Source organism: Myzus persicae, unplaced genomic scaffold, assembly GCF_001856785.1.
Source record: "Myzus persicae strain clone G006 unplaced genomic scaffold, MPER_G0061.0, whole genome shotgun sequence".
Classification (NCBI taxonomy): Eukaryota; Metazoa; Arthropoda; class Insecta; order Hemiptera; family Aphididae; genus Myzus; species Myzus persicae.
This window is the reverse complement of record NW_019102098.1, coordinates 185,864-433,456: the sequence shown is the minus strand read 5'-3', so window position 1 is coordinate 433,456 and position 247,593 is coordinate 185,864. Positions and strand designations below refer to the sequence as shown.

General features: G+C 29.6%; 12 protein-coding genes and 1 long non-coding RNA gene across 20 annotated transcripts; 7 read left to right on the top strand and 6 right to left on the bottom strand.

The window, feature by feature from the left end:
* Positions 1-5,497: 5,497 nt before the first annotated feature.
* Positions 5,498-11,993, bottom strand: LOC111031218 (parafibromin). Of its 2 annotated transcripts, XM_022311073.1 has the most exons (12): positions 11,718-11,993; positions 11,451-11,556; positions 11,255-11,374; positions 11,034-11,182; positions 10,502-10,715; positions 9,906-10,083; positions 9,686-9,822; positions 9,551-9,571; positions 8,618-8,742; positions 8,022-8,251; positions 7,403-7,544; positions 5,498-5,664 (listed from the first exon to the last, which is right to left on the bottom strand). In XM_022311073.1, exons 1-12 carry the CDS (start codon positions 11,846-11,848, stop codon positions 5,628-5,630), a joined length of 1,590 nt encoding a protein of 529 aa, XP_022166765.1. In that variant the 5' UTR covers positions 11,849-11,993; the 3' UTR covers positions 5,498-5,627. The 2 variants fall into 2 exon arrangements, with proteins under 2 accessions (XP_022166765.1, XP_022166766.1); XM_022311074.1 differs by lacking the exon at positions 9,551-9,571 and having other exon boundaries at positions 11,718-11,991.
* Positions 11,994-13,646: 1,653 nt separating this feature from the next.
* LOC111031227 (mismatch repair endonuclease PMS2) lies at positions 13,647-19,412 on the top strand. Of its 2 annotated transcripts, XM_022311087.1 has the most exons (15): positions 13,647-13,799; positions 14,077-14,155; positions 14,248-14,407; positions 14,471-14,676; positions 15,310-15,449; positions 15,509-15,614; positions 15,676-15,846; positions 16,245-16,409; positions 16,517-16,637; positions 17,470-18,251; positions 18,317-18,465; positions 18,630-18,730; positions 18,807-18,904; positions 18,986-19,135; positions 19,238-19,412. In XM_022311087.1, the coding sequence occupies exons 2-15, from the start codon at positions 14,096-14,098 to the stop codon at positions 19,307-19,309; spliced, it is 2,481 nt and encodes an 826-aa protein (XP_022166779.1). In that variant the 5' UTR covers positions 13,647-13,799; positions 14,077-14,095; the 3' UTR covers positions 19,310-19,412. The 2 variants fall into 2 exon arrangements, with proteins under 2 accessions (XP_022166779.1, XP_022166778.1); XM_022311086.1 differs by having other exon boundaries at positions 13,647-14,155.
* A 226-nt stretch (positions 19,413-19,638) lies between these two features.
* Positions 19,639-26,131, bottom strand: LOC111031234 (tether containing UBX domain for GLUT4). 2 transcript variants are annotated; one of them, XM_022311103.1, is made up of 10 exons: positions 25,796-26,131; positions 25,522-25,651; positions 25,404-25,459; positions 25,148-25,317; positions 24,910-25,069; positions 24,243-24,576; positions 22,770-22,903; positions 21,013-21,236; positions 20,741-20,915; positions 19,639-19,835 (listed from the first exon to the last, which is right to left on the bottom strand). In XM_022311103.1, the coding sequence occupies exons 2-10, from the start codon at positions 25,600-25,602 to the stop codon at positions 19,667-19,669; spliced, it is 1,503 nt and encodes a 500-aa protein (XP_022166795.1). In that variant the 5' UTR covers positions 25,603-25,651; positions 25,796-26,131; the 3' UTR covers positions 19,639-19,666. The 2 variants fall into 2 exon arrangements, with proteins under 2 accessions (XP_022166795.1, XP_022166794.1); XM_022311102.1 differs by having other exon boundaries at positions 25,522-26,131.
* Positions 26,132-26,976: 845 nt separating this feature from the next.
* LOC111031236 (N-acetyltransferase 6-like) lies at positions 26,977-35,559 on the top strand. Of its 2 annotated transcripts, none has more exons than XM_022311105.1 (5): positions 26,977-27,118; positions 33,253-33,381; positions 34,447-34,592; positions 34,822-34,897; positions 34,972-35,559. In XM_022311105.1, the coding sequence occupies exons 1-5, from the start codon at positions 27,081-27,083 to the stop codon at positions 35,153-35,155; spliced, it is 573 nt and encodes a 190-aa protein (XP_022166797.1). In that variant the 5' UTR covers positions 26,977-27,080; the 3' UTR covers positions 35,156-35,559. The 2 variants fall into 2 exon arrangements, with proteins under 2 accessions (XP_022166797.1, XP_022166798.1); XM_022311106.1 differs by lacking the exon at positions 26,977-27,118 and adding an exon at positions 28,933-29,035.
* LOC111031235 (putative glutathione-specific gamma-glutamylcyclotransferase 2) lies at positions 28,760-31,251 on the bottom strand. The gene is made up of 3 exons (XM_022311104.1): positions 30,944-31,251; positions 30,514-30,552; positions 28,760-29,174 (listed from the first exon to the last, which is right to left on the bottom strand). Exons 1-3 carry the CDS (start codon positions 31,148-31,150, stop codon positions 28,806-28,808), a joined length of 615 nt encoding a protein of 204 aa, XP_022166796.1. The 5' UTR covers positions 31,151-31,251; the 3' UTR covers positions 28,760-28,805.
* Positions 35,560-39,348: 3,789 nt separating the features above from the next.
* On the top strand, positions 39,349-44,772 carry LOC111031237 (N-acetyltransferase 6-like). The gene is made up of 5 exons (XM_022311108.1): positions 39,349-39,698; positions 42,896-43,039; positions 44,005-44,141; positions 44,366-44,441; positions 44,518-44,772. The coding sequence occupies exons 2-5, from the start codon at positions 42,918-42,920 to the stop codon at positions 44,699-44,701; spliced, it is 519 nt and encodes a 172-aa protein (XP_022166800.1). The 5' UTR covers positions 39,349-39,698; positions 42,896-42,917; the 3' UTR covers positions 44,702-44,772.
* Positions 44,773-45,894: 1,122 nt separating this feature from the next.
* On the bottom strand, positions 45,895-167,384 carry LOC111031185 (protein trachealess). 2 transcript variants are annotated; one of them, XM_022311020.1, is made up of 14 exons: positions 167,131-167,384; positions 145,481-145,513; positions 133,446-133,490; positions 64,429-64,670; positions 58,161-58,240; positions 58,004-58,093; positions 55,633-55,804; positions 54,613-54,734; positions 52,172-52,365; positions 51,638-51,744; positions 49,290-49,437; positions 48,974-49,104; positions 48,753-48,901; positions 45,895-48,344 (listed from the first exon to the last, which is right to left on the bottom strand). In XM_022311020.1, exons 1-14 carry the CDS (start codon positions 167,382-167,384, stop codon positions 46,905-46,907), a joined length of 3,207 nt encoding a protein of 1,068 aa, XP_022166712.1. In that variant the 3' UTR covers positions 45,895-46,904. The 2 variants fall into 2 exon arrangements, with proteins under 2 accessions (XP_022166712.1, XP_022166713.1); XM_022311021.1 differs by lacking the exons at positions 133,446-133,490; positions 145,481-145,513; positions 167,131-167,384 and adding an exon at positions 78,437-79,268.
* A 20,102-nt stretch (positions 167,385-187,486) lies between these two features.
* On the top strand, positions 187,487-195,130 carry LOC111031198. Its single transcript, XM_022311044.1, has 4 exons — positions 187,487-187,932; positions 191,589-191,711; positions 192,018-192,262; positions 194,219-195,130. Exons 1-4 carry the CDS (start codon positions 187,840-187,842, stop codon positions 194,634-194,636), a joined length of 879 nt encoding a protein of 292 aa, XP_022166736.1. The 5' UTR covers positions 187,487-187,839; the 3' UTR covers positions 194,637-195,130.
* Positions 194,652-196,170, bottom strand: LOC111031199. Its single transcript, XR_002604174.1, has 2 exons — positions 195,957-196,170; positions 194,652-195,884 (listed from the first exon to the last, which is right to left on the bottom strand). It is a non-coding gene; the product is annotated as an uncharacterized LOC111031199 (long non-coding RNA).
* A 629-nt stretch (positions 196,171-196,799) lies between these two features.
* Positions 196,800-204,120, bottom strand: LOC111031189. Of its 2 annotated transcripts, XM_022311028.1 has the most exons (7): positions 203,954-204,118; positions 203,712-203,878; positions 203,467-203,634; positions 202,833-203,386; positions 201,988-202,377; positions 197,732-197,939; positions 196,800-197,261 (listed from the first exon to the last, which is right to left on the bottom strand). In XM_022311028.1, exons 1-7 carry the CDS (start codon positions 204,010-204,012, stop codon positions 196,987-196,989), a joined length of 1,821 nt encoding a protein of 606 aa, XP_022166720.1. In that variant the 5' UTR covers positions 204,013-204,118; the 3' UTR covers positions 196,800-196,986. The 2 variants fall into 2 exon arrangements, with proteins under 2 accessions (XP_022166720.1, XP_022166721.1); XM_022311029.1 differs by lacking the exon at positions 203,467-203,634 and having other exon boundaries at positions 203,954-204,120.
* A 7,711-nt stretch (positions 204,121-211,831) lies between these two features.
* On the top strand, positions 211,832-216,374 carry LOC111031190 (probable cytochrome P450 303a1). Its single transcript, XM_022311030.1, has 8 exons — positions 211,832-211,954; positions 213,400-213,488; positions 213,569-213,820; positions 214,418-214,954; positions 215,035-215,215; positions 215,340-215,457; positions 215,527-215,668; positions 215,738-216,374. The coding sequence occupies exons 2-8, from the start codon at positions 213,401-213,403 to the stop codon at positions 215,917-215,919; spliced, it is 1,500 nt and encodes a 499-aa protein (XP_022166722.1). The 5' UTR covers positions 211,832-211,954; position 213,400; the 3' UTR covers positions 215,920-216,374.
* Positions 216,375-223,030: 6,656 nt separating this feature from the next.
* LOC111031230 (angiomotin-like 2a) lies at positions 223,031-240,970 on the top strand. Of its 2 annotated transcripts, none has more exons than XM_022311095.1 (12): positions 223,031-223,371; positions 233,110-233,203; positions 235,186-235,502; positions 235,568-235,791; positions 235,857-235,962; positions 236,106-236,295; positions 236,383-236,706; positions 236,793-236,952; positions 237,008-237,142; positions 237,231-237,400; positions 238,926-239,074; positions 239,660-240,970. In XM_022311095.1, exons 2-12 carry the CDS (start codon positions 233,137-233,139, stop codon positions 240,593-240,595), a joined length of 2,778 nt encoding a protein of 925 aa, XP_022166787.1. In that variant the 5' UTR covers positions 223,031-223,371; positions 233,110-233,136; the 3' UTR covers positions 240,596-240,970. The 2 variants fall into 2 exon arrangements, with proteins under 2 accessions (XP_022166787.1, XP_022166786.1); XM_022311094.1 differs by having other exon boundaries at positions 223,032-223,371; positions 236,106-236,328.
* LOC111031231 (autophagy-related protein 101) lies at positions 226,396-230,248 on the top strand. Its single transcript, XM_022311096.1, has 2 exons — positions 226,396-226,552; positions 229,519-230,248. The coding sequence occupies exon 2, from the start codon at positions 229,591-229,593 to the stop codon at positions 230,245-230,247; it is 657 nt and encodes a 218-aa protein (XP_022166788.1). The 5' UTR covers positions 226,396-226,552; positions 229,519-229,590; the 3' UTR covers position 230,248.
* Positions 240,971-247,593: the final 6,623 nt, after the last annotated feature.

Genomic DNA, 247,593 nt, shown 5'->3' with positions numbered 1-247,593 from the left:
CATAATCACCATTTATACATAAATGTTACAAAATAAAATCATGAGTCTATTCTTCTGGTGACGACTATTTTTGTGATGACGCCTTAAGTGCATAGTACAAATTACACGTCATGATAGTCATACACAGGGTCATCAAATATAATGACAATATATAGTTGGACAATAAGACGAAAAATAAATTTTCCCAGATGAAAATAAAAAATTTTTTTAATTAAAATTTATAAATGTAGCTACCGTAGGTGGGAGTGTAGGAATTATGACAGGTGGGGCTTAAATAAAAGTTAGATCGCTTAGCCCTCACCCTAAGTTACGCATAATATGAAAATGTCGTGTCAGTAATAGTACGAAGCAGTTGTGTCATCCCTATTGAACAGCCTATGACATTTATGTAATTAGATCTACGAAACTTTGGTCATGCGGATATGTTTTGTATTACATCTTTATATCTTTATTCCTACGTCTAACGCGTCATGTTATAATATTATGACATACCTATATCCGTATTTTAATTTTGTAGCTATACATCATGGATAAATACGTACATCGCATAGTCGTCCTTAAATATATTATATTATATACCTTTTTAAAAGTTTTTGTGTTTATCATCACTTTTTGTCATAGTAAAAATACTTCGATTTTGTACTTCAGCGTCTTTTCTGATAGGAAAAATATGATTTTAGTTCACAAAAGTATCGAAAAAAATAAAAAAAAAACCGAGAATTTTAACACTAAATCAGTTTTCAACAATATAGATTTAGTTTTTTTTGGTGTAACTCAAAAACTAATAATTGTAGATACTTCAATCAATAATTTAAAAATAAGTATTTTTGAGCTATTTATAGACATGAGAAAATATCAAATTTGTTAGTGTTTTTTAAATTATAGTTGTAATACATAATTTTTCGTTCGATCAATAAACTTGAAAATTTAATACGAGGTCTCATACTCAACTTGGGGAGTCTAGGTGTTCGAACTACCTCCTCCCCAAATTTATAGAAGTAGATCAAGTTTTTTTATATTTTTAATGTAAAAATAATACTAAAAAATGTAGACCTCCCTGGACGAGTTTTTTTTTCTGTTACTGTCTTAAGTTTTTTTTACTTAGTAAACAGATGTGAATATTCTAGAAAGTTGTCTGTCGCATTCAAAATTGAACCATACAGATTGTCCACAAGTTAGCAGTACGCCAGTACCGAATACCAATATTTCAACAAAGTACAATCGAGTGCGCTAATAACTATTAAATATTTCAGAAATTAAAATTATCAATGAACGCATAATATAAAATTATTTTACTATAATCTCCTAATTATTTTGTGGCTAAATGTAATATGCAGTATGATTCACTATGCTTGTATAATGTTAATCATTTAACCATATGGCCATGTAGGTAATACAAATTAAAACCAACTAAAAGGAAAATGGTCTTCTTGATATTATAGTATAAATTATTAATAAGTCGGAAGAACTATTTTAGTCTTATTAGTAACTATGAATTTTTTTACTATATACAGCATTTTAACTTTGAAAATATTGCCTATATTATTTTTGTAGTGCAAAAAGACTATGGCATATTCTCTGAAATTTTCAATTAGAAATGAATTAATATTTAATGTGTACATACCACCATCACGAAATTGGTCAACAACGGTGCTACCAATTTGCCAGCATCCCCTAATCTACATAAGAGATTTCAACTCTAGCAGTACTGAATGGGGATACTCTACCGCAGAGATGGCATACCTTTTGAACGCTGCGTGCCCAAAATTAGTAATGACCTTTTAAATTTTTTTAGAGCGTGCCATGAAAAAAATATTAAAAATATAATATTTTGTTATACTATAATTTGATTGTATAATTAATGTATTAGGTTAGTTTAGGTTATTATAATTTATAGGTCATATAATATTAATATATTATATACCTATTATATAATATATAAAAGTAAAAATTTTCGCGTGCCCACAAAATCTTTTCGCGTGCCTTGGATTTGCCATCCCTGTTCTACCGAATACGAGGACGGCGAAGCACTTTCAAATTGGACAGCCTTAAATCATGTTAATATATGACACCAAACAAGAGGGCACGTTCATATCTGGTAGGTGGGGTTCAAAAACATATCGGGATATATGTTTTGTGTCTGTAGATATAGACGGCCCACCGTAGCCTACCAATGAGCGTTAATCGAGAAATTCTAGGCCGTTTTCCTAGAAGCCAACGCCTTCCTGTTATCATAGAATTTGGAATATCAATACCAATCATAGACAAGCCGGTCATGCCTAGAGGGAACCTCCGCAAAGCGAACGGGTCAAAGTATACTAAATACGTTGAAGAAAACATTAATCGAATCAAACCCATACCGGATAATTACGTCAGGTTTATTAAACTAATAAAAACAGCAGCCATGAAATCAATACCCAGAGAGCACAGATCTAACTATGCCCCCTGCTGGTCATAAAAATGTGAATCGCTTCTTCAAGAGTATGAAAGAGGTGGGAAAGATGTCACATCAAAGAGGCTCATCCGTTTACATGATGAGGAACGGAAAAAAAGATGGTTGGATAAATTGGAGGAGATCGATTTCACACATTCGAGTAGGGAAAGCTGGTTAGGTTCCTAACCTAGCTTAACCTAACCTGCTCAGAAAGCTAGAAGCAGCCAAGACGTCATGGAAGGAGCATAAAGTAACATCAATCGCAATTTTAAACATCATTTTTAAGTCTTCAAAAATAAAACCATCGAAGCTAGAAAAACTTTTTAAAAAATGATTTTAAAGAAGTTCTGAGTAGCTGCATAGAAAAATCTGAAAGCGATGGAAGACTTTGGGTGGGAAGAAGTAGAGGCTGCTTTGAAGCTCGTAAAAAATGGTAAAGCTGCTGGCGTAGATGGCATCCGTCCTGAGTTTCTAAAATTCCTAGTGCCTAAAGGTAATGCGTGAATAACAAATTTTTTTACAGAGGTCAAAAATAATAATGTATTACCTAAACTATGGTGAGAAACAAAAGTAACTGCTATTTTGAAGCCAGGTAAACCAGAAAACGATCCAAAAAATTACAGACTGATATCACAACTATCAATGGTGTATAAACTATTTGAAAGTGTACTCCTCACACAAGAATCCTAGAACAAATTGAAAAGAATTTACCGAAGGAACAGGCGGGTTTCAGAAGAGGAAGAACTGCGGAGAGCAGATGTTTTCAATGGCTACTCACATAGGGAACGGTTTTCAGAAAAAATTTTAATCAGGGGCAGTTTTCTTAGACCTAAACTATGCGTACGACATTGTCTAGAAACATGGCCTTAACTTGAAATTAGCAAAAATCTCTAAGTGTATAACATCTATACTGTCAATTGATAACATGCTGTCAGACCGGAAATTCAAGGTACACATAAATGGGAAAAGGAGTAAATACAAGTACCTTCAAAATGGACTCCTTCGAGGTCTGTCCTCTCCCCAGCCTTGTTTAACGTCTACACATCCGATTTTGTAAACATAACATCACGTAAATTTATGTAGGTAGACGATGTAAGATTAGTAGCTCAAGCTGAGTCCTTTGGAAAATTGGAGGTGATACTGAACGAAGATCTGTCTATTGTTCACAATTATTTTCATACTTAGCACCAACTCTTAACAATACCAAAAGACTTCTATCGCTTTACACTTAAATAACAAAGACGCAAACAGAAAACTCAACTCAATATCACAGGGAGTCAGAATACAAGGTGAAGACGCCCCGAGATATGTAGGAATCAACCTAGATAGAACATTAGCCTTCAAGCAACACCTAGTGTGAATTAAAAACAAGTTGAAAACCAGAAATAACATTATCAGCGAGTTAGCTGGAACTAGCTGGGTGTGCAGGGAAAATATGCTCCGCCCATCCGCCTTAGCACTAGTGTATAGCTCTGAGGCGTATTGTGCCTCAGTATGGGAGAGGAATGTCCATACGAGGAGAGTAGATGTTGAATTAAATAATACGATGAGAATTATATCAGGCTGCGTCCGGACAACAAAAGTGCAATGGGTCCCCCAAATATACTACCACTAGAATTCTGCAAATACACAGCAACCATAAAAATATTTCAACAAGTCCAAAACTCGACAAACTTTCCGATTTTTAATGACATAAGTAGAGCACCATAGAAAAGACTAAAATCTAGACACCCGATAGTGGCAATTGAGAACACAACAAATGACCAAGAAGATATGTGGAAAAAAAGCTGGAAAGATGAGACGTAGTAAATAGCTCCATTATCAACGACCCGACTCAGAAAGTTCCAGGATTTGAACTTCCCCGTGCAATATGGTCTGTTTTCAACCGTATCAGGACAGAATAGGAAAAATGTAAGTTTCTCTTACATAAATAAAAAATGACAGATACCTCACTCTGTGAGTGTGGGTAGTTTCAAACCATCAAACACATTGTCAAGTCATGTCCGCGGACAAAATATGAAGGAGGAATAGCAGAGTTCCATAAAGGCAGAAGTGAGGCACAAGATTGGCTACGTAACCAGAAATACACCTTTAGAAATTGGGCAAATTCCTATTTATATCATTATATGCATTATTACTTTCAGTCATACCCATAACTATATGTTACCGCAATCATCCATGTACTTTTCATTATTTTATTTTATTTTATTTTACTTATTATTTTATTTTATTTTACTTATTATTTTAGTTTGTTTAATTTAAATATTTCTTATAGTTTGGTACTCCATAATATATTTAATTTATATTGTTTGAGCTTATTTAGCTAGTGTAATCAGTATTTGTATTTACTTGGTTTAATATATTTAGTTAAATTATGTATACTTTTACCAAACACGACATATGAAAGAAAAAAAATTCCCTGAAAGATCAAAATTATATATGTAATTTATAATGTATTTTTCTACTTACAGAATTTTAACTTTTAAGGGCAATGAGAGGTATACTCCACTATATAAAGACTTTCTAAACCTTATTTTGAGATCAAATTTGTGGTCAGAATCTCCAAAAAACTGTTAAAATCCTTCCAATATACCTCAAATGGCAGAAACAAACAAATTAATTTCTTGAATATATCAATCTTTATTAAATTTATAAAATATATTGTACTATCACAATATCAATATGTCAAAATATATTTATTTTACTTCAATACTTTGACAATTGCTTAAAATTACAAATTAACAATTTTTATGATGAAAAAAATAAAACGTTGGCTAGCATTAAAAAAATTAATAAGTACTGCCTCAGTTATTATAATTATAATAATGAATGATTTCCAATATATACAATTTTGCAGTACAAAAAGTTCTTAAATATTTCCATATTTTTAAATATAAAATAATGCTAGACGAGAAGTGATAAATAAAATAAAAAAGTAGGTTTAATAATATTAAATTATGACAAGACCTTAATTGATGGTTTGTGTTAAACAATTGGGAAACATTACATTTTTTTAAAAATCAACTATAAAAAGAAACAATTTGAAATACACAATACAAAATATAAATTAAGATAAAGTATATTTCAAATAGCCTTAATACTGTATTACTACAATAATGAGCAATACCATAATTATTGAAAAAATGTTGTACAAGCTCAAGGATTTATCAATTGTCGTTATTTCTATTATTATCTAAAATCTTAAACTTGGTTTATACTTCAATATGTGTCTGAAAAAAAAATAAATACATATACTTTAATCTAGTTAACATGTTGATATTTAAAACAAATAATGCTAAATACTGTAAATAGAATTTTATAGTTAAGTAATTTATAGCTTTAAATTAATATTACTAGGCATTAAACTAAATGGCATTAAATATTTTTTTAAACATTTTACAGAACTAAAAAAACATGTAACTTTTGTACTTTTAATGTTACTTGTTTTAGGAAGATTTTTAATTTTACTAATTAAATTAAGCTATAGATATTTATTGATTACAAAGATTTTATATTAAATAATGTGAAACAGTAATGGAAAACATAGTTTTAAAAGAAGTGTCACTTAATATTTTATGATTGATTAACCTACTTTATAATTTATATAAATTGAACATTCTAACATAATTCTAACGTACATGTTGCGCTAAGATTATTTGGTTTGGTTGACTGAACAATTTTAAGATAGCTATTGTTCAAATTATTTTTGTAAAAATGGAAAAAATATGTCATTTTAATAGTTTATACTACAATATATCTAAAGTGCTGTATATACTAATAATTATATGATATGATTTTGGTTGATAGGTCATTATCATGTAAGATCATTTCAAACAAAATTTTAAAGAACTGTTTTGAAATATATTATACTTTTTATTTATTTCAAAACTATCAAGAACACTGAATACTTAATTTATTTGTTTAATATAATATGCTAACTTTTAATGTTTATCAATTTTAACTGTATATTGTATACTGTGCTCACAATTATTTTGTTTAATAGTCATTAAAAATGTTGATCAAATAAAGAACATTATTAATAAATAACTAAATAATTAATTTAAATAATTTTTAGTGCTAAATTTCCTACTAGAGCTTATGAATAAAAAAATTATACAATATGCAGTCATTTTATACAGTTTGAAACTGCAGATTGTATATGATAACAGTTTTATAAGCTTAAACGAGTTTATATTTTGTGGCTAAAAAAATTATTATTATTACAAAATATAGAAAATAAATATGAATATTTCAATATTTAGGAACCAAGCTTTGAGATTGACTTTCAATGTGGTTCTTTAGACATTTTATGTTTAATCTAGGGTAAAATAAAAAATTTTTTGAGATCTACAATAAGATTAAATTTAAAATAATGCGAGCCAGTTTTTAAAAATTGTATGAAATAATATTATAAAGGGGAACAGAGTGGCCGAGCGGACTAAGATGTCGGTTGCAATGCACACCTTCGCCGGTTTGGACCTCGGTCATGGACGGCACTTCTCTCTGGGTAGACATCTGTCTGGAGAGAGAAGCCAACATCCCCCGACCAAGCATGGCAGAAACCTACGGGTGCCCAATTGAAATTCTGCCAAACACAAACACACAAATGTTAAAAACCTACTGTTCCAAAACCTTACCACTACGATAATTACCCTACAAACAGCTAATAGCCGGGCATAAGGTTCAATAAAAAAAATATGTAATAAAATACAGGAACGTAATAATATGTCTGGTGAAAGGGTTAATGACCATTTTATAATCAGAACTCACAATTTTTTTTTTATTATGTACTATAATATTATGAAACATTATGAAATTATTTAAGGCATCAATTATGTGGTTATGACCTATTGATTAAATTAATTATATTAAATTACATTTCAATTTGTTATATTTACATTTGTACACTGGTTTACTTCACCAGTATTCATGCTGAACCGCATTTTTAAGCATATCATTTTAACATACCTGTCCAATTTTTCCCAGAATACCATAAGGGTTGCTCTGTCTAAATGGCGCCTGGTCCTTGATATTTGCAAGACATTAACAGCCCATTTGGCCACATTTGCATCCAACTTCATTTCATCGAATTTTAAATGAAATGCGCATACTGAAAATCATACAATATAATTTATTTTAGTAAATTATTTTGTTTTGGATATAATCTTAAATTATAGTATTCCTAAGGTCTTTTGATTTGTTATAATATGTTTTTTTAATAAAAGTTATCTTTCTAATTAATTTAAGGATTCAATATTGAATTATAGGACATATTGTGTAACATGACTTCAATTTGTCTTTAATTTATAATCATTTAGATTTCATAAAATCTATTAAAAATATATGAAATAAGTATCAATAAATAGTTATGTGTCATAAAAATTAATTTTTTTTTATAGGAACTAAATCCAAATTAAACTTAAATGTCTATTTAGGTTAGGTATGTACAATGCTTTTCAAACTAAATTCCATTTTTTTGATTATTTGTATTGATAAATGCAATAACCTAACCATTAATTATGAATAAAAAGTAAAGTTCAATAAAAGTTAAAACCATTGTACATAAAAAATATAAAATAATATTTACTTTTAGAAAAAATTTCTACAGGATTGCCATCCCATGGCCATCCTTTAAACTGCCATGCTGGTCCCATGACAAATACAGCTACCACTCTGTCCCATTCTCCTTGTGTCAGTCTTTGGGGGTTGTCAACCACACGGTAAGGCACTGTCATGCCCCCATCTTTGCGACGTTGTAAAAGTAATTCATTATCACGTTTTGATCCATTTTGTTTTTTTTCTTCAGTTGAAACAAATCTTTAGAAAAATAATTTATTGTTAAATCAGAAATATCATAATATTTATAATCCCTCAGTATTTTATAATTTTATTTTTGGAAACCGATTGAACTGATGTCAAAAAATTATGAAGATTTAAAAAAACCTCAAGAAAAAATATACCCTGAGGATATCGGAATCAATGGAATAAAAGGTTAAGTTTTGCTGAAAAAAATTGCTACTAAATAAATTTCAGAATACATTAAAAACACCTTTCAGAACAATTGGTCAGAGAATACTATGGATAATTTGTATGCACAAATAAAAACAAAAAGAGAGCATTTAGGTACCTTAAAATGGTATAAAATAAAATATATTTTCATGTGTAAAAAAATTAAATATTTACTTCAGTTCTTGTAAAATTTCTCGTGCGTTATGCATAGATATCAATGAAGACTGTCCAGCAGGGATAACAATAATTGGAGTCCTTGATATTCTTTGTTTGGCTTGTTGAGAAGCAGTCAATTTGGCCTATATTTTATAACCATTAAAATTATTTAATTGAATAGTTTAGACATGCAGATATTATTCAAAAGATAATTTATATTTAACAAGATATTTAATGATATTCTGATGTACATAGATAATACCCCAAAAAATTAATATTGAAAAATGCATACATTTTTTTTTAGACATTTTCTTACATTTACAATACTGGGAATAAGGTAATTGATGATTGTTTATTAAAAAAACATAAAATGAGTTATATTTATGTGATTAACACATAGTTGAGTAGTTATATGTTTTAAAGGCTTTAAGGCATAGTCTTAACCCCAATCTCATAATAAAATAAAATTATAAAACAAGAAAAAACTGTTGGAGAAGGTGGGTAACAATTATTATTTTAATTATTCAATTAGCAGCCATAAAGTAACAATTATAAACAATGCCTTGAAAAGCACTTTTATCTGTTTTCTCAAAATGATAACTAAACGATATAAAAAACACAAACAATTTTAGATAATGAATTATAACAAAGTGCATAAATAGTCGCCATAACTTTCAGTTGGAAATTTAATCAAATTGTTATGTTGAAGAATTTTGAATTTTCTCAATAGTTTCTAGTGTTGCTACTTCAACTAGCAAATCAAGCACTTTTAAAAATAATTTATCGATTACAATGATTTTTCATATATACCCCACTTTGTATTTTTTATGGTAGTACATTTATTCCGAAACACAATAAATATAATAAATATGATACTTTAAAACACAAAACCTATCAATTGTTCTAAATACTAATAATATATTATATTGATTGGATTTTTTTTTAACTCACCAAAATTTCGTTTTCCGTAAACTTATAAAAACAATTTTAAAATATTAATGTAACTTCATTATAAATAATTTAAAAATAAAGTTAAACTACCATTGGTACCCAATTGTTAATTATTATTACAAGTAATTGACTTACATGTGGACCAGACCGAGAAGATTGTTGTACAGGGGTAACAGTAGCTACAGGTTTTTTTGGAACTGTTCCTTCGGTCACAGATTTCAATGTCATACCATGGTATGTACCCATAGTATCAATCTTAAAGCCTTCGGTATCTAAACATCAAAATGTTTAAGTTAAATACAATTTTAAATAAGGAACTAAATAAATTATACAAATATTCAAGCAATTGACTAACCTTCTCTTGATTTAATAAATCTTTCTTGATCGTAACGATTATAAACAGTTGGCTGTGGTATAGTTGGTTTAGGAGGCGCTACACGTGGTGTAGCTGCCATACTATGTGATGGACGTGACCTCCCTTCTTCACGGTTTTTAATTGATTGAAGTATTGCAAAAATATTTTTTCCAAAAACCTTAAACAAAAATTAATAAATACATTTGTCTACAATCTTCTTTAAAATAATAAAATAAAACATTTATTTTTCTGGGGGACGGAGTGGCCGAGTAGACTAAGACATTGGTTGCAACGCTCACCGTCGCGGGTTCAAACTTTGGTAACAGACGGGACTTTTCTTCGGGTGTTACATCTGTCTGGAGAGAAAGGCCGCCATCCCCCAACCGGGCATGGCAGAAACCTATGAGAGCCCAATCAAAATTTTGCCTAACACAAACACACACGTGTTAAAACCTACCGTTCCTCCTCTCCTACAAACCAACAAACCTTCAAATATACAAAAACAGCTAATGGCCATAGTTACCGGGCTTAAGACTAATTAAAAATAAAAAAATTATATTTTACTTATTCTAAAATTAACAATATTTGTTGATTACTTTTCCATTGCTTTGCAAAATAGTAGTACGAGTTCTCCATTGTCTTTCACGTTTAATGATGTCCTTTGTTATATCTACATCAAAATCCAACATAACTCTAAGATCTGGACCAAGACCTATATCATCATGTCCTTTAATGGTAGTACGCTTTTTTGCCAAACGTTTGGCTTTGATTGCAGCAATTTTTTCAACAGACATAGCTTCCGAAAGAGATCTATTAAAAATATTTAAAATTTGCAATATTATAAACATTTTTTTTTTGCTTGTTCGAGGTTATTGCCTTCAATTTCACTAAAGCACTATACCACATGTATCAACATAATATATTAAGTAAAATTTTTTTATTTGGTCGATTCAAAACTTGAATAAAAACTGTACAGTATAATTTTACAAAATCAATTTTATATTTCCAAACATAAAATATTGGTTTTCATTATTGTATTAAACTGATGAAAGATGAATATATTCAGACTTGTAGATTCTATACTTAACATTTTTTTTAAATATTACATTTATGTTGTATAATATTTACTTGATATTGTCAACATTGACAGCAGACTCTTTAGGTGCATCTAAACGTGCAGCCAACTGTTGTTTAACCCTTTGAACTTGTAAAGTATCTTCCATACGAGGTTTTTTAGCAACTGATTCTTGTACATCTTCCACAGCACTTCGTTTAACCTGTTCAAAATATAAAATATACAAACCCAATTGTAACAAACAAGAAAATGTAAAAAAAGGTAAAAATTTAACCTGAGTTGGAATTTCAAGAGGAGCACTGCGATCGATACTAGCAGATGTAGATAGTTCCCCATTTAGGTAAGCTAGGAGTTCCCTTCGATCTGGTCTTCTTACAACTGGTATATTTTCAGCCTGAAATTATAATCAAGAAAAATTTTATAAAATTCAAATCAGATAGTGGTTACCCAAACGATATTAAATTACTTACAGCTGCTTGTCGCACATATACAGGATGCGTGAGTGTAACATTCTTTAATAAAAATAATAGACATTCCAATGTATAATACTCTTTTGGTGCACCATCTTTACCAGAACTAGAACATCATGTAAGTAATAAATAATTATATTCATAAGATAAATATATAAATACTAGGATGAAAATTGAGTGAACTGAATGTTATACAAAACTTGCATTAAGTCGTGAACTGTTCTTCATACAAGTAAAATTATACAAATTGTATACCTGTTTACTTACCCATACATCAAGAAGTTTGTATTAACAGTTTTTGACCAAGATAAGTCACCAAATAATATGTGATTGTCCTTAATTATGATTTCTTTTTTGTTAATATTGTATGTCCTTAAGAAAGTTAATGGGTCTGCCATTTTGAAGCAAATTAACCACAAAAATAAATAGAAACAATACTTAAAATGTTAAATAATAAAAAATGTACAAAAATATTTTGTGTACGTACTAGCGTACTACGTACATTGATTCTATTTTACTAAGCGATCTCATTTTATCAAAATGATTATCAGTACCTAAACAAAAAATACCAATTTGCTATCACTTATTCACTTATCATCATAAACGTGCAGTGTGGCAACAAGCTTGAATGTTTTCAATGAAATATAAATTTTAATTTAATCCACACAGACCTCTTTTTTTTTCATTAGAATAATAGAATATAATATACAATCTGTAAATTAATTTTTTACAATAAGAATATGAGTTAGATAAGTATGACATGAATCGCGTGATAAAAGAACCAACCCAGCGGCCAGCGGCTACACTTTACATATCATTCCACACAGACCTGAAATTAAAAACAATAGATGAAGAAGCCCAAACACTTTTATAAAAAATTCCACTACCGTCTATTCTCCCACTCAAATCCTTTAATTAAAAATCTTTCCTCCCTCACAATCCCTGGTAGCCCTTCTAGACGCTTAAAACGTAAATGGTGTAGACCTTTTACAAATCTTAATGAAGAAACAAAAAAAAAAGTTAGTTAATTCTTATTATTATAATGTTGCTAAGTCTGATAAACTAGTTTAGTAATATTCTACTTTCCGGAATACGATCTCATCTCTATCTCGACCATTATTATAGGCATTATAATATTATATCTTTTGGAATAATTTGATCAGCTATCAAGTCTGGAGTAAGGGGGGGGGGGCATGGCCACCAGGCCTCGGTAGTTGGAACTCATTTAGGGACCTCACTACCTCAGATTTGTCAGTTAATTTTTTCGTTATAGGCTATAAATTGCATAAATCGCCTAAAAAAAAATCGATGATAAATCTACTGACGACATTATTTTCAATTACATATGTCAAATATACATCTTATAATAATTCTTAATAATGATATATTGATTTGCATTTTTACAGTTTTTACTTTTTACTACTAAAATGTATAATATGTAGATTACCTACCCGCATATTGCTACACACATTTTCAGTAATAATTATTGCTTATCGACGGCCGTCGCCCATCAATTAAACATGCTAAAGCTATTATTGTCCATCTCCATCAGTACACAACAACCCAAATTTGTCGTCTTCTGTTATCGACTTATCGTTATTCATTTTGACTCTTGTTAAATCACAGTTATATAGAATAAATTTTATTCTATATATCTGTGTGTTAAATGAAATATGAATAATCTTTAATCTTTAATGAGTACATTTTTGGATCTTTCATTATTTCTTCATATTTTAAAAATGAAAAGACATTTTGAAAGTGGTTGCCTCAAAAAGAAAAAGAAAAGAAAAACAACAAATTTAAGTAAATAAGTACAGAGGATTAATAAATACAGGGGCCTTAATTCTTAATCCGGGCTTGTAATTGATAGCTGGATTGCTGGTGGCAAAGCCTTACGATTTAAATCTAAGTAATGAAGATCATCAGCTGTACCTAATACAATATCTATCTTAAGTATTATTGTACTGTGGTATTATTTTAGTTCATGGTACCTATGAAACCAATTTTTTAATTTTCGATTTAATTGCCGATGAACGGCCAACGGCGTGGGAATGGGCAATGGGATCATAGACCTTATACTCAGTACAAGGTCTATGAATGGGATTCGTTTCTAACCTTAGTAGGTTGGCATGAGCTTTTTTTTTGGTTTTTATCAGATTTGCTGTTATCAATTGTTATCAATATCGGTAAAAATCACCGGCGGCAGGACAATTTTTGAATAATATGCTATTATATATACTTAGTTATTTCATAGGATAATATACTTAAGTACTCAATTTATCGTTATTTAGTACTTACAATCGTGACTTTATCGTTTATTATGAAATAACACATAAACATTTGCTTATAGTTAGTATAATAATTCAATATTTAATACTATTAACAATATTATGAACAGATTATAACAACTTAAAACAGTGTAGTACGATTTGTTATAATTATTCTCTGAGATTGAGATTAATTCGCTGTACCTATATTTTTGTCATTGGTCTATTGTAGTTCTTATTGTTTCAATTAACTAATTGTTACTAAAAAACTGATCACCATTAAGTATTCTTTTAGTCTTACAATATTGCAAAACTTGATATTAAATACACTTTTACCTTTATGCTTAAATCGTAAATAGGCTGTATTTTATATTCTCCATGTCCGGCCAAATCAAACCAATAAATAAATTGGACGTTCATAAAATATGTTCTGGTCAGGTAATTATACATGGACAAACAATATATATGTATATTATTGTTGTTATTAAGATGTACCTAAATAATATAATATTTCTATACACTTTTTTTAGGTTGTATTAAACTTGGCTACAGCAGTAAAGGAGTTAATAGAAAATAGCTTAGATGCTGGAGCCACTTCAGTTGGAATTAAACTAAAAGAATTCGGTAAAGATTTGGTAGAAGTTACAGATAACGGATCTGGGGTTCATCCTGACAATTTTGAAGGACTGGGTATGAATATAATGATATTTTAAGATACTAATACTCAATCTAACTACAATTATTTTCATATAGCTTTAAAACACCATACATCCAAAATTAAAGACTTTGCTGACCTGACTTCAGTAGAAACATTTGGTTTCCGTGGAGAAGCATTGAGCTCATTATGTGCTTTAAGTGATGTAATAGTGACCACTAGACATTCATCACAAGAATGTGGCATTAAGTTAGTGTTTGATCATACAGGAAACATTAAGCTGAAAGTCCCTATTGCTAAGCAAGTATGTTTTTTTAATTAAATATAAATATTAAATCCAGTGTTGTATTAAGGAAAACATCATTTTTTTTTTGGTTTACCCACTGAAAGTATGATGATACATGGGTTTTAACGGTTGTGTACCCATTATTTTAGTAACAAAATTATCTGTAATTTTTAATTATCAGATATCAGGGGATTATAAAAAAATATTTTTATAATTAATGACCTTTTATAGAAGTATTAAATATGATGTCATTTTTCTGAATTCAAGTTTCTATAAATTGAAAGTACCATCAATAGGTGGGCCCTTTCCTTTCATGTTTTTCATTGGGATTTGATGGTTCTTGTTTGGAAACATACTACCTACAATAAATATCCACACAAGACTATTTCCAAAAGTATTAAGTACTTGTATTTGATAGTCATAATTATGGCTGCAAAAAAATAACTGTCGAACATGGTGTAAAAAATAATTTTTTTATTTATTATAAGGTTTTTAGTTTTTACAATTGTCACCTACCTGTTTGAAAAAGTCCATGAATATTGATATAGGTACCCATAAATATTTTTAGCAATACATGCCTGTATATAATAATGTGTAACATATTAAATGAATGTTATTTTTATTTACACAACTAAATTATCTGTTAATTAGGTTGGAACATCAGTTACATTGTCTAATTTATTTTCTTCATTACCCGTAAGACATAAAGAGTTTCATAGAAATTTAAAAAAAGAATTTGGAAAAATGATCCAAGTGGTGACTGGTTACTGTTTAGTTTCTACTCAAGTGAAGTAAATTAATATTTTAATGACTTTGGTTAGTTTTACAGGAATAACCTTTATTTTCATAGGTTATCGTGTGTTAATCAAACAAAATCTTTAAACAATGTTCTTCTATCAACACATGGTAGCAACACAGTATTAGAAAACATATCATGCATTTATGGTTCTAAACAGGTAAATTAATTAGGATCTGTTATGCTCGATCTTCTTTTATTGATTCAAATATTATTTTCAGGCTAACAGTTTGTTAGTTTTAAAAAAAGTCATTCCTGAAGATGAAGAAGATGATATATCAAATATTTTTGAACTAGATGGTTATATATCTAGTTGTGATCATAGTGGAGGAAGAAGTTCTAAGGACAGACAATTTTATTTCATAAATTCTAGACCCTGCGAGCCTTTAAAAGTACTCACATATTTTATTATTATAAATTTAAGTATTTTTGAAACATATTTTTATGGAAATTAAATATTACTTTTCATTTTGCTAATTAGTAGTGCCGCATTAAGACCAAGCAAAGCCTTTGGCGCAACGTTTTATTATGGCCTACTGTAAAAAAATAGCCGTCTCCTAAGGCCACTGTTAACTAGCTCTGGGCAAATGTGTACATTGCATATACATTAATCCGGTATTGCTGATTAATTCAACTAAATATTGTTATCCACATACTATCAGATTTTAACTAGAGAACTTATTTTTTCAATGGACTTTAAATTTAAAAAAAAAACACCAAATATAATTCAGCTTAAAATTAAAATAACGTACTTAATATACCTTTAATATACTATTTATTTCAATATTAGGTTATAAAAACAGTGAATGAAGTTTACCATCAATATAATCAAAATCAATATCCATTTGTCTACTTAAATATAACTATTGCAAAAGCTGAAGTAGACATTAATGTGACACCTGATAAAAGACAAATATTTTTGTCTAATGAAAATATCTTAGTTTCAATAATTAAAGTAAGTAATTCATATTTATAATTCAACTATTATAATTTATAATGTTTTACACTTAATTATGTAACCTGTTAATAAATACTGTGTTTAAATATAACTTCTATTACAAGGCCAGTTTAAATAGATTGTTTGAAAATATTCCATCTACTTATAAGATTAATACATTGTTGTATGAATCAATATCAGCTAAAAGGCCATATGAATCAACTACAGAAAGTAAAAATTGTAAAAGTAAGCAAGAAAACTATTTATATTTAATAGAAGAATTACATTTTATTTGTTTAATGGTATGTATAAAATAAGAAAAAAACAACACAATAGATTTTTATCCGTTTTGAATATTCATTTTTATAGAATTTTTGAAAAATAATAAATATTTTAAATATAGTTAAACAAACATATGTTTCTTAAAGTTAATTAAACGTGAAATCATATCATTAACACTATTGCTTTATTTGTAATTAAAAAATTGTAAAATACAAAAAATGTGTTGAGTTAATCAATAGACTTCAATAAATATTTATGTTAGAAAAAAACCACACAAGTATAAAATCTTCAAATGCTTATCAATACACTAGAGTCCATGGCTAAATATTATTAATTATTACTTAGTCATGCTATATACTTTAGAATATAAAAATGGCATCGAACAGGGGTTGCCATTGATTAGTTGATCTTAGAGAAGTATTGGCCGTTCATATCAAAGATTCTATCCCAATATCGGTTGATAATGTGTGTAATCTCAACATACTTTTACACATTACATACAAATAGTACATATTTTTTAGTTATGAAGGACGTACAATTTTCCAAAGGAGAAATAATAAAAAAGCATTATTAGGTATACAATTCATTATTATGCTGCATGTAATAATGCAAATGACACCAATACCACTTAAATAAATAGGAGTCGATCACAGGATACTTAACATTTTTAATGGAGCTCAAATGTTTTTATTGGTTGTCGATCCTTGCCCTAGAACATGATATTATAGTTCACATTTATTAATGTTGCCAATCTGCTTATTAATAGTGTTATATAAAATAATTTTAATTATTTCAGTTCTGAAGTTGGATAAAAATAATGAATATGAAAGTAAAGAAACACCTAATCATTCGGAACAAATTAAAGCTAAACTCATTAGATGGAAATCTGATAATTCTAAAGTAGCAACGGCTGTTTCAAGTACAATAGATAGATTTCTCACACAAAAAATTGAGCCTATTGATAATGTTCAAGAAAATCATACTGAGGAATTAATAGAAAATGAAATATCTACCAGTCTATTTTTAAGTACTGACACTTGTGACGCTATTGCAATCAATGATAAAGAGAAAAAAACAGATGAATTTCTACAAGAAAGCATTGAAAATTATAAAACTAAATCCACTTATATTAATAATTCAAAAAGCAAGAATATTGAATTAACTGAATATTCTGTTGATGATTCTAATAGTGAAAATATGGATGACAATAAATTTTCTTTAAAAATTGTTACTGAAAAATCTGATTCTATTGTAGACATTAAATGTGATTCAATACATAAGAATGAAGTTAAAAATGTATATGTTAAAGATATCAATACTAATACTAATTGTGATTCATCAAAAATAAACCCAAGTGCTAGTATAGAAATAGACACTTCTATAGCACCCAAAGGAAGAAAATTTGCAGTAGTTGAAACTAACCTTGAACAAATTCGACAAAGGTTGAGCAATTTAAAATTTCAAAAATCTGAAAAACAGAAAATAAAAACACGGTTCTATGCAACTATTGATCCAAATAAAAATCAACAAGCTGAGATTGAATTAAGTAGAGAGATTTCTAAAGATATGTTTTCTAGAGTAAGTAATAGTAAATTAATAACAAAAAGTTAATTAAGTACAGAATTTTCATTATTTTTTTACAGATGAGTATAATTGGCCAATTTAATTTGGGTTTTATCATTACCAAACTCGATGCTGATTTATTTATAGTTGATCAACATGCTACTGATGAAAAATATAACTTTGAAACATTACAAAATACAACTAAAATTACAAGCCAAAAATTAGTGGTGTTAGTAATGATTGTTAATAAAAACTAAAATTGTTACTAAATCAGAATTTTTTTAAACTGTACATAATATTTTACATGGAAATTTGAGTACATTTAAAATTGTGACTGACAATGAAAAAAACTCTTATTTTATTTTATAAATTTAATTTTTAATTTTTTTATAGACCTCAGCAGCTAGAGTTAACCGCTGTCAATGAAATTGTATTAATGGAAAATATTAATGTTTTTCAAATGAATGGATTTGATTTTCAGTTCCAACAAGATGGTAAGTTTTATTTATTCTTATTTTAAAACATGTTCATACTTATCACTTATCAAGTATATTATTTATTATATTTTAGCGGAACCAACAAAAAAAGTTAAATTAACTATGATTCCTATGAGTAAAAACTGGAGCTTTGGTAAAGAGGATGTAGATGAACTTTTGTTTATGTTACAAGTAAATAGTAATTTCAAATGAAATACAATTTAAAATAACAACTCTTCTTTTTTTGTAATAACTATTTTTAACATTATTTAGGATGCGCCTAATACTCTTTGTAGGCCTTCTAGAGTTCGCTCAATGTTTGCTTCTCGCGCTTGTCGTAAGTCTGTTATGATTGGTAAAGTATTAAACTTGGGTGATATGAGAAAACTTATTGACCACATGGGAGATATTGAACAACCTTGGGTAAGATAAACACAAACAATGTTTATATATATTGACCTCTTGTCAATATTTTCAATGGTGATTTATAATTTGAACTGGTTTGAGACTTTTTTGTTGTTTTAGAATTGCCCTCATGGAAGACCAACAATGAGACATTTAGTAAACCTTTCATTACTAAATGTTAATGCAAAATGAACCCAATATGTTCTTATGCAAATTATTTATTTACAAGTACATAAAAAATACAATGACAACAGGATCATAAAAATGTATAAAGCAAACAACATTGACAACAAATTAATTGTTTTTTTAATAATTTTTTTATTCTTAGATTTTTAAATAATATGGCTCTTATATTAATTTTATCAAAAAAATAATAAAATATATTATATAATATGCCATACAGAAATTAATAATTATTGTTTATTATTTAATAGATAGTTGGTTTTTAATGTATCGATCGAAAACAATATTTAAAAATGTAATTATACATCAATAATTATCATTAAATAATTTAAACACAATTTGTAGTTGATCATGTTACTTTTAACTTTATACTGGCTTAAACCATTTAGGTGTCTTCCCATTATTCGCTTTGCTTTTATTTTGTTGAGTAAAAACAGTCGTTTTAGTATTTTGATTTTCTAATTGTTTACTCGTCCCTGGTTGTTGTTCATCATGTATAGTTTCATTATTTGAAAAGTTTGAAATTCTTTCTTTTCTGTAATTATCAATTCATTTAAAATTAGTTTGTAAATACAAACATAAAGATAGAATAAATTATATTAAATTTTTAATAATATTTTAAAAACTACAATGCCATCATTTTTTAATTTTAACCACTATGTTATCTTATTTTGTATAATTTATAACTTTTCACAATTAATTTCATTGGTCTTCAAAACAAAAATCATAATAGACTGGTAAAAATGATAATTAATATTTTTAACCGAGAACTATATTCTTTGGATTTCATTAAAATAATTGTTTTTTAAAGTTAATATAAAATCCAAAAATGAACGTTTTTAAAGTGTTAATACAACCATTTTATCTTAAAATTTGGTAGAATCTATAGTACTAAATTTATATAGTAGAAATCGGAGTTCTATTAGAATTCCATGAACACATCATGTAAGCAATACATTTTATAATAGTTGTACACTCTAAGACCAGTTTCACAGCCACAAGTACAACGTACATGAATATGTGTATGGTTTAAGTGTACGGGTAGATTATGGACTATAACGATAATACTAATTATAACTTATAGTTGAAACACTTGAAACAGATACTCAGCAATGACCATTTGGCAATGGCAGCCAAATGATTTTATCAAGGGAGGGGGGATATGATTGATTTTTTTAACATGCACTATTTGATTATTAAACATATAAATTATGGTAATCAGATCTTAAATATTGAAAAACACATCATGGGGGATCTATCCCCTTCCACCCGTTTGATCTCCACTGCCATTTGGTAATAATGCGGTATAATATACAATATTAAATTATAGTTATAAATGCTAACAATATATTAAACAACTTTTAGTATCAGGGTATTATTTAATACCTTCTCCCGGAAAATTTAATTTATGCCATTGGTTACATAACATTAACAACCAACCTCACTAGATAAGCAGCTATTGAAGCTTGACACCCTGACACAATTTTATGTTTGAGCTCAGGTTTTAATTGATCGATTTCCGTACTACATGAAAAATGTATCATTGCCGATGGTACACATCCACATTCCAATAAAGTATCTTCAGGTTTCAAAATAGTTTTAGGAGGTGTTGTAACTGTTAAAATGAAATCATTAGAAATTAATTGCTTTTAAATTGAATGTGTAGTATCTATTACTAGATTAATACATTTAAAAATTCAATTGGCTCTTACATAAACAAAAATCTAAAGACTCATCAATGAGATATTTTCGAATGAAATTAATTATATCCAATACGGTTTCAGTTGATTTGAATATGGTTTGTAGTACTAATCTGTTTGGAAAATGTATTCTAATAATACACTTTTTGTATTTATGTAATAAATTTAGTTGATTTTGAGTCTTTTCTAATTCCCGCATTGCACTTGTACACAGTTGGCCATCTTCAAATTGAGCCCTAAAATAAAAATAAATATAGTCTTAAAATTCTATGCATAACTAGTTTATTTTTTAAATTTTGCATGTATTTAAAAAAAATTTTATTTTCATTAATTTTGGTATGTCAATTGGTAATAGCACGGTGTTACACAATTTTCACATTGTTTAATTATTGAATGCTATTGATTGTATTGAATAATGAATAGTTATAACTTATAACTATCATATATTTATAAATATGACCAATTATTTTCAAAACTATTAAGCTAACATAATATTATTCAGATACCTCACACTGTTAATTAAACAGAATAGTGTGAAATATTGAACAACTAAATATAAAAATTGTCCAAATAGTTACATATAGTACTTTATGAAACAGTACACTAAAATAATTGACAGAAACAAGATCTAGTTCATAAGTACTATTTTATAAATATATAAACGATACAGTGAAACTTCCATACAATGAAGTATCATGGGAATAAAAATAGTTTGTAATATAGAGAAATTTGGTAAATAATAATATAGTTATAAATTATTTTTTCATTTAATTAATTGCATATACATTCGTATTTTATGAAGTATCATAAAAAAGCACAAAATTCACAGGTATACCTACTTTTTTAAGACTTATTTCAAACGTATTTAATTTATTTTTAATCTCAATTTAAAAGAATAATCTGTGATTTTCTTATTAACAATTGATAAACATTTATGTTGCAGCATTTTTTTTGTATGTATAGGAAAATGACAGCATAATTTATTGTTAACGACGTCATTATTGGAACAGCAACACTGCAGTAAGATTAGCTGACTTGATTTCCAATGCCTTATTTTATTTTATCGAATATCATACAATTGTAGGTATTTTAGAACGATATACTTAATATATAATAGTAATTACATTAAAAAAACAAGCTTGTTTTCGAATAGTCTATTTGTTACATTTAAACATCAGACTTGTAATAAAGAGATAAATTTACAAATGATTAATAATGAAGACAGTTCTTACAAATATTTCTTTAAATAGAAGTTTCACTGTATATTATATTCAACACAAAAAAATGTATTTCATTCATATAGAAACTTTAAAAATTTTAATTAAATATCGCACAGATACAATATTTTATATAGTGAAAATTGCCTTTAGCCTGTTGAATATCCAAATCTAAAGATTTTAAAATAAATATGATTCTACTTAAGTATTTATTGTTTTTAGAAAGATGTTATATCCACATACATTGTCTCCGCCTTACCAACCCATGACATAGAAAATTTTTAACTCAGAAGAATTTGTTTTACTCGGATATTTTTTATATTAATGTGAATTTACAAATATATTATTACTATTATCAAATGTTAAGATAAGAATATTATCTAGGCACACAAATGATTTTTTTAATGATCTAATTTTGAAAAAAGTTATGAGCATTTTAAAAAGGATTCCTCAGGAAGATAAATTTTCATTGTTGTGCGTTAGTAAGACTAAAACAACACACGTGGGTATAACCTACTCTTAATGTTACTAATTATTATCTATACAATTTACCGTGAATTTTTCAAATCTCGTAGTACAAGAGTTATATCTTTTACAGTTGGTTTAAAGAAATCATCACCTTCGTCTTGATATAACACTGAAGTACCATCCATAATGTCAAATAACAAAGTGTCGCGTTCATCTAACTAAAATAAATGTTAAATATTAATTAATTTTAAATACTAACTTAATAATAATAACATTTTTTAGCACATATTTTAATAAAATAAATAATTTTTTTTATATAACTAATAACCAGGGCTCGTAAGTTCATACACTATAAAATGCATAAATAAATATCCATTCATGCACTAAACAGTGGCAAAATATGCATTTATGTACACTTAAAACTTGCATAGTATAAAAAAATCATAATCAGATTTTGAAATAATAAAATACATCCATTTTTTTATCCAAATTCAATTTCTTTTAATTTGTATGCATTTTAAAACACTCAAAAACTTAACTTTACAGATCAACACTTTGTTGTCATTATTATATTATTAGTATTAAATCTGTGGTAAATTAAATACCTGTGGTCGTACGAGAATAAAAAAAAATCTAAACAAATATTTCAATGTTGTAAATTGGAAAGTAAATAAGAAGCAAAAGAAAAAACTTCAAATATTTATCTGTTTAAACATATTTTTTTATGAAAAAGTATGCGCTAATAACTCTACAAATTTACTATACCCCAAATATGCCTTTACACCCAAAATACGCAAAAACGTACAATATTAAACTTTATATATTTATTACTATTGTTATGAAACAAATTTGTATTTTAGTTAACATGTTTGCCGGTGTTGCAAGAAAAACATGCAAATGCTTGAACTTATAAGCCCTGCTAATAATTATTACATAATATTATTGTATTTTACTATGAAAATGCTAATTCGTTTTTTATTTTTGCATTTTTTTGTGTTAGGTTTCAAATACAGTAAGTCACAATGACAGTGGCATACTTACTGAGGGGAGGGATAAAACCCCTCGGAAATTTTCAGAAATAATTTTTACTTTTGAGATATATTTATTTGTTCAGTAAAAATCATAAACATCCTTAAAAGTCAGTTCTAAGTATGCCACTGCTAAATTAATTAAATTTCAAAGGGTGGTAAACAAATTTGATTATGTATTTTTTGAATTGTATGACTTAAATTTAATTTATAAATATAAACTAAATATAAACTATAAATGACAAGAAAACAATTTGGGTTATTGCGACCAACTATATTAAAAAGGTCCCCACAAAATGCTTTTGTAAAATTCTTGTGTCTTGGAGGTGGTAGTAAATTTTTTGCTACCGCTACTGCTGCAGTGTTGGGATCTTAATAGTAATAGTTAATACACTATAATAAACCTCTATAGGGTATAGAGATATAAATTAATATATAAACAGTTGTATACATAAGTAGATTAACTGTTTGCAGTAATAATAGTAAAATTCAAAATAATATAAATAAAAGTGGTTAAATAATTACTAACATAAGATATAGAGTTCTTGAAGTTATTGAGATCTTCATCAGTAAGAGTAGGCTTTTTGTTATTGTCTATTGCTTTAGAATCATTATCAATGTTGTTTTGATATGTTGACATATTTATAGGCCCAGTTTTTTCAACTATATCATCAGTACTTGGTTCAATGTCCATGGACTCTTGTGGATTTGTTGCCACAACCTTTGCAGATTCAACACTTGCTAATTCATTTGTGTTTGTTTCTCTATGGCCTACAGATCTGGGAGGTTCTTCAAGTTTTGGTTTTCTTGCTGCAGGTACATATACATGAGCTTGGTCTTCAGATTCTTTTTTATTAAGTAATCTATTTAATCAAAATACATGTTTTAAGTAAATATTGAAAGTTAAAATTGATCTTAATAACCAACAAAACAATGTAGACAAATATAAATACATTTAAAAAAAATATTTGAAACAATTACATTTGAGATAATAATATATAGTTAATTATGGAGCCAATTACTTAACAGTTAACATATTCACTGTAGGTACTGCACATTTTTTCCTGTAATTAACTATTATAAATGTTACTAAGAAGGCCAGAATAATGCTCAATGAACTAGTGACAAATATTTGTTGACTTGTTGTAAATATTAGAATACAGTGAATATGTTAGATAATTGGTTTTTTTACTAACCTTAACAAGGCTTTGCCACTAACTAGTCCAATGTCTTTTAATGTTTTCTGCTGCAATTGCTCTTTACCAATTATTTCCATTCTAGTATAAATTATAGCTGGACTTTCATAATTAGAAAAATTGTCCTTCAACAATATCTGTATGATTTCCCAAAGATTTTCTTATCAAAAATAATAAAACTATATAGTAAAAAATATGTAAATTGTAATAAATAGATAACATTTTCAATATAACTTACGACTAGATGGAAATTCGCCAGATAATCTAGATCCATCTTCTATTTGTAACCATACACCAACAGAGCTATCTTGTCTAGACTTTGTAGCAGGTACTAATTCCAATAAGGCATTATTGGCAATATTTGTAAACCTGATCAGACTAGTTGTATCTAATATTTTGTTGTGATACCTATTAAATAAAGCGACAGACAAACAAACATAGAACAAAGTTTTACGATTAGGTAATTAAAAATGAAAAGAAAAGGAAATAGTTACTTTAAATCAAAATCGTTGCTGTTTGCCTTCATTTTTGTGCAGGCTAATTCTATTACCTATAACAATTAAATATATTTATAAAGAGTTGTATGAAGATCAAGTAATGTAAGGTACTTGCTTTAAGAACAGTCATATTAGGATTGACTTTCACATTTATTCTAGCAGCATTTTCACCCAATACTACTAAATTTGTGGCCATATTTATATTAACAGACAACAGTAGTGATACAATTAAATTTAACTGAATGCTATTGAGAAAAGAAACACTGTATATAGTATTTATATAGATAATTTACACATTAATATTTCATTTGTGAATTGAGAACAGATTATTGATTAATATAATGAATTATTAATATCATTTATTTACTGTTCAAAAATAAATTATACACCTTGGTACTAGGTAGAAGATACTATACACTTCAAGATTTTATCCAAGTTTAAAGTATTGTATTTTGTAACTTAAAAGTACACGGAGAAAAAAAATTAAGATAAAAAAGCATGAAAATATGAAAATAATGAACTATTAAGTACGAACTATCATGCATACAGTAGCAACCACTAAACTACTGTGATAACTGATAACTGATAAATGATAACTGGTAATGTCCTTCGTCATTCAAATTTCGAATAGGTTCCAAAACCCATAGAATATTGTATAACACTATAGTCTATAGCCTATGGGCTATGACGTGATTATATGAGCAAAATGTATAAAGAAAACAGAGATGTTAAAAAAAATTGAGATAGACTATTATTATTCTACTCTGTGTTATTAATGTTATTATAATAATCATGATTCAAGAATCTTCATGATACATTGAATGTTAAGCCATCAAGCCAACATTCAATACAAACCATAACTATCAATTAACATATTAATCTATCCTGATGAGTGATGACCGTTCATGTCTTAGAGAAATTTAATAAAACTATAGTTCACATTTATTTACATTTTGTGTATGGCATATCGTGGTTTAATTATTTAAGTTATAATTATTTTAATAATGGTCTTTTGTGCAGAAGTGGTGTTATTGTTCTGTGATGGTGCAAACGGTCGATGGGCATCGGTGACTTTTCAGCACGGATTAATACACTATACGTCCATACCTAATATATTAATCCGTGCTTTTCAGGACGGTGCTTTAATAATTAACTTAGATCAGAATTAGATTATATATTAATTAATATGGCTTATCAGATATTGAGATATCACTCTTCGCACGCATCGGCAGATAAAACTAAACAATATAAAAATTAACAGATATAACCACAGATATATAAAAAATTTTATATATCTGTGGATAAAACTATATACGTATTTTACATCCTGGTGAATAGTGAATATTGGATAATATTTAATATTTACTATTTATACTTAGTTACCTTAACCATATAATAAAAATGTAAATGTGGATACCAGCAAGCCGGGGTCCGGTCCTAAAATGTTAATAGACGAGAAGAAAACGACCTATTATTAATTATTATCAGTTATTGTTTACAGTTTACTATCTATTAATTTATATTACAATTAATTAATTAAAGAAATATTTATGTTTATACACATTTTTTCTAATTAATCAGTATATTTTTGAAATTTATATTAGTTGTATCTAAATTTAAGTTAAATATTTTAGTTTTTTTGTTGCTCATTTAAAAATTTTAATCATTTGACTTATGAGATTATATTCACGTTGGAGTTTCCTGCATACCTGGTAATAGATTTTTTGAAAACAATTTATTATTCATTATTAAAAAAAATTATTCCTTACATAAAATGTTGATGATCTATGTTTGATTTATATTTTGATTTGCTGGTGAGTGATGATGTTATATTTAATAATATATATTTCATATACATTACTCATCAGAGTATTTGGTTCAAAATATCCTTATAAATTAGCTATTAAACTTATTATATATTAAACTAACTTTGTGGTATTATTGATTATGCGCTGCATGTGTTATGGTTGCAATTGGTCAATTTCCATAACACATATTCATTCTTCAATTTCATAATAAGGTAGCACTACCATAAGCAAAACTATAATAGAAAATACATGGACAATTTTATTAGGACAGGCTAAATGAAAAATATGAAAAAAAAACTTCTAATTTAAAAATAATTTTTTATTCTTTTAAGTTAGTACCTATGTTATCTAGTTATGACTGGCCTGACCTGTACTATAAGTACTACCATTTGTTATAATTAATTTATTAAATATACATACCTATATGAAAATAATACACATCTAATAACAATTATTATTACTATTTTTTAAATTTTTTTTTGGATGCACCATTGTCAAGAACCAACATTTGTTTACTTTAAACAAATCGAATAAGTAAGTAATTCAATAAATTTGAAAATTATGATTCTTTGGTTCATATGCATGCAATCCACTATTTGAACTAAAAATCTATGAATATAATTTCTAATTAGATACCATCTACCTACCTATTGGAATTAATTAAAATTTACTTACACTATTGTCCGTTAAATTATTTAATCAAATCATTAATTTTATACCTATTAATATTCATTAATTGCCTATAATAATATTTATTGCTGCCGTAAATTATTGTCATTAAATTGTGGACCTATGTTTTATAAATGCATAATCAATATATTAATATAAATATATTTGAAATATTTACTACCTTATTAAATTCATATAAATTATTACCATTATCATGTATCATTCAATAACAGCAAAGTTGGTAAAATATTCTTATTACCTACTTTTCTAAATCTAAAATCTGCATGCCTATATTATTTTATTTTTCACCCTGATCTGGCATTAGGTTAGTACATAATTTAACAATATTTATGAGCAGATAATTAATGATGTCCGAGATTAAGTTTGGTTAAGGTAACATAACATTCGGTGAAGTGATCTATTGTACCAATACTATATTAGACGCGTCAAAATGGAAAATAAAGAATTTTTTCTCGTAGAGTAGAAATTAACATAGAAAGAGACAGAGTCTAATAAAACTGTTAAATCTGTGGCATCAAGAGTGCGATTAAAAATTTAGAAAATGAATGCCTAGAATTGAGCATAATATGCATAATTGAGTATAGTCAAATGAAGGATGTTAAATTTTTAATTTGAAAAGCAAGAAAGTTGTTTTGAACTTGATCAATGTGCAGTTAGTCACCATACCAAACACAAATAATGAAGGCAGAGACAGTTTTAAATATTTTATAAAAATATATGAAGAGTCATATACATTGGTCTTGATTTAGAACTAAAATTGTAATTTGTATTGGGCAAAATAAAAAATATAAACCAATTTAGTGTCATAACATTAATACATATTATTTATTTTTCTTACAATAAAAACAATACACATGAATTAAATAAAATGTCTTGTATTTGATTAAAATATTTGTTTTCCTTAATAACTATTTTCGATGCTTTTCAGAGCCATTTCAAGTTCAAATAAATGTTTATCATCTTCTTCAGGAGCTATCCGTCTCATTTCTGCTGCTAATTTATGTACATATTCTGGATTTGATCCACTGGTTCCACGGCACACTGCTATTCTAGAAGCTATTTGTTGAATAGATGCTTCACCAGCAAACCACTCATTGTTTTCATCTGCTATATACACTGTGACTTCAGATGGTATTTGATCTTCATTTGTTTTTGTATGAAATTGGATAACTTTCTTAGTATAACCTGCACGTTCACGTAGGTCCAACCCTGCACATACATTATCTATATCTCGATTGTCAATCCCATATGCTATCCCCCATACTCGACTCTAAAATCACATTATATCGCAAATATTAGGTTTTGGACGAAGTACCTAAATGAGATAGGGATCATGTTATATCAATGGTATTATATGCTTATAAAATATATGTGAACATTGTTTGTTATTTCCCTGCCACCGAGCCATATAAAATAATTACCCTGCTACTAGATGACCTTATGTCAGCAGATTTTAAGAGGACCCTATACCCACCCTACATACTCCTAACATAGCAAATTGTTTGTTCTAAAATATCCAATTAACTTAAATTATGTTTAATATTAGAGTGAATTGAACTATTATCAATTTTAAAAAAGATAATCATTTAAAAATTTTACAAATGCACCTGCTGGTGTAGTATCTTCTTAATCTTAAAATACATTATTCATGATCAATATTTCTCTGCATTTTAATATCTTACTTGTAGTTACGTATAGTATGTGATTTATTCAAGGAAAAAGTTCTTATAGTATTTGAAATTGATTTTTTTGTATTATATTCAAGTTAGTAATAACTAATAATCAAGCCTAGGCAAGTTAATGATAATTTTTAACTGAGTTAAGTTAAGTCTATATATAAAACATTTTTAAAAGTTTAAAGTTAATAGTCATCATAATTTATTTATTAGACTCAGTTAAGTTAAAAGTTATATTACAACTTACAATTAACTTATTAATTAAGTTTTTAATTACATTTTTTTAATATATAAATAGTCAGAAATAACCAGTAATATGGCTTAAAATAATAAAAAGTAAATGTTTATGCAATATGCATCATCAATAATAATTGTATTTATTATTTAGTGATTTATAAATTAAATTATTGAAAATTAAATTTTAAAATGTTAAAATTAACTTAACTTTAACTTTTTTACTCATTTATGCCAAGACTTGGTTATAATCACATTAAAAGATAGATATTATGTAATACTCAATATTTTGTCAGCATATCGCTATATTGTATAATGTTTACGTATTTTCAAGTGTGTTATTAATAAGTTAATAATGTTTATTTAATAATTATTGGCTTATTTTTAAATATTGTCCAAAAGTTATTTGGATGAGTAATTTTTCTCTTAGTATTTTAAACTGGCAATCAATTTTAACAGCAAATGTACTTGCTATTATTGTTAACTTTTATTTGAAATTAAAATTTTGATATTTTTCTAATAGTATATCCATTGATATTTTTCTAATAGTATATCCATTGATATTATATAATAATTTATATTTATGTCCACTGATAAGTTTGCTTTAGCGCGGTGGCGATTACAAAAGACTAATAAGCAACATATAGTTATATAAGCATATATACCTAAACTATAGACAGTAAAATATGCTCAACTTACTTCATTAGTTGATGGTAAAAGAGTCACTACTCGTCCAGGCTGAAATTTATTAAGAATGTTTAAAATAATTAGTATGAACATTAGTTTTACATAGTGATGATCCAAACTGTTTGATTTTAAATCGATCTATTGAAATAAAAATTTGAGTTTAGTTTGTTGAAAAACCATAAAAAAAACTATTCATAATATTATCATTATTATACAATTGTTTAAAGGTACCTAATTAATAATTTGTTTTTTGAATAGTAAAAATGTTTTCCTGTAAAAAATGTGAGTTTAATTTGGGTTTGTTAAAAATAAAAGTTTAGTTTCTGTTTGGATCAACCTTAAAAATCAGGGTTCATAATCTCACTAATTTTAAAAATTACCATATTAATAATTACAAATTTACCATATTAATTATTAAAAAACAACATTTTTATGATCTTACTAAGTCATTGGTCCCTCTATGATCTGGGCTAAACTGATAAAACCGCCTGGTGTATCCTTTTATGTATCCGGGGTATTTTTTTATGAATGGAAAATTAGTTTTCCATACCAATGAGCCGTAACCGAATATCCAAAACATATGGTTTTTTAACCCATTACTTAAATTGTTGTCGTTTAGGTGGCTGTTTTCTGATTTATCTGGTTTCATTCTTGAAATGCTATAAATTTTTTTTAATGGGAATAAAATTTCCTACGTAGACAAGAAAATGTAGTATGTCTACATCTATTGTTTATAATATGATAACATTTTGATAGGGTTTCTAAGGATTGGTTGACAAATAGAACAAAAATAATCAATATCTGTAATGCATTACACTTTTCAACAAATAGATGGCGTTGTTGAACTTTAAGTAACAGCTCACTTGAAAATTATTTTTATTAAAAGCTCCAACATTTAAAACATTCTTTATAAGAACTTGTATTCGTGTAATCTTAAAATAATATATTAGTCATTACTATTATACTATAATAAATGTAAGTATTTACTTTTTATAATATTTAATATTATAATATGCTATACAATTTAAAATAAATATGTCTATAAAATAAAATAAAGATAAATAAAATTAGTAATTAATTATAATAATTATGAAGTTATAAAAGAAAAAAAATCAGAAAATCAAAATCATGGAAATAATAAATATTTTTATAATTCATTAATTAAAAAATGAAATTATTTGATATCTTAATTTTTAAGTCTTTTGGAAATAAAGTTACTAGTTATATTATCTTGTTTGGAAAAAATTTTAACTATTAAATTTGTTCATTGAAGATTTTTTGTAAAAAAATTATATTTGATTGTGAAGAGTTCTTAAATATTGCTTCAGACACTTCAGTTATAAACTTATAAAGTTCAATAATTGTTTGCTTATGTGTATTTTACTTTTCTTGTACTGGTTCTTATTAGGTAGCTATTACTACCCAGACTTTTAGAAATGATATGTTCTCAAAATTTTGTCATTTACCAAATAATTAATCTAATGTGGTTCATTTTAAAAATTTATATTAATTCAATTTCCTTTTTATGAAATTATTATAGTTAAGGTTATACAATTTAGTCAAGGAAAATATAAAGTTATTCATTTATGTTTTTCAAAAATATTTTTAGTGGGTACCTATTAGAGCTTTCCAATATTAAAAAAATAATATAGTATCAATGTTTTACAATGTACCCAATGAATTTCAGATAACCTATCTAATTTTAAGAATTGATTAAGTATTAATAAGATATACGAGATTATATTTCAGTTGCATTATTAATACATTATATCATGATTATTATTTATCTTAGATAATTAGACGATAAAAAAAGTTTTACATAGTAATACTACTTTCCTCATACGTTTTTATAATTATGGTTTAAAAATATTTTTGATACATATGCACATTTTTTTTTTTTATAAGCAATTAAAACTTTGATCAAATTCTTCAAAACCACAAAAATCAGCAAATTATTTTGCAGTTAAAAATCTATAAGATTTTCAATTTGTATACCTAACAATTTAAAATTTAAAACAAAGCTTCTCATTAGTAGCTACTATTGTAACCAAATAATCTAAGAAATGTATATAAACATAGTTTTTCTTTATAGATATCAAGTTAAAATTTGTACAAAATTAGTAACGAAGAATATCAATTTCAGTTATTTTGTTGGAATACAAAAATATTATTTGCGGGTAGTTACTTGAAGAAGAATCTATAGTATTATCAAATGAAATATAAGATAAATTACTTTGATGAAATAATATCATAAAATATACTTGTAGTCAAGGGCGTATTTAGAAATGAATAATGGTTGGAAGGGAGTGTATATTTCTAAACTGTGATTATTTATTTGGTTTTTTAAGTGTATTAATTATATGATTACATATGTGGTGTATTTTTGTGCGCCCTCTCCAAAAATACACCACATATGTAATCATACAATTAATACACTTAAAAAACCAAATAAATAATCACAGTTTAGAAAAATACACTTTCTTCAACAATAGGTTTAATATAGTGACTAAACTCATCTGTAGTTACTAGTTAGAAGTTACTATAGTATTAGTAAAATAAGATGATAAACCATCTGCACAAAATGGTTTTTCTTGTACAATGATTTTATATCATTGAATTTGAATGTAACTCATCCATATCAGTGTCCTACCCGACTCCTGCAGTTCAACAAAACAATACCCACTTGCCCACCATTTTTAAGTTTGGATATCAATATGTAGTATTTTACTTTAAAACATTTTAAATTTGCAGGTACTTTTACATCTACATAATAATGACAATGGAACGATTAGAAGTATTACCATTACACCGAAACAAACACCTCATCAAACAATGTTGTGCTGTAATTAATTCCGAATGGCCACGCAGTGAAATGGCCAGGTATTTATTTAAGCCTATAATAACTTACCGAGTTTTCTAATGTCTATTATTAATTTGTAATTAAAATATAATGATACTTAAGGTTTAATACAACTTAAATTACCTATTTAGGTAGTTTTGAAAATTTTTTAAAAAAAATTAAGTTTTCAGTAATTAGTTATAATGTTATAGTTTATAATGTTCATTATTTTGTGAAAAGCAAACAAATTTAAAGTAAAATATTATGATTGCTTTAATTATCGATTACTATTTAATTTTCTACTCCCTTAAACTTAACTCATTAGTCTAAATTGTAGTGTGATTAGGTGACATTTTTAAAAATATTTTTTGAATTATTATATTTGAAAATAATTTGTTAATCATGCTCCACAGTCAATAATGTGATGATTGATTTTTATATTTTAATAAAGGTATCAAAGATTTGTTAATCTAAAAATGGAAACATCTAATATTGATAGTATTATAGTAGATTTGATGGTACTATAGTAGATTTGATTTTCTATGTCGAAATCCTCAATATAGCCACAGAATAGAATAATAGCATTAAAATAGATACAAAGTTTAAGTGACCTTCGGTTAATTGCAAACCATATTTGATTTTTCGATATAACATTATTGAAAAAGTTTGCTCACAAATATATGTGTTTCCACTTTCAAATCACTATCGACATTTTTTTGGCAAAATATTATATTTTCCTAAGTTTTTTTTTACAAAGACTTGAATAAAACTAAATTAAGTTACGGCCCTCACGAAAAGCGGTTTTAAGAATTTTTATCAACAAAGATTACGTGGTGTATAATATTTTTATACTAATTGTAAATTGTTATCGCTTGCCTCATAAAATTTCTACACAGACCGCGGATTGTCTACCCCTGATTTAATGTATCCAATGTAGCTTATTAAACCATGTTTAAGAAATTTTGAATCAAATAGTTCGCTATTGTTTCATTAAATGTTAGTGATTTGATATGCAACTTGGCATATTTCATGTACATTTATTGATGTTAATGAATTATATTTCATGTAAATTCATTGATGTTAATGAATTTGTGTCTGTTGTTTAGATTACACAGTTTGGAGGCATCTTGTGATACTTTGCCAACATCTTTGATATTGGTTAAAGAAGAAGAAGATAACTTCAAGACAGTTATAGGACATTCAAAAATTACGCCAATACCGTCTATACCTGATGGTGGTTTCATCGAAACAGGTAAATATTTTACTGTTAGGTTCTTAGCTATAGGTGCTTATAAATAATAAATTACATTCTGAAAAATTAAAAGAAAGAGAATTGTGTTTAAGGTACTTAAGCTACTTACTTTTTAGGTACTCTAACCTAAATATCCAATGTTTGATATGCTTGTGTTGACTTTTACCACCTTCAAATAAAAGTACCTACATAATTTTTCTAATAGATATGAAATTTTTTATTATTTTAGTGGTCATAGGAAATTGTCACCGAAGACAAGGACTAGGAAAATATCTTATGTACAAGACTGAAGAGTACATAAAAACGTAATAATCAGAAAAATACTGAATAAAATACTACATACTTGAAATTATATTTAAATTTAAAATAATTTTTATAGGTTGGGTTTAAATTTTGCATACTTGTCTACAATTGACAAACAAGAGTTTTACTCAAAACTTGGATACATTCAATGTCAGCCAATTTCAATTTATGGTGGCTGTTTGAGTAGCATCAATAAATCAAACATGGTTTCTGTGATTGTGCCATCTAGAAAAACATACATGAGAAAACTTTTGACATGAACTGTTTTTTTTAAATTATTTTTTTTATGTTATAAATTACTAACAAGGAATACATACCATTGTTATAATCGTGTATCTAGTGCAAATTTCAGTTAACACTTGCTAACAGCTTTAAGAATAATATTAACTCTAATATTAATTAATGTATGTATACATTATCAGTGTTGGGTAGTAACGTAACACAAATTACAAATTACTGTAACAAAACGGCTTTTACTTTTAGCCAGGTCGAAAAGCCAGCTCAAAAGCAACAAATTATTGAGGGTAAGGGGCATACCAAATTTCTTCTTGCCAGAAGCTCTACAATTGCTGTGTCCAGCTCTGGTAACACTGAAGTGATTTCATTATATTTTATTTAAATAGATGTAATTGTTATAAAATTACATTATAAAACTGATTCCGAATGATGTGTTATTTTCTACACTATTAAAAAAGTTATGAATGTAGAATGTCTAAAAAAAACCTGGGTGCTAGGATATTTGAGAAGAATTAAAAGCCTATTAAATTTATTTATGATTCCGAAAGAGCTAAAGCTTTAGATAATAATCAACAGTGTTATTAAAAATCCCAGGAATTAATACTTATTGTGTTCATGTTACAATGTACTTTTTTATCTTCATTGTTATATATGTACTGGTTGATGTAGAGTTTATATAATAGTATAATACTTTAACGTATAATAATTATACGTTTACTTAATACTTATTAGGTACTCCTGAATAGACATTAAACATTTTAGACTGATCTAGAAATGTTATTTGTAACACTTTATTTTTTGAATGAAAAAATAACGTAACTAACATGATAAAATTAATGTCGAGTTACGTGACTTTAATTTAAATATAACTATCTAATGCAACGAATTACGTGATTGTTTTACTTTTCAAAAGTAATTTAGCTAGCATTGTAAATATTAATCATAAGCGTGTAAAATATTACATTATATACAAATTAATTGAGTCAACGTGATATACTAATATAAGCACTAAGGATATTTTAAGAGTAATTAACCACCTAACATGATTTCAAATTATAAAATTCTTGTTTGAGGGAAAAACTAACATGAATTATAAAAAATAATATGGTATTTACTAAATCATAATAATAGTGTAATAATAACATTTCGCAAATTGAAAATTTTATATGACGTTTTATACGTATAACTTACAATTTACGAACTTATGAAATAATAATTATTAAAAGTCTATATTATTTTTATCTCTACGAGTTGTTTCGGCCGGCGTTGACTGAGTCAAATATCTGTACCATGTTTCAATATTATTATAATAGTAATATAATATTATGTTATCAATGCAAACCTATAAAAAAATAAAAATAAATTCTTTTTTTGAGCTGAAAGACTATAAACATTTAAGTTCTTCCAAGTCTCAACTCTCAAGGTGTTCACGCCGCCGTCACCGCCGCACTCACAAGTATACTAATAACCAACACACTAAGGGAAGAATATACTAAGTTTAAGTCCGAGTACATACATCTAGGACACATGCAAGAGGTACTGAAGGAAAGCAGCATCTCAGAAAAAATATGGTACCTGCCACATCATGCGGTTATCAAGTCATCAAGTTTAACTACGAAGGTGAGAGTAGTATTCAATGCATCTGCAAAGGGAAACTAATGGGTTAGCTCTCAATGACGTGCTCATGAGTGGACAAACGATACAAGAAGATGAGTTTTCAATCTTAGTTCGGTTTAGAAGGTACCAATATGCGTTGATGTCCGACGAAGAAAAAATGTTCTGACAAGTATCCGTTTGCAAGAGAAGACTGGGAAGAAGACCTTCAACGAATATTATGGAGATCAAATCCTACAGAGCCATTGCGCACTTATCATCTAACTACAGTGACGTATGGCACTGCGCCAGCCTCATTCCTAGCTACAAAATGTTTAGCTGTACTAGGAGAAGAGTCAAGGACACAGTTTCCAGAGGCATCCAAGGCTATACAAAACGACTTTTACATGGACGATCTCATACCGGGAGCAGACACTGAAGAAGGGTGTTGTCGACTACAAGGGGAAATAAGCAGTAACATGGAGTCTGCCAAACTGCCCCTAAGGAAATGGTGTTCAAACTCGAAGCCATTATTGCAACATTTAGGAAAAAGTGAAGAAGATCCATTAAGTACATTGAAGGTCAAAGATGGGGAGACCATCAATCTAGAGCTAGAATGGCAACCAGTTATGGATCACTTTCAGTTCACAACAAGTAAAATACAAACCCGTAATAAGTTCACCAAGAGTACGCTACTATCAGATCTAAACAGAATATTTGATCCTCTTGGGTTAATTTCACCTATGATGTTGAAGGGTAAAATCTTGCAGCAATTATGGGCGATGCAAATGGACTGGGATAAGACACTGTCTCCAGACATATAAGGACGCTGGATGTTGTTTTCTAACGACCTAGAGCAACCCCAAAGGATTTCAATTCCGAGAAGGGTTCAACCAGAGATAAGCAATGAATGTCAGCTGCATGGATTCAGTGATGCCTCTCAAGAAGCCTGCGGTGCGTGCCTATATGTAAGGTCAAGAGGCCAGAGCGGAAGATGGCAAACAAGGCTTTTATGCTCCAAAACGAGAGTAGCACCACTCAAGGGTTCTACTATTCCACGCCAGGAGCTCTGTGGAGCACTGGTATTAGCTAGCTGAGTTAGCCAAGAAAGTGGCCGACTCGTGGTCATTGATTATAGTGGATTTCTGGTTCTAGATGGACTCTACTATCGTAATGGGTTGGTTGAATAGCCAACAGGTCCGTTAAACATACGTTGCCAATCGCGTAAGTCAGATATTAGAGATAAGTGAAGTTGGCATCATGTTGCAACAGGTGACAACCCTGCTGATTTAGCCTCAAGAGGTCTGAACCAAGTGAATTATCTATCTCAGAATCTTGGTGGAATGGGCCGCATTGGTTAAGTAAACCTGAAGATAAATGGAATCCATCGTCCGTATGTCTGTAGGAAGAAGAGTTACCAGAGCAACGAAAAATTAAGCTTGCTCTGGTGGCGTCAAGCCAATATACTGACTTGGTGTATATAAAATCAGATTGAAACCAGCTGGCACGCACCATGGCTTGGCTAGCATTTTTTTGTGGATTTTATGAAGGCTAAAAAGAATATCCAGGTGCCAAGTTACCTAACAGTTGCACATCTGAAGAAAGCAGAGACTATTATTTTTAAAAGAGTGCAGAACGAATGCTTTCCAAATGAAGTGATTGCGTTTGCGGACAGCAAATAAGTAGAACGTACAAGCAAGCTAAAGAGTTTATATCCCCTCATGCAAGACGGTATAATTCTAGTAGAAGGACCGCTATAAAACTCGGATACAAGCAACTCAAAAGACAATTGGCAGCAATCGTCAAAGAAGGATGGCAAAGGAAGGAATCGAATGGCGATTCAACCCACCATCGGGACCACATTTCGGTGGACTATGGGAAGCGGCGGTAAAGAGCGCAAAGTACCATTAGAAACGAATAATAGGTGAAACGAAGCTAACATTAGCGGAATTAAACTCACTAGTGTATCAAGTCGAAGCATGTTTTAACTCAAGCCCAATCACTGCATTAGGTACTGCCCCAGGTGAACCCTAAACTCTCACACCGGCTCACTTCCTGGTTGGAGGACCACTAAGCCTACCTCCAGAGCCCGATAGACTCACAGAAGCTCCAGGTGGATTAAGACGTTGGAAACGTGTGCAATACCTCTTCCAATTGTTCTGGCGAAAATGGTTTACCGAATACCTGCCACAATGCCAGGTGCGTGGCAAGTGGGTCAACTAAAGGCGACCATTGAAGTTAAATAATATAGTTATTATTAAGGAGGATAATCTTCTGCCGAAAAAATGGAGCTTAGGTCGAATAACGCAGGTTCATCCAGGCAGAGATGATGTAATAAGTGTCGTTACGGTCCGAACAGCAGCTGGTACAGAGATCATGAGACCCGCTGCGAAACTCTGTGCTGAATCAGACACGATTCTCGTTGGAAATTAGATTTTCAACGGGGGGGAGATGTTCGCGCCACCGTCACCGCCACACTCCCAAGTATACTAATTATACAAATCCAGCCACCGATCGACACACACACAACTTATCTGTTTTACTTATCTGTCTTAAATATGTTGTGTGAATTATATAACGATAGATTACGCCGCCAACGATTCGGTCCGTAAAAGGTTACCGCGGCCGCCGTTATCTACTTCACTTGTTCGTTGTACATAGTCAACGCCCTATAATAGATTATTCGCGGGCGCTTATCACCGTTAATTTATATTTTATATTGTTTTTTGGCTCAAATAGCCACAAGTATTACATTTTTTGTGGGCGCCAATTGTCACATTTATATTATTGTCAGGCGCAAAGCGTCACACGTATTATTGTTGTAATGCCCAAATCGTCACATTTTCATATACATCATTATTAATTACGACGCAAATACGCAATCTGGGTTATATTATTAATATTCAATTGTTGTGTGTCGACCTTATTATATAGGATAGGTGTGGCAGCTGACCATCCGTACACCGACAATTTGTGAGTTTTTCTATATTATTATTTATTTATTATTATTATTATTATCATCATCATCATCATCATTATCATCATCATCATCATCATTATATAAATATATATTATTGTTGAGTCAGTAAAACATACATTATAATTATTATTGTTGGGCCTGAAGGGCCATCCCTTATATTGTTGTGTATAATCTGTATAATAATACAAGTATATTACCAGCATCTGCGTGTTACCATTTTCTTCGAATGCCTATTGGCTATTGTCATCTAGTTATTAAGTTATACACACAACCCAAATACCTATACACACATACATACACCACCCACACACTAGCACTCACAGGTTTTGCTCGGCGACCCTGTCCACCTCCTGTCGAGTGCTATGTACATATATACACACCAAAACACACAGGTCGGTCGGTGAGTAGGGGTGTAAGTTAAATTAATTCGGTGACCGGGCAGCACGGCTTATCATAATTCGTACCCGGCCCGCAAACACAAGGAATCTATTGATTTAACTTTTATTGGAAACGGCTCAGTAGTTTTTATAGATTCGAATAAATTAACGCAGATTAAAAATATGTACCAAATATCAAAACTATAACATCCGATTAATTATAATATAATATAATGTGATATATATCATATATCTTTGGCAACTATATATACGTATTTATACTTATATACAAAAATCCCATGGAAAGAGGCCTTTAAGTTTTTCCCTAATTTCCCAATTTTTCGGCCAAATGTTCTCATTTTCTTTCCGTAAAAACCCTATATTTTACTTTGTATTATTACAAACATTTATAAAAACAAGTCCAGTCGTTCTTGATTGATGTTCGATGGATGCTCCACAGATTATATTGGAACTTAGTACTTACAATTATAACACCGATTTTTTTATGTAACAGAACGATTATTTAAACATACCTTTCAGCATTACCGAAATATTAGATGCTATATGTCAAACTGCAATGCAGTCCTAGACCACCGACGTACAGATGATATCCCATCATATAAACTCTTTTATTAAAAACCTCATCAACAATAGCTTAAATCAACTTCTCCAAATATACAATTTAATTTGGGAAAAGAGCCTGACTTATCCAGACTGTCGGTGAAATGCAGTTCTGGAATCCGTTCCCTAGACCAGAATAAAACTGTTTTAATTAATTTAATTACAGACCAATATCTCTTATAAGTTAAAAGTACAGAAAGCAAACTTTGGGAAAAAAAATGGTAAACAAACGTCTAATATGGTACCTCGAAACATATGAATTCATACAGTTCATACTAGTAGCATATTAGACGTTGAACGAGTGAGAAATGGAGCATAAATGGAATCATTTTCTTTTTTTTTTTTACTTTCTTAAATCTCTCAATTCAAGAAAAAGTCCATAACAATCTCTCCAAAATTTATCTCACAGAAAATGGTCTTCCCCAAGCATCGGTCCTCAGCGTATCATTGTACCTAATAGCCATGAAGCAGCCTTTCTAGCGAGTAAAAATATAATTATCATGTCATTACAACATTACTGGGCCTCTGACATATTGTATACCTATCAGCTATCGACTACCAACTACAAATTTTACCTTACTCCATCTATAGTTTAATGAAACAATGGTATACCAATACCTCCGGACCTCAGCCGGCATCAAGATATTGCTATCAGTAGGATACGAATATGACACTTTTGCTACATATTCCTTTCCAATAACGCTGAGATCATCCACCGATGTGCAATACATGTCAGGATGTCAAACACGCATCACAATAAAACACATCTTTATGTGTTATATTAAAATTAATTTTACCGTCATAAAATGTTATGGTGTATGGAAAATGTTAACACAAACATTCAGTGAAAATGTCATGTATCTATGGTCATTTTTTTTAGAGTTACACCAAAAACAGTGAGTTTTTTGCCAACGGCCAGTTCGACCAGTACGCCGGCCCCGGCATATTTACTGCGCTAAAAGAAACGCCTCGACCAGCCAGCAAAATCCGTTAGTCTGATTTTTCCTTTAGTTTCAAGTAAGGCACGCACGTATTGGTCTTAACGCCTGAACCCATGAATTCGACTTACGGTACCGTGCCTAATGAAGTTATTCGCACTTCAAAAACTAAGATTTTTACACCAACCCGTTTTCGAAAAAATCGATTTTCTTTTTTAGTGTAACTCTAAAAAATAACTATACATATTTACATGATAATTTTCACAGAATGTTTAAATTAGCAATTTTTATGCACTGTGAAATTTTAGAAATTTTACCACTTATTTTGAGCTATTTAATTAATTCATTTTATTTAGCTATTTTTTTTTTTACCTACTTATAGACATAAGAAATTTTCGCATTTTATTAATTTATTTTTAATTATATTGTCCATAAAAAAATGTTTATATATTATATGGTTAAAAAACGTATTAATTTAAAGCAAGGTTTCTCTTAAGTAGTTCTAATAGCAGTTCAGAAGCATTAAAGATCCAAAAGAACTTAATTTTTTGTAAGTATTAAAAGTTCAAATTTTGACAACATTTATATAAGTTTTGAACATTTTAAAATTATTTTGTAGTTAAAAAATTAAAAACTGTTCAATTTGTTTAGCTAACAACTAAAAATGTATAGCAGCAAGAATTCTCATAAATAATTCATACTTCAACTCACAGATCTAAAAAGTATATAAACAGTAATTTTTTATATACATTATAAGTTCAAATTTGGAAAAATTACATGACCAAGAATAATGGTTTTATTTTTTTTGTTTGCAATTTAAAAATATTATTCGTGGGTATATGACACTTTTAGAGCATATTGCATATTATTATACTTTATACTCATCACAAATATATAGGTACAATGACATTTTCAAATGTAACTTTTTAGCCAAAAATGAACTTAACCTACTATAGTACTAATAGTGCCTAATAGTATAAAATAAATTACTTTAATCGCAATAATGTTATCAAACACACGTATAGTAATATTATTGGCTGACGGACCATCTTCGCTCAGGATTGTTTTTCGTATACAATGATTTTTTATCATTTAATTCAAATATTACAACACATCCACTTCATTGTTCCGATGACTCTCTAGACACCCAATGTACAGCAAGGGCGTTATCATCTTACCTATTTTTTTAGTTGTGATATCAAAGTGTTTTGTTTTACTTTAAGATAATAAATTTCCTAATGAACTTATTTACAGATACTTTTAAGTCCACATTAGAATGACAATGGAACGATTTGAAGTATTACCATTACATCAAAACAAACACCTCATCAAACAATGTTTTGCTTTAATACATTCTGAATGGCCTGCACGCAATGAAAAAGCTCCCATTATGGAAAGGTATTTTTCAAACATAAACAATTTACCCAGTTTCTTAAATATCTATTATTGGTTTGAAATTAGAACGAAATGATACTTTAGGTTTGATAGAAAATTGAATTACTTATATCTACAGGTTAAGTTAGAAAAAATTAAAAAAATTAAGTTTTCAGTATTTCATAAAATGCGTATTACGTATTTAAGTATGTTTAGAAATAAAATATTGTATAACTTAAAATTTCTTAAAAATGTTTTTATCATAGAATTTGAATATGAATTGCTATAGTAAGACACTCGAAAACTTAATACAAGGTTCCTCATTAGTTGTTATCAGTGTAATTTAAAAAAAAGTTGAGTAGTAATAGTTTAGTATGGGCGTTTGAAGTTCGAATTTTGACAAAATTTGTCAAAATCACGAAAATAATTTGCAAATTGTGATATGTTAGATATTGATAAATTTTCTTTTTAGATTTAGCGTTTAAAAAATTAATTCAAGATTCCTCGTAAATTTATCTACTTTTAATGAGAAAAAAACAGTTTACAGAAGACACAAATTAATTTTTGATTAGCGTTTGATGAATTATTCCGATGTTGTATATTGACCCGTAAGTTAACAATTTGTTTCGGAACGATGTTTTTATTTTATTGTAATTCAAAAATGAATAACCGTAGATAATTGAAACTTTTATACGTAAAGCATATAATATTATAATTTTCTATACACCATAATATTTCCCTAATGTTTACTGTTTTTAAATTATTTATTGTCAGAAGAAATGTTCGAATTTTTTTGTTAAAAATATATACAAACATAAATTTATAATTTGGAAGAAATTATATATTTGAATGAAGAATAACGATCTTAGATATTTTGTTGTAATTTAAAAAGATATTTTTTATAGTTACCTTATTAATATAAAGGTTTCATATATATTACATCAAGTGGATTGAATGATGTTTATGCATTTTTATATGTCGTTACACAGTTTGGAGGAATCATGTGATACTATGCCAATATCTTTGATATTGGTTAAGAAAGAAGAAGATAACTCCGAGACACTTATAGGACATGCACAAATTTCACTTATACCGGATATTCCAAATGGTAGTTTCATAAAAACAGGTAAATAGTATTCTGATACATTTTTAAGTATGGTTGATGCTTGTAAGTAACAATTGCATTCTAATATTAATGTATAAAAAATCTTAATTCCTCATAAAGAAAATGTTGAGTAGAGTGTCTAAATGTCTAATGTTTGAAACACGGTAGCTACTGTAAACTTTTAACACCTTAAAATAAAAGTACATACTTTGTTTAATTGATAATGAGAATTGTTATTGTTTTAGTGGTCATACTGAATCATTACAGAGGAAAAGGACTAGGAAAATATCTTTTATTGAAGACCGAAGAATACATAAAAACGTAATAATAACTATTATTGATATCTAGATACAAATATACTTGAAATTATATTTAAATGTTAAAATAATTTTTATAGGTTGGGTTTACATTTCGCATACTTGTGTACTATTTCCATAGAAGAGTTTTACTCAAAACTTGGATATATTCAATGTCAGCCAGTTTTCTTTTGTGGTGGCAGTTTGAGTGGTACCAAAGAATCAAAAATAGTTCCTGTGGGAGGGACATCATTTAAAACATTTATGAAAAAACAATTGACTTGAAACCGTTTTTTAAAATGTATTTTTGTTTATATTTTAAATTACAAACAAGGAATAAATATCACTGATATAATCGTGTGTCTATTGCACATTTCAGTTAACACTTACTAACAGCTTTAACTCCATAGTAGTAATAAACTCCATAGTAGTAATAATAATAATACCTAGTAATAATAATAATAATAATAATAATAATAATAATAATAATAATAATAATAATAGGTAATAATATAGTAATATTATATAATATTAATATATATATATATTATACATATGTGTGTAAAAAATTACATTATATACAAATTAATTGAGCCAACGTAAAATAATAATAATAATAATATAATTAAAAACCTAACATGTTTTCAAACAATACAATTTTTGTTTAAGGGGAAAAAACAAATTTGAATTATAAAAAAATAATAATATGTATAGTATTTACTGAGTCATAACTCATATAACGATAGTGTAATAAAAACACCTCGTAAATTACTAATAATACAGATGAGTGCATGACTGAAACATACCGTGTCTTCAGCACTTAATTTTAAAATAAATTTGATATGATGTTTTATACGTATAACTTACAGACCTATTAAATAATAATTATAATAAAAGTCTACATTATTTTTATCTCTAATGTATAAAATAATATGTACAAACATGTACCGCCATCCTGACTGGATATAATTGTATGAGAAGTATTTTTCAATACATAAAGTTGTGCAATGTCATTGAGTTTAAATCTGGAAATATTTCACTAAAGTTGACTATACTTAATAAGTTTTCTTAATTACATTTCAAACCAAAAATAAACGCCTGATGTCGAAATCGTCAAATTTTTTAAATGCAAAAATGTTAAAACTAAATACATACACACCTGCACTGGTAGGTACATCATCAATTTATTAAAAAATTGGTAGGCACGCATTTCAAAAATTCGACACTAAAATACAATCTTTGGTTAAAATATGTATGTATAAAAAAAATTATATATTCTTAACAAAATATATATAGTTTGTTCATAAAATTAATTATGTGCATAATATGTATAGTAGGTATTACGTATTTTATACAACCTTTTGGTAGGTTTTTACAAAGTCGGTATAATACACATGTTTAATAACTTCTAAATAAGAATAATAATGACAATATTACAGTCTCAAACGAATACAGCTGCAGCAAATATAATTATAATTAAAAGCTAAGTATACCAATTGCACATAATAGCGGTGCTATTTTTTTGCGAAACCCGTATTTTCTTGGACATTCAATGAGTTATACAAAATAAAACACATACATACTCAAGACTTACACTACCTTTTGACTATTTTTTGATAATGGTAAGTTTTCTCAAGTTATTTATACTTCATAGTTTGTTATTTACAATCATTTAACGATTTTGTGGGTGAGTTAGGGAAGTACCTAAATGTCACGTGTGGCGGTGGTGGTGGTGGTGATGGTGGTAGAGGGAGAGGGAAGAAATATTATCCAAGTATCTGATAATGTATTCCTGAAACCCAATACATTTTAGTAGTCCTGACTTATCAACATTTTATAAACGTACCTATTTTATTATGAAATACATTACATCGTTGTATTTTTCTAACCACCAACCTTTAGCCTCAGCCTTAGCCTTTATAGGCTATATTTAGTACAGTACTAATAGTACTTATCGCGTATTTTTTTAGTTTAATACATTCTTTCCGACCACCACCTGCACCACATGCATTATAGAATTTAAAAGTGTAATCTATGTTCATAGTGTGTCCAAACCATTCCAGTCTTTTATTCCTTTCTTTTTCGGTTGTATTATATAGCCGACGTGAACGTTATCTAAGTTTAAAAAGGAATACGATTAAAAATATCAAGAGAAAAAATTGCAAAATGTAAGATAGGCACCTGCAATAAATAACAATGAAGATACATAGTACTATATGTATTTAGTAACTAGTGAATACCAATAACCAGCATTTGGTTACCAGATATTATCATAACCTATACAAATTGCTGTGTGCAACAAATAACAATAGTATACCTATTGTTTAGATTCGTTGAAAAATACTATGTCCGAGGAAATACGAGTGAGTGCTTGTCGCGTTTAAAAATTAACTCCTCTCCATATGCATTTATGGGGATGGTTTTCGGGGATGAAACGTACACATTATGAAATTTCATCATTATTATAAATCTATGCCAACTGTCCCTACTAAGTGGGTGTGGAGTACCAGTTGTGGTGGTTTTTTAGCGAGTCGGCAGCATACACGGACGACGGTGGCGGAGGTGGCAGCGGCGGGCCAGTGGCCATAGTCGACTTGGACGGATGGTAAAGATGAAAGCCGGCAGCCGAATGATAAAATGCTGCGGCCGCAGCTGCCGCGGCCGCGGACGTCTGATCGTAATGGTCGAGTGGCACGCCGGGCGGTGGCGGCGGTGCTGGGTTGTACGGCTGCGGTTTCAGCGGCAACGCGGGTGCGGCAGACGATGTCACCTCCGCGTGATGGCCGTATTGCTGGTGAAGGTGCTGTTGTCGTATCTGCAGCAATGCGTCCGCGGACGTCGGCGGTGGCCCGTACAAATCATACTGGTGTTGCTGCTGGTGCTGTTGTTGCTGTTGCTGCTGGTGCTGGTGTTGATGTTTGTCGCGTGGTGACACGGATGACGGCGGCGTCATGGCCGTGTGGTAATCGGCATAACTGTATGGTGGTGGTACGGCCAGTCCGCCGCTGTTACCGAACTCGTTTTTCTGCGACCCGAACTGTTGCTGTTCTGAATAACCACCCTCGCTGCCCGGCGGCGTTGGCAACGTGCTCATTTCGCCCGCGTAATACGAGACAGCACTGGCGCCGGGTGAACGGGGAGCGTGCACGTTGGCGCGGATCACCGACTCGCGGTTGGCGTATATTTGCCGGAGCAGTGCTGAGGCTGGCAGTGTGGTGCCTGGTGCACCCCCCGTCGACTGTTGGCCGTGGGGCAATGCACCCTGGTGGTGATGGTGGTGCTGCTGCTGCTGCTGTTGGTGATGATGGAGGTGATGGTGATGAGGTGGCCCGCCAGGGTGATGGTGGTGCTGGTGCTGCTGCAGGTGTAAGCCACCGTTCTGTTGTTGCTGTTGTTGCTGCTGCTGCTGCTGTTGCTGCTGGTGTTGTTGCTGCTGATGGAGGTGGTGGTGATGTCCCAGGTGGTGAGCCCCGATCCATTGGATCGTACTCTTCTGTTGCTGCTGCTTAAGTAGCGCGTCCGTACTAAAGTCGGTCGGTTGGTGTGCTGCCGTCACTGATGACGCGGGCGTCTTGTCCGTGGCCGGCGGCAAGTGTTTGGACATGGCGTGCTCGAGCTCTTTCACGGCGTTGGGGTCGCTAGCGGCCGGTCTCTTATCACTGCCGCTGCCGTTCGTTTTTGGTGGACTGGGCGGCAACGTGGATTGACACGACGACGAGGCGGGGCTCAGGCTGGCGAAATGCGGCTTCCGGCTCACCATAGCATCCTCTTCCGAACTACTGCAGCAGCTATCTGCCGCCGCCACCGCCGCAGCCGCCTCGTCCCGGTCAGAGATTTTCCTTTTGTGTGCTTTCCGTTTGTCGTTGCCTGACTTTTTCGGTTGTATTCCTATGCTGTTGTTGTTGTTGTTGTTGTTGTTGTTGTTCAACTGAAACGAACACGAATCGTAAATATAAACGTCAAAATAATCTATAGAGGACCAAATATTATAATTGAATAGGTATGTTGTATGTATAATGCATTTTATATGCAGTTATCAGGTTCAGACATAATTATATAATTCATACCTGATGTTTTAATTTCAAGAACTACAATGATGACGCAAGTAAAATCACATAGGTGCAACATAGTAATATTATTACTATACAACTATAGTATTCTGTATAACTACCAGTTATCAGTATTATAGAAGTGGGCAGATAGTCAAACTTTATGTCTACTTGATATTTACATTTGTATTAACTATTATTACGTTATTATAAAATATGTTAATCCCACTATCATTTGCAATAACCAATAACCATTTCAAATTAAAATGTTATTTAATTTAACTCACTTGAAGTCGTTCGGACGGTGCGTTGTTCAATTGCGTTATGTCCACATGATTCCTGCCTCTCGTCGGATCACCCTGTCCGTCGGCCGAGTGGCCGTCGTCCAGGTCGGCCGGTGTTAAGTGATCTCTTCTAGGATTTCCTCCTCGCCCATCTAAAAATAAACGATATCCAGTTATAATTTGTGCCAACGCCATAAGTCATAACATATGACGGCCACACTTACCACCGCCACCACCATCGGGTGAACCGTTCTCAGGGTCGTTGCCTCCTGTTTCTTCTCTTTTCACCGCCCTCTGTCTAATATGCTCTTCCATTTGGCAACAATCCATTATCAAATTGTCGAATTCTCTGGCACTAAAATCATCATATATATACATTATACATAATATTATACACCACGATCAATATTCCGCAGAGGTTCGGATAATGTTACGCACATTTTTTTTTTTTTTACTATAGTTGGTGAATGTTCTGAATACAAAACGAGGGGACACACCTAATTGGCGCAGGGTTAAAATTTAAAATAAAATACAACTTACCTGACTACGTAGTTGACGCAAATGATGTTCTGTTCTTCTGCGTTTTTCGAGTTACAGACGACCGTACCGCACGTCTGCATCCAAGTGTAACCACCATTTTTATTCATCACCCTATAGTAATGCGTCATCATTTGTCCTTTGTTAATCACTGAAATAAAAAATGAAAATGTTAATTTGACAAGTGGTAAATATAGAACATTCTCATATAGGTAGTACAACATATTTTTAGGAACCGACTGCATTTATATTATTGTAATTTTATAAAATAACTATTAAAAAACAACTAATTTCAGTAAAATATTACTTAAAATTAAAATTAAAATTATAATATTATATTATATTTAATATAATATTTAAAGTTTTACGTTATTTTGGAATAATAAATTAGATTATCTATTGATATTCTTGATGCTTCGTTCACCGTTAATATATTTATTATAATTTTAATAATAACTTATTCCAATACTTATATTTTTTGTTGTCTTTATAAAAAAATATTATATTACCTAACGGCTGACAGAACTATATAATTATCCATGTATACCTATGTAATTATTGTAATTTCATTACATAAGAAGAAATGTACAGTAAAAATGATTCAGTCCAATATACAGGTAGGTATATATACTATATAGTATGATGTTGAATGTTGATGTAGGTACGTAATTATTTATATATTATATATTGGAACTTTACATTTATATCCAGCTATTGTTATAAAGCAATATAAAAGTAGGTAAGATACTAGGAACTAGCAGTTTAACATTTACAAATAGGAATGGTTTTATATAAAATAATGTCTACATACACACGACGAATAATTCATATATTATAAGTTATAACAATATATCCAATTTTTATTATTGTCCGAAAGCCACTTGCACGCGACTCGAGTGGAATATCTATGCATTAATTTTGGGAAGACGGATCTATGGCGGCGCTATAATACTATTTAAGCATTCAACTCATTCGACCTGACTATGACGAAATAGACATTGTTTTTCCGTCCACTGCATGATTACGACCTAACTATACCTGCAGTAGGTACCTATGGTAGAATGGTATATTGTATATTACTGTAGTAGGTAGAGAGTACTGATGATGAAGACTGGTGGTCGGTAGACATAATATTATTATTATCCGTTTCCTGCAATAAGTATGAAACCTTCTAACTATATCCAGTGGCGGATTTTCAAAATTTTTCTTGGGAAGGAATAGGTCCAGAAAGATAATTCGTATTTCAAAGGTATTATTTATATTAAAAAAAAATTGTTTACTATAATTGTATTTATGTATTTTTATTATATTAACTTAAATTTAAAAGCACCTATAGTTACTTATGTATTTTACAAAATCAAAAAATTAAAACCTATTGCTCAACGTAATATTATTTTGGCGTTTAGGGTTTACCCACGTAAATCCATCACTGCCTGTATCACGATTTCCAGGCACTCGCTGTACTAAGACGAGCAAAATGTGCCTATACACATTAATGTCCTACACGAACGGCATATAATATATATTTTATGCATACATATAATATACATCTAACCATGCACGTATAATAAAACATACACAACAATTGTTGGTTCCTCCTTCGCAGATTTGTCATTGTATATGGCAAAATATTACATTACAGTATATACCCATACCACCGTACTTTCCTTTACCTGTAGGTACTGATGACGACGACTACAATGGTGATGATGATGATGATGGTAATACACACGCACAGCTACAGAGGCACTTGCGCCTGTTGAAATATGCCGGGCAGGTATCGCACCGGAAGCTCCGCCCTCCCCCTGTTACCGGACCACATGCCATTACCCCGGTGGCCACACGTTAGATGTTATCGTCGTCCACCAACAAGAGTCATCGTCTCGTGTACGATGTATTCGGCGAAGACAAAATAGGTAGGTACATATTATAATATTATACTCGGTGCGTATTACTGTTCTGAATACTGATGACGCTCTTCCGGTCGTTATTCAATTACGATCGCGTATAAATATAAATGGCCACCATTTATATGCCCGTTAACGCGAGATATTATAATGTATATCATAGGTAGGAGGTATATCTAGTTGAAGTATACCTACCTACCTACCTACCTAGTCACCACATATTATACGATACCTGCACTAACCATCGCCCGACCCGTATTATATTATTTTACATTTTTATCTGTATCTGCAGCGTATACTATTACAATGCGCACCGTCGCGTACTACTCGAAACTATATGGTAACGACCGTATTGTGTTATAAATTCATAATATAATAAATAATAATATTATGAAGTTGATGTCCATAACATTATAGTCCTTGCATGTTGCAGTATATACTTACAGTCTAGGTGACATTTTCGGAGTTTCCCCACGTCCTCGCCGTGACACAGGGTATACATGTTCATACCAGTCAGTTCGTCGGCCGTATAATCTAGTATTTCCGCCACCCTGTGATAATAATAATAAATCATCGTTATACATTTGCGTATCTATATAGTATATTATACACGAGAACTAAAAGTGTATAAAACTTCAACAAAAACGGTCTCACGGTTTTTGTGTATTTTAAAATTATTTACTTCTTATAATACTTATAACCGTTGAATATATAGATATATCAATAACTAAATATTCCAAAACATACATCATTAAATAGGGTTGTTGGTACAATAGACGTATTTCTCGTCTAATTTTGTAGTTAAAAATTAGTAGTTTTTCAAACGTTTTATGCTCTTATAAACCAAAAAATATTGTTTTTATTTTATATTCGAGTTCAACACTATATTTTTGTATTTTTTTGCAAAGCGAAATTACAATATTTCCAACGAATATCTAGATTCTAGAGGTATCTGAGCATCTCAATCGATATAATTACCTTGGTTCGCAATGAGCTATTCGAAAGTCGAAGTATAGTCTTGTGACGAACATGTCGGTTTCCAGTCGGATTTCGTGCACGCTTGGTGGGGGAAGAGCGATGGCCAGGGACACTGCGCCCAAAAGCGGTGGCGCACATTTCCGATTGTGCGAAAACGTGTACTGTGGCCTCAGTCTGCAAATCAACAGCACCACCTGAAACATAAGAGTAAGATTGTGAGTTGACGATAAAAAAAAAAATCACAATTTCTTAGTGAATTAAAATTTAATGGTTTGTGTGGCTGGTGTGTGTATAATGTATATTATTATTTATTATATACTATAAGGTAAAGGTTGTTGACGAGTTTTTATCGCCTTAATAATATCGTATGATATACATCATATTATATATAATATACGACTGTTAGTGGCGTGTGAAAAAAAACAGTGGTTAACGCGACATCAACAGTTCTGACACGTAAATTACATAAAAAAAAGAGGAAAAACAACCTCTTGGAACCAGAGGCGTTCTTCTCTTGTATACTCATCACGATCACTGGATATGATTTGTACATCCTGACAACGGTCTTAAGTCGGCCGCCTACCAGGTCATTCAATTTTCGTTTTACTATACTCTAAACGTTTACACGTTATGTGGTACATTTTTATTATTATTATTATTATTATTATTTTTTTTTTTTTTGACGCTTCCGACTAGGTATAGTAATTGTTTTTTTTTCGTGTCTATGTGAAACGAATTTTATATATTATCGTTGAATACTTAAGTATCATCTACTTTTTGTCTTTCATTCTATTGGGCTACAATGAAATCGGAACAAAATGATCAAACTCATGACACGCACAATTATTGTTATTAAATTGTTTTCTATTGTTCTTTTAGTGCAAACTTGTCAAAGGAGTTGTTTTTAAAACAAAACGTTCACGGATATATGGTGACTTAATTAATTAGGCTCATTCAGAATTGAAGTTAACAAAATTATGAGAATTGTTCGTCCATAAAACCCAAATCATTCAAATACACCCATAGATGAGTGTATACTGTATATACTATACATATATATATATGTATATGTTTATAAAAAGCCATTGGGATTTTTCTCTCGTCCACCGTCTACGAACCTAAGTGTATAATTATCCATGGTTATTTAACCGATATCTTGTTTTTATTAGTCCATCTGAAGTAAATCAAAAATCAAGATGAAAAAAATACCACCTATAAGGGTTAATAATGTGGTGATGTAATAACTGAATAAGTAATACCAGGTACCTATAATGGTTATTTTCTTTAATTCGTGGAATATAATTATTTTTTTTAGTCGTCTGAAATTACATTGTTCTGTAAGTATACAACCATTGTGGAACACCAATTGTGCATTATTACAATTATTTTTGTTACAATATCAGTGTTAATGTTGTTTTATCATCGTTTGAATTGCTTTCTCTTTGCCATTGTCACCACATAATATGTAAACACACATATACGCATATTACACTATATTATACGTATGTAGGAACATAATATACATTTAACCAATGGTCAATTTTGTGGTGACAGGTTGCCAAAGTATGGAATTTGTAAATGCATCATTGACGATGTGTTTGTACGTTTTTATTTTGTATATTATACCTATATGTCTATGTGTTACGTATACGCAAGACTGATGGTAATTTTCTATACATGAATAATCATTATGTAAACAAATTACAGTAAGTAAAAAAAATATTCTAAGGTATTCAAATACATATTATTTTATTTTTGAGGCTTTATTTTCGCTTATTGTTAAATTTGGACCGAAACCATGCTTTGGGTGCTCGGGGAGATATCCAATTAAAATAGAACAAGTATCTCGAACAAAAGTACTAATTTTTAGTGGTTTCAATGATTCATCATTTATATTTGGGGTGGAATTTCCCTTCAACCCTTGTATTTTCCTCGTCTTTATTTCACATCCCCTTGTTTTATTAGGTCAACACAATCATTCGTATTTTATACAACTTCAATATGATTGTGATAGTATTGATGTTGTGCACAGAAATAAAACTTCATCTTGAAACATATTATTTAAATAGGTACTATGTTTTAATATTTTGTTGGAATATAAGAAGATAATGAAAGTAGTTTTATACAAAAATATACAATTGTATATCAATGACATTTCTTAGTATGGTGAAATTGGTAATTGCCGACGACTTATCAGTTATCAAAATCGAAATATTTTCAAACTATACATAGATTGTATGACGCACTCATTTTTGGCTGTCTTAAGCTTAATAATCACACAACCATCAACCCTTTACTTCAATTTTGGTCTGAAAATTACACTTCTCCCCTCCAAATAAGAGAATTCATATATTATTGGGAAAGTGGAAATGTATAATTCTACACCCTATACGGTGGTAATAATATCCGTATTAGAAAAGTATATATATATGTATGCTCACCCTATATCCGGAGGATTTGAAATGGCAACCACGTTTAGTCAGCGTAGACTTCATTCTAATGCAAAACGCTCTGTCTAAGCCTTTATATGCATTTGTGCTGGATAGAGACATCACTGACGAAACTGAAAATGTTATAAAATAATGATTATTGTAATGCTTTATATTTGTATTTGATTTTTTATTGAATAAGACTATTTGTTTTGTTCTTATGAATTAAATTCATGACTAGATGTTTTTAATGTAAAAATGATTGTAATTACCTATAGTTAATGCAAAATTTAATTATTTAATTATAACAAGTTATGTAATAATAATTTTTGTTTCACCTATTTGTTAAAAAATAAAAATAAAATGTTTCGGCGATCGTATTCACACTATGTTCGCACAATATTATTTGTTACACGGCAATCGGATACAAGTATACAACTTTATATAATTATGTGTTCGAAGTCACGACCGTTTGCGGCCGGACTAATGATCCGTACTTCCTTATATACTACAGAAAATCTATACGATATTATAATGTTCCAAACTATAAGCACATAATCGGTGGTCAGTGTGTGAAAAACGATTATATTTTTATATTTTCGTCGTTTATATGTGTGTATATATATATATATATTATATATTATATATTATACAAATTGTATGTAAAAGTTCAAGAATAATTTTGGAAGAATTAAAACAATTTCAATATATCTTTTATCAAATTAAGTATTTGAGGAAAATAATATTGTGTGAACTCGTATTAGGTTTAAAATCATAGCCCCTCGCGTCAATTCGTAAAAATACTCCGTCACGCACTATCGGATCGAGCGTTGTAACTGAAAAAGGACCAAACTAATTTTTCCCTCGGACTAGATGTTTTTTTTATTTTATTTTTTGGTTATAAATTGGATTGCATTTCAGTGTTCTATACGGCGTGACGGGGCAATAAAAAACACTCAGGGTGAGCGTGTGGCTAATCACGTGAAACGTCGTAGAGTGTGGCCACCGTTGTCTGAAGGGATGGAAACTCACCGTCCGGATTCGCCGTGCCCACATTGGAACTTCCTTCTTCGGAGCCAGCACTGCTGGGCGACGGCGATGCCATCCCCTGGCCTTGAGTCAGTCCTAGGCCTAATTGTTCAGCTAGCTCAGAATGGTCGGCTTGGTGAATGTAGTCGAACACACTACTACCAGTCATCTCTACCTGCAAAAAATAACACGGATAAGTAAAGGAACTAACACAACGGTTTGACATTTGGAAGCCTCTTGAGATATTGGTTGTACGTTACGAGGGGAATTAAACTATTCGGACTTAGTGAAAAATCTTCCCGAATCGTCCATCATTGTTACCGTCCGTAACGTTAATTTAGACTATATATAGGGCCGTGCGCATGGTCTACAAACACTCCCCCCTCATCTCCCATTCACCAGGAAAGGTAAGGGAGGATTGACGCGTTTTAAAGGTTGCGCGGGTGGGTTCCGGCTCGACTCGAATTCGACTCACGTACACTTGAGCCGTGCGAGCGTGTTCCTCATTCGTAATTCCGAACCGTACTCTCTCTCGCCCGCCTGACACAATCAATAGCTATGCTGCAAAGGCCGACACGGGGGAGACCCAGGGTTTTTGCGCTTTTGACGTGGCCTGTACACAGGACTATGGTGTGCAGGGTAGGTTTCTAGAACTGACGATTGTTTCTACATCACATTTCATCCAACAAACTAAACAACGCTCTGGTATTATGGATGTATACTAATAAACTTTTTACTATTTAAAAAAGCAACACTTTTATGGAAATCGCAACTTTTCAATAAAATATAGTTATATTTCATCATGATGAGAACGCACATAAAATAAGGACAACAATTTTCATTAGTTGACATAAGTAAATATAATAACCAAAAATGTAGAATTTTTTATGTGAATAAGACTATAAAAATATAGATAGGTACTAATATAATCGAGTTTATATAAGATATATTCTTTTGGGAACTAACTTATTATACATCAACTCAATATTATATGTGAATTTTTTTTTTATATATAATTATTAATTTTAACGTTTTGTTTATAGAGAAATATAAAAAATTAGTACCTAGTTAAAAAAGTAAAGAAAAAGTAGTAGTAGCAGTATTTTGACTTGATATTAAAATATAATATTAATGCATTGTATTTGTATACATAGAAATATTGGATAATAACTTTTCAAAGGCATATTTTCTTCGGGAATTACAAATCAAAAAAGTGGGAAAGTAGGTAACCTCTCTTCTATTCAGCAGATACATCATCATTGAGTAGGTCACTGTAATGGATATGTTAACTTTGAATTCAATGATAAATCATTTCATACGAAAAACGATTCTGAACGGAGACGGTAGATCAGTCTTTTATGTATATTTGTTAAAATATTAATATTGTTCTTACATATGTACATAATTTTAAATACAATACATTCATCGCGTTGCTCAGAATCTAAAATTATAAGCTAAGAAATTATTTTAGACAAATTCATAACGTCTTATGAAAAAAAAATAGGGGTAAAATTATTTTGACTTCAATGTATTAAGACAGTAGGTATGTGGTTAAATATTTCTATGAAAAAATAAAGTACCTATATGTCCAGCAGAGAATTATAGCCGTGGTCAATTAAAAAAATTATTATTATATACAACCAAGAGAATACGAGAAATGAAATGAATTTGAAAACAATAGATAACGTTTACTAAAAAAGTATTTCAAACAACAATGTACGAATCAAGAGTAATTTAATGTTAAATGAACTAAACAAGGGAATTTATTTTAATATAATTACTCATTATATGAATAATATATAATATAACGTTAATTTAATGTTTCTAAAAGAAGCGTGAAAGTGAATTATACCATTAATTAATTATCTACAGGGTAACTTCGAATACTATATAAAAAAGTAAAAAAATCATTAATATATGTTATCGAGTTTTCATATATTTAACTGCTAAATTCGAGTCATTACCAAAGTCGAAGTAAAGTCAGTGCAGTGTTTGATATAAATTATATTTTGGTATTGTTTCACATATACGTATCAAGTTACCTTGCAACGTGGCTGCAGTGTATATTTAAATAATTATGAAATCACATACATCGTTATATTGTTAAAACTGGATTAATATATTATATTCAGTGGTTAACAAGCAGGGAGCAAAGTGTTTCCCAATTGTTTCGAGTAGAACAGTGTTGAACGCAATTAATATTGTAAAACTCAAACAATTATATATGTGCCATTTTCAAAGGGGAGTTTGGACGGGAAGTGAAGACTTCAACGTTGTATAGCTTGGCGTATAGGTTGTTTCATAGCGTACACATTTATATACATATTGAGCAACACATATAATTTAATATTGTACGGTGTTTCAAAATACTCACTTGAGAAAGACCTAGGTAGATGGACACGGTTTCTGATATGTATAGAAATCGTCCGTCGGCAGCTAAAGCAAACGCAAAACCGTCCAACGACTGTAAAAATAATAAGACATATTGATATTATCGACGTGGTTTTAAGTCATATGTTTTAGTATTTTACTTGAAGTATGTGTGTGCCTTGGTGCTGTTCAAACAATTCCAAGGCTATGGTACTAGGAGATCTATTTCGAGCTGAGGTTCCTGAAACATTTAAAAACATTCTATATTTTCAAGTTAATTTTCATCGCACATATACCATATTATATAGTGTATATTATTATTTATTATATCGTATCTAGTTTGTGTATTTTTTTCATTAAATGCACAAAATCATATCGTTTCCCTCAAATAAGAACTGTTTCCATAGCCCCTACACAAATACATCCAGTTTAATCAAAAAAGTCTATCCTAATCCTCAACTGAGTAAACATTTTCGTCCCCTAAGCACCCTCGCGACTTTCATTTGGCAACTTGGTCGTTTACTTTGCACAAACAGTCTCGCGTAATACTATGTGTTGGTATTAATAACATATCTCCCTTATTTATTAATCGGCACAATAATCGAGTCAATCGCAATAAGTCCATACACAATTATTATGGACATTTATTTATAAAAATGTAACTATCTTAAACGTGTAATATGAATTTATCTTCGTTTGTTTAGCTACAAATAGAACATTGTTGTTTTCAAAAACGCTTATGACATCGTGTAGGTGCCTATCATATTCCAAGTACTAATATCGCCTATACCGCTACTACCAGGGACCATAAAGTATTGGAGCAGGAGAATCGTCCCTTGGGACAACTACCACATGTGTTCCTGGCGGTGTCAACAATTATTTATTGTTCTTTTTACCAAGGGGAAAATTCCCAACTTATGGAATATATGCTATATGAGTGTCAGATACAATTTAAAATTAGTTTTTGTAAATTGTACTTTAAGATATTATTTTAGGCCTACCAAATATATAACTCTTTATTGCCAGATTTGTTTTCGATCCATTATTTTTTATAATAATTCGAATCCTAGTAAAAGTACCACGGGGTGGATTCCCTATTACAAAGTTTTATTTTGTTAAAATATTAGTAAACGTTACAAAACGAGTAATTTTTAAGCTACCTAAACAATTCGAGATTTTCATTTTGTTATACTTCTATAAATAAGCGAGCTATAGGTGTAGATTAAATGAATCAAATATAATATATTAATTACATAAAATCTTTATCCGCACTAAAATAATATGTTTATAACTATATCTAAAAATACTCTTTAATATAAACCATTTTTAAATACCAATTTTCTCAATTAGTATAATTTTACCAATCATATATTTCAGAGGCTTAGTGAATATAAAACATTGACCGCTGCCAAACTGATAAAAACTTGTAATTCAAAACTCTTCTTCACTATTGTTGTTAAATCAGTTTACGAATTTTTTTTACTTGGTTGTAAACACAAATAAATATATACACATAGGGTGGGGAAGTGCACCTTTGTTATCCAAATTAACTTAAGTCGGTGGAGCGCGTGTGTGTTTAACAAATCCCGTCCCCCTATTTTGCGGGTGGCTGATTGAAACCACAAAAATAAAAAGAGAAAGGGGGGAATGTTTAAAGCCCTCCCCTTGCATTTAACTCAGTTAGCTCGAGGTTTATTCATGGGTCCCAGCAATCAGTCGGGTAGTGTTTTAAACTCTTCTCACCCTAAGTTCCTCTTTGTGATGATAACAAGCCCCCAGGCACTCTTAATTCGCTTTAAAGTGATGTCGGCCGGATTTGTTTGACGAAAATATTATTACAATTATTATACCCGCGAATTATAATCAAATTTGGTGGTTATTGAGATATTGTCAACATGGAATTATTATTAGTTTAAAACCACATGGTGGTGACGATTTCACCATGATCCAAAAAGTACAGTGTCACTATAACCACCAAATAAATATTTTTACATAAATGTATATTACTTTATAGTTTATCGATTCAGTAGTATAATACATAACTGCAATTTAAATCAAATAGATACAGTATAATTGAATGAATAACACGATAATAATCTTTAATTAAACCTTAAACATACTTTTTTTAGTGGGTACCTCTTGAAATTATAAATTTTACAGGTGGGTGATTTTTTTGAAAGACTTACTGCATAAAATATAATATGCCTAATGTAGGTTTAATATTAGACGCACCACTTAAGAATTAAATTTATCTCTTTTGATTTTTAAAATAAAAAATTTCAATAGTTACAATGAAATTATCGTGTTTTATTCCAGACAAGATGTAACGGAGCAAGGCGTATTTCAGTGGATGTAAGCAACATAGGTACGCTATACAATAGTGATGATGATGTTGATGTCGATAGCATGTATACTGTATAGCATTTTTGCTGGCAAGAGGTGTAATCAAAATAATTGCCGTAACGGTGGTACGATATAAATATTGATCGGATGATTGACCGTGGAGAGAGATGAGTTTGGCGGCCTAGGTATTGGACAATGGGCATGTGCTCTCGAGTCTCGTGCTGATAGCCGTGGAAAGAATTGTCATTTTTTTTTCCAAGACACGAGTCACAAATTACTAACTGTCTCTTGTTCTTTTAGCTTCTTCGTCCTTGCCCCTCTGTTTTTTGTTTTTTACACGCCAGTCTCCTATTGTGTCACCGAACAAGAAAGCTCCGAATTACTTTATATATACAATATTATCTTTATATTACAATTACTTTATATATAATATAATATAGATGCTGTGTTTTGTCACTTCCATTGGAAAGCATTTCCGAGAATATTTCATGATACTCTCCGATATAACCTGAGTAGATATATAATATGAAAATAGTACCTAACCAATAAAAAAAAATCAAGTTGTCAGTAGAAAATGAACGGTGTTTAAAATGAGCTGACTAACTGACACGGACAATTCGATAAAGTATAGACGTATATTATGTAAACATGTTATGACTTAATTGTTTATTTATGTGTATAACACAATTACATGAAATTATTTCAGAAAGATCTATACAGACTTATAGGTAGGTACAGTATTGTCCGAACACGATATAAACTAAGGCATTCTATGTTTGTATTTCTCTAAAAATGTTTATACTATTTTTAAGATTTTTATTATTTATGTAGTTTAAATGCGTGTATAATTAAAAACAAAGTCTGCTGTTTTCTGAGACAGAAAATGTAATTTTTCTTTTTACACATGCAGAATAAAAGTGTCAAAATTAATTCTATGCCATACCTAAAAGTTAGTGGTCTAACATTTGATACAACTTAATAAAAATGCAATAATAGCTGGTATTAGATATTATTCTTGGGAAGGACCATAAAAAATAATTGCGTAACCTTAACTGCTAATAATGTGTTTTTTATATGATATACTTCGATGAAATATATTTAAAATAAAAAATGAAATTAATACATATAAAATTAAATATAAATACCCACGAATCTAAAATTCAAAACATGCACTTGACTAAATTAGACAATGCGACCATATAAGACAAATGAAACGTGACATTAGAAATTGTCTAGTTAACATTTTTGTGTGTGGCTCGGCAATGACGTAAATAATTGATAGTGTATTATAGTTTTATATATATTTTTGGGATACTCTTTCAGCGAGGTCTAATCGAACACGAGACGGTGACTTAAACGGGCCAATTCCACGAGATGGTATATGTTCGGGCACTGCCGGGCCTCTTCGGAAGTCATTATATTGTATTATAATAATAATACCCAGCAATGATGTCAACCAAAATAATAATATATTATTGTCTGTGAAAAAAATATGAATATGTTGTATTTGGGTAGAAAAGTCGGTGTGCCTGTGTGTCGCCGCGGGCCAATCGTCATAGTATTATAAATACACGGACGCTATCCACGGGACGTCGCCGTCGGCACGCGGACGGGTGGATGGGTGAGCATCGCGAAGAGCAATACAACAATAATTAAACGGTGAATAAATTATTATCATTAGTATTATTACGATTATTAATAATAATAATATATTGTTGAGATACTCTCGATGATTTTCGAGTATTGACCACGCCCATCGCCCTCTTCCGTCACAAAACCTATTACGCGTTCGCGCCTCTTACGTATGCAAATTGGCTCGTGACAAAGTGTTCGTTTATAATGTACGCAAATTTCATCGTACGCGTGTGTATGGGTTTTGTGTGGGTGTGTGTGTGTGTGTGTGTGTGTGTATAAGTTGCGCACGCCGTCACGGGGTTGTCGGCTGTGGGTGCCTCCTTGTTAATCTAATAACACTACCGCCGCGCCGCCGCCGTTAACTAAATCGGCCGCCGTCACCCTCTTTTATACACGTAATATTGGCGGCGCGACGTTTAGCTAGTTAGATCCGTATTGTGTGCGCGCGCACCCACGACTTAGGTTATCATTATTATTATTATTATTATTATTATTATTATTATTATTATTATTATTATTGTTACTGTTACTGTTATTATTACTATTATTATCGTTGGAAGTCAGAAAACTGTATAATATGTATACGCAAAGTCAATCGTTCGTGCAGCGCCCGCGGCCGATCAAACGAACCGGAAAATATTACAATATAATATTATATGTGTTATCACTATTCACTACATTATGATTATTGATTATTATTGCTCTTATACATCTGTTCATCCTACAATAACGCACTACACACGATGTACAAATACATATTGAGTTGGACGGATTTGTACAAATTACTTATATATTTTACTAAAAAGTAGAAAACCAATATATTTGTATTCTTCTGGTAATAAATATAAACTTGGATCATAAACGAATAGTAAATAATCATTTAACTAAAAACATAGGTATTTTTAAGGTTCAAAAATTGTTGTAGGGTAGGTACCTACTACATATAATATATTTTGGGCGCAAAACCACATCATATACCTAACATGCGCAATCTACACTGACGAAAAGACTGCTGTCGCCCGCCGGCTATGTAGTCCCGACGGACACTCGATAACTGGTAATTCGATAAACGTTGGGTAGAATAAACGAATTTACTTGACCGTTCGACGAGTGCATTTAAACGCGAAATTGAATTACACCAGGCGGCAGGCTGGTAATGTTTTGATTGACACTTGTGCGGTGGTCATAGTGTGGTCATCGCCCCATACAAAAATTAAAGAGGTATATACCTAAAACTAAGTTTGTCATGGTAGACTGCATGATCATTAAACGTACAACGTGTCAAAAAAGTGTGCCCAACTACTCAAAAATTGAAGAGTGTGATTTAAACATTTGAAGAATTGGAAGCATCTTAAAAGACTTGAATAAATAATGTTAGTCACCTATACGAAAAGCCTAAAAGCATAATTTACTGGACCTGCATCATAGATGATTAATTATGAACAAAAAAGTACATTTAAAAATAAATATATAATATTTGTTATTCATGAATAATGAATATTGAATAAACACTTATATTTTAAAATAAAATTATTAAAGCACAGTTATACACATATTTTGTATTCATGCGTATTTTATTAAAATTGGTAATAATAATGGAAACTTAAAATTGTATTTCTTGTTTATCATTCCAAATGTTCAATTCAAAACATAAAATATGCATATTGTATCTACTTAATATATAGGTACTTAATGTATGTTAACCCTTCATGGTATGAATTTATTTACTTAAATACAGAATAGTTTTCATTCGGTAATGATCAATCTATAATATATTAAATAACGTGTTGAGAAATTAATGTTAATTTTTCTCAATATCTATAGGCTCTCACATAAATATTAAGGTATCACTTCATAACTAATTTGCTTAAATTATACGTAAAAATAAGGACGGTTGTAAATTGCATCGCATAATTTGAAACCGTGTAAAGAACACATTATCATACTTTTATCAAATAACAAAAAATGCTAAAAATTATATGTTTAGTCCCTTTTTTTAAATTTCAAACAGATCTGCCCTTTAATTGAATGCCGGTCAAGTGTAAAAGTTATTTTTGTCTTCCTTATTCCAACCCCCAAAAAAACTGTACTCGCGCACCCGGAAGAAGAAACGCGATTTTACAATACGGTCGTCGCCGCAGTTAAACTGAATTCGTCAAATTAGTGATTGTCAAAAGCAACGTCCACGACAAGTGCAGGCATCAACCCCACGAAAAATAAACTACATTAAAAAGAAATGTTACTCTTTGTAGTCTGTAATATTTGTTATTATGTTTTTATTTTATTAAAAATCTTCTATTGTACACCAAACTATCATAGATATGACTTTCACATTTGTTTGAGACCAATATATAAATAATATAATTAGCAATAGAATATTCAACTAATTGTACCAATTATTAATGACATATGTAATTACTATTTGGTTAAATAAAATGTGCGTTTATTTACCTTTTAGGTTTTTGGATGCAGATTGCGGGCCATCCCTAGTCCACGGTGGATCTCCGTGACCTGAGAAGTCTCTCAGTTTCAGGTACGATATTGTCAGCCGTATGATGGACGCTTTATCCAACTGCGACGTAATTGCTGCAGGCAACGGAAGCATTTTGGCCAGCTCATAAAACTCGTAGTTCTCTTTGCCCCGTCTCGACCTAGCTGCGTCTCGACTTTTTTCTTTTCTCAATTCAAGTATTCTAAAAAAAAAAAAACATAATAATAATAATAATAATAATAAATAAAAAACAAATTAAAATTAAAAACCATAGATATCCGATAAACCTTATAAGAAGTATATATTCACACATAATATCGATTAATGGGAATAATAAATTTAATGGAACTTGTTGCTGAAACATATTATAAACCTGACGATTAAAATGCACGAGCTGTCGAGAGTTCGTTTTTAATTATTAAACCATACACACGTAGTCGTCTTCGTCGATAATATTGATCAAGTAACCGGACGAGTCCATGTAAGGAATAGACGGACGAACCCCCGAGCGTTATATTCGAGTCACATGCGTCGATGTACATCATATCGCACACACTGCGCGCCGTCTAACTATTATTACTTTTCTCCGGATTTGTCAACAATTCAAATTTACCGGTTTTTTGATCGTACCTATATGTTATCTCGTTATATACGTATACATATTATTATTTCGTTGTCGTTGTTGCATATAGAACGACGAGATGGCGAGAAGTCGTTGCCAAATGCAATGTGTATCACTGTACAGTGTATAATAATTAATAACCTTAGACATAAAGTCTGATGAGTGCGAGAGAGCGTGATTTTATGCTTAAAAATCTGACCTTCGTAAAATTTTGAATTGCCAACTCGTATAGATAATAATTCTAGTGTCGCTATACCAACGATATAGATGATATTATAGTAATTGTATAGCCTATTACATTTAATATTTATTTTACCATTTGTTGACAGTAATATAAATAAATTAATTAATATTTCATTAATTTGTTTTTTTGAATTATACCTGAAATCTAATCCTGATGCAATAATTGAATAAAATAATCACTATTATTTTATACAATAGGTACTAATCTTACACTTTAATATATTTGAATCAGTCAATTTCTATTCAAATATCAATATTTAAATAAACCAAAATACGTTGTTTGAAGTCGAACGGAGTTTTTTACCTTTCAGTACACTCATAGGTATAAATCATAAATGTATATTGATGAATTTTTATTTTTATTTTTTACCATTTTTAAACGTGGTTGGCTGATACTGGTGTGTTTTACACGGTTGACGCAATAGATCTAAATACGATAGGGGACAATCAATACTCAATATTTATGAGCAATGTGTGTTGCCCGAAGACCATTTTATTGCGTAGACGACAATAGGTAGGTATGCATTTTTTTCATTATTGTGATCATTCATATCATATTCTGACACAACCATTTTCGGTATTATGAATCGTTAAATTATATAAGCTATCTTTTTTTTTTACACCGATCGTATCATTTTTCTCACTAACAACCTGGTCAGAAGAGCAATAAATTTCCCGCTTAGTACATATTGTGTCAAGAGCGATCGAGAAAAAAAACTGTCAGCGATACATTAAAAAATAATAATAAATAATGAACTAACGATACGATATAAACATTTTTTTTATGTCACGAAAACGTGTGTGATGGGAAAATAACTTCAGGTAAATATGATCATTACGTCAGTTACCAATTAAATAGATAACATACTATAAGACCCCAGAAGTTATTAGAAGAAAACGGATTTAAATTAATAAGACTGTTTGTTTTTAAGGGGAAAATAATGTCCACCGATATCTGCCGATTTCCCTCGGGAGTGACTTGACCCAACACTACTCTCTCCACACAATCAATTGCATCCGAGTCATATATTACATATATACTGTACATTTAATCAAAAATATACTCTAGGATATCATCCTCTTATGTTATACTTAAGTTATAAACTTGTGGGTATAAATTCTAACAATAAATATGAGTTATTATTGTTATCAAATTTAAGCACAGAATGATATTATTTAGATATTATAATCGATCCACGCCAGAAAGTTGTAATGATTCAAATATATTACATTTGATACGCATTAATAACAACTGGGTACTTGACAAGAACTGAGAACTACTAACTATTTTATGCAATAGACCAACGAAAATTCTAAACATAAAACAATAATTTCAAGCGGACACATATTTTGGGTTAAAATGATGATATAATATTATTGGAACATATTATAATACATCGTTGCATGGATACTTTTACAACAAGAAATTATAACCGTGAAATTCATCTTAAAATGAATCATAACAATTCTAAATAAAAGATCATATCAATCGATTTTTTTCCTTGGAGTCATATATTATATAGATTATAGGTATATTTATGGTATTTAAAGTTGTTATTATGTAATATACATAATATATTGTGCTTTAAGATAAAATAAACATTATAATATTATAATTTGTTTTTTTAAATCTTGGCATCTTAGGCCATTTTCTGGAACAATTTTAACAGGTTTACATTATATTATCTTAAAATACATTAACATTAGTATAATAACTAATAATTACAAATGATTAATTAAATTAGACTCAATTATAAATGCCATTGTGTTATTTATGTTCTTTGGATGGAGAGCTTCAGAGAAGATGTCTGGTACTTCTGCTTCCCTTTTATCCGTTTCATAGAAGAGATATTATGCTTTTATGAATGTATATAAACTAGATCATTGACATTTGTATAAAAAAAATAATTATAGTTTTCAATAGATAATTTAAAATGTATATTGAGATCGACAGATTTATACATCATAATAAATGCCTATACATAATGATTATGAAGTACTACATAATACAGATTGACTATAAAATATTCTAGTCATTTATGATCGATACTATCTATATCATCTAGGACCTACGTATATATTGTCTAAAATTCAAATTCCTATACATTTTATGCCTTCGATGTTTGACGGATTTTTACTCGTGGGTGTATTTATAATATATATGTTTTTTAAATTCAGACCTTTAGCGATGTTCAATAGCGGCTCAAGAGTTACGATAAACTTAACAGTTGACAATTATTTGAGGTTCGGAACTTAGGGTGTGTATTTTGAGATTTGACGGTTACAGTGATAATGAAATACATGATACAGGTTTATCGTTTTATATAGCACTGTTGTTGATTATTGCAGTGTCCGAGAAATTACGCGATAATTTTTCTGTCGTATTGGCAGCCCTTGTGCGCGTTTCAAAGGCAAACGAAGTTAACGTTCATACAATATATATATATACACACACACACACGATCTGGTGCACATTGATTGGCGGTGGAGGAAATAAAAACGTTAGCGTTTCGGTATACGCGAGGGGACAAGGTGTAGTGAGAAAATAGAAAGAGAGGAAAAAAAGAAGGAATTATCAATGACAACGGTTTCCCCTTGGCGCGCGCCAGCCACTTGTGTTCTTCTTCTCTTCTTTTACGAAGCAAATTGACCAAATTGCCCGACCAGAGGCGGCGGCGAAGTTCCCGCGGGACCGTACGAGCTGTGTCGGCGGCCACTCGGCACTTTGGACCCCGCGCCAACACACACACCGTGTTTATTAGGTTACCGGTTCTCTTTCGAAAAACATTTTCGCTTTTGCAGACGGACTTATATATATTTCTGTGAGTGTGGTGTTTGTGAGTGGGTGCACAGTGCACACTGCAAATGCGTGCGTGTAAAAACATTTGAAGTATCGAATGACCGGCAGTCACATTCCATTTAAATATTCACAAATTCACAAATTCACCAACTCGCCAAAACAATATTACTGATGATAAATTGATGATCATAAATGATACATGATATATTTACAAGTGTTGATGGCTATAATTCTACATATTATTATTATATGGTCTAAGTCTAAGACACAATAGGTAGGTAGGTACCTACTCAAAGAGAATATCTACAAACAAACTCAAATCAAATTAAGGTATACTTATTTGAATAATAGTTATTAGAATTGTAAAATAAATGTTTATTAATATTATTAACTAGTGGACATCTTGCTATAAATTTAGGGCATTAAGATTCAGTGTTGAGTGGTTTTGAATTTATTAGAAATGGTTTTAATTATCCCTAAATATAAAACTATTCAATTTCTAAACAATTAATACCTATCTGCTTTAATGCATATTGCATAATATATGAAACTTTTATATTATCAATAGATATACATAACCAAGTTAATACTTATGTATAATACCTATTAGGTATATAAATAATCAATTATGTATATGAAATATTATTTTGCCATAATAAGGGACAGGCACATTTTCAATTAGACTCAATATAATTTTGTCTTCAATTAAAAAATGGTGCTCTAGTTTTCTATAATTATTCAATCATAAAAGTACCATTTTTTTCTTACAATCCATACTTGAATTATTGCATAGTTCTTTGACCAATAGTCAGATATACCTAACCTAACCTTAAGATTTTATTTCTAGTTTACTTTATTATAATCGTTTATATAATAGTAAAAAATAAAAGAATAATAGGTAAGTATGCAAAAAGTATTTTAAATTATTATATTATAGTGAATGTTAGTAGTTTGAAAATGTTTTTTATTTTATTTTGTTATTGTTCTTTTTTTCGAATACAAAGTAAAATACAAATGGCTGTTGATCTCATTTTATATTAATAACATTCCGTTACGGATCACATGAAACGTTGATTTTTTATATTCGTAGACATTAATTTTTTTCTTCGTTCATTTCTATTGTTTGTTCGACATTTTTAAGAGAGTGCGAGAAAGACCGCGTTAATCCAGAACAGCTACCGGGTCTTGTCGCCTTTGACCTGGACAGAAAGCCGCCGCCCGAGTGTTTGATTAAATAATCCATCATCAATCTCTTCTCAACAATAAAAGAAGAGAGAGAACGATCAGTATAGAAAGGGCAAGAGAAATATTAGAATTATCCTCTATTCATTCACTATTATACGTATTTTTTATTATTATTATATATATAATAAATTCTATGAATTTACAGCAGCGTATTGTTGTTATAAAGTTGTAGGATCGATTCTAAGTCGAAAAATTTTGTACGTGATTTTTGTTATTTTCACTAGAAATGCATTTTTCTCCCTTTCAAGTTTTTATGACGAGAAAGCAGTAAAAGCCAGCAAGGAGGTCTATTACCTGCAATTCATCGGAGACCTATGAAAACTGGACATCCTCGAAAATCGAACTTCCCGTGGGACTGTGTTTGCAACTTTTATAAACCCTCTCCAGTACAGAAAATGCCACTGGTCAATTTTATGTTATCACTAGCTCTTCGTCTGTACACTGCAGCATACAGCTTAAATTATAATTCTACATTTTTTATATAAGATATTAATTTAGTTTAAGTGCTATAATATCTTAATGGTATAAAATAGTACATTCAAATTTACTTTAATGCTATTCCAAATCATGTTCATAAATATAACATCGTAGGTACATATATTTATGTTAGGTTTATACCTATTTACATAAACTAATTTTTTTAATCAATATATAATTAGTAAAAATACGGAATAATAAAAACTAGACAAGTTCTCAAACTATTCATGCAGTTTCCGGCAGCCGGGGGCTACTTATTCTATAGAAATAGGCATAGAACATTTTAAATCAATAATAAATAATAGTATTTTAACAAAACAATCAATGGAGGAAGATTACAACACAAAAAACTCTCTTTTCTATGCACTGTGACTGCGTTCTTTTAAATAAACAAATCTTATAAAAACTAATATTAATTAATATATATCTACATAACAGGTAGGGTACGCTTTACAATTCAGTGTCACTTATATTATTCTACTTTAAGTCTGTAAGCTATGAATATTTTTAAATTTTGTTCAATGTTCATGTGTCTAAACTATTGAGTCACATACATTTTTATGAGTTCAAATTGTCCAAATTTTGTTTTTTGTTGCATTAGAAACAAAGTCATTTCTTCTGTGTACCCTGTTTTCGTGGACAAGCAGCGAGTATATATTCTAATGAGTAGGTTTTAATTTATTTTTAAGGCATTGACTTCATGGCTATTGACCAGTTTTTATCGTGAAGAAGGGGTAGGTTGGTTGTTTCGGAACACGTGTATTTGGTGCGGAGATTTGTCACTGAAAATCCGATTGCTAGCGAACACGTTGATGACTGAGGCCAACCACCATGTTACATCACTACACTAGGCCCAAGTGGGTTTTTTATTTTAGAGAAAATTATAATAATTATAATATTGCAGGTGGTTTACTGCAGTTTAATCTACTATAATAATATAAATTTATTAAAACGTGTAGGAAATAGCTAGCGAGAGGCTTGCCTTTGTATACATATATTTAAAAAGACCAAAATACTGAAAATGTACAGAAGTATATCTAAAATTTGCAAACATAATGTTGTTCAATGCTTATCGTTACAAATTCGGTCGGTAGTCAACACAATACAGTGGTCCGAAGACTAAAATGGGTACCTCTCTATTTATTTATGTATAGTACCTAATATTGTGGTAATATAGACCCAGTGCCGCAAAAACCGGGTATGCAGAGTGTGCGGCGCACACGGGCCTCAAGGCTTACATACATTTGGGGGGCCCCGGGCCCAATTTGGAGCAAACACTGAAATTGTCTTAAAACTCAAAACTTAATTATTCATAATACTTTTTTTTTTAAGTTGAAACATTATTGTAGTTGTAGGTATATACTAATATTAGATTAAGTAATAAGTATGTTAAAATGGATGGTAGGTTTAGAAAAAGGTGGGTACTATCAAGTATTCAAGTGTCAACGTTTCTAATTTTTTAAGTACAATCAATTTTTCCATAAGATCTATTTTTATCGCGTATGGGTCTTTGTTTGTCGCATTGTCGGAAGAACAACAGGCTGATAGCGGAAAACGCCGACGGTTGATTAGTGACGACGTACACAACATTTTACAGGTATTTAGTACTGGGAGGCCTCTGAAATCCGTTTAGTCTGCCTTTTTATTTTTATTAATTTTAGCTTATTCTATAACATCACTTATTCTTATTGTTCCCTTTGAAACAGATTGAATAAAACGTATGAACCAAAAAAAATTTTTTATATATGTAGGTATACACAAAACCTAAAAACGTTGGCACTTCTAGATTGTAATACATACAGTAAAATTAATTTAGGAAGGTGCCCAAAAAAATATTGCACACGGGCCCCTTATTATGAAGTTGCGGCACTGTATAGACCATAATTATACTATACGTAAGTCGTAACAATATAGGTACGCATCGTATAATATAATAATATATTATGATCGCGTTATATTCGGCGGAGGATGGACGACTTAACAATAATAATATAATAATATAATAGGTGGTAATCAAAACGACACGAAAAGAAAACGGCGAGCAACCAATTACCCGATGTGCATATATATATATATTATATATATATACACAAATAATGAGGTGTATATATTATATACCGTTAAAGTCGGACGTGTTTGTGTTGTATTATTATTGCCTCCGTCGCCGTTGTTGTCGTCGTCGTCGTCGTCGTCGTCGTCATGTCATCGTGCGTTTCGTATATTATGTGCAAGGATTGGCACGCGGCACAGCTGACGACTCCGACTCCGACGACGACGACGACGACGACGGACGGTCGGTCGGAGCTGGTATCACGTGCGTGCGTGTACCACCGCCGCGGCTGCCCGCGGTCACGTCCGGTGCGTATATAGGTACGCGTGGTATTGCTCGGGCGGCGATATTATAGGTACGTGCGGACGCACCATCACGTGTATTCGTGGACGATATACCGAGGCGGCGTGACGCGCGTCCTACACACCCCCGACCGGTGGCCGACCCACCCGCCACCCGCCGCCGGAGGGTCGGCCGCGATCTGCAGACCGCGCGGCTGCAGGTGCCGACTCCACCGTGACCACGGAATCACGTATCCGTCCGATAACTGACCTCCTGTATAACGTAACACATTATACGCGCGATAATGGCCGGCTGTGGTGCCGCGAGTAGCCGGTACGAAGGTTTCGCCGCGGTTAAGACGAAAGTAATCGATTCGACTATTTTTATACCTTCTTATATTATTGTTATTATTTACTATACTCGCAAATCGTGATGTTTACTTAACCGTAACGGAGGTGTTGTTATTGTTGTTTGTAGTTTTTGTGTGTACCGATGACGTACACATTTAGTCAAAACAGTAATATATATCCAGTGGCGTAAATTGGCCTGTGCAAATATATCACACGCTGATCAGCTCATATCAAAGATATCTATACCCGGGGATTGGTGGTACAAAATTATCGTCCTGCACCGCCAGAAAACCAAGTTCACCTGTCCTACTGGCAACTCGTGAAGTTAATAAGTGGTCTATATAGCCGTGTTTATGACATGAATATTATATTATATGATATCATTTATCGGGACCTACGACTAGTTATTATCGGATAACGATAATTTTAAGAACAGCCAAGTTAGCAATAGGTACTATACAACTTTTTAATAAGGCAACTAACCAACTCAACTAATATGCAACTAATAACAACTATAACTAATATGGTATACAAATTATTGATGAGTTTTATTACCTATATATCATATCCAATTTAAGCCTACCACAATCTTTCAAACACATATAATAAACTATAAATAACTATAAATAGACTATTATAGTTTCAAATAAGATATCTACCAATTTTTTTTTTAAATTTTTTTCTGACAATATAAACATAAAAATTATTAATGCATTTAAAAAAAAATTATAAAAATAGTACTTCAAATAAAACATTAAAATTATTTAAACATACTTCTGTACAAATGAAGTCAAATTTACTCAAGTGCAGTATGTATATACCAGCTGCGGCGTATGTGGCCGAGTAGACATATCATTCTTGTCCGCGAAACATCGTCTATATTGCTTGAAACCTATGTAAGACGGATTCAACGTCATGCCGATTTCGACAGGTTTCGATTTTATGCCAATACGTACTACACCCATCATAATTCTGAAGCTATAACATAATCCGAAGTAGAACTATACTTAACACCGATTTATTTTGCAAACAAATACTAATTTGTCGAGTTTTTATCATATGTTTACGCATAAAATATGTTTAGAACTATACTTCTGGCACGTGTTAATATACTCGTAAATAAAAAAATTTTCCTACAAATTACAATTGTTGAGCAAAAGAAAGGGGAATAACACTCGTAAAAACTAACTTTATGGTGGGTACATTTTTAATCAGCCGTTCCATAGTCGTTTGTATTGTATCTCCAGAGGGAGGAAAAATCGCTGGGTTTAAAAGGGTAGTTTTCCTTGTTTCTGTCAACTCGATTTCAAGTTTAAAACTTATGTCGTTTCACGTCTCGATGATTATAAACATAAATATTATAAAGTTATAAAATTTAAATATTGTTGAAATAAATGATTTAATTGTTGCATTGGATTAATTTCTCGACATATATATAATACCAGTTGTATAATGTAATAAAAGGTGTGGTGAATTGGAAGTCGTCACTCGTGAATAACTCGTCACAAAAATGGATACAGATATTTATATTTGATTTCTAATTGCAAAATGTTGCAATGGAAACAAGAAATACAATTTTGGCATCACATTATATAAAAAAAAACCTACCGTCCAATGAAATTTTGAATTAACGTTTGAACAGGAGCTATGAGTATTTCATATACTTTTTGTGGCATATATATACATTATACATACATACTATATTAATATATCTAACTACTACATAGTTACTAAAAACAAATTTAAAACATACAATAGACTAAAAATATTAGACCTATTACGAAAATTAATCTAACTAAAAAAAATATTTATAATTTATTAAACTTAACGTTTTAACGTGGTATGTAAATAAAGGACTAGATCCATTAATCGTTTTTATTATGTACATATTAAATTTCCATGTAAATAATGACTATCCAGCAATAGAAAAGTTATTATAACCAAAGTTGTAGTAGCATAATCTACGGATAATATATTGGTGCAACTCTATAAAACGTGATATTAGGTTACTAATTTTAATAATATTACTTAGAAATAAAATGTTAATGGTACTCGAATTAACTATAATTGTATATACAGCTGTAATGGATAACGGAAAAAATATTTCATTCGCTGCACACAGATAATATTGACACGGTCTCAGGTAATGGGTTGGTCGTTAAAGAAAAAAAATACGACTTGCAGTATACGGCGGCGTAAGAAAAAGGGGAATTTACGAGTGTTTTTCAGCCACACAACCATAAAACTCGGAAATAAAGGCATTTGGTCAGCAGCAATGCAACAGTATTGAAGTCCCATAGGAATATAATGTGTATATGGGCTAGGCAGACGGAAATGAGCTGCTAAAATACGGGTGCAACCGATACGATCACAGGCCGTCGCCCGTCCGACAATTGTTCTGCGCTGGATCGTAAGGTTGCGTATGTGTACCTACCTATTATCAACAGGCGATAATAAATAGCAATCCAGGAAATTAAAAAGAAAACACCAAAGGCGCCTTATTATTATATAATATACACCTATATCTTTATTTTGGTATGGAAAACTACAATACGTTTCAGTCGATTCAGATAATAAAAAAAAGACAGAATCAGTAATACACTAATACCTATACATATACCTACGTCGTTTGTCATTATACCTCTGTAATGTCGATGGAATAGCTTATAAATCTTGAAAAGGATTTAATAGCTTTAATATTATGATGAATTCGACACATGATTATAATTTATGATAGTGTATGAAAGTCGGTGCATATATAGGTATATTATATTATGCAATATGTCTTATGGGGATAAATAACCATATTATTATTTAGCTTAATGTAAGGTCATGACATTCTTAATTATATGGTCTCAACTCTCAAATATTCCTACTTTTAATTATTAACGATTTTCAAAAACCATAGTAGATAAAATAATAAAGTTTCTTATATTGCAGATGAATAAACAATTGGAATTTATAGTTTTTGTTTATAATATAATTTACATCCTAATAATATACTTACATATGGTATCGTACTATAAGACATTATATTAAATGGTAGATTTAGCGTGATCGATCGAAATAAGAAACTGCACCGAGCGGACAACTTTTACTAAGTCAAATTAGTACAAAATTAGTATTTAATAGTTAAACATAGAAAATTATATTTATTTATTTTGTTTGCAATTTTTTAAATGTTCATTGTTTTTATTTAGTAACCATTTCTTCATCTAATAATATTTCCTATTACATCTCATCGGTATTTGCGATGAAATAATTTGTCTCTGTTTTAAGTCGTACAATTTGTAAATTTGTGGACAAAATAAAAAATTATTTGAGAATATTTGATTATTCAAGCGGATTATTAACCAAATATCGTTTCGTATTTGCATGGTTTTTATAGAAATTTCTATAATAATTATTGAGGAACTTAAACAAAATTATCAGTCATTTCATAATATTATGTCTGTTTGAAATAATTATACTTCATAAAAAATAATGACTTTAAGACTCACTCATGAAGTCATGATTCATAAATGGTAGTCCAATTTGACTAGAAACGAAATAAAAAATTGCCTGGAGGTGGAAATTGAATTAATCGGACTATCGTCTACCACACAAAAAAACTACATTATAGGTATCTATTAAGTCTTTTGATTAATACAATAATACGGCTATGCAACAATAATATATTCCTTTTAAATAGTTCACACTCAAATGACATGATATTTTTGATTTTCAGAACAAAAGAATAAATGAAAAGATAACCAAATCGTGGAACGGTTATCTGGTGACACAAGAATATCATACACATATTTTATTAACATTTTGTGATGTGGCGTCCCTGGGATGCACCCGTTCTGCACCACCAGCGATTAGTATAAACACTTGTTATAAAATGAACGGTGCACGCACACTCCTGGGTGGGGGGAGGGGGCTAAGAATAGTTATAGTTATTATAAACGATTGGATTTATGAAAGGAATCTAAAAAAAAATAATAATAATAGTAAGGTGTAGTTTTGATGAATCTACAGCTCTGTGGCTATAAACAACAAACAAACGAGCAAAGTCATTCTGAGATATAACAGAACTCGGGAGTCGGTGATCAGTAGCAGTAGTTATTATCAAGACCGTGAAACGTATAGGTATAATAGGTACACACTATGTACAGTCGTCGGATGGGCGCTAATGAAAAGTACATGGCCGTTCGGAGGCCACCCGCATCCAATTAACGTTAACAATGACAACCGTAGTTGTTGTGTTCAGGAATTCCAAACCGTTTTCGGCACGCGTCTTATCTTCGATTTTCCAGTAAAATTTATTTCAGAACGCCGTTTGTGGGTAAGAAAAAAATTTTTTATTTCCCTTCATTTTTTAAAAAAAATGTATTCGTTTTATATTATCCAACCATTTTTATGATAGACGCTGCATCTTATACTAAAAGACATACGTATAGGTACACGAGTGAAGGTAAATTAAAGAATCATTTTTTTTCATATGTCTAAAGACTCAACATGCTTGCTAAATATATATAAGTATACTATACTATATTATATCTATATAATTTATAATGTAATATATATATTAATATATTATATATTTATTGTTCACATTAATACATGTATATTATTTTCTTTTTTTTTGAGATTGTACAAATAGCCTGACAATATGATACATAAAACTCACAATATGTGTAACATATGTAGAGATGAGGTAAGCCTGAAGAAGTTGACAAAGGTAAAAAAAAATGCTTTAATTAAGCATACAGCTAATCTTGCGTTACTCACGTACCTATATAGAGTACATATTATATTTTAACTAAAACCAAAGTGCTAACGGTAAAACCAAATAATCTTAAATCACAGACAATTAAAAATATTTTCTGATTACTAATAAGTAATAATAAATTATAGATTTTTTAACATGTTAATAATTATTTAATAAAGATAATTGTTTGTCAAATGGAAAGCTTTATAAAAGTATATATTTTACGAATTCTGTTTATACAAACATATATAAAAATTAAACTATGTTTAACAATTTTTTATTGGAAAGTTTATATGGTATCGAATGATTCCACCTTTAGACAACTACAGATTTCACTAATTCACTTTAGAGTTACGTCTTAAAATTAAAAAAAAAAAAGGAATTGTAAAGAAGGACCTGTTGGTTTTACAATGTTTTAATTATTTGATTCAATTGAAAAATCTCAAAAAGCTATACGCAGTATATAGGTACCTACTTCAGTATATTGTAAGTCATACTCATAGATAATTTTTTTTTTAAACTTTCATTATATTAAAACCTATAACAAATTTTGGAAGATTAAAAGTTGGAATAATATTTTGAATATAATCAGAGTACTCGAGTATAGGTGGTTCTCAAGTTTCCAATTGTACTATTTCAGCACAGTATGAAATTTCAATAGGTACTCCAAAAATATAAAATATTTTAAACTAGTTATTACATTGCACTGACTATCAATAGCTATATAATGTGCATCATATGACATAGCACATGTTAGTCACATATTAATATACCGACCATCAATATACGTGCATTTTACATACTGTTAATCTTTCTAATAAAATATGTTCGTAGAAATAAAAAATAAAAATAAAATATAATGAGACTATATTAATAGATAGTATTAGGTACCTAATTCATAATATACCTGTTCATTTTGGATTACTAAGTTATATTTTACATTAAGTATGAGAGAATAATGTGAACCATAACAATAGATATATGCCTAGCTATAAAATAAAGACTATAACGTGGTGGCGTGGTATATACCTCATCCGCTGTAGTCTTATAAAGTTATAACTAATAAATTATTGGAACTCGTAAAAACCAAAAAAAAAATTAAATAATAATACGGTTTCATATTATAGGTATGAAAAAAAAACTGACCCCGGTTCAACGAGCGGCTGATTCTGCTTGGCGAACGGCATGCACAAGTCAGCCGGTACAAACCACGACGGGCTGAACGCGGCGGCGGCCGACCCTGGGCCACCGCCACCGGGCCCGCCGGCCGCGTGGTGATGGTGTCCCACGTTGGCCGCGGCCGGATGTCGTTGGAATGACGCGGACGCGTAGTCCATGGCCATCGCCTGGTACGGCAGCATGATGTGCGCGTGTGAAAAATCCAGCGTACGTGAGCCCGCGTCAATTGTTAGCTGCGGCAGCGCATCGCGTACGTAATTTATAAAAATATATTGTACGACGACGACGAACACTTGCGATCGCGGCGACGACGGATAAACGCACACAGCGGCACTGCCAAACGATCTATACTACATATAGGACGATATATCCGTGCACGCGTGACGTATAATATAATGTTGAATGTGTGTTGCACCCTGTACACGCGTGAGGCACAAAATCGTGAACGAAATCAAAGTCGGACGGATGTAAAACGTCTCGTTTTTCACCACAGATCTACATGGCACGTTAATGTGATACGATAATATAACATTATGAGATGGTAGCGAGGTACGATGAGGTGAGCAGGCGTAAACGTAAGACGCGTATTAAAATATTATTATGTGCGTGTGCGCGCGTGTTGCATAATATCGTTGAGAGGTGTCACTTGTACAGCAGTCGCACGTCGATCGGCGGTACCTATATTAGCGCGCGCGCGGCGTTTCGAGAAAATCCAAGACGACACGTCCGGGACGGGCAGGTTGCGGTCCGCACTGAGACGACGTCGGACGTTCGTGCCGGCGCGCGGAGGGTTCGACGCGGCGCGACACAACCGAGACGCTGCAGACGGCGGCGGAGCGCGCGCGCTCTTCGCCGGACACGCCCAGGCACGTACACCATTGGTCCTCCACACGCTCCACCCACGTACGCGCGCGCGGACGTCACGTCACCGCCGCCGCCGCTTACCTGTTACTATTTTTGTTACACCGTACGACGCGCATATTATATTCTGCTATACCGTTTTGCCGAACTATATTCATTAACGACGGAAACGGCCGTCACGTGCGTCTCCCCCTCGCCCCTAACGAATACCTATATGGCTATATATAATATGTACATCAATATATGGTGAGTGGGTGTGTTTGTGTGTGTGTGTGTGTGTGTGTGTGTGTGTGTGCGCGTGTGGGTAGGTAGGTGTGGGTGCGTGGCGCTCTTCCCCAAAGCTGCAGAATCTTGTGGGTTTTAGAACCTCAGCACGATCCATTTTCTCGCCCCGTTTCCGATGCTGATTTTCCTTATTATTATTATTATTTTTATTGTAGACTGCGTGCGTGTGATGTGTAGTATACCTACCTAATATCTATACTGCGTGTAACACTGCTGTACACTGCTCTGTAGTCATAAAGGTTTGCTCATTTTATCAATTAATAAATAGGTATTTTGAATTATTATCGTTTCGGCACGGCTAGTCGACTTCCAACAGTACCTATACCAGTATATACACTTAATAATAAGCATTCATGTGGCTGAAAAGTAAAAGGTAGAGTTATGACTGTATAGATATAGGTACTGTGTCGGTAGACTGGCCTTCTGAATAGTGGCAATATAAATCATAAACTTAAATAATATGAACAATATCAGTAAATATAGGTTTCATGCAGAAATTAGAAAGATTATAATATTCGATTCTTTAAATAAAATCAACACCGAAGCTTCTTCTGCAGAAATATATATAGTCAACTGATAAACATTTTAAAAAAATACTTAAAGTCGTACTATGATAGTTAGTACATTCTATACGACTTTAAATAATAAATATGAAGGTCCTATAAATATATAGTCTATAATGTAGGTACCAATATTAAATATAATACGAATTGGGTAAACGGCAATGTAATTAGGTACTGCTATCTATGTGGTACATAATAACAATAATGTGGTATCAATTGACAATTACATATTCACATCATATGTACAAAGTTATGTACCCATATAGAATTCATTATTATTAACTATATATCAAGTAATAATCTTTATTTACAATTTAGTACTTAAATATTTATAAATATGTATATAGGTAAATATACCATTGTACCTTATATCTACCTATATAAATACACCGTTAAGAATACTTGTGAAACTACATTTTCAAATATATAAATAAGTGATGGAGTTTATATTAAAAAAATTTTTAGTATGATCTCTGTCTTTAAAAAGTAGGAATAATTTATAGATAGTAGTTATAATATTTAAAATTAAGAGTTTTTTCAAACACGCGAGTACCTACATAGTACATTCTTATATGTTTTCACCGTAATTTGTCACACTTCAGCGAATCATCTATTCATTTTTAAATGGAATAAACATTAATTTTTATTTTATTTATTTCATAAACCACCAAGAAACGTGTAAAGGTCATCTACTAACCAGTAAAAAAAAATCTATTACGCTACGTTAATTTTGTGGTACAACACAACCCATTTAAAACGACAAACCAACTGTCACAATAATTGTATTATTGTCTATGACTTTAATATGTATTACGAATTAACCAATTACCATTTCCAAACACATACCTAATATTTTCATATAATTTATAAATGAATGGCAAATCATATATACAATACAATTTATTACATGTATATTGTATATGTATATGTGAGTATGATACATATTAGAATATTATAACAATAACTATAAACATAATTATCTATATAGAACTATAATAGGCACCAAAATAGCTGTGTACAAAATAACTAAAACTAAGTCATGGGGGTGAAAATAACTGTCGGTTACCGAATGGCATAGTCACTTATACCTTCAAATCACGTCCAATCATTTTCAGTGGGCTAAACGTGTCACGAGAGAGCATTTTCGAAATTTGACTTCCATTTCGTGTACAGTGCACACGCGATACAACATAGAATAAAACGAACTAATTTAATTTTGGTGCACATCATTGTATAATATCGCATTATATCGGCGATGAATAAATGATTCGATCGAAAAATCTTTCTAACCGGGTCAGATCGAGTAAAAAAACACAAAATATGTAACCACGTGCTATGGGTGCAAGAGATACCATTTTATACGTACCTATACACCGTGGCGGAAATACCATTCTCATAAAATAGCGAGTGCCCTGTATACATTTATATATAGTATATACCTATAAAGTGGGGGGCGCGTATATAAAGGGGGTCTCTACCCAAATCAATATTCAGGACGTTACTCGCTTGCGGACCTCCGCCACCGCCACCGACGTCGGTGTTTGGCAAATGGCCGGCTCGACATTCCGTCACAGTCCTATCTGTTCCTGCAGTACACTAAAATATAATGGAATATTTATATTATTTATGGGGCCCGATCGACGTGATCTACCGATGAACAATCGTTCGTCACGTGGAATTTGTAATGAGCAGTTTGACATTAAAAAAAAATATGATTTTATATTATATGGGTAAATTATTATGGTCATATTATGTATAGATATTTATAAGGCGCAAGCGTATTATGTGCCGAAATTGTCTTTGCTTACACTTTAGTGGCCAGCAGGAATTATATAAAATTAGCAGCATAACATAGTATGCTATGTTATCAAATCATAATATTAACTACGATATAGTGATAAATAATAATTAAACTAATTTTAAATATTAATATATTATGATTGATTAGAACGTATTAATATAAACATGTAAATTTAATGTTATAAAATAACGTAACAAGGTTAGCTCTATCATTATAATGATAGCCAATTATAACCATTGATTATAAATTTATAAATATTAGTAAATACATAGTAGCTATCTATTTATAATCAATAATAATATACTATAGTAACAGAGCATAACTGTTTTTGTAGTTTTGAGCATATTATGCGTGGTTCAAACTTTGAAAGGCGGTACCTATTTTATTTGTCAAAGGAATAAACTTTTTAAGACAATGTTATATCTATTAAATATTGTTGACGTAGACTGGAAATATAATATAATGAATTCTTGTTAACCGGTCAACATTTGACAAAGAACCTATAAGAAGATTATTGAAAACTTGCTGAATTAATGTAAATGTCTGAACAAATAATAACAGTAAAATATTAATGGATGATAAAGTTTCACAGCAAAAATATCCGTAATTTATTTGCTACGCAGTACGTGAAATCCTATAAATGCAGCGGGGGCATACATAATGTAACTTAAAAAGGCGGCGACGTAAAGGGACGATATTTACGACGACGACGAGAAAAAAGAATAAGCCTATATATACTCCTTAAGGCTGACAAATGATGCCATTATGACCAACCACATTTGCCTAAGCCTGGGTCCGTGATATTTTCTGTCTGAAGTATTTCTGCAAAATGTCCACGTCAAAATACTACCATAACCTGCATTTGTCTATAAGATTAGAGGCGATAGTGGTACCTACATTTCTTTACGGAAAGCCTATCTCTAATAGAATCAACTTTATCTAAATCTGTCAGAACAGATTGTATTTATGAAATATGGAGAAGTCAAATAAAACGTAATCCGAGCATAATTATGTCCATCAAACATTATGCATTATTCAATTATTGTACAATCTAATAAATCTATTCTCTGCAATACCAATAAACATATAAGTTAGAGATATGATAAATCATTATAGTTATTACTGGTAGCTTCAAATGAATAACATAATGTAGGTAGACAAATTTTGGTTTTTCGGATTGTTAAAAAAAAAAAATTAGTATATTTAATTTTGACTTTTTAAAAGTACCAACTAGATCCTACTTCCTATCAAAAACCATCTTCATGATTGAAGTTGAATGCATTTTTCTACTATGTATCATACATATATATAGAAACATAAAAAATAAAAAAAACGTACACTACATTGTAAAACGAATGCAAGAGCTCTGTGCTCAGAATCTAAAAGAAATATTATCTTAAAGTATAATAACTGTATAATGTTATAATATTAAACTCAATGATAAATACGAGTAATACATTGAATGGTATTAATATTCATTATTATTATGTTTTATAATATTTTGTTTTAAATTACTTGTTAAGAAGGTACCTATATAATGTTTTTCTTTTAAAATGTTTGCATTGGTTATGTGGTGGTAGATCCATCACATTATTCTTATTAATTATGCTATCGAATATTTAATCATCTCCTAATATTTGCCAGTATCTCCGCCTAAGATAACGATTGATCGTTGTGTCAGAAATCACAAGATATAAAATTAATGTCAACTAACATCTTATATGTATGTGTTAAACTGTTAAGTAGTCTACAAAATAATAACAATAAGTCTGCAGTAAGTACTGAGTAGTAACAGCATTATAACATGTACTACAACAAGAGTGGACAACCCGCGGCCCACCTTGTATGGCCCTCGAGATTTCCTTAAATTTTCCCTAGAAAATTCGCTATGTAAAAATGTTTTGTTTATATTGACCAGACGAGAGAACAATATTCCAGAATGTCCGCCCAACGCGGTGCCTGTATTATTTTATTGACAACGTCGACGCTACAATAATATCATAATATTTTTAATCTAATTTTCTGTGTGGCCCAAAGAATTATAATGCATTTTCAAAATGGCTGGCAAGATTGTTTAGGTTGTACTATAATATAGTAAACCTACTTTAAAGATTTGCATATTAGAGACCTAGGAATTGGCCCGATTAGGACACTCATATTTTATGATTCCATACGTACCTATAGTGCCGAATGCAGATATTATTGTTCCATTTGACTATTTGAGTTGAATCTGGTTTAGTGTAGTGGGTATGGAATTATATACTCTCTCATTATTTATGTATAATGTGTATATATATATCTAGATGAACGATATATGCGTATAATATATACATATATATCGACACATGTATCATATGCATTGGAGGAGAAAAATTACTGTAACTCAGAGGCGTGAATAGGGGATGGATAAAAAAAGAAGAAAAAACATTATTTTGGCATTTCATTCAGACATTGTTTCCGCATAAAAGGACTCCGGAGGGTTGATATGTGTCTGTTGGGTCAAAAGGGGTCAAAATCTTGATTTTCTTTGCATGGACCCTGAGACGTGACCACTGATTATATGGAGACCAAAACTCTTCCCGGGGGTGAATTTACGTTTCTAGAAAAACTTCAGCATATTATTTATTTCTAAATCAATCTAAATATAATTTGAAAGCACTAACAAATATAACGAAAAAAATTCTAAATTTGAATCATAATGTTTATTTTAAAATATTAATAATGTAAAAGTATAATAAAATTATACAATATACATTTATACAAAAATAAAATAATATACATAGATACGTTTAAAAAATACACTTTTATAATTACAACAAATAACAATAATAATTAGACTTACTATGTACAATAATAACGTAATATTGAAAATGTAAGTTTGTACATACTGTGAAAGTTTACAAAATATGCTTATTGATCCCAGTATTTAACTGTTGTAACAACTAAAGTATTTTCTATCCCCATTCCTAGAATATCGTTTTATACTAAGGTTTGAAATGTTGGGATCGGGTGTTTAGGTGAAAAGAAAACTCAACTGCTGACCAGTAAATACGGTGCAATCAAGCGGCCGCAGACGCTTCATTAGCCCTCTCTCCCTTTCTGATCCAGTTACATCACCCCTGCAGTTCTAGCCTCATATTATTCCAAAACGAAGGGTAGCAATACCTAATATACACACACTATCCCATATCAGTTGGTCTTATCTTCCTAACCTACCCCCTCCTAAATTGGATTTATGAAGAACAATCCCATCGAGCCTTAACAGGTGGAGGAACAAAGTTGTTGTAACTATCTTAGTGTGCTTGAAATTAATTATTGTACGACATATAATTACATAAAATTATACAATAATTAGATATAAGAATAAGAAACAGTTGGAAATTACATATTATAAAATCGATTATAAAACGTTTAAAAAAAATCAATACTTGTACTAAAAAATGTACAACATATTTAATCTAAATAAGAAACAATTAATTCCCAAAGTAGTTAAAAATAGTTATAATTTAAAAATAATTTTGGGATGGATTTAAATAGCTTTGCTACAAATAGTAAAAAAATAAAATATTATATCATAACCAAAATAATATAATTCGGTATTATTTTGAAATATTGATACTTAACAATTGTCAGTACTCATAGTTATCGACTTATTGAAAATATTAAAACATACGATTGTATGATTTACGTTTTTATGCAGATCATACTCTTTGCTATCTACATTTAACACAATGCCTATAATAGGCTATAATAAAGTTATGACAGTTACAAAATCCAAAAAAGAGAAAGTGAATATACATTTTTTATGTTCATAAATCATGTTAAGTTATTACTATTACATATACTTATAGCATTGGACACATATATAAAAATTCGAAGTGGCATTTAATGTAGTAAATAGAAAAAAACATTGATTATAAGGTATTTGGGAAATACTTTTTTTTACTTTATTATTGTGTAATTTTTCTTGTGACAACCAAATAGATACTATATAATCGATATTTAGTTCATAAAAAATCAAAATGAATAATGTGTCACTTCTATCACAATATATATTATGCACATTATAAATTATAATACTACATAATATGAAAGTATAGATATTCTATGCACTAAGTTTATACATATTACATATTATTATATACACATAAGTTGAATCAATATATTTATTACAACTGCAATGATAGAAATATGTTGTTTCGAAATAAATATTGGCCATTGTAAAATAAAGAGGTCACAGAAATTGATTAAAATAAATGTGAAAGCGAAAAATATTTTAAAATTAATTCTTAATAAAATATTATTCATATGTACTCTTTAAGATTTAAAATTATTGCATATGTAGTCATATATATTATCATCTATAGAGGTAATTTTTAATTTTTTTAATTTATCATTTCAATTGGGTAAAATACCTTCATAATATTTCTTAAAATATAAATTTCACAATCGAATTAGGTTAGGTTATCTAAATGATATCATATCTAATAGGTATCTAGTGTAAATTTTTGTCTTGCATTATTGTAAAACGAATAAGTTCAATATTTGTTGATGATAATCTAGAACATGGATGCCCGCGTGGAAAAGTCGACATATTGCGCTCACAACTCACGGAGTAATGTGTTTACCACTATCGACATTCATAAAACAGTACGCACGAAATACTTAATTGACTGCATAATGTTGTGGCGATTAAAAAAAAACCGATTACATATCTACTTAAAATAGAAATGTACATACATGCTAATAACAAAAAAATTATAAAAACGTGTATCTACTACAGCTTAATAGCTAGTATATGCGCGTATTGCAATTTGTTTAGTTGACTAAAAAGCAGCTATATAGGAACTATAGGAAGGTGCGGTGCCGGACTGAAAATAATTGAAAAAAAGTACCCATATAATGAATATAATAATATTATATAGGAGGAGCGACCATTCTCGAGTAGTTTTGCATAGTACCAAATATAATATAATATTATTATACCTATATTACTACCTGTATTATAATATAATACCATATAAATTATACTATAAGTTGTAAATACAATTTAGAGTACATTATTGTATAGGTATTATTTTAATCAATTATATTATATTATTTATTATACACGTACATAACCGCAGCTGTAGATGTAAGCGATTAATAGAAACTATAACTTGACTGAGTAGGTACTGATAAAATAAAAGTATACATACGCCAAACCACGTGTTATTGAAGTTACGTCTTTACCATATTGCTATATTGGACATTGGCGTTGCGTAAATTATTGTGGTTATACTGTGTCGATATAGGATATAGCTGGTAAGAAATAAGTCACTCAGTGGTTAGACTTTTTTATTAACGTACTTAATCATAGTTCCAATATAAATATTTTTTTATAGACGTACGTATAACAGGGCCATTATTAAGCATACTCACTTCTTCTTAATGATCAAATTATATTTTATATACTCGTATCATATACCTATCTACCAGAAATCGGTGGACGGTGCATAACGTGAATATTTTAACCAAGGGTTACTCGGATTTTACAAACTCATCTGTAGACAACCGCAGGTAAATATTCTAATACGTAAATAAAATAATTTGAAATAACACTAATAATGGATGTGTACGAATTTGAAAGAATAACCTGTGAATAATATAGGAATATAGGTGACATGATGTGCGCTTACCTTGACGCGCCGCCCTCTGCTCGGAAAACAAGTGACGCGTATCGTCGGACCGGAAATGATGAGGCTTGCAAATATACGCACAAGACGCGTTTCACTGGAATTTCGTCGTGCTACACACCACTAAATAATACGTACTCTAGAACGTAAACGTGAAAATAAACTGGATCAATAATCGAAAAGCAAGAAGAAAAAGGCAGACAAGTGGCAACGACCGCGTTTTTAATTTTTACTAGAAGACCGCTTAACCAACGATGGAAAATATGTTGGGATTAGTGACTGTCCGTAGGTATCGATAATTAGCAGATATACCGTATATTATGGTTTAAGCAACCTGGACTGTGGTTACCGAATTTATACTGCGGTCGAGGTAACCGCTGTATATAAGGTTCATGTTACTCGCGAGCTGGTAGGTAATCTTGATATTTTCCGTTGAATAGTCCATTTAATTCCAGAAAACGGTAATCGCCGGCCTGATGTTTAATTTTGCGCGGAACGAGTCTTGTCAACGATTATTAATTTATTTCCGAGCCTTATCACACTGGGTCTAGGAAACGTGTCAACTGTTTCCAGGTGAATGTGATGAAGATTTGAGGGTGGTAAGACACACATAGTAAGTCACCTACCTATGTTATTATCATTCACAAGTTTTTTATGGTTCTTAGGGATATGCGATTGTTCGTACAATTTGGTGTAAGTTTGCAACAAATATCATTTCACTCTTGTTAGAAAATCGATCACGTGTAAAGAAGGACTGCAGAAAAGCAATGTTTTCGGCTGTAATCCATTTTTCTTTGTAGAAGTTATTTTTCATACATCATCATTTGGTATTAGTTTGTACAGATAATGTGTAAAAATTGACATTTTCAAGATAGGCGGAGGGCAAAAAAAATTAGCGACGGGACGAGAAAACTCTGAATACGTCTCTGTGGTGTATATAGTCGCACGAAACTAAACAAATTAGAACAACTACTGTAATATTTCATTACGTGTAGTATAAATCCCGTGCGACCAATTAGTGTCGTAGTACTTCCTGGCAGGGCACAAAATGGTTCCATATTGCATATCGATAAGATCGTATCTGTCCAGGGCGTATTTTAACTTATGATGCAAGTTCAAGGATCGTCCGGGATCCCGGGGCTGGGATTTAATCGCCATTTAATTACGCGTATATCGGTCCCCGTGGGCCGCCACTAATTCATTTAGATACGCGCGCGTTTCTACAATCTCAACACGAACCGACAAAAAGGGTTTGTACTTGCCGGGACGAGGAGGAAAAGATAATAAAATGAAATAAAAAACAACAGTAATAATATTATTATAATACACGAATTCTAAAAAATAAAAATAAAATTATTATATAATTCAACCCAAACGGACATAACGCGCGTGCAGTGCAGTCCTCCCTCGTAAAAAACCAAACGCGTGTAGGTATATACTTACCTACGTACAGTGTACAATATATATATATATATGTAGTATGTACATCTACACAACATTCGGAGTCGTTCCGAATACATCTCGACCCGAGCCCGTGTCCGATTTTTCACGGCCATTGTGATTCGTTTCCAGAATATGGTGCTTGTGCCACTATTTTTTCGTTTATTGTACCCACAGAGTGTATAATATTATATTTATACATTATATACTTGCTTGTACATATAGACTATATACACGCAACGCGCGCGCGACGGCCCAAAATTATATATAACATAATAGGTATACAAATATAATATCACGGGCGCACGCTTTTCCATATCTATAATAAACCCGTGGACTGTTGTGTTGTGCTACCTTTACCTATGCGCATATAATATATATTATATATATATATATACGATCATATACTGTAGACCGGTCTTAATATAACATGACAATGGGTTGTACACGCGCATAATGGACATCTAAAAATTCGATACGTATACTATACGTATATATATATATATATACGAATCATATACCTAACTCGTTATTATTATATGTGCGGACAGGAGGAGAGGACGGACTAGGAGAAGAAGAAGAGAAAAAAAGGTATTTGACCACAGGCCCGTGACACATTATGTGCATCACAGCTAGTGTGGTGTGTGTGTGTGTGTGTGTGTGTGTGTGTGTGTGTGTGTGTGTGTGTGTGTGTGTGTCGGTCGCTGTTGCGGAGACGGTAGTCGCTGCTGCTGATGCCAGTCGCGTCCATATACATCCGCGGAGAATGGAAACCAATAACACCGTCCGTTGTCGATGGGCGCTGAAAAAACCAATTTTATCCGTACGTCACGTACGTATATACACATTATACGTACTATGTGCCCGCGCGCGCGCTCACGGTGACAGCGGCATTCGTTACGGCTTTGTTTACATTGAACCGCCGGCCGGACGCCCACGGGCTGATGGGCCACCAAACCGAATTTGATAGACACCCGTCCGCTGCCGCCCGGGGACACCCCGAGTGTGTATTATTGCAGTGTACGGCGACTTTGCTTCTTGCTGCCGAACACCGTCCGTTGTTATTGTGTTTACCGCGCGGGTTCGATAAAAACGAAATGAAAAATAATAATCATAATAAACGTTTTTATTCCACTATAGCTATTTATTAAACTTCTTCTTCTTGTTGTTGTTATTATTATTATTATTATTATTATTAAGGGGTTACAGTCGGATTCCTTATCAAACACTGCGGTTTTCGAAGCTCAAACCAATACCTGTGATATCTATACTTTGTATAGTTGCTCTACCGCTGACCGTTGCCATGCATCCATACGCCGCCGACGTCTCGATAAATACTCGTAGATTATTGGAGTTTTGACACGCGTGGACATCGGTCGGTTAGCGATAAAACAAGTTTTTGCTAGTCTAGTAATACGTACATCTCTCGAGCTGAAGAACATATTGTAAGAGGCCCTTAAATACTACGTTTGAGTAGGTGGTAAGTACATATAACACCCGAGGGATATGATTTGTTATAAGTAGAATATTTAAAAAATGATGATTCAAATGCAAAATTCCAAAATGCATCAACACGCTAATGGAAGATAAAACATCCAAATTCTCTCTGAAATGCATATTTGAATGAATAAATAATTTAGAAAATCATATTTTGTATGGAATCTGTACTAATATTATAGGTATACTAGGTATAGGTTTATCTACTTAGATAGGTTTTCAGTTTTAACACATTGTTACGTACTATAATTTTAAACAACACTATAAAATCCCATGATATCATGTTTTGAATTAACAGAAGTATAATATATATAAAGATTTATGTGTGTGTTTTGATATTCCCACACAAAAATCCTATAACCGAACACTTTGGGGTTGAATTTTATACAGACGCATACGATATATACACAGTGGCAGTGTGTTATAAAAATACAGTTATATTAATGTAAAATATTCACGTTCGAATCGGTGGGGGATTCGGATTTCTGTGGTGCATTAAATTTTTACAACCGTGATAAATCCAGCCCATGTATATATATATATACATTATATACACACACAAGCACCCATATACACACATATTTATATAGACCTCGATGTGTTGGTGGCTCATAAAACGTCTTTGGATATTGTGCTTTCCAACCCCCTAGACTTTTTACCGTTCCTTAACATTAGCCCTGAAACCACGACAAACTCCTGAACAGTGGATAAAACGTTTCACCTCATAAAGTCGGTCCCCCTTTTTTCTTATACGTACAACATTAACAAAATAACAAGACCCAACGCACCTCTTCCTCGATGCAAATTGGTTTTAAATTCAAACCTGATACTAATAAAACGACGATGTATAATAATGTGTGATTATATAATATCTAAGTCCCAGTTAAAAATAGGCAATTACTATAATTTATCATATATGCAACACTTTTAAGTTTGTCGATCGTAGTTTAAATATATAAATACAGCAAAGTATTATTTTTAACCATATATTACTGTTAATATTATTATTTGTTGATTTATTTGGTAAACTATGAATTTAATATATTAAAAATTAACAAATATTACAATATTTAATAATTTAACAGACATTTAAATGTAAGCATATTACGAGGAAATTTTCAAAAAATATACTTAGTTTCTAACTTAATACAAGTTATCTCAATGACCTTAGCGTGAACAATGCAACGTTTGGTCGATCTGTTTTTCTTTTGTCCGCTTGCTACGTGATGACTGAAAATGATAAAGACTAAATATCTATCGTTTTTGTAAGAATGCCGTTATCTGCATATCACTTTTTAGGTATCTGTAATCTGTTCCGCCACGATATATAAATTACAAAATCAAACTTCTTGTGTTCATTTTTAGGTAATGCCTATCTAGAAAAATATATTATTATAGAATGTTACTTTTTAAGTTTGACATTTTGTAAGAAAATACAAACATAATAATATAGTATAAAATAGAATATTATTATATGAAACATTCCAAAACCTTGTTTAATTAAAATTTCTTACTAATAAGTAATATTTTATTTAAATAGGTACTACAATATTGTGGATATATTTTATTACAAAGGAGGTAAAACTTAAATCCTCACTTTCACCAAGTATTTTAGTTTATAGAAAAATGGTTGTAGATATTCAGGATCTATTATAAAATAATTTGTGATGTTTACAAAAGTAAACTAAATTCATTAAAATATCCGTGTAAACTGTACATATATTCAAGTCCAATTAAAATATGAGAATAATATTAATTCAATATCAAAAGTTAGTGAATAGAGAAATAATTTTGTATATTTCAATCAAAGATATTTTATTTGGGGTGTACCGCTTAAGTAGGAATAAAATAAAGTAATAGTCCTTTTTAAATGTAACGTTAGGTTCTACGCAAGTCTAAAATAAATTATTTATTTAAAATGTAAATCTTTATGGTTCATAATAGGAATTAATATAATTAATAACATATTATGTTTTAAATTAATGTATCATAAATAATAACCTCTGCAGCTTGTGCTTGTTCAAGAAGCAGACACTAGAAAAAAACGTTCAAGGTTCAACGTTTAATTCACAGTGAAATTATTATTGTTATTCATTTAAAAGTTTCGTTTTTAACTGAAAATTTAGTTAAATCGATTTTGATTAGGTACTAGCTTAAGCACTTGTTTTAGATTTCCATATATCTAGCCATAGGTTGTTTTTAAAATATTATCTTGCATAGGAATAGTTTTGTCACTCAAATAGAAAATTGTTATTTCTATACATGACTAATATTAATTTAAGACTCACGGTTTCTTTACATTTTTAAAATAATATGAACAACATAATATGAGATTAAATTATAATAATAAATAAATAAACTTCAGGAAACTAATTGTAGATTATGATAATACATTGCTTATTTAATACATTGCTCTCAACCACTTTGAATGACCTCTAAAAGTCCATCGAACTAAATTGATCACTAACATTATATACATAAATGGCATTATTTTTTATACAATTAGGTAGGTACAATACGAATTTTCTAGAAAAACATAATTAAATTCAGTTTAAACTTTTGTTTAGTATTTCTCTGTGTTGAATAGTTTCATTTGAAAGTCATTTTTGTACACTCTTTGAAGTATTTATATTGTATCAATAGTTAATACTAGAGTTTTAATATAGTAATTTCAATTGTAGAATAATGACGGTCGGTGTATAGGCAACTCAACAGACTAAAACGTTACATTGGTACACAGAAGAACAGCTGATGAGGCGTTATCGTACAAATTGGCGACGAAGAAAATGAGGGAGGGGGGCTCACCTAATAACATGCAATTTCAATGAGGAACTTATGAAAAATATGTATCAAAATTAAGTCGGGCCACCCTATTCAGATTTCCATCTTAAACGAATCTCGTTATTGTTATTACCGTTATTATTAAAGGGGGAGAGCTCAGAACTGGCAACAATTCTCGGCAAACATTTCCTCAGGCTTGTTATATAAATATATATAATATAAATACATATTTTTTGTTTTTAAAATGAAGAGGGTATTTGTTTAGAAACATGGGAGGGGTAGAAGTGCTTGCAAAAAGTTATGGTTGGTAAATCGCTAAAAACTGCGGCACTTGACGACTTAACAACGGGCCATTTGCTCCTCTCTTTAGAACGATCTTTACAATCTGTGTACCGATTAACTCGACCCTCATCTTCTCAGGCACTTTTTATTTTTTTTTAAATCACCTCTAACGTAATATTCCATTAACACCCGTGAATCTAACACTAATGTTGACACTTCGACGACCCATAAAACATTTTAAATATAAATAAATGTTTATTTGAATAATATATAAGTTAAATTCATTAAAATTTAATAGGTGCTTACTGCCTATATTGCAATATAGTTTTATTTTATATGAATAAATAAGATAACATATTATGCAATCAACAACACTTAAAATAATTAATATTAACCAATAATAATAATTTTAAACTATATAATGTAATTCATATTTAGCTGTTTGATGAAACCGTTTATTTAAGATTTTCTGATATCAATATATTTCAGTAATTAATAATTATTACTATACTTAATGTTTTAATGTATTTATGATTGAATTGTTTATTTTTTAGATCATGAATGATTCGGCTTTGACTACTTAGCATTACATGTTTACATAATATTATGTAAATATTTTCTTGAGATAAATACGTTTATATTATTTAATATTTACTGAAGTGAAATTGAATCAATATGTTACTTTTTTTTAAATACTTAATTCATTGAAGTACGAAATTTATAATATGTATGTAATCTTATTCATTTATATTGAAACACAATTAATTTGTACTTCTCTTCTACTTTTTTATAGAAATATGAACAATGTCATTGAACATGAAAACAAATATGAGGGTATTAATATATTGCTTCTATAACTAATTTTAGAAAGGATATCGGATATATGGAATAAGATCTAATTGTAACATAGACGAATAGCCTCCAAAAGGAATATAACTAAATACGAATGATAGATGACAACTTATATTTTTAGTATTAGAACTACTAAATTGTAAAACGTACGTTTTTTACTGTTCGTTTTTATGAGCCACTGTATTTTTAAATCGCTCAGTAAATGCTTCAAATGGAGAGAGGGTTGTTTTTGTGCTTCAACATTAATATATATATATATACATTTTTTTTTTTAAAGGGAGAAAGAGTGCGATAGGAATATTAATTTTGGACGGAGTCGGCGTTAAAATATTCCCCCACGAATTTTTAATAATTTTTTTCTACCCTTAAAAAATATATTCCAAATATATATATATGTACATGTTATATCCCTGAAAAAATCTCGAGCTTTTTATCAAAAGAGTTAAAGAAACGAGTGGAGGAAATGAAAGCATATCAAGGGCGGGTTGGGGAAGATGTAATAAATAAAACAGCCGTCCTAAGGTGATAATAAAAATAAATTAACAGCGGGGAGGAAAAAATATAAGAAAAATATGAAATTCTAATTTTTTATACGCTTAGGTCTCTTACAAATGCCAGATGATTTAAGACCGGTGAGTACGGTGATATTATTTCTGTAGTATTTTGCTTACATTATAATTCATAAAGACTGGAAAAAAAAATTAAAACACTTAGGAGAAACAGTTTATTAGACCCGAGGGACGACGACAACGATGACGACCTGCGCGTTTATCTGATCTTCGGATGACAAGACGGAGTAGTACTCTCCCCCTCACTGAATTATTATAGTAGTACACAATGATTTAACTTCTAGAACACAGAGATCAGGCAACATTTGTGTATGTATCATATTGCATGTACATGAACGGCGAGTGTACAATAATTAATAATATAATATCTTCTTCTAGTGCGGCTTAATACTTTTTTTTATTTGCGTATAGGCACTTAGAACACAGTTTATCGGTTTTGACGTGTATACTATAATATTGTGTACTCATATTATTATATTGTTATTACCATTGTAAGACAATAGTTGGTTGCGTTTTTTTTTACTCATACATCGCCCGACAATAGTTCATAATACATTTCCAAACTAGTGTCGGGCGACTGCAGGATTGGGCGAAGAAGAAAAAAAGTCATAGGGCGAAAAAACGTCTTGTTTCTCCTCCCTTCGCCACCTCATCGTTGGTGCGTAAATCGCACCCTAATAATGGATTGTCTTGGGCATTATTGCAGGACCCTTTTCGTGTTGATCTGGTTACATTTATCATACAGAGACCAATATACGACGAGGCGAGCCGATCATTTTTCACGCCCAGCTATAGTCAGTAGTGTGGCACATTCGATACGAAGGAAAACTCCGCGGGAAAAAATATTGTACTAATATATATGTATATATATTATATTGTTTCCAGCAACAAGCGGCCAAATTCAAGGGCGCTGTGTTGTATATAACCAAGTGGAATCCACGACGAGATTGGAAAATGATATATACCTAATATATATTATATAAATATATATTCCGTTATGGGAAAAATTGGTCGCAGATTTATAGCCATCTACGGATTATAGCACGCCGACCCCGGGATTCATTTTCCATCTATATTTATAAGTGTAGCCAAATTGGTTTAGGATACCACAATGATGATATGTTCTCGGACCTCCCTATTTTTATTATATAGTTTTTTTTACATAAAACAAAAACCATTCATTTAATATAATATATTATGAAATTAATAACTACACATTTATTATTTTTTGGAAAATTTTCAATAAATTCGAGTTTACAAAAATGTCAATTTGTCTATGATATAATATGTGTTAAATATGTATAGGTTTTTAGTTATTGGCCGTATACACAATTATAGTTATTTCAAATATAAAACTATTTTTCGGAATCTACCAGCTGCAAGTGAGCCAACATTATGTAACGTTTAATTAGAATGAAAATGTTAGCTGTTCCAGACGTTCCAGTATTTCACATAACAATGCCCTTTTAGAAAATAATCATATAATTTGACACACATGACCTGTGAAAGGGTCAAGAAGAGTGTATTTAAAACATATAAGGATTTTGCATGCATCATATAATAATATGAAACGTAATAAATATTATGTTGTTCAAATGAAACTGTTTGATACACAGCTTCATCGTAATTGCTGTGTTTTGTTTGTAAACTTACAAGTCAACTGAAAGATTTAAATTGTAGTTGGACGGGGTGGGTATACTTTTATGGACCTCTCGAAAAAAACTTTCACAAGAGTTCCCAGAAAAACGGACTGCTAATCCAATAAGGGTCAGAAAAACATACCCTCTCCTCATCCATGACAAGACGCACGGTGAATGACAATTTATTTGGTCCTAATTACGTTTCTTTCACCCCTATTCCTTATCGTATAATATCTGAAACGTCAGTGAACTTCGTCAACACGGTCATATAATATGACCATAGTACTGTGTGTGGTGAATTTGAAAGCACGTTCAAGTCTTGGAAAACAATGCGAAAGAGTTTTATCGTCCGAAAAATATGAAATAGTGGTCGTGGTAAATAATCGATTTTAGACTTTTTTCAGAAATATAACGAATACTGTGTATGGTAAAGTAAAGCCAGCGAATACAAAAAAAAAGGGGGAAATTCATATTTTCGCGTTTTTGTATTCTCAGCCGCAACTTAGTATTCAAAGCACAGACAGCGTTCGGAAAACTGGAGTAGACGACGAATGAACACAGTCGCAGATGCACGTCACCCCCGACAATTTTTCTACTATAATATTGTGCAATCCATTTTATCCTTATTTATTTATGTTTACTTTTAAAGAGTAACTTAAAAATACAAAAAGAACTAAATAGTACAGTATCAGCACATGAAGTACTTACATAAATCATAAAATGTATGTTATTCAAATTATAGAATCTAATATAGCTATAAATCTTCCTAATTTGAAATAATAATTTTTATGCATTAGAAAAATGTATAACTGTTTAGATTGTACATTAAAAATGAATAACTATTTACAATTTGAATTATCAGCAAATTATTCAGTTATAAATTGATTATTAAATTTATTATACAATGATAGGTATGAAGTATACACTAATACAATGATAATTAACAAGACAGGTTTGTTTCATATTATTATATTTCATAAAAATAAAAATTGCTTATTAATGTTAATATCATAATTTATTCTTAAATATTTCTCAAAATTATTTATTATCCCGACAATTTAAATAAGCCAGTCATCCCTAATAATCCATGAATAACTTCTGGCCAATGTCCTTTTTTGCATAATTTATTTACCATATTTTAATTTTTGCGTTTTATCAAATTATAGGGATCTAAACTAGAACATTTTTTTAGCAATATTTAATTTAATAGTATAGTACTGGCTATAATCCTAATATTATGTCGATTGTGCTCGTGATGTATTGTTTGGTAGACCTTCTCAAGCTTAGCCACTCGCAACGCCACCTCCACTATTTGCCTCATACTGGCTAACAACTCGTAAAGATAAAATTAAGTTTAGTCAATTTGTATGTAAACACTATTACATCAGTTTAAATACGATTTTGTTTGGCTTAACTATTATTAAAAGTTATAGGTGTCTATTGGCTATTACATGTACATATACTATAAACACTGTATACTATTATTTCGATGTTTAGTATTATGGTCAATCACGTCATAGGTATAGACTAAATTCTTGAATAAAATAACCAAACAAATGAATAAATAACTATAGGTAATGAAAATTATTTGAATATCCATGTATACTTTCAAATAATCAAACGTGTGAATACAAGTCGTATTATTTTCACAAATACGTGATTTCGTGTCTTAACTATCGATTCGCAAAATTAGGCTTGTTTAAATGATATATCGAATAACGATGAGATATGAAAATGATTCCAACTCTGTGTGCTCTGTTGGTTATCTTGTTAATCAGATATTTAAATAAGGCATATCCTTTTACTTTGTATTATAATAATTATACATACATATGCGTTTTGTTTCCATACCGGTGGTTCCGCAGAGTGTCCCCATTAAGTTTAATGACTGTTTAAAGTGGGACGGATGATGGAGGTTTCTTAAATGGAAAACCGTGAAACTGGGGTGGAGGTTAAATCTAATCTAGACAAGCGCCAGGAAATTATACAAGATATTATAAAGGGAGCAAGTAACGGTTTCGAACGTCTTAGGGAAACACGCTGCAGTTATTATTATATAATATTATGTATATACGTTTGTTTAAGTACAAACACACACATACCATTTATATATGACAAAACTTGTATAATGAAACTGTAAAATTATGCGGATTCGACGTTATCCATTCAGTGGTGGATTGGATTTCGTTTTACTCGCATATCTGAGTCACGTTCGAAATGATGTATTTTTATTAGTTTAATACGATAAGTGTTGTAGGTATGTAAGAGTTGTATCAGATATAAGTTGTTTATTATTGATTTATAATCGAATTATAAGTATAAAAACTCAATGTAAATGTAGTTGGTTAAGTTTGTACCATATCAACATATTAAAACTACTATACTGTTGTGCATTCATATACAATATACATGTGAACAAAATGTTCACTTATCTTAATGTGTGTTTATATGATGAGGCAAGTTAGAAATTAAAATATATTTAAGATTAATACCAACTTTGTGAATGTAAATCAAAATGTAACATAAAAAAAAAACTAAAGATAACTAGGCAATATAATTTAAAATCAATTATAAAGTATTATTTAAGAAACATGTCATTTATTTGTGATCTACATCTGCAGATACCATGATTCCAAAATCATTATCAAAATTATATTTTAATATAGACTATTAATTAGTGATCACATAATTTTATACACAAACAAAACTCTTTATTCTGGATTGTAATAGTATATCTGTGCTATTTACAATAATGCTCTAACTATATGCACCGTCAAAAAATGTCCTTAAACAGCTAAGTTAACACGATGCATTCTCGTCGTGAAATATTTACCAGAATTATTACAATGTATATTATGACTGTGTAGTTTTAGGGTCGGCATGACTGGAGGGTAGGTAAAGAGATCCCTGACCGGAGGGTCCCTGTTGCTGTCGTGTTCCAATATGTTAACATTCATAAATCATCGTTTAAAGGGCTACTCCCTCCTGCCTTTTTACCTTGCCCGCAAAAATCGCGTCATCTATATGGAAATCAAACGTCATTCAAAGATATAAATGAAAAATTATGCGACGGAAACATCTATCCTCGTTCGCCCCATTCCATTCTCTCGGTAAGTATCGACTTCATAAAAAATAAGAATACTCCATGACGTTATCTTTCGCACAAATAACTTTTCTTCTGTCAGACATTGGTCTGATTATAATAATATTTTTTATTGGTATAAAAGTAAATTATTATCTTCAAAATAACTATAAAACATAATGTTATTATTATTATTGTTGTTGTTGTTTAGCGTTATGGTTGAGGTTAGGCGAAAAATATTATTGGTAAAACAATGTTGAAACGATATTCAACTTGATGTAATACTAAATAATCATAATAAAATATATTATACTAATAAATATAATTTTCATTTAATAAACCCATAGTTAAGTACATTTTTATTATTATAACTAACTATAATAGTTCTAATAAATGTCTATGTATAATTAAATATTGTATGTTTCAAACGGACTTCTATTGTTTCAAGCATAAAATAGAAAACATTCAATCTATTTTTCAAATTTTTTTTGATTTCTCAATGTAATCACGTTGATCATAAGTGTAAGGTAGAAACTAGAAAGGTTGTAAATATTGTCAGACCCCTAGGGTAGATATAGGTACCTACGCGTGTATTTTTGGAAGGAATTTATGAGCTAAATTCAATTTCTTTAGACATAAAAAAGGGGAATGCCACCCTTGGTCAGTAAGATAAAAAAAATACTCGTTGAAAATGGATCTATGAATTATTGGCGACTTTTATTTTTTTTTATTAGCGATAACACTGGCGTCCGTGAGCTTGCACCATATCCGATGGATAAAAAGACAAAAGCTCTAGAAGTGGGACGAAAAAATCGTTTGAACGACTAAAGAAATGTGCAGTCTTAAGCCGAACCGTTGTCATTTTATGACCTTCTTGATAATTCCATTAAATAAAACTAGTGTGAACGAAGAGACAAAAAAATTAATTTTCGAAAAATAAATGTGAATGTATTGTGTTTATTATCCCTAAGTACCTACTTCTCAAAACCTTTTTGAGTTTACATGGGTATTTTTTGTGCTATTACGATCACAGTATAATATCAAAATTTAAAATAATGTTGAACTGATGAATTAAATAATTGTATTGATTTAATTATTATTCACAATTTATAATTTAATAATAAATTTAATAAATTTGGTATATTTTCTATTTATTTGAAACCATCACATTATTAAGTGTAGCTTAAGTATTTAAGTTATATAACTAAATTTTGGTTATTAATAATTTTCAGAAACTTTTTTTTTAATCTATACCTACTTCAAATAATAATTTTAAAAAGACTTATCATTATTATTTTACACTATGAATTAATCGAAATAGTTTTTATACACACTAATTGTATTAAAAAATAATAACATATTCATAATAAAATACATTTAAATTTTCAAACAAATAAAAATATAATTTAATAATTGAACTACAAATAATTACTATATATGGGTACAATATAGGTCTATATAATTTAAGTTAACCGACTAAATGATAAATTGACTATTTAAATTCAATATATAACTTGAAATATTGAAACAACTTACAAATATAGTTAATAATATTTATAATTTAAGAACTATAACTAATTTCTAATATATTAGATGATACATTGATGTAGAACTCTAACTAATTATATAAAATTATAAAGCTTCTTATATTTTATAAATAGTGTTATGGCTAGTTGTATAATTTTAAATAATGGAAGTTTAATTACTATAATATTATCACAAATTAATTATTTAAAAAAAATAAGATTTTAGTTCGTAATGATGATAAAAGTTATTCTGCTAAAAATTACACTTAGGTGTATATTCTAAAAACTTCAAATATTTAAATAAGAAACGAAATAAAAATTAACAGTTACTCATATGCCTATTGTTTTGGTTTTTTGTAATAGTTGAATAATATGTTTACATTTGAATTGCATAAACAATATTTTAAGAACAATATTCGGTAATATTTAAATACTAAACTGTATTTTAAGCTCCTCATAAAAAAAAACTAATGCATGTTTATGACCAACACGTGAGCACGTGGCTTAAATACCGTGGTTAGTGGTCACCCAACCGAGAATATTAGCAACGTTTTCACGACTTTACGATGACGTAAGGCATCAGACCTTTCATGAACCACCGACCTTCAGCGGTTCATTTATTGAATAATATTTAGGTTCTGCACAGTACGCCCAGTTATAATTATTTGTAATATCGATAAACACAGACAAAAACTCGACAATAATAGCAGAAACTGCTTGTTATTATAAAAACTTAACCATAAGATATGTTTAAAATGATGTTTAAACTTATTAAAACCAACATTATACACTTTAAATGTTGTTGATATAATGTAAAAATCATGGTGGAAATAATTTTTTTTAGAAATTTTTAAAGAATAAAAGGCAAAAATAATGGAACGACTGTGCAAAAGCTCAGTTGTTTGTAAAGCGCACTAGTAGGGTTGGAGAATTTCTAGTGGCGGAGAGGTGGAGCTTCGAGTAGCACAATAACGACGCCGGCGGCCTACGTGCCTTGCATATACAAACCAATAGTGCCGAGCGCTTATTCTCTGTCCGTTTCTCACTCACTCTTTCTTTCTCCTCTCTCTCTCTCTCTCTCTCTCTCTCACTCACTCACTCTTTTTCTCTCTCGCTCATTCTACCTCTCTTTCTTTCTATAAGTATATATATATATATAAACTTAACACGACGTCTATCTATACTTAGAAGTAGACGGTATATTGTGACGGGAAACAAAAGACAATTTTTATCTCAAAACATAATAAATACAAAATACTAATTATAGCACTAATAGTCAGACGAATTTAAAATTAATCAGAACATCCATTTTATAGTTTATAATATACAATAGACTATGGTGCATAAAATCAAGTTATTTACGATATTTTAATTTTAATTTTTTTAGTTCATCACTTATATAACTATAAAGCTATAACAGTCAGTATTCTACGATAGAAAAATATCAATAAATCTATTATTTTCTAATAGTAAAATGTATTATAAATGATAGTATTGACCGCAAATCGTGAAACGGCTGATTAATTGATTTACCTATTTATACTTGTGTAATATATATATAATAGATATACACATAACACACAATATTCATCATTGATATACACATTCATTATCAACAAACTCTAAAATATTGAGATGAAAGTAGAATTTTTATTTGAACATAATTACATAGTGGCCGTATTTGTATTTTGTACACACGGATAGGAGAATATTCGTCCAAAGGTCCAATCGTAATTTAGATATAAAAACAACCAATTAAAACCATTAAATCTGTTCATTTAAGAAGTCATCATTATTTTGAATTTTAGATTCGAAACGCTATTGGTCTTTTGGCGATGGTTGTTTTTTCTGCTGTACCTGTAAAAACTTTCGCAGTTGGAAAAACTGTTAAAAAGTTTCAAGTAGTATATCAATCGTGTAAAATTTCAGTTCATGGTAAATGTTACAATATATGTGCTTTCCCTTTTAAGAGTAGCCGGGGCATAAACTAGGGGAAATCCCTTGTCCGTATAAATTCCGTGTGCCATAATATATACCTTAATATATAGATTATAGTTGCATAAACTGCCTAGATACAGTTTCAAAAGTAGTTTTATTGGAAAATTAATAGCATCACTGGCAGCTAACAATACTTAATGTTATAATATATTGTATAAAATAAATTACGTGTTTTATAATTACTGCATTGTTATTACAAACTACAACATGCATACAAATAGTTTATTAGGTTTTATAAGAAAAGTTCATCTCGACATAATTATTCAAAATAGGTTGTACCCGCATTACCTATATTGTATATTTTTGTTTTCGATAATAATTGTATTTGGCACACCGATCGGCGATATAACTTAGCTAAAATATTCAACATAATAAATAAAATAAATGTATAATCCTTAGATTAAAATCTGGAAAAAAAAACATTTATTTATAATTATAACCTAAAAACCTTGAATATTGAACATTATCGTCAAATATCTGCAGGATATCATTCTGTTCGAAGCTCATGTTGACGTATATAATATTATATAACACCAATATCGATTTACGTCAACTACACTTTATAATTGATCGTGTTGTGTAACAAACGGCTGTTTTGCTAACGCGTGACCGATCGTCTGTGGCCGGACGAATTCGCGTCACGTCTATATGAAGACGACCGCTTTAATATGCACGACGACCATAGACCTCCCTAAGTACCACGTGAGATATCGATGATGATGACGACTACCACGGTTACGTGTGGGTTAGTGGTGTAACGACCCAGTTTCACATGCACCCCTCTAAAAGATTGGCGACTGAGGAACAGAGGAAAAACTAGTGTGGGCAATGAATCCCCGGAGACCGTTACATTGAAACGTCATCGTTTTATAATTAAATCATATTATAAAAATTTCTAACGTCTTATTGCATTAGTTATTTGTGTTTACGTAGTATTTACTTATGTATGTAGGTACCAATAAAATCGATCCTGCTTGTATATCAATGAATTATATAATTTTTTTTTTTTTTGCTTAATTATTAGATAATATATTTATTATATATTATTTTTGTATAAACGGTTTAAGTACAGACATGTGCAATCAATTGTATGTGTTCGGATTCATTTAAATATGATGAATACAGAATAAAACAATAAAAGTGATTTCCTTATTTTCTTCGATCATTAAACACATCTTACCTTACAAACTCACGTATGGTTTGTTGTTTGCCTATCTTTCTTCAGAAAGGCGTTTTGCAGTACAATAATAATATTACACTGGAATCAATAGCTGCCGTTTCTAAGGAGTTCAATATAGGCAATTTTCTTAGGCATCTTTTTACATGTTTATCAAACTTACAAGTTAGGATAATAATGATTTCAAAAATATTCAATTTATTATTCAGTAAATTTCAAAAATTGTAGGTTAAGCAACATGACTTCAAATAAAATAAATACCTATCTATTATCGTAAAATATAATATTTAATCATATATCATTATTTCAGTATATTTATTGGTATTCATTTTTTGCCAAACTAATCTTAACATTGTAATGTTCAGTAGTATGATTAAGATTACAATACATAGTTATTGATTATACAACTTATGATGTTTCAAATAATTTATATATTTTATGTTATTAAAATACTTACATTATTATTTTATTTTCAAAACTATATTTCTTATATTTGAAAAAATAATATAAAATAAGTTTTGTTTTAGGAAGTTGTTACCAAAATGTCTATTCAAATTTCAAATTATTCATACTATATAATTTAAAAGTGTACGATAAAAGAAACAAAAATGTTGTATTATAATATAGTACAGTATACATCTGGTACCTGGGTTTTATGATCCATTATGTCTAATTTACTGCAGTTTAAAATTATTATATGTAAAAAACAAACTAATCCAATTGTCGAGTCTATAAAAAAAACCTATGTCAATTTGACCTTTGAAAACCTTTGCAACAGTTATTCAATATTATATGCTTGTGGCAGAGTGCCAAACAACTTTGTATACCACTACAGACTACAGTACAATAATATAAGTGATTGCTCAGCAACAAGTGCACTATATTATAATATTATACTATATATACACAAGGTAGATTATGATATAATACCGAATGAGATAAATATCTCGGGGTGTTTACTTTTAATAAGTAGCTTACGAAGCCAGCGGAGGTGTGAAAATTAAAATGACTTCTCTTTCACCCCTTCGGCAAGGTTTAAATGCGAGGGAACTTTCATTTCAAGAACAGCAAAGAAAAAAGTATGAAGAGTGAATATTATAAGCATAACTAAACTTACAATCTTCGAGATTTCACAAACATTTAGATTGAATAAAATGAAATTAAAAATGAAAATGTATGATGATAACAAAATAAACAAAATACCAGAGAAGTTACTCTGCTGTATAGCAGGTTATGAGTGTGCTTTGTCGTTGAAACTGGTCATTATAATAGTATAATGGATATCTTGAATTTCAATTCAATAATGAATCATTTCAAACCAGTTAAAAAATATTTTGAACTAGAACACACCTTAGTCAGCATTTAATCTTTATTTCTAATAATTTTTTTTGAATTCATTCTAGTATTAAGGTACGTTGAACTAGTTTTTTCAAAAAATATAGCTTATATTGATATAATATTATATAATAGTAATTACAATATAATATCCTATTATATTATTAGATTTATATATAGTATCTTAGTGAGTGTCTATTGGTATACTGGATAATCTTTTACCTTTGATCCCCCACCACCAGAAGAAAGAAGAATAAACTGATATTAAAAATTGTAACGTTGTGACTGGTGGTATTAAGTTAATACAAAAAAATATAAACATACAAAATACACACACACACACACACACACACACACACACGTCGTTGTAAAACCAATACTTACAATCGTTGCTAGTGGCGTGCGCAGATATTTGGTTCCTTAACAACAAAACTGTATTATTTTTTAATCGTTTTTATAAAAACAAAAAACTTTTAAGCTGGTTTTTATAGAAAATTTATTTATAATTTGTTCCATATTTTTTCGGATTATACTACCTACTCGATGTTGATAGAATCGTAACCAGCCAAAAAAGGCCTGTGCCCCCTCCCACTATATATCCTTTCATTATCTTACTGCACACACCACTGATTATTGCTACGCTCAGAATCTAAAACATGTAACACTGCGATTTTATTAATAACTAATACAGTAGGTATAATAAAATATGGACTATGCATCATTAGTACTGACGTACTAAAACTAAACTAACTGGTAATTATGTAACATTGATAATTAGATATACCAACTCGGCTACTCGTTTAATATTATATGACAGAAAATATTTTGTAGAAATGAACGATATGGTCGTTATAGTATTATATCGTATATTATAGCTATAACTAATAGTTCTAAAAAATCGTTATAAATATGTAAGTTAAAAGAAAAAAATATACCCAAATATAAAGAAATTAAAGTCTACAGTATCACCATACCAGACAATTAATTTAAATAAACACATAAATTTTGTTTGCAATAATAAATGATTTGCTATAGCTTATAAAATATGCTAATTTTTATTAATTGTAATTTTTATAGGTACTTGCATTTATATTAGCATCGACATAAACTATTGTAAAAATAATATCTTTAGCGTAATATTATGATACGTTTTTTATAGAGTGCAACACAACTTTTTAATGGTGTACCATATCGCGCAATATCACAATATATTCTCATCCAATATATTATAAGTTTTTAATTTTTTAATTTTTAGAGTAATATTTCATGATTTAATATTCTTTCTTTCTTTTAAGTTAAAAGTATAAAATAAATGTTAGTTAAATCAACGTGAATATTATACTGCTTATCTATATAAAACAATATTACATATTTTCATTTAATTATTTAATTTATAATTATATGTTTAGTAAAAAAATTATATAATAATATAGAATACCCAGAACTATATTGTCTAATATTATGAGCTATAAAATTTAATTTTAAACAATTTTTTTAAATATCTACTTATCAATTAAATTTTTTTAACGAAACAATGTATCTACATTTTTTAAAACGTAAGCATTTTAGATATTTAATCTAAAACTCTTTTAAAGTTATATAAATAATTATGAACTTTATCGTAGTAAGTACTTACTATAATATAGCCTAAAGTTGTAATAACTGTTTTAAACATATGCATTGGTATATAGTTTTGTTTACCTATCAGACTGTATGTGTCTGTATAAGCTATTAAGTATAACGTTATAAAGTCATAAAAGAAGTCCTATTTAAATAGCGGGTTTCTTAAATAATAACCATTAACCATATAATATACACCATTAAAGCTATTTACTACTTAAGCGCCAAATCGTGTGCTGACAATACTGTTGAAAATAATAAGTATAACCTCGTTGATATCAAGACGGGATCAGGAAGTATAAAGCTATAATGCAATGATCCTAAATTATATTAAAAATATATCTAATATTGTGGCAGTACGCAATACTATGGGCAATAGGTGTTTTTAAATAATATTGGTAAAAACGACCGATACCTATACATATAATCCATTTTTTTTTTTTATAGGTATTTCGTCGATAGTTTACGATTGGCATTAATAAACCACAAAAACGGCAGATCGGAAGCGTAGATATAATATTATACTTATATATATAAATAAATAGTTACATCTAGCACGAACGTTGGCACACCTGTCGCCGTGGTCGTTGAATCGTTATCGTGCACGGATGTAACACGATTGCGCCCAGCTTACCTTTTTCCATTCAAAAAACGCAATACGATTGCGCTCGACCAATTAGCAATATTGCGCCCGTCTATAACCTTTTTTACTTTTTTTAAAACATTATCTCGGTTACTCGGTTGTACATATGGGGAAATCAAATCCAAGGAAAACCAAGTCCGACTGTATTTTTAAATAGTGTACTAGAAAATCGTTATATAACATATACATATACGGGACAAACACATATATATATATTAGATCGCAATCGTGTTGCGTTTTATGCAGGTAAAAAAGGTTATAGACTGGCGCGATAGTGCTAATTGGTCGAGCGCAATCGTATTGCGTTTTTTGAATGGAAAAAGGTAAGCTGGGCGCAATCGTGGTTCACCGATCGTGCACACACGGTCATCTGTCATGACCTTTTGAACTTCACCACACACACTTACACACATATACGTTACGTCATTGCATGTACCTACCTATATGATACTAAATTCATTATTTCCCATTCGTTTGGATTTATAGGGCAACGGTCGAACGGACATGAAAAAAAATAAACCACAGCGGGTGTGTGGACGGATAATTGAAAAGTGAATATTTAAAAAAAAAAAACACAATTCATAAGGCGAATATAATAATATCATATTAGGTATAGGTATCTGATGTATATGATGCCGGAAAACAAATAAATATCTCGTCGGACGCACAATAATAATAAATACAACATCATACAGCGTAAAATATTATGATAATAATAATAATAATAATATTATAATACATCGACGATGGGTCGTTACTCGTTTGTGCTGTCGTATCGGACGGCGGCGGCTGCTTTTTGTCGCGGTCAACGCGATATTAATTGAAGGTGAAAAAAAAATACGCGCGATGACGAGACGGGTGATAAATGGGGCCCCGTCGTTAGGGCAAGTCCTACATCGTAGTTTTGCTCTTCCCACGCCGCCGCGGCAGATTGTTTGATAACGCGCCAACGGTCCGACCGATACGGTTACCATTATCAAACAATGCGCATATACCACACTCCACCACGGTCATATTTTACAGTTTACACAGCCGCATCATACCTACCAGTATATACCGCGTGATTCCTTTAGAAAGCACGACACTCATTATTTCGAAAACCAACAGTTGTTATAGATTTTTGTTGTAATTATTTAAAAAAATATTGTTATTTTAAGCTATCTGAAGTCATTGCAAAACAACATTATTCAGAAAAAAAATTATCATTTTAACATCAACATAATTTTTAAAATTGTTTTCCTTTATTTAATGACAACATAACATTTTGGATTCTGATCGGAGCCATGAAATATTGATTTTACAATGATGTGTGAGTGTTTTTTTTTATTGGAGTGTCGCCTTTCTTAGCAGAGAAACTAGTTGGTACTTCGAGAGGGCGTCGAGTGTTCAAATTATTAGTTTCCAAAATAACCGGGACAAACAAAAACGGGAATTTTTACACAGAATCAGACACCAGTTATCGATCAAATAGATTTTGTTATTTTGTCGTTGAATTGTTGTGCAGCATGGAATGCTGAGTAGACCTTTCAAAAAACTTTTGGAATTTGGTATTGGAGATCTTACTTAAAGAAATATAGCAGAATTCTTTAGAAAATAAAAAAGGTAAGTACTTACCCCAAAGGATTGAGTTTAAAATACTTATCTACTTAAGCGTAAAAAAAAATAATTCAATTTTTTTAGAAAATGTTAAATGTGCATAAAAATATATAAAAATTAATATACATGCACAAAATGTGTGCATGTCGAATTTTTGTTTTATACTCGTCTTTGTACAGAATAAATTTCTAGCTTAATCTACTATTAATCAAGGACATAATATTCTTATATTGAAAGATATGTAACTCCTAAAAAATCTGAGCCCATTAATATACCTAGGTGTAAGGTGTTTCATTATGCGCACCTAGATAGTGATACATCATTATGAAATATTTTATAGAATAGTAAATACACGAAATGCGTTTAATATTTATTAAGCATAAATAACTAATAAGTAATAACTCAATAGTTGGTACTTAATTAAAATTGTTTGCGAATGACAAGGACATCAAATTTAATTTATAAAATACTTCCAAGCTATAACATTTTATTAAAGAACTTTCAACAAAATACTCATATGAATTCTTATGAGGAATGTACACAAGACGATGGTTGGTCGCTTGGGATTTATTATAGACTGGCGAAGAACCACATGGCAATTCTCATGAAGACTATTAGATACGTAAATATTAATAAATTAAAATACAAAACCAAATTTAGGTACTTATATTTTTATTAAAAACACAAATAAATTACTGCTTTTATAATCAATATTAAAAGGACGATGATTAATTTAAATAACCACATTTTAGAGACGAATGGTAGATCAAAAATTAATTTTAGAACACATTTTCTTGTGAACACGTATACAATTGATGCAGCTATATTAATTATTAATATAATATAATAAACGAAGCATATCCATAGCTAGAGAATAAAAAAAAAATTATCTCTAATTCAAATGATGTTTAGTTTTAAATATTTTGGTTTGATTTAGACATCTGAACGGGATGAAATAAAAAATACAACTGCAAAGACTGTGAAGAGTATTTACTCGTCCATTATTTTTTTATTTGTTACAGGCGATAATTCATTTTAGTTTTTACGCCTTATGATTTATGCTGCGTTAATCGCGTGCGCATAAATCACCCGGTTTAATTTCGTCTTTAGGTCCACGCGCAACTGGACGATTTCACGTGTAATAGGATATTGAACAAATACGACCTAACAAAACATAACATATTTTCTGTAATTTATCAAATTTACATACATTTTAACCATAGTATTTTAAAAGTGTATAATGTATATTAAAACAATGAAATCCTTCATAGTTCATATAGACGAATAAAGCTTCTCTGATCACTGAAACTATTCATTTATCATAATGATGAATAATGCGGCACTCGTTATTGTACCCATATATAAGTATAATATTTAAAATAAGAAATATTTTCTGTAAATTATCAGTTATTACATAAAATATATTACTCCTAGGGTTTTAGTTATTTTCTTGTAACTTGTAAGTAGGTATAGTTAATTAATTAAACAACTAAAATTATATTTTATGTACTGATATAGTACGTAGCTGTATGTTATGTTTTTAAAATTATTTTTCACTCAATCCATTAACTATAAGGGTTCAAATTAATATCTTGCAAAATAAATTGTCACTCTTTCATATTCGGGTCGTTACTTTAAAATTATAAAATCACAAAAACTTTCATTACTAAATATACATTTACGTATTTGAAATATAAATATCATTATCAATAAAAAAATTTGTATTGTATATTCAAAATTCGACTGTTGTTGTTTTGAAATTTTGAATAAATATATTTACAAATTATTTCAGTATTATTATAGTTGTATTTCACCTTTAACACTCATGAGTTATGACTAATACTACTTTCTACTTAACTAATATAAGTCATTACTCCTTATATGTTATAATATATTTAAGATTAGATACAAAAATATAAATTACAATTATAGATGTTTAATTTGTAAATAGAGACACAAAGTCTTGACTATTCATAAGAATAAAATGTATTGTGCTTCAATTTTCGAGTATCTACCGATTTATTAATCCATTGACTATCATTTGGCAACGAGAACCGCTTCTATAATATTATGTGTCACATACTCACATACACTCATATTAAGAGTAAATATAGTGCCGTAAAACATTGCAATAAAAATATTAAATACTAAAATAATACGAAAGGCGCAATAATGACTCGTCAATTAGTATTATAGGTAAAGATATGTTCCCGGGGAGGGGTCACAGTGGGAGAATGGATGTTTGCCGACAATAAGCAAAATGCGGGTTTCAAATATATATATTATATTATGTTAATAATATTATAATAATATGTATTACGAGTATATATATATATATATAGGTAATAGGTATACACGTAAACATGTAGATACTTGACATTATGCATAGCGTAGGAAAGAGAAATATTATTCCGATTTCCGACGTCACAGGTCGTTTTTCGTAAAGCATTTAATTAAAATTATTATAATAAAAATAATAAAATCCTATTGTTTCAACGAGGCCCTTGAGGCGAGATGTCCTCGGCGGCGCGGCGTTGGTGACGTCACAGAGTCTACTGTATATTTGTGCGCGGCGATCGTATCCTTAAAGGATGACGGACATCGCCTGCTGTTCAGTGTACCTATGTATATAAAAAACAGATACCAGTTTCATTCAACAACCGGCGTTCCTTACCACACCTCTTTTGTTACTCATTCTTAAAAAAAAACAAAAAATAATATCGTAACGAGAGACGGAAAACGTTGCACGTAATATTTTCTGTCCCGTTTACCAAAAAAAAAACCACCGCCGCAGCCGCCAATGATGATAACATCTAAACACGATATTTTAATTTAACGACGCGCGCGCAACTTGTTTTATCATTATCATTATCATATTTTTTGTTTTTACCGCCGAAAGCCACAGGTTTCGCCACTTCAGAATCATATAATACTGTTAAAAATACAAATTTCTGTAATAGTTTTTATGATTCTTAATAATAAAGTCATAACTGAGAAATCCTATACATACAATAGCTGTATACTCATATAATAACTACATTATTTAATGTATTTTGAATTGTATAATGTTTTTGAATACATGTACCGAGTACCTCCTAATAGTATGTAAATTTACCATTTTTTATCAATTAAATAAAATTTGTTACAAACCAATTAGATTTATTATTTTGAACTCTTGTACAAGAGAATAATCATTCTGAAAAAGAAGTATATCGCATAGTGATTTATATAGTTTGTCCTCGATTGTCATGTTACTAATGATAAAGTTTACGTATGTTATTTTTTTATCTATCTACGTTCCCGTCATAAAATTAGTATAAATCTTAAAAGACTTGTCAATATCACTGTTGAGACTAAAAAAAAGTGTAAAATTTGTAGTAGGTATACCATTATTTTTTTTAAATTTTAAAGTAATTACATTTTTTTTTAAAGATATATTATTATGACCTTGTCTTCAAAAAGTACGACAGAATAGCAGCTAGTTTTGTACACCTTGGTGTGTTGAAAAACTAGACAATGATCTGCTTATGTATATTTATTATTATGTACTCCAAATATCACTTCAGAGCTGCACATAGAATCGAATAGTATAAAAGGGTACACGATTGGGTTATCATTTATTTACTTAAATAAAAAGAAAATAAACATGTAAAGAGCGGAAAGCATCCTCACGAATAACATCTAGCTGTCTTGCATTTCAATATGTATAACTCGCTGTATTCAAGCTGTAAATTTCCCAGGGTAAAAATATCAGAAGTACCTATACCTACCCATACAAACTAATAGGATTTGTTAAACTTTTTTGCATAGCTTCATTTCATTTGTATACAATAATTATTAAATTAAATCAATAAAAAAAAAATATGGTATGCTTTAAGTTTTCTGAAAACAATAGTGCTCATATTTACCTGTGTGAAAAGTGTGTAATTATTTAGTTTAAAATACAAAATTACAAAATTCTTTCAACACTGCGGTGAGCGACTAAAATACCTTATCATAGACGCTAAAAATACAACAGACTACAGAGAGATAGTATTGTAAACGAAGGGACGACCTGAGGGACGAAAAACGTTTTAATAAGAAACAGAGAAGGGCTAGCAATGTAAAGGGACAATAATGATAAAAACTGCCAGTGCAGCCGGCGCGGTCATTATGTAAACGAGAGTCATCAAAATAGTAGTGACCGCTGTTTGCCCCCAACATAAGTTTATATCTGTGTTCCCGTTGGGTCAAGGGTTGTTTTTATATCCACGTTCGGCGCCCTATCTATAGTATTTCTGACCAAAAGCTGTAGGGTCAGCCGGCTAAATCGACCAATAAAAGTGCATGTATACCGTACGATGAATTTGAAAAAAAAATAGACCTGGCTCGATGGGGTTATACCCAATATACATATTGATTTAACCTAATCTATGACTAAAAACAAAATTACATTGGTATGTTGAATGATTTTTGAAATACACCCCTGTAATGGGCTACCCATTTAGATGATATTTGTATTTAAATAGAAGATGAAAAATGGACAGTATACATATATAGTAGATATTATATACGCATGTTTGATTATAAATAAAAAAGTCATACAATGTTTATGTGACATTTTTATTTTAATAACTGTAATACGATACAGACATCATACACGGTTACTATTATTATTGTTTTTCTACCTAGTACCTATCGTTATTTATGTCTAAAAGAATACACCTTGTTTAAGTGTTAGAATTTAAGTTAGATAGACCATGAAACTGTAGACTGTAGTCGTCTTGATGTAAATGCGTTTTGATAATCCTATAAGAAAATATAACAAAAAATATGGGCTCTGAAATATAGTCAATGCATTATTCTGATAATATTTGTATAAATATAACTTTAGAATTAAGAAAAAAGTTAAATCTATTACATGCATAACACGTTAAATTATAATTTATTTACTCTATTTTATACCTTACGAATTTAATATAGTCGCTCAATTGCCCTGATTTGATTGAGACCCAAAATATTGGTATTGGTCACTGCGACGACTTGTGTTGGGATTAAAGTTAAAAATACATCAAGTATTTATTTTAATTTTATCTGTATGCGTTTTTTGCAATATACTTCTTAAGTATTTATAAATGTAGTTTTAGGATTTTTGTTTATTTCATAAAAAGACAAAACAAAAATAAAGTGATTGGTATGGTAAGCCGGTAACCATACTATAATCAATATTCATTATATACTTATGCGATTAGTATTTTATATCTATACTACCGATATATTAATTATTAGAACCCCTAAAATTGAAAATTTGTTTTTTGATCTTCCATAACTATTTTCTAAGCATTATTATTTATTTATTAGTATTTTTCTTTTCTTCGAAATCTAAATCACATTAATTCTACATTATTTATTGATTTTTTTTTTTAATAAATAGAATCGGTTTTTTTCTAAATATCAACTATTATTACCATATGTACCATGCATAATAATACTAAAATATCTGATTTCGAAAAATAATTTTAATAATTTAATATCTAGTGTCTTGAATATTTGCTTACAATCCGTTGCATCGCACTGATTTTCTTCGAAATTACATCTTATGGAAAATGATTACTTTTTGGTTTTACGCGTTGCGAACCGTGCGGCTGCATCATTCGAACGAGCATCACCCATTCGAACACGGAACGTGCCGACAAACTTCTCAACAGTGCTGGTGGTGTTGGTACTTGATTAAAATAAGACGTCATCGTCACAGTTCGATGTATAAATGACAGCCCATTAACGGGCACGACGGCGGCGGCCCCCGGAGGATCCATCTCCTCTCTTATTTGCATCCAGATTGATAATATCTCTGTACCATTCTTGCCACTACCGCCACTCGTACTCCACTACACCTTTGTCTTATTGTGTGTGTGTGTGTGTGTGTGTGTGTGTGTGTGTGTGTGTGTGTGTATACATATACGTATAATATGTATACTACATTATAATATTATGATGCCCCTGCACCAAGCTAATTTTCTCTCCCTGTCCTATTTTCACAAAGTCATTTGTTACACGATTCTCTTGTTGGCGGCGACGGTATGATTACGGTATACATGTATATACGTGCTATGTAGTAACTGTCGTTACTTATAAGGACCCTTCATGTATAAAACCTGTTGGACCCAAATGCGTATTAGTTAGTATACGCAGTAGAAGTGACTCATTTCGATCAACCATTTTAAAATGATGTCTAATAATTAATGTGCCCCTGTTAAAGACCGTTTAAATATCATACTATCTTGACATTTAATTATATCCGTTAATAACCATTTAAATTATTATTCTAAGACCTAAATTATTTTCAAATGTTAAAGTCAACAAATGTTATAGACTATCTAAAGTTAAGATTTAATGAATGAAATTATCGCAATTTTATTGATTTATAATACATATTTACAATAAAAGTACCTACTTAAACCGTTTTCCTTAAAATTAAACCATAGAAAATTATAAAAATTAAAAACTAAAATACAATTGAGCTTATTTTTGATATTGGTAACTTCAGTTAAACATTACTGTAGTATACCTACTAGTATATGTCAAAACACCGACCAGCATTCTAATGTAGTTTTGTTTATGGAGTAATGGAGTTTCTTTATTATTGTCACCATTTAAATAGTAGGTACATATGTGTTTTTGAACTGTAAATTAAAATTATAAGATGCATCATGCATAGTTATATACATTACACTACAATAATAATATACATATAGCCATAAAGGTAATTGATAACATATTTTGATGTATTGAAAAGTGAATATTGTACTGCAGTTGTTTCATAAGAAAATGATCGGAATGTTCAGTTAACAGAAGTCATGATGTCGTCGTATTATTTCGGCCCATTAAGTAAAACAGAAAAACAAATGAAACGAACGTTTTTTCCAGCTATTTGTGTCTCGGTGTTGGGCGAAAGAAAGAGGAGAAGGGTTCCTCCGGTGACCGGTGACAAATGGGCATAAGAGGCCGATGGAAGAGAGAGCGTATATACCGATTGCCGAATTCTTAAGGGAACAGTTCGTTTTTATTGGATTATCTTAGGGCGTCAGGGCGAGGAGGGTATTAAAATTTTAGACGGAAATGAACCCCCGGAGGTAATTTCCTTCCGACTTTTATTCTACTACCCTTCACACGAAAACAGCTATTTCTTTTATGTTATGTTAATTTCTTTTTCGGTCTGCCACCGTCGAGGGGTCAAATACGCGTATTTTTATATATACGAAGTGCAAAATGGTAACAAAAAAAAAGCAAAAAAAAGACTCTGTAATTGTAATTATTGTATTTTTTCTCTTTGCGTTTTTCCTTAGACTTTTTCATTATTTCGACTATAAAACATGGGCTGGCAATAAAAAAAAAAAGCTAGAGGGAGTTTTAATCAAATCGACATGGGATTCGACAGCGGTGGCGTTTGCTGTTTTGCGGCCGCGCTTTTTTCTCGTTAAAACTTTTTGGTTTTACGATAATCATACCACCTCGAAATAAGTCGTAAACATTCGAATCACTCCGAAATCAACCTTTGTAAACATATATTTGAACATTTGAATGAACAATGGCATACGAACAACGCACTATAGAAAAAATTTAATTTGATAATTTTTTAGTTCGAAATCATGAATTATGATCAAAAGGAAATGATCATATTATAACTTGTATAACGCATGTAAAAAATAACTTCATAACATAAAATACAAAAGTATTTTGTTAATTTTAATATTTTATGTTTCAATGCAATTTGCATACAAATTTTAAAATATTTTTTAAGTCACGGAGCTACAAAACTACAAGCACTTTGAAAATTAGCTACCCAATAGAATATTATTAACTATAATATTATAATAATATTCAGAAACAACATTAAAAATGTTTGAATGGCAAATTATTACGTTTTATTTATTCATGATCAAAACTATCCAACACAGCCAGACGCTAACTCTACATAGGAAAATACGCATTTATTATATGTAATGCACATTAAAATAAAATCTTAAAAAATAAGGAATCCCTTGGAAAATAAAACATCGTCGTCGGCAATCGAAATAAAATATTTACAAGGTCAGCCGCGGGGGCCAATGCATTAGCTGCTTCCACGCAAGCGGCCGAGAAATGAAGTATCTGTCCCCGCGGACCTTGTACCACAGCGGTCTGACTAAATGGATACGAATGGCCCATAAAAAAGATGTTTGGGACGACCATAAAAATGAATCATTTACTACTCTATGTGCACAAATACAACTGCAGTGGCCCGTTCAATCATTGTGATTGCCCTTAGTAAATTTACGTTTTTAATCTCACCGCAATTGTGAAGAGCATTCAGATCCCCGAAATATAGAAAATAAATCGATAAATCTGATGACCGTAAATTGTGGGTACCTTATTCAGGCGAGTTTCTCTAAGGAAATGCACTTTATAGTTGTAGGCACAGAGAAATACACTTAAAAATAAGTTCTTAATTTTATCAGCCAATATAATAATAGTAATAATAAAAATCTTGCAGTAAGAACAGATAATGTTATATAACCATTTTATATTTACCATAATATAATAGGTACTGCAGCGACAAGGTGAAATCTTTAGATAAAAAAATATATACATCATATTATATTAGTATATGACATAGACACATAGTCATTATTTTTTGATAATTTATATTAACATGCACAATTCATAGAACCACGATTTTAGACTTTGAGTTGACTCCCCACTGCCAACACTTACCTAGAGACTCCCTATAACATACATACCTTATGCATTCGACATATTAAAATATACATTAGGTACTGTAATTCATGGAAATCGGTGTTCTAGCTGAAATATGTTCTTTCCCGAAACCAATAGGCTATATAATGATATCAATTGTTTAATATGCATTAAAACATTTATATATACATCAAAAATTTCAATTGAAAATGTTTTGATAAAATTGATATCAACATATTACGTAAATTATACACATCAAAAAAAGTCTCGTCTCAATGTACATAATATGTTCAAACTATTGTATCAGATATCTATGAATATATATATATTTTGGATAGCTGATTAAATATAATTCGTTTTTGATTAACTATGCAATAGCTAATTACTAATTTATAAAATATTGTGAATTGAAGTTTTCATCAGAAAAACCATTCTCGGTAAATAAAATCACTAATTCCTTGGTTTCCTATTGGTCACCACGACCACATATTTTAAACCGTCTAGAATTCGTATAGTAGTAGCTATAATATAAAATATATTTATATTAACAACACAATTTTGATATTCGAGCTGTAGGTATGTGAATTAAATACATTTTTCAGTATTATTATTTAAAAAACTATCAGCATAAGAACAATATGTATTTAATCATAATTAAGATCGGATATCCGCATAGAAGATGGACTAGTGTGGGTGGTCCGTATTTATTGAAAACGTCAGAGCTTATCTAATTAAATGCTTTCAATTTTAATTAATATTTATGGTTTTTTGTTTTTTTGTTACAGGACAATAATCATAGTTTTAAAATATTTTCGATCAAAATAAAATTAATATTATTAAAAATATTGAATCATTTATTATTTATTTATTTATAATTATTTGGTTATTTTAATAATTACAATAATTGTAGTATTAAACAGATGATTATTTTCAAACATTTAAAATAACCAATATTTTGACCACCTATTAGATTTTTACTAGATAGGTACTTATAAGAATTTCTAAACTATTAAATTGATTGTAAAAAATAATGTTTATCGTTCATTGAAAAAATACGGTATTTTAATTAATATTCGTGTCGAAGGAACATTTAAATTAAATGAAACAAACATAATTCCAATGTTTTTTAAATTTCTTTTCCCCATTCCTATTTTTATTTGAAGTTTGTAACTGTTTATATTGGGGCGATATTTTATAGCCAATTCTTGAATATAGTGCATTTCTTACTCCCCTGTTTAATTTACAATCACTAAAATAATTATTTACTTTTCAATTGAATTCTATAAAAAAGCATTTATTAGGTATAAAAAAAAGTCAACTTAAAATACATCAATACTAAATAGTTAAGTATTCAGTTATGTATAAATTTATAAATCTGAGATCACAATAGACACACTCCATTTAATCTCTGTTGAACCTCTTCACCAAAAATAATCCAAAATTTAATTAATATTTAATCCTGTGGTCACTATTGATTTTAATGTCCAGTAATCCAAATGGGAACCCCAAACCTCAACCCTTTCTCACCTTTGACCCGTCAGCTGACGCGTGTAATCCTATATAGACTGGTCCAGTCGTGTGCCATGTATAATTAGAGGATAATATGAAATTAGCCTCGTTCACCTACATAATGCCCATGTGGCTATGTATAATAATAATAATAATAATAATAATAATAATAATAATAATAATAATAAATAATAATAAGCAATATGTATATCATAATGTATATTATTGTATATTGTGTTTTTCATTAATTGTAATTTATTTATTAGTGTATACAAATGAGAAACTAGTAATATAAACAGATTTAAAAAGGTTTGTCATTGTGAATAGTTTTGGTAGTTCACTAAAATTGTTTATAATATTCTGAGAACATATGTATTTTATTATACAATTTATATTTTATTATAAGTACAAAAGTCATATACGCATAGTCAAGTGTTGAAAGGTCCCCAATATTTTAAAATGCACAATATTATACTCACATTTTTTAAATTACATTTATCATTTATTTCTGTCGATAGTGGTATATATATAATAGACAGTTATATAAATTCATAACTTTATAATATGGTAAATTAATATTATAAACCACATAATCATTCTTTTAAAAGATAACTTTATATACAGCAGTAATTTACTAGAATATAAGCACATTATGTATACGAATATAATAGAAGAGAGATTAAATATTTTATATAATTTATTTTCTAATGTATATAACATCTACATAAACATAAAACCTATTGAACAACGATCAACATTATAAGCACGACATATTACCGATAAAATTTGGCACCCTTGGTTCTTTTTTTTCGCACCCCTCAGACATATACACACACATACATGCAGACACACACTACACACGACACACAACCACCCTTGAAGACGATTTTATGGAGATGGGGGAGAAAGAGGGGGAGGTCTTGTACGTAGGATTAACCCACACACTATTGGAAGGGTGCAACATACAACGATAATAATAATAATAATATCAAGACAACGAAAGAAATAACGGAGTACAATAGGGAAAGGTTAATAATTACATTCTTTAGACTTTGGCCCTTTAAAAGGATTACGACTTATGTGTCACCGAGGACCTGAGTGACAAAAATATAACAAAACTTCAATTTTACCATTCAACAAATGCAATTTTATAATACATAATTCAACTCATAATAGTAACATATAGGTGCCTAATACAGAGAGTAAAATAAATAAGAAAATTTTTGGGGCTGTAATAATAAATTAGAATCATAGTTTAGCATTCGCATAGATTGAACTAATATCTGTAGTATCTATCTATGATTCTATTAGTCTCGTGATCGTAAATTTACACTGTAAAACGATAATAGATCATACAAAATACAAAATACGCCATGTTAAATAAGTTAATTTTATCTATGAAATTTAGTCGATCGATGTAAACATCAAAATATTGGTGTCTGTTTTTGTTTTTAACTGACTTTTGATCATAGATATTATCATATTAGTGTAAAATTATACATTTTTTTTCATTACATTTTTTAGAAAAAATTTATTTTTAGTCAAAATGAATGCTGCAACCTTTGTCGATATTTCAGATAAAATGCTCAAGAATTAAGAAATTATGCATGTAAATCGCATTTAGGTTTGTGTGTTAAAAATGTAGTACTTAATAAAATTGATTCTGGTAAAGAGAATAATGCCAACAATATATACTCGTTCGTGTCCCAACCAGTTTGTTGTGACGGAATGCTAAGAACCTTATAAATCGTGAGCTGTTGTGGGTGTTACCCAATTAAGTGAGACTCGCGATTACATACGAGTACGTCTATAATGTGCAATAGGAAGGGTAGGGTCCTAGAGAGACTCGATATCTCTGAAAATAATTAAAAATACACATTCAAAGCAGAGGGAGTCATAGTACTGTATATGATCATATTTTAGTAGGAGAAAAGTTATTCGTGAGTACACATGTGTAATATATGTATAAAAAAAAATCCTTCTACATGCATAATGATTTTACCGACTTAGTTAGGTCCGCCGTGGCGGCTAATAATTCCATGGTCCACTAATTACATGGTGGACGTTGTTTTTTCCTTGTAGGTACCTTCATTGTTATTACATCCAACGTTATTAGTTATATGATTATGGTACGACAACGACGAGTTTGATTGAACTTGATGGCGGTTTAAATAAAATTAAAAAAAAAAAAAAATAGAATAATATATTTTTTTTTTAAATAAAAATGCATTTAGTAGAAAATTAATTAGTTTTATATAGATTATAAAGCCAATAAATTATTATTTTTTTTACTTCCCGTGTATTATTAAGACTTATTTTGCAGTTCAGCGCTTAGCAACTTAGTTGATATAAGAGTTTAAGAGTTAGTTAATGTTACTAGTTAATATCTTATGTGTTTAACAAATTTATATAAATAAAAATTGTGGTGTTTTTTAAATTCTTTAAATTTTAAATTTATTATATTTTATAAATAAAATATCTAGACTTAGTATAATTATAGAAAATTACAGTGTTAATAAATGTATACTATTTTCGGTTAACTTATAACAAAGACTTAAATAACATCAACTTTAAGATACTGATATCATAAAAGTAATTATTACAATTTTAATTAATAATTCCAAGAAATTCTTAAGGGTTAAAGAACTCTTTATGGAAGAAAATAACCGTTAGTATGTCAATTTTATGTGATGAAGAAATGTTTACGATTTCTCTGAACGATTGCCCATTAACGAAGTTGATTATGTTACATATAATTATAGTTTTTATTTATTTTAACAATAAATTGCACAACTATCAACTTGTCAATAAATAAAATATAACAACTACAACTTAGTGTAATAGTATAAATAATTCAGTATTGAAGTGTCAATTTTTGAAATAATTTATTTTAATATGGAATCTAATAATTTTCATTACATAGGTACTTGCTGTGATAGCATAATAATTGATTCACCACAGTTTTCATAATTAATGAGGATTGGGCTAGTTAATTTCTTTTGAGTTTAATTTATAGGTAATACTTATGCAGACCTAAGAGCATTTTAAATATAAAATAGGTATTTTTATATTCTTGAATATTTCTTATTGATTAATTTTTGCTTTAAAATTTACATGTAAATTTGAAAACAAATCACATGGCAGATGTACCTACATAAAAAATAATATAACATTGTATTCTTCGTTAGGATATTTGATATTATCATATTCTTATATTGAAAAACCCGCGTTCACCAATACCAGCGGGCAGCGATACTTGAGAAATTCGCATTAAGAAATTGCTCTAATAATAATAATTATTGGCCGAGGAACAAATATGATACTCTTACAATAACAGTACAGTATTGGGTATTAACTACGGAGTGGGCTTCCGAATGTCCTTTCCAACAAATTATAATAATCGTATTTATACACCCTCCTATACACCCGTATACATTAAAAACTGTCTTAATGAAAGGGTGTGCAGTGTGCCAGCGTACACTCGAGGGAAATAATAACCAGCGGCGGTCCATCGTGGCTATAATAATATGTGGCTACGGTTGTCGGTTGTGAGTGCTTCGCTGTGTACAAAGGTGTGCGAGTGTGTGTGTGTGTGTGTGTGTGGGTGTGTGTGTGTGTGTGTGTGTATATGTAATGTATAGATGGATTGTGTGTGTGTTTTTTTTTTTTCTTAAATTTTTACGTAAACATTTTAAACTCGGTAAGTATAATATTGTATACACACATATTAATATATTATTATACACGAGAGTAGGAACCTTGGCGGTTTTTACTTTTTACCCGTGTCGCCGGTAATGGCGTTTATCTGTTATGCAAATGAAACGGTCGAATGACTGGTGGCGGCGGACAACGGTAACAAATCAAGTGGCTTTGTGATGATATATTGTGTGAAAGGATGGCACATAAGAGTACATAATATAGCTTCTCGGCATCAACTAGATTTTTTTTTGACGACGACGAGAAAATTTTTTGATTCCGCTCTTAACCTTCTACACGTTAAGGGGTCGTAAAATTTTATTCCCCTACTCTAGTTTTATTGTCTTCTATCGGAATACGTTTAATGACCTCTGCGACACGGTGTTAACCGTTAAGAGGGGGAACAAAAGTCAACAAGATTTAAGTAAACACAATCGCTGTGCGCGTTTATCCGAACCGTTAGAGGTAGTTGTTGTTTTTTTTTTCACTTCAAAGAAATTGCCGCACGTTTTTCGACCGTTCTAAAGTGTCATCCATACCTCTCTCCCCCAATACATAAAAGCACGTGGAAAGTTAATCGAAAGGCTGCCGTAATAGACCACATTTGAACGGTAGTATTAAACGAATCGAAAGCATCCTTGAATTTAAAATTGATTTTTTTTGCCTTCACGTTTTCTTATTCTGGTATGTATACATTTGTATGAACTGTAATATTATTCACTTATTTCAAACACTATTTTAATTATTCAACATAAGTGTTTTATAAACTGCGGTGATAATGATTATTGTGATTGTATTGATGTACCTTCAATATTAGAACGTTATAAAAACGAATTTATTCATTTAATCTGTATTTGATAGGACCTATATACTGCTACAATGATTATAATGATGTACAGGTAACGAATAATCGCAAAAAACTGATACAGTTACAGCGAATTTTGTTTTCTACGTAATCTTACTCTGAGACTAAAGAGTGAAGACTAAGTACCGATCTGCTATCAAATGTACAAATTCTGCAATAATATTATCATGCGTGTATGTATCATATTTCTTATGTATTTTTCGAAACATTATATTCTATGATTATGTTCAACACTTACTTTTTGGTAAAATGATTGAATATTGGGATAAATAGATAGTTATATATAACTGTTCTTTTTGCACATTGTAGCCAGTCACACAACTCATGATTTCTAAACCACGAATAGTTCATATGAGATGCATTTAAGTTTGGTGTATGTTCACAACGAACGGATTGGGCACACTGTCAATAAAACGTAAGTTTGATAATATTATATACGTAATAGTGAGTCGAATTATACTGAGTATACCTAGAAAACTTTACTGTCTAAAATGCAATCTATAAATGAGAAAATATCAGTTCTTCCATAATGAACCTATAACATTGTAATGTTATATTATTATCATGCACGACGGATCGCGTTCTATTATAAGAATCGTGTAATTGTCACAGCAATACTATATTTAATAAGATAATTTTAAGAGAACGCCACATATGCTATTTAAGAGGTTGGGTGTACAGGCATTATTATTAGCCCATGTTAATGAAATATTGAGAAGGATTCAAATTTTAAATCTCAAGTATAATAGGTATTTATATTATACCTATTAATAATGAAAGTATTTTAAAAGTGGTCCCATGGTTGTTGCGTAACCACGAACTTCTATATAGATAAACGGCTTTGTATGATACTAACTATTATTAGAGTACAACATTAGATTTATTAAATTTTCACACTACACGAAAAACAACTTAATCTTTATTGAAGCATTTTTTTTTATGTGAATTTCACTTTTTTATAAATTTATACTTAGAGAGTGAAAAAAATATACTATATTCGAATGAATGATTTGAATTGTCTTTATTTGCTTTTGAGTTAGCAAAAAAAGAGAAAAACGTTACGACAACGCGTCTCTATGTATTGTGAACACATGGTAGAGCTACTGAGAGTACTATCACCGTAAGTTTATCTCGCGCAAAACCATTTTCACGGATAATAATTTACAGGTGGTGGTATGGTGCCCTTTTAATATGATATAACGTGCACTATACATGGGTACACTAGCTGCAATTGGTAATATAACGATTCCTATTAGTTTGCCATTTCAATTTGCCAACTTTTCTCGGACCACGGTAATGTTATTTATTATAAACCGCCTTATTGGTAGAATACGTATTATAGTTTAATGGTATAACTGGTACAAAATATAGTATACGATTATGACGTAATAAGGGCGAGACGATGACGAGTGGACGATGGAAAGGAGGCTTATTGGCATGACCGTGTAAGTAAACGATGTACAACAACGACAAGTGCAGCAGCAGCAGCAGCAACAACAACAACAACAACAACAGCGACTACAAACCGAACGTACGTGACGTAGGACGTTCGTCTCCGGTTGTGGGTCACGTTCGGGTGTATGCATTTCGTACGCGCGCGTGTCCGTCGTCGCAGTGTACAGTCGCAGCGCCGATCGGCATGCTAAATGCCCCTGACCTAGGCCGGCCAGCGCGCGCACGCCGATCGCGAGCCGGCGATGACGTAGGACGTGAAAATAATGTATAAAAAAATAATAATAAAATAAATAAAAAGAAAGAAAGAGACCGACCGCCGCCGCCGCCGCCGCCGATACACCCGCGCGTGGTACGGGTTACGTGGCCCGGGACCTGCACCGGCCCAATTAACATTCAACTCGGTCGCAGCCTTCGTCGCGTGCGAGCGACGTGTTCGACCGACCGATCACGTCGTAGCTATACGCGGACGCCGCCGCCGCCGCTGGGACGACAAATCTTCGGCGGCGATGCCCGTTGAAGACGAGATGCAATATCGCTGCACTCGCTTTCCTCTAAACCTACACGTACCTATATATTATTGCGTGTCGAATGCACAACACCTCACGTTGTTCGCTGACGGTGCCTCAGAATGCCGTTACACGGACGCAACAGCGTTGATGTAATAATATTTTATTGATATAATCCGATGATGATTTTTTTGCGGATTATATATACCATAAGCACGTGATACACGTAATCTCGATCGTCTCGTTTGAATGTCATGTAACATTGTGATTATAACTGCAACGACCGACGTCAACCGATTTTCACCACAACAGTCGCATCGCACGCCGGCCAATTTGTCCTATAGTCTATACACAATCATTGATTAAATATATACAATAATCGATATACGCACTGCGACGGCTACGTGATTTATAATGTGTATATTATTATGCAGTGTAACATAACTGCAGTTTAATTTATACCGCGGTGCACTAACCAAAACCGAATGTGGTGCACCATGTTGAGAGATATACACGAATACACGGTGGTTCGCTTCCTCGCCGCCGCCTGAATATACGTAATATTACTTCTAATGTATTACCAGTTCCATAATGTACAAAAGTCGTACAGACGTGGTATTTATTTTGACGCAGAACCGATACGATACGACTATCGTGATTTAAATTTATTTTTTTTTATCGAAAAGTTATCGACGACTGAAATATTATATGCATTCGACGTAACGGCTAATCACACAGGCATAGGTATTTTATTTTCGAGCCTCCGTAACCCATCGTTACCGGCGATGAGAATAATTGTGTTACGCATTTGAATTTCGAATAGGTATAGTTATAAGTATAAGACGTATACTATATCTGACGAGGACAACTTTGTTAAAATTAATTTGTATGCACAGAACACATCGCGAATTGTGTTCTACTTTGTGCGGCAAACCAAATAGGACAAACCTGTGCATAACAGTGCTGCGATTTTCTTTTGAATCGCTTCCGCAATTTTATTTTATACGTAATGTATATACTGCAGCTGATGTAACGGATACGTATAAATATTATAAGTGCCCACGGATACAGCTTAGTCTGAGAACATATAGAAGATAGGACGACACCAAACGATAACGGACAATATACGATGATAATGACATAGGATACACATATACCCCACGTATGCATCAATATCATCAGTTTATACAACTATTTGCTTACAAATATTACGGTGAATACAATTATATTCATCTCGATGAAATCTAAACCCATGTACTATTGTGAACGCCGTCTGAGATGAACACCAATAGATTTGGTCTGTATAGATGATGGAATGCGGAATATGTATAAGGAACATGTATATATATATATATATATGTGCACAAGGTGTGAAAATGCATCAGTAATAAGCACCAGCGTGTTTTTTTTTGTGCTTTACAAAACGTCAGTAATTATGTCGGTCGGATTAGCATTTTTATAATATATGTATTATGACTATTATGTATACATGTATAGTATAGTATTAGTGTATCTTTTTCTCTCATCATTCTCTGCATTATACACACATATATATATATATATTATATACATTTATATATATATATGCGCATATATTTACACGGAGAAGCCGGTTTAACACGAAGACATATTACCAAACAATGGCCTACATAATTACAGAGTGTTTCCTCGTGTCCTTCGTGCCAGTGTGAAGTACTATATTAAAAAAGAATAAGAATCGAAAGAAAATATAAATATGTGTGTGCGCGCGCACCTGTATAAATTTGGAGATTTAACTTTTTGTTTCTATTTAACTAATATTAAGATTTACCAGCACCTTCCTTCTTCTTAAACGGGGGGAAGAAATTCTCTAAAATATTTTTTAAATCTTCGTATGTACAATATAGACTATACAGTATAATAGGTATAAACTATAGCTAAAATAATTAAGTACACTATATTATACATTTTATTAGTGAAGAATATACGTTAATAATAAAAATATTTGTTACGTAACTGAGATAAAGGCAACTAAGGTCGCTCTGCCACACCGAACAGCGTTATCGTCAATCTACATTTTGCCGTCAATTGTAAAACCTCATTCAGGACAACGACGTCCAGCTGTTTAAATTACTCAAAATCTACAGTTATATAAAATGAAATTGTTAGCCAAAAATAAAATCAAAATAAATGAGCAAATAAGGTTTGAATTATTATATAATATAAAAACCGAATGAATTGATTACCGAAAAATGCCACTTTAGTATTAATAATTTATATGTCTACTGACTACAGTATTCAACACTCGACTTTATATTTGACATAATATCATTACTGTGATTTAATTTTTTTTAGGGTTCAACTTAAAAATGGAATGAAACAAAAAAATATTAGTTATTACACAATACAGTACAGGAACACACCAAAATATTTTATACTCTCAAAATGTACACATAATATTTTTAGTACAGTAATTTTATATACTACATCTGATTTTCTAGTTTCATATTTTAATCAAAAAATATAAATTCCTATTATTTTTATTACTGATAGAATAAATTAAATATATGAAACAACATTTTAAACTCAAATAAATGACTAAATTAGTTAATACTTAAGATTTAAAATATCTAACGTACAATTAAAACAACTTTCTTGCATAAGTAAACTTATATACCAAAGTAATTAACCATAATATATTATATATTTCAATCTACCTAACACTTATACATTTTAACCAAAATTAAATTAACATATAAATACAATTTGTAACCATATTACCATCAGCAAATCTATCAAAAATTGACCATTCCTTTAAACTGTGGATGTATTATTATTATTATACATTGACGTTGAGTTTATACATTTATGACAACTAGGTACCTAATGCAAAGATTTAGAAATTTAAAAAATATATATGCATCTAGAAATAGTATACAAACATAAAACAACTATTACAATGTGTTGTTTCGATTACCTCGGAGTAAAAATTAATTTAACAGACACTGTCGATTATTATTTTTGTTATAAACAGCGAAATTATTTAATTTAAAAAGTTTAATCAACGATGCTTAGAAACTTTGTTTTAAAGATAAATATTATAATTTTTTCAACAACTAAAGAACAATGAAATAATCGGTTAAAACGCCACATTTTGTGTTCAATTTCTTATTTTCTTATCCCAAGAAACTCTGAACTAAATGTTCAAAGTACTCCAGTAAAAAAAATGATTACAGGAAAAAAAGAGAAAAAAATAATTACAAGTCCTCTATTGTATAATATGTTCATTCGTTAATCACAATCGCTCGAAATCAAAAACTTATAATGATGCCTATTATGTTATTATAATGAAATAAATTGTATTTATATTATATAATACGGCTTGGACTTATTAGATTAAAACTTATAAAGTATGACCAAATTAGTATGAAGATAATTAATATACATAGTTTTAATTTAGAGTGGCGTATACATTATATGCCTACCCACTAAACCTACAGTTGAGTCATATCTATAGTTGTATTTATAACAGCTTACAATAAATACGATGATCTCATCTTTTGAATTCTTGCTTACAAAAAAAAGATTAACCTTCTGCGAAAGTTTTTAATAGTGCAATAGTGAAATGTTGATTTGTTTTTCACCACTTGGACAAAATGTTATAGAATGAGTTTCACACTGGACAAATACAAACTAACTATTATGGAGAACTATTAAATATATTTAACTTGTAGGGAAACGAGTTTTCTAGTGCCTATTACCATTGTGAAATTTGTGACAAGTTTCTTTATGTAAAGCGTGCGTATGATTTTCTTAAGTATATATATTTTGTTTGATGTGTATGCATTACAATTATACATTTTAAATAATAATCTAAAAAAGTCTGCCCGTTACATAATAATATCAACATTTTGTGAAATTGATTAATTTATGCTGACCCGTGACCTGCGCAGTGAGTAAACCGTTGTTTTCTCACTGAATTATTTTTATCCCACACTCTTAGCGGGAATCGAGTAATTTATAGTACTATGGTTATATTATCCACGTTATTGGGTTAACTATATTACGAGACGATTAAAATCATATCAATTTTCCGTGGCGGATTTATTAGGATTGAAGCGCCGAGAATCGATTACCTCAGGCCCCGCCAGTGTCCGTATATTATATGCCTAGCGTTAATAATCACCCGACCGATTTTGTCCGCTCGGGCTTCATCAGAAAATTAAAATCATGGGATGCTTATTTGTCAATTAATGGTTTTATCGTCATTTTTTTTTTTTTTACCCCAATTCAACCGAGATTTATACTGCCGATCATGATTGAACAGTGTCTGAAACCGGTCCGACTGGAACACTGTTAACGTTTTGATAGGGTAAAAAAACAAATAATAACCGGTAAGACAATGGTACCCGTATTACTATAGCAAACGAAAAACCCGATCAATGGAAGGTGAACGAGCACGTAAAATAGCGAAAACTAGGCTACATACTCCAGCCGATTGCGTCTTGTATTGTATAATGTTTGTCTGTCTGCAGTGGTCTCGTCACCGAGGATAAAATATTATATTATGAACAGGTGAAGAACATGTCTTTCTATGTAGTACCTATACTAGTACCTATGTAGATAAGATTCGCATTACTCGTGATATCGAAATAGTATTTACTAAAAATCTATTTGCACCAATAAATATAATAGTATAATAGTATAATACGCATCAACCAAAAACCATTGGTAGGTATACTTATTGGTTCAAAGATATTATTAGTTTTTAAATATATAATAACTACCGACGAACGTATTTCCTAGCGTGTAGTATAGCATAAAAAAAATAATATTTGTTGTATACAAACCAAACGAACAGTATTGAAATGTTGCGATTTTTTACATTTTTATCCTGATTCTAGTTTTTTGAGATAAGCCTTCACATTTGTAATCTTAATATTGAAACATTACAGAGTACCTACGTACACTATGTCATGTATAGTGTATATATATATATTATATATATATATATTGTAATTCAAAAGTAATTTAAGAACACATATTATGACGTATACCTATAAACGTCTTATAAAAATAAAATTGTCTTTAATTTAACAATTATTTTAAACCTATTTTCATTTCGATTCGGTGCAGTCGCCAGTCGAACAACAATATATGATCTGCTCAACTATTTGAATAGTTCGTCCATGCCAGCGAAGAGAATCGTTTATGGTCAACGGACGGACTATACGCGAGAGCCTCGTGCGTGAAATTTCCACAGACGAAATTAAGACATCCCCTAGGTATTAGCCTTTAACAATGAAATCGGAGAATGATAGAGAAAAAAAATGTGAGTAGGTATTTCCCATTAGTGTGTGATGTGTGCATACAGAAATCGGCCGTGAAGCGAACCTAACTGACGGCACTTGTCCGGAACAATGCCATATTTCAATAAAGTATGGTTTTTGGATCTCTCTGTGTATTTATATTATAGTGCACATCCTTGGAAAATTGATTGTTTTTGTTGCTTCTGTGCAAGTAAACAACGATGGGAATTTGAAATCAGCCATTTAATAGAATGGTATACACAGTATATAGATTATAGACGGATGTACGAATATATTATACCTATATGCGTACCCATTTATCGATATTGTTAGTAGTAATATTTCTCAATAAACCATTTTAATATTAAATCCTATTTTCAACCATAATTGAAAAACGGCAGGAATAGTATACCTACTTGTTTGTTATCACCTAAGCGACCATCCATCGGCGTCGTACCTATAATTATTGTAGCTTATTATATAGGTACTCCGATACATAGGATCAACAAGTTCCAATAAATAGGATCAAAAAATAAAAGTAAATAATTATATAATAATAATATATATATAGATATATTTTTTACGCTTGATAGAAGCACATCATATAATAGTTTATATTGGAGTATCAAAGCGATGAAATATGTTGAACATTAAGCTCAATATGTTTATTATTGATAGGAAATTTTGAATCAAATTAAGTAGGTATGTAAATAAATACTACATAAACCTAGTCGGTGGATACATTTAGAAGATTTCTATAAGGATAAGTGAAAACAGACAATACTACTGTCGAAAAATATTTAAGGAATCTGAACACTGCAAAAAATATTGCAGATCATGATTTAAATATTACCTATTTATTTATTTAAAAATTTAAACACTTATTTCTAAGACGTGAATTTAATTTTTGAACACACAGTTCGCAATGTAAATTATAGTACAAAAAATAAATAAACATTAAGTAATTAAAACTTGAAGCTACAAGAAGTACCTATATTTTCAATTATTGTTGACGGATCAAGGCTATCGAAGTGTAATTAACATATTATAGCATTAATCAAACTGATAACTTAAATCCCATAAACCGCAGTTGATTAAACAATATGCCAACGGTAAATATTAATAGTATAATTTATTTGAATGTTACCAATTACATAACATTGGATTCATTAAAAATGTGTTCTAACCATAATTAATATTGTGGTTCTTTTAATAAACATCAAATAGTGCTTAACATATTGTACACTGTACACTGAAAATGGTTCATATATGTCTTTCAACAGAGTCCATTGACCGTTGTTGTTTTTAAATTTTTTTTTATATTTATATATTTATTTTTTGTAATTAATTATTATCATCTCCAGTCGTAGGCGTATCTCAGGCTTATTGCGTTAACCTCTAAAGTCCACGGCTGCAAACGGCTATGGATTATATCCTCACGAAACCAGTATAGGTACGTTCCGTCGTATAATATATACATGTATGTGTGTATACCATACATGAAATTAAACGCATATTTGTATTAATGTTCTTGTACACGTTATTAGTTAGTGGGCAATAAATTTTAGCAGTCAAACCGGACATTTGGGTGCCTCCTGATAATAATTGATTTGTACACCGAGGGACCTATCTATTGAAACACCTAGGTACCTATATAGGCACATCTCGTTTGCTAGTTTCCTACATTACATCGTGTTATAAATATATAGAATATATTACCTGGCATTCACGGACGGCGAATGACCATCTTCGGACAACGGTTTCCTGTGTAAAAAGAAAAATAATATAAATTAGAAGAGTACAAATATATAGGCAGTAGACTATGAAATTATTACATTTTATACATTTTTACAATATTGTACAGCTTATCAATATAGGCACGGTATTTTTTCTTTGGTAATAATTGTTACAAAACACTTCATTCACAACGTAGTTCATAATAAAAAAAACACACATTATAATACATATACGACGTACATTGTACATGCTGCATGTATAGGCACTTTTATCAGAAAAAGTAACGCAGATTTATTTTAGAAGTTTTGAACATTACGATTTCAAGGCTAACTTGTTAAATGTAATGTTATTTATTTGCAATGTAAAGCTAATATGAAATAGACAATTAAAAATTGTTCAGTTTGTATGAAAATACAACATTATTAAAATGTTGTAAATTATTTTAGTTTCGTCAAACATATAAATACAATAATACGTACTTATAATTAAAATTAATGATTTAAGAATTATTTAATTCATTTTAAAATGCTATTTTCAACTATTGCATTCATAGTTTTTAAATTTTTGATAAAGAATATTAAAAACTATAATTTCATCACAGATTTTATTCGTGCCCCCCCCCCCCCCCGTAGACCATGGGGATGCATTAATTAGGTGATTTGTATTATAATATTTGAAATTAAGGTTATGATAATAGTACACATAATTATGATAGATTAAGGATAAATATTTCGTTTGACAACGCAGTTTATTTTGTATTTTGGGTATTGAAAATTATCACGTACATATAGGTACATTTTTTTGAAGATCTCAGGTTTGAATTAGTTTTTTTAACTTAATTTTAGTACATGGCTTACCATATAATTTAATTCTCACGTGGTCATCCATCCGTAAAGAACTAACTGGAGGAGCGGCTTAACACCAATGCAGAATCGCAACTGGTGCGTTCACTGTGCCATGCCATGCCCCAAAATGTCTAATTAAAGTATTTTAAATCATTATTTCCATTTATTCAAAATAATTAGAATATTAGAAGGGGTATAAAAGTAGACAAGCAGTATAAATACTACAAGTAATAAAATGTACAAAGTACAAATTTTCTAAAAATGTAATATTACATAAGTAACTATACCTAATAAGTATAAATACCAAATTTGACATTTTTATGAAAGCTACAAAAACAATAACATGTTTATGGTAAAACCGTTTTGAAGCCTTATGGACTTTTATCAGTTATTTTTTATGATTCAACTGTATGTGCGAGGTAAATTTTTTTGAAATAATTTTGCTTAAAAGTGTTTAATATTATGTGTAGTATTTTACGTTGAATTTTGTACGTATATTTACATATATTATTATTTGAATATTATAATATTTATATTTTATACAATAATAGCAGTCAGTATAGGTACTATACTCTGCCGATGTGAGTAAACCAAGAGTAATTCCATATTATCAAGTTACTATCGTTTAATAATATATATATATTTATTATTCACTTTATATATTAGATATCGATGACATTTTTATGTGTAGTTATATTATAAATATTTATTTTTATTTTAGTATCTATATTATAGCTTTGAATAACCTGTGTCCTATGACTAAAATAATTAATTCCATTTTAAAGAACAATGAACATATTATTATAAATTAAAATCAACAACAATAATGTTTTTGTAATATTGTACATTTAATTATTTATGATATATTGCAATTGAGATGATAAATCAAAAATATTATGATTAATTCAGTTAAAAAAAAGTTACTTACGTAGAAAATAATAAATTCTTTATTACACATAATATTCTTTGTTTATTTATTTTGTTATAAAATAGTGTTGGACTACCGTCCAGCAGCTTTTTTAAAAAGTATTTACTGGTCAATTGGTACCACGCGTAACTATCGTAATTAATAACAAGACATTTGTACATTTTTTTTAAGACATGTAATCTGTATAGGTTTAGTTTAAGTACCCTGGTTACTTTCTAAACGTCACACGGATGAAGATCACGTTACTAATGGATAATAATTAACCACAGATACGGTCACGGTATATACATATATTCACATATTTGTGAGGACACGCGAGCTCTAAACCAAACATTACACTCTTGTAAACATTTATTATAGACTCGAGGTTGATTTTTTTCTTTGAAGTTCCTCCCATTAGATCGTTAATATAACTGTCTAAAAAATGGCCACGCTTATAGTACCTGACGACTCCTATAATACCTAGTTAAATAAATGTATATTGCTCAAAAGACTGTTGGTGGGAATATAGAATTAACATCAGTTCAACATTTTTAATGCTAAAGAGAATACTTATGAATTTTAAAATTACAATTAAAAATGACAAGATTTGTTTTTTAATTATTTATTCATAAATTACACAAATAAAGAGTTTATAAATGTTTTAAAAATGTATGCATAATGACTAATAAAATATGTATGATGTAATAATTTTTAAATGTATATTAAAATAGAGAATTCCTAAAGAAATATAGAATGATATTGAATAAAAATTCCAAAAATTTATCCGGCATATTAAACTGAACATTTTGTGTCAAACGAAATACAAAATTATTATACAGGGCACAGGGGGCCCAAATTTATCCGATCTGATAATGAATTTCGTATAATATATGTATTGCCGAACCAACATTACATTCGACCAAGTTTGTATCCGACCTAAGTATTAATATTTGAATTAATTTTGTAGGTTTATACTGTAGAGTGTAGAGATTGAAAACAACTGCTTAGTATTTTATAATTTAGTTAGATATGAATAAATAAATGACTGAAAATCAAGTACGAGAAAATGAGTATGATGTGAAGATCAATGCAAAGACTAAATTTTCCTCCGGTCCTGCAATTTTAAAGTATAATTAACCATAGATGCTCAATGAAAACGCACCACACCTATTATACCTAAACATATAGGCACGCTCGTGTACTGCATGTCTTGAGTAATATACATATATATATATATATATATATATATGTGTGTGTGTATAACTAACTGTTAAAAGTAACATCATTGACATCGATCTATACCTGGCATAGCAGTAATAAAAAATAATATTTTTTACGTCACGTTGATATAATATTGCCAATCGGTTTGCCAGAAAACAATACGAATAATATACGTCTGTAATCACAATTTAAGATTATTATTATTATTATTATTATTATTATTATTAAACACTATATAGTATTGTTTTGAAATCACGTCATACAATCGTACGCCTCAGATATTATTACGTGTGTGTGAGTGTGAGTGTGTATCTGGTGCCGTCATTACTCTTACACATTAGCCGACAGTGGTCGGTGGTGTGTCCGACAATATCGGATGACCCAGAACACAATGCACGAGACGCACGTGCCTGGGCTCATTTGTACGCTAAGTCACGTATTTACTGGCAGCTGCCATGCCGCGGTACGTGTGTGTGCGTGTGTGTGTATGTTCTCGCAGCTCCCGGTGAAACTTCGACCCTGAACGTTATATTTTGCATTAAACTTTCGGCCCGATGTACCACCGCGTAAACTGACTCGTGCCACACAACTTTTACCTTCTCCTGGATACAACAATAATTATTATTGTCATTCGTATACGGCACCCGTGTACCCCTCCCGGCATATACCAGCTAGTTTTGCCGGTACAGAATTATTTCCGTCTAGAAACGAGCACAATCTTCGAAACGATAAAATGTTACGTGATAACTGCATCTATAATAAAGTGTTTATTATCATTCATCGGCAAACGGTAAATACTTACAACCAAGACTGATTTAAAGTGTAGGTGGGGCCGTGGTGGGCATAAAGGTACGAACCTCGATGCAGGGGTACTCCGCAGGTTGTAATATGATGACATTTAAATACAAATTAAAAGGCGTCTCCTTTAAGATCCCTTTATTCGTTGTAACGCTCAAATCTCACTTCGAACGAATATAATGAATGAAAACTTTTATTAATTTTCGAAAATATTATTAACACAAATTATAATAATATTATTCTAAAGAGGTTATTGAGATAATATTATAATATTTGAACAAACAACATAATATGATGATTCCTGCAATAGTTTAATCTAAGAATAGTATTTATTTCATGAAATATACGAAAAACACTTTTAATGAGAGTTCATAGTGTTTAACTATAAAATTGTTTTTAAATTCAATTGTCTTGTTAATTTAATAGGTGCATTGATCTAAGTCATCACAATATCTTAATCAGTTATCAGGCCCAACATATTAATAATATATAAGAAACAGTATTTTAAATGTATATATTTTATCACCTGAAGGATCAGATTTGAGATCAAACATTTTTCAGGTCTTAAACATGTTGTTGGCCTTTTGAATGGCCAAATCTATAAGAATTGACAGTTCTACATTATTAAAGACTCACAGTGTATAGTGCTTACCCCATTAGCTAACTGACCTACTCCTGACGGTCTTCATATTACTGTAAACAAAATCTATGTTCATTTTTCTCTTGTATTATTGGATGTTCCAAGTTAAATCTACACTAATTTTGTAAAATATGTGACGTTTCAATTTCCGTTCTAATCCATACAGTATGCATGGTAAAATTAATTAATAAAATATAAGTTACATTAAATTGTAAAAAAATCAAAATTATAAGAAAAAATTAGAATTTATATATTACGAATCTTTAAATTGTGCAGGTTAATTGGTTTTATTCAGTTTTATTTACTGACTTCAAGATAAAAACTAAGTTTGGTTTCGACACAATTTAAAACATAATAATTAGGCTATATCATAACGACTATTAACGAGTATTAGGTGTAAGTTAGTAGTTCAAGTGACTATATGCCATATGACGACGACCACCTACCTATGATGAACGATAAATTAAATCAATAAGTTTTTCTTTAATTACTATTTATAATTTATATCAGTGGACAGCATCAATAGGAGAGTATACGACATATTTGTACGGTTAAAAGTAGTGTTGTTCTGCTTATAAAAACCGATATTTAAAATGTCTATCATTTCAGATTTTTATCTTATACATTTTCCATACAGATATTTGCAACAAACTCGCACACCATACGAGCGCGCGCGTGCGCGCACGCACACATACACGAATCCGGACATACAATTATTTCATTCCGTAAAAGGCTTCACCAGGTTGACGTTCTAACTACGTCCCTCTCCCCTATCATTATACAGTAGTTGACGGTCGTTGTTTTATGCGATTATTTATTATTTTTTTTTTTCATTCTTATTTTCCCCTCTTTTTCTATTTTCTGTCTCTTTTTCATACCTTCCATTTACTGTTTTAATTTGAACGATTGTATTCCAATGTCGCCCTCAGACGACATGCCCACGTTTGGTCGTCTCTCTCCGCTGGCCATTACTCTCATCAAACCAACACTAACCCATCATCCATCCATCCATCGACGACCGTTGCACGAACTGTAGGTATTTCCACTTTGTTAGTACACACACCATCATAACATATCTACGGTGTACTCGCGATAACCGTTTTTGAAAATATTTTGTCTGTGCTATTTAACTTGCACTACCTGTTTAATTATTATCTTGGCCTAAGATTTTTAGACATAGGTACTATTGTATCACATTCGATATTATATTCCTATACGTACACTCATATTTTGTATACATATACAAGAAAATATAAAATTATTTTTACACGAAAAAAATATTCGTAGATTAATAATCATATTTGCAATGACATATTCAATAATTATAATACAAGTTTATTTATATTTTAAGAAATATCTACAAAATAGTTTAGTGCTTAATTAAATTTCCTACTACATTACTAATTATCATAATATTATATGATAAATGGAAATGCTCTGCATTCTATTTTAAACTAAAAATCTTCGATTTCTTACCTAGTAGCGTTCTAATATTAAATACCAAGATGTACCTATAGCTATAGGTATAATATTAAATATATATTCATATATTAACGGTCTTTATGTGACAAATATGAAATGGAATATACAGACTTGAAAAGAATAAACAAAATTACCATAAAGTACAAAAGTAACGGTTCGGCGAAATGTCCAATGCATTGCACTAATGACTGAAGGTAAAAAATGGTTTCAGGTGTATACTTAAATTTCTTTTTTAACATAATAATGAAGATTATGAAAACCCTAGCTAGGTCTATTTGCATAACTGATTTTTGTTTTGTTTTTAGCTCTGGACAAGATGTTTAGTTCATTAGATGTTTCCTATATAGTACATTAATATTTAATATATTATAATATTATTATAAGTATAGTATAATATACATTCTTACTATACAGTCGTACACATCTTTAAATGTTGTTACCTACACGAAATTAAATGCTTATGATCAGTGGAGTAAAAATGGTATTTTCCACTATCAATTGCTTCTGTCAATGCGACAATAGAAGAGGAGTTAAAATACGCATCGGATAGCATATAAATCATTGATCCTGGGAGTTGGGACCATTGTACTGGTCTCTCTATAAAAACAACATTATCTCGTAATGTTTATTTAAGACTGTCAAAACATAAATATTACTCACGATTGGCAACAGACAATAGAAATTACCTGTAGAAACGATTGTTTATATAAAGGGACCAGGAAATATACTGCAGCAGTACCTACCTATAGTATTCATTTCGGGATTATTTATTGAATACAGTTAACGGTATATAAATGGGGGACACTAAGGGATATCATGGGAAATTTTAAATGAAAATTATATTAGGTATAACTTTTATTTTCATATGTAACCATTGCCATTTACGATGCATGCTAATATTATTCCTATAATACTGTGAATACCAAACATTGCAATATAGGTACCTCACAATAAACCAACAGACTATAAACTATATTTGGCTATACCTATTACATTTTCAAGAATTGAAAACCCGATTTGTATGTAAGTATTCAAGTATCTTTATTTAATGTAATATAATTGAATTTGTCGTTTGATTATTGCTTAATTTATATTATTGTCTTACAAATTTTTTCCAAAAAAAAAGGAATAATATCTATAATTTTCTTATTTATTATGTTCTATCCTAATGATTAAAAAGTGTCGAAAGAACTTCCAAACTAGTGACTTAACTGATCCATCAATGTTATATTATCTCAATCAATAATTTCATTAATAGTCTAAATCATAAATGATGATGAAATTATTTGTTAAGACGAGCAGAATAATATAGCTTATATAAACTAATAAACCTAACTTTAAAATTTATATTTATATCTACTAACTGACTTGTATATTTAAAGGATTTCTATAAATAATTTCCAGTATAAAAAAATGACTAAGATTTGTTTACTGTAATAATAATTAATTTTAGTGATGGTAAACTCAATGAATGTTAAAACAATAAGATAAAAACAATGATTAAATTGTGATTTTATAATTACATTATTTATCAAACAAATTGAAATCATGAAACCTAAAAATAGTTTACTTAATTTGTATGTTACATTAAATTTTGATTGAATCGTTAAAATTATATATATTATACAATATACAATAAGCACATACATATATATATATATATATATATATATTTATATAGACATAACATATTTAAGATATAAATAAATAATAATTTGAATATTTATCTAAATTAATAACTATTATTGTGTATACTGATATGGATGAATGGTTATTATTTGTTACAATTTGTGAATTAAAATTAATTAAAAAGATTATTATAAGAATATAACTGTATTAGTAATTTCAATTTCGAGTCACTGATTTAGATATTAATAGTAAAAAAAAATTAAACTATTATTAGTGGTATTATAAAATATAAGTATGTGTGTTGAAAATTTTAAAATGTACAATAATGTGTGTCCCGGCTAGGTTATGAAAATATCTATATTATAGAAGTTGTATAAAAATATAAACGTATAAAAAGAATTATATACGCGGAACAACAATCATGTTTGTGTCATTTATCACTGGTAAATATGAGAAAATGTAGTATATGGGTACAAGTTAAATCGTTCAATTTTCCAATCGATTTCTTGCGTTTATTGGTATACAAAGAATTAGTTACAGGGAACAAGGGTAAAAAAATATGTGAATAGTTTTGAAAAATAAAAATAATTGTACTAACGTGTAACGAAAAACCGATGTCTCATTATATAATGTTATTACGGATGGCTTAATCATTTGTCATCTTACACCACCGGTTGAAACTCCCATCAACAACGATTAAAAATCTGTATTATAACGCGTAAAAGAATTTTCTCTCTGTCGATTATTTCGAACGCCGTGCGTGACACTGATAAATACACGATGAATCGTTACGAATATTATTTTCAAAAACAGATGTTTGTTTAGTGTGACAATTCTTGGCAAAAAAAAAAAAAATTGAGATAAAAGCTGTTATAGCGGTTAGACTTGGTAATTCTGCAATAGTGATGACATAAGAGGCATAGTGTACATTTTTAATATCGATAAAACGTTCATAAAAAAAAAACATCAGTTACCAATATTTCTCATGCATTTCGTGTGAAGGATGCAATATGTGTGGTAAAATGGTAATGCATGGTGGTACCATACTATACCATAATTATACGAAATATTATGACGTATCCGTTTAATGATGCCTTATAGATGTATGGACTATAATGGTATAATAGTTTTCGACGTCGTCGTGGTCGTCTATTGGACGGAATTTTCAAGTATAAGTACATACCTAGTATGATAATGTTGTGTAATTGTTTGAAAACAACGACGCCTATATTATATTCGATAGTGATCTCCGATGTGCACACATTTCGTACAAATAAATAATAATAATAAAAGAAAAAACCGTTGCTTCGAAACGGGGCGTTTCGTTTTGGAAAATCGTTTTTAACCATCCGTCATTACAGGTGTTTGTTTTCTATTAATTTCATTACGTGACCAGTGTTCCGATGGCATAATATTATATTATGCGTGTGTATAATATATATTAAATATACACAATAGATTATAATATAAATATACGCTCGCGCCCGCCCGCGCCCGAATGATCCCATCGCGTTTTCTACATAATTATTCCATTGGTTGAACCAGAACCGACAGAAACCGAAGTGCATATTAAATGTAATAGCAATATTACTATCGTCAGATGGGTTGTTTTTATTTCTTGTAGTAAGCTGTTTACCGGGTGAAAATAATATGAATCTCACGATCCTGGTCCCGTGCTAGCGTATTATATATAGGTACATAATGAATAAACTTAAACCACAAAGAAAAATAATTATCGAAAGCTATATATATATATATATATAAATATGTACTCCCGTTCGTAATCAATTAAGTCTCGACTGAAACTCGTCTTCCATATTGAATAATCAAAGCCATACATAAATAATATTATAAATCATTGCTTCAACGATGAAAATTGTCAAAATGAGTGAAAAAAATTATATGCAAATATCTAAGTATTTATTTATTTTAAATCGAAACGTAGTAAATTAATTATNATTAAAAAATATATTATTGTATTAGTATTATATATTGTTATTATTTAGCATAATATCCTACTGCTCCCAACCCAATAAAAGCTTTATCTTTTGCGATTAAAATAAAAGTGGTGGGCCGTTGAATGAGTTGGGGGGGAGGGGCTTAGCCCCTAAAACCCCTTAATTGTACTCATGTATATTATGGAAAACTTAAGTTACATGGGCCGGTAAAATTATTGTGCTCGGTAAGTTTCTGGGTCCCAATCCGGCCCTGCAAGCTTAGTCTAGATTGATTCGGCGTTGGAAAACCCTAAGGATCATTCCAGTTAAATGTCAAATTTACAAGCTTTTATTCATACTCATAATCAGGCCCGGATTAACACTACCGTAGGCCCTAGACCAATGTGCTAGTACCGTCCTGTAGTGTTCAGTATTTAAATGATTAAGAAACCCAATATTTGGGGGAGGTAGTGTTGAATCTCAGTGTTTTAAGCCTTTAAAAACGAACATATTTACGACATGAAAATCATCATGATATTTTATATTTTAAGCACATAATAACTAATAAGTTCTATTCTTGTTACATAGTTATGTTATTATTATTTAATATTACAATAGGAATATTATAAGTTTAAAAACAAGTCTACCTCTCATAAGTGGTGTCTTCCAATAAGCCACGAAACAGAGGACTATATTTATTTTTTTTTAAATTAATAATAATATTGCGTGTGTGAAATGTTGCAACCCAGAAAGTTCACAAAATCAAAAATACACTCTCGACGGTTTCGAATAATAATGACCAAAAAAAAATTGTTTTTAGCGAAAATTAAGTTAACCTACTGTAGTACTAGCTATTTCCTAAAAGTAAAATGAATTACTTTAATCATAGTAACATCATCAAATATATTAAGTAATATCATAGGCTGACAGACCGTCTACGCTCAGAATAGTTTTTCATACACAATGATTTTATATCATTGAATTCAAATTCAACATCATTCATTACAGTGACCCACTTGGCACTTGTGACCTACTGTACAACAGAGCGACATCTCCTTACACGCTTTTTGATGAATAACAAACATGATTTTTTTTAAAACAATATATTAATTATAATCTATATTATTATCACCGGTTTCATAATACTATATAGACAAGGTGTACTTATAAGTACACTTTGTGTATATTTAATAAAATAATATATTAGCCATAAGGTATATCAACAGATAAACATTTAATATATTACCTGAGATAATTCTTTAGTTCACGTTTTCATAAGTTGTAATTAGGTTCTTTAGAGTTATATCTTATATTACTTAAAATATGTTTGTACAAAGAAAAACTACGTTCTGAAATGAAATATGCAGAAAGTACATGACTCAGGTTGATACTTTATACAACACAATATTTGATCAGATTCGATTCATCTTGTGTGCAAACACAGGTGTAATGTCAATGAAAGTCGGTCTTTAGTTATAAGTGTTATAACTTATAAGTTATAAGTAATGTTGGAGAGTTGTAGCATTTGCTAATTATTATTTATTTTTGGCTCTAGCAGATAGTGCCACTGAAACTTATGTCAACATTATGTTACAATTTTCTCAAATATTAAATTTGAAAATTCTGTTCTTTTTTTTGTACTTGTATTATTTTAAAAATGAGGGAAATATTTTATTCCTATGTTTTAAATTTATTTACCAGTTGTCCGGAACACATTATTATTATCATGTTTTGCGACACTCAGTCGCTCACAAAACTCAGACGACATATTTTGAACGATACTTTAATACGTGACTCGAGCTGTAAATATTATCACATTTTCTTATTCTTATATCTATAATTAGTAATAAGCCATTCATATTTTTCTATCTCTGATAAATTAAATAATTAAGTCCTCTACCTCTTATTCTTGAACAGTGTATATTTTAAATTTCGAAAAAGTGTGATCAAGTACACGTTTTTAAAACTTAAAAATATATAAGGAATTATAATACATATTATTAGGTAATTTGTATAACTATGTGACGTTGAGTAATATATCAATATTTTATAATAACGGTTCAAAAATATATTCTATGAGACACGTCATAATAAATTCAAATATATTAAATGGCAGTAATAAGATAACGAATAAAAATCATTTCGACATTATTGTTTTTTAATTATAGTTAACTAAAACTTGCGTGGTTATTTTTAACTAAATTGAGCGGATGACTCAATAAAACAGACCCAGATGAAGCCATATTGTAGGCGATTATGGAACGATGATAATATAAGCGAATCGTGTTTTTAAATAGCGTTAGACGCCTACAGGAGATTTTCTGACAAAATGAAATTCCGGTCGTTTTGAATAAAGCTCAAATATTTCCATAACAAACGATAGGGAAGGAAAAAATCACGAAATTCCATATTATTATGATTGTGTTCGTAATTTTTATTAAAACGCTCAATTATTTTATATATATTAAATGATTATATAATAATATTATACTATGCAGTTATTTTCAAAAGAAAACTTAGCATAACATTTAAGCAAAAAAAAAAATGATGCATACCTCTCGGGCCAACACAGCGATTCATCTCTGTACCTGTAATAAGTATAACAATTATTATTATTGACGTGCACAAATAGTGTAGCTCTTATAGTTAATTACACATTTTAGGCAGTGCTATATTTTTGACATAATTAATTAAATTTTCTCCTATTAAAATATGGAAACAATTTTTTTTCAAAAAAATTATACATTCATTTTCAATTGAATAAGACATATTACAAACTAATTAAATTGAATATTTTCATTAATGATCACTGATTAAATTTAATGAATTATTATGGTTTATATGGAGGTCTAATAATAATTTTGAAATTAAAAAAAAAGTACATATACAATTAAAACCAAGAGAGGATTAATATGTATTCAAAAGTAATTAGTGTCTACGTTTAAAAAAAAAATACCGTGTAGGTATATTAATTAAATATTGTGTAACATTATTTTCGTACGTTCGATCAACAAAACCGGTTCCATTTTTCAATAACTAATATTTTAATAATAATAAAAAAATGTAAATCTCCGTAATGAGTTTATTCTTTCTAGTGATTCATTTTGACTGACTTAAATAATATAGTGAAAACCTTTTTGAACAAGACTGCGGTCAGATTAAATTGTTTCACACGGTTGGACAGTCCGGATAGAATTCTTTTATATTTTAGTAATGAACTATATCGAACACAATCAAATCTTAACTATCCTCCCGAACGTATCACAAACAGTTTTCACTGTGTGTTTGTTCCATGTACTGCATAGTAATATCGTGTCGAGAAATTTGTCAGAATGGCCGATGTCGTTACGATATCAGTCAGTATATTGTTCATGGGTATACCATACGGTTTTTTAACGCCATATACGAGTATGTGTATTGTTCCCTTTACTATACTGCACTGGATAAGTAACGAGATTTTAAAACCGAGAGAAATATTGCAAATATTTATACTTTATAGGTAGGTACATTTCAATAGGGATGAAATTGAAATTGTAATTCACTTTTAGCCCATTTTCTTGTGCACACATGTAATGTATGGAAAAAATCGCAGATACTTTAAAACACTTGCCACCGCTGTAAACACATGTCGCCGAGAAAATACTGAGTATAATATTTCCTATCTGTTTATGTGCATACATTTTGGGGTGGGTTATAGGCGATATTACACACCCTGGTGTACACACATGTAGTGCGTTATCTCTTGAAAATCTCACGGGTGTCCAAACCAACGATTTATTTTTATTGCTCATCGATTACAATCTGCCGGCACCAACCGTAACAGGTTGCGCGATAACTCATATAATACACGATATTATTATATACCTACTATCGATGTTAATCTCCACAACATCTTAATTCTTAATATTATTGTTGTTACACCCAAAACATGTGTCAAACGGAACTTACGCTGTAGGGCGAGGACACATTTTGACACAACTTTGGAAATTAATTAGTAACATACCCGAGTCCACCACGTGTGCGTTATGGACCTTAACGATTGTTTTAATCGTTGTTTGAATGTGAGAGGGAGTTATTCCCTATCGCTATTTCAACCACAAACGCCACGTATGTAAATACGTATGTATTCAATGTAATAATCAAAAAAAATGGACAAATGATTTATACGAGGGGCATATATTACCAATTACCACATTCGAAGTAAACCACAACAGAAAAGAAGGTTTGTTGAAATTTAAAAATTCAAAACCGAAATGTGATGACCGGTGTTTGATAAATCGTAGAATACGAGCCACAATATTCTGTATAATACTTTAACTTAAATGTCAATAGTCATATTGACAATATTCAAATAATATAACTGATCTAATACCAATATTGAACCAATAAGATAGAAACATGTCACAAACTTTAATCGAAGATGATACAATAGAAATATAATTTAACCTACATATTATATGGTAACAAGACATAATGAATTTGGATTTAAGACACAAAAAAATTAATATTTTAAAAATAAAATTCCGTTCAGATTCAACGATATTCTTCCTGTTAACCGTTCCAAGGTAATATTTAGATATTTTTAAATTATGAGAAGTGACACACAAAATCTTACAGTCTTAGTTCAAGCTGTAATTTTATAAGTGATTACATTTGAATAGGTCAAACAAATAACCTCAAAGTCAATAATAATACTACATGCACGTCAAAACTGCAGAGTGCATGTACCAACAGGACTCGGCAGTCATCTCAGTTTTCATGCGTACTTATAATATAATTTATGTTTGATAAAAATATTCTATTTCAGACCGACATTGTTAAACTCGATTTTTCCTTATACTTTTACAACTATTTTCTCATCAAGTTAATTACCTGAGGGACTAATGTTGTATTATAGTGGTACACGCCTAATAAGGTTTTATAACTTTTCCAATAGCGGACAAGAGTATCTATCGGTGGTGTGCATGTATAAAATCGGTAGATACCACAGTTTACTCTCAATTCCTCAGAGGCTTTTCGACGAGTGTAAAAAAAACCCTCAAGTCATTTTTTTTCAGCTTTAAAAATTAATCCCATTAAAGTGAAGACTTCGTTCTTATTGCGCGGTAGGGTAAGTAGAGTGACGTCTTTGCTGCGCAGCCTGCGGTGTACATAATATATTCATGCGGTTTTCTCTTTCATAAGCACCTCTGATATTTTCGAAATATGCACTCCGCCGTCGCCCCCGGAGTGATTTGCATTACAGAAGAAAAACAATCTCAAGTAAATCCGATATGAGGGGTGTTAGATGAGCACACTGTTACTACCAACGAGTTTTAAAGCTCCAGCAAAGTGCAATTTCAGTGGAACAAGACAAAGCTACACATGTTTTGAATTTTCTTTGATTTATGGATATAATATTATTTGTATGTAAAATATAAGGTGACACAAGAGTTATGTATATAGTTTACTCATAAATACGTAAATAATATTATAAAAGAATGTGACGTATCAATAATACAATGTACCATTTAAAATTAAACGATAAGCGTATATAAAAAATATTTCGATGAACCTAGCTCACGTCATAATAATTATGTACATGTATCATTTTGAAATACAGTGCATATACCATACGGCATATAATATATGATAATATATTAATCAAAAAAAATTAAATATTGGAATACTTTTTATTATATCTACATTTTTAAACTACAAATCTAAAATTATATTTTGAATTTTATGGGTATAGTAAAAAGTAAATGAATGTAATCCAATTTAAAAAAATAAATTAATCAAAAGATTTTTATACAAGTAACATCAATAGAATATACTTATTTAAAATGCAATGTAGGTATTTTTGATTAAAATATCTTAAGTATTTAAATTTGTGAATTTGTTTATGAAATTTGTACTATTTTTGGATTATATTATTTTCATACTATATATTTAGCAAAGGTTAAGACAAAATATTATAGAAATAAAATTAGCGTTATTTTTTTACATTCTAATTTTATGTTTAATAATATCTAAAATGACCTTGTCTCGGGTAAATTTAAAGTAAAATACCCACGTTAATTCTTTGATGTATTCGAAATACCTAACAATACATATTTCGACTCTAAGCCACCTGTTTGGCTGCTTATTTATATAAATACATTTACACCATACACGATACATTTATATTATTTTGTGTACAATAGAATCAGAGAAAAAGAAATGAAAAAATATTTGATAATCTGTATCATGCGTGTATGGGTGTATAATAATATTATAATGACAGCGATGTGTACGCGGCGTTTTGGTGGAGGTGGGTCCGAACACCTTCGTCGGAAACCACTGCAGCGTCCAGCAGTCTGAAGCCAAAAATATGAAAGGAACAAAATGTAATTATCGGTTGTGGAGGACCGCAAATTACCCAGGACAGACGTAGAAGTACTCACACATCGCACAATGGTGTAAATAATTATTACCGTACGTACAATCCGAATTTCCCACCTCTAGAGTCGTGGATTATTGTAATCATTCGGACGAAGTCATTGTTTTTTTTTTTTCATTTTTTTTTCTTCCCTCCCCATTCCGACATACGTGACGGTTCCCTTCATTACTCGTCGTGACCGATACGCAGGTGTACGATACGGAATTACCGATGTACGTTTTGGAGATAATAAATGCTCTTCTGTATTATAGGTACTGCAGGTATAGGTGTATAATATGTGTATATATGCGCATATGTTTATAATATGATCGAACCAAATAATAGACGTGTGCCGTTAAAACTGTTTTCTAACATATTCCTACCATATTATATTAATGATCAGATATGTATTTGTCTATTAAATATAAACTCTATTTCTTCTTCACTGATGAATTTTATATAATATTGTTTAACTCCGGGTTGAATTTAATGGAGTTTTACTGTATTTTTAAATATTCTTAAAATGATTTGTCGTATTTAAAAGCACTGTATGATTTACAACTTGAAATCGATTGAAAATGTTTAATTTTTAATTTTTAACCTTAGGTGATGTATATTTTTCTATAGAAAAACATATAAAAATGTCAATTTTCGTGAGAATAGTTGTATCCAAAAAGAACTAAATATTTCTTTGATGTAATGTTCTTATGATTTTTGACCTAGAACGACACAGATAAATGGTATTACCTACTTATTTTGTATAATGTATAGTTAATAGTTATAAGTAGGTATAAACACAACAAACAACAATAAGTATTAAACATGAAAACAAGTATTTCAAATTTAAAGAAAAATAAGTTTGAAAATATTTTCCGATTACCTAGAAGTGAAAAATACAAGCAATAAATAGTAGGTATAAAAGTTATTATTCGCATTTCGCACACGTCGATCAATCTGAAAATTGTGTCCTAAACTAATAAATGTATTCAAATATGTAATAATTTTATAGATATGATATTATAATATAATCTATATATTTGTTTTATAGTTTTTAAATATTTTTTTTTTCCATTAATTCTTCTCAACATCCTATTATTCTATAGCACTTTTTTAAAAGCTTTAGGCATGTCAACGTTTTTAAAATGTTGACGGAACTTAATTGAATATTCACTTATACCGATAGTTGATAAAATAAAATATTAATTCCTTAAAACTATCCATGACCACTAATAGCGTATTATTAAAAAAAAATAACTGGTTTCGTAATAACTGTTAAGCTTAAGATATACACCCAGACACAATAAAAACTATATAGGTATGCAATTTATTATACGACTGGAACTCGTGAAATACACACATTGATTTTCTAACATTGCATAGTACATACTTTAGTTTTTAGGAATTACCCTAGCTGTGTTAAGTTAGACACTATCTTAGGTCCTTAGAAATTCAATTTAGTCATTAACAAAATTGGTTTTATATTATTCTCAAAATTGCAAAAAATCAAATAAGAAAAACGATAGCGAAAATATGTTACTGAATAATGATCTTTTAGATATTTTATGATTTCTAAAGTTTAAATATAAAAAAAATGTATGAACTAGTTTAATAATTAGGTAATATAAATGTACAATATATATATATATTAAATAGTTTATTAAATAAACGAACGAATTAAATTCATTAAATATCCTATGTTTAAAGTCTAATATACCTACGTAGTACATATACCTACATTTCCACTTTACCTACAAATGTATTATAATACAAGCACTATAAAAACAAATTCACTCCGACATGGAAATAGTAATTATGTCGTGCCACATTCCCTCATAATAGATTGTTATTATTATTTTAAATAATATTTTTACAAGATATTATAAAATTCACAATCAATCATATTTTTGTTGCGATCGTAAAGAAATCGATCGTATATGTTGCAGGATTCCCAGAACCATCATCCTAGATGTCTATACCAGATAGTACGCCATGCACACACACACGTACCTAAACATATTATTATAGCATCATAATATAATACATTGTATAGAATATGTTAAAATCATTATAATTTAATGATTCTGTCACGCATCAACAATAAAACAGTTGTTATAAATATATTAAAAAAATAAGTAAAAAAGTGTTGCCCACTGTGTTTGTTCACTGCGAATTCATATTGCGATTATAATATTATTTTGCCATTGACAAACTATACGGTATTATACGTGTTTACGCGCTAGTTTCAGTTAAATAACAAACATGACACATCACATATCAGTCAAGTCAAGCAGTTGCACGCACGCGACCCGATGAATTGCATGTAGAATGCAAATTAGTATGCACACGGCACAGGTTTGAAGTTTCTATTTTGATTGGCTACCTGTTTTCATTGTTAATATTGATGAATTAAAAAACCATCATATTATTGTGATATTTTCATAGTGTACAAAACTTGGCTTCCAGTTTCCCATACATTTAACTATGTATGTGCATGCGAGTCCTACTTTATACAATTTAGATTACATTTAGTTTTACTTCCATAATATCACATCTTAAAAATTAGGCATGGGTTCTTAAAATTACAATTGTGTAAATTTGTCCATACTGACTGTTACGTCTTATTCGTATACTTACATGTATATGAATTTTTTTTATACCGAGCAAAATGTAATAGTCAAAAACTTAATATAGCTCGTTTTTATGTTCTAAAATTGAAGCACTGAATCACTCACGTAGTCAAGAAAATATTATTAATATTCAATTTTTTTAATATTATTATGAATCAAATACAACATGCTATCCATAATATTCATTTAATATTATATACCGATTATCTACGTATGCTGTGATTATCGCTTGATTACAATTTACAAATAATAGAAAATCATGTTTAAATTGTACATCCAATAATGATTATCCTACGGTATTAGTATTTTACACACTGTCAGTAAATTAGTGCAACAACTCATATATATACATTTTTAAGTTGTACATGATTTCATATAGAGAACGTTCTAGCAAATGAGTAACTTGTAAAGTAGACACCAATTTACTATACCTACCTATATTATATGTTGTGCACACATTTTACACTATTGTATAAAATAATTCCATACAGCGTGTCTAATAATACCATGTATAATACGATATTATGCGTTTGTATTAAAAAAAAATTCGCATCACTGTCTACGAGTATAACATCACATTATACGGGGTGACCGAAATATATAATTATATATTTATATACGTTACGTTATTATACATAATATTCAAGATAAATTTGTCTGTCGTCGTATGTAATTGCATACATAATATTAAAGTGTACGTTCTCTGGACGATAATGACAATTATATGTAGGTCTTCAGCACTCTGTCATAAATGTTATAATAATATGATGTGTACACCGCGGCAGAGGAGTTAAGAATTTGCAATGGCACTGATATTATACGGGACTGACAACAACGGACGGACAAGCCCTATAAACAGACGCGTCTGCTTGGGACCAGTTTTCGAGTCTCGTTTTTCCGTAATGGTCTATTCGCTTCGTGTCTGGATAAAAAACCGTCGTGGTCACAATATGACTATACATGTATGTGTATACAAAACGCTATAAAACGCTGCCTATCTTTTTTTCTTTCTTATATTCTCTTATTTACCTCGAATTTTTCTTGCCTATTTTTTTCCCCCGGCTTACGACATCCCAAATAGGGCCTGATCGTGTTAATTATCTGTATCCGAGGTACGGACGGGAGTAATTAAAAATCCGTGACGCGACATAATTGAAATTTAATCGGATAAACAATGGCCAGACAGTCATCATACGCATTAGACACGAGTCCAATAAAGAATCGGTTGATACTCCTCAATTTTTTTTTTCAGTCTTTCTACGTCAGAAAAAAAACGGAAAGAGGTATGCAATTTATGTAACATTACCATTTGTGGGACCCAAAAGCCTGTAGGCAATCGACATGTTAAAATAGTATTCAGAAAGAAATGTGTACGTTTTTTTTTGTACTTCAAAATTTTTTGAGGTCACCTAGTTTGACCATACAATGGGCTGAGACATATTTGTGTCTTCCTGACGCTTTGATGAACTGATATAGTGACAAGTATAAGATTAAAAATACATAGGACGAGTTTATTCGGTTCATAAACAGTCGTTAAAACTAACGCTTACAAATCCAGACAAATATTTCATTAAACTTGGAATTCGTAATTTTGCACACTAAAACAACCTAGGTATATAGGTTCTTATAAACGCCATTAAATTGTCATTTTGTAAGTGCAAAATAAAAATAATAATTGTACAAATTTATACAGGTACTAGGTATACGTACCTCTATACAATTTGTGTAGGCGTAGACTTATATTTCTGTCGGATAATATTTTTCAATAGTATTTATGTATGTATATTTACCCATCTATCAAATACCAATATAGTTATTAACTCATGTAAGTGTAAGTAAATTTATTCTTTTTTTAACATTGAAAGTTAATGATAAACATTTGTTTATTTTATTAGAACGTGATTGAATACAATTAAAGTTAAAAAAATTTATAGATGCTAATTATGTGTCCAAAAATTGCTGTTGGGTGTGGTTTGACCCCTATGGCCCTGTGTTATTTCAATAAAAATGTTTGGAGGTTAATAATAACTGTACCTATTATACGTGAAGAAATTTTAAAAACTATTGCTAAACTTCCTTCCCTCCATATGTATATATATAATATATATATTGCTGATAAATCTTAATATACTTTTGATTATATTTAGCCTTAAGTTTAGTTTTCTATTATATAATAATTGTCTACATTAGCGTATTATTCTATTCTGTATACAATTTTTAATATGTACCTACTTTATTTTTATACTTTCTATATTGCTGTATTGACTTATTGTACATTAATGTGTAATCATATTTCTATTTCTGTAAAATCCATACTTTTAAAGGACATAGATATGTCTGTTAAATTCATAATAAATAAATATAAGGTATATTCTCCACATATTAATTCGTCCGACCTTTATTTTATTGCTCTATTTCTTACAATTACATATTTATTCCGAAAACTAAGCAAAGTTATATAACGGTTAAAATAAAAAACCGATAGCGCGGAATCAGGAGGATAAGTTTGTACTTTTCAAATGGCCATCCATAGGTTGAAAATATCAGGTAATGGTTTACGGCGTGTTAAACTGTGTGTTAACGGTTCTTTCTAAGCTCCTATATGGGGTGTCTAATGGATCTGAGCAGAGGCCATTTTTGTGTTCAAGTATGAAATAAAATTTTAAGACCAAATAGCTACTTCCTTGATACACATCCGTTATCTCTTTGCATTACATCTATATGGTCTATGTCTGTATATATGTCTACTACCTACTTCGTATCTACTCGTTAAAATATAAATGTTTACTATTACTATTACAAACATGTAAGCGAACAACTATTCGAATCCCACAAAAGATTTTTTTTTTAGAACATTTTGTCAAAAAGAACTAGAAACATCGGCGCACTCTATCATTTTGTTTGTATAAATGAAAATCCACGATCTATACTAAAAAAAAAAGACTTAAGTAAATGTCCTTGATTAGAGAAGAAAAAAAGTTGTACTCTGTATATAGCCTGGCGAATTTGACTGCGTAATTTAATAGCTACTGGTGTGAAGTAATTTATCGGCATTCAACGACAATATTTATAACATATGCCATTACCCGTACACAACTACTATGAAAGAATTAACCAACAAAACACGATAGTTACGTCTGGACACAAGATTTCAATTAAAACGAACACGATGCCTACTGCATCGACCTGTATATATGTGCCATTTATGTTTGTGATAATGAGTTAGATTTATGAGATATAAATATCCAAGAAACATTTTGTTTCGTATGTACCTACTTACTCATTATACTAAACAACAAATCAATTTTTTTAACAATTTGTTTTTGATAATAATATATTTTATATCTATTTATTTATTTTTTTGCATTCGTCAGCAAATATAATAAAAAATATTCTATGATTTAATTTTAATAAGATGTGTTTTTTACCATAGTTCAAGGTATAATTTATCATAGATACAAAAAAACATTTTAAAAAAACTATTTTTAAATAACAGTTTTTTAAGAGGTGATACAATTCAAACCAAGGGTTATTTGAATAAATATACTTTCTTTGTTATGTAATAAAAATTAAAGCATGTCCTGAACTGTGCTTAATTGTACAAACTACCAAATTGTAAACAATAAAAAAATTAAAGAGTAAAAATGTGTGTACTACCTACCTATAAAAATAATAGTATATTTAAAAAGAGATAAAATACACCTATTACCTATTTTAAATTATTTGATAATTTATTTTATAGTCGTATCGTTGTATAATGTACATTAATTTACTAAAACAAATTATTATTAATAATAATAATAATATTGATTAAATATTGAGACTTAGTTTTTGTAATGTATTCGATTATAATATACATTTTATATAGATAGGTACCTACATATTTATTAGAACTGGTTTTAAATATAATTTTTAATAATTTATTCATATTAATATGTAAGATAATCGTTTTATTATTCACTAATAGAATCATTATAACAAATTATTATTATTATTTTTATTGTGAAAAAATTAAATTTATCTTCTATTTTGTATTTTAAGTGGAACAGAAAAGTTGTTTGAATTATAAACCGTGATGTCACATGCGTGATTCAAGTGTTCAAAATAAACGCTTGTTATTTTTATCATGGGTTGTACAAATGATTTATTTGGCATATTATAATTAGGTATGTAGGTACTAGGTACATACAATATGAAATTATAGTAAGTATAAATTATAAAACTAATGATCCTCGTTCTTGTTATTGAAATTCACAATTGCCCATTTGAAAAACTTTATACATATTTATTTATATACCTATTTTTTTATATTTTCACTTTCATACTATAATGGGCCAGTGTTTTTTTGACGGTTAACATTTATAAATATAATTACTAATTCAGGTTAATGCAATAATGTTATTAAAAATGTAATATAATATTCTTTTTTAATGTTGAAAATTAACGATAAACATTTATTTATTTTATTTGATTCATACGTATTGAATACATTTTTTTTTTAAATGTATAGTTGTATAAAATAGAGTTATACTATAATGTGTGGCCAAACCCACAATAGTTTTAGTACGAGGTGACGTAAACGTAACATGTTGCACTGTGATAAGTGACAAATTGATAACATCAACACATAGTCATGAAAGAAAAAATATTAAGTCTAATAATTTAAAAATTGTTAAAATTATGACAAGCACGGTGGGTATCGTCGCCACCCGTTTTATTATTGAAATGTCGACTGGGACTTTGAAGAATTTGGAGTGGCAATGGTCGTTGTTCATTTCGCCTTAATAAATCAAAGACTTTTGTCCATATAACACTCATATATATGCGCATCGAAGGGTGTAAGTCCGTCTAGTATCGGGTGACAATACGGCTTTCGGTCGTATCTCCCCTGCACCATTCCATCTATACCATCGTCTCGTTCCATACGTCTGTGTGTGTATATATATATATATATATATTTAAAAAGCTTTTCGCTGTAATGCCCGCGCGCGGAAAAGCTGCGGATGATTTGTGTGGAATTCGTGTCGGGTTTATTAGAGTCGACCGTCCCCTTTAACCCGGCGCTGGGTCGACTGTGTTCCAGCTGACTTTCGACAATCACCCGTGCACCACCATACACACGCACATTCATCCCCACGCCGTCGTCACCGTCGCTCAAATATTATTTACGACGTCTAATAATAATCCCCACGACGACGCTCCCGCACGTCTCTTGTGTCCTGTATTCCTTTTCCCGACGCCCAAATTGCTCAGGATTAATAAAACACTATACGCCGCACTAATAGTCCTAACGAAAACTATAGGTACCTATACGATGCATTTATATATATTATATATATAATATTATTGTATAATGCGCGCCCATGTGTGAGGGGCTGTGCATCGTATACACATTATAATACTATATTATACATTATGTTATGGCGAGTAATATAATACAAAAGGATGTCCACGGCACTTTTGTACAAGAACACAATAATATTAATTAAGGCACATTTCGATTATGATAATAAATTCTTATTCAAACAAATTAATATTAATGCGTCTCATTTCATTCTTCTACGATAGACCCGGCTGTGATATTTTGATTATAGGCATATTATGTAATGACAAATTAATATAAAGATATGATATTTAAGTAGTATACATTTAATTACAATTGCATCTTATATAATATTTGAACTTGAATTTCGTGTGCATATAATGGCTTTCCCAATACTCGACTTACATCTATTATTTTCAGTAAGAAGATTATTATTTATCAAATTTGTAATGTTATTTATTTTTAACATCCAATAAACTAATATACCTTCCTACAATAATTTGTTTTATGACCTAATTGATGCATTTAATAAATTAATAAATAATAGTATTATACTATATAGTATGTAAATGATAGTGTAGTAAGTATAATATATAAACCCAAGATAGTGTATTTTTACTAAATTTTTTAAAAAAATCTATTGGACTATAGGTATTTTAGTTCTGTGTAATGTATTATTCATTGTTTATTTTTTTTCTGAATTTGAGTAAAAGTATATTACACTGAAAGCGTTACAATAAAAATTACAAGGTTATTATACTACTTCTAAATTATGACACGGACGTTATACATCCGCAGTAGCTGATCCGGTAATATTGTACTTAAGGTACCTACCACTGAATAAAACGTACCTATATGGTACATTCGTATTTATTTTGTCTTTATCAGATACAATATAATACTAGTGTCTTATCCTCTCTCTTTTTAAAAATATTATCAGATATACAATATTCGGCATTTCTCTTTCTGTTTTAATGTGAATCTCATGATAATTATTTTGTCACACGATATCTACTGGATGGGCCAGTCTACAATAATTCATACCACCCCATGTAACCACATCGTTCCATAAACCATCACGCACCTATTTGAAGTCTAAAGGAAAATAAACAAAACAAAACCATGGCAGTTTATTCTCAACAGGTACCTCGCGGCCAGCGCCGGTGCAATATAAATTTTTAGTTTACACCAAAAAAATAAAGAAAAAAAAGACTGAGCGATAACTGGTGGTAATAATAATATCATCATCGTTATTACCCTACCCGCTACGGTTGATCATCAGATAAAGACAAAAGGGGACGAAATCCACGACTTCAACCGATTATAGGTTTATTTATTTATATTTATATATTATAGATGATATCTAGATTCTAGGCTCAATGAATATGTCAACACGAGTTGTGTTCTATATAAATGAGCATTTAAAAATGTACTATACTATTGTAGATACTACACGTGTTTGATCTCAGACTATAGAGTCGTTAAATTCTGTCCCAAATCCCCTCGTTATAACAATAATAGCAATTTTATTCAAATATATATTTATAAACTTATGAGTAGGTATGTATAGCTACATATTATTATAGGTACATTTTTATAATTTAGCAGCATTATTCAAATAACATAGAGTTGAAAAGATTGAAGTTCATGACTAGTTGCGAGATATTGAGATACGGAAGTACTGCATTGACTGTTGATTTATAAAAAATATTGATTGTACAATAAATTATTGTTGATATTAATACACACTATTCAAGTAATTTTTAATCGTAGGTATAGCTGCTTTATTNAGTAAAGTCAAATTATGGATATATAAAAATGTTATGAAAACATTTTTGCAGATTTATTATTATTTAACTTGATATACTATGAATTCAAAGTTATAATTAGTTAGAAAATAACTCTGTAATATAATGATATAGCAATATTCTCGTTTTGTTAAAACTGAATATAAAAACCTTAGAATCTATTTATATGATCCTACTTACCTACCTACACTAATTATAAGTGAGTTGAAAAAAAGATATGTATACCTATACCTCACTTAAACTTTTTAACTCACCTGTGCACAATTTTACGAACAATGTGCAGTATTATACATAATATTATTTACTTCAATATGAATATCGAACACAATTTATGATTAATTATTATAATGTGCGTGGTATGTTTCTAAATTTTTATTTACTTTTAAAATTATTATTTATTAGTTAATTACAGGCGATCTATAATTTTGATTTATTAAAAAAGTTACTATTGAAGTAGTTAATATCATATTAAAATACCTATGATAATAAGAATTAAATAATTGATTTTTTTTGTTAATAACTATTATATAGTGTAGTTTTGGACACAATATATTATTTCAAAACCATAATAATAAAATTGTACTCATTCAAATCACGATAGTTGGTAATTTCCACAAACTTTGTCTGGAAAATAAATGCCGGTAAATGAGTACCCATTATAATATTGCCCATTTGTGCACCCTGTATAGACCGCACTACGTTACACGTCTTATAGACTACACCCACAGACAACGACCCTACATGAACGAATGAACGATTTACGACAAACGCAATGTCTCTACAATTTCAGTCGATCTAACATATTATTCATAAAACCGAGTTTATTGAATCGGTTTTCATTGAACAATGACCGTTTCCAATACGGAGAGGAACCTCGAGTTTTGACTCTAATGTAGTCAATTATTGGTATTTGTAAAGACATCGTATCTATGTGTGTGTATATATTTTTTATGTTTCTTTTTTTTGTTTTTTTCATTCTTATTCCTTTAGCTGCGTTTCCGTTTGTGAATGAGAGTGCTCTGGCTCGCTGCAGGAACAAAGAGCACATAAATATGCTGGAATGTGGAGCGACTACCTGTCAACGGGCAAAGCTTGTCAATCTTTAGCGTGTATAATATAGCGACAGCGGTAGCACGAGTCCAAAAATAATAATTTTTCTCTGCGCCTAGGCAAGATAGAATAATAAAAAAAAAACCTTTTAGCAATTTATAGACGCTGTAAACTGTGAAAAAATAGGCATTTAAATAAATATGTCAATACCGTTTTGCATAAAATTAATAATTTACTATACGTACGGCATTATAATAAAGAATACACCTACATACGTAAAAAAAATAAAAATGGATATTATGTTCACTTTCGGTTATTAAAAAAAAATAATATTAACAACTTATGCCCTAGATACTATTTACTGCTACAAAATTCTATAAACATAAGATTTTTATCCTAAATCACTAACTGGTTTGTCTACTTATACTTTTTATACTCATAAAATGTTAGGTTATTGTTTATCTATTTTAATTACAATAAACCTTATAATAATTCCAAATTTACCGACGTCAAATTCAGCTGAGACCATATTATTATGGTCAATGATGGATCATCATTTGCATATATATATATATTTCTATCTAATGAAGAGGAAAACATAATTATCTTTTCTACGTTATACTATAAATTAACCTTATATATGCTACAGTGTAATTAAAAAATGTTCATTGAAGTATTTTAATGGTCTTTTCTTTAAAATATGCTATACTTATCATTGGTAATTAAATATAATTAGATAATATGTGTCAGTCCATATTTTTATTTTATAATATTTTCATTCTTATCATTAAAAATGATACATTTGTACTATAAGATTATTGCCAAATTAATTTAATAAAAATCGCTAACTACTCAATAAGTTAATTTATACATCATGATTTGTTCATGGTTGATGAGATAGATTAATTGTTTAACTTATTTTTTTTATCAAATTATCAAAAAGATAACATTTTATTTACCTACTGAAATAATTGTCAAATTTATCGATATTTTTAGACTCAAAAAAGTAAATACTTATAGTAAAGTCAAATTATGGATATATAAAAATGTTATGAAAACATTTTTGCAGATTTATTATTATTTAACTTGATATACTATGAATTCAAAGTTATAATTAGTTAGAAAATAACTCTGTAATATAATGATATAGCAATATTCTCGTTTTGTTAAAACTGAATATAAAAACCTTAGAATCTATTTATATGATCCTACTTACCTACCTACACTAATTATAAGTGAGTTGAAAAAAAGATATGTATACCTATACCTCACTTAAACTTTTTAACTCACCTGTGCACAATTTTACGAACAATGTGCAGTATTTTACATAATATTATTTACTTCAATATTTACATCGAACACAATTTATGATTTTTGGTAGAGGTTACATAAATCTCATGAGAAACTCAAATCCCCTGTTTTATTTTTTTTATAACGAATTTTGGTATATTTTAACTTTCAGTAGATACACCCTAAATCCATATTACAAACCACAATGACATATATGTTATACACAATATACATTATACATATATATTTATTTTCGAAATAAAAAAAAAACATAATAACTTCGATCCGAATAAGAAAAGCATATTCCAATATCCCTTCGAAGGTCATCAAGGACATTAGAGCGACCGCAACCCAATAATTTTGATACTTTTTTATGTTCCTTTGCTCCCACATTGGTTTGTAATGAGAAAATACTCACCAGCCCTATTACCTAGTAGGCGGTTCCTTATATATCGTCTACATATTGCTTTTAGGTGATATTATGATTATAAAAAAATAATTATTAGTTTTTTCCTATCTATTATTATGTGATATGACGTTTTTACGGTGCAACGCATGTAATATTTCGAAGTTATGGTATAAAAATAAACCGGTTTACGTTTAAATTAAATACATATGTAGACAAATTAACTAGACAGCATCTAACAAGTGTTCTACATGAACTATAGTGTAATGTGTGGCAAATAATTCTAGGATTTTTAGATAAGGCTTAATCTATAATATTGTTTAGTAAAATTTCATATTTTCATGCTATTATCTATTTAACGCAATTTTTTTTTACTAACTCAACTTCAATTTAACCTATCTCATTTTTAATTCCTAATATTCTTATACGAATGCTTTATCTGATGTGCATCAAATATCAATCGATTATAAAAAAATGTTCGTACACACAAATTTAACATAAGCCCCTTTTATCGGAAAACGTATTGATCTAAAATTAACAAAAGTCAAATATAAATTATATTACAAATTTACAAAACCAGGTTTTTAATAACACAGTAGTACAATAATATTAGATACATACAAATTATTGTACCTTATTTGTAATAATAGGAAACTGTCGACAATTATTATACTTCAAAAATAATCCGTCGTATTTTGATTAAATCATTAAAATATATTTTTATTCTTTGACTTGTGATTAATTTGTTATTCTTAAACGATTATATTACAATAAATTAGGCGCATCAATGCGTTATGAATTTATTATAAATATGTCTTCAATATGAATCATATATTATTTTCATATCATCGTAATAAATATGTGTTCTAAATATTAGAACGCTTTCGATACTTTTTTTACCAGCATCTGAGTGACTTCCTATGTAGGTACGAGTATATTATAATATTATTCCCAATGACCGTTGTATTTGTCCATCCAATTTGCGAACTTCTTTCACGTGACTGGTTTCCAATTCCGTTGTTGATTTTATAAACATTTTATTTAAAACAATATATTATTTACGATTGTATTGTCAATATTATTGATTAATCACCAATAGGAAGTATTATTTTGAAACAATTTTGTTGGATAAATGTTCGACTATTATTTTACACGTCAACTATATTTCATACAGCAGTTAATAATCATTAGGTATATATTATTTTTAGTGATATTTTCCTAAAGTATAAGCTTTCTTTATCAAAATTTAGTTTCATTCACAGTGTTTATATTAGATTCAATTTCATGTAGATATGAATGTTAAGGCGTGTTTACCTACTTATTATAGTAATGTCAATTTTAACTTCATACAATATTACTTAATGGCGAAAACGTTAATTATACAACCAGTCTTATAAAGAATATAAGAGATTAAGTATCGACTATAATATAGTGGCTGTATAGGATAATTTTAGGGGAGACCTAAATTGAGAGGCTTATAAAAAAAAACATCGTGTTTTGTATACGTTACAAAAAAAGTGTTAATATTCAAATATATCATACATGATATACAATGTACATAAAATGAATTACATACAATATCCACATCATGCGAATCACAATAAAATATTAAAATACGTCTTTTTTTAGTTCTAATATTTGTACATATTATACTTATATATATACATATATAGGTACGAAACTATTTTCGGAATGATAAGCTAATTATTTTGGAGCCCTTTCGCTACCAATTATAAATTACCTACATTCTTTCAACTGCATACTTTATAAAATACAAGACTTGAACACGGTTTAAAAATATATACTACTTAAAATTATACTACGTATTAAACCGTATAATTAAACCATGGATTTGAAGGATGTATTGTCATTCTAAGTAAATTTTTTAGTATAATAGATTCTCTGATTAAAACAAAATTCATTGTTATATACATTATTACGTAAAACTAAAAACGTTTTCGTTCTATTCAAAATCTATAACAATTAATTATCATCTGAACATATACCTTATAACTAAATTATTACCAATGTTTTTGTTTTCCGCTTAATAACTGTATACCTACCTATAATGTTACTTAACCGATCACGGTATTTGGATTCTGAAGAGAAGATACGGATCAAATGAGATTTTATTACACTTCGTAATATCGATAAGAATGATACCGGAGAAATTCGTTATACACCAAAAACATAGTGCCTTACTAAAAACAACATATTATTATGTCAAGCATCGGCGTAACTAGAGGGGCTTATCCACTACATCTGAGAATTCTTTTAGCCCCTTCTAAAATGTATACCACATCCTAGCAAAAATCAAAAATAGATATAATATAACCGTGTTTCCATAGGTTAATTATTGGTTTGTAAATTAATTATTAATATTTCAAAAATATCCATCTAATATTTTTATATTGAGATTTATAAAACTCGACGTGTGAGTTGTGTTGTTAGTATCTACATTCCATAGTTATATCTGTGTATAATATAATGTATAAGTATTACATATAGCTTTAATATGAATAGTACATTGTACCCATAACATTGTGCGTTAACGGTTATTTCAATTTTTTGATGCACAAAGTTTATTTATTTTAAAATAGAATAGTATTACAAATGATTGAATGTTTTGCCAAAAAGCTTGGATGAAAGACCAATTAAACACGGTAACTTACTATCCTTATTACCCTTATCGTGATGGTATGTGCCATGTGTTATATTGTGTGAATGCCGGTAATTATATTATATTTTTGATCATTTGTTGCAAGTGGAAACGAAATATGTTATTGACTTAACAAACGTTTCATGAGAGAGCTTTATTTGTTAATATTAAGTAAGGGAAGCGACGCTTATTTTTAACTTTGAATTTGAAGAACTCTAGTCGAACTAAATCATAGTTACGCACATGACACTAAATCAAATCGAATTCCCGCCATTATTGAATTACTTACACACACACACACACACACACACACACACACACACAAATTGTTTAGTTATTTAACTTCTACTTTCTTTATGAAAGGTTCCTCAACTATGGTACACGAAGGTACTACTAGTGGTACCGGTACGCCAAAGATCACAATGTGGTAGTACAGAAATTAGTTGTATTTTTTTATTTATTGATGTTTGTGGTGGATATAAGATTATTTTATATTTTTTGTAAATTATTATTATTATTTAATGTTATTATTAGTATTAATATTCCGAATCAAGGAAAGTACATCAATAAGCATTAATTATTGACACACATCTCGGGCTTAGATGGTTAAAAAAAAAAAAAGTAATAAATATAACTAATTTTGTACTGCATTATCATTAAGAAATATTAAGTACCTTGACATTTTGTACTTGAATTTTCAATCATTAGTGACTGATCTGTACCTAATGAACATGAATGGTTGGTGTGAGAAAAACAAAGTTTGGAAAACTCTGTTATAGATGACAAATTCAAAATTGTGAAAAAATGTGTACCGTCGTAGAATATATCTATTGTACAAAATTGTAATATGATGTATGTTTTATTGTGGATTACTCAAACAATCTATCATCTTGTCCTGAAGTGTACTGTATTTTACTACTTTGGGAGAATGGAGAATTACGTCGAGATGAGTAGGTATTAACTATCAACCCAAGACATGTTGTAAGCTGGTTTTTTTTTAATACATCTTATTCTTTTATTATAAAATGTCTAAAATAATTATTCACAATAAATGCAAGTTCTCTACGGTGGATGGACGAAGAGGCACTCCGATACTTATAGGTAAACATAGGCCAAGTATTGTCCAACTAAAACAAAATTTGTGTTTTTTACTTTTGGGGTCAATTGCGCTTAATTATTAGTTTTACCTTCTGGCATGAGAGTTATGTTTTTGTCCCAATACAATTCTATCAACATTGATTCATTATACTTTATATACTTATGCACAGTTTAAGTATAATTCAAATACTAAAATTAAAAATTGAAAACTTATATTATATAGATCAATTGATTATACTAAAATAATTATTAAGTATATTTGTTGTTTTAAAAATAAAAAAAACAATATTCTTGTATTTAAAATATTAATATCTGATTTGCAGCCTGCCTATAATAAATATTATTTTTACACATCTTAAATTTCAATTACCAACGACTATTAGCAGTTAGCACAATATTGGTTTATTCTGAAAATCGCCGAAAGCATGTTGGTCTATCGCCTTACATGTCCTGAGCAAAATTGGTATTTCAAAATACTATATTAAGCGCAAATTTTACCATGAAACTTCTTTATATGGTACTCATCAGCTCACTGCATTTATTTGTTATATCTACTTTGGCAGCTATCTATACATTAGTAAGTGTATTTGGCGAACAAACGATACGAAATCGGCTGGTAGTATTGTGCTAAACAATTCCCACCCGTGTTCGGTTTTTTGAACGGAAGAAAAAGGTATTATATACATTTAAATTGTAAATGTTGCAGTAATAATTATTAGTTATTATACTACCATAATTGAATGAAATTATAAAACTCTGCAAAGTTTAATAATATTACAGCTTTAATATCAGATATGCATCTTAATATCTTTGATAAAATTGGTATAAATAATATGAGAATATTTTTTTTTGTAATATTTATTAATTTTGTTCATTATCTTACTAATAATATTATTATAGTTTATTCCTCGAATAATTTCAGCTTGACTATCTATTTCTTGAAACATATTACGAAAGACGTATTTATTTATTCTAGAATAATTATACAAATAGTCCCTATAGATATATGGATGTCTATTTCCGGGATGGCCAAACACAAAAATTCAACGTTAAAGATTTTATTTATATGCGATATTCTAATTACTATGAATCTGATTTAGGTACTGTATATATAGTACAGTCATAAACCTATCTGTTATAGGAATGCCTTGTTTTTTTAGTACATTAAAATGTAAGTATGAATGAATGCAAATAATATTGAATGCGATAAGCTACAATAAAATAATGATTGGTGTCTATCTATACTAATTGCTCATACCTATATCCATTTGTTTACAAATCGTGACAGAAACGTGTATTGCAATTATTATAAACTCGACAGCATTATATGCCGTGATTATAGAACTAGTGACTCGGCGTCAGAGGTTGGAAGATCGGTAGCCTTACCAGAAGCAACAGTTTTTGGAACCGAAGTCCTCATTTAAACTATTTTAGACACCAAATCCTAAAGAGTAATCGACATTATTGTTTTTCTAGGAACTGAAACGTAAATATTTAGGAATAACGTATAAAATGATGTCATATAAACTGCAGTTTGGACGTACCTATAGTACGGAAAGGGCTGCGGCACGTGCAGATCCATCGGCGAGTGAGCGGGATGAGCAGGGTGAAAACCGTTCGCAGCGGCGGCGGCTGCCGCGGCGGCAGGGTGTAGATGATTGTGGTGGTGGTGGAGGTGGTGGTGATCAGTGTCGGCGGAACGATGATGGTGGTGATGATGGTGGTGCCCGAGTACCGCGGCAGCAGCCCACGGAGACGCACCGCCGCCACCTCCGCCGCCGTCCAGCTCGACGTGCATGTTGGTGGAATAATATTATTATTGCAATATTATTGAACTGTGGTATTGTCGTACCGGTCGCGTAAAATACACAGTAGGTAACACAATATCAAATGAACACCGACACTCGTTAACTGCGATATTACCACCGAACTCGACATCGACAGCGCTTCATATTAGTATTTTGCCACGCCAGTGAGACACACGACAGTACGATTCTTACAAAAAGACACTACTTGAAAAAGAGCTATCGGAAAAATGCATAAAAAAAAGTTAAAAAAATATCAAACCCGAAAACGCACGGGGCACTGTACTACAATATTGCCGTTCGCGTGCATTTAACGGTTTCGTATTTCGAAAAGGCCGATCGAGAACACTGGCTGCGCGGAAAATCGACGAAACGAGAGATCACGGCAATAATAAATATTTTACCGCGACGACGCGAGAAACGAGCGCGCGGACGGACGGACCACGGACGGACGGACAGACAGACCGGTGCAGCTGATACCGACGGCAGCGACGCGTCATTGATAAACGGCCGTGTGCCGGTGGCCGGCGCGCGTATAATATGTACCGCGTATCTGCGACCCGATGGGCGTTCACCGGCGGTCCACCACCACCGCGTACCGTCGCTCCGCCTTTATTGCCGAACGCCCAGCACGTAACAATAATAATAATACGTATAATAATAGCAATATTACATTACGTAATGTTATTATTATTATTATTATTATTATTATTATTATTATTATTGCTATCCTAGGTACTGATTATATTGTTGTTATTATTATTATCAGTAGTAAAACTACTATACCCGAATGGCGAGTCGCGAGTGTCTGTAGTTGCAGGCAGTCTACCTGTTGTGCACCGTTGACAACTCCGCACTCGTCGTCGTCGTCTGACAATGTGACATCGTCCACTTGGGCTACGGTTCGAGTGTACAACATAATATTTTGTGATTATGATAATATTATGTTTATCGTGGTTGACAAATGTGACAAGGGTTATATCAACAGTTTTATCATTATAGTTTACAATATTATTGGTTATTATTATTTTAATTATTGTAATTATTTATAACACGTCATAATATACCACCACCCCCTCAAACGCCGTGCGGTTATATGTAATTATGATTATACTAATATAATATGACGAAGACCTGAACACTAAAACGCTTGCGCGTTACGATTTGCATTTGGTTTAAGCTATTTTCATTCGGAGGGCGGGACCAAAATATGTATATTATAATATAATATAATATAATACATATTATATTAAATTATATATATTATTATATATAATTCTAGTATTATACACATTGGTAGGTACTAACAACAAATAAAATATTTAATTATTGTTTATGATAATAAATAATAATAAGAGACGCCTGCAGAAAATTAGTTCACTAGGTACAAAATACTCTTGATGTAGGGGGCTTTGCCGCACCCCTCAACCACCATCACGACCGTAACCCCACATTTATATGAAATCCTTATACATCAATAATCAGTATAATAAAAAAGGTAGGTAAAACGTACCTAATTTTGGTTAATTAAAAATTGCATATTGGTCACTTAGTTATTTATCACAATAAGAACACTGTTATACGTTATTTTTTTTTTTTACTGTCGAGGCAGGCCCTTGACATTCTAATACAATTTTAATAATTAATAATTTAATAATACACATACCTAACACTTAAATAAGATAGTAGTAAAATAAAAAAAACATTTTGATACAAAAAAATAAATGTTTAGAATGGTTTATTATCAAATAATATAAAATATTTCGACTTCTCGAAATGTCTAAAGTAGATAAAAATAAAAATAATATATTATCACATATTATTAAGATTATCTAATAATTTCTAATTTATTGTGGTATCTAAAATTAAAATCCCGATTACATAGTATATATGTCCTTTCATGCTTGTGCCTACCTTAGTACTTCAGTGCGAAAGAGTTTCTCGAAATAACACTATTTTAGCCTTAATCATGGAAATAGATTATCAAAGAACAGGCTTTTACATTTCATTATTTATTTGAAAAATCTAAATTCCAGGCGCCATTGATAATAAAAATGCTAACACATAGTGTTAGTATATAGTTATATACTAACACATAGTGTTAGTATATAGTTATATACCCAAAATGCATTCGTTTACAACTTAACTATTAATAAATAATTTTCTAGTATGCTTGTATGCTACAATTTCGTCAACATATTATATCAAATAACCACTTAGCATCTATTACCTCTATTATTTTCTTAGAAATTCTAATAGGTATATATATTTAACTTGACCAAAAATCAAATGCATAAATAAATATATTAATGCAATTTGAATATTCTCTCATATGATTTTTTTTTTTTTTTTGATAAGCAGGAAGAATAATAATAATTAATAATAAGTATGATTTACATTTTAATTAATCATCTATAACTATAGTTAATTAAAAAAAAACTTTTTGTTTTTCACTATGTAAAAATATGTACATCAATCACGTTAATTGTATGTGATAATATACACAAAAATTACATAATAATTTATGTAGGTGTAGGTATAGTAGTTATATAATCATTTATCAGAAAATTGAATTATATAAAGTTTCATAATATTAACTGTCTAAATGACGGTAATGTATAATGTTTGCTTAAAAATCGTATATCGAAAACAATACAAACTATAGACTATAGTGCGCTATCTATATAGTTAGTATTATTCTAATACCTATACTTTACGAGATTCATATTAGTTATTACATAACTTCATAGGAGTTAACAACATTTCATACTTGTCAATTATTGACAACATAATGATCCATATTGTTGTCGCTTATTTGTTGTTATCTATGTAATCACTTATCATCACTTATTATATTAATTATTATATTAATACTGCAGGCATAGGTTTTAAAATATTATTTACATATAATTGATTGTATAATTTATAAATATGAGTCAATCGTCGCAATGTTGAAATAATGAAATGTACCCAAAATTGCAGTGGGAATCATACGCCCCGCGAATTGAAAACTGATTTCTTTTCATCACGTTTTATTCACTATCTCATGAAGTCATCACTGTATGAAATGTAGCTTTAAGCTTGTACAGTAATATTGTCCACAGTAAATAAAACAACGATCAATCAGTACCTGTCGGCTGTCACCGAAATATTAATAGAATTATTGTAAACATTAATCCGCTTTATTTTATACTATTAAAGCATACCAACATAAGGAATGTTATTTTATCTACATAAGGTATTATGCTATAACATATTGTATCACAGTTAAATATTCGATGTAAACATGTAACGACCACTTAGTCTGAAATAAATTACCAAATTATAAAACAATTCATAAAATCACACATATTATGAAATCAAATTAGGTATCGAGATTATATTATTATAATAATATATAGATTTCCATCGGGCCTTGGTTAAGTATGTCATGATTTTATTTTTATAGTTAACGTTTATTCTTTATTTATCAAAATTCAATAATATTTAATTTTTAAGTTTTATCAATATTTCCTTTTAAAATAAACATTAAATTCGTTTAGGTTATGTATAATAAATAATAGTATGCACAATGTAAGTAGGTAGTAGATATTTACATTTTATACAATATTGTTTGTTTACCCATGTATTGGTTATACATACTATAATAAGACACTATACATCGGGGTCAAATTCAACCGAGGTGGTCGTAAAAGCAAGCAATTAGCGTGTATCATGTGGTCAAAATCGTTCCATAAAATATATACACCCCTCGATTGTTACAGACATTAATGTTCCGTATACGACGTATAAATTGTATGAACGGCTAACACTAGTAATATAATTTGAACCTCAAGAAATTGAGTTATATTATTTTCTAATGCTATTTGAAAATTGATTAACCAATTTATAAATTGTACTTATATAAACAAGAAACTATAATATTCAGAAATTTAAATTAAGATTTATAATAATATTAAGTTCAACTTTTAAATACGACCATTAGTTTTGAATTTATGAACAGAAGAAAAACAAATAAAATGTCTCTATATTATTCAAATTAATAATAATCTTTTCAAAAAGGCTTTGTGTTGGAAATATTAATGGAAGTCACATAAAGAGTAATGAAAAGTATCATCCTACCAACTAAAAACTAATTAAAAATATATTAAAAGTACCTATGGGTACATAATAACCAACTTATTGTATTAAATTATAATAACTAATTAGTAATCGTGTTTAACTTAACATTCTGATAATAGGGTAAACATTTGTGAAACTTAAATATTTTTTGAAATAAATTGATGTACATTTTTGATTATTGATTTTATTTTTATTTTTGGTATTATAAATAATAAACCTATACCTAATAATAATTAATAATTATAATTGTATTGTAATTTTTGATACAGATTACCCATCCAACAATAAACCTCTAATTATAATAATAATAATGATAATAACAAGAAAAAATTATAATAATATCGATTATAATAAGTGGGTCCCAGGGTTCCTATATAATAATAATGTAAAAAGTACTATTATAAGTCATAGTCTTTTTAACACACCATTATGGTCGATGTAATAATAATTTATAATTTGTTTGAAGTGTTATTGTAATGTATCTTGAATACTAATTTCTAATCAACTACCCCTCAATTTCAAGCTAAACGACGAGGGTTACATTTTTTATTACTAAAATAATTCGATGAATTGTAAATATGGCTTATTGTATATAAAACCCGTACAAATGTATCACCTATTTTATTTGTATTAAATATAGTTATCAAATATATAAGTCAAGCAATTTGGTTTGATTTACTAAATAATATTATATTATATTAGACCTGTAAAAATATAATACTATTATGTTATGATTACTTTTTAGTTTTTACCCAATAATACGAATTATGTAATTGACTGCATGTCTATAAGTTACAACATTATTTCTGTATGTCTACCTATTTTCCAATCATATCTATTATTCCCCACTCGGTATGGGCTATCTTCCACATTGATTACGATGGAAAGTTTTTCAAAACACATCAGAAATTCAGCAGGGTTCATGCGGGTTTCTTCACAATAATATGGTTACCTAGGTATTAGGTAGGTATATGATAATGACCAATGAAGTGGAAATTACTGCTTATGTGAGTAAATCCCTACTACTTCAGACTATAGTAAGGATTATAGAATATAACGCAAAGGGTTCTTCAATATTATAATCCTACTTAACAATAGATACCCATACCCGCCGGCCAGATGTAAAAGACGGCGGATGTTTATTCGTACCCAGATCCCATGATCTTGTGAAACAATGTTATTCGGTATTGAAAAATTATAGTTGCATTATGTTATATTTTGTTAAATGTCTAGTATTTATCGACTAAAAATAGACAGAAAAAGTATGTTTTAAGATAATATGTTTAATAAATGTATATATATTAAAGTATATTTTGGAATTATTATTTTATCTAGTTACTAGGTACTAGGCTTTAGTACCTACAAACATATTTAAAACGTATACAATGTATGTACAACAAATTTCAACAAATATCAATATAAACCTAATAATAACTCAAGTGTAGGTATTTATATAATATACATTATACATATTTAAATTGTCAGTGTTAAAAAGTAAAGAAGTTACTCACTAGCCACTAGTAAGTCGAAGCGAATAATAAATTGAAATAAAATGTTTTTACTTTTCAATCAGAAAATTAACAACGTTATTTACATATTACAAAAAAAAAATGAAATAAAAACATTTCATTGATATTGCTCTAATTTCTTCACAATCATCATTCGTCCAGTAAATTATGAAAAAATGAGCATAAGCATTTTTTTGAAACAAATCAAAAAACAATCATAAAATTGGACTAATTTTTGACCTTTTAAAAGTATCAACTAGTTTCAATTTGATACCAGAAACCAACCCCAAAGTTGAAGATCGAAGCAATTATTTGACTACATTTCGTATTTACAGACAAAAAAATAAAAAAAATACTTACATCATTGTAAAATCAATGTATTAATCACTCATTGCTGAGAATGTAAAATCAAAAATAGTTTGTGCATAACAACAGTTATTTTTAACCATTAAAATATATTAATGTATACTAATTAATACTAAAAAACAGAAGAAGATTGGTCCACGTGACCTATTCACAAGATATTTTCTAGAAAAGTTAATTAAATATTTTAATTAACTAACTTTTCTTGTAATTTACAGAATAAAAAAAAATCTACACTATAAAAAAATACTAACCACTAACGTTCAAATAAATGTATTGTTACTATTCAATATATATTATCAATATGAAGTATGAACTTTAGGTAAATATATTATATCAGTATTCATTCCAACAAAGAACTTATCTAATTAATAGATATAGGTTATCTATGATAGTTTATGATTATAATTTATAACTTATCATAATAGTATAATTAGGGTTCCTTTAAAATTTTATAGACTTATAGTAATGGTGTTAAGAATTAACCTAATACTGAAATAATACAATTTGTCTGCACTGTTTGTCTATTTGTTAGTTGTTACTTGTTTCAAAACATTATTAAACAAATCCAGAATAGAATGGAATATATTATTAGATAATGTAAAAAAAGTTTGAAATTCTAAGAAAATAAATTTGTGAATACCATATTTATTAAAATTGTGTTCAATTTAAAGAGTTTCAAATGAGAATTTGTAAAAATATAGTAGCTGCCTATTAAATATTATTTTAAAATCTATATTATAAAAGAAAAAATTACACATCGGGGAATATACAGACATCTACAGTTCATTTAGTATATTTCGTTTTTACGTATCTATCTAGGTACTTAAATAAACGTGACCGAGGATACTTTATAATGCATATCTACCAGGTAATATCTGTAGTACATATTTATCATTTTTACACACTTCAGCACAAATCAGAAATTTATTATTATTTTTAATTTGAAAACGATGACTGATGCAAGAATCAATACTGAGTGGACCTCAGTTAACCATATAGTATTTATTAAAGCTATCAGTAAAAGTAACTAATTATAATTTACATTCAATAGGTATTGAATGTACTCAATAAAGTTTAAAAAATGTATGATATATAGTGATTAACATTGAATTCTAATTTATAGTTTTAATATTAAATAACTACAGGTCCTGAAAAAATTATTTAGTGGGATGTCTTAACTAAAACATACATTTCTGGTTAAGACAACTCGTATAGTTCCTGAATCGTCCAATATATAAATTATTAATAATCATTATAATTATTAAGTATATAAGTATCTTATCATTACCAATATGTCTAATTTATTAATACTATCTTATCACTGCTTAACATTCATCTTTAAAAGTTTTAAATACTTCTTGTAAATGCAAGTCGACTAATGATTTTCAAATTGCATGCATTACATCAGACGTGTACAACTGTGGTATCCACAAATACCCAGTAATCCTTCTTGAAAAAAAACATTACCAGGACCCAATATAGGAAGAGAGAAAATTACATAAAAGACAATTAATAACGAATTTCGTTAGTATAAGTTACTAATAAATGATAATGCAATTTTCGGTGTACTTTCTATGATCAAATTAATATATTACCCTAACAGAAGAATTCTTAAGAATTGTGATAAAAACTATACATAGCAGCATGCAAGTATACAGTGTTATACACACTGTCCGTTTCTGTTTATAATAAAGTTATTTATATACTGCTAAATTGCTTCGATTAATAATTACCGGCGATAATACCTATTATTAACCTAATATTATACTTATTTTATTTCAATAATTTGAATTTCAACTGTTATTATAGTTATTACTTATTACTATTACTGTTCATTATTAGTTTCCTATACAATTTTGACAGTTTTGCAATGATTTGACCTGACTACCGAACAGCCCAAACAAAAAAGTTCCAGATGTTTTTTTTTATCTTTAGTATAATGAATTTCTCAAGTAATAGGTACAAACTACTAAAATAATAGTATCAATAAACTGAAAATAAGTTTATGATGTTAAAAACATTTTAGATTTGGTGTGTTGAACCTAATCGCTGTTATATTGATAACCAATAAAATAATAATATTAAGGTAGGACTTTTAGATTAGAACATGGAAAAGTCAATGTAAAAATTCCAACTAAAGACACAATGAGAATATGAGATATTATAACTACTGTTTTACATTTTCAATAATTATTGGTCGTGTTTTAATGAGAGCTGGTTAACTATTATGAATTTTGTTTATGTACAATAATTTATTAAAAACTATTACTAATAGTATATTATCTAATATATTCTATTTATTTAGCATTGATCATAATTCATAAATAATTTAAGCCGTTCGTGGCTGGATAGGATAGTAAGCGCAACATTTGGCGTTTGTTCCGTCGTTTTAATATCAATTAAAAAACAATATGTCTAAAGATATCACCTACAAAAAATCTGCCACAGTCGGGGGAGTGCGGCTGATACTGTTTACTCATATAAATAATACTATAATGAATTTCATTTTCATATAAAAACTAGGACGACTATATAGTATATTATTACTATATTTAGTTTAACTAGTCCAAATTAATTCTCAAGAATAACATATGTTTTCCTCAATTTTAATTTTTAATAATTCCATTCCGTCAGATCGAAACATATTATTGTCACCAGTGAATCAGAATGTTGTTTTACAAAGAAAAGTATTCTATTATTATTATTATTTTTTTTTTTTTATAGAACTTATTAAATCAAAATGTAGATTTCTATAATTTTTACTTTAACAGAAATTCACTTAGAGTTTACTGTTTTAACAGGTAAACAGTGTTTTTTAATAGCATAAAAATGGCTATTTTATAGTTTTGTCTTAGTGTGAGAATTAGGTAGATAACTTATTGGTTGATGTTGTAGGTAAATATGGTAAACATGCGGCTCTTTTTAATTTGTAAGTAGTTAGTGGCCTTCCCATTTTATTATATAGTTTTCCGGTAGGGAAAATGTACCCAATACGTGCCTGCATTACATGCATACTATTGTCTATTATATATTACATATTTAGATAGGTTTTCATACTGCAACTAAAATATCTGACTTTCAAAATTGTATACATAAATCGTATAAGCAAAAAAAGTCAAAATTATTACATTCACGTCTATAACATACCTACTCAAAATAAAAATATACAATATTTTAACGTTCTAAGATCTAAATATTTTGCTATTTTAATACTTTTAGTGTTAACTGTTGAGTAACAGAAATCTGTAGGTCAGCCTGGCATTTTATTGTATTTCAAATAAACAAACGACATCATATTATGAAGCTTACAGTATTTAACACACTAATACGGCGTTTCCCAGGGTGAAAAATTAAATGTCTTTGGATGATTGGATGTACTAATTAATTTCGTTAAATATTTTAATTTTCTTAACATTTATCAGAATATATACAATCAGTAACATTTTTATAATATGCACGTAAGAAATTATTGGCTTGATCTATGGCTTATTATATGCTTGAGGGGAATAGCTACCCAGTAGTAACACTCGACTCATTTAATATAAACTGCACACATTTTCAACATAGTTATATGTATTGTTTTGACCAAATATAAATTAATATAGATCTAAAATTATATACAGTCATAATAACTATACTATTTTCTGTAACCTATGCGACAATATACATAAATAATAAAACAATAGTTTTTTGGGAGTCAACCATATTAAACATTTATATTTTGAAAAGTAAAAAGTGATAAAAGTAACCTATGACATTATACTGATCTTTCTGAACCTATTGGCGTATATTTTATGAATATCGATAAAAAAACTGTGGATTTGAATTAGGCTCAGCCATTTTAGGCCTTTGATTTTATACAGTAGATATATTTATTAATAGTAGCTGATTCAGTGTGGCCCACGGCGTCGCCAGTGACAGATTAAGTGATGCCAGTGGATTTACCGCTTCTCAAACTCCGTTAATTGTAAGCTGTCTATATTTTGAACACAGTTATTCGGGTTGATTTGACCAATTTCCAAACATGGGTCTAAAATTAAATGCAATTATAATAACTATTTCATTTTATGTATCCAATGGTAACCATATATAAACAAAAAAAATATTGGTTTTCATGAACTTTCAAATGTGTGCGCCTTCCATGTGTGAGCCCATCTTTAAAATGCAAAACTTAAAAATTTGTACTTAAGGGTTACATCCTTGGGTATAGCCGGTATAGGAGACTTTTACTAATATATATCAAGTATTTGGTGTAGTGTATTTTAATATAAAATGATGTGCATACCTATTTATTATTTAATTGTTAAGCGTACACGATAGTCTCACCTGGATATATCGATTTGGATCGATGTATAATAATGTAAAAATGGAGTACTTATAGTTCGAATATTTAGCAGTGAATTAGCACGTATCGTAATAGGATTGCATTTGGGCATAAGGACCTTTTTGTACGTTTTAAACGTATTTCCTTCCGGTAGCGGTGCGTTTCATATACATATAAAAGAATTTCAGTAACAATAACTAAAGTGTTTTTAGGGGTAAAAAAGTGTGCAAAAAATCTAGTCTCGTGAATAAAAAAAATGCTTTGGGGGTAGCTCGATCCGCTTCAACGCTAAACCACAAAACATTTGAGAATTTTTTTTTTATGATTTCACGGCTGTTAATGTATCGAAATGTGTTAGCCTTACGGTTTGCCATTCTTTCGTTATTATCCTGTAACATAATGTAGTCATTCGAGTATGAAATGTACCCAACGCATACTCCCTTTAGGAGGGTTAAAGGATCACTGTCAACATTGAGCACATCAAACCATAAAATCTACAATCAAAATGATTATTTCTAATAATATAAAGAAAGACATCAGTACCTACTTAAAAAGAATTTTTGTTAATATTCCTTAATATTAATAATTATCTAATAATTCGTTTATCATCAGTTAATGCTAGCCTCCGTACAGGAATGTATTCACTGTGGTCCTATGAACTATAGATTCAAAAATAAATGATAACCAATATAGGTTATATAGGTGTATAAATATAATATGGAAACATACTCTTAAAATATGCATAGAAAAAATCATATTAATGTGAGTTAGAAAATAATAATTTAACACGTACCTACAAGTTAATGTAAATAAGAATCATATTTTATAATGTTATATTTGAATTTCAAATATGATTATAAAAACACAATTTTTGAATTGGATTCAATCGATTGGTTAGATTAGGTAAGGTTTATTTCAATATTACTCTAAATTATTTATTTATTTCATAATTTGTAATTACAAAATTTTGTAGCAGTAAAATGGGCTGCTCGGCCATTTTTTATATTTTATTTTATTGTACCTAAATCAATTTTATAAGAATGGAATAATATTCACCTGTTTGTTATTCAAATTTTAAAATATAAATCTCATTGTGTCTTAGTACCGATTATTTATTAGGATCATAAATGAACGAGGTAGTTTCTGTAATTTTCCAATCATAAAAGCTACAAAAATACAAAACAAATTTATGTACACAAGACATGATGTTTTTGTTGGCTCATTGATTTTTGTCGAAACAGTTAATACATGCAATTGGCGACGATATTGTCCCTAGGGTGCGTTAAAAAAAGACAAATTACCGATATTTTCATCATTTCAAAATAAGTGATTTCACGGGTAATTCGTTCGAATTTTGCATATGTCAAACAGACATGTACATATATTATTTTGTGCGTATGGGGATGATAAACAGGAAACAAGAATATCCGCAATTCAATATATTTCTTCATTTTGCCCATGGTCTGGGGTTTCCTTGTGCATCTGTGGATGTACAGTCTGATCTTATCCCTTTGCCGTTCAGAAGGGGACTACTAATGATGAAATAAAGACTGTGTGAAGGACAGTTACAAAATTACGTACGTATTATTATTTTTAATAAAAAACCTAAAAAAACAACATACACACACTGGCCGGCATGAGTGAAATGATTAATGAGCAACTATACGAGGGCTCTGGTGACGACACAGGTGAAATATAAATCGCCAGAGGGTCGTTCGTTATATGTTATATGAGAAATAACTGGCAAAATATGGTCCATCGAGGATCGTCCGTGACGTGCTGCAGCCATCGCTATAGTTTTCCGAACTTGTAAAAACGTAACACATGTTTCATATATAACTTTAATGGAACATTTATTGTTAAAAAAGAACTACGTATTTTTTTCGCTTAGATGTTTTAACGTTATGTATCAATGCACAAAAATACTGTAATTTACTAATATCTAAAACTCAAATATAGAAATTACATTAGTTATAAAAAATAACTTATGGCTTCACTTTCACTAATTACCTACATTTATAAATTCATATAATTTAATATTCATAATATTGACTGAAAAGCTCCTTATATTGGTTTTATTACAATTCAGTAGATATTTGATTTTTTTATTAGGATAAACCTTTTTTTGAAACAATAAAGTAATAAATATATTAGCATATTTCATACGATTCAAATAGCCTATAATTATGATTATTGAAGATCAAACTCATGGTATTTTAAAACTTCGATAAATCGTTTTGAAAAAATATAGAATAGATTTATGTACAGATAGGTTAGTACATTAGTACATATTATACCAATAATTAGAAATATTCGTATATTTTTTTTTAAAAAAGTTCAACACTTACATTCCAAATGGAAGAAAAACGCTGCCAACTAATTTGTGCTATCGTTTGTTGGGCAGTTAAGCATTACAAAAACTGTACAAATAATGCGTTTGAATGTACCAATAAAGGTTTATATTTTATCGAATAAATCCACTTAATTATTTTCTAGTATAAGACCTATTGGCGTAATGTATTGATTTTTTACTTGAGTTGTTATAATTTTACATCAATTAATCAATGTAGTACAAGACGTATTTCAAATGTGTGACAAAAGTTTCAAATAGAACTGGTAAATGTTCGAAGTACAGAAAAACGTTTTATTATGAGTTATAACGTATCAATCTGTGATGCTGGTCCGTTTTTACTTCATTTAGCGGACGCAATCGTGTGTGAAAATTCAGCGGCTGCTCAGCGCCCCTATACAATATTCTGTTATGAACACACCATAATTTCAAAAGACACCTTATTATATTATATTATACTATAATATGCCTATGTAGTGTGTACCTAATGATAAAAGTAAAACACCCCTCGACCCGACTGTAATATTATATTTAGACGTACCGAACTCGTGTTGTTGTGTGTACAAATAATTGTACTAACATAATATTTTAGACGTCTTATTAAAAAACTGCAGCATCAATTAAAATAAGTTGCTGCGTTCCACATGGAAATTATAAATTTATTGTCTAGTACATATTCGTGTGTGTGTTTGCTTATGTATAACTGTCGTTTTAATGATACCATAAAGAACAAAAAATACTGAATGTTCTGTTGTGTTTTTTTTTATGCACCATTATTATGACGGTACAAAAGTGAGTGTTGTCGAGGTGGTTCCAGCAGAAGGGCTGAGAGCGTATACCTCCCGCTATCAGATTGAACGGGTTTTTCTTCTTCCAACATCGTCGTTATCATCACAGTGTGGTAAGATTTATAGTGTTTCCGTTTTTATTTTTTGATCTTTTTGAACTCTGACCGACATCGGTGTGTATAAGACCGGAGATGAAGATAGATGAAAAATCATAATAGAGCCACGATACGCACACAATATTATTATATACCAAGTATTAAAACACAGCTGATATACCTATCTAACTTCGTAAAAGAAAGATAACAAGATAATTTGTTTACCCGTGTTATTTTGTGTAAAAGCTGTTATATACAATTAATTTAATAATGCTTTCTATTTTTATCATTACGAATGAGAGTATATACGTACGTATATAATATATGTATGTATGTATCAATGTATCTATGGCTAAATGAGTGACAAGTCAATAAATCATTCATTACTACTACAGCAGGGGGTAACTTTGGTCGGTTTATTGGTATGTACCTATATCACATCTATTATATTGTTTTTGTACATGCTTTTTATTTTGAACCATGTATAATATTAAACACTACGTGAGATAAACAAACATATTATGTAATTATAAGCATTCAAAGATGTATTACTGTATTAGTGTATTACACATGCTAATTTTGTATATTAAAATTCTTAGTTTTAATCAATTTTATATTTATTTTATCCTTTGAAAATGTTCATAAGATACTATGCTGGGTATAATATGCAGTTTGTGTTATTATTTAATAATTTAATTAGAAAAAAGTATTTATGTAATTTTATTAATATTCTTATTAGGTAGGTATTGTTTCAACATTTATATGTGAATTTGTTATGAAATAAAAAGTTAATAGGTACTTCTGCAAATCAGTTGAATATAATATAATTATATTGGACATAAAAACAATTATATATTAAACTCAATATTATAGTTTTTAAATTATTATCTTAATATTGTGAATAATTTTTTAATGTTAGATCCTCAGCAGACTGATAAATGTAATAAAATTATGAGTTTTTTTATGTCTGACGTCATGCCTTAAGGAGCATTAAAAATGATTCAATCTTCAATATTGAGGGGTCAAAAATAATAATTATAATGAAAGTTAAATTCCAATTTCAATTTTAAACATACAGTGTAATACTAATACCTAAGTACCAAAGTATAAAGTGTAGGTACGTAACATAAAATAATGGATAATGACAAACAACAAGTTATCAAACATCGTAAAAATTTTCAAAACAACTAGAAAAAACTAAAAATCAATTAATTAACAGTTAGAATATTTTACACAACAGCTACAGTTCTCAAACTTTACTTTTTTTTTGTACATAATTAACTCAAAAATTAATATTCGTAGATAGTTAATTGACATTTTTACATGTAAAAATGTCAATAGTAGGGGGGGAAATTAGGATAAGATGAGAATTTGTACACGGAGCAAAAGTTAAAAAAAAATTCTTACTGTGTTGAAATTCAAAAACAAATAACTGTAGATACTTGACATTTTTACTAAATGTTTGTATTAGTATTTTCTATACAAAGTATAATTTACAAATATTTTAACGATTTTGAGCCAGTTATAGATATTTTAGACGGATTTTTGGTTTTTTTAGTCTTAAAATGTGGACAAAATTGTATGTATAGGAAGAACGATTTTTAGTTATTTTGTTGTATTTTAAATATTGTTTATGGGAACTTCAAACATTTACGTATTTTATCGTATTTTTTAATTTTATGCTGATATTTTCTAATGCTACGTATGTGTTGTACTTTTATAAGACGAAGTAAAAACATATTGGTACTGCATCCTCTTAAATTATGTAATAATATTATTAGTGATTTACATATTTTATAGATTTCTAATTAATATGTTGGGCGATGGAATATGTAATTGTAGACCTACAACTTTTGAAACCTATTTGAAACTTGTTAAAATTGGCAAATCGGACTAAACAAAACATGTATGTATGTACAGTGTATTTAAATCCTTGTATTACTTACCAGCTCCAATCGCCATTTGTTCATGATTCGATGTCTGTGTATTATTATTCAAGATTAAGTATTATTTTAAATATATAAGTATACAATAAACTGAATTGTTTTTCAATTGCAAAATGCATCAAACATGATAACTGTAAGTCTGTAACACTGAAGTTTGTAGGTTATAGGTATAGTGTAAACATTAGTTCAATTATTAGAAATTATTATAATTTCTATTTTTGTGAAATAAAAAATGAAAGAGCTATGAAATATTTTGATTTTTCAATATGATACATACGGCGCTCTCTAGTGACCCGTCATCTATCATGTATGGTTATACAATGAATATTGTTTGAATTACATAGTCCAGCCGTTTTTAAGGGGTTAGGCAATTTTATATACGTTGATGCCAATATGGATGCAGTAAATGATTATTATAGTGTGACAATCGACTGTGTGTAATAAAAAAAAATTTAGAGTAGCGCTTTTACACGTGTGCACACATTATATGTCAGTAACTACACGAACATCAATTATTTTGTTTTTTTGTCTAAAATATCAATATTTTTTCAATTCCAATTTTATTATATTAACCAACCCACAAAATAGTAAAAAACATATTTGAATTAAGTACTTAGCCTTGCAATTGACCTACTTGGAAACGGCATTTTTACATTTTTAAATTAATTTTAGCAGTTCAATATATATTATGGCGAGATAAATTGTGGTTCTCGCTCACATAGAACCTTAAAAGCGATAAATAAATTAATACAAGAGAAAAAAGAGATGTATCGATGGCAACACCGCAAGGTTAACATTGGTATCAGTATTATGTGTCACCTTACAGACTTTTATTTTTCGCATCCTTAAGTTTCATTTCAATACATAGTATGCACAATACACCACGAATATCATGAGAGGGGGGATGCTTGATTCATTCATTTGCTAATTGTAAAAAAAATGTTTTACCCCCGCTCCTGTTATTTTTAACGTTAACAAATTGTTTTCTTCTAATGCCATTATATGATTTAAATATTCTTTCAGAGTTTCAAGTACCCACGAATAAAATTTTCAAATTAAAAAAAAAACTAAAATCGTTATTCTTCGTATAAATATCAAGTTTCATTAAAATTTCAAAGATCCACAAAAAAAACTGGGCTTATAATTTTTAGATTTTTGACTCCAGTATGAAATACATTATGATGATACATTTTCACTTTCAATACTTAGGTATAAAAATTGAAAATTTTCAACTACAAAATTATTTTCGTTAATTATTTTCGTGTTTTTTTTATGAATTTTTTATGAATTTTTTCAAAATGAAAACTTTAGGGAGAACCAGAAAGGATAGTTGGCAAATATCAATTACCCCCCCCCCCCCCCCCCAAAGTGTTTGTGCTCCTGGACTAGATAAAATTGTGAGATATTTCAAAGAACAATCATTAGATGGCGTTTATATTCGAATAGTTTCCACCAAGAATCCTCCATTTGTTTTTTCTTCGACATTTCAGGTCCGCTAAAAACGTTTCGAAGCTAATTTATTATACATTCATTTAAATTCTAGTCCATGGTATACACACAGCCAAATAGTACAACCATCGAACCACGGTTACTTAACTTCACAGTGGGTACCTACGGTATAAGTTACAATGGTACATAACTCATAACATGCAATATTCTGTCATGTTTCCGGTTTCGTATTTTCAATATTTAAATCACCTTGAAATAATTTAATACATATATTAGCAAGTAATCAACTAGTTGAATATATTTAACTCAATACGACACTGTAGTTTGGGAGTTATAATAGATGGTTTTATTATAATAGATAGTCTTATACTTTTATAGATACCTTCTTTTACTCATTTACTGATTGCTTAAATACTTAATGCCTTAGAATAGACTGTTGGATGACAGTAAAACTAGGTACCTATTAAATAAAGAGTAAGTAGTTACCGACTTAGTGACTACAACTGACTACTGAGTTGTGTAAGTATGGCTTATCCGTTCATAAGTTATAAATTAAGTATAATACAAATTATATACAATTATAGTACAAACTATAATAATATGAAACGTGAAGAATGATATTTTATTAGAATAGGTATTACATATTGACCTATGATAGAAATTCATCAACTCAAAACTGGTGTGAAAAATTTCATTCGACTTGTAAGCAATTTTTTTTTTTTGATTTATTGCTTATTCAAAATGTATAGTTGCGTAATTCTTTTGATATTGCATTTTAGTTTTTTTGTTTCAAGTAATGTTTTAAAAAATATATTTTATAGTGAGGAGGTTTATATGTAACGGATAACAACGGATGTGTGACACCGTTATACAAACCACAAACATACCTAATACTAATTAATAGACAATAACTAATAATGCTTACGGGACATATTATTATTTAGAGAAAATTGATTTTTTAATACACCCTTGACAATGTTTTCAGTTCAGGTTTCATTATCACTAGGGGCTAGGGCTGTGAATTTAATGCACTAAAAAACCTTAAAAAATGCATTAAAAATTTCAAAAATTTGCAATTAAATATGCACTTAAAATGCAAAATATGCACTTAAAACGCAAAAAAAAGGAATATAAAATGCCAAAAATTATAGTATAAAATTTATTAAAAATGGTTTTTAATTTAATTTTTATATTTATATTAATATTATTGGATACAGGATATTAAACATTAGTACAAAAAAGTGTTAAAAAAGTATTTAAAAAAATAAAAATAAATAATAAAAATGTTGATTGAATTTGATTTGACGATATGCCACAATAACTTATCTAAGTTATCTAGTTGTCTAACAATTGCCTTATTTTATCTAATCGTTATCTTTACCTAACCCGTATATAGCGTGTGACTCGTGTAAAATATTATTTAATAAAATATAAATTTGACATAATATATATAGCCCGTGTAAAGTAAAAAAAAAAGTTTTCGAACAAGTCAATTGATGGAATTTGATTAAAAATACTAGAAAATGAACTAAAAAAGTAAAATATGACTTAAAAATGCGAAAAAATGACCTAAAAATTCAAAAACGTCAAAAAATGTAAAAATATGCAAAATAAAAGTTTCATAGATGGATTCGTTATTACATAATTCAAATTATGTACTCACAAAGCTATGTTTTACAATCACCAAAAAAAAATGCACTTTCCTATGAATTCACAGCCCTAATTATCACATATATAGTTATTTGAAATAATAAGAAATAATTAATATGTCAATAGGGAAATAAAAATAAATGATGAAAGTTTTTTTTTTTAGTTTTTACTTTGTATTTTTGTATTTATTTCAATTGTTAAATACGATATAGTTTATAAATTATTATTTATTATAGGTATACCTATTGTATTATGAAACGTATAAAAAAAATTTAATTGGAATTTTGTTTCCCTAAACAAAAATTATTTGTATTATTATAAAGGTTAAAACATTTAATAAGAATATTACTCACAGAAAACTTTATATCTAGGTATTAAAAACTTTTTTTATTTTCGATGAACCTATAAACAATATCTTACCGTGTTGGAATAATTAGGTTTCCTTGTACAAACAATTTTAAATAATGTAATAATGTAATATTATTTATTAAATAGGACGTCATAACCTAAAAAAAATAAACTAAAATAATGTTTAATATAGAAAAATTTTACGTTCAGAAGAATCCATTTTACTTATAAATAGAATAAATTCACCTATTCTCAAATTTATAGAGGTAAAAATAAGAATATTGTCCAATGCCAACGCTCATTGCAAGTAGTTAACTATTTTTGATACTTTAATGTGAAATCAAGTTATGAGCATTTTAAAATTTACAAAAAAATTGCAATTTTAAAATGATGATACTTTCTTCGACATTATCAATCAGGGTCCTCGATAATATTCTTATCTTAAACTCGACGATAAGTCAATTATAAATAACAGAGTAAAATGGATTCTACTGAACTTAAAATGTGCTGTTATGGTGCCATGCATACTTGATGACGCAGTAAAACACATGTGCCTATGACGTCCTAACTACGACGTAAATAATTATTAAGCGATCATGTATCACCCACGCCGACTGTAAATAATAGTAATAATAATATTTTTTCATTATCATACATTATCATCACCATCATTATCTTACTATACCTAATCGACGCGATAAAAAAATCTATGGATAAGCGCTGACCGACAACCGTCGCAGTATTAACTGCAGGTGGCCCTCGATCGCGGAAGTAACTCAATATTGAGCTTGTCAAGTCTGTCCAAAAAAGGGGTTCAAAAAATAACGTATGCTCGTACCTACGGCAAATTTCCGTTTGGTAAATGCATACCCTGCAGCGTTACTACGCGTGGAAGTCACATTAACTACCTACGTATCGTTCAGCCTCGTATAATATTATAACCTCGCCGGAGAAATAAACGCGTCACTCAGGCCATTTGGCAGAAAACCTACAGCTACCGCTGTAGCGGAACACGCCGGGACTACACCCCACCACACGCATTAACGCCGGCAATAGGGTCACAGATTCATTTCGAGGCGCGCACACAGCACCACCACCACCACCACCACCACCACCGCCGCCACCACCACCATCACCACCACCCCACAACACCACACACGCACACACACGCACAAGCACGCGAGTTTTGTATTTTTTTACGTGAACATTGAACACTTTGGTCCGTGAACTGCCGCTGCACCGTCCATTTTATATTTTACTGGTCGTTCTGTACACTCGTACTGCACACTACCTACTACTCTGTCAGCTAAACCTACTAACTAGTTTTTGCCTATTAAACTTACACCTGTATACCATTCGGTTTCTACCTACACCGGTTTAGTGACCGTAGTACTACAGTAAATATAATACTTCCCATACCATCGCGAGTCCAATCGTTAGATTCGTCTCACGATATTATATATTATTACTTACACGTCGACAACGAATACACGAGCATAACCATGAGGAGCGAAGTTCTCGAAGAAATGCCCGAAGCAGTAATGGAATATTTCTGTGAAGAAGTATTGAAACGCGATTGGCCAAACTGTATTCACGTGAGTGTATAATATTTTTTAAACAATTATTATTACTTAGTGTTGTATATTTTATAAAGACTGAGTTTGAGTGAAGCCATCCATTGATGGAACTTCGTGAAACATGTAACTTTTAGAGTCAAAATCAAAATCAATCAAGTCGATTAATCTACTAATGTGCAGTTTGTAGGATTTCCATGTAGTATTCGGACTCAAACTTTTTAGGAATAACATAATATAGATTTCTAAATCCTAGTATAACTGTATAAATAGGGTCAAGCATATCCGTGTTAAATTACGAGTTACGTTTAAATAATATATAATATTATGTACGAGATATAATAAAAAGTATGACAAATAAAAGGATACATATTACGAATTTATATTCTATATTGAATTAGTTAGTTAGTTTTAGAATTAGTTTTTTTCAAAAATATGTTAGTAAGTTACAAGTATATCATATTGTAGTTAGGTAGATACCTACCTATATAATAAAATACTGATGACCAGTACACATACGTAAATGTGTATTTTTTAAACAGGTAAATTATGATGACTTAAGGGCTCATTTAATTTAATGATGTAAGTTCATCATTCAGTAGTTACTAGTTAGTATCCATAGTTGGGCACTTAGGCGTATAATATACAATTATTACCAAGTTTATATGAAAACGGTGCAACGTTTTTATCGATTAGGCAATGTGCCACACTGTCACACACACGCGGTACACGTGTACACAGGCAGCTTCAAATAAACTTCAATTATTATCAAAAAATAATAAAATCCTTTTTTTTGTTTAATAATAAAAACAATTAGTATTGTTTGTATTAAATAAAATATAAAACATGTATTATATATATAATAATATAATAAATAGTTATTAGGTAATTTATGTTTTTCTTACACTTTTACACACTGTCCTTTGACAAAGTTCAAAAGGTACCTATTTACATTTTTATTATTCAGTAATAGGTACAGTGGCACTATAAAGTCTTGGAAGAACTTCACATATAATTATATTATTTTTTTTACAAATTTATTTGAATTAGGTTATAGTTATATACCTCAAAGCCTTAAACTCTATATTTGTACTTAATATTATTTTAATATCATTATACAGTAAAATATTTCATATTTTTATTATTTTCTAATCTTCTATTCTTTTAATCTACTACAGTTGACGCAGTGTATAGTTTACAGTGTTTACACCCAGATATTTACAGATATTTATAGATCAACATTTGAGCTACTTTATTTATAACCTGAAAAAAATTTCATTTACAAATATATACTCGTATATATATATAATAATGTTAGTTGCAATTAGATTGTTAAGTTACAGGTCCAATAAATTGTATGGGCTGTCATATAGTATGCGGTCTACCGGCAAATGCGTTCTACCGGCCGCTGTAAGATGCGGTCTACCTACGGTTTTACCCGCAATCTTTTTCTATCTTTTAGATATACTTTATCTTAATTGCATTATACACAGATAACAATACTTCAACATTTTGTAAAAGTATTGGCCCAATAGCTCAGTTGCTCAGTATGTCATTTATTGCGCGACACCACATTTTAACACCATATTTTATACACCCAATATGTTGGCAAAAGACTTTTATTCAATAATTAGTAGTGACGAATCAACCACAAACTTTTTAATCAGCAAAAATCTTGTGGCAAATAATGAAAATTCCGAATGTTTAAAGTGTGGAAGTGGAATGAATTTATACCTACGTAAGGAGAGAGGTAAGGAAAGGAGAGTTTTACGTTGTAAGAGAAAGGGATGTCAAACAACACAAAGCTTAAGGTGAGAAAATTAACCACAGCGAAAATTTTGTTGATCCACTAACACAAGCGCACACTCAGAGGATCGAAAGTTTATGGAGACCATTACGCTTAAAAGTAGTTAAAAATATGTGTGGTACAAGTCCTGATCTCCTTCCAAGGTAAAAATATTATAAGTTATGTTTAATAAATTTAATGTAATAGTATACATATTATTGCAGGTATCTCATGGAAACATGGTGGCGAGGAATAAATAAATCAGATTTATTTAATGCATTTTTAAGAGATATGGCGGAAGTTTTTGTATAACGTATTATATTATATTTATTTATATTCATTGACAACAAATTTTTTGACTAACAAATTTTTAATTATTAATTTTTTACTAGACATTACTACTACTATAAATTATACTATAATATTATGGTATTTTAAATTTATTTATTCACGGTATACCGCATACTATATTCGTAAATCACCGGTAGACCGCATACTATACTCGTAAATTCACCGGTAGACCGCATACTATATGACAGCCATTGTATGTAATGCATACTATAAACAAATCGCATAGCTATATTTTATTTGGGTACTCCCTTGTGAGGTAGATGTTACAAATTCGTAAAACACGCAATTAATACTAAATAATACGCAAAATTTAAATTAACCTAAATAAATTGCAAGTAAATAAATAAATGTATAAGTTTCTATTCAAAGTAACATTGATATGCGTAAAAGCCCGTTCTAGTATGAAGCAAAGTCAAATGTTTGGCATCAGTGTTTTGTCGGTGTACTTCGGCATAATTAATTAATAATAATTATAATTTTGAAAGCAATAACAATAATAATTGGCGGTTGAGATGGAAAAATTAGATTTTGAACAGTTCTCTTGTAAAATAACACCACGGTTGCGACGATTCTAGGTATCTTTAATATTTTTAATTTTTAAACCATTGTTGCCCGTTGGTTGTTGGTAGTTTTTCCCAATCACCTTAGGCTTTGGGCCAACAAATCGAAAAATAACGACTTCGATGTACCTTTAGGTATCAACTGGACATATCAACGTACAAGATTACATAATACATACATGTATAGCTTATTATGCCTGAATAAAACATAACTATAAAATCAAAAATAAATTCTATTTCATTCTTTGGGTAACTAAGGTAACCAATCAAGAGGTTACCATTAATCTTGATAACCTATCTGTTACTGTATGACACATATTTATATTTTGAATAAATTAATTTTAGTATAAGGTGCTATTTCTATTCATAATACTATATAAGTTACAACTTACAAGTAATGTTTGAGAAATAATAGGTTTTTCTAAAAATAATGTTTAATTTTGGTATATTTAAAATTCTAAAAACAATATTCGAATCTGCAACTCCCAATTATTACATTAATATAACTACAACTATCAATAATTTGGTGTCATTTTTATAGTTTTTAAACATGACCATTTTAACGAAAAATCTTTACATATTATTTATGCACATCATTTGTATAACATACTATTAGGTATTAGGCTCGGTACTGGGCGTCTAGACATAACACGTAACAAACGTTATCTATACAGCTCATTGAACATATTGTTAATCGCTGTATTTGATAATTAATTTCCGTGTTACCTATTGAAATTATTTTAAGATTGTGAGAAAACTGTCAAGTGCATAGGTTAAACTTTTTTAATTCAGTTAAATTGTTTAAGAGTATTTACTATAAATAATAAAATTAAAATATACATCCATCTGTCCAATTAATCTACGTAGATCGTAATAGAATACACAATTGCAAAATATTTAATATACATCACATAATAAAAAGGTTATTTATTATTAAGCACTAGTTCGGCACTTGTTCATTTGTATTTTTTACTTTCCAGGCATATTATTTCATCAAAAATGCATTTCAATGGATGCGCAAAAATTCGGCATCGAGTTACAAATTATTCTATATTTCTAATGACGTTGAAAATGGAACATTTATTGGGATTTTATCACGACCTGTAAGTACGAATAATAAAGAAATTCGTTGAATAATAAGAATAATTTCAATGCGATGACCATTTTATTTTTATACAGCAAAACTTAAAAAGTACTAATTGGTTACAATTGTTTGTTTTATAAGCTGTTTAAATTGTTATGAATTTTAATGTGATCTACACTGAAGGTTCGGATGTTTTAGATAATTACGCGGCCAAACATCTGATTATTGTTGTTATTTTTAAGAATCTTTTTTTAATTCTAGGATTTTTTTCATCCACGACGCTGGAAGATACATTATACGAATTGCACAGTAATATTAATTTCAGGAAGAAGAATATCCAGATGTCGTTGTCACATACACCTGTCCGGGGAACGAAGAACAATTCCGAAGGATGCTGTTTAGCACAGAGATCATCAACTGGCAGAAGAAACCGCTGTTCCAAGCTATACCGTTCAGGATGAAGGCCATCGTGGAAACGATGATTGAAGAAAAAGGATTGAAAAGTAAACTGTACTCAAATGCTGTGCTTAAGTGGATGCCGGCCGATGTAGCCGCTAGATTAGATTATGAGTAAGATATACCTTTAGATTGAACTTCATCTACCTATTATGTATTACTATGTATTATGTATATTGTATACGTATAATCAAAATATTGAAATTATAATGGGATCTTGATCTTTGACCTCGGAACTTATTGTTAGTTACATTTTTAAATATTTTTATGAAAGACAAAGTTCAGTTTTTAACTTGTGAGTATGTACACGATATTACACACATTTACGTATTTAGAATCTATAGATACTATAATGAGTATAATATGCATAGTATAATATTTGGCTCGTGATTTTAATCTTTTGCGCACGTTTTTATTTATTTTTATATTATCTATTTTTGGACGCATACATGATAAATGTCTTATCTACGTATTATAATTATTAAGATTATAATATTATATTATAATGGTTTGCCTAAAAATGTGAACATTAATATGTATTTATGAATATTGGTACTGCGAAAGGTAGTCAATGATGTAAATTTTTATTTAAATGATAGAAAACGTTGCAACAGTTACGCTAAATAGTTAATGAGTCAATTAATGTTAAAAAAAACAAATTTCAATTTAGTGTAAACTGTAAAGTGTACATGAGATCGACCAGGATATTATTTCGAACTCCACTCCTTAATCTCAAAACATTTGATTTCAAATTGACAAAAATTTTCTAATCGATCGCATGACTCCACGCTGAATTTAAATCTGTATTTATAAATTATAATATTAATCGTACTTATAAACTAGAAATGGGTTGTTTTTACTTTATTGCTTTTAGACAGTGACAGCAAACATCGGCACCCAGTCCAAAACTGTCACGTGTAGTTATTAATTCCACCTGTATTATACTAGGATCTTGAAACTTTTAAAATATTTAGTCTAAAAATGTTCCATGATTTATAATATTAAACTACAACACATTGTTATAGTTTTTTATGTTGTTGCTAAAATTGTATACTAAACACGACTTTAATAATTATACAGCAATTTATTCAATCTGTAAATTACACTTATAAAGTATAGCTAATACATAGGTAAATAATTAATATTGTTCTTTTATTACTAAAAACCTTCAATCTACCCGGGTACACTTATTTCAATCAAGTTCGAAACAATATTTTTCATAATCTTAATATCATGTGTTTGTACCTTATATGGAATTTTGTAAACTGTTATAATGTAGGTGAATGTCGAATACTCGAATGGATAAAAATTAAACAATAAAGTATTGTTGTTGAATATTTCCAAAGTTCTGTTACCATTTATAAGACTTCCTAATCACATTTTTATAAACATGGGTTAAGATTAAATAATTCGTGATATAAATGCTAAGATCGTAATATTAATAGTCCGTGATTATAATTGAACATTAATTAGTAATAATTCCATTTTCTATAAATTATACAACCTACTTATAAATATTAACCAGTTAGAACTCGAGACTTTATGCGCTTAAAATCACTTTAGATACCTATAAGTATGTGTTTATTCTTTAATTTTCATAGTTGGAAAGATATGAAAATACCCACGAGATACGGATAATTAATTTATATTTTATACGAAGGTAAAAAGTTCAATTATATTTAATGAATTTTTAATTTAAACTGATAAATTGAAAGTATTTATTATGTACCTATAAATACCTACTTAATCCATGAGTTTTGGTTATGAATTATTATTTATAACAGTTCTAAATACCGATTGAGATTTGTGAGTATATAATGGATGCAAGGTCATTTAAATAATCCGTTAAATTATGTTTAATAGCCAACGCATTGTAATTTGTAATAATTAAAGATAAGATAAAACAGATAAGACAAACGTATACATCTCTCTTACAGAGTGTAAAACATTTTGTATAAAAAAGAGGAAACTTTTATCAGTTTTCTTAAAATAATTTGTATACCTCATTAAAATATGAATTTTAATTGGTCCGTTCAAATTTGGTTATCTATAAATTATTTTTGTTTCTAGGGTTCCAGACGACGTTTTTATTGACCAACTGAGCGTGGATCATATTGACTTTATTTATTCGCTATGGACTCACAGCGACGTTTACCCCAAGTCCGATCTTTGGGATACAGTAAGGCTCAACATTGGTTTAGGTGTGTTCAGCCGGCACAATGGCGAGCTATTGGCGTGGGCCATGTGTGGCAGTTACGGAGGTCTTAGCACTTTGATAGTTCAGCCAGATTACAGAAGACGTGGATTTGGTAAGCTGATTGTGTTGGCAGTAACAAAGGTAATGGGTGAGAATGGCGTCTCTCCCCATGCACTTATCAATGAGAAGAACAACGTTTCGTTGGGCTTGTTTAAGAACGTTGGCTATGTTAAACATTCAACGACATTACCATACGTAGTTGTCGAAGACCCGGATACTTCTGGGCCATAAATACCGAGACAATTACCTTGGCATTTACCCCAACGATTGGATTCAAAAACATATATTATTCATTTAATGAAACGTTCGAATTTCGCTAAGGAAGAAGAGACCACCATAGCGGAAACAATGACGATTTAAACAGAAACTGCTAATAATATAAAGATTAAAGAATAATGAAAATTAGATTTTTTTTTTTAATCATAATAAATTAATTTCTTATTAAATTTGTAAGTATCCTGTAATACGGAATACCTAATACATTATACTATTATGGTAACATGTACAATTGAAAAGTGTTAAATACTATCGTGGTTATTTCAAAAGAAATATTTAAAAACAAATTTATTTATAATTATTATTTATAAGATTACATAATAGAATTTATCTAAAGTATAAATTTATATTTTCAATTATTCATATACAATTGAACTACTTTATTGAAAATGTCTCCAGAGCTATAGTATTGATGACGATTCGAAGAATAAATAAAAACAAAAACATCATCATGTGTTCCTTTTTATTTCACTCTTGAACATTATCCTATAATTTTCATCATTTCACAATACTGTATTAATATTTATTGGTAACCTAAACCTAGGTTTACCACTTGCAATAAATCACGGTTTGGCCGGGACTATTCCGATTTTGAAGATAATGTCCCGATGTACTCCATGAAGTGTTTCAGGACGAACAATCGTTCTAGAATTAAACTTCAATAATTATTTATTATATTATGTTAACATTTAATTTTCTCTAAAATAGTTCTAGTAGAAAAATAATATTGTAAAAATATAGTATATTATAAATGATAATACAAACGAGTTGATTACATGGTTGACTGACAATTATTTTTATTTTTTCGACTTAAAATTGAAAAAATAAAAACCGTGCTTCTTGCTGCACCAGATTTTAATCTCCTATCTCCCATACAATTTTGTCCATAGGTGTTTTTACAATGAACCCACTCGGTAACTCATATTCTTGAAACGCCCCAAACGTGTTTTCCAAAGAAATTTTTGGCGTATATATTTCGATGAGACTTCCTAATAAAATTCCTGTATAAATTATAAACGTATAGGTAGTGCTGATTTTTGTATATTGATTAATCCAGTTACTGAAAAATAGGATGTAGTTGTCAGTTGAGCGTGCAGAAGTGATACGATTTTTCTCATAAATATATACGTTCCTCCTGGTTTAAGTAAAACAAAATATGATAACTCTACATGGCCAAATGTCCTACAAGAATAACCTTTTTATCTGAAAATTAAAGATGGTGCAATTTTCTACCTTGATTTTTTTGATGATATGAATTCGGAATATCTCTAATACCTCGGTCTAGTGGAGAAAATGCAACAGCTACATTGCTACTCGACATTTTTCCGTCGCAAAGGGAATTCCTCTCCAATACAGGAATCGTAGATACGTTTTTGGGTATTGTTCTAACCGAGAAACAATTGTTCATTAAAAAAAAAATCGGCTTGGTTATTTGGAATTGGCAAAAAAAAAACTGTATCCAGCCCTAAAAAAATCATCTAAGTTAAAAATATAACTATTATTACACGTTTACTTCGAAGAGATTTTAAAAACATTTAATTTAACAAATTTTAAATAACATTTAGTAAGCACTTGAGACTAAACATAATAATTTAAGTTATTGTTTTTATGAATAAATTACACGTAGGTATTGAACATTTTTGATATGCTGCGTATACAAATAAGGCAGCGGTGACGTCAAATTCTATTTTTATGCTTTTACCTTAAATTAGGTACTATTTAAATACATTTGGAGTATTCAAAATTTATTTGGCCCATGTTAAATGTTATTTTCTTATTCTATAGCGTAAAAATATTAAAATTGTATCAATCAAGTATCATTGAATGAATTGTAAGGAAAATTCTCACTATACTGGTTTTAAGCTTCCATTTGAAGGATTGAAAAAGGTTTTGGATTTTATGTTGTTATTAGTTTATGTATATTGTACCATGCACCTAATACATAATTTAAATTAAAATTCAATGTTTAATCACACACTCAACCTTAACGGTAACTGTTCCTAATAAAATTATAGGTATTATTAGTGATAGATATTAACTGATGACGTTATGAATACTTCTTATGAGTTATGATGAAAAAATTATTTAAAATTTAAAAAACTCTGATACCCCGACAAGTAACAAGACAATTTTCATAGTTTAATAATAAATTAGAGTATGAATATTCACAATCTATAATTGTAGTTTAATGCATTTAAATTGGTATTTTATATTTCAATAATTTTAATAAATTATTATATTATATTGTATAAATATATTTCTAATTATTTTACGTTTCAGTTGCTGACAGATATACATAATAATTCTAGTTGTAATATGGCCCGTAATTCCATTGGGATTGTAATGGAGATTTTGACCTTGAAGACCAACTTGTTTCTTGTTCTGCTTGTTCTGCTTGTGATTCCTTCGCCTCTTCAATGTCTTCTTGTTTTATATCAGGTACATTTTCTTTGTAAAAACTCCCCAAGTTTCCCGCGGGATCATAGTTGGCCACAACATTGTACATACCATTTGCAGAATTTTTTGATACACCAACACCCAATTTCGTTGATGATTTCCATAGTAATTGCGTCATATGATCTAAAATTTGAGGATAATAATACTTAAGGTCTTAACGTATCATATACGTATACTATTTGTTGAAGGTCTGAAATATTTTAACAAGGACACACACCAATCATGGTTAAATGTTTACAAAGGTCTTGTGGAGGTATGAGGTACCTTAAACTACTTTTATTGGGTAGTTATAGTAAGTATATTATATCGATCACTAGAAATATTATTATCAACTGTTTTATTGCTATCGAAATTGATTCAATAATGCTGATTTTACCTTGAATGATAAAAATATCTTGTGTAATATTTTGCTTTTTTAAAGTATTTATCCCTGTTCGATAAAATATAAAATAGGTACATTCAGACGCCTTAAGTATTATTAAACGCTTTAAATGATTAATGAAAATATTTCAAATGATTCATAAAATATGTCAAAATGATCGAATTCGTAGATAAAACCATATCTGTACGTTATTTTCAAATGAATTACTTACGTATTGGAGTATTTGTGCTCAATCCTTCTTCGTCGTCATCGATGTTGAACTGAAGTATTTCATTGTACCATGACTCGACCGCTTTTTCACCTAAATTATTTAATTCTGAACTACCGTACAGATTTTCTCCGTATGCGTTATTTTCTCTATGATCAAATTTATTATCTCTCGCCATTTTATTAGCCCAGTCTTGGGCACAATTGGTCAACTAAAAGAAAAATCATATAATAAAGAAAAGTTATGAAAAAGTACATTGTTGTTTTTATCATTTCTTTAAATTTATATTGAGTAAACAATAATGCTGTGATCGCCGCATTAATGGCAGCTGTTAAGAAGGAATTTTAAGTTAGTATAGTAGCATTTATTACTGACAATATTAAGTATCTGTAGTAATAACAATCGATAAATTATGATATTATCTGTTTTACCTACTTAATGATTTAATTTAGCAGGTAAAATTCTTAATAATCAGGTATTCGAGCACGCGTTTCATAATACGACTAAAACGTTATTAATATTTAATTGAAACTGAAATATTTCCATGAAAAATACAGGATATTATGATTAATCACATTATATTTAGTTGTTTTAAATATAGAATTCTGCAGTCATTTTCGTGAATGACTACAGTATCTTATGGAAATATTTACTTAATTACTCTCTGATTTAATATACAATGTATCTCGAGGGGTAGTTATCATACGACAGTATACTTAATGTTATGAAAAAACACATTTAAAGAAATAAATCTCAATTATTTTTTTGTTGCGTACTAGCGTTATTAATACTTTTAAAAATACCAATTTTTCTTACTTTTTTAAATTCAATAAAAATAATTTGTACAAAAACTTTATTATACTATGTAAAATACACTATATATAGTGAGAGCGGGGTTAGTTGTTACAAGGGTTAGTTGTTACAGTCAAGAAATGTTGTACTTCCAATTATGGTTACACTGTGGGGACTGAACCAATAGTTTCTATTATCATTAAGTCCACATGTTTTGTGATAATATCGAATATATTTTATCTGCGATAAGAATTAACGACATTTTTCTGTTTTTCTTATGAAAAGTAAATTTTTTTCTTCGAATGCCGTTTTGAATTACAAAAAACAAACATAAGGTAAGATTATTATTTATTTTGTCACTTAATATTAATTGTCCATTACATAGTTCTGCATCATATTCTAATAATATAATTCAATTCTAATAATCCATTTCCAATAAATAAATTATCTTAGAAAAAAAACCATATGAGGTAAGTTGTTACATTTCGACAGGGGCATATTGTTACATCTTGTTAATGTAACGACTTGGCTCAAATAAATAAAATGAAGAATTGTTTATATTTTGTTTTACCTATACCTTAATATAGTGGGGGGTTTATTATAATAATAACATGTTATAGTAAATTAAGAAAAAATAAAATATTAAAATGTTTATACTTTTCAAGTTGTAAGAAAGAACCCCCTACGTCCTAACCCCCCACCCCCCGTGACTACACCACTGCTTATAATTACTGTTACAATTAATTTTTTATTTATTTTGAGTAATAATATTTAAAAATGTAGACTGTAACAATGTGCCCCTGGAATATAACAACTTACCCCACCCAGGGGCAGGCTGTTACATTTTGACTTAGTGATTTGACTAGGGTTTTTTTAGTATTAAAAATTAAATTTTTTTCACTTTATTATCATTAAAAGGTACCTAGGAAGTTACTTTATAAAATTATTTTACAACGATTATGATCATAGTTAAAGAACAATTATAAAAATTCGATATGTCAAAAGTTTAACAACTAACCTCGCTCTCCCTACTCTGTAAGCCAGAGGTTCCCAAACTTTTTATTGTACGACCCATTTTGAAAATTTTTTAAAATATGGCGACCCACAATATCAATGAATGACCTTTTTTTTTTGTACCATACAACAGAAAATTAAACTATTTTATTAAATTTTATGTAATTACGAAAAAAAAGTATAATAAATATAATATATACCATTTGACACGGCCGCTAGTAAACTCGTAATTGTCACACTCACAGATAAGGATTGACGATAAAACTGAATTTGAACTTCGAACATCAACGAAAAGTAATAGATGATTATATTTTTGTATTATTTAAAAAAATAGCGCGATTCACCAAAAGTATAATCGCGACCCACAGTTTGGGAAAGTCTGCTGTAAGCAGTTATACATAATGACGTGATTATTTTGCTTAGGAATGAATACTATTCGTTTACAATTTGAGAGGATACTGTAACACTCGCAAGTGTCATAAGATGTAATTTCTAAAAAGTTATTCCTCTAGTTAGGTTACTCAAATTATTCTAATATCGAATGTAGAGGTATTCAAATTGTGTACAGCGACTGCCAGGGATGTCACGAGAGTTGGCGAAAGGGGGGCCACGTCAAAGCACCGGAAACAAAAATCAATGTAGGTCGTGTATAATTAATATAAATATTATTTATAGCCATTTAGTTGCCTCGGTACTGCCGTAAATTTTAGCTCAAAAACCTTGAGTTTTAACTTAATCAAAGTTAATTTACGTTGTTCAATTTTTTTTCTGAAAAAAAAATTGAAATTAAAAATAAACTATCTGTAGATCGTACAGAACACTATCTAAAAATTAAATCTTAAATAATTGTGAACTTTTTCTTATCATAATTAAAATTAAAAACGGAAAGTGTTTCTAGAAACATATTTCTGTTGAATTCAAATATTTTTTCAGAATCAAAATTAAACAACGTTAACTAACTTTTAAAACTGTAAATAATTTGTAAAACTCGTACAATGAATTTTATTATGTTATCGAGTTATTGACATGTGCAATGTGCATGCACTTACGAAAGTGATACTAGCATTGAATTTCACTCACACTAATAAAAATCATTTTTAAGTTTATAACTAACATATAGATCCTGGGAAGCTAAGACGAGATTAGAAATTGCCTAAATGTTGCCCCTTAAATAATAGTTATACGAGGCCACTTAAAGCGATTATGAAAATAATAACAATACTCATCACGCAACCATCATTTTGATGTCTTATTTTTAACACTAAAGTCACTGTTATTATCATCCCTATTGGCCAAATTGTATCCTTATTGTTTCATAATAATTTGGGAGCCGTCAAAATATTGTAAATACATAAAAGAGTGCAGGGCGAAAAAGTTTTGAATATCTTCGGTCTAATGCATAGTTAGTTGATGTTACACAAGTTGCTCTCACCGTAGTTAAGGCTAATCCACAATAATAAGTATTAATACACGTATTCTAAGTACTCCACTTATTAATGTACTAATAAACCACAATAGTTATGAGATTCCTACTTGAAAACTGAACTCACAAAAATGGTGTACCTGAATGGTCTACCTATTACGCCTTATAATTATAATTGTTTTTATATAAATTCATAAAAGAACATAAACGTCATATTAAATGATAGGTAGTGTTGTAGTAACTACTGAAAAAATTGGCCTGCTAAGATTTTTCGAAACGGGTGGGATATGAGTTGTTGACTATTGTCAGACAGTCAGACTACATTATACATACATTCATTGCTTTATCATATATTTTATATGACAAAAGTAAGTCAAAAGGGGGATATGATACCCTCATTCTCCCCCTTACACGTCCGTGGGTACTAGCTCACTGATATTATCGTTATCAACCGCATTGTACACAGATGCATTGAAGTTGTGTTATTATATTATAATTAGTTAGGTAACTTAAACATAAATATATGCATAATCTTAATTAATTAGCCAACAGTATCAAAATAAAATTTATTATGACGTGTACCTACTATTATAATTCATTATGTATTTAAAAACAATGATACATTTTTATATCACATTTCTTTTGTTTTTTAAAGTGATCCTTATTTTTATTTTATTTTTTTGGTCAACTTAGTGTAACCATACACAGTATACATTATATAATATTGTACATACAATATATTAAAAACCAGCTGTTTTTGGTTTCCGGGGATATTTTTTGTGTTATTTAAGTTGCAACCGATAACCACCTAGAAACCAGTGACTTTCTACTTTTTATATATATTTTTTCAACCAGAATTCATTAAAACGTTATTTTTAAACAAAATATCCGATTCCCGCCTGTATCTGTTAATATATTAATATTCGTTATTTCTAATACTTATTTTTAATGCATAAACCTACACAGCGGGCTATACTTAAATGTATTTATTTCAAAATAATATGACTAAGTAATACTTTTAGTCATTTACCTGATCATCCAAAACAAATGGATCGAGGTTATATTTTTCTCTATACAAATTAGATTTTTGAAGGACTTGCTCTCGGATTTCATTAGCTTCGTCTTCGGTCATATCAAAAGGTTCTGAGTGCGGGTAATTTATTGTTTTTCTTTTTTGTGGCATGCTAACGTATGAACCCATACCATTACTCGAACCAATGGAGGGAATTGTTGAAAATCTCATTGAACCCAATTGCATATTTGTCGGTTTTCTAGTTTCTTGAAAATTGTTCTTATTGCCCTCTAAGCCATTGAACGAGCTTTGACCAATTAACTTGAATTTTGACATTATATCACTCAAATCATGGTCTCCATTACTGGAAGTTGTGAGCATTGGATTATTTGGTTGTTGTTTATTTTTCTGTAATTTTATAAATTTATGAACTTTAAATATTATTATAATGGTTAATAATACCACATTGGTCACCTAGGTCAAAAAATTCTTTAATGATTAAAAGTGCTTACATTTTGTAGACTTGGGAATCATTTTTAGCAACATTTTAAACATCGATGAACATTATTCTTTAGCATATAAAAATATTATTCATTGGGTAGATGGGCAAATTCAATTTAATTTAAGAAAAAACATAATATATTATGGACCAATTGAATTTGATCGAGAAAAATAAGAAGCAGTTTACACAAGATTTAGTCGTGCTCTTTAATGAGTCTTTAATGAGTCTGAACTCTGAAGTCGTACAAATATTCATAATACTATCATAAAAAAGCAAAAACTATAGAAAATATGTTGTATTATGCTACTTTTAAACGTAATGTAACTAAAAAAAAAAACTTGTATTTGATCACATTACTTACTAAATAGTCTTCAATACTACATTCCTCCCCGTCCTTTAGCATACGACATTCATTATTTATACAACACCTTCTAAATGATTTGAATATTATATTTTGTCCATTTAATCCACCGTTATTTAATGGCTTTTGTATAGAATTCATCATACTCATCATATTTGAGTTATCATTACCAAAACTGATTCGTTGACTATCATCTTCGTTAGATGATGAAGGCAAAGTATTTTGTCGTGCTATACCCTTAGCTAATGGGTTAATTTTTGTTCTTGTTAAGTCTGGAATGTCTTGAAAATTTGAAGTTAAACTATTTTGTCTTTTTCCAATATTTAGATTTCGCGAAGTCAAATCCATTGGATTGTTTTTATTGTACAAACCACTTAAAGGTTTATTATTTGGGAAACGAGACATCATACTATTTAATATTTTGTCATTATTCAGATCGCCTGAATCCATATCATTTGGTTGTCGTCCATAATATACACCACGCGAAGATTTATTTTTTAGATCTAATCCACGATTTTTCTCATACCCTGAAGAATTGTTCAAACTAAATGATTCTAAAACAAAAAATAATAAGTATTGATAATAATACTTGTATGAAAATATGTATGATAAAATGTTTTTAAGTTTATGTTACTCCTCAAAGGCGATGACGGTGATAATGACGTTGCTGCTTCATCTGCTTCCTCTCCATTTGCTTCTGTTGCTGCTGTTGAAGCAGAATTTGTACCACGCAGAGATTTGCTTTTTGGACCTGATACACGACTACTGTCATACCCCAAATAATCGTTGAAACTTAATGATTCTAAAACAAAAAATGATAAGTATTGATAATAATATATGAAAATATGTATGTTAAAATGTTTTTAAGTTGTATGTTACTCCTCAAAGGCGATGGTGGTGATAATGATGTTGCTGCATCATCTGCTTCCGCTCCTTTTCCTTCTGCTGCTGCTGTTGATGATGAATCATATGGACCAAAATTATTAGAAAACCTATATGAAGGTATATGCCTTATATGCCTAACTGTACGATGATGATTTCCATATCTAAACATTGCATTTAAATTACCTAGTATTCCTTGATTCATATATTTTTATCAAACATAACTAATTAATACTTACGCTTCAAATGTTAAGCACAAAACTAGTAAAAGTAAACTGCAATAAATTGGCTTAGCCATTTTATAAATTATAAAGTATGAGTCAGTGAGAACAAGATATTATCATCATGCGATCATTTCCAAATACCACTAACCAAAATATTAACACTCGTTGACTTAAATGTATAGCTCCTAAACCATTTAAAATTTGTTTACCTCAAATATTGTATGTAATTATTTTTATTGACAATGAAACAATCCTGTAAAATATTTTTTATTTAACTAAACCGCAAAAAGCTTAAAATAATTAGTTAGGTACCAGTTGAATAGTAGACATTTTACCAATTATGTACGACGTACGTATTATACGTGTTACGTACTTCCAATATCTTCGATTTTTAGAGTTTTTTGTAAAATAAAATAGTTAGTAGTTTAATACAATGCTTTTGTTGAACAATAAATTGTATTATTTTTACATAACTGAAAAATGTTGTTTCCAAAAATGACTCATATAACCCAATACACTGATGCCACATGTCAACATATGGATGGAAAATTCATCTATTCGCATCTGCGTATTACTAACTGGCATAGCTTTATTTTATAATCTAATACTACTTTATCATGTTATTCGTGCACTAATAATAACATGTATAACTATGAAATCATCGTATGATATATATTCTAGATTCTGAGGGGACAGATGAATGTATTAATTTTACAATGATGTCTGTCATCACTCATTACCTACGAGGGCAGAAAAAATGATTATATTTTCAACTTTTAGGGGAAGTTTCTGATAGAAAATGAATATCTGTTTCATTTAAATAACAATAGGATTACCAGAAAAAAAATTGAGAAAAACGAGTATTTTTAAGCAAAACCATTATTGACAAAATCGATTTTGTTGTTTAGTTTACCTAACTCATAAACAAATCACCTTAGATACATTAAATTGTCACCATTTATTTATTCTATCATTTTCTACACACGCTATAATTTTAATAAAAAATTATTAATTATATTAACCAGTGGCGTATATACGAATTATTTTCACTATGGGTCGATTTATCAATTATCACTAGTCAAGCATCATAGCCATAATTATACATTTTTAAGGGAGCAGCTGTTATATAATTAAGAATTATGACGTATTATACAGTTCAAATAAAAATTGCGCAATTCAATTTTATAATTATTATGTAAAATTAATTTTTTGTTTCTTTTTTTAAAAATATTGACAGTGTCGTTTGTATATTTTAATGTTAGCTTACTATGAATTTAACATCAAAGTCAATAAGTCATTAAAGCAAGTCTCGTCAATATATCTAACATTTCCTTGTAGATTACTCAAAAATGATTTTAATCAACCGGCTAACTTAATCATGGTGAAAAACTGTTAACAGTGTAAATATACATGCAATGCTTTAATTGAACCTGCAATTTCACTATGGGCTCTGGCCTAGGGGGCCTCCCCCCTATATACGCCACTGATATTAACTATTTCTGAGCTATATAATAGGTATTTAACATCTTCAATTCAACACAAAATTCCTCACAAATTTTACCAATAGTAAAAATATCGAAAATACATAAAAACAATTTCTTTGCAAGATTTGTAAGTTAAAATTGTTACGTCAAAATATTTCTAGCTATAAAGTATTTTAATACTTTGATAACTTTGGCTTGAAAATGTAAAACAAATTTAAAATTCCTCATAATTATTATTTATTATGTTATTCTTACAGCAACTTAAACAAAAATAAATAGGTAGGTGCCTATAGGTACTATTATTTTATTTATAGGATTTCAACATTTCAACTTTCTATTTCAAATTTTGATGAACTTTAATATTCCAATGAAAAATAACAGTTTTAGTAATTTTTTTGTAATATCCAATACAATTTACGAAATATTTTTAATTAATTTTAAGCTAGGTTATAGGTACTATGAAACAATCCACACCATCCTACCAACGGCATTGACTTATAAAGTCATAAATTAATAAAAAAAAGCTAATTATACCATTATAAAAAAGCTAATTATACCATTATAAAAAATATATGATTTGTTTTTGGTAAAAATCATGGTGGTGCAAGAGTATCACCTATCAATCATTGGATGATGAAAAATTTTATATTTTTTTTAGTTACCTTTAAGTAATAAATGTATTTATTCATTTACTAATCATAAATACCTAAGGGTAAATACCATAGGTACCTATAGTATAATAGTACATGCCACATAACGTGTGGCTGTGAGATACATAATTATTTAAAAGGAGAAAATCAAACTGTTTGAGACTGAGTTTACCTACCTACTGGCTTCTGGCTACTGAAAATACTTACTCAAATAGTTGATTGCAGCAATACATCGGAAACAATTTTAAAAAATGGAAAAGAAATGAGGAACTGTTCATTACCAAAAAATAAAAAAGTAATTCTCAATTATTACATATGGAGTTAATAGTTATTAATATTATATCCGACATCAATAAATGATATGTAATGTCGCGCTTAAATAATGTCCATATGTTTATATCTTCAGTGGTGTTTCGGAGGGTATAAGGCGTATAAGGGATACCCAATTGCCATTTATTGAATTAGATACATCCTGTAAAAATGGTGCAAATTAGAACGTTTACGAACGTATACCATAACATTTAAAAAAAAAAATACACGATATGCATGTGATTTAAAATTGAGCAATCTGTTTTTATTCATCATCATATTACGACATTTATCAATTATCAATATCAGGGGTCTGCAAGTACCTACCTACTCTCCATTGGAGTACTGGAGATAAAAATAATAAATAAATCAGATCCAGAGAAAAAAATCTTTGATAAATCTTTACTCATTTATAACAGCAATATGAAGACAATACAGTTCTGAGATATTAATGATATTATGTCAACGGTCCAGTGTTTTGTCTTTGACGATCTGCGGATTTGCCTGTTGCATATCCTTAATCTTTATGTTAGAACAGCATAATAAATAGTTAAGATTAATTATCATTACTAGACACGAATTAGTTAACCATCGTTCGTGAGCAGCTAGGTCAGCGGTTCTCAAACTGTGCTCCGCAGAGCCCTTGGGGCTCCATACGTTAATACACACAAATTTCATAATTTTGAAATTGTTTAAATTATTTAAACGAATATATATTTCATAGAAATCTCTTGAACACTCATGATAATTTTTTTACTATCAAATTGCAGTTTGTTTAATGATAGGTAAACTCCACAGTCACACACAACGTCCAACAAAAACAACATAATTTAATAAAAACAAAACGATTTTTCTGATACCTACCTGATAAAATTCTTTTATATGGCCTAACTCTATAGTCTGTCCTATGGTTATATTTAATTTAACAAGGCGGTATAACGTGTACAATGTAAAATTCCGATAAGAAAATTGTGTACAATTATTTAATTTTAGAATTTACATAATACTTGAAACTAGATAATTTCTACCATTTAATTTAGGTTTGATTCTCAATTACTAAATTATTTTATCAGCTTATCGCGCGTATTGACGAACGACGGACATGTGATTATTATATTTAATTCGGTAAATTTGTTATTTTGTTGTGCGTATTTATGAACAGCAGACGTCAATTTTTTCTTTGATTCAATTTTTTCATTTTTTTATTATTTTAATTAACGTATTTACGAACGACGCAGTGTATTTCTACTGAATGGTGGTTCAAAACGGGCTCCATAAGTCCTGAAAATCGTCATTCATGCAAATGAACGTTAAATATTTCTTGAGGCTCCACGAGAAACTTCTCCTTAAAAAAAGGCTCCGAGGCAGAAAAAGTTTGGGAACCGCTGAGCTAGGTAATAAGAGTGACCGCCTTGTTAAATTAAATATAATCATGGGACAGACTATAGAGTTAGGCCATGTAAAAGAATTTTATCAGGTATCAGAAAAATTATTTTTTTTTATTAAATTATGTTGCTTTTGTTGGACGTTGTGTGTGACTGTGGAGTTTATCTACCATTTTACAAACTGCAATTTGATAGTAAAAAATTATCATGTTAAATGTGTACTATGAAATCGTTATTATAATAGGTACTTAGGTTGATACATGTAATTAAAATGCACTATACTAGGTGCATATTATCATTCCACACATTAAATAAAAGTATAAGACCCATACGCAAATACGCTGCTTTCTCAATGTATTTTTGTAAAGTTAAAGACTTTTGAATTTATCTTGTAAAATAGTTTTTATGAGTAAGGCCAACGGTTTTTTGTAAGATTTCATCTATTGGTTTGCGTTTATAACATCACAATATTCATAGATGGGGGACGGAGTGGCCAAGTGGACTAAGGCGTCGGTTGCAACCTACAAACTTACAAAACAGCTAATGGCCATAGTATCCGGGCTTGAGATCAATTTAAAAAAAATATATATTCCTAAATGAGAGTATGTACCCTGTAGTTTTTTTTACAACAGCACTGTATATCACACATTGTGCCCTGCAGTATCCTCTAGACAGTAGTATATTTGCTAGATCGTTTGACTATCTTCTTAACTCTTTTTACTATAATTGTTCATACTTAAATCAAATTATGAAGAATTAAATAAATTAATGCAAATTGATCAGGTTTACTGATATCAATCATCGACGAATTCGAATACGTTCCTTTTGTAACGAGAACTTTTCCAAACACTTACTAGTTTATAAAAGTGCTATAGAGTGATTTTTTGTTAGACATCGAAAAAGATTTAGCTAGGCATTTTCACATATTTTCTTCAGCGTTATTTTACTACTGATTGTCTCTACAATTATTGATACATTTGAAGAATATCAAATTATTTAATATCATCTGTTTTCAATTTTTATCAAATTAAAATAAAAGTGCAACTACATGGAACTTGTTTAACTTTTTACTGTCACTGTACACTTTACTGTACTTTTCGATAAAACAAAAGAATCAATAGAATTTACGTACTTACATTACCATTACTGTTATGGATTTAATCATTTTTAAATACAGCTTTTACCTATACTAGGTACATACAATTATGTTTTGTTTTAGATGTACGGTATATTGTAGTACCAATATCACTTGTTACTCATCATCTATGCATAAAAATTCTAATTTTTCTGTACGTTGTCGTATAGTCGTATACCAATATAAACGTACCTACCAAAAACTAAAATCATACGTAATCGAATATTATGCCGAATAACACGCAATACTGGCTCGTAATCCGAAGTTGAACAAGTGGCGCACACATATAGTCACTCTGTCGACTGTCCTGTCTTGTATACGGAAGTATATTTTTTTACTTTTAAGATTACATAAATAGTATATTATATAGGTATATAATATATGTCTCACTCCACACATAACATTATTAACTATTTAGATGATGATAATGATAATACGTTATTTTAAAAATAAATTTTTGCTGTGCATAATATGTAACATATAACATAACTTACATTGCATGAATAAAATATAATAAAATAAAAATAATAATAAAAGTGAGATGGCTTTTTAATATTTGCAACCCTTTCGGCAAGCCTAATGTTTGTGATGGAGGGTTTTACAGAGAGTTCACATAACACTAAATATATTATTTTAGTAGACATCCTGTTCGTCCAATTTTAATACTATTTAAGTCTATGTGTTTTAAATACAGTTTAAAATGTTCTAAGACAAATATATTAATTATGAGAATCCTTCCTACATGTATTGCTACGGGAGCAATTTTACTCAAAACTGTTTATTGTATTTAGAATTTAAAATATTACTATCGTCTTTGTATCTAGTACAGTATTTATGTGGGTCGTGGGACACTTGTTATTGTAATAATTATAATATAAAATATTATTTAATGTCTGTGTTCATATAAAGCTATTTTTTTTTATCTAGTATTCGTACTATCTGTAGAGTTACTTTTTACAATAAACACAAGTGATGTTCTGGATTTATAAGAAGTATTAGAAAAAAATAGAATAAATAATCTATTAACATATTTTTTATACATGGCTATGATATCTTTATTTTTCATGTGTGATATACATAATCATTATTGGTATATTTTATCTTCTTTAACAAAAATGTTATCAGGCTCTTTACAGATGATTTTAATGAAAGTCATATAGATCTGACCCTATACAATTATCCCGTTATCATTCAGAACTGATTGGACGAGCGATGTCTAAATAAGTTTTTTTATTCTTATATTAAATATATATTTTAGGTTCATTATTAAAGATGTAAAAGAATATTTACGTATTGTATTGGTTACTGCATTTATATATGATGGTCCAATTTAAATTGATTATCCTATGTTATACCTTGGGTATTTAGGTTTATTTGCAGATTGCAAATCCATACAATTTGTATTGGCTGTATTATAATTGCTTGATGAAATAACGAGTATTTTATACACCGGATTAATTTTTTCAGACTTTATGTGGAAATAAATATATTTTGATTCGTCTAAACTTAGAATGAATATTAAACTTAAACAATTTTTTATCCAGAACTTTGTATGGAACATTTCATATATTATGGTATGTGGTGACTAGTGGCATTGTACTTAGTAAATAACAATAAATTTATTAAATTAAAGATTGGTTAATTAGGATTTGTTTTAATTAATTGTCTGTAATTCAAATAATAAATTTGAGGTTAAACTTAATATACATTCCGAAGTTAAACAGCTAATTATTCTATTATACTATATTTTATACTATACCTACCTAGGTAGTGTTAATTATAAATAAATGGTCGTGATAAATATAAAATATAAGTAGTTCAGTTACCTATGGACTGTAATATATTTTATATATTTCCATTTAATTTTATCATGCACACGTATATGTATATTATATCTTTATAATTTTGTATGCATAATAATAATAAGGATATCCTTGATACTTATAAACACTTAATAGTATTTAGATTTTATATAATCAATGGTTATGTAAATATGAGTATACTGTTATGATCCTACAAAAAAAAAAAATAATAATAATAAAACACAGACCACGTTTTTTTTCACTGTGTCAATTTATTAAAATGTTTAGAAAATATTATTAAGTGGAAGATTTATAAGATAATTAAGTTCAATTTGTAATAAACATAAAAATTTACTTAATAATTAAATCTTATTATTTGCAGAAAAATGAGGTACAAACAATTAATTACGAAATCATTAATAAAATAAAAAATATTTTCAACATATTGCAATCAATGAAAAACATTCATTTAATTTCTTTAAAATAATAGAGCCAGTTAGGTAGCTACCCATAGGTAGTCTCTGCCTTTGGAGTTTGGAAACTGGATCCACTCAAATATGAGATAGAAATACATCGCATATAAATAATATTATATACATAGGTATTTTAATATAATCATTATGAAAATACTGAAGAGCACAATGGGATAATAAGGGCATAAAGATCAACTTATCGCATGGTGATCTTCAAGTCATTCTATTAATTTAATCGTCTATGAGTCTATGACACTATAAGAAAATAATAGTTTTAAGTACCTATAGATAGTAATGTGATAAAATATACGGTTTTTTAAATAGGTCTATATTAATCATAACCTTTAAGTGATTTTCTAATCGTTATATAAACAAATATACGATCCACCAGATAGGTACCTACTTGAATATCAATAGTCGATGTAAATATATTTTACTTATTCAAAGGCATACAAAGTATTTTGTAGAAGCGTTGTTACACAATTCGTAATGAAAGCTCTGGTTATTTAACAGTACACCAGGGTCAAAAACATAATTTGGGGTAGGAGTTTGTTTGCATGGTATTGCATAAAAATATTTTTAAAAGGAGTATTATTTCCCCCCCATCTGCATTGGTTAACGTGATGACATGCGCGTCTTACTTAGAACCATTCACAAAACTACATATAACATATCGATGATATACGGTGGGGCCGAGTATAAAATCAGTGTGTCGGAAGTGAGTGAAAGTGAAATCTCTTCCACAGCTCTTCGTTAGCAAGTGAACTCCAAGTACCAGGTAATTTTGTATTTATTAATAATATGGACTTAAATATAAGTCTTTGTGTACATTTAAAACTATTTTTATTTTATCTTATAGTATAGGTATTTAATATAAATTTATTTAAATGAACCTTGAAACTATTTGAACCATTAAAAATATATAAATATCAAGTTGCATCTTAAAGTTTACAAAAATTCAAATAAGATGTAGAAATTCTAAGTATGACTATTAAATTATTTTATATTTATAAAGTAGGTAATAATATAATAATAATATAAAAATTACTTTTAAAATATAAATATTTTTGTAGTATTAAGTTTAAAGTAGTAAAGTAGTTATATACCAACAAAAAAATTTAGTTTTGGGGAAAGATTTTAATTTAACCCATAGCTAAGTAAACATTGAACTATCACATAATATTAGGTATTAGTAATATACAGGTATACTACCTATACACTAGTAATTAGTGGATATTATTTTAATAGATCATAAAATAGCAACAAACTAGATTTACATATTTGTAGATTGTAAATATCTAATTATTTTATAACTACATAACTACACATTTTGGTGAATAATATTTATTAAATTTAATTAAGCTGATTTTATTATATTGTTATAAACGACAAAAAAAACATAATATCTAGGTTACATTTTAAAAACATTTTTTTGGTAGGTTACCTACTTTATTACATTTATTTTAATTATTTATATGTCTGTATAATTTTTTATATTGATATATACTGATGGATAAAAAACAATGGCTAAAATACTCTTAAGATTAAAATAATTATTTTTCAATTTCCATAATTTTACTATAGGTTCTATTATAATTATTAAATTGTTCAAAATTTAAAATATAATGTATTTAAAATAATTTAAATACAACAATCCAATATTGACCTCAAATTTATATTTTTCATTTAATTTTAATGGCATATTAAATATATACATATTTATAAAATATTCGAAAGAATTCCAAACGAACAAAAAAGTAATTTGTGTTTTTATGAGATAACTTTTTTGACAAATTGAATTTAAATCGGGAAGTCAAAAGGTATATTACATTATTGAAGTAGGAGATGTTAACTGAGCATGATGTAATGTTGGTATTACACAATGTTTACGGACAGACCAGTTTTAAATCTTGTAAGAGAATAATATAGGAAAAGGAAAGTGAATGACCGGTTTTGTCCGCTTCCGACGAGCGAAAGTACTAGGCAATTTAAATTCCACCTCACATATAGCTTACTTATATAACACACTAATTGACACTCATAATCGTCAAATATAGGTATATAATATTATCAAATATTGAGGTCATCACATATTTTACTTCTCGGTATTTTTTCACGGTCAAACTTTACACGTGCATTTATTAAATAATAAAGTAACTGCTATTACACATAGAATAAAGAATATTACATCATTGATAATAGGTATAATATTTATGTTTACAGAATGTGGATACTCGTACTAGTACTATTCAGCGTCGTAGTAGCGCTTCTGTCATATTTGGACATGAGAAAACCAAAAAACTATCCACCAGGTAATTATTACAATGATCATAACAGCACCAACATATATTATTGTAATGTATTTAACTGATTAAAAACATGTTTTATTTAGGTCCAAAATGGTTGCCAGTTTTGGGAAGTGCTCTTACCGTAAATTCGCTTAGGAAACAAACCGGGTATTTGTATCGTGCCACTATTTGTCTAGCGGAATCGTATGGACCAATTGTTGGTTTGAAAGTCGGAAAAGATAGACAAGTAGTTTGCTGTGGATATAATGCAATTAAAGAAATGTTGACAAAAGAAGAATTTGATGGACGACCACAAGGACCATTTTATGAGACTAGAACATGGGGTACACGAAGAGGTATAACCATAAACAATAGTATCACACCCTGGTCAAAAAATCGTTTTAATTATAAGATCAACACTTTCTAAACTATTCTATTTCTTAACACTGACAGTTTGACATCGATGTTTAGTGTTTATGCTTCACCATCTTCACCTTTTATTCGTATGAACGTTTTTTTATATGGGAAAAACATGTATTTCGTATTTTAGTTTTCGAGACTATATATTAAATGAGCTACAAAAATAAGGACAATACCTTTTGATGATTGATTTTACTATATAAATTAGTAATGTTCCTACTTTTTATATTTCATATTACTTGACTTCACCCAAGAACAATTTTTTTAAATATTAAAAATTAATATTATTGGACAAATGGCGCTATTTTAGTATTTTCATATTTTATCTGACTTAACGTAAAAATAATATTATTATCATTATTATTTTTTAAAAATTTTTTTTGCAACCACTACAATATTTTTCCAATGATATATCTATTTTCTTCTTACTATGTATATAGTCGATTACGGTGAAAAATGTGTTTGAGTAATATATATAAAGATTACTATTTTGGTGTTTTAAAAAATTATCACTTGCAAAATCACTATTTTAGGTCTTCTACTAACAGACGAAGAATTTTGGGTAGAACAACGAAGATTTGTATTGCGTCATTTGCGAGAATTTGGTTTTGGAAAAAGAACAATGGCTGAACTTGTACAAGAAGAAGCCGTTCAGTTGGTTGAAGATTTTAAAGAAAAAATTGCAAAGTCTAAAAATGGGAATGGTGAAGTGTTTGAAATGAGAGATGCTTTCAGTGTAGGAGTCTTGAACACATTGTGGTCAATGATGGCCAGCAAAAGATACAATGCAGAGGACATCGAACTAAAAAATCTACAAGCTTTGTTAACTGAACTTTTTGCTAACATCGATATGGTAGGAGCTTTGTTTAGTCAATTTCCGTTTTTAAGATTTATTGCTCCTGAAGCATCTGGATATAAATCTTTTGTCAATATTCATCAACAAGTTTGGAGATTCCTCAAAGCAGAACTTGATGGTCATAAAGAAACGTTTATTTTAAATCAACCAAGAGATTTGATGGACGTGTATTTACAAATGTTACATTCAGAAGACAAAAAAGAAAGTTATTCAGGTACTTACATTGTATATACTGGTGTTATTATTTTGTACTTATGTATTATCAAATAATTGTTTGTTATTCGATATTTTCAGAATCTCAGCTGTTAGCAATCTGTATGGATATGTTTATGGCTGGATCTGAGACTACCAGCAAATCTTTAGGATTCGGTTTCCTGTACCTACTTCTAAATCCAGAAGTTCAGAAGAAGGCTCAAGAAGAAATCGATAGAGTGGTTGGTCGAGACCGACTTCCCACCTTAAATGATAGGCCTAAGTACATACAATGCTATTATTGTTAGATTATAACTTATTTAAAAAAACTATAATATTGTGTTTGTTATAATTTGTTATTCATAAACATTAATATATTATTAACACTCATGATGTCTCTATTTTAGTATGCCCTATCTAGAAGCTCTCGTATTGGAGTCAGTTAGAGTATTTATGGGACGAACTTTCAGCATCCCACATAGAGCTCTAAAGGATACCACATTACAGGGTTATCATATTCCTAAAGTATGATAATCGTATATTTAAAAAAAAACGAATTAGATATAATAGGTATACGTTTACTTTTTTTATTAGGATACAATGGTGATCGCTAATTTTGCAGCATTACTTAATGACGATGACGTATGGGATAACCCAGAAAGATTTTGGCCAGAAAGATTCATTGGTTGCGATGGAAAATTAATTGTTCCAGATGAATACTTGCCATTCGGATACGGTAATAGTTGCAATCATTAAACTCAAAGAAAAATGTGTTCTAATTAAATTAAATGTGGTTTTTTTTTAGGTAAACACCGTTGTATGGGACAAACTCTCGCTAGATCAAATATATTTTTATTCTCTGCTTGTTTATTACAAAACTTTAATTTCTCAGTGCCCGATGGTCAAGCACCGCCAAGCACTTTAGGCGTTGACGGAGTAACTCCTTCACCTGGAGAATTCAATGCTTACGTCAGTCTTCGATCGTGATAATTCATTTAAGTTTCTACTTAGAATTTACGAATTTAAGTCTTCATTCTTTGACCTTAAATCGTGAAATTTTTAATTAAATTTCAAATATCCTTATTTTTATACTTTTTTAAAATAATAGATTATAACACTTGTGTAGTTTAAATATTAACGAATACTATTGTATGGTTAAATGACTGAATGATTTTACAACCAAACAGTATAATATTTGTATGGTCTACTACGATTTCTGAATCCAAAAATTTATTATAGAATTTTAATTTTAATATATTGTGTAGTAATAATTGCATTATTTTCTACTATATTATATGTTATGTGTATTTTTTTTATGTGATTAATTTATATTCATACGTATATAATCAAGTATATTAAGCTGTATGTATAGGTACTCAATAACTATTTCTTTATCACAGTGTATTAAATGTTTATAAATATACAATACAATATATATATAATATTGTACCATATATGTATTCAATATTTAATCAATGGTAGTATCCTAGTAGGTAGTAGGTAATAGATACCTATCTTCAAAATGTTTAAGAAACAAATATATAATATGACAAACCAAACACATATAGTTCACGTTATGCTTAACTAGGGATGGAGGTTTCTAGGCTCTGAGTTTCTGACTCCCAACTCCACTTCAAACTAAGCGATAGCATTTAATCTGCGGTGTTAATGGAAATTGTAAAAATAACATTTAACATTAATATATAATATATATATCTACGAAATACAGTATTATTATAAAATATATATTATAAACTTTTCACTCCATCACAAAATTTATGATTGTGATACTGATAGAGTTATACAGTAACCTATATGCTTTATAATATTGTATGGTAACAATCAGGGGCGGACTGGGCCGGCGGGAAACCGGGAACTTTCCCGGTGGGCCGCTGTTCAAAAATAATTTGTTATTATTACATTACTTATTACTTAAAATAAAATAGCCAATAGGTATAAATTCAAAGGATGAATATTTTATATTTTCATATTATCATTACGCGCGTGTATGAAAAATTGTTTACATTTGGTGTTTAAAAATAGATTTTAGGTTTTGGTTCGGCTGATACTCCATCAGGAGTTTGCGTATAATCAATAATTTGAATAATATATTATTTTAGTAATGCAAGAAAATCTTTGCAATCAACCGCAAATAAGCATTAAAAATGTAAATATCTATCTATTACCTAAAATTATTATTTTTCCCCAGTATTTTATTTAAATAATAGGTATGCAATATGAATTGAATTTATTTCCAAAGGAAAAATGAGTTAAATCTAGTTATAACTAGAGTTAGGATGTTGATGACCTAAAAAACACACAAAAATGTCCTAAAAAAAATGCAAAAAAACCCTAAAAAAAGTGCAAAAATGCTCTGAAAACTTCAAAAAATGACCTTAAAAATTATCTAAAATACTAATTAAGTAAGTGAAAAAACTTATTTATAAATAATAATTTTTATTAGAGATATGGGTATAATAATGGGTGTAATAGTAATTTAAAATATAAATTATAAATATATTAAGCATTTAAATAATTCAATATATAACATTCAAAGAGTAAATCTTATCTGAACGCGATAAATGTAATCACAACAAAAACTCCACAATAATAATTTAAAAATTATTTTTTTCTAATAGTCCAAAACCAAAGTTAGATTTTAAATAAATTAAATTTGTTTCCAAACTTGGGTGTAACATTTGCCCTAAAATCTATAATTTGTAAAAAATGACTTAAAAATGTTGAAAAATGACGTTAAAAAACAAAAAAAATGCAAAATAAAATTAAAATATTCTGCATCAAGGGAGCATGAAACAAATTTTTAGCTAGGATAGCATACAGAATAAAAGGAAAAAAAATGCAACAGTCATCAACATCCTAACTCTAGTTATAACTAATAAAAGTTAATATACTACAATATAAGTGTCATAATATTTTATATTTTTACATAAGGTATTAAATAATATTATGTTATAATTAAATGACTTTTACCAATATATTATTTATTTGTGAAGTACTTCATTAATATTAAACAAAATTAAAATTACATATTGAAACTATTTGGTAAGTTTAGTTTAACAAATCTTAAGTTTCACACGAGTTCCGAACCCAACAGTCCCAAAAACCCCTGGCTAATAACCTCTTCCTTGATGACATAAACAATTAATAAAAAAAAAAAATCTTAAGTTGTTTTCTGGGAAAATTGAAAATGTATAGAGGCTGCATTCCTCATTGAATAAAACGTTGGTATATTTAAGTTTTTACATTTTTGTGATGACGAAAAATGGCAAGGGCCGGGTCAAAATATAGATTTCCCGGGCCAAAATGTTGCCCCAGTCCGCCCCTGGTAATAATAGTAAGCGCTTACAATGTTCGTCGATAAACAATTTAATCACATAATATGTTTCTCCTCATTCTGGGATTTAGTTTTAATTTATGAGAATAAACAATAAATTGTAATTTGTAGGTATAACTGCATTAAGACCTTTTAAACTGTATGAAAACTCTTTAAGCAAGAAAGTAAAATGTGTATATTCAATATTCATTCCTATGCTGTACGTACATAATTACTTAGGTATTTGATTATTAGTTATCCACTTATCCCAATAAGACTTATATTACAGCTTTAAGTCTGGTTTTCACTACCTAAATCATTTCGTGTCGTATTTCTTATATTTAATGTTATAATAAATAAATATATATCCAACATGTTATCCAGTGTCGCAAAACAACTTGACTGTCCTACAGGCTACTTCTGCTAGTACCTAGTTCAATAAAATATCAACTTTACGTTTTTACATGACGTCATGGCTCATGACACGGCATTATAGTGGAAACCTAGGTTTAACTTATGTAATATTACACTGATTTCGGAGTCTGTGGTGTAGTTTACTCTAAACAGCCACAAAAGTAACCACAAATCACAATGATAATATATTTTTACAATCCGATCATTGTGACCACACTTCAAAACACTTATAGCGTATAATAACTTGGTATGCAGCTATATCTACTTAATTTCTAATTTATTCGCCATTGCTTCAGTACATCAGTTAAAGTGTTTATAACGAAAATGTTACAAGGAGCGACAATTATACAACACCTACATAGCAATATTGTTATAGAAAGTAGTGTAGCAAAAAAATTGACGTTAGGTACTTCGATATAGATATACCATTATATTTTATACCTACCTAGTATAAATTATTACTCATGCCTATGGTTTAAGGTAGCAGGTAGGTTTATTCAAATAATAACTAGAGCATGCAATATATTAGGGAAGGGGGGATTTAAAAGAATAATATTTATAATTTTTCCGCACACCAATTCTATTAGCTTCAATGTTTTATACAATTATGGTGTATTATTTTAATTTTTTTACTATTTTTATACATTCTGGCCTCTGGGTTGGTTAGACACAAATACACAATGTACATGTGCAACCCTACCAATATTAGGCATATTGATTAGAAATCGTGCACTTATTGGTGGTATTTTTTTTTTTAATTTTCTCATTACTTTCTCTAAGCTTAAGAAAAACTATTGACAGCCGTCAAAAACGTTCGGACAAATAACAGTGATGATTATCAAAACATGATGATATTCTAAAAAGTACTCACCCGTGTATTTTATTTTATACATTATAGATACCTACTGTTACCTATTTTTAAATGAACAACTCGATTCTTTAATGTGTTGATTTATCATTGTCTTTACTCTTTTGATTTCAAATTTTTATATATAGGTAGTATAGACGTAATATGACACACGACTACAACTGCGCATCACTTGTGACACTGAGTTAGTCAGTTTCATCAATCAGTAATATCAGACAACGATTCATGAATGGTTATCATTGTAGTTATCTGAAGAAAATATACAAAATATTTATTTTATTTTTTAAAGTTTTAACTTTTTAGATTATGAGTGGAGTATTGATTATACAATATGGTTTTTTTTGTGTCTGTCATCACCTTTTGGGGCAGTAAAAGTGCTTTGATTTTCTTCAACAACATATTTTCTGGTAGGAGAGTGAATTTTGTTAGTAGTTAAGAGGTAAAAACTAAAAAGTAAAAAGAACAATTGTTTTCAAAAGTAGCAGGAGAAACAAACAAATAACTAAGGAAAAATTGGAATTTTTACGAAAAACCTATTTTTGACAAAATTGATTTGGGTTTTTAGTGTAACTAAAGAAAAATACCGTAGATACATAACATTTTCACTGAATGTTAATACCCGTAATTTCTATACACTATACATTTCTCAAAATATGTTGGCTTATGTTGAACTATTTATAGCCATATGAGATTTTCGATAATTATTAGTTTTTTTTTTAAAACTAATTTCGATAAAATAAATTTTTACTCTTTCAGAAGACTTTAAAATGTAATACAAGGTTTCTCGTAAGTTGTTGTTATAGTGGAAATTAAGAAAAAATTGAGCTAAATCTACAATAATTTTTTATGACGAGCTTTTAAATTTAGAATTTTGACAACATTCGTAAAAATCACTAAAATTTGTAAATTATTTTGAGTTAGAAATTCATAGAAATTTTTCTTTTTATATCTAAAATTTTAAAATTTAACAGATTCCTATAATAGGATCAAAAAAAAAAGTGTCTACTAGAAAGTCAATTAAAATGTTTATGAGCGTTTGAAGTTTAAATTTTTACAACATTAGATATTCACTCGATTTCTCATGTATGTAATGATTTTCTTATTTTGTTGTAATTCAAAAATAAATAACTGTAGATACTTGAAATTTACACCATATGTTAAATGTATCAATTCATGTACTTGATACAATTTTCAAAATATTTTGGACTGTTTTTATAGCTGTTTATTGACATTTTCAATTTTCAAATTTTTTTTTATAAATGTCAATTGAATTTTATTTGTTGTGTCAAAAAGTTTAAAAATGTAATACAAAGCTTCTGATATATTGATAGAATATCAGTTTAAAAATTATTAAAAATACATAGGCACATTGTTTTATAACCATTTAAAGTTCAAATTTGGACAACATTTATCAAATTGAAAATGAACAAATAATTGTTTAGTTAAATATTTATAAAATGTTCAATTTTTAAAGTTAAGGATCAAACATTTAAAGTGAAATTGCACCTAACGAGTTATTTCTGTAACCAAAAAATCTAAAAAATATATAAGCACGGTTTTTTTTTATAGTTATTCTGTGTTTAAATTTGGACGAAATTACATATTGTATTTAACCTAATCTTAGTTTAAATAATCTAAGTTATTCTGTTAAAATTTAAAAATTTAATATTAATTCGTGGGTTGGTGCTTAAAATTGTTAGAGTTTATTATTATATTTTATACACACAATGACTTTTCTAATGTAATTTTTTTGGCAAAAATGATGCTTTGTAGTGAAATAAATTACTTTAAACACAATTATATCATCAAATAAACTATATACATTACTAAGTAGTGTAATTGGTTGACAGATCGTCTTTGTTTAGAACTGTTTTTGTATTTAATGATTTTATATCAGTGGATTCAAATTTAATTCATCCATTACAGCTACTCTCTAGAAACCGAATGTACTGTTGAGCGTTACCCACTTTTTTATTTCTAGAAACTGAAAATAAAAATTAAAAAATTTGCTTCCAATTTTTTTGAAAATTTTCAAATATGATAAGAAGAATTTTCATGGCGAAAATATTTATCTATTTCAAGTAGTTTACTTTTTGGAATTATTTTAAATTTTTTTGGAGTAAATTAAGGTAAAACGTAGTAAAATTATAATTTTTGGTAATTTCCTGACTCCTGGATGAGTATATTTCTTAAATTATTTTTACTATCCATATAAATTTCACATCTTCTGTCATATGTTTAACTAGAATTATTTTTTTTTAACTTAAAAATCAGTACAGTTATAAACAAATTGCATGTAGGTATACATGACTTAATGTTTCTGCGCCTGTAATTGTACCATTCTTCTTCTAAATAAACAAGGGAAACAATATTTTGTATTTTTAATCTTAAAAAAAATTAATACTCAGGCATTTAAGAGTTTGACAAAGTGAAGTAAAACAAGTGAGAAAATAGATACTACTCTGCTGTATAGGTGTCTAGATGAGTAATTTTAATGAATGGGTACAATTTTAAGCCTGCAATGATATAAAATCTTAGTATATGAAAAACTATTCTGAGCAAAGACGGATTGTCAGCCTAAATATGTTTGATGATATTATGAGTATCATAGTAATTTTATCATTAGACATTTAGATATTATCACATTAGTACCTAATGCAGCAGTCTGAATACATTTTTGGCTAACAAATTTCATTTGAAAACGTGATTGTTCGATACAGTAAAATAGGATACTTTAAATGTTTCAAGTACTTACTCAACGAATAATATTTTTGAATTACAACAAAAAACCAAAAAAAACCTTAAAAACACCACCATCTGGATCTCTGGTAGATCGCAAGCAACAATATCTATACGATAGTAAAATTTAATTTCGAGTCTTTTTTTTTTGATATCGGGTGACGTCGTTCTGTGGTAGTAATGCGCAGTAAACAGTTGCTATCATACCATGTTATTTGGCCATGATACAGACAACGGACTATCTGAGAATGAATAAAATTATTGAGTCGCGCTGACCGCCTGACGGCCGCCGTCGTTCTCACCACCGTTGACAGCCGTCAATGTTCATTTTACATTTTCACTAAGCTGAGCGATACATCCAACTACAGATGTAGATAATAATAATGATAATTAACTCAGAACCAACTAAGACAAAATAGATTTATTTAGAAATGGGTTAAACCATAAGTTAAGCTAAAAGGTCTATGGGTTACACCCACTGAACAATTTAGTTGTTACTATCGAGGTAGGTATACAAACTTCATAATTGTATCATATTGTATCTATTCTGTGGTTGTATACCTCGATGGTTATAAGTTATTACTTAAAAGTACATATTATATATATGCCTATATTTATAATCTTTTAATAATTATCAGACAGTGCTGCCCCTGTCGCAACATAAAAATTGTCCATCCGTTGGCTGCACTGTAACCTTTGTGCGCCGTCCACGCTCCGTCCTCTTTTGTTTCCTAGTCGCTACTCACGACGACCCGTCGACCGTCGACCACTCGAGTACTCGACCGAGTCCCGTTCGTCGTCGTCCATCTCGTCGCCAAACGTTTTGTGTGCTCGTCGTCTCCACAGTTCGTACGTGTGATAATACCGACGAAACGCTACGGTAGCACGGCAATTACTATCATCGCGACGACAACAACAGTAATCGTCATAGGTATCTAAAGGCTGTACGGGTTAAGACGAGTACGACGCTAGTGCCTGGTTAAATCTCGGCGGTGCTATTGTTGTTGTTGTTGTTGTTGTTGTTATGCCCCACTGCCACGCACAGCTTCGACTTGCCATCGTCTGACACAAATCCGCCGTGCACGTAAGTGTTGTCTTTCTTAGCCAGTGTGGTCTTCACACGTTTGACATTACTTAACTTAGTATTTAATTGGCCCACTACTCGACTACTACCTAAAACTGCTAAAAAATAGTACTTTTTATTATGCCACTACTATCAGTACTGCCTGCGTCGAGTCTAAAACGATCATTATTACATCTTTCTCTCGATGCGAACATTCGACACGTTACTACGCGCTATGTCCCCAGTTTACGATGACAACAGTGACACAACATTATTGTTGTTGTTATTGTTGTTGACCGTGGTACTGTTATCGTTGGCGTGCATTGCATTCCGGTATCGGGTATCTGCGCATGTGCCGCCCGCTGGTCCGGTTCGCCTCGCCGACTGATCGAGCGGGTTAGACAATTTAGAAATCAACAATTAGGTATAATCGTACGGCGTAATGGCGACGTGATTGCAATTGATACAACAGTGGAAGCGTGAATTGCCAAATCGTGTGATGGATATGACCTTGGGTTTGGAATTTTAGACGTTTTGTTTTTGGTATTCGCACGTTACGCGCGTTCTGACTTCGGTCCGACTGCGTCGGAAAGGAGGTAGGGGAAACATCTACTCTTGGCACGACCGTATTCGGTTTTCTTTTTCGCCGTTTTTCCTTCGGTCATCCGATTGCATTGTTTCATAGCGGGTCGGGAGGAGGCTGTCCGTCCGTCGACGTCGTCGAAACACGATACCTCCGAACGGCGCTGTTTTTGTAATCAGAAATCGCTCCGAACCAGTCGGCCGACGAGATTGCCGCGCGAGCCACCTGCGTCCGCCGCTGTTGGCCGTGGTTAAATCACAATCGTCTCTGTACTTTGTTTAGACGTGTTGCCGTAGCGCAATCGTTCGACGGTGTACGGCGACAGAACAATAACATAATGACACGTTGTAAACGATTTTAATTTACATTGTCTGCTGCTACTTCCATTACGCCGTACTGGTCTGTTAGGCCATTGTGCGCACACGTCATAATGATCATGATAATATGATGACTATATTCCAAACGGGCACAATTGCTGTGTTGTCGATCACCACCGTCATTATTATTACTACTGCGACGCTATTGCCATTACAACAATATTATAATAACACTCGATCCCCGTGAGGGCCTCGCATGGCTGTTTAAAAAAGAAATTATGTTTTTCCGTCTCCCAAATCGGTCATGTCGTTTTCATTTTTCCCGTCGACCGACTGTGCGCTTATCGACACCTTGATAACGACGGTTCGCCGAATGAAAATAATTTTGTTGTCTGCTTGTCTCGTGTTTCTGCGTTTTTATAATATCATAATATACCTACTTGTCCATGATTTTTGCTCTCGAGCTAGATTAAGAAACACGGATTTTAGTTTCAAAGTTTCGTTTACTCCTGTTTACTGTGTTGCAACGTAGACCTTAATACTCGGTTTAATGCTTACAATAAATAGTAAGTCGTAACCGATACAAGTTGTAGCAGATAAACAATGGTTTCGACAGATCTCATTCGGTGAAAACCATCGCGCTCGACACTGTGTTTTAAAATCGTATTTTTAACATGTCTGATTTTTGTTTATTTTTTATCTACTCGACTACACTGACACTTGAACTTTTATCAACCACGTACTCCGAACACTTTAAATTAAATTAGGTTTAAAAATAAAGCATTCTGCATATTGTTTTGTTGAATCATGGTACAGGAATGTCAAGGTATTTCCGATCAAGGCAGATTTGTCTCAAACCCATCCCCGTGTTCCATGATTGTTGTGTCTCCAGTAGTTTTCTGATAATACTGTGTATCATTTAATGGCAATTATTTTTCTCACTATCATTTCAATACAATCAGTAATAATAATACTCATATATTTATAAGTTATCTATTAATAAATATATTATTACCTTGAAAAGTAGGAAGTCTTCAAACTTGATCTTCTTTAAGCTTGTTAAGTTCTTAATCCATTCAAGTCTTATATAAATATAAACTCAAAAAGTAAGAATTGAGCTGAGAAATAAGTAATAAAATATTTTAAACTATAATACAGCTATAGTTAACCTAATTGTATCTTTTAAAAACAGCCTTACTTTACCAAATTATCTATCACAGAATTACATGGATAAAATCCTATTTTCAAATTCTCTGAATAAAATAGTTACCATTAAATAATATTTCTGATATTCTAGGTACTTAAGTTAAAATGATAAGAATGTTTGTACTAAAATTATGATTACCTACATAGGTAATTCAGAAATTAATAGTAACTTAACAATTTGAGACGATAAAAATTTTGAATTTTGATGAAAGCTATAAAAATAAAGATACCTATTTAATACTTACATAGGTTTTGAGTCGTGTACTAACTTGCTTAAAAATGAAATCGGTATAATTCTCTCATAACTTATTACACAATGCCTATTTATAACTTAAAATGTTTGTTGATTTTTTATATAATTTGCTTTTTTAATGTTAGGTACTTGGTATCTACATCATATTTTAACTCGTCTATTTTTTAAACTAATTGATAATACTACATTCAATAAATGTTTTCATTTATATTATTAACCTTTGTTAGTTCCCTATTGGTACATTTAATATCTGTCTACAGTATTCATCTTCAAATTAATGATTGATGATGTGGTTTACCAACTAATGAGTAATAAATATGTAACCATGCATAAGTAATTTATCGAGGTAAATATTTAGTTGGTTCAGTCAAAGGTTATCTGATATTAGAATATATACTACCTAGTACCTACTGTCTACTTTGATAGAAATCTTGAAGTTTTGTTATTAAATATCCTATTGAATTAAAAACTTTTGCAGTTTTATTTACCTTACCATTAGTTTTATTTGCAATAACTACTTATTTAATATAACCTACTAAGTATGTAAGAGAGGCTTCTTTTGTTTGCATTTTGCATCTATTGCTTGATTTTTTCAACCTTTTGGTTTTATTTATTTTATTATATATTTTTATCATTAGATATATTCTTATTATTATTATTATTATTATTATTATTTTTGTTGTATTTATATGTTGATATTCATTTGTTATATAATATGTGTCATTATTTTATTAAATAGCCATCAGGCTATCACCATTAATCAGTGAAAGTATGTGTGCACATTTTTTTTTAACTCAACACACAAATTCAGAAACACAAATCCTGTGGACCCCGTCATTTTAGGTTAGTACGGATCTTATTTTATAAATTAATGTTAAAATTTGAGTCATCTGTGTTACATAGCATACTAGGTAGGTATACTCAATATGATTAAAATCCATAAATTTGCTTGCCAATATTTATATTTTTTATAGTTAATTTACTTGAGTTAAAATATTTATTAAATACAATTCAAATAACTAGGTAGGTAGGTTGATGGCCACATTGATGTGGATTATGTTGGGTGATATAGGTACCTACTCTATTTATAATAGCTCCTAATATTTTCATATGCAAATAATCATACCTTTATCGTACCACTTAACAATTCATACATTTTTTATACTAGAACACTAGGTACCTAAAAAAAACCACATAAAATTATCTATCGTAGTAATTATTTTTCTTGTGTTTTGTGTGTTAGAAAATAGCCTTATGTGATTAAACCTCCGATTAACTATGTAAGTTGGTTAGTATTTATCTTAAAATTAAATAAAATAATGATAATATTTTCCTACCTGTGTAAATGTATTTATTAATAAAAACTAAAAAATTAGGTAATACCTATGGCTTATAAATTTAAATTTAAGAATTTAAAAGATATTCTTAAAAATATGGAGATATAATAAAATATTTATACTCTTTACTACCTAGGTTCTTAAATACACAATTAAACTCTGTAGGTACTTAACACTAGTTGTTATTTTTGTTTAATACGTGTTCTAACCAGTTGCATAATGATTGTTATGATCATTTATGTAGGTTATTATAGATATATTATTATACATAGAGTTATGCCTTATAACATGTTATATTTTATAACTGTATTTAAAAAGTAACTATAAGTATAACTTAAGTGTTTCTATAATTAGTTTATTTTACAAGTATGCTAATACCTATGAGTTACATTAATGAAAATCTTTTGGACAAATTATGAATAATTCAGTAATGAGTGACAAATTACTGTTTTTGCATGACAAGAAACATACCACAATTAATAATTATTTCTCAAATGTAGTACTTAATTGTGGTATCAAAATTGTATAATATCAATCACTCATCAATATTATAATACATGTAAATTTAAAAAAAAAGTACCTTAAGTATACAAAAAATGTATTTAATTATCTTAAAATAACCACCCATTTTTAAACACTTGATTTTACATTTAGGAACATTGTGAGTCCTTTATACTTATTGTTTAAAATAAATAATAACGTGTCAATCATTTATATAATTTTTCCAAATATGTACTTAATAAAAATAAATTATTTATTTCGAGTAAATTAAGAATTTAAAAAAAATTATATTTTATAAAAGGGTAAATGTAAACTGGGCTCATGATTATCTCTTTTGTTGCAAACCCAGCCCTATATTTTCCACAGATAAAATTAAATAATTACAACACAATTTTCATCTGAAAATAATAAATAGGCAACATACCTATATACATTTATATAATTTAATTCTGCTGTAACAAATTTGCATACTTTTTAATGAAAATTAAATTAAATAATTTTTGGAGGATAGTGAAAATTGTTTCCTCTGAGTAATGTTAAATTTGTCTCAAAAATATTTTAAGATAGGTAATTATTAATTAGGTATGAAAAGATTTACCTTAGTTATCGATCTATTAATTATAATTTGTAAATAAAATACGAATAGGAGGAGGTACCTATATACATTTTTTGTCTGTGTATTGAATTAGATTTAGGTTTGGAAAATATAAATTACATATTTATGTTATTATTTCAAATTTTTTTGCATGAACATTTTAGTTAGATTAAAAGTAAAAAAATCCATGTTTTTTGTATTTAATATTTATGCTTGCTGTCTTTATGTTTGATTGGTATGCACTAATAGCAAACATGTTTTGCTTATCATATTCTTAGATAATGTTGTATTATAAATTATTTTCATTCAAGAATAAGTTCGAGTATACATAATATGATATAAATGTGTACAAACAAATTTTATACTGGTTATTAAGTTTTAATTATGGTTTTCACGTTCAAATTAATTTAGAAAATAGAAGGTGTTAGGTACCTACAAAATTCTCTATTTTTTTTATTTTTTTACTATAGGGCATATTCTTAACCTTCCAGTGTGGGTGCACTGTTATAAAAATTACAGTTTTGTACTTATGAATGGTTTTTTTACTTAATTCTATTTTAATTTTCTTGGTGGTTATAGGTACCTATTTATTATTTTAGAATATTATTATATATGTTTTGGTTTAATCTTGAAATGTTTCAATAATCATTTTTGTTGAAGTTGTCATTTTATCACAGACAAGTTTGATGTGTTATCGTTAAATACTACACTCTCTGTTCCTTGAATTTACCTAATTTATTATTTTATAAACAATAGTTTGTGTGGTTATAATAATAAAACATATAAGCATTATTCTATATTGTTCTGATAATATTTTACATACTGTACATTTGCTTATTATTACATTTTTTAAAAATATTTAATTTGAATACCTATTTGTAGGTATTATTTATGTATTTTTGTACATTATTATTTTATATTTAACTTTAGGTTAAATTTTATTACAGTTGAACTATTTAAAATTTTGTTTTATTATGTCCTATATAGTCAATATAGTATTTTATATTTATTTGATTGATATACAATTACTACCTACTACATGTTAGAAATGTTGTAGATTTTAGAATACAAGATGCAGTGACTACTCTTGTTGTATTATAATGAATAGCGCACCCGCTGGCAGGTTAAATTTGGTACATAATTGATATCCATTTTAAGTCATTAATTTCCCACATAGGTACTAGTACTATTTGATTTGGTTTGTTGATAAATTGTATAATATTTTTGGTTAAGATTTAAAATCAGGTTTATTTTCTTATACAAAGTAATTTCATCTGTTTTTTAATTGTGATGATCACATCACATTTATTGTATTTTTATAAATGCAATCAATGAAACTATTAGAATAATAATATTTATAATATGTATTGTTACAGTTTTGTATGCAGTGTGTATGCTGCTTTTCTTCAATCTTTGCACAAAAGAAATGATCACATCGCTTCTTCAAAATGAATGCACGTTCCCACTGCCTTGAGTTAAGCGTTGAAGGCTTCCAAGTAGATGAAGCTGTCTCCTGTCTTTTTCATACTGTACTTCTACATCGATCACTTGGAAAATTTTGTTTCGCCCCTGACGGCACTTACACCATGGGCACTGTAGGCTTACAAGATGTTGACTGTGATTTCATTGACTTTACATACATATGTTGTTCATCACCACATTTAGATCGCAAACTTCGAAATGACATTTCAGAATTTTCTGAATGTCTCAGGCGTGATAATCACACTTTTGGACAAATCACATTGGAGTTTTTTCAAAAAAAAAAAGCTAGGTGGCCATTTCAACCAGAGTGTACACCTTGGGAAGTGTGGAACGTGCGTGTTGATTTGTTGAAAATTTGTAATGAAACTAATAGACAAATATCGAAAGAAAAAATCAGTGACTCTTTGAGTGACAAAATAATTTATATAGCGGAAATAATGAACAGGCATGAGTATTTGCCAAGTATACCACCACAGTCTGAATTGGATTTAGTGTTTGACACATCATTTGCTGATATCCAACCATACTTATTTAAGACAAATTATCTAACCAGTGGTGCAAGTAGCCCATCAGTCGGATCAGCTGTTCAAAAACTTATACGAGATACATTGTCATTATCGTAACCATAATTTCTTATATTCGTTATTTTTCTGTATCTACCAATCACCTATTAGTGGTAACTTAAAATTAGTACAAAGTAGAATTTATGCAAAAGGTTAGAATTGTGACATTTAATATTATTAACAAGTTGAAGTTTACTTTAGCTTTTATTATTTTAATTTTTAATAAATACATTTAATTTTTATTGATAAATAAAAGTTATATTTAAATGACACAGATAACGCTTAAAAGGTAGAAACGCATTAATAGTTGTTTTATTTACAATTCTTTCTTATTAAAGAAGTACTGCAAATGTGTTATTCTTTTGTTTAAGTGTAATAACATACCACAATATACATTTTTTTTTAATAATATTGATGTTATTCAATTTAGTTTTGCCTTCTTTAACTTTCATAATATCCACTTCGTATTTTCAATATTATGCATTATAAATTCTAATAATCCACTAACTAACATTTAAATGTTATGACCAAGACTGCAATTTAATTTAATTTTAATACTATTTTGGTAGTCAACACAAAATATATTAGTGATTGTCTATCATTGAATTAATGGGTAATATTTCAGTAATTTTTTTGGACAGCTACTTTTACTGTTATTCCATGTGTACATTTTTTTCTTGTTAAATTTGTTTTATTGTCCAAAAAATATAACTGAGTGTCAATTTTTCATTTTATTTTTATGTTGTATAAACTGACAATTATCAGCAATAATTTTATGCGCTTTGTCATAAAGAAATTGTAATTTAAAAGTAATTCAAAATATAATTGTGTGAATACTTCATTTTTTTTTGTATGGAAATCGGTTATTTTATATAGAAATACCTAATTATATAATTTGTAAGTTTCCATTTTACTTAAATAGATGTATATATATTTTTTAATTGGTGATCATTTTTATTATAATTACTGTTTTTTATTATTATATCATGATTATTATTAATAATTAATTTTACTGTTAATATTAGGTTTACCAACAATTCAAAAATTATTTTAGATACTTATAGACATTTGCTATGTTTATTATATATATATATTTTTTTTTTTCATAAATGATCAATTTGTTTAATTTGTATGCTATGAATTTTCATTGTAAATAAACAATGTAGAAACTTGAACCACTGTATTATAATTTTCATATTGATTTTGATGTTCAATAAAAAAAAAAAAATTATAATAACAATAATTATTGTACCTATTTTTTTGATGGTTAAACCTACCTAATATTAGGTTATTTTCTATATATTATTGCAGTTAAATGGTTTAAAGTTCTATTTATTATAAAAAAACCTGTTAACATAATGATATGCAACTAAGGTAAAATACAAATAAGCAAATTTATCTTATACTTGTTTGGGATTAATAAGACTGATAAATCTTTAAAAATTAAAATGTATATAATATTATACCTATACTAAGCACTTGAGTTGATCAGTTTTTTGTATAGATCCTAGAGTGTAATCTGAATGTATGTATAATGTAGTTAAAAAATAATGATTATTATAACACTTATTTTAAACTAAATGATTGGTTTGAATCAATTATATAAAATTATCAAGTCTTGCAAATTTAAAGTAACCCATTATAATACAGAATCGACTCATTATTTTAATTAGAATCCAAATTTAAACATAAATAACTCAGATTGTAATTCTATAGCCATATCTTTGCAAAATAATAAAGTGTGTGTATTTTTAATAAAATACATTTAACTGTACACCCTAACCTTTTTACCAAATGTAGAAGGTGAAGTTCAATATCAGAAATATCTGGAGGGTTAGGAGCATGATCTCCTCTATCAAAGCGATGATACTTCAAGCACAAATATTTTGCTTAAATTTTAAAAACGAACCTCACAGCAGATTGTATGAAATTGTGTAACATTATAACTTTTTTTTCGCTTAGGGGATGCCAGTGCTATATTTGGTTTCTCTCAAATAAAACGCTTTTGCCTAAAATTGTTATAGGTATATGATTTTTAAGTAAACCTATTGCAGTAATTAGGTATAGAGAATAATATTTTTGAGTGTTTGACATATCGGCATATTTTAGAAAATTTACAATCTGTATTAAAAAACCACAATAAGTAAATGTGATGTATGTACAACAAACAATATAATATTTTGAGAATGGCAGGATAAGGGAGGCTATCCAATGATAGAACCCTTCAGATTTAAATTTAACATTATTTATTTATTTTTATTAATTCTACTTAAATTATTTAGACAAATCGACATTTCATACCCTCTAAAAAATCATTCCCTACCATTTTTGTCATTGGTGATTTTACTTTTGAGATAAATCAAAAACATAAAAAAAAATGATTTTTCGTAAATGCGTTTTTTGCCTATGTTGCGCGCGGTCCAGAGCGATAAAAACAATGCGCTGACATCCTTCAACAATTGTATTATTTCTATTGACGACCAACTTGTCCCTCCGTGTGCAGTAGACCACGATATCGTCGTAATTTACTACGAAATCCGTATATTAGGTATTTAGGCGTGTTTTACATTGTTCGATTAGAATAGATCTAAATGACGGAATATAATTATAATAATAGTACACTCATCTATGCGTGTACTGCATCAGTCGGTGGTTTGTTCCTACGACCACGACAGCGTGGCGTCTGGTGCTATTTTAAATTTATTTCCATATTACATTTATTAGATAAGTGATTAACAATATTAATATTAGCTAAGTGCATTTACACATTTTAGGCTTTGAATTTAGTGGATGAAATAAGCTAGATGCTACGTGCCATCTTATAACAATAAACCCGATTTCTGCATCCAATTAATTGCCAATCGCATCGAACGTGATATTGTTGTTTTGATTTTCACCGATTTGTTTCTTCCGATTTTACAGGGTTTTGTACGCGTGTGATGTGCCATAATGAGTTCGCCGAGAAGTAAGCCAATTGCATACCGTTCATACTCGACCAAAACACAGTCAACAAAAGGTAATCGAAGAATCACTATTTCGTCTAAAGTTTGGCGTAATTTTGAAAATGCAAACATTAAGGTGTATTATAAAAATGTGTAATCGTTTTGCAATAATAATTAATATTCTTCTACAACGTTAGACCGATGTTCGATGTTTCCAATGCGTTACATTATTATCTCTAGTTGACTTGACCTCTGTGCGTTTAACAATTTTGTTAATATCGATGTATAAACATATGTAATTTGTTTTAATAAGTGATTGGAAAATTAAACATCGAAATGATAACAAATGGATCACTAGAAACAATAAATTAATTACCTACAATATATAAAAATATTTAATTGATAAAAAATTAGATGATTTGATATTTTTCAATTTTCCATCAGCTTTATTATATTTGTGGTCAAATGGTTTATTTAATAATGTAGACAATCTTTAAACAATACTTTTCAAAAGTAATTTTGAATACTTGTTATAGGTATATAAATATATTATACTATAATAAAAAAGGGGGGAGTAGGTATTAGGTAACCGCTCTGCTGTACAGTGTGGGTTTCGATTCTACTATTGAGCAAGTCACTGTAATATATGCGCTAAATTTGTATTTAATGATAAACCGTTTCATACAAAAAAACGATTCTGGGAGAAAAAGCCTATGTTACTAAGTATATTTTATGATGTATTTATATTGCAATTAGGTATAGTAATTTATTTTACTAATTCCATGGAATTTATAATAATGTATAAATTATAAAATCAATGGTACCTAATACAGTAGATTGAATACATTTTGGGAAAAAAATTTTTTTTTCAAGAATAAAAGATTCACGATAATATAGTAGTAAATGCTTCCTTCTAATATGTATACACTATATACATATCAGTGGCGTAATTTCAGTTTTTTCTGGGTGTGCAAACTTTTAGGCAGGCCAATTTTGACATTTCACCAAGCCATTAAAAAAATATATATTTATATATATAAATGTTGGTAACCTATGCAAATCTATGTAAATATTCTTTCCTTCCCTTTTTTAATTCTAATTGAAACTCATATAACGACTAATGCAACGACTAATGCAACTTTTAAATTGCTAGCAATTCAAAGAATTGAACGCTTATAAGCAATTAAAGCAACTATCTAAAGCCATTTCACTATTATTTGAAAAAAAGGCAAATAAGGTATAATAAATAAACCCGATAAACTAAAAATATACAAAAACTTGAAAAAAAAAATATTTTATTTACATTACCTATGTATGAAATCATAATTTATATGTTAATTATGACGGCCCATTGGAGTATTAATGGCGGGCCAACTGTTAACATTTTTAAGTTAGTGGTGCCGTTGCAAACCCTGCCCCCCCCCCCCAAATTACGCCCAAGATTTATACTTTACTTTCCCGTGTGTCGTTTTCTTTTTGTGTCAAATCTTAGAACATAGTATTTACCTACGCTATATAGCCAAAAAAGGCGTATCTCAGTTTCACTTTTAGTTTTAGCTTTGATTATATTATAACCAATAGTTTTAGTAACAAATCGGAGTCAATGTACCTAGCTTTAAGAAATAATTCGACCTAGATGGGCAACCGCAAGTCACTCAATGATATTTCAAATGCAATTTTTATCGAATAAATGAATTCGATCTACTTTATTACTAATGTCTTCTAAGTTTTTAGAAAAGTAACTTTTATAACAATAATATCATGAAATATATCTACTTAGTACGTATACTGTAGGCTGACAAACCGACCTTTACTCTAAATTGTTTTTCTTTTAAGTACAATGGTTTATATCATTTATGAATTAAAATTTAACACATTCATTACAGTGACCTCTCTAGACACCTACTGTACAGATCAGTATCCACTTACCCGCTTTTTTTGAAAATTGATTATTTTTTCCTTTTTAATTATTTAATATTAATTATGTGCTGAATTTTAGTCATTAATTAACACCTTTGTTTTATATTTTATTATTACAAAAATATTTTTATTTTAGTGTTGAGTGGTGAATATAGCGGTAGCGAGAGTGAATCATTTGATGACACCAACGATGGACGCAGAACAGCAATTAGACAAGAACCGCAGGGACAAGAAACACATAAAGACTTCAGCATGTCATCACCTACTGCTTATGATACACTAATTATTCATAATGATGATGGGACTAGGTTCAGTTCTGGCATACCTAAATATCGTTATGGAAATAGGGAAGAAATAAAAAATCAAGGACATAAAAATGGTGGACGACAGATCGTTGACATGGGTGTTAGGGAAATAACCAATATACCTGATGATTATCTCAGTCAATCTCATGTATGGCTTAATTTTATATCATAATTATTTCTTAAAATAGTTAATACTCAGTATTTATGTTTTAGGTATTAAAACACCTTGCTAAAGAGGTTAAGGTGGATCCATCAAAGCGCGACACTAACTTATCTCGGTGGCATGATAATGATAAGAATATATGGTTACCAGAGTATCGACCAATTCCTATTAGAAATCTGGTTAAATCAAAATCTCAACCAAATTTGGGTACAGGTTTGTTAAAAATTGAGCGTTCTGATACAGATCCCATGAGACACACACTAGGAAATACTAGGTACTATTGATGCATTTTAAATTAAAATTATTATAATATTAATTCCATATCTTAAATGGTTCTAGAAAAGATCAAAAAATGTTGTCCATAGTAGACTGTTTGATGATGGAAAACAAAAGTCTGAAAATAGAACTGGAATCGTGCCATCAAAAAGTTGCCAAATCGTACAGGGTAAACATTATTTACTTGTTTATATTTAATTACTCACGTGTTTGTAATTGTTATGACAACTAAATGATCCTAAAATTGATCAATTGGTTCTCAACATTTTTATATTTATTTAAAAACATTTTTAATATCATATTATTTATTAGCTTGAACAAGAAGTTTCCAAGGTGTATCGTTCTCATCAAGAACTTGTAGAATCAAGTGAACGGCGGGAAAGACTTGAACGAACTGCTCGATTAAAACTTCAAGCAGAAGTTCGGCGTTTACAAGAAGCAAATCGTTCTTTACATCAATCGTCTTCCTCAAACATAGTAGATTCTAATCAAATGGTAAAACGTGAGAACATGATTGCTCAATTGATAACACAGAGTACGTCGCTTATTATCTTAATACAATAAATATTTAATTATCATTTATTTTTAGATAAAGACTTGTTAGCAGCTAAAGATCGCCAAGAAATTGAATTAGCTGCACAACGTGCTACACTTGAAGAGCAACGCACTCATATTGATATTTTAGATACTGCATTAACTAATGCTCAGTCTAATGTTGTTCGTCTAGAAGAAGAATGTCGTAAAAAGCAAGTTCATGTGGAAAGAGTTGCCCAGCTTCAAAGGGCATTGTCTTCTCTTCAACTGGCAAGCGACCGTCGTGAGCAGACTGAGCGTAAACTTCGACTTCAGCTGGAGCGAGAACTGCGGAATGAACGTGCGCGCAATAATAATGCTTCTCAAGATGGTTCAGCTGGTGAGTTAAAATCAAATGATATATTCTTATATAAATTGTATATTTTATTATAAATAATGCTAACAATTATATTAAACATTTGATAGAAAATGAACCGGGTGAAAGCTTACCTGATTTAAAACGTATGCTACGTGAAAAAGATGAAAAAATAATGCGACTAGAAGGTGAAGTTGCAAAATGGGAACAACGATATCTAGAAGAAAGTGAACTACGTCAAGCTGCTATAGATGCAGCAAGTGTTCCAAAGTAATATGCCTCTAAAATCTACTTTTATATTACTTAATAAAATAAACTATTTTAGGGATGCAAAAATAGCAGCTTTGGAAAAGACAGGTCAAGAAAGTGAAAAAATGATTGCAGAAGCACGATCAGACAAGCTAAAACAAATGGAAGAAGTTCACGCAGCACAGAAAAAAGTCAGCGAATTGGAATCGCGGTATTTAAATTTAAAATTCCACTATAATATATTATATTTATTGTATTGCGATGGTTGAATTTTTTGTTTTATTAATAATTGGTTTCAGAATGAAAGAATTGGAATCTAGATTGGCAGAACGTGATGCAATGATAAGGGTGTTGCAAAAAAAACATAGTTTTGAAAAGGATGTGTCCGGGTCATATCCAAGCATATGCCTTAGTCATCATACTCCACATTCAAGTCTTAATACTACAGACCTAACTTCTGATGACCTCGGTAAATATATTTTAATGTCATGATAATATTGTCAAAATTCAAAGATAATATTGTGTAAATTGATCTGTTTGTGATTATTGTTATTTGTTTACTTAGTATCTCTGTTCATTAATCTTCACACTGCGCTGTATTCTTATAAAATGTATAACAAATGTATTATAATTTTTATTTGGTACTTACGTTCTACCTGCTCTGTATGAACATTTACTGGAATATCTAATCATGCCATATATACTATAAAGTCTTGACTACAAGTTTTTAAATTTAATTGTATTACTTACAGTGGTATAATATTAATGGCATATAATACTTATTTTTAAATAATTGTTAACTGTACACAATATAGGGTAACTGCCTATAGATTATATTTAGAATACATGACAGTAAAACTTGACCACTCTGGAAAATATTCAATCTTATTTTATTTATAATTAAAATATTATTAATATTTACTACTGATTATAGAATAATCTTGTATAGTTTAATAGAATACATTTTTCCTGTTTGTGGTTTTCTCGATTGACATAACACAAACTTCTCTTAAATAACTATTCATACCTTTTACTTTTTGTTTTATCACATAATATGTAGATCTAAAAACAATTTTTGGCCACTTAATTGATGATTGTTTTTGAAGTGAAAACTAAAATGGTAAATGTATGCTTTTTAAAACAATTTTACTGAATCTTGTTTATATGTTTTCAAGAATCACAAATCGATATTAATTAATTAAATTAACACAATTTGAATAAATTACTGACTTTCATGTACAAGTATAAAGTTGGTAAATTTACAGTATGGAGGTAGACAGCAAATTTAAGTACTAATTATAAATAAAAAATTTGATTCCCTGAGTATATGCTAAGTTACTTCGTATATTCTATAGGTTGATACTATATATTGTGTACAAGTTAATATCATAAAATCAGACAATACATATGTGGCATAACCTGGTAGTCAGCTTAATTTTTGTATAGATTAGATAGTCACACATTATGTGTAAGTACCTTTAATAAATATTGTGCACTCCATTTCTTTTAAATACAATTTCTTTTGTACAAGTTTTTCAATATTATTTACCAAGTCCTGTTTATTTTAAGTTAAATATGGTCTGATGGCTTTTTAAAATATGACATTGGCATTGTAACTTTTGAGTGTATTGCGAAGTGGGTTGTTCATATTTTATATAAAATGTATGTATATTACTAAATGTTTTCTTAACAATGTATGGCAAATTACATATGCCTGTTAAATAGTGTTGTTTTATTCATTCAATTAAAAGTACCAATGAAAATGAAAAAATGGTAATTTATAGAATTTTAACTTAAGAATGTGCTATACGTATGCATATTGTCTCAAGTCTTTGTTGATTCTATCCTTGACATTATGAAACTCATGTTGATAATTCAGCCAATATCATCCAATTAAGTTTTGGACAATATAATAGGTCTAAGTTTACAACTATAAAAAAAGTATTAGCATTAGAAAAAATGTAGAAATATAATTATAATCTGTTATAATTTAGGTTTTGGCTCAAACAATTCATATACAAGTAGTGTGGACAGTACTTATCATCACCACCATGGTAATAAGTATTCATCTACAAACCAGAGTTTTGACCATAAATCATTAGATGACCAACTAAAAGAATTGGACTCACAGCTATTGAACAAGGTAAACAATACTGTTGCAGAATCATCTTACACTGATTCAGTTTCTGATGTTGTCTATTTGTTTTGATTGTTGAACACTGTCTTGTTTGTCTTAATATATATAACAAACGTTTTTCGTTTTGTCTATTTAGTTTGCACTCACTCTACTATATATTGTGTATCTGTGTGGGTGTTAATTTTATAAATGACCAGCATTTAAATGCTGTTAATTGGCATAACCTGAGACAGGTAACGTAACTAACACGTTCTCCCCTACTTGAGTGTTTGGTTTTCAACTAAATTGTATGTTTATAATATTTGAAAAAGTGTAACCAAAAAGAAAACAAAATCATTAATAACTTCCATTTGTGATGGAAAAAAAAAATATAATTATGTATAGTTTCTAATTTTTAAAGTATCTTTCTAAATGTATTTGAACATTTTCAATTTCTTTTTAGTTGTAACATTTTTTTTTTCGAGTGAATTAATCAGGCATGAGTTTTATTTCATTTGAATTTCGGTTTGATTAAACAAAATAAAAATATGCAAGAGAATTGGACGTTTACTGGGTGCCTGGATGGGGGGACGTGTTTGTTTTTGTTTTCAGAGAGGTCTTTGCTGTTTTCCAGGCTTCTCTCATACGGGCTCTTTGTCGCGAAAAGCGAAAACACCCCAACCACTACTGGAGGGTGTAACTGGAAATTTCCTTGGCCACCGGGCTGATGACATCATGCTTTTGGAGAAACAAGGGTTGTGTTCACAAGCACAACGCCAAACACAAGAAAGCCGTTGTGGAAGTTTACCTCCTAGTTCACTTCCTCGACCAAAACGACACAGGAAATCTAGCAGCAAAGTCGGAGAGTATGGTCGACTCAGCGATTCGGACGTCAAGTCTAAAGATGTGAAAAAGTTAGGTGAATACAGTCATTTCAACGATAGCCGTAAGAATTCCTTGAATTCCCTGGATACGTCTAGTGATGCTAGCACAGCTCCAAATACACCTACTGAATGTCCCTCTTCTGTAAAGTTTGAACCATTAGAACGATCACTCAGGCAATCGCCTTTACCACCAGATGGACGTTACCGTAGATCTAGCCGTGAATCAGATGTAATTACCTCTAGAGAATCATCTTGGACTGGTCCTAGGGAGTCTTCTAGAAATAGTGTCAACCGAGAATCAAGATCTAGTATTAACAGAGAATCTCCAACTAGAGCAATAATGGTTGGTCCTAGAGACTCGCCAGGAAAGAGTATACTTGATCCACCTAGAGTAATGGCTAGAGAATCTCCAGGCCGTTCGTTTTACAAAGATACACAACGAAGCTTTATCCCACCACCTAGAAAAATTGATTTTGGAAGTTTGGGTACTCCGGATTCCAGTAAGATATCAAACATTGAATCCAAATTGAGAATATTCTCTCCGGGGGGGATTCAAGGAAGAAGAGGATCATTGCAAAGAGATGGCATTTACAAGGGAGACTCAAATAATAAGAATGGTGTCCGGTCACTGCCTACTCCGAACAAATATAGAATTCAGTTTTAATTTAATGTGCTATTAAAGTCAAATAATAGATCATTAAATTATATTTAATACATTCTTAGCGAATTCAGATCTAACACTACTTATATTATATAAAACCTAGTCATGTTGTTTGTCAGTAAAATAGCTGCAGTCTTTTGGCGTTACAAGTTTAACGTACATTGAAAACGATCTGCTGTATTTTGCACTATTTACAGTATATTTAATATGTAAACACACATTAAACAATGCAAAATAAATTGTACTTTTTTAGTTTAATCTGATAACAATTCAACAAATTATTAAACCATCAAAATGTGTAACCAAAATTTTTAATCTAGTCCTGCTTATTATTTTTTTAAGCTAATAAAAAATAAATGTATTACTATTTGGTTTAACTATATTTTTGGATTCTTCATTTTCCTTAAACTTGGGTTATGGCCTTTATCTTATGCGATTGTCTTTTTTTAATATTTTATATTCTATTTAAAATTTGATGAAAAATAATAGTTCTTACAGTGTTAGGGCATATAGGTAGAAATATCGATATAAATTACATCTAACTCTCTACCTACTATTAGATACTATGTCTACCGAATAATTATAAACGTAGGTTGTGTTTGTGTTGGTTGATTTAGATCACTGGTTCTCAACGAGGGCTATAACGTCCCCTGTGGAGGGGGTGGTAGAGGAGAACTGGGGCAGTGAACTTGATTCGGGTGATGAATATGTTTTGGGCAAAAGACGGGCCCCGAGGTTAGTTAAGGTTAAGTCGTGTTAACATAAAAACGTTGTACTTGTGCGACCTAAAAATAATACATAGGTACTTGCATGATGATCTATGTAAATAATAACCGTTAGTCACTAATAGGTACTATATTTTGAGCAATGCATGATCTTTGATTGTTTTCGATTTATAATTTTGGCGATTGTGCGTACCCATTATATTTTATTGTACTTAATAATTTTAATCAATCTTTTAAGTACACTGCGCCGTTTGACCAGATCCTGTTGTATTGGTGGTTTTCGTTAACGTTGTTACTATTTTCAATTTAATTAAAGAATATTCAGTCGGGAAAATCGGGAAAAACCCATACCAAAGGCGAAGAGTTAATACTATTATTTTTTTGTTCAACTATCAAAAATCAAGTTTACAAAAACAAATAAACGAGCGGCACTTCTTTCCGGGCAGTCACGGTGTCTGGGGAGAGAGGCCGCCATCCCCCACATGGGCATGGCAGAAACCCACGGGTGCCCACTAGAGATGCTGCCAAACGAACACACGTGTTCCATAACCTTAAGGTCCCAAAACCCTACAGTACCACAACCTACAGCTAATGGCCTCAGGTGCCGAAGCTTTAAAAAAAAAAAAATAAACAAAACAAAAAACAAATAAACCTAGCAATATAATTTTTTAAATAAAATAATAATAAATTGATAACATCATTAAGTTTTTCTTTCAAATGTATAATTCAATTGATTTACTACCACTATGTATAAATAAAAAAAGTATGAAGTATAAAATATAAAATATGAATGAAAACATGAGTTATTAGATCAAATAAAATAATTTTACAAATCATCAACTTCTTTCCTATCTTTCTTCTCATACCCTTAATTATAAAACTCTCACATAGTGGCTCGTTAAAAGTTGATTGCTACACGAGAAGGCGGTAACTGAAAAAAAAGGTTGAGAAACATTCATTTAGATTATGAAAACCATGTTGCTCAATAGGTAAGTACCTACCATTAGTTGTTTAAGCTCTCTATAAAACATTGTGTCTAATATTCTAATAACTTTTCCAAAAACCCCATCAATAGGTACACTTGATTTTACTATAGGACATTTAGTCGGTAATTTGTGAATGATCAGTGATCACTGAAGTTTTGTCACCTGAGATTATGACTTTGTCTGTTAAGTTAGGTTTCACTGTACAAGGAAAAATTCCATTAGATTGCCACTTAAAACATGCTTAATATTGGGTACAATAATAAAATATGAATACAAAAATACAATGTCGGTGCTGAGGTTGATCATCATTAAAACGAGTATTCAAAATCAAAACCGATCTGGCTGTAACCCTCAAAGATCAAGACATCAAAACATTGAAAATTGGTAATTATAAAAAAAATATATTTCTATAAATATTGGCAATATTATTAGTTAAGTATTGGTTATTACTGATAGACACTGACACATACGGTTTTTAAGGTAACTTAAACTATGTAGATAGGTAAGTTACTAACACAGTTTATTTTCAAAAACGAATAAGAAATGGCGCGATGTCAGGTTTAGCCAAAATAATATTGACCATTTCCGCCACACTCAGACTAAATAAATTCTGGACTTTAGAAACCAATGGTTTTAATTTGTATGCAATATTGTATAGGTAGGTATATGTAACTACAAAGTAATAGTGCTTACAATGTTTACATATGACTGCTTTGAAATTTGAAAATAATCACGAAAACCGTATAATAGCCGTCAATAATGACAATAAGTTTCCTTAAATTATATGATTATTTAAAAATGATCTATAATAATTTACTTGATTTAAATGATGTAATACTATTTTAAATTTCACAAAAAAATTGACAGTTATAAAATGCTCATAACTATTTAAATTAAAATATCAAAAAGAATTCTACCCGTGTCCCTGGATTATTATTAGTATTTTTGCCTTTAAATGTTATAATAGGTAAATTCACTCAAAAATTACAAAAACAGAGTAAAATGGATTAGGTATTCCAAACGTAACACTTGTTATGTTGTGCGTTAGTAAGAGGGAGACAACACATGAGGGTACGACGTTCAATTAAAATATGCTTATTTATTTTGTTATAAACTGCAGTTTAAAAATATACTCAAATACTAAGTTTAAACCTTTAGTTTTTGCCCTCCCTCACTACGAAGAAGTCGTACGAGGGATGTAATCTATTATTGTGTTTTTTTATATTACAATAAAATATGTAGATATTTGTACATACGTAGGTACTACGTATAATTATATATAACATAATTCTTAAGTCGTATTAAAAATTAAAATATTTGTAAAAGTGAAACATTTTCCATTTTATATTGTCATAAATATTGATAATAGGTATTAAAAATGAAATGTTATTATAAATGTAAACTGAATTAAAAACATGATGTAGCCTGTAGGTATTGGTATCCTATGTAAAGATTATAAGCTGCTCTATTAATCCTTGCAGTGGAAGCTTATGTTACGACCTACGTTCAAAACATTGCAGAACATATTATAATTTTTACTTTTTAAGGACTTATAGCTCATAATCATGTACACATAATATATTACGTATACTTAACATTTATATGTATTTCGTCCTGTATTATCATAGACTCTAACCATATAGGTATACCGTATACGTGTATTTAACTATATTTGATTACTTTACAAAATGTATACCTAATCTTTAATCCCTCGTCCTGCACTCCTACTACATATACGTGTGCCGATGTATAGTCTCGTTTCATCACTTGCCCCGTGTATTGGTAGTTGCTACTGGGTCATCGGTAAAGTAATAGTAAAATATATTATACTAACATTTTATTTAAATATATAGGCAGATAGGTACTTTAAATTGTACTGGGTCCTATCTAAAATCCTATCCAAATTCTTTTTGTTATTAATATGTCACTGATACACAGTAACAGTGGCGTAAACTGGGGGTCGCACGGGGTCGAAAACAAAAAATACCAGCTAAACTTGGCGGTGGATTGAAGGAGGTTGAAAATACTACCATAAATAAACATTATAAAATAAATATTTATTTTGCTGTACTGGATAATATTATAAACGATATGGGTGAAAGGTTTGAAGAAAATAATTTATATGTTTTAAACTGTATGCAAGACATACTCTTAAATGATATGCCAAATAATAATTCTTTTAAAGAAATAAATAAAATGTATGGTTTTGATGAGGATAATCTCAAAGCAGAAACAACAATTTTAAATAGAATGTATAAAACTGTACTTAAACAAAATAATGTGCAATCAAAAATCAATTTCATTGCATCAGAAAATTATAAAGCTGGATTCCCAGCATTAACAAGTTTGATACAATTATTTATTACTATACCAACTAACTCCGCATCATGCGAAAGAAGTTTCTCATGTTTACGTAGGTTAAAAACATATTTAAGAACCACAATGGGACAGTCAAGATTAAACAGTCTTGGAATCTTGCAAATTGAACGTGAAAGATCATATTTAATAGATAAAGATGAAGTAATAGACAAATTCAGTGCTGCCTCAGAATGTAGAGGCCGCCGATTACTACTGCAGTAGGTAAATGAAAAAAAACTAAGTAATATTTTAAATCTGTACCTTTAATATATATATAGGAATTATATATTATATATTATTATTATATATTCATTTTTTTAATCGGTTTTGCCCCGTATTCCCCTATATATATATTTATTATACCTATAGGTATTAGGTATTATATTATAAAAAAAATCTAAATGATAGCTGTTATTTAAAATATAAATTTTATAAAATAATATAATTGTTTTTTTTTTATGTATTCATTTATTGTTTAAGAAAATTATACATATTTTATTGACAGTAAGTAATTATATACCCTATTTATAGGTGTATAATGTATATACATAATATATACCAATTACCAATAGATCCAATATGTGTTAAAATAGTTTGTTGAATTCATGTACTGATTGTAATGTTAAATTTAGAATAAAATAAAACATTTTAGGGGGGTGTGTGGGGCTAATCCCCCCACAGTCTGTCCAACCTAGAAACTGATTGCAACCCTAACAATTTAGCCCAATTTACGCCACTGCACAGTAATAAAGATGGACATCGTTTTTATAGTTACACTACCACGTAACCGTCAGAAAATGTGAATATTTTTTAATGAATTATGTATAATAATTATTCGGGTGCGAATTTTAATGCCCTATGGGTACAACTTGGTTTTTTGCTATTGCCAACACTTTTTTCTTTGTATACATTTTTGTACTAATAGAAAAAATTGACAAAGTTAGGGTTCCTAAATTCTATTTTATAAATAGTCGCTGATAAGCGATACCTATTTTAACCATGTTCATTTTAAACTCAAGATGTTTCCGATATTTTTTACTATTTTTTTAAGTATCTAAATATTAACGCCTCAAGGGTATAAGTATAGTACAGATTCTGATAATGCATTAAAACACAAGGTAAAAAAAGTTTCTCACAAAACTAACAAGGATAAGTTATGATAAATATTAACTAGTACAATTTTTAATTATAGATGGCAAAGAATCGCAAACAATATCAATATTTGAAAATTTTTAAGATTGCGACAATATAGCGTATTCGTTGTTAGTTAGTTTCATACAATTTCGTTTTAAAAGTTAAGGATTTCTTGAATAAAAAGAGGGAACGGCTAATGATAATTTAGAAAGTAAATCTGGAGCATGAATATAGATAATTAATAATTTATAAATAAAGGTAATATCAAACTCAACTCGTCTTTCAGTTAAGGATTTTAATTTATATGGGTTCGCACTGCAACGAAATGAGCTCATTTTTAAAAATTTGTTTAGTACTTTATTTAATCGATTAATATAAGATATTTTATGGAGCTTATTGTTAATTTACTATTTGGACTATTTGCTATAGGCTACTTATGACTCATATAGATGACAGATCGTAGATAAGATATAAATAAACACTAATGTTTACTAAATAAGAAATTTAAATAAATACATTTTTCGTCAAATTGAAATAAAATATGATAACGAAGTTTTAAAAACGGATAATTACCTTTATTACTCATACATTTTAACTTACTCTAACTTTGTCAATTTTGGAATCACGCAAAAACTTCTACACCAATAGTCACCAAATATGTTTAAAACAAAAATAGTGTATCAAATCCCTGGCAAAAAATTGGCGTTCCCATTTAAACAATGTAAGTTATGTTGCGCATGCGCGTGCCTAAATTATAGTCTATTATCTCCCAAAAACAAAATTTCGATCTGAGGTCTTTCATCTAAAATATTTAGTGTTAACACTTGCCCGAACATACTAATTACTATAATACTGTATTCTGTATACATTTTAATATAATCTATCTGGACATGATGATTTTTTTTTTTAATAAGACATTCCTAGCCTAAGGCTATCTAAATCTAGGGATATTAGTTTATAATAATAGTTTTAACATTATAACGTGATAATTAATGATATTTATAAGTACTAAGGATAAGTTACATAGGTAATAAAATATACATAATAACTAGCTTACAATAAAAGATATTTACATATTTACAATAGTATAACTATAAGTAACAGAAGTCGTAGAGTGATCCGGAAGAAGTGCATGTGTAGGGTTAAGATTTGAGTGTTGGGAGGTGGCTTAGTGTAGAAGGTCGTGGGGACGACCTCGTTTTAATCGACGATGAGTTGGGTGGGTGAGGAGGTTATAGTGAATTGCACCTGATGAGTTTGGAAGAGAGCCGTGGAAATTATTTGCTAATGTTTTAATATGAGCTTTGATATCTTGAATTTGAAAGTCTTTGTGGAGATTTGCATTTCTGTCAAACCACGGAGCATTTGCAATTATTCTGAGGACTTTATTTTGAACAATTTGCATTTTTTTTTATGTGTGAGGATGCACAAATACCCCATACCGGGCAAGCGTAGGTAAGAATTGGGCGTATAATTTGTTTAAAAATTAGAAGAGAGCTTTTTTTTGAATAGTTGAATTTTTGTTCAGGATGGGATAAAGCATTGAGATGCGCTGGTATGCTTGGACATGATGATAAAATGTTTGTTTTAAAGACCGTTGTAATAATGGTATGTTAGGTAAAGCATAGGTATGAAAACATACGTAATAAAAATAATATTATGACGAAGCAATATAAATAATAACTGTTTAATTTTTATAATTTTTATTAGTGTTCTTAATTACACCAATAATTTACTGTCGGTTAATTTTTGTAACATTTTATCTATCCTTATGAAATGTATTAAAAAAATATTTTAA

Bases quoted from the DNA above. Each gene is read 5' to 3' on its own strand.
- LOC111031237 (XM_022311108.1), top strand. From the start codon at position 42,918: ATGACAATGGAACGATTTGAAGTATTACCATTACATCAAAACAAACAC. The intron at 44,142-44,365 runs GTAAATAGTATT...TTATTGTTTTAG, and splicing joins TGGTAGTTTCATAAAAACAG to TGGTCATACTGAATCATTAC. The intron at 44,442-44,517 runs GTAATAATAACT...TAATTTTTATAG, and splicing joins ACCGAAGAATACATAAAAAC to GTTGGGTTTACATTTCGCAT.
- LOC111031198 (XM_022311044.1), top strand. From the start codon at position 187,840: ATGAGGAGCGAAGTTCTCGAAGAAATGCCCGAAGCAGTAATGGAATAT. The intron at 191,712-192,017 runs GTAAGTACGAAT...TATTAATTTCAG, and splicing joins TTGGGATTTTATCACGACCT to GAAGAAGAATATCCAGATGT. The intron at 192,263-194,218 runs GTAAGATATACC...TTTTGTTTCTAG, and splicing joins GCCGCTAGATTAGATTATGA to GGTTCCAGACGACGTTTTTA.
- LOC111031185 (XM_022311020.1), bottom strand. From the start codon at position 167,384: ATGCACGTCGAGCTGGACGGCGGCGGAGGTGGCGGCGGTGCGTCTCCG. The intron at 55,805-58,003 runs GTGAGTATTTTG...TATTTTTTGCAG, and splicing joins TCTACCTAGGTCTTTCTCAA to GTAGAGATGACTGGTAGTAG. The intron at 51,745-52,171 runs GTAATTATATCG...TTATTATCACAG, and splicing joins ATAGCTCATTGCGAACCAAG to GGTGGCGGAAATACTAGATT.
- LOC111031231 (XM_022311096.1), top strand. From the start codon at position 229,591: ATGAATGCACGTTCCCACTGCCTTGAGTTAAGCGTTGAAGGCTTCCAA.
- LOC111031190 (XM_022311030.1), top strand. From the start codon at position 213,401: ATGTGGATACTCGTACTAGTACTATTCAGCGTCGTAGTAGCGCTTCTG. The intron at 213,821-214,417 runs GTATAACCATAA...TCACTATTTTAG, and splicing joins AACATGGGGTACACGAAGAG to GTCTTCTACTAACAGACGAA. The intron at 215,669-215,737 runs GTAATAGTTGCA...GTTTTTTTTTAG, and splicing joins ATACTTGCCATTCGGATACG to GTAAACACCGTTGTATGGGA.
- LOC111031236 (XM_022311105.1), top strand. From the start codon at position 27,081: ATGAGATTATATTCACGTTGGAGTTTCCTGCATACCTG. The intron at 27,119-33,252 runs GTAATAGATTTT...TTAAATTTGCAG, and splicing joins TGGAGTTTCCTGCATACCTG to GTACTTTTACATCTACATAA. The intron at 34,593-34,821 runs GTAAATATTTTA...TTATTATTTTAG, and splicing joins TGGTGGTTTCATCGAAACAG to TGGTCATAGGAAATTGTCAC.
- LOC111031189 (XM_022311028.1), bottom strand. From the start codon at position 204,012: ATGGCTAAGCCAATTTATTGCAGTTTACTTTTACTAGTTTTGTGCTTA. The intron at 202,378-202,832 runs GTAAGTAATGTG...ATAAAATTACAG, and splicing joins GTAGTATTGAAGACTATTTA to AAAAATAAACAACAACCAAA. The intron at 197,940-201,987 runs GTAAATGACTAA...TTTTTCTTTTAG, and splicing joins CATTTGTTTTGGATGATCAG to TTGACCAATTGTGCCCAAGA.
- LOC111031218 (XM_022311073.1), bottom strand. From the start codon at position 11,848: ATGGCAGACCCATTAACTTTCTTAAGGACATACAATATTAACAAAAAA. The intron at 11,557-11,717 runs GTAAGTAAACAG...ATGATGTTCTAG, and splicing joins ACAAACTTCTTGATGTATGG to TTCTGGTAAAGATGGTGCAC. The intron at 8,743-9,550 runs GTGAGTTAAAAA...TATAAAATATAG, and splicing joins TTACGGAAAACGAAATTTTG to GCCAAATTGACTGCTTCTCA.
- LOC111031227 (XM_022311087.1), top strand. From the start codon at position 14,096: ATGTCCGGCCAAATCAAACCAATAAATAAATTGGACGTTCATAAAATA. The intron at 14,677-15,309 runs GTATGTTTTTTT...TCTGTTAATTAG, and splicing joins AAGTCCCTATTGCTAAGCAA to GTTGGAACATCAGTTACATT. The intron at 19,136-19,237 runs GTAAGATAAACA...TTGTTGTTTTAG, and splicing joins GAGATATTGAACAACCTTGG to AATTGCCCTCATGGAAGACC.
- LOC111031230 (XM_022311094.1), top strand. From the start codon at position 233,137: ATGAGTTCGCCGAGAAGTAAGCCAATTGCATACCGTTCATACTCGACC. The intron at 235,503-235,567 runs GTATGGCTTAAT...TTTATGTTTTAG, and splicing joins ATTATCTCAGTCAATCTCAT to GTATTAAAACACCTTGCTAA. The intron at 236,329-236,382 runs GTACGTCGCTTA...ATTTATTTTTAG, and splicing joins TGCTCAATTGATAACACAGA to ATAAAGACTTGTTAGCAGCT.
- LOC111031235 (XM_022311104.1), bottom strand. From the start codon at position 31,150: ATGAAACCAGATAAATCAGAAAACAGCCACCTAAACGACAACAATTTA. The intron at 30,553-30,943 runs GTAAGATCATAA...AATAAATTTCAG, and splicing joins ATAGAGGGACCAATGACTTA to CCTGGACGAGTAGTGACTCT. The intron at 29,175-30,513 runs GTAAGTTGAGCA...ATGTGATTTTAG, and splicing joins TTTTACCATCAACTAATGAA to AGTCGAGTATGGGGGATAGC.
- LOC111031234 (XM_022311102.1), bottom strand. From the start codon at position 25,602: ATGGCCACAAATTTAGTAGTATTGGGTGAAAATGCTGCTAGAATAAAT. The intron at 25,460-25,521 runs GCAAGTACCTTA...TAATTGTTATAG, and splicing joins CTAATATGACTGTTCTTAAA to GTAATAGAATTAGCCTGCAC. The intron at 19,836-20,740 runs GTTGGTTGTTAA...TGATAATTACAG, and splicing joins ATAGCTGCTTATCTAGTGAG to AAAAGAAAGAATTTCAAACT.